Source organism: Phaethon aethereus, assembly GCF_964289735.1.
Source record: "Phaethon aethereus genome assembly, chromosome: 19".
Taxonomy (NCBI): Eukaryota; Metazoa; Chordata; class Aves; order Phaethontiformes; family Phaethontidae; genus Phaethon; species Phaethon aethereus.
Window position 1 is genome coordinate 6,458,313 of NC_138595.1, and position 239,145 is coordinate 6,697,457.

A 239,145-nucleotide genomic window follows, 5' to 3' on the forward strand; every position below is an offset into this window, starting at 1 on the left:
CTTCCCCACCTCCACTCACGACAAAAAGCAAACAGTCGAGTGTTAAAGGGCAGCCTTATGGCATCTACTTCAAAAGCTCTGCAAGGAAGGAACTTCAAGCAAACCTCGTATCTTTGTCCTACCTAAAATCCTAGTTGAAAAGGCTTTTAACCCCAGCTAAACTAGAAAGGCAGTAACTGTTCCTAGCAATGTGTTGCTTATCCCCAAAATTCATAGGAAAAGGCAAAATTCAGGACTAGCATCTAAAGAATTCAGCACTGCAATGGTCAATGTTTCAGCATTCATACAGATCCGATAACATTTAATCAAGTCAGAAACTCTGCTCCCTGCAGGTCTGGGTGATTCTCATTGACTCTTATTAGAAGCACACGCCATTTACAATCCAGATGTAGCAGAGCGGTGAATCTGAGGATGAGAGGGGGACAGGTTTTGAGAAAGAGGACAAGGGAGACAGGGAACTTTGATCTCATCTGTTGATTTAAAAGAAAGCAAGAGAAAGGAAAAGGACAAGCTTTCAAAGTCTTTTTCAGATTCCACAATGTACAATGATCACAACTTTCTTGCGTATACTTGAGATTTTCCTGGCAGAAATGCTTGTTATTCTTAACAGAAGGAATATTGACAAAACCTGCAAAACTGCCCCGAGGAAGGGAAAATTCAACTCACTGAGAAGAGACCCGAGGTCCTGTGGCAATAACACAACACTGAGCTGTGCATGCTGGCTTTCCCCACCTCCTCCACACACACCTACTTGCTCTCCCCCATGAAACCTGCTGAAACAGTGCTCACTCCAGAGCACAAGATCACGTCCTGCATTTACTATTTTGCACCATCAACCCATTTTCATCCACTCTGCAAAATCCAGGAAAGTCAGCAACTTTTTACCAGCAAGAATGGGTGTTGCAAACATCTCTTTACAAAAATACAGCGTGTCTAGGAGTGAAACGCACAGCACAGAGAAAGGATGGAGAGAAGAAGAGAGGAAAGAAAAGGGGACGATAAATGTGCACCTTACCAGAACTTCTATCTTTGTCCCAGACCAGCTGTGCTACAGCCAAACAGGCCAGGGATGGTGTCAGGAGAAGGCAGGAGCGAGAGGGAGAGGGAAAGCTGGTGCTGGTAAGAGCCATGCTGGGTACGATCTGCACTTCCGTACGTTCTGCCTCCTGTCTTGTCCCTGGCAGCAAATTTCTTAAATGAGCCCTAGTTAAAAATCCCAAATGCTCCATCGCGAAACATTGGAGACACATGTTGAGATGGAAAAAGATCAAAAGATAAACTAAAAGCAGAGTTGTATTCAGTGTTCCCTTCCGAATTCCCTTTTGAAAATAACACCACAGATGCAGGCTTTATTACAGCATTTAATCAAAGCTGAATGTCACCCACAGCATATACATTACTGCGATTCCTTTTTAAAGGGGCTTCCAACAGCTCCATTAGCATGCTTGTTTACCACAGGGTCTAAAATCAGCCATAAAACTGGATGTGCTGAAAAGCATACATATAAAACTATTTAGGCTAATATTTTTATGCAAGAGATCACCAGCTTTTAAGTGCCGGTTGCTTAATATGCTCCCATAACTCACCGGCTTTGAAAGCAATTAGAAAATGCTATAAGCTGCGATTTCCGAAGCGTAATATGCCTTTTGAGCATTTGTGAGAGAAAAGGGAACAACTGTGGATTATTTCAATACTGGAGCTGACATCAAAATAGCGACTGGACACGGTTGGTGCAAACCAGAACCAAGAAGGTTTCCACACTGCTGCCTGAAGAACTACCGATTTTTTAATGAAATAAAGTGCGTCAATAACACTAATTATCAAAGAACTTGTGAAGCAGATCAGCGCATGTAAATCAAAATACATATTCCCACTAGATTTTAGGGGTTTGGTTAATGGTCCACACACTTAAACTCCTCCTTTCTGTTAGGACCTGTTAGAAACACAACACAAATGTTATTCTTCTACCAACTCTAGTTGTAACTAACAACATCCTCTGTGTAAATGAATAACCTAGAGAATATAATTTAAACTTTTATTTCCTCTTCACACAGTTAAAAAAAGAAACCGAATGCTATTACCTCCTGGCAGGTCAGGAAAGCAAGATCAGATTTCACTTTTTAGCTACATAAATAATTTAGAAAGCGGCTCTAATAACTGCTGCCTGCTCTCTCCACTCCGGCTAAGCCTTTTAATACTTGTGCAATAAAAAACTCCACAGTCAGCCTAACAAGTAGCTCAAGCGCAACGGAAAGAATGAAAAGTGCCAGCCTGGAACATTGGCCACCAACTCCAAAGTAATTGCTCGGTATTGAGGCGTATACGCCACGACCCAACGCTACGTGCAGCCGACGGTACTCATCGGCAAACACTCGACAAGCACTGGAGAGATATTGTGCTCTTAAATCAGGCCCTACAAACCCCAGAAATTCTGTTATACAGTTAAAAAGATAAAAATGGTAAAGGATGGAAATACACAACAGTTAATATGTCAGAATTGAGTAGCCATCTAAAAAGCCATTAAATAGCTACTTATTCTACAATTTAGGGGAGTCTTCCTCCACAGTAGCTCAAGACCGAATACAGTAACCTCAAAGAAGCAACATTTTAAATTCCTCCTTATTTTGGATATGAAAGGGTATAGAAAAGGTAACTTCTGAAATAGACATGAGTTTTGCAAGAATAAATTACAAATGAGGAAAATCTTGAAGTCTATGGCAAAGACCAAAAAAGTCAATGGAATGAATCACAGCAAAAGTATTAAATTCCCATTTTGGGGCTTATTATCAGAGGAACTGAATTCCTAACAATGATAAAAAAATGCACACTGTACTGAAGCGGGTATTAAAAGTAAAATTGTGGTTACCAAAAGGAAAATAAAAAAATTAAAGGGATCAAAGTAAACTTCTGACATAATTTTTACATGTTTCTTGCCATAATGTCAACTACCATCTTTCCACCAGAAAGCTTAAAATCATGTAATTGCCTTACAAATATTTCCCCTGCTTGTTGTGCATGTAACATAGTCACAGTCTAGAGGAGAAAAACATGGGGGGGGGGGGGTGTGTGTGTAAATAATGAAAAAAAACAAAACACTGAAATATCTTAAGGAAGAAAATTGTGGGTGGAAGAAAAGGGCAGCAGGCCAGCACTAACCCATCCCAACCCATCTCCATTAAGACCTTGCATGTTTTCTAAGCCTGAACCTCTTATTGCACATAATAGCATTTAATCTTAATTGTGCATTTCAGTTTATTTATAAATCAATTACGCTTTTCAAAGATGCCCCACTACTAGCAGTATAGTGGGGTTTAGGAAATGGGTCACATCAGGGTTAACCACTTTGAATGAAGATAATGTTGTGTGCCAGAAAAACACTCATAAACACAAATCAACCGAACTGTGATTTTCCTAGCAAACCATCCATAAATAACATGCAAACAAAGAAATGGTGTTGATCTCAAACTAAAGTGCCTCTCATTTAACAACAGTTAACAGGAGCAGGTACCCAAAATATCTTTAATTTGGTTTTCTTCAGACTGAACTTGATGTCTAACACGTAAAACACTAAAATAGTAATGCAAAACAGATCACAGTTGTGTTAACTGTGAAGCTGCCTGTTCAAATTCAAAATATTCAAACTGGCCTGTCAAAGCTTTATAAAGACTAATTACTAAGAATGTCTATACCAAGAATGTCTATACCTCTAACCTAATATCACCAGCCTATCGAACAGAACTAGCAAAAGTAACCTCAGTTGATCTTACAACTAAAAATAAAGCTTCTGCTGGTTCTCAGAGCAGTAGCAATTATTAACCCCCCCTCCTTTCTTTTAAGGGAAAGGAATCAGGATAAAAATTAAAATTAAACTGAAGTTTCTAACCTCACCAGAAGGCTGCCTTTTTATGCCCTGAAATGAACTATTCATTTCTACTACATAAACTATCACAGCTTTTACAGTCAGCTTCTTTTAGGAATTGGGGGAGGCTAATCAACAAATTTGTTCTTTACATCTTTGTTGGAATTTCACAACCTAATATTTTTACTATAAAACATGCAGTTGGGAGAAAAAAAAGAAAAGAGTGTTTTCCTAATGGATTAGGAAGGCTTACTTCACCATACCGGTATCTATGGAAAAAGGAGGCACCAGCATCTGCAGCTGTTTCAGTTCATACTTTTAGGAAGCATATCAAGACCACGCAGAATGAACTTCTATAGCCTAAAACCTCTGTCAGCAGCAGCAGGGCAGGTAGGGCTGAGTCCTAGAGGAATGAAGGGAGGGGAATCCTCCAGAGCAGAGCACCTTTTCTGTCCAGCTGATCCTCTTCCCCTTCTCCTGTCCGTCAGTGTTAAAAAAAACAAAATAAAGTAAACACACTCATAGTAAATGCCATCAGTCTTCTTCACAAAGTAGTGGAAGAGAAGCAATCGGGACTTGCGGAGGAAGGAAGCCGCTGAAAACATCACCTAGGATCCTTCAATCCACTGCAGCCAAATAAAACCGAAAGATCAGCAGCTGGATGTGCACAAGCACCCGACTCCTCCAAGGCTATGCCAGGAGAAAGCACCCAAGTGGGAGATAATGGTGAATCAGCTCAAACCAATCAGTGGCTCCTCACAGATTTCTGAGCTATTTTATCCTATAAATGCGTTTACTAATTAAAAAAAAAAAAAATTTCCATGCTCTGGAAGCAGAAAGAGCAGCAGGAAAATGGCCTGGCCCTTTGCACATGCAAAGAGCATGGACAGAAGACACTGAACAGCACAGAACAGGAGTGAGAACATCACCCGTTGAAGGGGAGATTCTTCCCTTGTATTATTCTGATAACGGAGTCATTTAGGAAGCAGATGATTAACGAAAGCCTGAGAGCCCGGGGACTTGCAAGACCAGAAGGAAGCAAAATACTTCATACTTGCATGAAGCATTTCAACATCCCCAAGAGCTACATAAACAGCAAACATTTCAGTTCTACCCATAAAACAAAGCCAAGGAAGGGAAGAAATTTGGTCAGAGTTATAGTAAAATTTAAGGATCAAGCTGATACTGAATTTCACACACCCAAATTCCTGACTGTAACTCTTGCTAAAGATAGAGATCTTAGAATAAAAAGTAGACAAGTTAAAAAATAAGAAGGAAAATTTGTGGATCAGACGTTACTCAATCTGTGTACGCAAAGTTTCCAGATACTTAACAGCCCTTCCCAATAAATGCGCGTTGGTAGTTCAAAACATCTGTGGTGGATTTAACACAAGCACCTGAACAGTGTGTCAGCTGACGCTCCTCGGACCACAAAGTTGTTTTTAATTTACCACTTAAAGAAAAACTGATACCAAAACAGAAAAATGCAAACAAGTTACAAATACTTTTTTTAAATGCTAAGAATCAGAAAAGGGTAGAAAAGTTATAAGCCAGGAAATATAAATAATGTGAAGAAAGCCTTTTTTCACTGGTTCAATGAACCCCAAATTCTGACTTTTGTTAAAAGCGAAAACCACAATTTTAAATATACCCAGCTGTAAAATAAAAGTAAACCTAACCTCTGGTTGAAAATAGATGTTTTGCTGCCAAACTTTAAAAAGGCAGCCCTAATTGCCAAGTGAGCCTGTGCCATGGGAAAGAGTACGCTTTCATATACAAGAGTTCTGGCTTGGGCATTTTTAAAACCTTGCAACTTTTACCAAAGTCGTGCCTTACAACATGACTTTATGATAATCTAAATCATACAGACTACAATAAAACATACAATATTAGACTCAAGGGCTTTGAAGTTGTATTATAAAAAGCTATTCTTGTTACTGCTGCTTAGCATAAGAACCTGGGAGAGGAAGGCAAAAGTAAAATGATTCAGTTTTATAGGAACTGCCGAAGTTCCATGAGAAATTAAACTCTGCGTATACCATACTGCCAACAGCCAAACAAATGCAGTTCACAGAAGGGCTGTACTCGAGTATGAAAAGTCTCAATAACAGTTTAATAATCAGAAACTGGCTTAGTGACCAATTTAAGAAGGTTAATTGTTGACTTCATTAAGACTACCCATTATGGAATGTGGTACAGAATTCAGCGGTGTAAGTACAGAAAAATGCTAGAAAAGGCTCTTCAGGCTGTTTGTAATGACAACTGTAAGGAGACAGAGACGCAGACAGATACACAGCTTGAATCACAAGCAGAAAATGACTGACAAGCTGAAGAAATGGCAGCTTTAGTGGGAATGGCAAAATAAGAGTTCTGGAGGTAGAAAGAAGGTAACACTGGCTGTGTGAGAAATGTAGGAAAACAGCCAGCGGCAACCAGTGAAGGAAAGAATACAAACAGCAGCAAAACCGACCCAGACAAGTGATTTAGGCTATAGCTAAAGATATGGCAGTAATATTACCATGTCTGTATACTTCACCCCCACTGGTTAGAAGAAATAGGACTTCAATTTGCTTAGCCCAAACTCACATAGGTAAGTACAGTCTCCTGTTTACAGATAGATCATTAACAAAACCTGACGTGCCAGCACATACACAAGTTTTCTTCCAAAACAAAGCCTGGGAGTTCTGAGTCCTGGGAACCAGCTTTATTCACAGGTCAGCACGGTCTTCTCAAAAAAAATGAAACTCCAGACACAGACACGCTTTTGGCAGGAGAGATTTGGGAAAAGCAACAAAACTCTGACACTAACAAGTTTCATTAATACTTAGTTTAGGGCTCATTTGATAAAACAGCTTCATTTCTACAAAAAATGTTATGCCATTTAATAAAAATAATTTAAAAAAAGATTGTCACAGCTAACAGACCTGCAGGAACACTGTCAGGGAGCGTTTAAGGATGGAGCTGCACTCCTGTGGTACACCATCCGTCCAGGGGTAATGGACGTGCCAGTCTCCTGTCTCTTGCCGCATGCATCCGGCTCACACAAAGGACACCGAGGTCTGTTTGTTTGTGCCCTCAGATGCTCCTCTCCACTGACAGAGCACACTGTCTATTTTGCATTATCGGGCGGCATTTCAAGTGGAAAAGAAGAATCGCATTCCACTGGCCCTGAGCCGCTCCTCAAATCACGGGAAGTAACAAAGCTACTAAGGTCTTAATCCTCTTTGATGGGACTAAATCTAGGGTCAAAGAGCATTCAGTCTCGCAGGCACAATTCAATATTATCTCTGCTCAGTCTGCCTACAAAAGTTGTCCCCTGTCCTGCGGACACCTGCTGACCAGAAATCGGATTGCAGCCATCGGCTTACTCCCAAAGACGAGTGGAAAAGCCGGTAGATGGAAGTGGCAGTAGCTCACTAGATGAACCTAGAACCTTTTTCTATGTCCAATCTAGAAGCAAAAGGATTAGTATGTATTTCCTGTAGCTCAACCATTTATAAAAACACATTAATGATTTACCACTAAAGATAGGCCCAGCCACGAGGAGCTTTCACTCCGTGACATACTTCCAGTTGCAAAACTCCTCAGAAGTTCAACAAGGATGTGGAGAGTAATCCTTAATGAATTCTTATCTAGACTCAGGGTTTGTCTAGCAGAGCAAATTGACCTGTATAATTACACTGCTAGAGCTAATAAAGCAAATAAATTTCCCCAGAGAAAACGTGCCCTTAAAAAGCAAACAAAGGGAAAGGGGAAGAAGAAAAGCTGAGCTGTAATCCCTTCTTTCCCTTGTCAGGCAGAAATGTTTCCCAGGATGTCTATATCTGTGATTATGATATATGGCTCAAATTGAACGTTAGGTATTCTAGCAGCCATGTTCTAGGCATGATGCACCAGAAAAATTATTATTAAAAACATCATAACATCTTTAGACATTAATTAAATCAAAAAGGTAAAAGAGGATAAAAATATGGGTATGTAGCAAATAGCAAAAAAAACAACGAAAGAATAATTATTCAGAAGCTATTTGAAACAGAAATATTTTTCTTTAGTGCTACTGGAATTACTGTTTCTTACTATTTTTGCCTGGTACGATGCCAGACATACAAAGTTTAAGCTAACATCCTTTTTTTTAAGTTAAAGAAAAATAATTAAAATAAAAGTTAGTAATACAGTAAAACTAACGTTGAAATACATCAGCCAGCCCAAATCACAGCCGCTTATTGCCGCGTAGATCTAAAACCAAACTACCCGGACGCAGACCTCGGCCGGGGCGGGACGCGCCCGGCTCGCCCGCTCTCCCCCGTAGCGGCGCCGAGGCTTCCGCTGCCGCTCCCGCAGCGGCTCGCACGGCGCCGTCACCCGTTATACAACCGTCACCGGAACAACCCACCGCCCCGCCAACAAGGTCTCGGCGTCGAAGCCCGGAGGTGCCCCCGGCCCCACACCGGCAGGACCCCCCCCGGGAGGGCGGAGGAGGACGAAGGCGACCCCAAACCCACCGCGCCCGGGCCCGCCAGGCTGGCGGTGGCGGGGATCCCCGCGCCCGGCACGGCACGGGAGGCCCGCGGGCCTCCTCAGCCGGAGCCACCCCCATCCCCACCTTACCGGAGCCCGAAGCGGGGGACGAGGCCCCCGGGCCGGGCGGGTCGAGGCCCGGAGGCAGCAGCGGGGCTCAGAGACGGCGGGGCTGCCGTGCGGGCGGGCTCTGCACCATCCTCCTGCCCTGACGGGGGGCTACGGGGAGCGGGCCGGGGGCGGGGGAGGCCGCTGCCCGGACACCCGCCTTCCTCCGCCACCGCCTCCCGCTGCTTCCGGGCACGCAGCCGTGACCTCTCACCCCGGCCGGCCGGGCGGACGGTGGCGCGGGGGGGACAAGCTTGCTGCGGCGCCGGCAACGCGCGGCCCGGCCCCCCCCCGCGGGAGGAGCCTGGCGGCGGGCGGGGCCGCAGCGGGCCCGGAGCCCCACCGGCGGCCGATCGCGCTCGGTGCCGCACCAGGAGCGGGCTCGGAGGCGGCAGCTCAGGGCCGGTGAATCGCTCACGGCGAACCGCCGCCCCGGCCGGTGCCTTCTCAGGCCTGAGCGCAGCGCTGGGCGGGGGGGTGTCGGTGCAGCCCCGGCTTTCCTTACAAAGGTGTCGCCGACGTTGCCCTCTTCCCTCCCCCCCCTTTTCCATTAAAAACTATTCAAAACAGCTTTTTTTTTTTCCCTTTAAAGACAAGGTGTCCAATATCAAAAGCGTTCAAGATGAAACGCTTAAAGCAGTTGATTTAACGGAGGGAACCAGCAGAACAACATTTTAATTCCAATGAAGTCCGAGAGAAGAGAATGTGAAGTCTAGGACCCCGGGAGGAAGAACACCCTGGGACCCCAGCCAAGGGCGATGCAGATGGTGGAGGCACGGCTTAGCCTGGAACAGAGGGGGCTGAGGGGATCCCGCCAATCTGCACACAAACACCCGAGGGTGTAAGGAGGACAGAGCCCGGCTCTTCTGTGCGGCACCCAGGGAAGGGACACCAGGCAACAGGCCACGATCCAGTGGGAGGTAACAGCACTGTCCCCCACGCTCCTTCAGCCAGTTACTCCAGCGTAGCCCTGCTATTCCGAGCGAGGACACTGCAACACCCGGCACAAGTTACAGCCAGGGGCTGCACCCTGCTAACCCTCCCCGGTTGCAGCAGCAGGTGGAGAAGCATCCGTAAGTGCGTGCAATAGTGGTGGTACTTCAGAAAGGTAAAACTACAGTATTTTCCTGAAGATCGGAGGTCAGAAATCACCCTGTCTTCAAAGATGTCTGAGGACAGTACTGAATTACTCGCCTTAGTTAGCGACTGACTCCCTTTTCACTGTGGCTTTTGGAAGGCAGGAGGCAGTAGTCCAAATGCACCTTTGGCAAACCTCTCAGACAATTAAAAAAGTCATATGCACTGGTTCTGTACACGTCTCTGACAAAAGGATGGTGGCTGTAGAGAAAGCAAAACGACATCTTATCTCCTACTTGATACCTAGGTGAAGTGTCAAAACTGTTTCGGCCTGTGTTGCAGCCACTATAGCATACGAGCATCCACGGTTCAGTTCTTTAGCAGATGGAACAGTGCTTCCTCTCCCCTCAACCATTTAAACCCTTTTTTTCAAATTGCTGTTAAAGAGCACTAGGTGTCTATATCAGCATCTATCTATGCCTCCCTCCCTTAAGCGTGAGAGACCCAGCCACAAGAGAATATTTGTAAACACTGAAACAAACTGGGTAGAAGAATCAATTTAATTTCATAATTCAGTTATGTGAAACCAAAGATGTTGTACAGTTTAATTAATCAGTACTTCCTGTAAAATAGGTTCTTTACTACAGCAAAATAAATAAGTAGTTGACATGCAAAGAAGTACTTTACAACCTAAAATCTGATTCCTAGTAATGAGCTGCATGGTCTTCATTTTCAGTAATACTGAACGAGTAGTGGACTGTTGGAAAAAAAAAAAAAGAATTTCTGATACTGTGACTCACCCAAGCACAGCAGCCTGTATTCCAATTCACGTTAAGATAGTATTTCAGTCAAACTCTCTGTTTCACAAGTAACTTGTTCATAAGATACTATAACTTTTTGCATCATTGGAGTCTCTCATTGTATCTTGTCCCAAACTCACTTGTGGGACCAGAGCATTTCTATACTACAGTGATGCCCAGTACCTAGAGCCTGAAGCAAGTACCGAGCAGATCTGGTACTTACCGGAGGGTTCATCAGCTCATGCTGAGCCCAGAACTGGCACAGCATCGTCCCAGCTCAGCGAGCAACACCTCACAGCACCCTGTGCATGATGGCTTGCCCAGTCTGAAATTTTTAAACACTGGAAAGATACCCCGCAGTTATTACTAGGGCAACTGAACTTTTCAGTTCACAACTTTGTTTTGAAGCAAGACAAAATTATTTACCTGTTTCACCTACAGACAGGTAATTCGCCTAATAAAATATTGACAAGGTCTTAAAGCAGTCTAGTTACTCAAACACTAGAATGCAAGCTCCTGTGAGAGCTGCTCCCAGCGTTGTCACTGCCCAGGCTGCTATGGCTAGGAGCAAATGGCCCCTGCTTGCTAGCTTTTACATGGGGTATGGAAATCCATCTTACCTGCCTTACAGGGGATTCGGAGGATTTGTTTGCTGAAAACACTCTCACTTTAGTGGCTTGATAACAAGATGGCATACAAGTAAGAGGTACTTTAGTTACAAATGCACCAGCAAGTCGTTCTTAAGTACTTAATCACTACAACGATCTTTCTGCAAAGAAAAAGACATCGTTACCTAGACTTGCACTCGAATGGCTAAGAGCTGCGTCTCCCAAAACACAGAATGCAGAAGCGGTCACAATTATATTCACATTAATCATTAATAGCATAATAAAACCCAGTGACAAGATTTTTAGGAACTCATTAACAAGGGCATTAATGCACACACTTTTATTTAAACATGGCAAATTACAGAATAGCTAAAAGTTTGCCCACCCCCCCACCTCCCCAGAAAAATCTGTGTACCTGGATATCAGAATTAGCACCTAGTGTTTATAAAGAAAATAAAGACTTTACAGTATTATTTACTGCAAGCACTGGTCAGATACTAAGCAATTTGGGTGCAGTGACACATGGATACATTAAATAATTTTGGGTAAGTAGTTATCTCTGAAACACTAGGAATGCATAGTTCATAAGGCTAAATACATCTGATAAAAAGGGACAAATCACAGTTGTGGTCTGAAATTATTGCAGTGCAAATTTAAAATAGTGTTTTTAAAGCAGTGGAAAAGAATAAAGAGGTAGGTATTTTCCTCTTCGATGGTAAGAATTCAACATTGCTTAAGAGTAGTCAAGCTAAGTAGCTTTATGTTAGATATCTCAGGTACACAAAACAAGCCATGGCAGACTGGATTAACTGGAAGATATTTAAAATGGTATATAAAATGTTTCACTGGCGTAAAAAAGTTATATTGCAAGAGGTTACTTTTTGTGGAATGAGCTATTATTCTTAACTTGAAATACACCGATGAAACTTTTAGTGATTAAGCCGTATTTACCTTGATGTCCAACACTTTAGCAAGGTAACACCTTTTGCTAAAGCGGGGGGTCACTAAAGATCAGAAGACTGATGTTTCATGAAAATAAAGTGCACTTTTCTGCTTAGAGCAATGGCTCCTGCTTCTTCTAAAAAGTAGCCTCATATTATATGAACTTATTTATCTACCAGGATTGTCAAAAAAGCAATCAAGACCTAGCCCCACTGATGCAAATAACTAGGCAACGCCAGCAAGAGAAAGCCACGTTTGGTGCAACTCCTGCATTATCTCCTCCCCACCCCCTTTTTGTTCCACATTATGCAATTTTTAATAAAAATATTTCCTTCTTTTCTGAAGCTTGGCTCTACATTCTCTTCAAAAGCAGTAATATCAGCACTTACGTGCACCACTGAAGGCTATCAGGTGTACTGACAAAACAGAGAGAACGTTTACATGAAGAAATGTCGTATTTTAAGTAACACTTTTTTTTTTTTACAGACATTACAAGACGAGCTTCAAGTTTTCAAATCATTACAATATCCTCTCTGACTGTAATTCATCAGTTATACCATCTAGCTTACTGAAACATTAACAATGTACTTGCGTTTATACTGCAACATGATTTAACTGAAAGGTGCCAAAATGAACACTTTTATATAATTTTCACTCATACACAAGATGCCATGCACAGTTGAGACAGATTTTAAATCTATTTACAATTTTACATATTTTACAATATATATTTCATCTTTACAGCTACAGAATAAATTCAGACTAACATTGGTACCTTTTGAGGTTCTGCTGGAACTCAAATCCTTTAAGTTAAACTAATTATTAAAAACAAGTAAGTGCATGCCTAGAAGGACGCTTTCAGGAAAGATGTCAATGGGCTAGTGTTGCTTAAAAATTACACCGGTTTGTGTAGAAAATTGAAATTCAGTTCAAAAACCCACAAAAGCCTAATAGAAATCTACTTGACTAAAATAAATACAATTCATTACCCTTAACAAAAAAATGTACCTTTAAAAATGTACTGATTTAAGCTCATCTGTTTTTCAGCCTTAATTTTACTTCCCTTCCCAAGTAGCAGATAGTACTAGGTGTGGATAACGATGCTTTTCAAAGTTAACACTGATAATTATCCCGCATAAACCTGAGGCTGCAGTGGTGGGGGCAGCTTGTCATTCTCCACATTTTCAGAGTCAATAGCTGCTAAGGCTTGATTTTTTGGTTTTATTTCTAATGGATATTTCTCAACAATATCTTGGACTTCCTTTGTAATTCCATCAGTCCAATCTATTAGGTCTTTCTCAAGCTTCTTGGCTTCATTGACAATTCTTTCCTGTCTCTCATTCAACTGAGATAGTAGGTCTAAGTTTTTATACATTTGCTTAACACCCAGGCACACATCAGGTGAAAAACTGTCAGATTCTTGCTTCTTCGGGGATGTCTGACCAGTCATAAAACGATCAAAATCTTCTTGGCTTAGATTTAAAGACTGAGCATCAAGTTTTTCAATGAAGGCCACAGCACAGCACTGCAAACAAAACAGAGTATCATTGCAAGCTACAGATTGGAACTTATGCATTCTATTTTTTTAATCCTGTTGGTAGACCAGTAACTGGTTATTTTATTTAATGCCTAAAGACCTTTTACAGACGCTAACTACATCAGACAGCTCACATGCCTCTCTTCTCTCCCCAAAGTTTGAAGAAGTCAAAAAATTGGAGAACGATACAGGAAGACACCGTTTCAGCGGAATGGTACTGAGTCACAGGATAACATCTATTACAAACCTCAGGTCACTGCATCTTGGAGGTGAGAGACCAGAAAGAACAAGACATGACAACTAGAGGAAAGCACTATATTAATATTTAATAATCTAATCAGCAGAGATCTGCTACACTCTCTATTCATTTTCAGAAGGAACAAATGCCAAATGCTCATCTTACCTTGTGGATGCGCTCCTCCTACCGAAAGGAATTTTTATCATTCCAAGTATTTCACTCAACTACGTATTTTCCCTCCAGCATTGCTTTACAATGAAATGCAGAGAAGCCAAGTTCATAATCATAATTCCTTCTAATATAAACAAGCACACCAATAAATGCCTCCTGCAGAAGCTTTACAAAGCCTGTTTACCTCCACACAGTAATGGCCTAGTTCTGCAGTCCCTTCCAGAGATAAATTCTCATGATCTTAAATATGGAACTTTGTATCCATAACATCTGCATAGTCCAGACTCAGGATTTGAGGAACAGAAAAAAGTATTTTATCTCTTTACAGAATAAAAATATACCCAAGTCTTAGCATCAGACTGTTCAAATAAAGGGTTTAATATTATAAAGAAAGCAAAGCACTGACTGGTTTGGAAAGCAGATAGGAAGAGAAAGGAGATATAAAGCAAAAAAGCTTTCTGTGCTCTTAAGTGACCTCAACCACTATTTGAAGAGTAGTTTTAATTCCTACATCCAAATAAAAGACAATCTTCTTGTATGAAACGTCAACACTATTCCTGCACTTACCAGATTGGTAAAATAGTAGCCATCTTCTCCTGTCATTAACCTGCTTGGATTACAGAAGCGTGTTATATACTGGATGTTAGACTGCAGGCGGGGTGGGTTTCCCTTCAAAACAATGTATATAAGTGTTGGAAGAAAGTCATCAGCAGAAGCTGGTTCATTTTTTGTGATTTTAATAGCATTAAATATATGCTTGCTGCACTTGGTGATGCATGCTAACTTATCACGAGGGACACGCTTTGAATCCATTTCAATAATATCTGTAAGATAAAAAAGTTCTCAAATCATTAAAACCATATTAATCAGACACCTGAATGAGTAGGACAATACTAAAATTGCATCATTTTTATCTGTAGTCCTTGATGTTCCATAAAAGTATCTGTTTATTCAACCCACTCTCGGTTCAGTCTAAGTATCTGAAATAGATCAGCTAAGCCTAAACACTTCTGCGACAGAAAAATTATTTCCACTTCACAGATGATCTACTAGTCCAATACCACAAAGACTACTGCAGATCTAAAAGCCTGGACCCCCTTCTGATGACAGCAGAAAATAATCTCTATGAAGAAATCTGAAATTTAAAGCTGTAAACGTAAACTTCATTGTTCACAAACCTGTAATTGCTTTTACAACCATATCGGAGACTTCTGGAATTTCTTCATTGACAGGAACACACAGCATTTGTGGAGTTACCCAGTGCAAAGCCCTGTGACAAGAAAAAATGGTAAACTGTTCTGTGTCAGTAACATTCAGGTGTTTGAAACCAGCTGCTTCTTGAATTCAATGCACAAGGAGTCCTTTGTGTAAATGAGGCACTAGTCCAGTAACAAGCTAGTTTATTCCACTGAAGTATTTGTTTCCAGAAAAAATATTGTCTTTTTTTGCTATAATTTAACAAAAGCACACCAATTAGTTTTCCTAGCATAGCAGCTTTCATTATTTATTCTACTCATTACTTCTGTTTCTTAAATAAAGTGTTTTTAACTCTTTCTAGTTAAAAAGCTTGCCATTTTTGTATGTACAGCAAAATATTTTTAACATGCTTGATTTGGAGCTTATTCACAGGACTGTGTATTACTCAACCATTTTTCTTTCAAAGACTTACCTGATTCTCTTTTGGACAGCAAGATCTTTCTTCTCATCGTCAGTTGTTTCAGGGCAAAAGACATATTTATACTGTCGAGTCATAATGTATTTTTCAATCTGATCCATTGCTTTCTCAACTTTTTCAGGGGGCACTGAAAGGTACAAATCCCACCCCCATTATTTTAATACAGTAAATGAAGTACTCCATGGCTCTTTTGAAGATTTACTACAGTTTGGTCCTAATATCACCAAATCAGTACTACTGACTTGAGCCAACCTGAGTTAATAAAGAATGGATATACTTGGATATATTTTCACTCTCTACAGAAGTAAAAATACCATGGTGAGAACACCACAGGGACATGCCAAAGTAAGTACATGCACAGGTTCACAATGAAGCATGTTCAACACACAAATTAGGTTCCGCTGCTCGTAGCTTACAAGAATATTTCTCGAAAGTACAGTCTTTGAGAATAAATCCAGCGAGGTCTTCCAAGTCCTCTGTTCCCGTTTATGTCTAAAAAAAATCCCTGGGTATGTTTAAGCTGTGCCACTTACATACCAGGCACATAAAAGCAGTGGGCAACAGAAGCACTCCCCTCTCACTGGCTTCCTGTGCACTACAGTGTACCATAAGGCTCACAGCCTGTTAATTGCGTTGAGGCTACACTTTCAACCTCAGTTTTAAACAAATAGTATTGAATTTAAAACAAGAAATGAACTGAACCACATTTAATTGAGAGTTTAAGAAAAACCTGTAAAAACAAGTAATTTAGACTGCAAAACTTCATAGAACTGGTGCTGCTGGGAATAGTTCTAACTATGGCACTAGAATTTGTTAACAGCATTTCTGAGCACTGGTTAGGAATGCTTTGTTTTTACTTGAAAATGCAAGAGGCTTTATCCTCAAAACATTACTTTTTCAGCAGTAAGACAGGAGGAAGAGGAACATGATACCTTTCCAACGTGTCTGTAACTTTTCTGCTACATTTTGATAGAAGTCCTGGGCACATTCGGATTGCTCCTCAATACTTAAGTCCTGTAACAGAAAACTGATTAAGTATGCATGTGTGGAAGAAAGAGCAGCAATGCCTCTGACTTTTTTTTTTTTTGTTTTGTTTAAGGAAAGCATCCAGCTGCAGTAACAGTCTGAGAATGCAAATATATCGTCAGAGGTGTTTACGTTGGCTAAATTATATTCAAAAATATGAGGAACCGAGACATAGTGGCTCTTTAACGTGTGAAAGGCTTACACTTATTTGCTGAACAGATGTGTATTAGCAATGGAATTGGTCAGGAGCAATGCCATTTTCCCCAGACACATGTGGGGAAATGGTGAAAAAATAATGTAGACTATTAAGCAGAACATTTGCTCCCAATTTTGTCTCTAACTTTTTAAAAGATTGTATACAGTATACCAAAAAACAAAGAATATAAATAATATATTGGAAAGAATATCTATACAATAAACCCTTCTAATGATAAAGTTACTATGAAATACATTCACAATGTTCTTTGCGAAACAACATTGTCCTTTGAGCATTAACTGAGCTACTAAAGAACATAATGGAGGTTCGAAGGGTTAAAAATTAACTTTACCGATCAAGTCACTTTTCACCATTAAATGGCGGCATAAAACCATAAGTAAAAAAAAAAAAAAAAAAAGGAGAGAGAACTTAATTTCTGAATCCTCCAAGGCCAAAAACTAGACAGTTACCCTGAAGACAAAGTCTCAGTTCTGATAGCAGCGCTGCATTTTAAGCCTTGAGTAGTAGCAAATTGTATGTTTTGAGAAAGACTTCTTTTTGACTAGCACAAACTACCAAGGGGCCAGGAAATGAGAGTACTTTCAATGTTTATAGCCAATAATAATAATAATACACTATTTTCCCAAACTCTATGCTCAGAAAGAATCAGTTCTAAAAGAAAAAAAACTTCAAAATGTTTTCAAAACGGAGGGCATGTAAAATTCCATCAGGACTCCGTTTAATTTCCAGTCCAATTTGAGGATATAATTTGCATAACTACATACAAACCAGGAAACGGGAGGGGGGGGAAGGCGTGCTGAATACTGACTCATTTCAACCATAGGTGGCACTACAGACACATTAATATTTCAAGAACATTAAAGTTTTTATATGGAGAATGCTGTAACCCATATTAAAAAAAAACCAAAAAAACCCACAGTCAAGTTCCCCTTATGCAAAGAAAAGGAGACATGTGGTTTGATACTTTATTATCTTTAAGACTTTGTAGACTTAAGATATCTAAAAACTCATTATGTAATATATTATAATTTCCGTAAGTCCTAGTTATCTAGAAAGTTGTTTCTTCAGCAGACATTTTATCTTTCCGAACTAATTTATTCAGGATGCAAAGGAAAGTTCTCTCAAGACACCTGAGATACTGGGGTTTGAGGGTTTCTTTGGTCATCATATACTGTACCAAAAAGGAAGGCATTCAGAATTTAAGACTGCCACTAGATTTTCATTTGACTAAGCATATCAGCTGAAGACTCCAGTATACAATATACAAAAACCAAATTGCTGGAAGAAAAGCAGCATTTTATCCACCTCTCCCTAATTTCCCCACTTTATTTATGTAAAAGGCATGCAAAACTTACCCTTTTATGATTCATTGTGTCCAAAAATAGTTTACATTGCTTATAGATATCTTGTCCAGGTTTATGATATGTCTTGAGAAATTCTATGAATTCCTTGGATACTCGATCTGTCTCGATGCTAGCCTGCCTGTTTATAGAAGGGCTGGGAGCCTTGGCTTCTTGGATCTCTGCTGGGAAAATTTGGGCACATCAGATTAGCTTTGTTACAGTGATGGCTGAATTCAGGAAGAGTTTAAAATTATGTATTAAAATTTCAGGTTGTTTTTTTTCAACTGTGCAGATGAATAAGCATTTATTTCTCAAGCTTTACCAAGGAAATGCTGGATTTTATTAAACAGAACTCTAGGAAACAGAATGTTCCAGTGAAACATTTATAGCCACACCCCCATTTACACTAATGGCCTTTTTATATTAGCAAATTACTGTAACACAGATTGGTTTTCCGGTTTCTTACATTTTCATTCCCAAGTAAGATATCTCCACATAAGGTCAAGGCTTCCAGATGGGATTCTGCATTAAGATAATGGAGTGGTCCCTTTTCCCTTCTCCCTCACCTTCACACTCCTGCTCCTTTGCTTGCACCAACACAAGTATTCATTCAGCTGGCTCATGAACTAGCTCAGGGAGTCGTAGCTCCGGGCAGTCCTAGCCAGAAAGCAGTTTTTCTTACGGGGTTATTTTTCCGCTTGCTCAGCTGCCCAGGCCGGCTTCCTGCCGGCTCACAGGAGCAGCAGCAGCACGAGACAAGGGACAGGAGCGTGAGGCTGCTGCAAAGGCGGCAGATGCCACAGAACCGCACCTGCAGTGTAAATGAGAACTTGGCCGTTTGTGTTTCGGCGAGAGCAGAAGCACCGCATCTGTCTGAGGAGGAACCTGCTCGGCACTCAAGGAGGAGGTAGGAACACGGACTGCTCACAGCACTGGATGCAAGTTTATAGAGCTGCAACCACAGGGGTTTTTCCACACAAACACATCTGATTTTCCAAGGTATACGCTGCAAGTTAATCCTACCGATCCAATACCTTCACTACCCAAGTTTAGTTCACCCACCTTTCAACTTGCCAGCCAACACTGTTCAAAATGAAGGATTGAATAGAGATGATGTAAATGAACATGATGAAAAGCAAGCAGCAAAGAGACAGAAAACATGAAAATATTCATGATCAACATGATACAAACATATGTTTCAACCCAAAAAGACTAACATGCACAACAACAAAAGAAATTTTGCAATTAGCATACATGCAAGAACTCCAAAATAAAAGGAAAGTAAATGGGATTAGTATATTTAAATTGCCACGTTTAATTTGAACTTGAGGCAGCTTATGAGTTTTGTTGTTGCTGTTATTTGTTGTTATATATATAAGAGATCCAGCACTATAGTAAATTCAAAGCCATATGATCCAGTGACTAACAAACACCGATCATTTGACCAAAGCACAAGACTCATTAGGACCTCTACAATCCAGCATAACCTTCGCTGCATAATTTGGTCGTTAGAACATTTATTGTATTTAAGTGGTAAGAATGGAAAAGGTTTTACAAATATTTACATTCCGACTGTAGCAATAAAGATAGAAAGTGCAAATCAATCTCCTTTCTAGTTACACAAGAACACTTTTTCCAGAGGGGGTTTCCTCTGACATTCTTTATACCTAAGATTCAAAGTAGAATGCCTGTACAGCATACAAGCTGAACAGTAACCAATGCTAAATGTTGATCTAAATTTGTGACACTTAATGTTACATAACCAGGAAGAAGAGAGCATAGTTTTGAAATAACAAAGAAAGCAGGTACACTTTTGAAAGGGTAGAATTGTAAGATACTTTTTCCACAATTGATTACTGACTTCATTTCAAAGAACAGGTGAAGATCTATTTACTTGTTTCAACATTGAGTTCACTGTATTTTAAAAATAAAGAACCTTATTCCAGTCTTTGAGCTTAAGGAATATGAATATGTTTTTTTCAGCCACAGGTTTACCAGAGATTATTTTTTTAGTGAGGAGAGAGATGTAGTCAACTGAGGCAGATTACTGTTAGTGTAGGCATTAAAAAAACCAAATGTTAAAATGAACTTTTTAATGAGTCACACCAAGAACTACATGCAGTGACTCAGAAATGTTGAAACCTCATTAATATCTGCATTGAAATCCTGATTAAAGGAAAATGAATCTGTACAATATGCACCGATTACTAAGGACTGCAGGAGCAAATGTACTTTCAGCAACAAAATATTTTCAGCTTTGTCATGTACTCTAAAAGAATTAAGTCCAACTAGAAGAGGCCGATTACAGAAAAGAAATTCCATCTGAACAAGTTAAAGAGAACCTAGTAGAGGAGATATGCCAAAATGAAAAGGTAGAGTTAAGAAAGGATCACCTTTACAAAGCATAAACACTATTAATATTAAAAATCTTTCTCAAGGCATTCTACAAAAATGCTAGTTGTCACAGCAGAACATTAGCACTCCAGTGATTCACTATGGTTGTGCCATGGTCCTGGATCTGAGTCCAAGTAAAGAATATAAGAGAAGTGTTGTCATTAGCTCTGCTACACACACCCATTCATCATCTTCATATAACTTGCAAAATAAAGAACAGTACATCTTCAAATTTCTTTAGTCAACAGAACACGTCAGAATTGCAAACAAGTAACATAGGACAAGATCCTAAAGCTGTTTGCATCAAGGGTTTTGGTGTCCTTTTGGTTTAAATGAAACCAGTATGTCCTCTCTTGAATTGCAATTGTCATTTTGACTAATGTAACAAACAGCTGCAGATGTTTTGAAAATGCACAAGTTCTTGACGTGTGAACTATTAAATTGAAATAGTTTCAACTTATAATCAGAATTAAAATGGCAATCTGGAATTTTTTTAATAGAAATATGAAGCAGCACAAGATCTAGCTACTTCTTACAACATTCTTATTTTTTTGAAACTGCATAATCCTTCAGATGTCGTGCTAAGGTAGAGCTCAAAGAAGCTTCAGCTTTATTCCTATACTCTCCCTACCAAAAAGCAATGAATTAGAGACTCAAGTTCACCTCAAGATGCTAGACTGGCATTTATCATCTTCATATTCAGCAGCACAAGTTAGAACTGGCACAACCCTAGTTTGTATTTTGCAAAGCCCAACTAAGAAGTAAGCTTACTATAATCAAGCAGACAGCTTGCTCAAGCTGTACTGCATTACCTTCAGTAGGGGAAGCCAGTTCCCAGGAGGGAGTAAATATCTCCTTCAAATCCCTGAGAATGTTATCAGCATTTCTCTCCCTCCCAAGCTGTCCTTGCTTAACGATTTTCTCTTGAGCCACTGAAATAAATGCAAAAGCAAGCCAGACACCAAGAGCAGGAGCGTGTCAGGAGAGATGGTGAAGGAGATAAAAAAAGAAAATATGGAGAGTGAGAAGAATGAACATAAAAAAAGTTTCTAATACATAGCTGAATGCCTCATTTAGCCAGCTGCTGCCCACGCACCAAGACAAATTCTAAGATGAAATTCAGACATATTTAGAATTTCTTATTAAGGAAATGCACCGTCTATAAGGCTAGGACACATTAATGCTGCTTTTTCTTCTGGAATGCCTCCTCCACAGTCTAACATTTTCTGTTGTTTGCCCACGAAAGCTATTACTATGCAAAGACATCAGTGCCATTAATCATTCCTACTTGTAACACATGCTGTAGAATAAACATTTAGCCAAGCACAATATTCACAACCCACATATGCACAAACACTACAAGCTTCCTTTCAAATTTATTTTCATTTAAAGGCATCCTGCTTACACATTCCAATTTTCCTGTTAAAGCTGTTGAAGTGATCCACTATGGCAGCATCATCTGACACTTTATATCAGCATTTCTATCAAATTTGGACATATCAGTTTGAGGTGACAGATAGCCAGCACCTTTTCTCCTGCCTTCTTCCGGAAGAGTTCCCCTTCAAGTCCTAAACCACAGTACCATGCTATGGTTGACTAGTGAATCTAGCAAGAACGTGCATCGTACGAAGAAGATACTTCTACTCAGCAGTGCAGTAGACCACCACCAGGAACACATTTCTACTACTACACTTTAGTGGAAGAACTCCTGTATAACTAACACAAACACAGCCACAGATTTAGAAGTGCGCCGTTCTATTTAAGAGATTGTTTGCTATCACCCAAAAGCTCACGTTTTCACTGTGTTTTCAGTATGACTTCACATATCGCTCTCCAGAAGCATCATTATTGCAACTTTTTAAAGTCACGTCACAGAGCATTACTCTGCCTTTTAGTATAATACATGTATCAAAAAAACTTTTCAACATAACATGTTGTACAGAACCATTAAAGGAGACAGTTACCCTTCTTAGCGCCTGTTCTGGAAGAAGCAATGAAGAACTTCTTCACAGTAGTGACCTTTCGTGTTTTCTCATTGGTTTTCTTCTCTTCAAATTTTGAAAAGGTCAGTGACTGTGCCCCTTGGGTACTCTGACTACTGGCATACGCTTCTTCCTCCTCACGCTGAAGCCTGGAATTAGAAAAATGCAGGTCTAATTTAAGTGCCTAAACCAGCACATATAAGCTAGTTTCCTGTGCAAGAAATTAGTTACTCATTTGACACGCTAATTCTCCTCTATACCCATCTTCATTTCTTGCTTCCTACCATGTTGTAATGGTGAAAGTGAGGGAAAGCTTAAGATGGCCAGGGAGGATTACATAGTAAGGTCAAAAGGAGGAGACAAGAATAATCATGGTCATCTTCCCCTCATGTCACAGCCCTGAACTCTACAAACAGGTAGAGGCGAGGGGAAAGACTGCAGAAGCACTTCCAATAATCAATTCTGCCACCTTACTCCCTGCATCCTGTTCAGTTTCACCATCTATTACTACAGACCATCATTTACCATCTTACTGAAGATAAAAACCATGGCTCGCAGCTGAGCAAGTGAAATACCCTTTCACAATCTCAGAAATATTCTGTGAGATGTTATTGTTGTCATAACTTGTTTTGAAAGTCTTGGTAATACATAGGCTTGATTGAAAAAATGAGGCAAATCACTTTACTGCAACATTGATGGGTGTTTTGCAAAGACCAAGCCCATCTTTTAATCTACATGTACAAAGTAGGGGAGGGCAAATGTACTCATCTTTCAATGGCTACTTTTCTTCCTACACAGGAGGATTAAAATAGGTTAAATTATATTGCCCTTCAAGATGCTAAAAGGTTGAGCAATTTTCTTTAAAAATCCATCCAGCTCAGGATGGACCACAAATGGTCTTGCGTTTGTAATCTCAAGGAAGGAATTGAGTCTTATCTGTGCTGATAAGCCTGCCTGTTCACTACAGCAAACAATCACAGCTTATCTGTTCCTTTAGCATCTCCCTATTGAACAGGTACTTATTAAACAATTCCTTAAATGCCCCATTTTATTGTACATAGATGTTATTAAGATTGACAGCATAGCTATCTGCTCTAGTAATACTGAAGTCCTTAATAACCGTTTAAGCCAAATTTATGGCACGGGAAAAAAATTACATGTCCTCTGTACTGTACTCAACAGCTTACCTGGCACCTTCTGATGAGGCTAGAAAAGATTTCAAGCACTTCTTTTTACCTGTCTTGCAGTTAATCAGTTCCAGTGCCAGACAGCAAAGAGAACTTTAAAAACAAACTACTTCAAGGCCTAAGGTAAGAGGGCCTAGGGTAGTTAGATACCAGAAAACTTGGGGCTTCCAAACCATAACCATGAGTTTGGACCCAACTCAAGTTCAGAGAGCTTCCACAGATGTCACCTTCGTGAGCCAGGCTGATGTGAACAGTGCAATCAATGCCTTTCCCTGCCCTCCCCCAATGACCTTGGTTAACGTATCACTAGGTAAACTCAAGTTTCCAAAGGGTTCCAGACACGACGGCAGACACGCGTCTCAAGTCGTTCGCACTTTTTCCTAGAGTTCTGGTATACACCACTAACACAGTAAGGTAAGCGTACGTAGAGAATCTGTGTCAATGTGAACAAACATCTTGGCCAGCTCAAGTCAACTGCCAATCAACTCTTAACACACAGCTAGATGCTCCTCCATCTCAAGAGTTCACATATTGCTGAAACAGTTAATTCTGAGTGGATGTCATGTAACTCACACCCAGAAGCAACACAAAGGACAGCTGTAGTACAAAAGAGGATGCTCGAAGTTTCTCAGGCAGTGGATAACGCTTTTGCTTTTTACTCAAACCCAACAAAAAGCAGTTGTAGCTGCTCATATTTTCTCACTCAATCATAGGTTTCTCCAATTTTCAGGGTCAAGCATTTATCACACTAGGAAAATGAGACTGTTTTGCAGAGAAAATAGAGGCTTAGAAAAACGACCTGAATTATTAAAGCTAAGCTTTGATGCTTTTGGGCTTAACCCTGCAGTTTAGAAGAATGACTACAGACACAATTTTTTTAATCAGTAGCTGAAATGTAAAACCATTGTGATGGCTATATTCAAGACAATAATTGTGGTCTCCAGAGGCAGAGGTATTTTAATCAAAATTGTCATTTTCACCCTTCCAACCGCTCGTTAGAATTACAGACTTCAGTATGCAAATTAGGACAAAGTATTTGTTTGAGGGTGGGGAGGTGTTTACATTTGTTACTTCACAGACTTTCTTTTGAAGCCTCTTAAATTAGAATGTCATAAATATTCATCTTTGCATCAAAAGGAAGATTTTAATTCCTGATGGAAAAGGTCGAGTTTGAGAACTTATGATGCAACTAAGCCAGAGCAAATAGGATTAGAAAACAGGAGATAGGAATAGTATTTAGTGAAGTCACCCTACGGTAAGAGGTAAAGGAAGAAAGAGGGCTCTTTACCGCTCTGCCAGCTCCCAGTCCTCTTGAATCTGTTTCTGCCTGGCCTTATGGTATTCCTCTCTCCAGCACTTGGAGCAAAACCCCTGCCAAGCAGGATTGCCATAGTAACCACATCCCTTCTTGCACAGGAGCTCTGACTGATCAACGTGAATTCCTCTGCGTTCAGATTTCAGGTTCATTTTCTTCCTGTTAAAAAAGAAAAGGGTTAAAGACAGAAGCATGATTAACAGCCTACTAGAAATAATTTCTTTCTAGAAGACAAGCCTTCAAAAGAAGTCACCTGTTTTAACTAGTGAATAGCTCCGTAACAACAAAACAAGGCCACCGGAGGAAGGGCACATTTATATAAGCATGCAGCCCCAAAAGCCAACTGCAGCATCAGCATATGCTTGCACAGCTTTGACCTGCCGACAGTACTAGACAACTGGCCTGGAAAGCACAAAGCAAAGGAGGAAAAAAAGAAATACCAAAAGTTACAGTCGCCACCAAAGAGAAGCAAGCTGGGTAAGAGCCAACATAAAAATACATTTGTATTCAGGCTGAGACTGTCTCTGCAAAGAATCACTGGCAAGACTTTAGATAACATAACTATGGCCCCAACGAATACGTCTTCACAGCACAGTGCAGTATCACAGCTCAGCCGGCACGGTACGTTAACATGGATGAGGTGCACTTCCATTTCCTTCAGTACTCCAGTTACTTCAGAGTTTAGCTGGGCATCTACAAAATTTATCTCTCGTGACCGCAACAAAAAGATTTATATTCATGCCTACACCACCACTGTGTGGAGCCTGTCCTCCAACGACCCAGCAATCCCCTTTTTTTTTTTGACTGACAGAAATCATCCCACCTGCCAGCTTGCTCTCAAAAGGCATTTCAACTGCTTCATTCTAATTCTAAATGCTGGATTCATTTTAGGGGAAAGGCGGCACAGGATCACCTGCGCTCGCAAGTGTAAGGTCCGCAGATTAAAACATCAACGTTTGGATTGCAACATCGACACACACAGTCACTAGCAATATCACAGCAAGGCACTACAAAGCAGGTCTCGGTCACCAAATCCAGCCCCTTTTTCTTCCTTCGATCCCCAGCAGCGAGCGCGTCGCATAAGCTGAGCGAGCACCTTAGCAATTCAGTTTCTTGCTCTCTCATTCGTATCCAAAGGCACCTCTAGGACTTCCTTCCTCTAACAGGAAAACCAGAAGATTTTTAAGCCTCGCAGCTTGAATACCCTGCCCTCCCTCCGGCACATTATTTAAGATCACACAGGGAACACAGAATACACGCCGAGAAGCAACGTATGGGAAGACGAAAAGCCATTTTCTTAAACTGAAGAATGTCAGTAACTGTCAGGGAAATCTTGTTTTTCCTTGAGATTCACAATGACCCTTACGTTCCTATGTGTGAGGAACCTGGATCTCTGGTTGCTCATGTTTCTGCCCAGCAGAGGTTACTCGCCGCCGGAAGCTCTCGCACTCAACAGTCTGAGGAAGAGCCCCAAACTCTTCTCTGGGTCATCCAGTGGAACAGATGTGAGATGCAAAACCATCATTATCAAAGATCGTTTGCTACTACAGGAAGTAACAGCCATTTTGTTCCAAGCTAAATTATGTAAGATCAACCATTTAAAAAGACTGATAATGTTTTACATTTCCCATTAATCTAAGCAGGTTATTTTAAGTAAAGTGACGGGAAACATGATTCTCTCTGAAAGGGGCAACAAATTAAATATTCTATTTATCTATGTAAGTATTAAGACTCCTTTCACTAACATCTTTTCTGTCTTTGAAAGAAGTCATGAGTTTCTAAAAATAATCTAAAAATGGTTTCATTGTAGAGACCTGTATATTAAAGAAAGCAGTTTCTTAATGGCACAATTTATAAAGACACGTTTCCTCATTTAAATAGACAGTGAGCAGCTGAATACTCTCTCTTCTGTCCTACAGAAATGTCTGACAATTGAACAGACATTAATACACTTCTGCAAAGCAAAATTTAAAACAAACAACTAGATTTTAAATATTTGAGACCACTTTACTTCAATCCCATCTGGACAAATTAACAGGGGAAAATAAGTACATTGCCTTCACAAATTTGGTTTCTGTACTATCTTCATTTTTTGATTCCTCAAGTAAGGTCTTTATGTTGACTATAACAGTACATGGATCTGCTGACTGACAATCTAGCAGAAATTAAACATCAAATGTTTGTAAACTCTGGAGTAAGCAAAGCAGGTCTCCTAGTAGCAAGATTCTTTTTTTTTTTTTTTTCTTTCATTCTTTCAGGAGAGGTTTGTGAACAGCTGTAAAACCAAACCACTAGAAAGCAAGTTGTTCTGTTTCCTCCCCTTCGAGTATTTTCGATTGCAGTTACATCAGTTTCAGATCCATGGACAAAAGAGGCCATCCTCAATCAACAGGAAGAAATCTCACGCAGCACTTAACACAGAGGCTTTCTGCTTCCTTTAAACACCACGTGTTTATGGCCATATGCCATTACAAAAAGAGTTTCACAGAGAATTTCTGCAGGTCAGCATTTACATTTCAAAGAACAGAACAAGTCAACAAGTTGTAATAAACTGAACATGAAAAATCCATCTCAAGTCAACTTTCTGTGACTAAATCACTGTGTACTTCATGATCTTCCATTCCTAAAAATGTTTTGTTGGAATTTTTTGAGTGTCCAAAATGCCTTTTTTCTTCCGCTATTCCCTTCTCTCCCTTCCACTCCAGCTAAAGGTGTGTCATTCTTTATTCAAGGATCAACTCCTCAATGTATTTGCAGTTACACCGCTTATTTGGTGTGATCAGACCTCTTACTTCATTCATGTCCTGAATGCATGACCTGTTCAAAGCTCACTTCTAGTAACATAATCCAAAAGGAAGAACAAATTTGTTCTTCTTCTGGAGTCGGAGAGGTAGGCAACTCTGAAGAGCTTTCATACTGCCTGACCACTGAGGATGCAGGAAAACAATAATAAGGAAGGCCACAAACTTCCAAATATATATTAAAAAAAAAAAAAATCCAGAAGGAAAATAGAGTACCAGAAGATCATAAATAAAATTAACTAGTACAATTTGGAAAGGTACACTGCCCCAAACATCCTTTTACATCTCCTGTATCCCAATTAGAACACTTTTTAACAACTTCAAGAAACACCACGTCTCCCTCCCAGGAGCGAATGCCTGCAATTTAAAGTATACTCACACATTGCTTTGCTCAATAAGTGCTTCAGAGAGTTCTGCTGGTGGTGTCAGGGAAAGCAGATGTGACAATTCCTGACAAATACCATAATACAGAATCTTCTTTTAAGCATTTCTGTACCAACACTAGACCTCATCAAAGGTTAATATCGATGTTAATTAGCAGCACCCCTTTGAAAAGTTTAGAAAAAGAAGAGGGTCTCAGACAGTTACTAACTTATAAAGTCCCTTTTCCCTTGTTACTTATTTGCAAGTAAAGGCTTCTTCCCTCCCACCTTCCTCTGAAATGAAGAGCACCCAACGCCTTCCTACAATCACCATCTTTAAACTCCGCCTAACGCACCGTGTGCGGTTCCTTAGAGGATCGCCGCTAACATGTGCTGTCATAACGTGGCTGCAAAAGTGGATTTCTTCTGGACAATTGCAACGTGGAAAGCTGTCCCAAACCAGTGTATTTGTACCACAGCTAACAGAGGACTAAACTTTATGGACACCAAAGAGCTCCTTGTCTTACGGCGCATGCATTCCCGGGCCCGTACCCACCCTCCTGACAGCACACCAACTCCGAGCTACAGCATCAGCTGCCCATGGCTACGTCTCTCCACACTGTTCTAGACGTTGAGCTTTATTTTTCCCAACTGTAGCGATACCAAGAGCAGGTGAATACTCGTGTGCTGCTGGTAAAAAAATACGACACTGTGGTTTCACTCAAAATTAGCTTTTTACTTGCTTTAATGCTATTCATTCTGAAGCTCTCAAATGTATCTTCCTATCAACACATTTTTCTTGTTGTACCTTGACTCGTTTAATTTTTTTTTTTTTTATTCAGTAGCATTTTGAGGACCTGCTTGCTTAGAGCAAATACTTTTCAAAAAGTGCAATACCAACTCAGGGTATTGGGTTTCTTGTCCCTTGCTCACACCCCTAGATTTTCCCTGTCGTTCGTCATCCAAGAATATCTAATAAACCATAGTTCTTACTTCAGAAACGAGAAATTCACATAACCCTTTTAGGAAGGATAAACCATCTGTCTGCCCACCAATTCCTCTGTGACTCTGTCAAAGGTGCAACTGAAAACGTACGTGCAAACAGTACAGGGTTTCAGTTACCACAGTCATAGAAGTAGACATCTGAGCCAAAACCAGAAAAACCAACTTTTCTGCAAAATACTGCTGGCCTACAGCCACATCACTTTCCCCAAGTCACATACGTCAATCTGTCTTTGAAGATTTACTAAAGAAAACACAGAGAGTTAAGACACAGGAAACATGCGTTTTGTATTATCAAAGTATCCTCAAAGAAAAAGAATCAAAGCGTTAAGGTCGATCAGGGACGAGGGGCGCAGGTTGGGGGAGAGTGGAGGAAAGAGGAAAGGGTTGTTTTTTTAAGAAATGTTTTCTATTGACCTGAAGTGCAATAGTATTTATTAAGCACCCACATTCAATAAAACCTGCATTCTAGCTTTCAAGGATTTTCGGCTTCAGGTCTCAGGAGCCCAAGTTTCTCATGGGAAGCAATAAGGATACATCTAAGTCTACAAAGTGATTCCATCAAAGCATTAGTCTTCAGACATTTGCAGACTGCAAGCTACGATCTTAATTCTCCACACAGTGCTGGGAAACAGCTACACACACCAGAATACCATCTGTAACAGTCACCAAAGCTCAGGCAGCAACACTTTGCTTACGTCCCACCACCGGTCTAGTGCCAAGTACATCAGGCGTCCAACCTCTGGCATCTTGACTGCTCATATAAAAAGACAGTGAAGTTCACCAACATCAGTGCAGAACTATCCAGATTGCACTGACACAGAATTAGGCAACTAGATACCATTTTACTTTTTTTAATGAAGGTTTTCTACTACATTCCCACGGGACTAAAGATTAAACCTTCATAATCAGTGCTATTTCACAATTAAAACTATGGGATAAGAAGAGAGCTCAGAAGTTTGCCAACACCTGATAGATCACATATGGTATCTTGATATGCAGGCCAGATACACAAAGCACAAAACTAGCTCTAAGTTTCCAAAAGGCACACTCTCCTCCAGCTATAAATACGTAAATCCTTAGGCCATTTTGTCAGTATCCTGTAATGGAGATTGAAGTAGCAGCAATTATTGCTCCAGGACATTGTACCTTTCGTTATCAGACTCAAAGCTCTCAACAACAGCAAAAGACTATATTCCAATTTTCACACAGACCAGATTACAAAATAGCTGGAAAAAGTCATAGTAAACTTATTAAAGCCGGTATCATAGTCGCAGCAAAGAGCAAGTGCATTCTTAGCTTTTATGCAATATGAAAAAGGTGCTCCTTTCATCAAAACGGGATCTGTCACCAAGGGCTGATTTAACGTACACATGAAAGGGACTACATTTACATAACCCATTCTTTTCAGCAATAAATCCAAGATAATTTTCATAACGTGTTAGGGTTTCCAAAGACTGCAGACACAGCTGTGGCTTCAGGAAGAGCACTGTGTGTGAAATAAGGTTTAGAAATAGTATAGTTTTATCATGAGTTCAGACACCACTGGCTTGTTTTTCTTGTTCCTCTCTGACATGTACCTACCTTACCTCCCAGGGGCCGAGTAGGCAAACAGATACCTTCCTTGTCAGTGCAGATTGCATCACTGCCACAACGACAAGATATTGACTTTCTCATAAAATATTTATTAGTCCTGGATTGTTTAGGTCACCTTTGATGGAAGAGTTGGTTGAAAAAGCTCACATATCAAAGCCTAGTAGAAAGGTGTCTCATTTAATCATCTATAGACGCCTTTAACAAGAGGTAATTGCAAGTTGATTTATAATTATTACAACCTATGAAAACCAGTTTCTAAATAACTCTGCATGCTAACTCCAGAAATTAAAGCAGTAGCTTTGTAAACAAATTTCAATATTGGTACTGAAGTTCATTAAACACATCTAAAAACAGCAAAAGACTTCACGAAACAGGTAAGCTGACCCAAAGGTACGAAACTGCCTTTGACTTCTGGGAAACCTATTTCAGCCTTCTACACTTTTGACCACAAGCAAAAAAAAAAAAAAATCCACCTGCCTCCTGACATCTGAATCCCTCCTTCCACTTTTGGGTTGGGTTGGTTTTGTGGGTTGTGTTGCTTTTTTTTCTCTTAACTCTTCACCTTACTCTACGTCCTGAAATCAACAGTTTCCTCAAAAAAATCTTGGCACAACTCTTAGCAATAACCTACACCAGGCTCTTCACTGGACTGAAGCAAGTATGATTCAGTTCTTCATGTTTAAGTCTTCATAGCACTTAATGAACAACTTGCGTTAATTCTTCTCATTAAAAAACGTCAAAGTCCTCCAAAGAGCGCTTGCAGTGTCTGATGCAGTATAACACACTGAAACTGTCTGGTCATTAATGGCCAGCCCCAGGCATGGGATTTCAGAGCAGGAAAAGAAGAAAAACTGGGGAAGTCTTCAAACACACAATTCTTACAGTCATACTTGCTGTTTTACATTTTACTGGTGCCTAAATAGTACACCATACTTCACATCAGATCAAGAGAGCAGCGAGTCCCACCTGAAACTGCATGCAACTTCAGCTACTGAAAATAAATTTACAAGGTAGATTAGAGAGTGCATCAAAACTCAGGGGGTGGGAGGATGGGATTGGGTTAAAGTCTCTAAATCTTGCCTATGGAAAAACATCCTTAAAATAACATGAATGTATTCCAAAGAGCAATCACAGACCCAAAATGCCACAAAATTCTTAAGAGAGTCATATAAGTGTTGAAATAGTCATGATTCATGTGTAACCCTAAACATTCAGGCATGTAATTAGCAGAAAGGTAATTAGACATGAGTTAATTTCCTCTAAAGGAAAGGGTGGGGCAATATGATCTAAGAGACTCATGAACAGAAAATATGAAAGCCATTAGACAATTTACAAATTAGGAAAGAAACACAGTAGCTACCTTTGCAGAATAGGTCATATGAGTCTTCACAGTTTTAGTGTGTATTTTTCTTGCAATTAAGAAATTTCAGCTATAACAGTTGTTTCCTAGTATGAACAGTGCAGTTTGCTAACTAATGACCCTGAGAAAAGAAACAGTCATTAACGGTGATGACAGACACACAGTCTGATCAGCCACCTGAAAATAACCACACTGTTTGGTGCTGTAATTTGGCAGGGGAAACTGCAGCCACTACTTAAAACCTCTGAAACCTAATGGCCATGAGGGCTTCACCACTCTACCCACACAGCTCAATTTACTTCAACTTGAAGATGTGTTTTCCCCCTCCAATGTCAGTACAGACCTTAAGCTATAGTTTTGTTTGTCCGCAACAAATTCTTTGCTAAGTGCAGGAGTTATGACTGCTCAGCTAGCAGTAGCGTGTATTCGTGATTTAAGAGACTATATCTCACCATCTACATGTGACTCATAATTGCACTTCTAAATGAAATCACAAGAAACCTCTGAAAACTGCTTTGTACTGTTTGACTGGGCGTTGAAGTAAGAATATGGAGAGAATTAGCTAAAAACTTCTAAAATCTCCTCAGAAACAGCAGCGACCAGCTTCTATGTTTTTGCCAACATCAACCATGTTCACCTGGACACAGACTAAAACTAAGTTTGCTATAACCTCAGAGAAAAACTTCAAAACATCTTACGCACTTTGTACCTGACGTTACTGACAGCATTTTAATAGGACTTCACAGGCACGATTTTTAGGTCTACTGTTAGGTCACCATCATCGCGGGGAAAAAAACCCCACATAACTGGGGATTACATAGCAAACATCGGGAGGGGAAGGAGGGAGCTGAGAAAGATTGTCCTAGACTGCAAAACAAAATTAAACACCAGAATCATAGACTATCTTCAAGCTTATAATCATAGTTTGTTGTGTAAAGCGATCTTATAAATTGGTATGATTTGCTTTATGTCCTATTCTTCCTTTCTCCTATGTGTTGTTTTGTTTTTTTGTCAGCAAAGCATTCCACTGAGTTACAATTCTCTCTCTAATCCTCCCCCCGCTGCAAAACACTTGTGTAACCATGTCCAGAAGGCCAACCCCTCTAATTCCCGAGTAAAGTACTGTTCCTGGAAAACACCGCGTCCTTCTATGCTGGTCAGTCACGCGTCTCAAAGGAGCCTCAGGTAACTGGAAAACAGTCCATATCCCAGAGTACTGGCATGAGGAACTGCCAATGCAGAACTGCCAAAGCACCACCTCAAAAATAGTTTCATGACTATGAGACCAAACAAGAAAATTACAGCAAGTCATGTCAATAATGGATTTAAATCACAGTCTCCATAATGCCACCCTTTTTCTAAATCGGTGCAGTGCCACTAATTCCCAGCACCGGGACAGATCAGGGCACAACAAACCAATTTGAATTTTGCCTGTAACAACTCCCCCAGTTCATTTAGCACCCCATCACAGAGGCAGTGGTGCCCCTGCCACAGGCCAAGGCAGCCCAGACCAGCAGGACTTAAGATGGGCTCGAACCACCCCCTCAGAGAGTTTTTTTGTTCCTTCAAGTGTGTCATTCGTCTTTCAGTCTCTCACACCCTCTCTGAAAATACAGCCACTCCCGACTTCAAGGGAATGACCTCAACACCACGCAAGGTGCTCATACAGCGACAAACACCCACAAAAGCATCCAAAACGTGCTGCTCAGCATCTTAAACATGCTCCAGACTTCATCTGGCTGGACTTTAAAGGACTTTGATCCCCGGTATTACAGTAAGAAGCTGTGCAGCGGTAACACTTACAAGCGAAGAGTCAACAACCCCTCGACCCCCAAGGAACTTAGCGGGGGAACAGGCTGAGGGGCCAGATTTGCAAAGTTATCACTGACACCTTCACCCTGATTAACTATTGGCACGTACCCATAGCATTAAAAAAAATGATAATAATAAAAATAGATATTATAAAAACAACTTCGTTTTAGGAACTGCACACGGAGGAAACTGGTTTACTACGCTTCTTGCTACCCCGCTATGCTCAGCTCGATTACAGCCTACCTCCCCGAGCCCGGCGAACCCTCCGCGCCGCCCCAGCGCGGGGAGAGGAGCCGGGGACGAAGCCCCTCCGCGGGGCAGACGCGGCGGGGTCGGCCCGTATCAGCGAGACTTGTAACGAATTATAACGACCGGCGGCGGAGACAACGGGCGAACGCTGACAGCCACCAAACCGTCGCTAACTGCCAGAGGAGAGATCCTTCAGTGGGAAAACCCCCTCCCGCAGCCGGGCCCAGCGGCACAGGCACCGGGCAGCCCCCGAGAAGGGCCGCTGACAGGGGCCGGCCCCGCCCGGCCCGCGGCCCCCCGGCCAGAAGCGAAGAGGGTCAGAGCTGCGGCTCACCGGTTGCCCCGGGCGGCGGGGGCGACCCGCCGCTCCGCGCTGCTCCGCACTCCGCTCCTCCCTCCGCAGCGCGTCCCACCCGGGGCTTCCTCTCCCTCCGCGGCGGCGGCGGAAGGGCGTGCCGCCACTTCCGGGGGCCGGGCCTCTTCCCGGAAGGGAGCGAGGCCGTGGCTTGCGCCTGTCACGGCCCCTCCGCGCTGCCGGGACGCGCGGGGTGGCCGCAGCGGGGGAAGGGCGGGCAGACTTCGGGCCAGAGAGCGCGGCGGGAGCGCAGGGTGGCGGCCGTGCGGGGAGCGGCCCGAGCGAAGCGCTGCCACAGGCCTGGCGGAGCGCCGTGTCGTCAGGGCCGTGTCCACGCTCTCTGCATTACGTACAAGCTGGGAACAGGAACAGACCCAGTCTTTGTATCGACGTGTCTTCCTCATGTGATAAATGATTTAGTCCCAAACAGGATTCCAATTTAAGTTTACAATTTATTAAACGAATAGAAGCAAGCAAACAGCGCTGGGTGCGCCGGGAGTCTCCGCTCCACCTAGACGCACACCTTCACTTCTTACAATTCTTTCTTTTATACTTTTCTGGGCTTCGTTTCTCGCTTTTCTCCGCCTTTTTCTTGGAAGATGACTCTTTCTCTAAGTACGTTACCACTTCCCCGGTCTGCGCATGCTTCATCTTTTTCTAGGTGGTCGTCCGGTGGTCATTGGGAGGAAGATGCTCCTCTTCGTCAGTGCACTCTACATGACTTCTCTGTTTACGCATGCGCTCCGTTATTCTACTTCTATTATGCTACCTCATTTGGCTAAACATTTTCTCGACATTTCTGCGGTTATCTACAACACTGGTTTGCACTAATATATCAGGAACTAACATACACATATCAGGAGGCTACATAAGCTACACCTATCGAGGGAGTTACCTAAGCTACACTTAGCAGGAAGTTACATAAAGACTACCACTCCCCTGTTTATGGTCATGCCCTACATATATTCCTTTATTTCAATATAAATGACATTTGCTTCAAGCTTATATTCACTAGATTTTCTTTACACGAATCACTCATTCCTCACACTCACGTTCTGCCCTCTCCGGCACACCAGACGGCAGCGTCCCTTCCCTTCCCTTTTCTCCCCTCCCCTCGGCCACGCTGGGCCAGCTCCCGGCTGCTGGGGCCTTGGGCCCTCAACCCCAGGCGCTGCCCGCCTCAGGCCGCTGACATCGGCGCTGGGGAGTGCGCGCGTGCTGCCTGCAGCAGCTGCTGCCTTTTCAAACTTGTCTTTCCCTTCTCGTTAACACAGCTGTCCTGGGCTGCTGTCGGTATCTTTTTTTTTTTTTTTTCCCCTCCTCATTTTCCTTCCCACAGCTCAACACAGACATCCAGCTGTGAAAGCAGGGATCACTTTAGCAAGACAACGGGACAGCAAGGAAAATGTTATCTTTGTTTCTGAAATAACTAAGGGGAAATACTTCTGAACACAGCCAGCTAAGCAAAGCCCGAAACTTAACTTTCTGTTCGAGCACTGCAGCAGCAGGGACAGCTGCGGAGCTTCTCTGGGCTGCTTCACATGAGCGGGCCGGAGCAGAGGGAAGGAAGTAGAACCGACATGATCTGGTACCAGTTGGTCTCCCCGAGGAGACTGCAGACGCTGCCTAAGTGCCATCTGTTAAGGAAGTGATGATGAACGAGTTAGTGGTTAACCGAAGCCTGTAACGCAGACTGGTGTCTCAATTTTTGTTTGCAGGCACACAAACTCAAATCACTGGGAATGTGAGGAGGGGGACGGCAGTTGCTGCAGACCAGATTAGCCAGATTCCAACAGTTTTCAGTATAATGTACTTTTATTGTACAACACAAACTTTATATCCACTTTTTCGTCTATGTATTTTAAATAAAAAACACAGACTATATATTACCTGAACTGAAAAGTCAAACATAGTAAGAAATAATACACTACAGTACCCACAGTATTAAACATCACACATCAACTTAAGAACAAAACACATTTGGAGATAATTCCAAACCCTGATCGTTAGCATCCAGGCTAGATTTTCAAAGGCATTACGGGTTACAATGCATAGACACATACAATTTATAATTCACCAAAACAAAATCCATTTATAAAAGTCACAGTGAAAGTGGAGGTAAACTTATACTAAGCTTGTGTAAGTAAAATGACTAAGAACTGCTGTTCTGGAAAGCAATTTCCAGTTAGAGGACTATATACAGAAGATAGTAACAGAACATAATTACCGTCTGAAATCTAGCTTATTTGCAGAAAGGTAAGGAAAGTTTGGAGGCTTTTTCTGTTTGTTAAATGAAATGATATTTCCATAGCCCAACACTGGAAACTATCTTGTGTCCTCTCTGCTGCATGTGGACAACCTGAAAACATTTACAGTTGTTTACCTACAAATAACCAGAGAGATCAATACAACTCCAGGGTTCAGTACTACCAATCATAACTTAAAGCAGGTGGGGTCTATGCATTGTCCAGAGTAAAGTAGTTATTAAATGAATGAAGTGAAAGAAATACCATGTCCCAGAGATTTATGATGAGTTAAGAGATCATCTTTCTACAGTCTTTGCTCTCAAGTCTTCTCTTACCTGTCAGGCAGTTGCGTCCTAAACTTGATTATTCTGCTTTGCCACGCAGAAAAAAAACATCCAGTGCATAAGCTGTGGCATAAAGGCCCTCAAACCTCTAAATGACGATGCCAAAATTCAAGTAGTGTGACCCCACAGCCACCTAACCCGTCACTGCTGTATTCCCCAGTGCAATCCACAGCCACTGGATTTTCCCACCCACTTAACTCAACACATCCCAATACAATGAACTTACACAGAAAGTGGATGAACACAGTCGAGGTTAGCTGGGCTTCCACAGACTGGATCCTCTGCCTGACCTCACACAAATGGTGATGAATGTTCCTCGGCCTCACACAGAACAAGAGTTGAAATAAAATGGAAAGAACACTCTGCAATGCAAACAATCAGCTCTGACATGAGACTTTCTCTGTTGGCACTTTCCTCATCATGTCACCTGTCCCAGGTCATCTATAAACAAGAATGGGCAGTGAGAAGGAAGGCTCCTGGGGGCTACAAATGCCAAATGAATCGTGACCTTTAATTAAATCAGTAATTTTTTTTTTTTTTTAAGAAAAAAAGCAAACAGATGAGAGACCATGCACTTATCCTTCAGCTCATAGCAAGCAACAAACAAGGCCCTCAAAACCCAAAATACAGGTAGGTACTTAGCCTGAATGCATATTACAATCAAAGAGATGTAAGCCCTTAAAAGAAATAAGAGTTTACATTTCTTGACAGTCTTCAGAAAAAAAATAAAGCAGAAGAGCAAAATTAAAGCAGCTATGCTCTAAATAAGTTTTTTAATTCATTTATTCAGGTATTTTTTTCAGTAATAAATTTTTCACTGATTCTTTAGCAACTATCAGTCACCATACTGTAATATTAAAAAATAATCCCTTTAGTTTAAAACAGACTAAATATTCACCTGGTGAACAAATTTGAGGGTGCAGCAGAGAGAAGTAAAATGGTTCCTGCACACAGAGTTGTACATCTTAAAGGTTAGAGAAAGAGGCAAGGACCAAGGGGAAATCCAGTCAGAGTCATTATCTCACTGTGCATCTTCAGCCTAAACACCTCATCTCCTCATGCCTCTTACACTCCACCTAACCAATGGAGATGTGGGGGAATGTGGATCAGGATCTCACGGAAGCCTTCCTTTAGAGCTAGTGAGGACTGTCCCTGGGGAAATACACTGCAGAACTAATTCCCTCCCACTTTCATATTTGCAAAAACCAGCACATGCTCAATGCTCAGGGTACATTTGAAAGAGACTGTATTCAGTTGTGGGGGACAGTCTCACTCGGCTTCAGATTTCATTAGAAAAAACACAGATATACTGAGAACCATAAATAAAAGAACTGGCCAGCCTCTCTGTCTTTCACAATACATACACAGGAACAATCTGGCTCAAAACAGATTAGGGTTTAACAAAGCTATCATTTAGAACAGTTTAAAATATCAACATCCTTCAGAGTTTGCCAGAATTTAACAATCACTTCAGTAAAGGCTAGAATATGTGTTTATGCAAATCAGTACATTTTTCATATGACAGAAGTCTTTGACTCCTGCCTTCAAGGGCTGTGCTAGCCAGACCCAACCCTGTGACCACTCCGTTTCACTGCTGAGGTGATAAACATCTAAGTGGAGCGTAAGAGTGGAGACTGCAACTGGATTAGGAAATACCAATTCTCTTAATGGACTGATTGTTGAGAATCAAGAAAGATTCTTTATTTTCATACATTGAACACATCTGGGATGAGTGATTTTACAAAATAGGGGCAGGGGATATCTGGATATCTAAGGCATAAACAGGCTTATCAGAAAACCAAAGTTGAACGTAACCCTTAACTCTCATGCTAGTTCAGGAAAGAGTATTATGCAACTGAACAACAAGATCTCAAAAATATTCACATTAACTAATTCAGGTATTTGTATATATTAGATCATGAGGTGTTTCCCAGCAGACTTCCTAAAACTTAAAAAAAATCCATCAAAAGGGGGTAGGCAGAACTTTCTGCTGCAATAACTTCCGGCTTTTGCTATTCAGATAACTAAGACTTGAAAACCCTCAAAACAAACCAAAGAACCCACAGCCTCATCAATGCAGAAACTGATCCCTCATGACAGGTTTTGGTTAAAATCAACTCTAAAAAAACCTAAAAATCCAGCAGTCTCAGAAAAAAACATGCACCACAAGGACAAAATAGAATCTGTTAATGGCTCAAAGGCTTCCCAGATCAAAGATGCCAACACCCTCACTTTCCTCCAAGGAGGATGCAAGGTCACCAATGAGTATTTCAGATTACTACGTAGAATATTGTGGCATTCAAGTTAAGAAGCCCCCACTAAGTTGAAAAGTTATGTTATTTAAAAATTTTTCTTTTAAACTCTTGAAATCAACAGTCATTAAGAGGATGCTGCACATAAATATAATTTCAGGTCATTTTTGAGTGCTTTATAAAGACGAGTAGGTATCCTTCCTATTTTACAAGTGTAAAAGAGATGCAGAAACATTTAATGTGCTGTGAAATTGGCTAAATCACTTAATATGAGACCTCGATAGTAAGACCTCCCTTTGCTCCCTGTTAAAAAACACTAGACACTGCATATATAGAAGGGATGTTAAAAAGATTAGTCTCATTATGTTTTTGTTCAGACAAACAGCAACCTAAAAAAATAGCTAACAATTCTACTTTTTAAATAACTATCCCTCAACTGTCTCACAATTACCCCCAGTATTCATAAAAAACAGTGTAATCACTGCAATCCAGATATGCAATCTGTGCTTTGAAAACATTTAAGACTTCTTATTGGGGGGGGTAAGAGTTGATTCTAACACACGTGTTCCTGTGTATCAATTTGGAACCAAAAATGGCATGTATCCTGTCTCAGAATGTGAAATAAAAAATGTCTTTCCTTCCAATCGCATGAACTAAACGGACTAACAGGCATTGTTCTTTTAATGATCTACAAACATGATATTCATAGCAACATTATATTGATGACATGAGGCCATTTACTGCATGCCCCATCTGTCTATGGCATCAGCTCGCAAACACAGGGTATTTGGGAGTGTGGGGGTGGAAAAGCAGCTATGTAGATGATGAAGTGGCAAAAAAGCTAAGCAGAAGCAGCACAGAGGAATAGGTAAATATGTTCTAGCAAACCTCTGGCCTAGCCAGATACAAAGAAAAGTCCTAAAGTAAAGAAAAAAAAGCAGTATTACATATGCATTTAGTTTAATTAGACAATTATAAAGCATTCCTGATACACAAAAACATCACTCATCTTAAACATGGATTTAGATCAGCTACTCACATTTTTGTTGCAAATGCAGAATTTCAAAAATTACGCTATATGCCAAGAAAAGATAAGTCAATAATGTTATATAAACCAGTTATTAGATTATACTCCCCTGACATCCACCTGCACAAGTCTTCTGTTTCTGTCAAAAAATGAGTATGTATTAGGCAATATCATCTAAATCACTGTAAACAAAGACTGCTTGGAACAAGTGTAGTCAATAATAAATGTTAACTTGCACAAATCACAACACAGAATGCATGTGATTAATGAAAGCGTGTTGGCTCAAATCCGTGTTTTCTTTTTCAATATTGCACTTAATGTTTGCTGTCTTCTGGAGGATCTGAAGGATGAAATCTTCAATTAAGATGCAACTGATACAGACCAAGAGTTTAATCTTCATCTTTTTGGTTAGGTAGTCTTCCTCAATTACTTAAGCAATGAACAGGAAAAAGTTATAAAATATCAGTGTGTGCATATTAAGAAATAGCAAACACAATCGAAACAGGAATTTTGTCATCATAGCTCCTCTAGAATAACAGCAGAAAAATTTTTAAAGCCAAACCAAAAAACATACTGTTAAATTAGACTGTGTTCCATTTCTGTTAGTAGTGCTGAAATTCAAACCAGAGTTATATCCCATGTAAATATATAGATGGGAAGTGGCAATGAACACTGAGTAACGCAGTAAAACTGCAATTCTCATTGTAGTCTCTAAATAAACTGATGCTGAAAACCTTTAACTTAGATGTCTGAAGTGTACATGCTGCCAAAACTTTGTAAGCCTCAGCTTTAAGATCTTACATAATTTTATTAGAAATTGTGGTTCACAGTTTAAGATTCCCTGGAAACAAAATAAAAACGAAGCTATCAGAGTAGTGAAGAAAGCTTCCTCTCATTTTAGGGAAACTTTACTACTGTCAATTTGACTTTTAATTCTGGGTTGTCAAGCACAAGTACAACAATTTGTAACACAAAGGCCAATATTTAAGAAAACAATGTAAGTGAACTTAAAATAAGACCCAAATGCACATAATTTCCTTCTTTGCCCCATTGCAAAATTTAAGCTCTGGACTTGAAACTCAGCACTTGCCAGTGATCCCCTGTAAGTAAACATTTGAAGAGACATCATTAGAGCTGTATGTCCGCACCTCAGAGAGAATTTACTAAAAATTGCTAAATTATATACATAAAAAGTGTGATGGTCGATCACGATCAAATTTGCAAGACAATTTGATCTAAAGTTCTTGGAATTATTCTAAAAATTACCTCATTACCTCAAACATTTTAATCATTGTAATTAACACATTTCTTAAGTGTTTTGGTCAAAAGTTTAATTAAGCAATACTCTTGGATTAACGAATCCAATGGAATACAATATGCAAACGTTTACTTTCCCTCTCTCTTTAAGATTATTTTGAGGCCACTTCAAGTGAGGTCTTTTTGAAAAATACTTGAGTTTTCCGTACCTCACAACACAGTAGTATCTTCAGATGTTTACATCTACCTTTCAGTTTTGGATATACAGTAATTCAACTTTGGGATGTGGTTACTAATGTCAGAAGTGCAACAATTACCTTCTGAAAAGAATATGATTCAGTGATGGCTGTCTCTTTCATGGTGGAAAGAAATGTACTACTCAGATACACCGGTTGATAGTTGGAGAAATATCTGAATATGAGGGTTGATTCTTTTTCCTCCTGGTATTGCATCAGGAAAGGTCAACAAGAATGTTAAAAATGAGACTTAATTGTCTGAAGAAGGTGAGGTAAAGGAAGCACTTGTCTAGTATCATCATTTGACTAACCCTAGAACAAAGTTTAATATCACAGAATGTAAAAAGAGTCAGTAATAAAATAATATACATTAAATATTCCTCTTACTTCTGCTAATAGGAACATACATATAGGGTTTTCTCATTTACCAAAAGCCTTTGCAAATGACCTGATTCTATAGAGCTTCTTTTTTGTAGATACTGTAAACATTTAGAATTTCTAAGGCTAAAAACAGGCACAAGTCTTCCATGAACAGTTATTATTCCTAAAAGCATTAAGGAATATATTCCAAATCTGCTATTCCTCTTTATAACAATGGAAATAATTGAAATATAATATTGTAATACACAATGCAAATTCTTAATTAAAAAAGAAATATAGCTTAATCATGACAGCAATTAATCATATATAGGGAATACTCTTTTTTTTTTAAAATGGTCTATTACATTAAAATTACATTTCCAGAATCTCTGTGCTAGGTGTTACTCAATTTTATAAAGTGGTAAGTTTAAGGAGGGACTAAAACATTTGTGAGTGGGTAAAATTCAACCACGTTATGTCAGCATTATTAGCACCCCAGCTTTATAATAATGCAGGTGAGATCTCCAATATCCATCTCGCAGACGATGATGCTAAAGCCACATGGTAGGTGGCACCTTTTAAAAGGTGTTAGATGCTCTTCCCCATAATTTCCATGAGGTGATTTTGTTTTGTGCCTCGTTAAGGTACCTGAGCCAACAGTCTTTTTTCAGGCTGGTTTTTCAAGATTTCAAAGGATTTTCAACCTCTTTAACAGGTTCCCTTTTGCTGAGCAGCTAAGCGTTAGCCAACACTTCAGCAGACGGATTCCAATATATGTTAGCAGCAATGCATTTCCAGAGACACGCTGCAAAAATATTAAAAGCAACCATTGTCTAGAAGTCCTTTTATCCCGTGCACCATTCTGGACAAAATAACTCACCACCAAGTAATCTTGAACTCATAGATAGGACGCTTGCAGTAATAGTGATTTATCAGGTGTTTATCACACACACCAATACACTGATGATCCACAGTTATCCCTCTATCAGACAGGTCTGTCACAATACAGTGCAGAAGATCATATACATCAGCTACAGCCTCCCAGGGGCCAAAAGATACATCTACTTCGCAATGGTGTTCAAATAGCTTTGTCTCACTTTCACTCCTTTCAAAACGCAACGAATTGAAATGTGGGCATTCATAGGGAGTGATGGGCATCTCTTCTTTGAAGACACAGACCTTCAGTTTTGCAAATCTTGCTTTTCTTTGCATAGCTCTAAGCTTTGCTATTTCGATTATGCGTTCCAAATGATCTAAAAAAAAAAAAAAAAGTTGAAAATAACAATGAAGCACCTAGTAAAGGAAAAAAATGCAATTATTTCATGTGAAAGCTGTAACTGCAGTGTTTAACAAGTTATTCTTAACATAATATTAACAGAAATGTAGCTAGATATATAGTAATTAACTACTATGTATCTATAGATATAGATATAAACTATATGCCCAAGCTTATTCAACTCCAGGTCATAACAGAACAAATGCAGAGGCAGAGAAACCTTCTCATTTAATAAGCCTTGCATGTTACGGCCTAGATCTTGCTCCCTTTTAAGACAGCATGAAAATCCACATCCTTGGATACAGCAGAAACAAATCTGACGTGGAGACCTCAAAGACGTAAAGAGCATGAAAGGTACATAATAAACTTCTCAAATACAATGGAATTAGTTGGAAAGCTGAAAACAGATCTGATAGCACCATGTATACTATTTGAATCACGCTAGAAGAAACAGTGAATACCACTTTGTTTATTTACCTTTGTAATATGGCATTAGGCCCAGGAAAGCTTGTCTAACTTTTTCTCCTTTAAGAGGCTGGATATCCTCTAGATTGTCCAGCAATGGTCCTATGGAATAATACTGAGCTTCCTTGTAAACTGACCTCACCCGTTCTCTTGGTGGCAGGTCACCAGATCGTAGAAAGTTAAGTATGTCGCTAAAAAAAAGGGCAAAGATACTGTTAAGTAACAAGATTCCACCAGAACTGCTGCAGGTGGGAAAGAAAAGAAAATGCTGGATATTCATTGTTCATTCTATTGAGATAGAAATCCTTATGCTTAGACAGTAACTGAAGTAAGTGTGAGTCATATTTCCAACATATGTTTTTAAAAGCATTTGCCATGTTCAAGTTTCCAGGTCATTTCACATTTTGCCTCTGTTAATGTCAAAACTCATTCAAAAAAATACCATCCTATTTTAAACAAAACGTTCAAGGTGGAGTAACCACTTAAAATAGGAGAGGACACGGTATTTCATGGGAAAGAGATCCCAGTCACTGTAAGTTAAATTTAGGTCTGTGACAAAATAATCTTTTCCATTTTCCTGGAGATCATATGCATGGACATTTAATCCCACACAGAACCGGGATTCTAGCTGAATGGATGGTGTATTTGCGAAGGAGGTGTTCTCTTCACAGGATCAGGATCATATACACTTGTACTATATATTATAATACTAATAGTAACAAAAAGGAGAGAGAACATTTCCTTGTAGTTTTGAAACACTGTTAAGCTACAAGATTTTTAACAAGAAAGAAATCCCTTTGTAAACATTAACCAACAAAATTATTATTGACCATTATCAAATAAAACAAGCATTACCGCAATCTTTATTAGAATGTCAACAGACACAGAAAGTGCTAACTTGGCTCTCTGTTCCAGCCATATTTTCTATTCATCACATGAATTGATTTTCCTACAAAGCAGCAGGCGCTTCCAAAATGTCAAATGTAAAGAAACAATTATTTTCCAATAAATATAGCGTCTTAATCTATTTCTGTCCCAGATTATGGTACAAACCAAATGTGCTTTGAAAAATAATTCAATCCTTCTCTGTTAAAGACATTAAGGAAATAGCTACAAAGGAGAAACAAGAAATGTAAGTTAAATTGCGAAGTGTACTTTGGGCAAAGACCTTAACCCATGAACATTAGCCCATGAATACTGCTCACCTTTTCTAGCAATCTCACATCAATTCAAACAGAATATTAGTAGATCACAGTTAGTTTAAATAAAAATAAAACAAAAGCTAAATACATAGGAAGGAATCCTGAAGGTGAAGGAATATGGCATTACCAGCAAAAATAATTTAAAAAAATTATTTGAGGGTTGTGCTTTTTTATCAGTTAAGTTATATACTGTTTAAACACTGAAAACACCATACTTTCAACAGTTTAAGAAACCTAGATGCATTCTTCCCATTCCCTCTTTATCATAAATACTGTAATATCAATCAAAAAAGCAGTGTTGTACAAAAGAGCTTCCTATGAAAAGCAACGCCAAATACAATCTTTTTTAAAACATCAAACCAACTTGATACCTTGAAAGGACGTACTCTAGAGGAGACAATGCACAAATTCAAAACATTGTTGTTCTTTCCCATTGTAAAACTTAAACCCGTACAAATAAAACAAATAGGTTTTTAATTGCAATATACTCTTCTCTTGAGATGTTTTGAAGGCCTGGATGCCAACCAGTCACATTTACCTAATACACAAATACGATTTAACTAGGAGGAAAAAAGAAATGCTCAAACTTACTTTTCTTTAAGAAGAATTTTCTTCAGTAACACCTTTTTAAAGTATACTACTGAGGACACTGTACATACCCAAAGTAGGTTCCATCTCTGTCAATAAAGTATCTGCCTTCAGCATCTGTTGGAATATAGTGTCTTCCACTGAACATAGCCGCCAACATTGTGTCCTCATAACGTCTCAGTGTTGACAGTCTTGTTGTAAAATACATGCCTCCTACGTTTAGCGGAACAACTTCTGGAAACTGCAAAAGCAATCACATCATCAGAAATGAGCCTCTAGTCCTTTGCAGACACATTCAGGCCAAAAGGGTTACAACTTCTAGAAGACACAGCATATAGTCTTTGCCACTGTGACATAGTTTGGTCCGACAAATGCTTCCTTCCTGGCCCGCTGCCACAAAACAGTGAGGTTCAAGAGTTAATACCTTGAATACTTTGGCTGGCTTCTGGGTGTAACCAGTAAATGTTTTCATTTTAGTTGGAAATCTGAAACAGTGGTAATCACTCAGCTTTAAGACCAGATATTCATTAAAAGTATGAATGCCTCTTCTTGGGTCTTTTGGGGAAAGAAAAATCAAAAGAAACACCACCTGCCTGCCCTTCCATACACACACACACAAAAAAAAAAGATAGGTAATCTCAGGCCAACCTTGGGACTCGCACTCAGTTGCTACTCTACTGGTTCCTTTACATCACTATACTATACCATACTACACACTGAAAAAAACAGTGATTCTGTATTTACATTAGGTTTACAGCAGGCCTATAATCTTAGTATCACACCTTAAAATGCCTTAGTACCAGAATAAAAACTTACTTGTCTTTGTCAAGTCCAAACATGGGTGGAAATTCTGAGTAATGCTGCAAAGCTATTGAAGTAAAATTCAAAAGACTTAGCTTTATTCAACCATTTAGCTACTAATGGAAACTGAACTGAATATCCATAAATACACCAACAAAGAAATCCTGAATTCTTTGGCACCTGAGCAGTACGTGCTGCAATAACTGGCCCTTACCAGATGAACAGTACCAGAGAGCTCTTACCTGCTGAGGCAGCAGAGGTAGTGCTTGTCCTGCCTGGGTTGCAGTAGGAGTGGCTGGCTCTTGGAAATCATCCTCTGCATCTGAGCTCGACATGGCATCATCCGGGTTTCCACTCACTTTGTTCTGCCCCGTAACTACCACCATCCCTCTGGCTCTCGTAAGCAGGTCTGCTGGGTAGGCAGCCGTGGCAATGCTAAATAGGAAACAAGACCCAAATTACTTAGGCACTCTCCCCACCAGCTGCAGAAGATCACGTGGCAGGCAAGGCACGTAACTCCCCGGCTTTACGCTGCTAATTTACAATGGCATTGTTATTACTGGGAAATGAATCACAGAAGGATGACTATTGTGCTGAGAAACAAACTCAGAGAGGGCTGCCTCTGCAGGAATGCAGTTTGCAAAGCTGTACCAAGGTCCTACAGTCACGGAGCCCCTGCCAGTGGCTGGGTAAGAGACCGGCATCCATTGGCTGCGCAGTGCAGTGCGCGATTGGCTCCGCCACGCTTTTGCAGCAAAATGTCATTTGCTGGGTGAATTTGGGTGGCTGCTGTTCCACCCCGTCCATCGCAATAGGCCATCTGCAGAAGCATGTCCTGAAATGCACGCTCTCATTGGCCCTGTGCACTGTGCAACACCCCGGACTCCTGCTCTCAGCTAAGCTCCCAGTCTATCACCTTCAGCTGCAAAAGCAGATCAGAACCTGCTAGGGACAATGACACTGTAAAGGCTCTCTCCTCAGTTCTAGCATTTCCTGTGAAATGAGAAAATTGAGCTTTCTAACTAGAGAAAACAGCCGTTTTCGTGCCCACTGCATCACATCATACTGTACACACACGCATCTGATATGCATTTCTTTAACTCCGTGTATTACATTGTGCATGTACTGCTAATTATCAATTTCCTTTCCTGCACAGAAAAAAATGCATAGCGACACCAACTACAATACTTTCACAGTCCATCTTCATTCAGAGAATGGGATGGACTAACAATAGGCTGCATTATAAAAATAATAATAGAAAGAGCAGAGTAGGAAAGACTAGAGACCTTGCTGTTCTCTTTACACTGCATTATGTAAAAAGTACCTCTGTTTACAGGATTGTTATGGTGTCTCCAGTGGCATCACAACATCCTAACCAAAGACAGAATACTACCGGAGGCTTTATCTAGCTCTCTAACCCTGCAAGCTCCTTCTCTCAAATCACTGTAAGATATAAAAAAGAGAAGGAATATTTGCACGAGCACATCTGGTACATTTTTTTAGTGACTAAATGTTTCATGAAGGTTGCTTCCAATCAAAATCAACAAGCAGAAATGACATAAAATTTTAATAGCCATGATTAATTATTCTGCCTTACCAATTCTGCTAATACAGTCATTAGGCACATCTTCAGGCTCTCTGTAGATCTTGGCTCTTAAAGGAAAAGCTGCAAGTTCAAATTAACCCAGACAGGATTGGGATGCTCCTGGTCAAAACAGACACTCTTTAGAGCTCTAAATGGATCAAAACCTCCACATTCTGTGCGAGTGTAAATAGCCGGCTTTCACCAAAACTTGGAAGTGAATTCTAGATCCTGTTTAACACCTTAATAAACCTGGATAAGTAGGTACTGTGAAGCTTCAAAAATTTCTTTTGAAACACCAGCTTATTAAGAGGTTTGTCTCAGCTCAAGATAGGTATTTCTCTTCTCTACAGTTCAAAAGATAGACTTTCACTTCATAATAATTTTTCCACCACAATGCATATGCAGTACAATACATAGGCAGATAAATAAGGATGGAAGGGTTTCTCAATGTCTACACACTATCAACAATTCTAATATTTGTCCTGAAACAACATTTATTTTGACATCATCAATTATCAAAACAAGTCAACTATGCCTCACAGATAAAGAACATATACAACATAAATGAAATATTATTTTGGTAGGGACAAAAATTTGGTAAACAGATTATCATCAAGAAGCAGCTTGCAGAAACTTAATTTATTAGATGTATAGTCAAAATCGAGTGTGAGGCTGTATTTACCGTCAATGTATTATTTATAATGCTGTTACTTGAAACCAGAGCTTTGACTGCTGTATTTCCAGTTCTCTTAAGACTATTCAAAAGAACTCAAGACTGACCAAAAATGTGACCTTCAGTTGCCCACATTTTTGAAGAATGTCCCATAGCTTTCACGTAAGTGGAGTGTACTCTGAATAAAAAAAATTCAGCTGCATTAAGTATATCGGAATCAGGGACCACAGAATGTGTTCATCCATCTGGCACTGTACCAAAAAGGCTCTCTTCCCCAGGGTTTGAGAAAAAGGAATTCTTCTTCCTCTTCCATAATCCTCCTTCAACATGACACCGTGGTTTAGAAAAAACATGAAAGAGGATAGGTTAATTATGTTAGACTCACGAGTACTAATCTTCTTTTCTATTGGAATGTTCACACAAAGCAATCTCCTAAATAGTGAGGTTTAGCATACAAGATCTCAGCCTATAATTAGTCCAGGATTTCAGGAATAAGATTTGTGGCAGTAAAATGAAAAGATTGATCACTGACGAGTTTAACCTGTTTTTTGACGTTCATTAAAAGGTAACAGATGTTGCTCTCTTGGTTTGCTTCACTTCCTGTTCATCCACAGACATGGAGTAATGAAACAGTAGTATGCTGACTGGAGCAGAGAGTCTTCCTAAAAGAAAGATATAAGCTAATCACTGTCAAGTTTTCTGACATACCATCTTCTACATTTTGGTTCTCTTCATTTCATGAGCAATATGCATCCATCTGAATATCCTCTTCTTGCCACTTAAAGCATGTACAATAATTATTAACTAGACACAAAAATATTTCTTTGTTAAATCTCTCATTAAAGTTACAGGATTTGTTTTGTTTATTTGAACTAAGTAAATGCATCCATTTCATTTTAAAATAAGCCTAAGGCCAGATCAACAGATAATTAATGAGAAGACATCACCAATAAGCAAAATTATTTCTGAATCAAATATTTAATTAAGCCATATGTCAGCACCACCCAACACTACCAGAAATACATCCTTCCAGTTTATGAGCTACCTGTCATTTAAATGGCAGAGATTACTTCCCGGAGCTTTGTTATCGACAGCTCAGGTACTGTCTCACATACATACACCAAAGAAAGCTTACTACATGAACTGGACCTGCAAGTTTTGCTTCCTTCCCTAGGGAATGACAGCAACACTCAAGCTGCACCAAGTTTTTCAAGGCTCTGCTGTTCCCTCAACTTTTCCAGATCAGTTTAACCAACTTTCTCTTAAATACCTTCTGAGGTTACACTGGTGCTGGCAAAGTTACATACCTATAAAAAAGTGACATCATGATTACAGAATCAAAGTCTTTATTATCAAGGTACTGACATACTGAATCCATCATAGGAGACCTACACAAAGTGCTATTCAAAGCCAACTGATTGGAACATGCTTGTTTCAGCGAGATACCAAGCAGATTGCTAGGAAAGCTCTCCCTTTTTCAAGAGAAATTGTGTCCCTGTGAGGATGCAGAATGAGATGTGATTTAGCAGTCTCTCCATACCATTCTTCAAAAGACTCAGATGATCAAAGGTTTGCATCAACAAAGCAGGAAAAGATACGGCATCCAGTTAATTCTAATGAATCTGTGTCAGAACAGCAAGAAAAAATCCTGAAAAAGGGCAAGGATTCCTGAGCTGCAGTAAACTGTATTATATATTTGACTATAAAACTCTGGACATACTCAGCATCTCTAGTCAACGCAGAGAAGGGATACTGCAACTTAACTTTTGCATCAGAGAGCCAAGACACACTGTATGGGAGGGTACGATGGGACCCTTCATCACCAGTGACCTTCCTGGGTAGAACAGGACAGTGGGGAGGCCTAACCGGAGGCTGCTGCATGACCAGTGGATACTGGCTGCTCAGGCTGTACTTGCTGGTTGCAGCAACTGCCACTTTACACGGAATTTCACAGCATGGACAAGCTTTTATAAGCTTGAAACAGCTTTCCAGTTTCACTGCCATGAACCATGGCGGCTTCATCCCATTTGTGGACAGGGCAGCACAGTCCCAGGCAAGCTTGGAAACTGAGCCAGGCTTGTGGGTAAGCCTGGTGTCGAGCAAATTAAATATATTAAATAGGCAGTTAACTATTAACTGTTGCTTCGCGCCTTACTAGATCCTTCTGAACAGCCCAAACGTTAACAGAGTTCGCCAGAAAGCGCCCGCAGATGCGGCAGTTGCGACAGGCCCAGGCCGAGGTCCTGCCGCTACCCCGCCGGCGGTCAGGCGGCGGCCCGAGGCAGGGCAGCGGCTCCCCGCTCCCCAGCGGTCACCAGGGACTGCCGTGCCGTTCTCCCGCGCTCCACTGACACCCGCCCGATCCCCGGGCCGGGCCCGGGCAGCGCCTCAGCCCTGCGCCCGCGCGGTTTTCCCGCCCCTCACCTGACAGGGTGCCGGTGGTCGGTTAGCGGTGCCGCCGCCGCGCCCATGCCCCCTGCCGGACCGCGGGGGAACCACCTGCCGTCGCGGCTTCCGCGCCTAGCCCGGCGCCGCGCCGCCCGCCGCCACATCTGCCGAGAAGGGCCGTGACGGGGGCGGCGCCGGCTCTCCCCCCGCCCGCCCCGGCACCCACTGCCCCGCCGCCCAGGAGAGGAGCGAGCCCGCCCGCCCTCACCTGCTGCCCGGCCTCACCGGCGGCTCCGGAGGCGGGGGGGGGGGGGAAGCGAGAGCGGCCGCCGCGCCCTCGCGTCACGTAGGGCCCATCCGGGTCCCGCGCGGGCGGGGCCGGGGAGCGGCGGGAGCCCCCCACCCGCGCCGCTCCCACAGCCGTGCGTGGGGCTGATTTTGCTTTTTTGCCCCCTCATCTGTGAGAAGAGACGTGGCATAAGCCATCCATCAATTACCGCGCCGCTAGCGAGCTCTCCTCGCACCAGGCCGGGGAGGCCCCGCGGGCAGGCGGCCGGTCCCCGCCGCCCCAGGCAGCCGCCTGCCAGGGGCAGCGCTGCCACGGCGCTCCCCAGGGAGCAGGCGAGCGGCGGCAATGCCCCGTGTTGGCACTAGGGGCTGCTCCGGGTTTACTTTTGTCAACAACTGTCTGCATTTGCTAAGGATTTGGTACATCTGTACCGAACTGTAAAATTAACTTGTTTCCTGAAGGCACTTAAAGGTTGTTCAGAGGGAAACCAAAACTTTCAAAGCGTAAGAGACAGAATTTGTGGAAACACAAGCATTTCGGAAAAAACTCTTCTCAAAAATCGGTGGAGAAGGCTTGAGGCCACCTTCAGCATGCAAAGAACCACTGAAGGGCCAGAAAATAAGGCACAAAAACCATCTCAAAAAAAACCTTACTTGAATAATCGTGTTCCACATTGACTGACAGATGCTCAAACCTTGCGGATACAAACTTCTCAGCAGTGTTTTCAGAAGCAGTTTCACCCCAGCAGCACCTGTCTGAACACAATTGTTTTTGAGGAAAAAATTCAACAGGCTAAACATTACCTACTTTTTCCTGCAGTAAACAAATCTCATGTTACTCTCATAACTCTCAGTAGGATGCTCTAACTTACTTTTTCCTCATCACCCAGATATTAAAAGCTAAAAAAATGCATTCTATTGCAAACCTTAAAAACAGATCCAAACCCAGGATATTAGATCATATCTTCCATCTGAGCAATACATCAATATCTTGAATTATTTAAATCTTAACTCTGAGCAAACACATTAATAAAAAAAAAAATCACATTTAAAGCATTTATTTTGAAAAATAAAATACAAATCATTGAATTCAAGATCATTGAATTGTAATTGTACATGTATATCAACTTCTTTTAAATAAAAGATATTTAACAATTTCCACAAGTGAATAAAACGAACAACTGTTCCACCAAAAATCTTTTAGGACAAGCACAGACCACTCTTGAAAGCGTCATACATTTAAAACCAAACTGCTACAGAAAAAAAAAAAAAAATCCGTGAAGATGGAATTTTGTAATTAAGACAAAATAGCAATTTTGGAGACAGGCATTACTTTGCATTTTTTAAAACCCTAAAAAAATAGTTGTGCGAATGTAGTATGGTTCTACATTAACATCATTGATCTTTTTTTAAACAGGTTTACATGCGCTCACAACAAAATTTTGAAAACAGTATGAAAGAAATGGGGGAGAAAGTTCGGAAAAAAGCAGGCCATGAGCAGTACACCTCACTGATCTCAGTGGGACAGTCCTTGTATGATCATTTCCATTGAAAAGGCAGCAGTCTTTTTTTCTAAAGGAGAAGAAAAACAAAAGTTATGTTTGAGCTTTCAATGTAATATTCTGGTTTTAACCCTGACAACACTGTGTAATTACAAATCATGCATAATTAAGAGTAATCACTGTTATCTCAGTAGGTGAAAAGTCACTGTCAAGACCAACTAACCCACTAAAAACCTTCCGGTAAGGAATGTGGCTGCCTTTTCCATCATTTATCATTAGAGTTACTTCTTGAAGCATATTTAGATATAAAAGAACTACATCTGAATTTCAACTTACATTCAAAATACTTGTGAACGTGGGCTGCATTTACATGCTGAAAGTCTCTCTTGTTACAATGTCCCAGTGGTAGTTACCACTGGGAAGTTAACAGTTGGGTTCTCAGAAACTGGACAGGAGCTTTAGGGAGAAATATTGTAGTTTTAAATGCGTTTTTCAAAGAGATAAGGGGCAACATGAAGTAGATGTTTCGGTCATTTTAACGTTGACTACATAAAAAGATTACGATTTCCCTATCGATTTCCGAATGAAGGTCTGCAATTAATCTTTGGAAAACTTTCACACCCATTATTTCTAACTGGTATGATGCTTTTGGCCATATTAAGGGCTAGAGAGCAAGCTATATTTTTGGCCACATATAAATATCTATGCAGGGTATACTTGTGTGGCTGTTGCTTTTGGCTACATTTAAACTGGATGCATTTTGCTATCTTTTGTTGTCAGGCTAGAATATTTGATAATAGGGTTGACAAGTAAATTTTGCACCATTCATTTGGTGACTAGTCTGGAATAAACTAAGTTCCCTGCACAATCTTGCCATTGTTAATTCAACAACTAAAACACAGTTTATTGAAAATACTGGCTATGGGACACACTAAAAGCAAATGATACAAATCAGCTCATCTTTAGCCATTTCCTCTATCTACAAAGGGCAATTGATTTTAAAAAAGCAAGAAAAAGATGATTAAGAGTGGTCTTGAAAGTTTCACCATTCTGTTAAAATGGGAACCTAAGTCTGTGTGCAAGTATGCCATGGTGCTGAAAGACACACACACACTAAAATGAACAAGAAACTCTGCTGAAGAATGCCTGGCTGAACCATGGTACAGTTTTATGTACTCCTTTCCATTACAAGCTCTAAAATAGTGCTGACAATCCAACAGTGCAGATTGTGATGAGCCATGTAGAACTGCACGGTGATTCTGAAAAACACATGAACTATACTTTTGTAGCCTCTCCACTAGGACTTACCTCAGCGTGATTTTTACAGATTCTGAATCAAGATCCATATCATCATATTTTTTTTACACAGAATCTTACATGGCATTATAGAAGTTTAAGAAAGTCACCTTAACTAAAACAAGAGGAGCAAGTGAGCAGAACTGCATGCTCTTTTATTACCTTCTGTGCCAGAAATATCCATAGTCTCTTCTATTCCATAGGTTCAGTCTGTTGAGTAAATAATTAAAATTAAATTAGCTATTTTATATTAGAGGAAAAAAATATCATTATCAGTACCAATGTTTGCTCTCAAAACCATCTAGCTGTCTGGTTACATAATGTTAATTTTATCTTTAGTATGCTACTAAAGCAGAACATCAGAATAAATTTCAATTCCAACATCGGTGTTCATAGTTTAAGAAATATTCTCTTACTATTTCACAAAGCTGAGTTTTACTTTACTTTGGATAAAACTGCTCAGAGTTCGGTAAATACTGTAATCATACCAAGCTAACTGTATAAATCCACCTCCCGAAATTTAGGAGAGTCCCATTTTGACATTTCCCTATCATATAGATTGAAAGAGGGCATTTGCTAGAAATAGTGCACCAAGTTCTTCCGTTGTATCACAAGATAACTGAAAAAATGAACAGCATAATTTAACTAACAGATACGGCAGGCAGATCAAGGATTATTTATTTTGCTAGCACACTATTTATGCACAGTGTGCTAAATTTTAAAGATAGCTCATCTCCCTGCATTTTCCAGAAATCCTTATCAGCAATATTTAATCTCCTGCTGTTCTGACACACCCTATGCTTGCAGCCATATATGCTGCAGCTTTATCTGTAAGGTTGTAGATGATCTTGAAATAACCACAATAATGCACTTGAAAGCATTAGAAATAACTACAGCACACTTTCTCAATACAATTTGCTGACGATAACTTTTAAGCAGCACACATTCAAATAGTTGTCTTGCCATTAAGCTGCATAGACATTTTGGCCAGCAGTTGAGAGTGAACAATGCTGTGAGCAACAGCACATTTAGCTGTGTGGTGCCAGGTTCTTAATGGTTTTCTATTAGCTGAGCGCAACTCGCAAAGCACGAGCACTAACTGGTTCGAAGGGTGAGAGCAGACAAACATCCAGTAAAAGAGCGAAGCCCACATTAGAGATCACACAAAGATTTATCAGAAAGATTTGGTTTCTACAGCAAAAAGTGATACTCTGAAAACATGAAACAGACACTACAGCTATTCGGCTTTACTGATCCATGTTCATTTTATCTTGCCACGAGACTTCCTTTCTACTGTCTTCTTTGGCTGGAACAAAAGAAACCAATTTTCCTTTTTAATTAATTAAGTTTTAATTTGAAATAACGGAACATGTCAAAATGCTTTGTTCACATGTGGTAGATTCTGCTGTGTATTCTTCAATCGCTACATCTAATAAAAGTCATTATCAAGAGGGTTTTTTAATACTGGGGATCCAAAGTCTAGAAAGCTTGTGCCTGGTAGGTTTTTTCTTCTTTATAAAAGTAAAGACACTGCAAATTATTTTACTTTTGATAGGCTACTTGCACTTACATTCTAAATAAATTTCTGTACCATTAGGAAATCAAGTAGAAATATAAAGTAATTACAGGCTTTTTAGAAACCAGGGTAGACACATAAAATCTTTTCATCTTTTGCTTAAAGTATTGGCATATTTGGCTACAGTTACGCTGCAAGTTACCATTTCAATGGACTGCTCTGCCTATTGACTCATTTTTAAAGAGCTGAACTAAAGTAGTCCCCCTTGAACAGCATTACCATGCAAAAAGAAGATCACATGTGATCAGTAAGGAGGCACCCCTCTCCCACCCAGAAGAATGAGCTGCTAAACAGAACAAAATATAAACAAAGAATTGTGGTGGCCTCCAGCCCTTGGAAAAGAAGAGTAAGGCCTTGCAGGAGGCTAAAGGAAGCTCTATGATTTGCATTTTTTGAAAACCATAAAATAGCAGCAACAACAAAAATCCCAGGTAACTCTGAAGGCTTGGCAACCCACAGCTCCTATTGAGGCTAACAGGAGACAAGAACGCCTCTTGCTCTTGTAGCTGCAGAAATCCAAAATTCTGGAGGCAGAAATCCCCTAGAATGCTTTCTCTCCCAATTCTGCAATGTTGTACTCCTGTATATGCAGGAGGAATTGAAAAAAACCAAGTTGTTTTCTACTTAGCTTTACTTGAACAACACCCTGAGACAGTAACAGTGACGAGCCACTTCCTGTTTTTTCTATCAAAGCACAGAGAGCACTTTAGATGGCATTTAGACATCTACCATCAATTATACAGCCTACAAAAATAGATATTCCTATAAGCCTAGCTGAGCAGCTCTTACCCAAGAAAACAAAACTAACTGCTACACACGCTACTTATTTCACAGAAATATTTCATTTAAGCAATACAATACCAGTATTTTTGGTTTTTTCTCTCAAAGGTGAATTAACGATTTGCACCTTGTCTAGGTCATCTGCTCTGTTTTTTCATGGCTAGATTAGCAGAGCTTAAATCTGCATGGCTATGGGAGGGAGGATTAATTTCACTACACATTGGAGAGGAAAAAAAAAAAGACACATGACACATAACACACGTACACACACCCTTCAAGGTACTGAAACGGAGCACTCCAACAGACAGCTCCATGGAACAAGTTCATCCTCTCTGCCCTGTTACCTTCAGGAGACACAGAAGAGCTGCCCAGCAGCAAGGGATGCCATCTTCCAAACTGAACGCCTATGTCCATAAATGGGCTAGTGGTTACAGCCCAAAACCCTTCCATTATGCCTACATGAGGAAACGGCATGAGGCTGGGAAGCATGCCTCCCACAGATTCACATAGCCGGGGGGGAATGTATCAAGAGATCCTGGAGTTCGAGAGCTCCATGATAAGGATTTTGCTTTTTCAACTGCTATTGCAAAGGTTAGGTCTGTTAGGTAGTTGATAATTAATAGCATTTGAAGGGTACCAGATTATGGATTCACAGTAAAATCTTAAGTTCAATAGCTCAGTTGATTATTACATCAACACACCATCACTATCCATGACTGAACTGTTAATTTGTTTTTCCCAATACAGTAATTTGGTTGGTTGGGTTTTTTTAAATCTCTCATTTATCTCTGCTATCTATACTATCATTGCTTTAAACCTTAATATGGAAGGCAACAAAAAGTAAAGCTTCTCTACAAATAACAAACTTCATAATTTGGTCTACACAAAACAGAGTCAAACTTTCCTCAAGTTTCACAGCAGTCTCCAGTCAGCTGAGGTTTACCCGCACCACACTATTAACACTTGTTACACATGCACTCAAAAGAGCCTTGGGACTGCTGAGTGTAAGAGCAAGAGTGCTAGAGGTTCGATCTCATGGACAAGCTATTGTCTTATAATCTCTAGTGACCTATTCTCTTACGATCAAACAGAAAATCAAATTTATGAAGTGGTTTATAAAGACTGGTTTCATACTAACTTTGCTAACTACCTGCAAAAAGGAAACTAATCCAATACTGTACCTGTGGCACATCTTTAAGGAAGTCTGGAAGCTGAAATTCACCTTTAAAGACCTGGAAAAAAAAAACCAACAAAAAAAACAGTATATTACTCAAAGCTAGCATCCACTAGTGTTTGAAATGATAAAGAGATTGTTAAGGGAAAAAAAAAGAAAACTAAAATAAAAAGTGTCTTCTGGGTTATTAGCATCCAGTAATGCTAAATCAGATCTACCTAAACTGAACACACAACCTATTTGTAAAAGTTTGAGGTAGTTCTACAGGTTTAGGCTCAGTGCTAGCCTTGCTCTGTACGCCACACTCTGACCTCATTAAAATAAGAGCATTAAAATAATAAGACTATATAACTCATATTACATTTCAAGCTTGCTCGAATTATGCATCATTCATGAATTAAATCCTGTATAATTCATTCGCTATGCTTTTAGGAAAAGATTTTAATAGGATGATTAAATACGCTAGAATTGAGTCGCTGCAATACATACTTTATTGAAGTTGTATATAAAGAAATACATTCCTTCACATTTTAGCACCTTCAATAATTAAGTTCCCTTTGCGCTTAATTACAATTTACAATTAAAAGTCTCCACTTAAAGTTTTCCAAAAGAGCTACCTGTCATGATCTCATGTACTGTGTCAGAACTGACATACCAGCCAGGCAACAAACAACATTTATGTTATACAGCTTAGAAACTCAACAAATTTCACATAATACAACATTGTCTGATGCATCATAGTATTTGTCATGAACGAAATATGTACCATTCATGCAAACAGAAGTATCACACTTGAATAACTGATCAATCCCACCTTACTATGCTGTCACAGGGAAGTTCTGCTAGTTTTCGTATAGTTTATGGAGACAAAGCAACCACAATCAAAGTCTGGGAACTTTGTAAGTTAGAAAGCTAGAAACTTAGCTTTCAATTCTGTTAAAATGGTTAACACTCAAGGAGTATCAGCATCTCCTTCTACCCTATTTTACACGTCTACCTCTTTATTCTACATATCTAGCTGGTGTAATTTTCAGGTAGCAAGAAAGTTTCTATGTTTGCTTTAATCCTTAAAGATACACAGATGCTATTATAATAGGTACAGATATATTCTCTATATATTATATAGATATTACAGATATATTATATTTTCCTCAAGTATGCCATGTCAGACCTTGAGCCACTTAGCAAACATACTGCGTGAGATCAGACACTTAACTCCTTGCCCCACAGGCTGTAACCACACATCTGAAATCCCCAGCTCCTGGAGGGAAAACACAGGTTTGGATAAGGCCTAAGTTTCCCTTTATTATTTTCATACCATTTAGTCAATTTGCTTTTCATCTACAGAAATGTAAAAAGAAAAATAAAATCAGTGGAATGATCCTTTCCTATACTAACAGACATAGAGATTTAATAGCTTCACATACGAGTACAGAAGAATTCCACTTACTAGTGGGGCTGTCAAAGTTACAGCCAGCAACTCTAATGATTATTAGTTTCTACAACAACTGTAGCCTCATTACGAGCCTGACTTCAGGAGACTTTGTCATTACCACAATTTCCAGTCCTTTGGAGTATAATATTACTTCTGAAACAACATTGTTTGGAAAAAGAGCAAGAAATAAATATCCTCAAACATACCAACAGCCACACCAAACAAGTGTTTCCACTATCTGACCAATTAGGAAATAAATTGGCAATGTATTGTCTTCTCTCTAGAGGATACTTCTTAAAAACTGTTTGCTTCAGATTAAACTGGAATACATTAAAAAAAAAAGGGGGGGGGGGTATTCTTAAAATTTTTTTTTTTTTTTTTTTTTGCAAAAGTAAGTATACTTGAAAGGAAGAGTTTTACCATCCTTTCTACTGAACCAAAAAGACTGAACACTCGAATGTCATGAGTTCTTTGTAGTCTTGTGTAGCTGTAATCATATAAAAATCCAAAGACATGGAAATGGGGCTACTCAGAGTTGCACTCCCTGGTTTGCAAATCACATCAAAGGAAGAAGATTCAGGAAGTCAAGGGAACCTTATTAACGGTATCTATTTTCTCCACTTTCCTATGAATAGATGACCAGAACATAAAGATGTACTCATTTTGTCAATATGCTGCAGTGGCCTAGGACTGCAGCTGAGTCAGCTCAGAATTTCCCGTCTGTAAGAGGCCTCACCCCACAACAGGCTGCAGCGTTACACCATATGACTCATGTGGAATGGACTTTGGAGCTGGCAGTTCTCGTTACTCTTTATCACTAGGCTAAACATATCCAAACAACAAGGCTTCACTAAGTCCCAACATGAAAGTAGGAATTGTTATACACATACATTGCAGAACCCCGTTCCTTCCGATATGCCATGTCTTAGAATCTAAAATAGAAAGGCTGATTCAAAATGATAGGCACAGCTCTCATTTATATTCAGCTAGGGGGTACTGTCATTCCCATGGAAACCTTAATGAAAGCCACACTGGTCAAAAATTCAGTGTGTGGCTTATTGGAGCCTAGATATACTATAAATATTTATAAATGAAGGAGAGTATTTCATATTTTCACTTTTAACCAAGCCATTAAAATGCAGTCTGTGTTCTAGAGAGCAGAAATGGAAGTTACAAATCATCACATTATATTATCACATCAAAAAATGTTACAGAACAACCTAGGCAAGGTTCACAAAAAACCCCACCCAGTATCTTTTATTAGACAAGTGCTGATTTTGGAAGAAACAGACAGGCTTCTTCACCTTTTCTGGCAAACCACTGCAGTCATCATCTGGGAATTCTTAAAAACAGCTAATACTGATGATGATGCTACACTATGACTGATTCAGAACCCAAGTGACCAAAACCATGTTTGTCTCTCTGGAAGCCTCCTTCTCCAATTATGACTTGGTCTAATTTTTATGTTATATATCTCTCTATATATATGTCTGCTCTGAAAACCTTACCATTGCAATGCCTTTTGTAGGAACAGCATTTACTCCTAATAAGCATCAATAGTGGATAGTCAAGGGTATTCATCCATCAGCAATATTAAGAAAAATAATGACACTAATGTCATAGCCTGGAAAGATAAGAAAATGTTTCAGGGGCATTTGATATTATATTCACATTAAATATCACAATTTAGACACCCCAATTTACAAAGGCAAACCTAACCAATGACAGACCCAAGGAGATTAGGTTTAACACAAAAGTGTGCATAATTTTGGTTCAGAACTGACATTATCTAGAAAGCTGGTTTTGTCAAGATTGAGACTGCATAGAAACTGGTTTAAAGTAGTTCCAAAACCAGTAAGTGGTCCCTTTTGAATCAAAACCCAGGGATCAACTGCAATCCAGAAATTCTAAAAACAATGACTCCATCTGCAGCCAAAAAAATTAAGAGGTTTCAGATTCAAAATTATTTTCTGACCAATTTCTTACTCTAAAACACATTATTCAGAGAGTGGCAGCAGAGAGGCAGAAGCACGACATTGGAATGATTTCCAGTCTAAGCAAGAATTCAGTAAAATTGAGCAGAAATGGTGTTTACCATTTCTAAGGAAATTATTTTGCAAGCCCAAATGGATTTCTAAAGGTGGGGCAGGGGGGAAATCTGAAGTCTGTGTCAATTTGTTGTTCAGTGCTGGCAGTTTTCAAGCTGTTCTGTTAAAAAAAAAAACAACACCAAAACACAACACATTCTTCTAGCCAATCTAAATGCATATTATTCTCAAAAAGAGATCAGAAAACAAGTTCCACATCCAGTTGTTTGAGAAAACCCTTATAAATACACAAGGAAAACTTAAGAACAGAAGTGTAACTCAGAAGTGTAACCTATAATTCATCTTTATAAAAGATTAAAGCACTCCTTTTCACCCACTTTCAAGCCTGGTTTAGAAAAAGTCACATTACATTCAATCAGTTCCAATACACAGAGATAATAGGTCTTTTAGACAAAAAGCCTGCAACTAAGCGTACTTGGGCTTGGTAGATTTTCCAAAGGTCAAAGCTGCAGAGTACAAAGTTATTGATGTTTAATTGTCAAAAAAAAAAAAAAAAAAAGCAACGGAGGGGTGTGGGAGGAGCAGACAACACCGGCAAAACCAGACCAGAGTCCCTTTCTAGAAACAAGGCTTTACTGCACAGTACATGGAGGCACCCTCATCTCATCTTGCTCTTTCAGACTTTCCTTAACTTTTAAGGCAGCTTACAAGGCTTACACATTCTTCACCATTTTGCTGGAACTGCCAAGAAAAGGGACATCCGAGATGTAAATATTTACCCAGTAGGAACAACACAGAGAGCAAGATTTTAGACAGACCTATGAATGTCTGCCAAAAGGCAGCTTGCAACTGTACTTAATTTTGTATTTTGTTTGTTAATAACTCTGTACACCTTACTAATCACATATATGCATAGTTTTTTTTTTTTAAAAAAAAAAGGTATCAGCACCTCCAGAGAAAAGCAATGCAGTTGGGAATCCACATGGGAAGAAATACCCACTAAAAAGGGTGATATTCAACACATTTAAAGGACACTGAGAAACTCTGAGCTTTTGGTGCTGACAAGACAGATGAAATAAAACCCCCAATTTTTGTTTTAAATACCAGAGAAAACACCCACAAAGCCAAATGCCTTTATGCTAAACTTCCGTTAACAAGCATAACTAGAATTGCACGGCCTTTTTTCTAAGCTACTTGAGCAGCCCGTCTTTACAGCACACCTCCACAATTACATCTCTTTGATAACACAAGTACTTGCTCTCATGCGTTAGTATAAATATACTTTGCATCCTTTATCATAGATTGTTTCTGTCTTTAAAACCTCAAACTCAAAGTCTTGAAATCATGATTGTTATAGACCTCTTGACTCTTAACAGCAGGAGACATTTCCTCACAATTTAAACCGGGCACAAAACAGGAGTTAACAGAACTCTTTTCTTCTCCTCTAGATGTTACGGCAGAAAATACCATCAACAGAACATAAAGCAGAGATAGATAACAGCTTTCAGATGTGATTAGAGGAACCCACACATTTAAACAGCCATGATGAAAACCATAGCTTTTTCTATAGAGTTCTGTACACTTCCGTCTCGATCTCTCCAGGGCAAGGAACATAACTTCATGAAGAAGTTTAAAAGAAATGACTGGATTATGTATTCCAAGCACACAAATTCATTTAGTGGGAAGTATGTGCCAAAGAAAATCTGATTTAATATGTTACAGATGTGAAAGGAAACCACTTAGCCAATCATAACATAACAATAAGCCAGTTTCTACTGGGCACAAGTCAAAGTCTTGCAGTTATGAGCTGTTCTCCACTTTCAGTATATTCTGTTAAACTGCTGACGTACACTTTTACACAAACTCACAGTATCAGTAAGGACGAAGCAGACACTGTTCTGATGTGGAGTGATTCTACTTTTGCATTTCATCATATAGTGACTATAGTGACTGGGGTACCAGTTCAGACAGTTTAATTATTTGCATTTTCTTCATCATTTACAGATTGAAAAGAAAATAGCATCTTGTAAAATGAGCTTACATTCAGGATGTAGAATTCGTTAAAACTCATGGGGATGGGGGCCGGGGGGGGGGGAGTAGTCAGTTATGTATCTATAAGGAAGGGACCCGCACCAGGGGAGGTTTAGACTAGATATTAGGAAAAATTTCTTTACTGAGAGAGTGGTCAAGCATTGGAACAGCCTGCCCAGGGAGGTGGTGGAGTCACCATCACTGGAAGTGTTCAAAAAACATGTAGACATGGCACTTCAGGATATGGTTTAGTGGGCATGGTGGTGTTGGGTTGATGGTTGAACTTGATGATCTTAAAGGTCTTTTCCAACCTTAACGATTCTGTGATTCTGTGACCCTTGCAATCATTATAACAAAATGAACAGATGAACAACAGACTTAGAAGAAAAACACAAGATAGCACAACTCTGCAGTCACTGAATAACTAAAGGCTGCCTCTTGAGATCACATGCAGAGATCTGCTGAATAGTGCAACACTACTCAGGCCTTGTTCTTTCTGCTCTGCATTCCTTAAATCGAGACAAGATAAAGCGTCACAAATGATAATATCGTCAGGCCTAACATAGAACAGATAAGCAAAAAGTTAACGGCGTTAACGACTTTGTTATTGAAAGCATCAGAAAAATCTGTTGTACCTGTATTAGATTTGTAGTCCACCAGTGCAGATACTATCAGAGATGTCTTACTTCATAACAACACGTAACACATCGTAAGAAGAGATGAAGTTAGCTTCATGCTCTGTTACTTCCTAACACAAAACCAGAACTAAGGTAACAAAGTACAAATGCCGGTTGCATCTTATTATTTTTGTGCTGTATTACAGAAGCATGGAAAAACCAACCTAACCATTTTGGTGTCCTAGGCAGGTAACATTAAAGTGAACAATCCAAATTTAGCAGAGACGATCGTTTTCCTTGCTTTACCTAAAAGCACATAGAATTTCTAATTCAAGCATTGTACTTTAGCTGGTGAGAATCATCATTTTGCTCCCAGACTGAAGGAAAAAAAAAAATTAACCTGTACATATGCAAGTCACCAGCAGGGGGACAGAAAAGGAGAGAAGAGGAAAATGAAAAACAAGAACAGGACTTAACTGCTTAGAAATCTTAGGGGAAGCTAACATTTTGCACCATACTAGCCATTCCTTTCCATTTTTCTCCAGTACTAGTCCTTGTTTTAGGCACCCTTACGCTGTTCTACAAGCAGCATTTAAGCACATTTTAGAACAAAGACATCACATGGTTTAAAGTTTGGATTTAAATTATCTTCTACAACTGGGCAATACATAGACTTCTAGTCATAAAATAGTGAACTGTCTGCATTCAAAAGAGGCTTTCTAGCTATAAGTATGTTTTGCATCCTGACCAATTTTTATATTTTCATTCCACTCATCCTTATGATTTTGTATGTGCAGTATAAAAATGCTTTTAATCATACAAAACAAAAACTCTCTGTAACAACAAGAACTGATTTGTTTGGGTTTTTTAACATATCTGATAGCAATGAACTAAATGACAAAGTGTTGTTCCATCTTCAGGCGGAGCCAGAATCTCCCCTGACAGTAATTTCAGTGGTGATGTGCTTCCACCCTGTTGTTGCAACTTCCACAATTTAAGCCAGCATTACATAACACCCCCAAAACTGAACACTCCCCACAAAAAAAGAAAAATGAAAAAGAAAAATGAAAAAAATCAGTCCTTCCCCCTTATTATTGCCCCTGTCTGGCAAACAGAAAGCAACGTCCTTCACCTGAAGTGCTCGCTCATGCGTTTTTAAACAGACTAAGAAACTACAACAGTATCAGAGTAGCAAGTGTCAGGTACTTCAACATTATTCTAAGTTAGTCACTCTAAGGGGTATACTAACACAGTACAGTTCAGCTTTAGAAGTCTAAACTCTTCTGTTTTCAAGTAATAAAATTTGAGTTCTGCACTCAGTTTAAAGTTCTCAGAGACCACAAATATAAATACAATAGAACAGCTTCCAAACACAACGTGAAGCAATAAACAGTTACATGCAAGATTTATATATATTCTTATGATGTACTGAAGAGGAACTTTGGAAAGATTTTATTTGGATAGCTTCATCTCCAACAATACACCCATTACAAAACTCTGTGAAAGACTATTCCAGGTGAAGAAATTTAAAAAGAGAGTAAGAACAAAAGTAGTGCTACAGTAATTTACAAAGTCACCAGCTAAGAGTATGCAATAATACACTTAACTTGTCAAGTGCCAGTTCCTAAAGGCTGGAAAAATCTCAGTCAATAAATAATTTCTATTTTTTTTTAAATTTTTTTTTTTACTAAATGCTCTCTTCTCTAAGCTGCAGTTACAAGAAATAAATTGGCATATGTTCATAGAAGAGAAGGGGAAATCCACAAGGCAGCATATGCTATCCCTGATGGGCAAAACTGCTAACACATCATAGTTCCCTCTCTCTCCTCCCCGCTACCCCCATTTGCTCCAAACACCTTAAAGTGTGTTGAGATATTTGTCCCCATCCTCAAATAAAACAAAAAAAAAAAAAAGGAAAACAAAACAAAGCATTTTTCAGAAGTGAGTCAGCTCTCACTGATCACCAACCAGAATACTAGTTATTTCAAAACTTCCTTGGTTTAAGGCCAAGCTCAGTGGCCAGCATTTTGGCAATTTACTGTACAAGATATACGATGGCCAGGAAGCCTGGCACTTCTAGAGAGGCTGATGAGCCTGCTGCCCTGAGAAGTAGGTAACCTACACCACAAACTGGTCTGGGAGTTGGGAAGCCTTAAATCTTGAAATCCTAGGAAGTCAGGACATCAATGACAGGACACAGTCACAGAGAAAGACGGAGGACCCAATGGTCTGAGCAGGGGTTTGCTGGGAACCAGCTGGGAGGAAACAAAGCAAAATGACTGGGGAGGAATTCAAGCCGTCCAAATGCAAACTCAACTGATTTGAGCCATCGTTTTAAATGGCTCCTTGGGATACAGAAGACTCTGAAAGCCTCACGTTTCTTACGATACTCCTTTTGAAAATGCAGCTTTGAAGCTTAGCCATCTTTAATCCTTCTGGTTTTCTGGATTTTAGTCTTAGTTCAGGACATTTTATCTGTACAAACCATATATGCAAAAGTAATTTTGTTAAAGAACAAGGAACTAGGAAAATATATACTGGGTACTACAGTAAATAACAAAATTAAAATGCTGTGTTGGGCTGCAAGTAAAACTATTAAGTTCAAATAGCAGTCAAAATATTAACAAGTGTTCCATATGCTTGCAATATTCTGATCAGCTATTGTAACAGTAATCTCCAGGTTTTCACAGCATTTTAAAATATTAGTAAACAAACTAATTATGCTTCAAAGCAAACTTGTGAAAAAGCCTCAGTACACTTTAGCCTTTTTAATTTAAAAGTATGCTTGTGGCTTTGTTTATTAGCTGAATTTCTCTCATGCATTTTGAACTTAAATAGATTTCAAGAAGCCGCCCAACAGTAAGCAACTGAAAACTGTACAATCTTTATAACTCAGACTGAGCTTGCCATGCACAGGTAGAAGACTCAGAAAGGTCACCATACTTTAAAAATTTATTTAAATTGTATCAGTAAGAGGTAGTGTAATAATTTAAGGTTGGTTATAATACAAATTGGGATCTGAGGCCATTTTATAGTATGTACGGGTAGATGCATGAGGATTTTTTTTTTCAGGGCTCCATGAAGTAGTTTTGAGCACTTTTTTTTTTTATTAAAGGGGTTGAACTGAGGGCAGAAAAGTAAGTTTGTTTGTGAGTCTTTTAAAACAGTAAGTACCAGGAAACCTATAAAATGATAACCATTACTACCCCTACAAGAAAAGCTGGGTTACGTTTTCCATGCTGAGCTAACAACTATTTAAAATAGTCAGCCTGCCATCCTCTAATGCACTGATCAACTGTTTAATGAAATTTTCCCAGGGAGGTCTCCTAAAAAGAAATAATGCAAAAATGTTTAGAGACTTCACAAAGAGCAACTTTTTTTCCCCACAAGTATCTAGCCCATTAGCATACCAACCAGGTTTTTTTAATACCAGAAGGTTAGTGGAAGACAGTCCTTTTAAATTGCTTAATTCAATGTTGCCAATGATTACTTTCCTGCAGCAGCAAAAATCACCTTCTTTTAATAAAGTATACATTCTCAAAAGAACAGAAGTAAAGAGTTAATTATTCTTATTTCAAACAATGGTGATGAGCTTCTAAATGGATACCTCCAGGGATCAACAGCTGTATAGCCTAAATACTCAAATTCCAACAACATTAAATTCAGACTAAAGTCCTTAAGTTTAGGTTAATCAGCAACAGACCTTCCTCCATCTTTTGTCTGTTCCACAAAGGACAGCAAAGAATTGGAAAATCTTGACATTTTTATTATCTTGGGTCATTTTCAATGGGTCACTTTTCAAATTCTACCAAGTATTTTGGGGTGTAATTTTGTGACAGAGTTTCTGCCAACCCTCATGTATAAAAAGCTGAGCTCATCAATCAAGTTTGATGCCCAAACAAGAAAGTTAGCTTTTTTCCCCACAACTAACTAGTTCCCCAACTATCTGGACAATTCCCAAGATGTTCAGCTACATACACCAAAGAACGCTGCTCAAGCTTGGGGCTGGGGTAAAGGAAGATGAACGAAGTTGAAGACAAACAGCAGGAGCCAGGCTTTCAGTGCTCCAGGTGCCACAGAACTCTGCCTTCTTCCCCCCACACCAAGGAAAACATATTGCTACATATCAGAAGGTATTACAAAGAGACTTAAAACCAAGCAAAACACAAGACTCTTCTGCTCTGTATCTCACATCCATTCAGTCAATAATTAAACACACAAAAATGCCTTACCCTCCTTGTGTTTTCCACAACTTTTTGATCTGGCTTTCCATAATTTGGTGGATTGGCATACGGATCATAACCCAGTTTTGCTAGCATGGGTGCAATCACTGGCATATCTTGCAGAACATCAGCAGGTATCTTCCCAACCCACTTTGACAATGCTTCCACATTGACTGGCTTGATTACTTGGTCAGTAGATCTTTCAACTCTGCAGAGGGAGAAAGAAAGGTTATTTTTGGTTGACAGCCCGCTGAATATGAGCCGGCAGTGTGCCCAGATGGGCAGGAAGGCCAACAGCATCCTGGTGTGTATCAGCAATAGTGTGTCCAGCAGGAGCAGGGAAGTGATCATCCCCCTGCACTCAGCACTGGTGAGGCCACACCTGGAATAGTGCGTTCAGTGTTGGGCCCCTCACTACAAGAAGGACATTGAGGTGCTGGAGCGTGTCCAGAGAAGGGCAACGAAGCTGGTGAGGGGTCTGGAGCACAAGTCTTACGAGCAGCAGCTGAGGGAACTGGGGTTGTTGAGCCTGGAGAAAAGGAGGCTGAGGGGAGACCTTATCACTCTCTACAACTACCTGAAAGGAGGTTGTAGCACAGTGGGTGTCAGTCTCCTCTCCCAAGCAGCAAGCAATGGGACAAGAGGAAACAGCCTCAAGTTGTGCCAGGGGAGGCTTAGATGGGATAGTAGGAAAAGTTTTTTCACCAAAAGGGTTGTCAAGCATTGGAACAGGCTGCCCAGGGAAGTGATTGAGTCACCATCCCTGAAGGTATTTAAAAGGCGTGCTTAGGGACATGGTTTAGTGGTGGACTTTGCAGTCTTAGGTTAATAGTTGGACTCAATGATCTTAAGGGTCTTTTCCAACCTAAACGATTCTACAATTCTATGTTTTTTACTCCAACCAATACTTGCTTCTTCACTAGCATTAAGACTTTTAGCTTGTTTTGTTGTTGGTTCCCCCTCCCCCTCTTCTTTCCCTCTCAAAATTTTGTGTTTCTATAGACCTGATGGGAATTGAAGTTTTACTATGCAGGGCTAAAATGAGAATAACTAGGACAACACTCATCCATGCTTTCTTGTTTAGGCTTTCACACAGAATGTGCCAAAGCAAGTTTTTTTTACATAACAACAGTTCTTTGGCTTTTACTGCTAAGTGAAAAGTATGCATACATCTACATATAAAGCTCTCTTCCCACTGGCATATTCCTGCATCTGCTGTTTCATTGTCTTAAATGCTCTTAAAAGTTGTATTCCAAATTAAAATCCATGTGCCATTTATTTTCTGCGACTACTTTTTTTTTTTTTAATAGAGACACCTATGGAAATGACAAAGGTATAGACTACAGTAATATTTTTCATAACGATTCCTTTTTACTGTGTTTCATCATTACACAGTTCATAAAGAAAGGCAAGTGCATAATCATAGCAGTGTCATAAGTACGATATTTAGAAAATAGTTGATTTGGTGCTCATTTAATCAACAGTCCTAAAGTTGCTTTCACTCTTGCACCCTAGTTTCTGTTAGTTTCTTTTTAAAGGATGAAATCTGACATCACTGTCTTTTTCCATGTTTCTTTTAGATTAAAAGAAATACAACTTCTTTATTGCATTTATTTCTGAAACAGGCCAGCAGGACTCAAAACAGGTCGAGTAATTTAAAAGCCTCCCAACTTTTTTCAGAACTCAGAAAAAAGCACACAGGCATTTTAGATGTCAAGGTTCATCCTTCTTTTAAGGAAGGTTAAAAATCAGATCTGTATATACAAGATGCCTAAAGGAATATTTACACCTGCATTGCAAGTAGTACCATAAGGTATGCCCCTGTAACAGTAGTTCCTGCTGGCTGGCTAAGCCTGCCTGAAACCTGATGCTGAGCATACAGCTGTCACATCCTCTTGCAGCTATCAACCTTCCTGGGCCTTATTTACATCAGAAAGAATTTTGATCTCAAAAAGCTCTACCACCCAGAAAACGAAATTGTTATAATTGAACTTAACAGTACAAAGTACAATGTGAGTTCCTCATCTACACAAGATAAAGAATGAGAATACTGAGATTCAAATTAATTCTCAAGCAGCTAATCCTTCAGTGTTATACAGCAGGCAGAATATGAGAAAACATCTTCTGAGAAAAATAAATAGAAGTTTCCTGAAATAATCGCAATAGTTTCTGAGACCAGAAACCTGAGCTAAAGGCAAATTGCTCTCAAGACTGACATCAGTCAACTTACACAAAGAACAAGTTTGATTACAGCTATCTAATTAACCTCATGAGTCCAAGAGGAGGCTGAAGTATTGTTGCAGATTAAACGAACATTACATCAACAGCAAGATGCATCCCATTCAGATGCATACTGTACTGTGCAATGAAAGCCTTAAATTACAAACTATGCATGCATGTCTGCCAGTCATTAACTCAATTTGCTCTTAACACCAGTCTTTACTCTTTTGTGCTTGTCATCATAGCTCAAATTCTTCCAGGACAGAGGAAGGAAGTTAGTCATACAATGCTGGAAGGTCAGTAAGTTAAGTACTTTAAACACAATCAACAAAGAACAAACCAGACAGGGAAATGGTCACCCATGGGGAAACTGTCTTGGCAAGCAAGGCCTTCACAGATTGCTGCAAGAGGTATTTAATGGAAGCTGATGAGTACCTGACAAACAAAAACAACCTGTAAGACAACCCCCAGCACTGGCAGCCTTACTCTCTTCAACCATTTTCAGTAGCTCAAACCAAAGGCAGGAATTTAGAATGGGATTTTGGGACCAGGGAGTTGTGACCAAATTTCAGCCTTCTTGGAGGCTATTGGCCCGAGATCACAAGTCTGTATAGCAAACTAAAAAGTTTGGGCATTGCTTTTTTGATCCTCCTAATTAAAAGATGAGCATCTGACTTCACATGAAATTAGCAAGAAAATAGCTGTGAAGAGTTGAGTTTCAGACATTCGAAGTGGCAAGGCAGAGTACAAAGCACCACAACAGTCAGGAGTCGGTAGAACCATGGTGGGTGGGACCCTCAAGAAAAATTTATCACTAGGTGTTTGAAAAGTGTAAGATTTATGGTCCTCTTCCTCTCATACAGAGCCAGCCAAGCCCAAAATCCCTTCACCACAACTGGTAAAATAAGGGTGATACTGTAAGAATGGGCTTGGCTAGTAGTCTACTGGAACCCCAAAAGAATGGGTGCTATACATCAATTAGGACCTAAATTAGTACACATATGAATACCTTGTCCTGAAGTAAAAGCATATTTAAAATGTGTATGTTTTGCCCCACTGTCTTTGGTAACAATAAGCTCAGCATGAAACATTTCCTGGTGATTAATAGCTGGCAAGAGATAAGCGTTTAGCTGCTCCTAGGCACCGATTCAAAAATATATAGTACCAGATTTGGTCTTCTGTTTAAATCCTTTTCTGTCCTTTTAGTTAAGGTGGGAAGAAAAGTAAAACGCAATTTGTGGGAAAGATTATTCAGACCAAAGAACATCTGAGGAGCATGAGGGAAGACAGAGAGGGGATGGGAGGAAAAAACCACCCCAAAATCCAAACAAAGCAAAACAAGGAAAGATACCAAATCTTGGCAAATTTGATTATGTATGCATATGGCAAATGCTGCCTGGTCAGTGTTGCCAGGCTCCACTGCAAAACCACAGAAACAGTTTCAGCTTTGAAAGCAGCTGGTAGCATGGAACACAGGGTAACTAGCCCCAAATACTTCTACATCTGCACTAGAATCAAATGAAAGGTATGTACTAAAAATAGTATATTCCGAAGTAATTTTGCCTGGACAGCTATTTTCATAATAAGCCTAATAAAAATTGCTATAAAAGGGTTGACATTTCTTTGCATCAGTGGTCACCACAGCTGTTTTCGGTTATGAGGCAAATACCAGAGCTGTATTAACAATACTAGTTATAGCATGTAGTCCAGCCATAATACATTCCTTCAACAGCCACGTTGGCAATTACTTCAAACCACAGAAGGTTTTACGCTAGTACAAATGCTGTGGTGCACATCCTTAAAACCCTTGCAGTGTTTCTCCTTGCAGCTGGACAAAAACCAGAATAAGAGGCAAAAAAATTAAGTAAAATAGAACAACAGTGAGGCTAGGGCTACATGAACAACAGAAAAAGCAGGGATTACGAAGCAAATGCAGAAGAGAATTAAGGCAGCCAAAAGTTTCCTCAAATCAAGCAGCCAGGGGAACAGACAAAGTCAGAATCTTAAATACAGACTGTCTAGTATCTAATATTGCTATTAACAGACTATTGCATAAGAGTTTTTGAGTCCGGAATAAGAGAAAAATGGAGTCACCTCGCTGCCTGAAGAATTCTGCAAGCCACTGGGTGGCTAGCTCATCTCTGGAAGTGAAACAGCCTGCATGCACAATTTAACCCTATATACAACTGAAAATAAAACACCCTACGCTGACCTAGAGCCTCATTCATCTGATAAAAATTAATTCTGTCAAATGATATCTATACTTTTAACTCATCAGAAATACATTCTTAAACATTCACTTTCTGTTACTAGGTAGTAAGATCATTACAAAGATCTTCCAGTGATACTGCGATCTCTTTCTCAAAGTGTTTTTAAGTATTTCAAGAAAACAAACTCTCACCAGATTTCTTTTCAAAAACCCTCCAACAGTTAAAAACACCTCCAGGCATCTTATGGTGGACCTGACTTAAGCAGGCATCATGCCTCTGAAGTGGATACTGAGCCCGTCTAAAAGCCTTAAAGGTGAGTGGAAGACGACTGAGGCAGGTTCCTCTGCTCATTTTCTGAACTCTTTACACAGTATCACAGCCTTTGCAGATTATAATCATTGTTCATTCTTTGACTTCAGAGGTTTTCTACCCTACCTAATACTTTGCAGACAACTAGGGAACTAATTTTATCTAGATCTTCATTCTCTCCCTATTATGCTACAGAGGCTAGGCCTATGTGGTGGTATCTTTCAAATGAACATCACATTTCAATACAGATGATTTAGTACTTGTGATATCCCCCCTCCTGCCAGTAAAAAACATAATATAATTTGGGTGTTCCAATTTTAATATACTATTATGAAACAGCCTGAAGCACTTGGTACCAGGCTTGTGGTAAATTAAAGCTCAGTGAGAAGACAGAGTTGTAATAGGAAGCAGTGTTTTGAATTTCCTCAGATTATCCCCAAAGTGACCTTCAGCACTATCACTTTGGATAGTCAGGTGGGAGAAAGCCGCTCATCAGAACATGGAGCTGCACTGCTCCAGACTCTGTTCTTTCAGCTGAAAGACAATATTCACTCTGTGAAGTAAAAAGCACTCTCCTGCAAGGCTGAAGGGAAATTCTAAGTCATAAGAGAAAAACACTGGTTAGAACCTGACCTAGAACTTAACAGCCATGCACACCCGAGGCCATAAAGAATTTTGCTGCAGCTGAGAACAAGCCAAATGCAACTTGATAGAAGGGAAACTAAATCTAAGGCAAGGTATATTCTGTTCAGCTGTCAAAATCTGATAAGCTGCCTGTGGCAGGCTCCAAAGTTCTCAGTAAACTACCTAGCAAGCATCTTTTCAAAGAGTAATTTTTCTGGGCAGTTACTGCCTGCTCTGGACAAGGACCCCCTAAACAGGCAGCGATCCCTGTCCACAGCACTCTGCTGCACACGAGATGGTAGTGAGGAGCTGGGGATGCCAAAAGCAGGAGGTCTTAACTGGTACAAGGAAATAAAATTGGGGAATCTCAAGCTCCAGTTGCTCAATTTCAATTAGTATCATATAATACACAAAACAGACATCCAAGTTAGAGAATTTCATCTTCACTGCTTTTTCTGCAGCCCTCTAAAGACTGAGTCACTGAAATCACTATCAAATTATAAAGGTCTCTTGCAACTGAAAAGCAAATCTCACCATATATTTCAAGGGTATTTGATTAGACAAACACCAGGCATAATACTAATAAACCATTCTTTTTCCACGATTGCCAAAGCCTTCTGAAATAACAAATTACTTTCACATATCAGCTCACAAGAGATAATAAAAGCCTGAAGAATTCCATGAACAGATTGAATTGAGGGTCACAGGAATACTTCCATACTTGTTTGTCTTCAATTTGAAAATTTGATTAAAAAAATAATCATGAAGCCACATCTTACTTTAAAAACTAAGAAAATGGATTGTTGAGACACATGAACAAGTATTCTCAACTCCTCACATCCCATTCCACCAGATTTAGCAAAAAATATTACTCGAAACTCTATGAATTCAGTAAGGCTACTGAGTTTTATAGCTTAGAGGTCCATTAATTTTTAAAAAATGCTGAACTGGAAGCTGCAAGGTAATAATATTTTACTAGAAATGGCATTATGCATAGTTATTTTTACAGGACACTTAAGAGAACTTGGCAACCACCAACTTGTACAAGTAAAAGTGAGTTTACTGCCCCCTCAGCCGCCACTGTGAAGCAGTAACATGATACAGGTAACTAAAGTGTAGTTCACATACAGATAGAGCTTGCAGAGACATACAACAGAACACAGCTTCAGGTTAACAACATCAGAAGACTTCAATCCGGTAACGAACAGTACCATAAAAAAAAGTTGAGATGCCTTCTTGATAGTTCTGCTAACACAGTGGTGGTGGCTGTGTTTCTTCAGTGGGAAAGGTGATACAAAACCTCCAGATTGTATACAAATTTATAATCATTATCCGAGTTTTAAGTTCTCTTTGTAGCTCCTGACTAATAATTCTATAATTTTCTTTATTTAAACAAAATCTCCCAATTTTTATTTCTCAGAACTGTAGTTTTAAAAAAAATGAAATCACTCTGTATTCAACAGTTTGAATGTCTCTACCCAGCCCCCATTACTTGCTGTGCAAGTTGCCTCTGTTACTCAGAAGCACTTGGCCAGTGATGAATATTCATAAAAACAGAAGCCAAAGAATTTAACTGGACATGCATTGCTGCTGGAATGGGGCTTTTTAATCAATATTTTAGAAATTTAAATAAGACAATCTGGTAGATGTATCTGTCACAGGAAAAAAAGGAAGCAGATTCAAACATTCACGTTTCTTCCCCATAAAGACTAGCCAGCTTTCATATCCCAGAAGCTCCACTGTAAATAATGGCCAAAAAACCCAAAAAGAGTAGTTTAACTGGAGAATTTGCTAGGGTTTTTTGTGTTGGGTTCCCCTCCTCCCTTTCCTCTTTTTACAATACCTATCCAGGTTTTCTAAGCAGAGCTGGATTTTGGTTTCTGAAAGTAGCTAAGTCAGGTGCACAGATGGCTCGACAGAACACTAAGAGATTTGCTTACAACAAGGTTAATTTTATTCAAAATGCTTGTCCTTTTAGGAGCACATGCCAACAGAAAAGCACGCCAATTCTGCTTTCTATTTTGTTGGAGCAGTTTCTCAAGTTTCCTGGAAGAGTATGTTCTTGGCAAATATAACTCAAAGGCCATTCTTGCATTGACAACAATACTTTAAGTTTCTGAAATCAAACGCGTGATCTTGCCAGGATGAATAATACCAGTCTAGATAAAACAGTCCAGCTTTATTTTGGGGCACAGGGAAAAGCAAAGCTATACTGGAAGAAAGGCCGATACAAGACATACAAATTCAAGTTAGACTGACCATTAAAAGTTACATGCTCCAAACACATACGTTAGTGGGACGAACTGTTTAGCAGGAGCAATCTGTGATTGCAAGTTGTTAGTTAACAAAGACTCTTACTTTCTAGATAATCTGCATCACAAATCAGCTTCCTGAAACATCATTAGCTATTTAAAAACTGAAACCAAGTTATGACTAGTCGTTTATATGCAAAATATACTATTTTACCTCTTAGAACAATACAAGGTAAAAGAGGAATGCTCATACTCACTTTGAAAGAGAAACACCTCCTGCTTTTCCAATCATTTCCTCATGGTGCAGCACTGCTTGGTTCCATGGGATGCGAAGAAACTTTAAGAGAGTTCTCATCCATCTTTCAGGATGCAATACGAGTTGTTCATAATGTACCAGCATACACCTTTCAAAACCAACCTCCATACACTGGTTATACATAGTTTCTATAGCACGATTCCACTTGGTCAAGCAGTCCCTATAGCTGTTAAGGTCAAATCCAGCTATTGTGACTTTTCTAGATATCATGGAATGCACAGATGCACGACCATCCCGTACCATTAGAAGAAATTTGGCATTGGGGAAAATTCTAGCAAGATAAGTCAAGGATTTTAAAGCAAAAGGATCTTTGTTACACAAATATGGAGCAGGCTCCCCATGTTTCACAATGATTTCCAATAAAAATGCTTGCATGGCTGAGTCTAGAACCTCATCTGTGACTCCAGCTTCATCCAGTCGGATCTTCTCTTTGCTTGATCTAGCCCACATCTGCTTAACTGCCAGAATTCGCGGGATTACCCTTGTCTCTTCCCCACATCGAATATCCGGATGGGCATCAAGCATGGCACGCATTAAGGTAGTGCCACTTCGAGGTACTCCTCCAATAAATATTAAAGGCATGTCTTTGTTGTAAGCAAAGGTTTTGTTTGCATTTACATCGGAAGCAGTTCTTACTGTGCTTCTCACACTTTCCATCCTCACAGGCTGGCTGCGTTCTTCTATTCGATGGTGACACTCCATAGCGTGTTGGCCCAGATAAAACACTGTCACTGAACTGATCACCAGACATGCCAATAGCAAGTTCTGTTTGAGTTTTCCAACCATTTTGGTAAAGACTGTCACTTCAGAATAAAGAGACCTTCTACTTCAAATTATCTTCTAGTTCACATGCCATGGGAATCCTAATCCAAAATAAATTAAGGTCTGGTGAGGGAGAAAAAAAAAAAAAAAAGAAGTTTGTGAAGAACTACTATGATAAATCAAGAACAGAAATACCTGACAGCATTCAGTACAACTATTATCTCCTGGTGTTGCATTAAGGCCATTGAATGCAAAGTCTAAACATGACCATCCCATAACAAAAAGCCTTTTTGTTTACCTGTAAAAGCAAGAAAACATAACAAGATTCGTAACTACAATTACTAGTTACATAGGAGTTCTCTGATATATTTTAACAACGTATTTGAAAGAATTCTACATCTGGATAGCTACTGTTAAACTTTATGGTCAAGCAAGGACATCATTTATATGGGACTCTACAAATTAAAAAAGTAAGAAACCACTCTTCTTTAAGTGGGGTTTTACAAGGGGACGAGACTAAAAAAATTACCTCTCTGAGCTAGTCACCTAGTTAAAACAAATGAACAAGACACCCCGCACAAATCATGCTAGAAATCATGGAAGAATTTAAGTATTAGAAAAACTCTGGCTTGCTGAATAGACAGTAGCAGTATCCTGCTCATTGCCACATTTCACATAACTACATTATCTCCTGTTTTGTTTGAATTGCTCTATTTCCTTCACAGGATACAAGATCATAGTAACAGGCATTTCAGTTACATATCAACACTGACTGTGTGCCATTTTTGATCAAGGCCTTTAAGCAATCAAGAAAAATAATTTGCAGCAAGTAAGGGAAACTTCAATTTTTACTTCAAGGGAACCTTTGATTACAGAAGTGTATAGTCATTACAAACTACAAATACAATCCAGGATTAAAGTTGACTAAGACCAAAACTAAGATCAGTCTTGATTCAAATAGGAACAACAGCAACGAATCAACCCATGATGACTTAATTTTCATCCATCCCAGCATCCAGATAATACAAAGCAGGACATACAAAAGAAAACTAATTATTTCATCCTAGCTTCCTTCTTTATTGTTTTCTTTACCTAAAATTTGGTTCTTAGAGATATTTCTCTCAAAAAAACCCTACCCAAACCCAACATAGCAATAATCATTCATTATTCCACTGATTATAAAACACAAAAACCCACCACCAACCCTCCCCACCCATCTTATGCAGTTTTGAACTCCAGATAAGTGTTAGCTGAAATCCTAATTTAATAAATTTTTAGTAAGAAAGGAAAATAGATCCTGTTCTCAGTTAACACCACAGAGAAAAGACTTAAAACCTTGCATAATTTTAAGTCATGTAATAAAGCATTGCCAGAATAAAGTATGTACTGCATTCTACCTTCAGACAAGAAGGTTTGGATTCCTTTTAAGCAGTGCTGGTAAGCTTGCTCTTTCTTTTAGTCTCTTCTACTTCATCTAGATAAGTCTGCATTTTTACTGGTATGACAGCAAGAGTCTTCCCCCTCCAAGATAAAACATAACACTTTGGAGTTAAGAATGCGAGTATGTGGTTGCTACACAGAAAGAGTTATAGCAAGAACCCATGTAGCAAATCAAAAGTCAAGTGACAATAACAGCAAGACCACTATGCTTTATAAAGCATCATGGCAGCCCACACTAATGAAGTTTATGGTTATAGTCATTTCATATTTATAGCATGTAATAGAAATATGTACTGTAAAAAGAAAAACAACAACAACTTATGTCATAGTATAATCTTCCTTCTGGTTCTACAATTTCACATTTAAATTAATCAGTCCATTTTAAACCCTTACAACTATCACAAAAAAAGGAAAAGCAGCAAATCAAGGACAACCACTCATCTATTTTGTGAGGTATCAATAACACGGCTTTCATTCCACTTTCTAATCTACAATTTAAGCCTTGTTTTTATTTTGTGTATCTTGGGGTTTCAGACTTATTGATGATTACTCTGTGACATAACAATTTTTCAGTATTATTATTATTTGAACAAAGTGAAATCTGTCATACCAAAAGCCACCGCTTTTCTCCTGTAAGTTTTTTTTCTAATAGGTATGGCACTATTTTCTACAATGATAGTATAATGCAGCATTTGAAAACAAATTAGACATGTATTAGATGTGCAAACCCTTAATTCTATGACTAAATATTTTATATACTCCTTTTTTTAATTCTAAAAGTTATTTCTCCAAGCTGTAATGAGAGGAGAATAAGTCTGAAACTCCAAGATACACAAAATAAACCCAAGGCTTTTCATTAATTTTTTTTTTTTTTTTATTTAGGATTCTTAAAATTGCATTATTTAAAAGTAATCTTCTTTTTTACAGATGAGAAGAGAAACAAAGTCTATATTAGGTGCTTTCTGGACATGCATGCGAGTCTGAACAAATGTTTCAGATAGAAGCAAAAGATTTAAATATCTGTCTGCTGAATTCCGATGCATACACTCAGAAGAAGGACTAAGAATATGCCATGACCTACAGTGAATACCAGTGGGTTACATCCAACACTGGCTTAGATAAATCTGCTACTCTGCTGCCTGGATGACTTCATCTGTTCATGCCAGTGGGTACATCGTATCTTTATTTTTTCTCTTCATAACAGTTAATGTATAGTTGTTTTACCTGTATCCTGTGCTTTAACAGCTTTGGATTTTCAGGTAAGGTAGGCTGAAAACTGACTCTTCCTCTCAAAATGCAAATGAAATTAGTACTCTAATTGAAACTTTAAATGAGCTTGCTTTTCAGAGCTGAAGTAACTCTCTGAACAGTATGAATCACAGATGCTTTTAATTGTAAGGAGCTCCGAGTACTGAGGTACCGCCAACATTTTAAATGACTGGCTTCCTCAGAGCTTTTCCATCTCTGTCAGCAATGCACGACACATCCCTGAATGAAGAACATGCTTATGCCTACTCTCCACCCCCTCTCCAAAACATTATCCACTTAACCTTTTCCTCCATGCAAATCCAGTCGCCAGCTCTGAAATTCTTAGGTCACCATCCGAGAGACATTCTCCAGACCTGTCCCTTACCAGACCGCTGGCCTTCACAAACTGGTCAGCAGTAGCAGGCAGGCTGCCTTGCAGATTCTGCTGCAACTCTTCGCAGGGAAATGCCTTGCGCTTTGCAGTCCCTGTTTTATGAGGCTGGGCAACCAGACAGCAGCAGGCAGGCAGAGGACAGAATTGCCACTTAGCAGCACAGGGGCAGACGGGAGGAAGGGAATTCCTCATGCAGGCATCTGTCACAGCAGTATTTTTCTCTTGCAGTGCATCCAACAGAGCCAGTCACTGAGCTGAGAGAGAATGTCTTCCGCCCTTCACAGTAACAAAACTTACTCCAATCAGCAGTTGTCACAATACTACACTCAAACCTCAGCGTAATAGTTTTTGTTTCCAAAATTAAATTGAAATAGTAACCTAAGAATCGTGACTCTTACCAGGACACCACTGTTATACTCAGTTCATCCTCCGTAATAAGTTTCATTCTACATGCATACCTCTCCTTGCTGAAGAGCTGGCTTTAACTGTACATAAAATATCTGGACATCAAAAGGAAAAAAAAAAGTCACAGAAATTTAAGCAGAGGTCATCTGAACAATGCTCAAAAAAAAAAAAAGAAAAAGAAAAAAAATCCTTCAGTAAATACTTCCATAGCACCAAAGAGCAGAAAGTCTCTCTCCTGAACGGATTCTGCATGAACATCTAACTTTCAATTAGGGAAGGGAAACTGTTCCGCTTAAAACCAGCAACTAGTACACCAAATCTCTTTAAATGCTTTAGATACAATAAAGGTTCAGTTCAAAGTCACTACTCATTTGAGAGAAGAGTTAACACAACAGAAATAGTATTTTGCCGCAGAGCACATAAGACTTGCAAATATTTACGCTTCATAAAATCCCTAACATTATTCAGTTTGAGTAAACCCCATAAAACTCATTTCCTCAAAAAAAAAAAAAAAAAAAGGCAACCACAAACCCTCCAAAAAAATCTTCATCTTCCAGACTAAAAACTCTCCTTGAAGACACTAATGTTCCCCAAATGCATAAGTTAGGTTGTTGATCTCTAGGGAAAAACGTATCAAGACCAAGTGCATCAACTGGTTTACTCTGATCATTTATATTAGGATAGCACTTAAAAAAAAAAAAAACCACCACAAAACAAACACCAGCACCAACTTTCAGAACCAAGCTGAAGAACAAGCAGCATCGGAGGAAAGCCTGTTGACTGAAGGCTGAAATCCTCAATTCACAGGTTGGGTAAGGCAGAATGACGACTCACTCTCAGCACAGTACCAGCTGTGAATGCAAATACGCATTGCAGTCCGTGAGTAGGTTTCCTAAATTGCTTTAAGGATCGACAACTCATGTACAAAAACCAAAACCCATTCACATGACCAAAAAAACATCACACCAATCAACCACAAATACTTTCATGTGATGCAGTAACATTTTTGATAAGTTCAAAGATGCCAAAGGCTGAAAGACCATAAAGAGTTAGTATTAAGCTGTCCTACAACCTTCTGTGCTTGCTGTTTTCTTGCCTGGAAGCAATACCTGGAGCATGCAAGTGTCATAAATTGTAGCAAGACCAGGGCTTTGTATGTCAGGAAACCAACAGAGCAGCAGCACCTCTCAGCAAACTAATCTATTCTACAAGCCAGGAAACTCCCTTCTGTGCCTTAAGTTACATATAAAGCTCTTTGGGTATGACATATGGAAGTTACTGCCCTTCTAGCAGCTTGCAAACCAAACCCATCCTTGCCCTCCAAGCACTCTGGATCATATCTGTCAACCTGAAGGATTACTACAAGCCATTAATGTTCTGCTGTTAACAGTAACTAAATTGACGGCATTTAAAAATCACAGCAAGGCCATCAGCAATCCCTTGACAGCATTTAAGTAGAGCTTTTAAAAATTGTGGCCTTTTTACCCACTGTGACCTCAGGGGAGCAAACTGTAACTCCACCTAAACACACGGACAACTCTTAATAAAAATAATAATTAAAAAACACATACACACAAAAAAAACCCCACCCAAAAAACCCCCAACACACTCAAACACAGACACCCCTCATAAGTTGAGGAAGTTGAAGATGACTACAATGGTAGAGACTAAAATTAATTCCTAGAAAAAGTTAAGTGTAACTCAGAAAAAGAGTTAGGATCTACAAGTTTCAGTACAAGAAAATGCAACTAAGCAGATGTGTACACAACTGAATTTTATTCCCAGAAAAGTCAGACCTATGAGTCAGCCACAAGAAGATGTTTGCAAAGCAAAAGGACTGCTTTGTTTCCTCCTTTGGCACACACTAATTCTCTCTCCTGCCTTCCCTCCCCCTACACGCAGCAGGTCAAAACCTTTCCTCCTCAAGTTCATCCAAAAAATGTTGAAGATTTTTAGCTTAGTCAAGAGGCAAGTCATTCATTTGTATTTTATGTCAGAACAGTTTAGGTTTTGTTGTTGTTTAAAGCATTCCCTACCAGGGGAAAAAAGAATAAGCAATCCTCATCAGCTCTACAGCTCAGACTTTCACTCTGGAGGGTGGAAAGAGTGATGACCAGCTCCCTACTCATGTTCAACTGGGCAGCTTTTTCCAAGGCTAAATTGACAGGACACCACCACTGGCATTATCCATCTCAAAAAAAAACCAAAAAACCCACAACAACCAAAACACATATATATAAAGCACTTTTCAGTGATTAGCTTGTCCTCTGCTTCCATCTCTTGACCTATTATTGGAAAGTTGTCTTTCCCCTCACACTCTTTCTACTGTTCACCCTCAAATCCTCCTACCATGTTCCTGTGATTTTCTTCTGCTACTTAGGGGGTCTCTGGGGTTATTACCCATACCCCCTGCAAAAGGCTTTATGCAGTAGACTCCAAAATACAGACTCCAGAAAGAAAAGATTCTCACAGTTTGGAGATGCTTTCAGATGCACAACCACAGTCTGACTACTGCACCCAAAGCCTGTGGTAGAAACCTACGAAGGAAATTAATCTAAACAGTTGTTCCCCATTGTCAGTCTCTGCTCTGCTCCTGACTGTAGGAGCAGAAATGAAAATACTGCTAGGACTTAAAGAAGCAAATGTCAACCATGTCAGTATCTTCCTTGCCTTTCCTTGCACCTTCACTTTTCCTTGGTAAAAATATATACTAGAAAGGCAGCAAATACTAAGAATTCTCAAGAATTGTATTCAGAACAAAGTACACTGAGAAAACTGGAGACAATATATTTCTTAGAGGAAGTTCTATATTAAGCTCATCAAATAGTCCAAGTAAGAAGTCCTTGCATACAACGTTAGTCTTTCCACATTCCTAAATGAAAGTTAAAGATGGGAATTCCATAAAACCTTTCCTTCAATGAACTTGTTTGTTTTCTGGTTGTTCATGTTTGTTCACCACAAAGAAGATTGCATAGGAAAGCCAACAGTTACATGATAATGGTGTAGCACACCGAGGAACACGACTGAAATATCCACAGTATACCACTTCAAGAAGCTATCCAAACTGTTGCAGGCTCATTTAGAAGACTGTTCCAAAAATCATTTAAGTATTCGGGAAGCATTTTTATGCCTTCAAAGCAGGGTTTGCACAATCACCTTAATGATTTCCCCCAAGACCGGCTATCATGTTTACCAGTCACATAACAGAATCTGAGAGGAATGTCAAAAGGTACAGCACAAGCAAGCAAACCCCAAGCAAAATGCTAAGCAACACCAGAAATAAAAATCAGGAAGACTTGAGTACCAAGTCCACCTTTAACTTTTTAAGTCATCGTGGCTCTCAAGCCCTGCTGCTGTTTTCTCTAGATTTCCTCCCCCCATTAGTTATACAGTAAAAAAGAATGATAGAATAGAATGAGCAATTTTTATTCACCTCCACAAAGAAATAAGCAGTAAGTCACCTGGCAGAAAGCATCTGGGATGAAAGACAGCCAACTAGACCTAGTGAAGTCTGTCGTCATGCTGAGCAGTTGGACAAGGAGAATGATAGGACAAAGTTGGACAAAATTAATATAAGGGCATGCAGATGTGCGAACATTCCCTTACAGTTCACACTGTAGGAACTATAGGAATGTTGTTCACACGTCTGCATTCCCTTGAACCTACACTTTTTGGTTTTTTTTAATCCAAAGCTCTGAAAAATTGTAAAGGCCAAATTAACCTTCACAGCCATAGACCACTGCTGAATATGAATTTTCCATATTGGGGAAGACTGCACACAACTATGTAATAATTCCACAATTTCTAGTACAATCACATTACAAGTAGTAAAAAAAAAAACAAACCCCACACACACTGATTTATGCATTTCCCTCATATAATCCAATAGGTAAAAGATGAAGCAAGCTCTACCCTTTCCTTTTACTAATTAACACCCCACCAAAAAAACAGCTTTCTTCATAATCCTCCACTAGACAGTTATATAGATACACACAAGAGAGAGAAAGAGAGAATATATATAAAAAGAGAAATTCAGAAGCATTTGTCCTTCCTCCTGAGGTACTAACACTTACAAGCTCTCTTAATAAGCACGAGAAAAAACATACCAGATCTGAAACAGCTAATAAGGTTCCCAAAACACGCAAAATTCAATACTTTTAGGTTTTTCAACATTTAAGACCACTAAAATTAGTTTAAAGCACAGCTAATTAGAATGTTCTGCCTCAAATGAAAGCAAAGAACTCCATACATTCTGCTTTACTTACACATATAATACATACAGCAAACTACCTGGATTTGCATATCGATTGGTCAAAAAAGTTACCAACGTGCTTCCAATTATGCAAGAATACACAGTATTTCTTAAGTACAACAGCTACTGCTGGGGAACAATTTAACAAAAGGAATTTCATTGGCAACACACATAGGCTTCCAGCTCTTTAAATTTATGTTTAAAAAAAAAAAAGGAGTGGGAAAAAAAGTCAGTAGCACACTAATAGTAGATAAGCTACTGTTCTGTGCACTTTTACGTGTACTGTGCCTCCTAAGAGGGATTTCAGCACTATTATACAATAAGGTACTTCAAAGAATCAAACCGCTTAATAACACTAAAAAGATATAGATCTACAAAAATTTGCACACGTTCACGACAACATATGCAAATGGCTTCTTCCAGCAATACCATGAGCAAAACTACTTCCAGATAAGAAACATACTAGGTCTACTGCTATAAAAGTATTGCTAAAATGCCTACACATACTCTGACTTATAGTCGTGCTCGCACATATAAATGCAGCGCTACGGAACTATTTCTGCGTGCCTCACCTACTCTCCCGCGGGTATTTACAGCAGCGTAGCCTCCCCCGACACATCTCAGCTGCTGAACAAAGCCAACAGGAGCGCTGGGAGCGTGAAGGAGCTGGCAAGTCAGCCCGCCCGTACGGAAACTTTCCGATTTACCCGGCTCGGAGCCGCCTCGCACCCCGCCACGGCACCGGCGGGAAGCAGCGAGCCGGCCCCGCCGCGCCTGCCGCGCATCCTCGAGCGCTCCCGGCTGCAGTTACGGGACCCGCGGCGATGACCGCACAGCCGAGTGGCGTGGCGTGGCGTGGCACGGCACGGCAGCAGCGCCTGAGGGGCGCGGGGACCGCGCAGCCACAGCGCCCGCCCACCCACCCACCCACCCACCCACTCCCCGCCGCCGCAGGCCGCGGCCGTCCTCCCACCCGGCCGACAAAGGCAACGGCTCTGTCAGCACCGGAGCCACCCCAGCGCCGGGCGGGCGGGGCAGGGCGGAGCACGGCGGCCGCTGTCGGGGCTGCGCGGGCGGTGAAGGGGGAAACGACCGCGCCCGCGGCCCGCTCCGCCCCGCCGCGCCTCCCGCCTCAGGTGCGCGGCGGGCAGCGGCTCCTCACCTGCGCTGCCGCCGCCCTCGCACCGCAGCGGCCGCTGCCAGAGCCGGGCTGGAGCCGCGCAGCAGCAGCAGCACTGCTGCCCCTCCTCCGCCGCGGCTCCCCTCAGGCACCATCGCAGTGGGTAGGGACCGGGACCGGGACCGGGACCGGGACCGGCTGCGCCGCCACCTCCCCTCAGCCGCGCGGCTGCGGCTGCCATGGAAATCACAACCACACCCTGATTGGTCGCGGGCCTCGATGTGTCGCGGGACGCGGTTGGGCCGGCGCCGAAGATTGACAGCTGAGGGGGCGGGGGCGGATGGCGGGGCCGTTAACCCCTGCGGGCGCGGCGGGAAACAGCTGGAGCGCACAGCTGGAGCGGGCGGGGCGCGCGGGCGCACATCTGGGCGGGGGGCACCACGTGAGCATCTGGATGAGCCCATGTGCACCAAGGGCTGGGCAGCTGTGCCAGACAGATGTTGATGGCAGGGAACAGCTGGATTCTGTCGCAGCTCACGCCACAACCACCTGCCGCCGCCGCGGGAGGAGAAGGGTAAAGGCTTGAACAGCGAGAATATTTTAACAAGAAAAGTCTTCACCGAACGCTACCCACTGGCTCGGGTTTCGGAGGTCGGTCTCACAGGCGAAACCATCCAAAACGCACAGTCCCGTTGTCCTGGGCAAACAGTTAAACACCTTAATGGCCGTGAGGCGCTGGCAGCGCCGGACAGCCGGGAGTACCGCCCGGCTCAGAGCTCAGGTGTCCTCTGGTGTCACACACCTGTTCTGCGGCAGTGGGGAAGCACAAGCCATGTGTCCACCATGTGTGCAGCTGTGGAAACATCTGGAAGAGCATCAGGCTGGAGCACAAGCCTGAGCCTGGGCTGGCTGCCGGCACTTCGCACAACTCCTCTGACCCACGGTTGGGTGCAGCAGCCAGGCAAGGAGCGCGGATAATTTGCAGCAGCATTTTGCCCCTGGAGGTGTAGCTATACGAGGAGACTCACATCTATAGGTTAAGTCACCTCCAACAAAGACTGGCCTTAGGCCATCCTGACTCCTTCTCAGTGCTCTCTGCAGAAAGACAGCTTGTATCCCTAAAGAGCAGGAAAACAGGTTGAAGTTGACTTGTTAACATTAACATAGTGATACATAAAGGCTGAATCAAACTGAAAACATATTTCTTCTTTACATACAGGAGCTATGGCCCAGCTGCCATCACCATACGCAAACACTTCGCGGAAAAGTCAGCACTGCTGCAGGGTCATAGCAAAGGGAACGATCCCATGCGACATTCCCCACATTCATGTTGTTTGCCAAACAGACAAAAAAAAAAAAAAATCAGCTAAAGAGATTTAAGATGATGCTAGCCCAAAATTCAGTCTGGGAAAGCCGCCTCTACACTGAGCAGTGACGGTCAACAGAGAGCTCCTGCTCATCCCCGACGGATGTTTGTGCCCTTTGCTCTCTGCCCCCAAACCCTCCCGCGGCCGGGGCATCCGCTCCACCGTCGCTGCAAGCGCGGCAGCGCGGCACAGGGGCTGGCAGCTACCGAGAGCCACCGCTGATTCGGTGCCACCACTGATTCGGCTCGCCAGGGACATCAGGGCTGGGAGACAGCACTGGCAGCAAGACCTTGGTATAAAAAGGACAAGAACCAGAACCACGTGGAAGAACAGCCCCTTTTAATCCCGAAAGTGCTAAAATCAGGTCTATCTCACTGTCCTGTCTCCCGGAGAGATGGTACAAATCCTGCGCAGCTGGGGAGATAACCGGCTGGGCTTTGCCGTCATCCCAGCCTCACGAGATGCAGAGCGACGGCGCCTGAGCTGACAGCGATACCGTAAGGATGAAAGAATTAAACGCGGCCCATTACCCCCGTCTCGTAGCCCTCGCAAAGCGCCTATCGTAAAACTTTTACGAGCCCATCAGGACGTGGTTTCCACCGATAAGATGAGCCACCGCTCGCTGCCGGCGCTACCCGGGTGAGCTGACACGGGTGAGTGCTTGTTCTGTCTCCTGCGTCTCGGAGGCGACGGAGAAGCGTCGCTGTCGAGTGGGGTGACGGCAGTGTGGCTCGTGTGTGTTTTATTTGCTAAGAAAATTAAGTGAAGGCAGCCGTGTGAGCAGGTATCTACATGCAGGACAAGTATTTTCACATCAGGAAAGGCTCTGCCCCGTAAGTTTTAAAGAGTACTCAACACCCATAATGCTTTCAAACATGCTCAGGGAGCTGCTGGGAGCGTAGAGAAACCAGCAGCTCCTTTCAGGTGGTAAAATGCCTTTCAAATGCCGTTTCTCTGACAGCTATTGACGGGGAATAAATGTCATTTGCTCCCGAATGCAGCTGGATTTGAACTAATGATTTAAAGATGAAACACTCTGTATCCTGTTTCCAGTAAGTTTGCCTCAATCCATTAAACAGCACTTTTCAGATCGCTTTATTGGTTTTTCTTTTATGGCTTTAACTGTGACTCACACAGATCATCCCTTTTAAAGGCTTCCAATCTGTGGCGATCAAACGGTGCCTCCGGGGGGGAAAAATGCCGTTCTCCAAGGGAAAGGGGAAAAGCACGATGCTGCTGTGAAGCAGACGGAGCTACTGTACATAGCGGGTGCCCCACGCTGGGCCTTTCTTTAATCAGCACTCGTCTGGGAGCTGCGGATCAAATAACCCATCAAATATTGCGTCACGCAACGTCTTGGTGCAGACAGAGCTTAACTCTTGGCTGTGAAGCTGCCGTTGCCGGTGGATAAACACCACGAGAAGCAACAGCGCTTAATCGCTCATCATTTGCCAGTTGCGTTGGCTGTGGCTCTGGCTGGCCAGAACTCGCTCTGTTTTCTACCTTAAAGCTGGGGAATAATTCCTCCTCACCAGGGGCTGAGCCACACGCGCGGGATGAAGGATGCGCCCAGGACCAAAGCTGCAGCTCAGGGGGGAGCGGGGCTGGTGCTGCGGGGCCGCAGCTCAGGGTTTGCTGACCTCCAAAGGAAACAGAAGCGGGTCCTGGTGGCTGTGCCTGCCGTGTGCCCGGTTTTCCCTTAGCTTGGAGTACAAGACTTCCCGTGCTCTAAGTTCCAGCAGCGCTGCACGGCGTGACTGGGACCACTGGTGGGAGGAGGAGGAAGGAAGAGCCGCCTGGAGTCCTGAAAGTCGGTGCTATTTAGGAGCCCACATTACACTTTTTTCCGTGTTATTTCTGAACGTGAGCCACCACATAAACCAAACTGCTTCTCCAAATCACTGCTACGGCAGAGACCAGCCGTACAACGTGGCTGGAGGGACCCAGCCCGGAGGCTGCATCCGCGCTCCCTCCACGCGGGGTCCAGGGCACATCAGGGGTCCAGGGCAGGCGGAGGGGCCAGGAGCCATCCTGCACAGCCTCGGGCAGCACGGCACGGATCCAGCAGCAGCGACAGATCGCGCTGCCTTACGCTCCCACCAAGGCCTGCCCGGTGAGCGGCAGCTTCCCGACCGCGGCACCCAAGTTGCTGGGCCAGCACACGAGCGAGCGAAGTCCCCAGCACGCTGCCCTGACCTCTGCTAGCTGCAGGGCTGGCACATTCAGGGACAAAAATGTGTCTTTTTTTTTTCCCCCCCCCCCTCCCCGGACTTTTATACAACGGTTTTCCTGACACCAACTCCGCTCCAAAAGTATTCCTGAATTCCGTTCGAGTGTGATGTTTCAAAGCAAGAGAAAGCTTGCTACGCCAGATATCCTGGCCCTCATCCAGGAGTATTTTACCTTAATTCCACCTTCCCAATCCTAAGAATGCAAAGAATCTCCCTCTGGCTCTGCCCAGCTCATTCCCCCAGCCCGGAGCATGGAGAGCTGCGCTTGCTGGCTTAGGCACCATCTTGCCAAAACTGTTAAATATTATTCTTTTTCCTCGAGTGCCTCAGCAGCGATTGCACAACGCGGCTTTTCGCTGGCTGTCTCGCACGGGGAGGATCTCTCCTTCGCTGAGAGGCAGATGGAGGAGGGTTGGTGCTTGCGGCTTTCATCCCCACGCTCACCAAAGGCGGGTTTGAAAGCTGGGGGGTGAGAGGCTCAGCTGTGGCTTCTGCCTTAAAAAAATCTCCGTTAGCTCTGCTACAGAACATTATATATAGACAGATCCATCATAGAAGGAACTGAAGGAACCGAGGGATTTGGAGGAGGATACCGATACGATAAAGCACAAAGCAACCGGGTTGGATTTCAGCTTGTCCTCTGCGCCTGGGAAATTCATTTGGCCTCTGGGTAGAAGTAATCCAGAAATCGCAAGCCCCGCGTCTGCCTGCGCTGTCTCGCAGCCCGGAGCACAGCTGGGCATCCTTCCCCCCCCACACGCCTAAGCGCTTAGCTGGCTCCGTGTCAAAGCCCTGCCTTTAGGAATAGGAACAAACCTATGGAAAGGGGAAAAGGACGGACTTAACACCTTACGGAAGACGTGAACTGCTGGCGGCTACAGCAGCCCAGACCTCAAGCCCTCGGCGGGTGCCAAGGGACGACCACGGGGTAGTGTCCATCCCTGCATCCCTGGCCCCACCTGAGGTGCCCTAAATTACCTTGGGCTGAGGGTTATTCCAGAGCCCAGAGGCAGGGGATGGGAATACCCCTCTCCTGGCTGCACATCACGGCAGGACGGGGAGCGACGGGGGCAGCCGGCATCCAGCACCGCAGATGGATCCCAGCGGTGTCTGTAAGTCCAGCTCCTCCAAAAAAACCCCAGCCTGGACATTCAGGGTAAGACTTACGATCCCCAAAGGAGGAGAACATCCAAAACTCTGAGTTTAGGGAAAACAGGCCCCACCAGCCATTAAGCTGATGACATTCCTCTGCATCCCCTCACAGCGGGAGAATAAGACGTTTCTGCTGAATAGATGTTTCTGCCCCCCGAATCACGCCTCGCACTTAACGCGGTCTGTCTCACGCGCAGCGCAGACCTGTCAGCGGCAAACCCAGCGAGGATGCTCTTTAACTTGGAAGGATGCTAACGTCTCTCTGCGTTTCCCAGAGGCACGCTCATTTTTATTGCTTTTCTCTGCTACTGATATTATTTTTCTGGACTGGCTGCCTCACGTATCGATCATGTTTGCCCCGGGGGACGCTGCAGCAGACGTGGTGCACGCACCGCTGGGCTGGGGCTCCGCTGGGCAGATTCGATAGCCGTACGATTTGTGTTTCACAGCCAAAGCCAGCAAAACCAAGGCGTGGGAACCACCGCGGGACCGGAAAGGTGCCGCTCTCGGTGTCTGCCTGCAAAAAGCCTCAGCTGCCAGTACCTGGATCCGCCCGACCTGCACACACAGCATCGTCCATAATTCCCTGCTCCGGCTTTGCCGCGTGCCCACAGGTGATGATCCTGCCCGGGGTCTCGGGGGCATGGGCACGGGCTCATCCTGCTCTTCCAAACCACCCTCACCCAGCCCATCTTGCAGCCGCACCTACCTGCTGGGAAAGATACCGGCCGGAAAACATAAAACGGCAGCGTGCTCCCCGCCGGACGCCGGCCGGCAGCAGGGCCAGGCGTGACACGTCGGATCTGCTTTCACTTCAAACACGCTTGGCACTGGCTCGGACCACTGCTGGAGCTCCAAACCCTCCTGGCTCAAACCACCCAGGTGCTGCAGCCCCGAGACCGGCCCCAGCCCCAGCTTTGACCCCTTTTTTCCCTAATTCCAGCAGGGCCACGCTCCATCCCCCAGCAGGGATGGCTTTTCTGCTGCAAGCACCATTTCAGGAGGATTTAAACCGAGATTATCAAAGTCAGGAGAACATGGACTTTTCTTTAGGTAGCTGCATCCCGACCTTAACCCGCTTGCGGCTCCGAGATGAACGAGGCACTTTCTGCTCCGAGCCTGTAAAGCAGCTCTTTGTGATAAATAGCTCCATATTCCCCTGTCTCTCTCTGATCTTGTGTCTGCTGCTTTCTAAATGTGACAGCTGAGAATTGATCTTTCCACGTGCCTGGAGAAATAATTACGGGGCTAGGAATATCTCCGTGCAGTCCCTGTCCCTGTTCTCGCAGGCAAGGCGTTTTAAGCATCGGAGATATTGATTTCATGGGGAGATTTTTTCCCTGGCTGTAGGAGCCTCTGGAGATGCAGAGTCCTCAGGTTTTTCCAGCTGGTAGGCAGTCCTAGCCTTCCAATAAATATAGAAGTAGCTGTTTTTCCAGTCAGAAAGCAGGAGTGGATACTGTCCTCTTGTACATTTATAGGCATTTTCCCGTGTTCTTGGCTTGCAGACAGCTGCCTATGTGGCACGACGGACGTGTGCAGGCAGAGCGCTCGTCTCCGGCACGGGAACGTCCGAGAACAAGCCATTGCCAAATTCCTTCCCCTTCTTTAAATTTCCCTAAAAAAAAAAAAAAAATTAAAAAAAAATCCCGTATGACAGAGACTGGCCAAGCTGGAGCTCCTACAAAGCCTGTCACGACCATCGCCGCTGGAGGCGACTGCCTTGAGCGATGTGCAACGCTCCGGGCTGGTTTTGCCGAGCCGCCCGGCCCGGCCGGTCGCGGGAGCCGGTCGCGACGCCGTCGCCCAGCAGCGCGGAGCGGCGCTGCCCAGAGCTCCTCGCGCCCGGCGGCCTGGCCGCGGCACGCCGTCCCGCACCCTCGCGGGCCGCTGCCTGGGAAAGCGCCGCCGGCAGCTCGCCGACCCGTTACGGACGAGGGACGAGCTATTTCTTGCGGGACTTGTCCTGGGAAGTTTGAACGGCTAAAAGTGCCCGGTGGTTTGCAGGATTAAGTCCTGAGTTGGTAAAGCGCGAGCGTGTGTGGCGGCCACTTAACGAGCTAAATAACCGTCAGCTTATTTGTAACGCCCGTGATACACGGAATTATCTCATCTGTGTCTGGAAAACAGCACAAGGAGGTGAAAGAGCAGCTCACAAGCTCCAGCATCTAAAAAAACCACCCCAAAGCCCCCACCGCCGAAGACACAGAGCTCTGCTTGCGTCAGGTCAAAGGCTTCCAAACCCTCTGGTTGTGACGGCGGCAGCGAGACATCAGTGAAGTCACCGCGGCCGCACACGCCGTGCCCGGGCAGTTGGCTGCGGTCCGTGCGATGAGTTTCTCCGGAGCAGCGCAGCCAGCACGGCTGGTCTTGCAGAACTTGGCTCTTGCAACCGCGGCAGTTCCAAAAACAAAAATACCCCGTCGTCTAAATATGTTGGCGTCTCTATGGCGCGCAAGGCGCGGGCGCTTTGAAAGCGGTGACTGTACAACAAGTGCCCAGCGGGGCCGTCACTCGTCCCTTCGTTAGCTGACCCACTTGCTAGGAGCTATAAAGTGTAAATTTATATTTACTAATATACTAAAATTACGCAAAGCTCTTATAAATAAAGGAAGACCATTAATACTGCTAATGAAATCAGACATAGCGCAGCCCTTTTCTTTGAGTTTCTTACAAGTGGCGTTAAAATTCACCCTCTTAGAGATGAGACAAGGCAGAATTTAAATCCCACCATGGCTTCTAGCTCCAGACTCGCAGTATTTTCATCCTCCCCTGCCTCCTTTATGTTTGAGCTTAATTTGTCAGCTAAAAGAAACTGAATTAAACCCTAATTCTCCCTCCGCGGGGGCTGCCGCGCGGCCCCGCTGCTCTCGGGCTCGTCACCAGCAAGCGTCAGCTCAGCGATGGGAGTCTGGCACCTTCCCCGCGGGGAAATGAGGAGGGTAATGCGATGCCCTGAAAAAAAAAATAAATAAAGTCCCACTGCTTCTGGGGACAGGCTCATTTGCTGGACCCAGCACCCCACCCTGGCAGTGGTTTCTTCCCCATTTGCAGTGGCTGAAGAGCTCAGCTTGGGATGTTGCTTGACAAACCTTGGTTTAGACAGGTCTTCCGTTCCCAAGGCTGTATCCTGAGGTCTTGAGCGAGGCACGTTGTGAAACGGGTGAAGCCTGAGCCCCTGGGCCAAAGTCTGGGAGAAGAGTCAATAGTGGAGGGAGGAGCGGTACCTTCTGCAGGGCTCCCTCTTCTTGTTTGGTTTCCATCAATCATTTACTTCTACGGTGGCCTTTCCAAATGGGAACATGGCATTTACTGCTTTTTCCGAGCTCACGGAGCCGCGGCTGGGTTTGCTACAGGGAGGGGAAACAGCCCCAGCTGAAAATAGAGGAGGCACCTTCGTTAGAGAGGTGATGGGAGCGGCGAGACCCGACTGAGAACCCGAGGGTGCGAAGACATCTGAAATCTGCACCCACCACAAAATGGCCTATAGGAAACTATAAAATCATTGTAGACAAGCTATGAAATCCAGACCTCCTTTCTCCCCGTCTCCTGCTCTAGCCACAGGATAACATCCCCCTCAACCGTAAAACAGATGTTAAATTAAAAAAGCAGTACGGGGAATAAAATGCACCCAAGAAATCCTCTACCGAACTTCTGCACCTTTATGCGAAAAACCTGGGGCACCAAAAGAAACCACCTCTTTTTCTTAAGAAAACCCAAACGGCACCAGCAGAGGCACATCATGAACCCATCTTCCTGCAACAGAACTTTGAAAGCAACCAAAGAGAGCAGCCATCAGTACCCCAATTTTCCAGACCGCGACGGAGAGGGAACAGAAACGGCAAAATCAGGACTCGCGCAGCCCACCCTGTGCCACACCCCTGCACAGACCCGTTATTTCCAAATACACTCACGTAAATAGATAATTTAGAGTTAATGCCAAATGCTCTTCGACCTACTGCCGTAGGAACCTGCTGAATTCTGTAGGTGTCTTCCCTAACATTAACTTCTGCGCTTCCTTCCACAGTCAATCCTATAGGAACATTCTATTTCTTGTTTTCCTAAGGAAAAACGAGACTTTCTCTGCCAGAAACAGAGCAGCAAGGGCAGAAGTCCCTAGCCAACATGCTGCTGACGCTTGTAAAATGAAATAAGAAACTTTCTTCACTCGTGTGGCCGGTGAGAAGCTTTTGCCCTTAGACCAGGGCTTTTGATTCCAAATGCTTTGGGTTCCTTTGGGCAGAAATCCCTGCCTCGCTCTGCAGCCAGCCTCTGACTAACCCGAGACAGATGGAAAGCAGTTGGGTTTGGGGTTTCTCTGTTGCTTTTTTTTTTTTGTGCGGACACATCCACAGCTCACTGCACAGACTTGCTGAGAGCCGGCAAGGACGGCGGTGGCGAACCCCTGGGGACCCAGATCTGCAACGTGCCACCTCAAATCAGCCGCGCCCGTACGCGCGACCTCCCCGCGCCGACGCGGGGCGAGAGGCAGCTCCCTGCTCCCCGCTGCCGTCCCGTTTATCTGCGCGGAGTCCCGACGGCACGCCGCGCCGGGACGTGAGAAACTCCTCCCGCTCTTCCTAAAATGCATCTATATACACGTATATATAGCGCACGCACATATGCTGGAAGAGGCTCCCCGGGGAAGTGGCGATGGCACCAAGCCTGTCGGAGTTCGAGGAGCATCCAGATGATGCTCTTAGTCACAGGGTTTAGTTTCAGGTGGTCCTGCGAGGAGCAGGGAGTTGGACTCGATGATCCTTACGGGTCCCTTCCAACTTGAGATATTCTATGATTCTATACACGCACACACGCATATACATAAGGTAAAGACAGGAGATGCCCCACAGGCACCAAACCGCCGTGCCGGCGGCTGCGGGGGGCGCAGCCCCTCCGCCACCTGCGCTGCCCCACGATCCCAATTTCCAAAATTGTCCAACAACAAGTGCGTTTTCCCAGCACAGCAGCGATGCGAAGGGGCCAGGACACAGGCGAGGCCGCGCTGCTATTTCTCCTCCAGTGACTCAGAAAATGTGACTATGCGGTCAACCCTCACGAATGCGTTTGGGGAAGCCTGCCAGTGCCTGCATTTGATTTCTTGCCTAAACTCCAGCCAGCTTAACGCAACATCGGCTTGGAAGCCATAAAACATGAGACAAACAATGTAAATCAATGCAACCAGCAAAATTTAACAGGAAACAGGCTGTGCTCTTTATTTTCTGGATCGGAGAGCAGCTGGCCAGCGCAGCCACCATTACCTCTGAAAGTCCTGGCACCCATTTGCTTATTTGCAAGCAGGGAAAAAAAGGGAGCCGAAAGCTGATTTCATGTCATGTGGGGTTTGGTATAAATCAACTCTATATGACATAAAATTGGACGGAAGACAGAAAAGTCACAAAAGGAGACAGATGAAATGCTGTTAAACCAAAAGACTGGAGAAAAAGCAAGTAGCAGGATGAAGCTGACGTCGGGAGATGTTGGGATTTACTGCTTTATCCGAGGACTGGCAGCGAGGGCAGCGGCGCGCATCGCCGCGGGAGCGAACGTCTGTACTGTGGAGCTACAAGTAACTGCACTTAACACCTCTTCGGGGTGTTTTAAGGCGGGCAACAAGGCTGGCAGGAAGCTCGGTGTCACTTCTCCCTCCAGCAGATATCTTCTGACCCCAGCCACGGCCAGCGCTATGCCGGAGGGTCTCAGCTGCGCTCACCAACAGCGCCCGGTACGTCAGTCCCGCGGGGCTGCAAACGGTGACGGGGACAAAGCCGAAACACGTAGGAGGACGGGACTCGAGACGGACATCGGGGTCAGCTCAGGAAGCGCCCGGCTGATATAATCCCTCTCACAAGCCGATCAAAGTCCACTTAAAATCCGTTTCCATTCATTTTTCCTCCCTCTATTCCCTTCTAGAGCTGCTGCCAAACCCCAGCAGCAGCACCTGCGCAGGGTGACGCTGGGGTGACGCTGCTGACACCCTCACATCTCCAAAACTGCAAGCCCAAACGGGGTTTCACCGAAATCACCCGCTGCCCTGGGTCCGGCCCGCCTCGTGGAAGAGCACCCCAACTCGCCCCCCGACCCCAGCGACACAACCCTCAACTCACGGCACTGCTGAATTTCACCTTTTTAAGCTTAAACAGGCGATCCGGGTCCCCACGAGCAGCGGCGGGGGAGACAGCGTGGCCACAAGTGCCGGCTCCGGGCAGACCCCGTCCTTCCCAGCGCAGCCGCCGGCCGCCACAGGGGCCACGAACACCGGGAGAAGGGCTCAGCCCGGCGCTGGAGCCCGACTTCGGGCAGCTCGGGAGGGTCTCCGCGCGTCGAGAGGCGGCTCGGGACACGCGTCGGGTCTTCGGTGATCTCTTCCCACCAGCTGCTATTTCTTCCCCAGCCGCTTTTATAGGAGCCCGATAGCTCCCATTGGCCCGAGGCACGCTGATTAGAGTGACTACTATGACCCATTTAAATTGCGTTAAATAATTTCTCAGTTCATTGTCCTGCAGAGATTAGTTACATATAAGCATATTTTAATGATTAACTATTGGGCTCTGCTGAGGCCCCAGCAAAAAATGCAGAATCCGCAGCCTCCCTCCGTCCCTCCCTCCCCTCCCGCCAGCTCCCTGCTCCATCACCACTCTTGCAATATTTATGGTTTCCCTCCTGGCCTGATACAACCGGCTCGGCCGGCACTGGAGGGAGGGCTCCAGCTCCCGGAGCCGCAGAAAGGCTGGGAGAAAGGCTGGGAAAAGCTCAAACCCCCGAGTCCGAAGGGGAAGCAGCAACATTTGGAGGTCAAGTCACGAAGAAGCAGCGTCTGTAGAGCCCGACATAGGTTTCGGAGCGAACCTCGGGCTCTCTCGGTGCGTTAGGCACGAGGGAGGAGCTGGAACCCGTGGTCGCACCTCGCTCTCCATTGCCCTGATGAAACTCGGGGAGATGCTGTGGGTGGGGGTGAGGCCAGCCGGGCCAGAAGCCCGGGCGAGCGCAGAACCTGCCCCGCGCGTGGCTGACGCCGGCCGCGGTCCTCGCCCCGGAGCTCCTTCCCCGGCTCGGCCGGGGCAGGGCAGTTCAGGGCCGGACTCCCCTTCTCAGCCGCTCCCGGCGTCTGTGCGCAAGGAAAACGGGTAAGAAAGCAGCAAATGCTTGTCCTGACGTGCCCAGAGCCCCGAGCGAGCAGCCCCCGCTCCTGCACCCGCGCCTGCAGCGCAAAGCCTCGCCTGGGCAAACCAAGCCCGGACAGGATGAATTATGTTTCACCAGAATAACACCGGGCGCCCGCGCGCTGCTCATCGCCGCGCGGGGACGAGTTACACGCCAGCCCCGAAACTGCTGCGGGGCTGGGGGGAAGGAAAATCCCTGCCTGCGGCTCGTGCCGATGGCAGCAGCTCCGCGCCGGAGCCCGGGGAGCTCTGCGTACCGCCGTGGCCCGCAGCCGGTCTGACACACGAACCCTGACTTCTGCTATGAAGCCATCGCAAGCCTTGCCGAACGCTGCATCGGCTTCTTCCCAGAAATGGGAAATTCGAGCGTTTGTCTTGCCCTGCAATATTAAAACAGGAGAGAAATCGCGAGCCAAGCCCACAGCCACCCCAGGAGCTGGGTGGAAGCCCCGGCAGCCACCCTCCACCGGCTTTTTGGAGCAAGAGGAGCGTTTTGGGGTCATTTCCAGCGCAGGGCCCGCGGCGCTCGAGCCGCCTTCTCTGGTTGCTTCAACCGCTGGGGTCTCACCCACGGCAGCGACAACGGGCAGGGGGTCCCGTCCCACCCGGTGCAGCCCCACAGGGCTGGGAAAGAGGCAACTTTCCGCTGAGCCCACGCCCGGGGGCAGGACATTGCACAGGAAAAGGGAAAAATGTTTAAATTGGCCTGAAGCAGCCCATTTCCCCTCCCGGCCCGCTGACGGACGCTGCGGCGTGGGCAGCTGGAAGCAGCAGCGTTTGGGGGGTTTTGTGGGCTCTGCTGGGCAGCGAAGGAGCAAACCTGCTGGGAGGAAGCAGTTGGATCCCATTAGGTTTTGAGTGGGTGTTTTTGGTGCTTCTTTTTCCCTCCCTCCCAGCTGCTGCACCCTGAGGAAGCCCTTAGTGCCGCCTTGCCACGGCGTTTTCTAAGGAAATCAATGAACAATACAACGGGGGGGGGGAACCAAACCCACCACCTTTGCAGATGAATTTGAAGAGTATTAAAAAAAGCAATCGTATCTTGAATCGGTAATGCAGCGGGTTGAAATTTAGTGCCACAGCTGGTGAGGCTGGGAGGGGGCTGGTCCGGGGCTGGCCCGGGGTGGGGGACAGGGCTCAGCCACGCGCCCGGGAAGGTGAGCCCCGTCGCGCTGGCACCAACCACCGTCCCCACGGGCCAAGGGACGCCGGGCACCCAACGCAGCAGGATGGGGACCGGGATGCCGCTTGCAGAGGCATCGAGGTGTTTGTCCCGCATGCGTTCCCCAAATGCCACCTCCTTTCTGTCCCCCCGCGGCACTTCAGAGCCCATCCTTACATTGCTGCGTATCGCTGTCCTGGGGTAGTCAGATAACTGAACACATCTAATTCACAAAAAACCAGCAATCAGGATCAGGGGACAAGCCCTCTCAGCCCAGAGCAAGCGCAGACGCTTGAACCGCAGCTGCCCATAAAAGACCCCGGGTTCGTCCCGGCCGATGCGCTCCCTCCCCGACAGGCAGCACGGGGAGCGAAACACTTGAAGGTCATTTTAGACCTGGCAAAAATATCTCTAGTCCAACAGAGCATGTTTCTAAAGCCTTTAGCATGTCTCCAGAGGTTAACTTTCACTATATATATAACTATATGCAAATATAAAGTGTGGGAAGAGCTGGAAGAGCACACCCCCCCCCACGCCCCCCCCGCTCACCGCTGAGCTGGATAATTTCAACAGCTCAGACTTTCTATTTTTGGATGCCTTTTTCTCGACGGCATCTGGTCTGTAACAAAAGGGCTTCGCTCCCCGAACCGACCTCCCGGGACCGAGGAGCCCCGGGGGCCGGGGGGGGGGGGCGAGGGGCGGGAGCTGCGCTGGCTCGGCCGCCCCGAGGCGGCGAGGGCCGAGCGCGGGGGCGAAGGCGGGGGCTTATCCCAGGGGAGCCCCGAGAGCGGCACGGGGTCGCGGGTGGGCAGAGCACAGCTCCCTGCCGGGGCCGGGGGGTTAATCTCGGGCTTAACGCGCCCTTCCCCGCCCCTGACGCTCTGCAGACCCCGCAGCCCGTTCGGGCCGGGTTAACCGAGGCATCGCCCGCTCGGAGGGCGGCTGACCCCATCTGGCACCCCGACCCCACCACGGAAACCTCTGGCCTAGCAAACCTCTGGCTAAAGCAAACCTTTACCCTTAATTTCACGTAAGCATTGCAGGGGCCAGAGACGGAGGCCAGGCAGAGCCCGGCAAGGAACCGCTCCTCGCCGCAGGGCGAGCGCTCCAGGCCTGCGAAAATGCCCCGAGCTCCAGGGGCAGCAGCCGATGTGTATTTTGATTCCGTATCTTTTAAAGGGAAAAAGCCAGCCCAAAGAGCAAAGCCAGCGGGAGAAATCGCCCCGCTGCAGAAACACAGACGTACCAGGTCCCCGACGTGCTGCAGCAACCCAGCGCCGACGGGAGCCGCGGCGAAGGCGCCCAGTTACTCGCTTCCAGCTGGAACCGACGGTGTGGGCTCACCCCCGGCCCCCCGCGCTGACGGCCCAGGAGAAAGCCCGGCTCCGCGGCACAGGGAAGCGACGGGGCAGCCGTGACCGCGCTGTCCTCCTGCCCCCGGAGAGAGCAGCGGCGGGGAGATTTTTGGGGTGAAAGGTGGAGGACTTTGCAAAACAGCTGGGTTTGCTGTTTTGGTCCCGTCCCCCCCCCCTTTTTTTTTTGTTTTTTTGTTTTTTTTTTTTAAGGAACAATGAAGTTTCTGCCTGGCCCTAGAAAAGAAAAGGGCCGAGTGATTCCTGCCAGCTTTCCGCTCACATCTCAGTAGGGCACCGCGCAGGAGCCCGGCGGGGCCAAGCACTAATTGCACGCAGCGGGTCGGGCAGTGAAGCTGCTCATTAGGAGGAGGACGAGGGGTGGGATGCACGAACAAGGGCTTTAAACCACAGCAGCGCAGCGAGCCCTCGCGCTCGGCCTCAAAGCCCATCCAAGGTGAACGCAGACGCCGGTGCCACCACCGCCACCCTCCTGCGCCGGTCCCTGTTCAAGGGAACAGGAAAAGATTAAAATAAGCCAGAATATCCAACAATTCTGCAAAACCTGCAAGGGTTTGGTTTTGGTCAGGGCGGAGCTGCACTGCAGCCAGACTTGGGGGGGCTGCAAAAAAAAAAAAATGCACCATCAGCACCAGGTGTCCGCAAGAAAAAGCCACTACGGCAGGTTCAGCTGTGGGGAAAAAGCAAACCTCAAATGTGGATCTCTGTGCTGGGCATCTCCGGTGCTTCCGTGAAGCGTGTCCTGCAGCTGCCTCCCCAGGCTGGATGTGGCAGAGATGCTGGCGAGAGCCATTTGGAGGACACTCTTTATGCTCCCGTGTCCCAGGCGGCACGGCCGCAGCTCCCGTGGGCGCTCGGCCCTGCTGGGACTGCTCGCTCGTGCGCGGCGGGCAGCAGCCCCCAGCTCTCCCTGCGCTCCCTGCCCAGCGTTCTTTACACCAAGTCCTTCCTGACGATGTTTTGGCTTTCTCCTCTCTTCCCAAATGTTTTCACCCCGTTTGGCTGGTTCGCAGGCTGGCTTTATTTTAATTATCTTTCAAGTTAAACAGCATCACAGCTACCTTTGACGGCTGTTTTTATAAACACTGAAGTTAATACAATGAAGAACCTTAATGCAGAGGGAAATTAATTAAGCAACGCGTGCAAGGAGACTCTTGCTCATGGCAAGCAAAGGTTCTTGGGGCTTTACAAACGTTTCATAAGCGTTCGCTGCATTTTCGTTGTGCTTTGGCCCAAGCTCTGATTTTTTCAGCACAAGTGTTTCTTTTTTCTCAATAAAAACTTTGCAGCGGGATTTCTTTCTGTGGGAACAGAAAATATTTTCTCTGTCAATGTCTTCGGCAGCTCCAACCTAAACAACGCTGCCATCAACTCCCTCCAGGATACTGGCTGGATCCCAAACTGCGCCTCCAGAGCAGCCCTTTGGAAAGAGGGCCAGCATGACCTTCCGCTCTCCTGGAAGGCTACGAAACAGCCCTTGTGGTTTTAAAAGGGCTTTGGGCATCTTTAAAGAAGTTCCTGGGCTCGTCTGGAGGGGTTAGATGCATCCAAGCTGCTGTTGAAATATTTTAAAGAGCTTTACCAACCCAAGAACAAACAGTTCCCCGCCTGCCTTGACCCAACCCCCCTCTGCTTTTACAGGATTCCACCCAGGAACAGGGATGCCAATCCCCGATCCCACAGCCTGGCATCAGGAGCGTCGGCTTATCAAGCTGCCGGTGAGGAACCAGCATCCTTAGGGCAGGATCTCACCACCCGAAGGCATCGCTCTCACAGGCGGGGAAGAGTACAATGCTCACGCTGCCACTCACCGTTCACACATCTCTTGGTGGCTTTCCAGCTGCCTGCTCCCTGCCCCACTCTCCCCACATCCCCAGCCACGTCCCCAAGACCAGCTCTACCGCAGTGCTCACTTCAGGACACAAACTGGATCTTCCCCACCAACACCTCGCCCATGCAGAAAGGCCAGTTTTGGTGTCCCCGAGCTGCCCTTTGCAAACTCTAGCGCTGGGATGACGCCAAGCGCTGCCCTCCCCACGTTCTCCTGGAGTCACGGGATGCTCCTGCACATGTTGCTGCCGTGCCGCCGAGGTCGGGAGAGCAACATCCGCGTACGCCATCTGCTCCCACAATTGCATTTTAAACGCAAGAGGGACCTGCGTAATTTAGGTTTCCTCCATAAACATGACTCTTTAATTGCCATTAATAAACTAAATGAACTGCTTCTCTGGAAAGCGTGACTTTCCCTTGCTGAAGGAGACGTGGCCACCGGCCCCACGGTGCTCAGCAGCCCACCCGCACAGGAATGCTTTCCTTTGGCTCCATGGCTCAGCCCCATCCTCAGACCTGACCTTGTGCCCAACTCAAGAGCACAGATGTTTTCATTAGAAAGTCATTTCATCACACAGTTCAGCTCCCCGTTATCTCTGCTACAAGCAACGTGAAAGACGAGCAACGCGTGCGGGACATGCCTTCCTGGTGGGGTAATTCCCACGGCGCAAGACTCTGAAGTATCTCGGTCCTCGCCCTGTGAAATCCCTAACTCAGCTCCCCGTAACGAACAACTCCCAAGGGTTCACCGCAGACACGCAAGTACACGGCCACGCTGGGACTGCCACGGGAAGGGGACACAGCAGCGCGGCCGCGGCTGCCCCGGCAGCGAGTGACGGACACCCACACGCTGATCTCAAAGCGCAGGGAAAGCCGAGGGCTACAGCCTCCTCATCAGCTCCGTTAGCAGCACAAAAGGTTCCCTTATCTGTCAGGATGCACAAAAATCTCAAACAAGCCCTTGGGCAGTGTTCCTGCTGCCAGCCTCGCTGCAAGCCCCGAGCGACAGTCCTGCCCGTCTCCAGCCGATCGCTCACCTTGGGGTCCCAGGGCCTTCAGGAGAAAAAAAGAAAAAAAATTAAAAAAAAAAAAAGAAAAAATAATAAAAAAAAGAAGAAATCAAGGCAGAGAGAGGAGACATGACTTCGCCAAGGTCACAGGCTGGTGGTAGAGCTGGCATTTGCCGATTGAGCCCGTCTCCAGAGCCACCTCTCCCCTCGCTGGCTGGGTGCTGGTAGAGGCCCAACGGAGAGCGCTCGAGGTGGCAGACGCCGACGCCGTGACGCGGTCCCCACTCCACCTGCGCCTCGCTACCCCGCGCTGCTCCACGCACCCGTCCCACGGGCACCTCCCATTGCTGGGACACACACCACCCGTGCTGCCACGCCGGCCGCCCGCGCCGCTCGTCTGCGGGCGAGGAAATGAATCTCTAAGGGCAAAGAACTGACCCGCAGGAACAGCAGGAGCTGAGCATCGGTGCCTGCCCGGTCACCGTGTCATCCTAAAAGGACAGGAGTTGTCACTCAGATTTAAACGTAAGGTTTTATTTCTTTATTTCTGCCTGCCCGCGCTGGAGAGGAGTCAGCTGAGACATTCCCGTGAGTCCTTCTCAGATACCAGGAACGTTTCATAACCACAGATGTTCTTATCGGCGAGACGAACCTCACGGGGTGAGACGCTGTTATTTAGACCGACTGGTACAATTGCAACAAACAAACAAAAAAACCCACCAGACAAGTTTTTAGGCACGAAAGATCTTCATGCTGCTTCTGCAGTACATCTCTTGGAACAGCCTGGCATCCCCTTCGCTCCAGGAGCTGGTACCAGGAACAGGCTGGAAAAGGCACATGGAAAATGAAGGAAGAAAAGTGGGAAAAGCCCCATCGCGGGCAGGCCGAGGTGCAGACAGGCTCCCCCGACGCCCTCTCCCCTGCCACCACCCAGAGCGTTTCGGAAGTCACTCGAACGACAGTTCAGCCCAGCTGAGACCGACGCTTCCGCAGCCTGTGCCCAAGGGCAGGGAAGCGGATTTCATGCCTAGGAAGCGAAGCCTTTTCTGGGATGCAGAACGTGCCGCTCGCACGCTGCCGTCGCGAAGAGCTGCCACCCCCGGAGGCGGAGGCAGTAAAAAATTTAGTCACAGAAAATGCAATACAGAAAAACTCGTGCGTTTCAAACCCAGGATCCGGAATAATCCCCGTTTGGGTTGGGTTAGTTCACCTGTGGGCTGACTCGAGGGGCCGAGCACAGCCAGCACGAACGAGAGGATGGTTCTGTGTTTCAGGACGGATTTAAGGCAGCGGAGAGGCACTACGGATTAATTTGGCCCATGGAGTAACAATAGGCAAATCACTGTTTTCTCTTGAGTTTAAGATCACACTGAAACACCATCTTATCCCAGCAGCATCCTGGGACACATCCTTCATACCGGAGGAGCCTCTTCTGGAACAGACCCAAGTCGCTGTCGAAGCAGCAACGCGCGGGACACGCCGCCGATGCGCGGCGACTTCAGAAACTCCCCTCTCAGGCTCAGGCAACTGGCGGAAGCGCAGGCACGACACAAAATCCTGCTGCGATCCGTGCAGGCCTGTCCCCTTCCCTCTCTGTCAGCATCTCAGGGGCTCGGCGCTTAACGCGAGCGGCCTTTGCCTCCGCGCTGACGGAGCAAACGAGAACAAGCCCGGTCCATAGCGGGAGGGAGGGAAAGCAGCGACAGAAACACTGAGGTTGGACGGGGACTCTGGAGATCACCCAGTCCACCCCCCGCCGCCCAAGCAGGGTCAACCAGGTCTTCCTCCTTCAACTGTCAGTTGGGAGAAACACGTATTTCCAACGGGATGAAGCGCAAAGTACGAAAGAGGCAGCCTGCAGCTCGCCCCGCGCGCTCCGAGCGCGACCTCCGAGACAGCTCTGGGACCAGCAGGAATTTGCCGAGAGCACACACCGACTTCGGTCTGCAACAACTCAGCTGTGTTCGAGTTGAGTTAAATTTGTCAGCTTTAGTTCTTCTAAGGTATGTCAGCTTGATTATCCTTCATGTGTCAAGGGTCTGCTAGGATTACAGCAGCCGCAGACATCCACCCCCATGCCATATCGTGATGTGACCGGTTCATTATTTTAGGGCATGATTCTCAACCAGTGTAAATCAGCCCAGTTTGGTTGACTCCAAAAGCAATAGCTTGTCCATGACCAGTAGAGATTCTAGTAAGTAAAACGTTATGTACAGAGTGGTTTATGACAGGACTGTCTAAAAATACATTTGTTTCAACACTTAGAAACCTCAAGACGCTCTGTAGATGTTACTTAACCCTTTCAGCACACTGACGCATGCGGCTTGAATGCCATTTCAAAGCACTACTACAATGTTAACGACATGCTTCAGAAGAAAACCCAAAACTCCGAACTTTTTGGGTTTGCTTTTTCTAATTAAGACTACACACCTTTATCTAGCAAATACGCCACACAAATACAGACAAACAAAATACACTTTGCTCCCACAAGAAAAGGAGAGCTCGTCTTTTGGACCCTGGAAGGGTTCAAGGCCAGGTTGGATGGAGCTTCGAGCAACCTGGTCTAGCAGAAGGCGTCCCTGCCCATGGCAGGGGGTTGGAACTAGATGGTCTTTAAGGTCCCTTCCAACCCAAACAATTCTATGATTCTGTGATTGTCAAATTCTGCATTTCAGTGGTGGGCAACAGCCTCATACACAGCCCTGCCACAGTGGGACCACCATCAAAGCTGCTCAGCTCATCAGTAGGGATTTCCTCTCTCTTCTACAAAATTCCCTGCGGACACGTCCGTTTCCAGTATACCCATTTTCCTTTCCCAGCACCAGAGCACAGCTACGTAGGAGTGGCAGCTCCTTCTCCTCTCATAAAGCAAAGCTGCTTCCAATAAAACTTCTCCTGCGAGGACTGCCAAACAATCCTCAAGAAAGCTGGCTTTCTTGGGCTTGAATTTATGAAAGGAGAAACCCCAGGTATTTTAAAGTATCAAAACAGCAGAGGAATTCTGGCAGCTCATTCCTCCTTTCTCCCAGAGCAGCACTGAGAGCACAAGAGCTGCCCTAAGCAGAGCTGTCAATCTGCCAAGACCCAAACGCACAATATAGACTAAAAGTAGGAACACATAAGAGATGAGAAAGCTACAAATAATATGCATTTCTCAAATATTCAGAAAGCGACAAGTACTCTGCCCGTTTCTCCTCAAAACTAGGGACAGAGCTTTTACGTGCCCAATATTCACGTACGCTTTCTTGCGCCCATGACGCATCAGAAGGCTACTCTCTTCATGCCATCTTCTCTCCTTCAAAAGAACTAGCGAAGTACATTTATAGTGTTCAGTAACTGATTAGGTAAGAAAAAAAAAAAGCAGCCTTGGGAGACAGGCAGTTCTCTTATGTAATGTACAGGACACCGGAAAAATGGTATCACATAAGTAAGATGACATTTTGCTTTCCATAAACCATTTCCGAGTCTTGGCTTTTTGAAGAACACACCTGAGAGTAAACGCCACAACGTGAAAACTGCTCTCAGAGCCAGAGTAATTCCTCACCTGTACTTACATGGTCAGAGAGCACAGACAGCAGATTTTAAAAGGATTTCTCAATGTAATGCAGATGTCGAAATCCCAGATCCCTTCAAATGTTACTTAGGATTGCATATTTAGAGAAATTACAGTTTACGTATCTTAATTGAGACTAAACAAGTTATCCATGCATTTGCACAAGTTTAATATATGTATCCATCTGGAATTGATTTTAATAAAAAGGTTAAGTAAAATAGCAAGTGAAGGGGTTCTTCTATCTTGTACAATACGCATACAACAGAAGACAACATAGATGCTGGCAAAAATCCATTACGATAACAAATCAGCAATTCCCAAGATGGAACATCCAACTTCAGAGTTGTTAAAATATTCTTGCTGGCTAAAAATACTTGCGATCCAGCTTCCATCTGCTTTTCATGAGTCTAGAACATGTTTCAATAGCTTAATTTTAGAAAAAGACGACAGATAAATATGTAAACACTTGCAGCCCAAGGCCACAAGATGTCAAACACCACCAGTGACCGCTAAGAGTAAAAATGCTAATTAAAAAATGTCACATCATTCTGTCATATACTCTACTCACCTCTTTTGTTTTGTTGCCCATCTAGACAGAAAAAATATGTATCGATGTATCACAAAAACCGCCAAGGACTTTTCCCCTCCAATACTATACTTACCCTGTCAAAATGTACCTTTAGTCTTCAGCCTTGGAGTGCATTTAATGTAAGATAAATCATGTTTAAGAGGTAACAAATACATTTTCCAATAATTTCCTTTCCTCTCCAAACATCAAAGAAGCTTAAAATACCACAGAAATGCATATATCAAATCCCCCAGAGACTGGAAGTTATCACTCCCTTTCATACACGGCACAACTAAAGCTCAGAACGCGTAAATTCTTTGCATAAACACACAAAATAAAACCATGACAAAAGTGGAGAAAAATAAGTCAGATATTCTGATTCAAGGTCTTGTACCTTTCCTATAAGCCACAAAATTCCCAGCATGTACTTCAAATTTTATTTCTATTTCCAGTATATTATAATAATTATAAAGGTCTGGTCTGCAGTCATAGTCTAAAACCAGTGCCATGTGTAACTCATGACTTTATGACACAGAAGATCTATTGTAATCATCGATGCTTTCAACATTAAATACTTGATCCTGAAATCTTTAATCAGACAAAAGCTCAGTACACAAAAAATTCTGCTTTAACCAGGACAGATTCTCATTCTTCTAAACCAGATTAGGACTTCACTTCAGTGTTGACTCATTCATTTATTCCACAGTCGACAGCATGTTCACAAGACTGTGACTTGTCTATATATAAATACTGGAACAAACGTTCAAAGGGAAAATATACCTCACACCTATGTTCTGTTTGTGTTACTAAGAGCCTTAACATTTCAGCCCAGAGCTTCAACTGCTGTAAACCGGTCCAACTCGGCTGATTTCAGTGGCAATATGTTGATTTAGCTGATGATCTGGATCTCTCTCTTACCAACTACGGACTGTCAGACATCCTTGAGAACAGTTACCTACCCACAGATCCTCTTGCTTCCATGATGCCAACAGCCTACTTGAAATTGTCTAGCCAGCTACCAAGCAGTTCTTGTACATTACTCTATGTTCTGATCCCTGAAAACATCCCTTTTCACAAACAGCTCCAAAAGTTGGCTTTGGATTGTAGGCCATATTCTGAAAACCAGTTGGGGAATTCAAAAGCATATGAAAGCAATTATAATTATAGTACTGCTGTGATAATTAAAACATTGCCAGCTGTATATAAGCCTATTCAAATGTACAGCTGTTACACGGGTAATGGAAAAAAAAAATACAAAAGCTTCAGATTCTGTGCCCCATAATTTCTCAGACTGCTACATTACAAACTCAAGTTACCACCTCCCTGTTTATGACAAAATGCCAAAACAACAGCGTCCTTTTCCATGCTTTCTTGTAAGCAATTGGTTCCCTCATCACCTCCGAGTAATAAAAATTGTAACGTATTTAACAATGATGTCCAATACAAGATTAAACTGGTATCAAGTAAAAAAAAAAAAACAGAAAAACATTAGCTGATTCTCTTCTGCTGAAATTGTTGCCAGCTTTGGTCTAGATGCCTCCTACGCTTGGTCACCTCTGTCTTCGGTTTCCATTGCCGAGTCTCTCTGTTGTTCTTCCGGATCTCCTGGAAGAATACTGGTGACTGTCTGGAGAAGTGACTCAATCTGCTCTTCTGTTAGCCTTTCCTCGCTTTCTTCTACCATCTGCAGGTCAAAAAACAATCTATTGTAAATCATTAAATCCATACTTCCTTCCTCAGCTCCACACAGACAACTCAACTAATTGGGAAATACTATTCTCGGTGGATGCAAGGCGGTCTGAGCTCATTACAAAAGCATTTTACAAAGTGGAACTCCTAGAGTATTTAGAAAAAGAAAGAACTCCATTGTTAACCACTACAATTGGCACTCCATAATGAGACCCTGCTTTCTTTACAACAAGGAAAACACCACACTCAGGACAGGCTTTCCCCTCTGGTTTCTCCTAAAGCCTCTCTCAACCTACACACTGGTATCCTGAGCCAGGCTTTTTGTTTAGCTCATGTGCAGACCTACTTTCCAGAGCTTTTCTCCTAAGCTCCTGTGCTTTCATGTGAGAACTGAAACGAGATAACCTGAGAACGGCTACCTGAACCTTGGTATCTTATCCAGCACCTAGACTGTAAGTAATCAGGCCATAAAAGAAACCACCTAATCCTACAAAAGCTATACTTTCTTGGAATTTACTTAGATTGTGCGATTCCTGAATATAAAGGCATATAAAAGCTTTGAGCAACACAAAACACACTGTCACAAATCAACAATAAAATTCCGTAAGATTAATTGGCGACCTACTCTCACTGTGGAGCTGTGGGAACTCTTATATCGCTGCTACCAGTAAAAACAACTGCCCTAATTTATAGGCAGCTGTTAAAAAGAAAAGCTTGTCAGAGGACTGGAAAAGCAAGCCAAATGAACTCTTCAAACGCAAATGAAACCAATTAGGATTGCGGGGTTTGAGATTTTCTTTTTTATACAAAAGTCCTTTAAAATGTCCTTTGAAGAGCGGTGATTTATATTAATTATGGTTCCAAGTCAACGCAGGTTTAATCAGTTCTAGCTATGAACTGTCAGCTATTCAGATGCATCTTGCCTTCTAAAAAGCAGAGTGGTATATTCAATTAACTTTTTTTTCCTTCAATGCCCTATGAGCCCTCTTCGCGCAATCCGATCATCTTTCATCAGCCATTATCCACAGATACTTGACAAGAGGAAAGCGAGCACGCTTGATTCCACTCATGTAGCAAGAGGCAGACAATGAATATCCATTTGCAAACGACTGTTTCTGGGGACCATCCGGATCAAAGGAGGAAATTCTCTGTGGAGTGGCTTTCCAAGTACAGTTAGTTCAAGAACTACTGTAGGATCCTGGCTTGAAAAACAGCCCTGGCTCCCATTACCGCCAGCTGCTATACTATGCACTAGGAGTTAAAATATACTAAAATTCCTCCTAACGTTCCTCTTCTGTTAAACAACTGCTGCAGCAACTGAAGTGGTATCAGATAATTGCCTGCTAGGCTGCATTTCAGAAGTGATCATCTCAGCAGCTTGACTAGCATACCTTGGAACATCAACATTATACAATAAAGTATGTTAAGAGTGCATAAATACACAGTTTGTTGCCAGTACTGCTGACAAAGCAGTTACTCTATAGATTAAAGCATTACCCTACAGATGACCTGTGCTATTATGTTTTGTAGAGGACTGCCAGCTGCTTTTCAGACTGGATTATAGTGTTATTAATTACTGTTACATTGAACTTTAAAGGTGACAGCCCTCTAGCAGCAGGAACCATACAAAGAAAAAGCCCATATCCCTTGGACAGGCAACATCACTTAAGGCAGAATGATTTATCTCATAGTGGCCAATGTCTCCTGCGTTCGTCACCATCCCACTGCTCTCCCATCTTCAGAAAACTGGCACCTTGCCTAGTTTAGATTTGATTTATTGGATCAGATGAAGTCCACCCCTCTTCGCCATTTAAATTTTATCCCTTCTTATACACCTCCTTCCCCTTTCTTCTCCAAACACTTTCTCCTTTAGGTGCTTGCCTCAGTAGCCAAAGTTAAACACAAGGATTTGATCAGAACTTAGATAATAAACAGTGATTTCTAGAGCAGCATCAACTCTTAACTGCCACATTTAAGGCAGAATATACTTATGTGAGTGTCTAATCACTGCTTCTTACGTGCTCCTCCGTGTCGAATGAGTAATGCTCCAACTCCCAATATGAACAATCATGTTGCTGTCATTTGTACCGGCTGAACACAGAAGCCTGCAAGACTGACAAACTGCAGATACAACTCAGGACACTGACAGATGAGCTCTGGTGATTGCTCTGGCAGTTTAAGAAAGTTGATGAAAGAAAACAGTCTCTCTCATGTTTCAGATGCTTTGGTGCTGTAACTGATGTCTCATTAAACTGTTGAGAAAAGCATCTTTCTTTAATGATGCTGGATACTGCACTGAGGAGTGGGTAAAGTAGCTCCAAATTCCCTTCTGTTGACAGATCCATAGTCTCTGCCAGAGGGAAGTGGTAATTCCTTAAACTGTGTTAGCAAATTCATCAAGGGCTCACCTCCCAGCGCCTCCAAGCTGTGCATCCTCACTGCCAGCTCTCACACCAGGAATTACTGATAAAAATTTAAAAAATTTAAAAAGCAAATCTACATTTGGCAGGATGGACAACTTATTATTCAAGCTGATGCTTCAGCACTATTTTGCTGTGATACTATTCAAGAGTTCAAAGGATGAAAAGCATAAGCTCTATAAATCAATTCCACCCCTCCCAACTCTACAGGGAAACAGCCTGAGCAGTGACTTATGAAAATATAAGCAATTAGGAAGCAGCAAAGCAGCATTCCAAAAGCAAAAAAATCAAAAAATTAGCACAGAGAGCATGTAGATAAATGAAACTGTCCTAAAGGAAAACAGGTATGAAGGGAAACAGGTCACTCAGAGGCTTAGTCTAGATTCAGCAGATATTCGCAGAGTTTTCTGATTTACAACTAAAAGACAAAATACCTCTGCTACTGATAGTACTAGGAAATAATATTACGGTGCTCAAAAGAGGCTTTTTCTTGAGCGTAATTTCTAACAGCCAAAAAGAAACTACTGTATTCAAGTACCTACTTTTCCAGCAAGAATTTTACCAACATATGAAAAAATATTAAAAAGCCTTGCTAACCTATAACTTGCAATTGGCTGAAACTACTCAAGCAACAGATTCAAACCATAAGCAGTCAGGAATGCACAGCTTATACTAAGGAAAACAAAAACGCAAATGTTCTTAATAAGCATATGACATAAGATGTTTATGTTGGCAGTGCCACATACACACCAAATGGAAAGAGATTATCCTCACAGATGATGCCGTGTGCAAAGTGTAGAGTATCATCAACCAAAGCTCCGCTGAACTGTGTATTTTCAATATTCAGGGTTTGTGCATGTAACAGAATTGGACAACGTTAGAGTAACACAATTTATAGATAAAAAGCACCCTGATGTGCAGCAAGACAAGGATGTCTCCTCAGGGCTTTCCTCCTGAGAGCAAGGATTTTCTTGAAAAGAACACAAGAGAAAGGCAGTAAGTCATGTCAGCTACGCTGCTTCTTGTAATAAATAATTCTCAAGTTGTTACTGCTTTTCAGCATTCAAGTCTATACTACACCAAAATAACTACAGTGTTTTTGTAGTAAACGTCACAGCATATCGTGTCATTCATACATATATACAGAATGTATTTTCTGTGAAACGCAACTACGTGGTCAAGGTCAATTCGGTCCAGTCAGGCCTCAATCATAACCTTGATTCCACTCAAATCAGTTGGTTTTTAAACTCTCATTGCAATATTGCATAAAGTAAGCAATTTTCACATTTCATTCCCCTCCCAGCTAATGCTCTAATATTGTCTACAAGGTGACCAAAGAAGGAAGCAGAAAAGATTTGTAATTTAATTGGTATAAAATTGGTACAGCTGGGGGGGAAAAAAAAAAAAAAAAAAGGAGGTATGTTACCCCTGCAGCTAGCATATACTTTTTGAGCCTCAGTAGCTGGAGTTGCTTCTTATTTTATTCATAAATGTATTGATAAAAACAGCCAGATCTTTAGAGCTCTGGAATATATACAAGTATTCAGAAGGCAGCTGAAGCCACTGTACTGCTCACCTCTGAAAGCAACACTACCTTTATTTAGGAGTCTAATAATCAATTCTTCACTTGCTTAAGCACCTGATGCCTAAGACTGCTACGCCACAGCTTACATGTTGACTTAATTTCAAGTACTTAAGTCTAACTAACTTAACTGGACTTAAAGCTTAAAATTAGCAAATATTTACTAAATGGAGAGTACGTCAAGAAAACGACGCCAGTTCTGTTCTGCCTCTCCAGATACATCGGCGCAAGCGCTTTCTGATGCACCAAGTGAAGCATGCATCCAGCATCCCTGTCTGAATCCTGCTGCAAGAGATGAAAAGACAAATCGCTCGCCAACTGCAGAATTAAACGCTGGCAGATGCCTTACTCAGTAACGTAACTGCTACTGGGAACCAGAGCTGTGCTTATTAAACAAATGTGTATGGGGAATATTTTACTACCATGCAGTCTTTCCCAGCTGCACATTTTAACGGTAGCTTTTTTTAATTAAGCGCTACGTATGAACTTCTCAGAGAAACAAAACCACCGTAATTAGCAAATCAGAACGTAACAGAATTACGTTAAGCAGTAAGTCACATTAAAACCTGCTGATAAATTCTCATGTCAGAAAGTTATTTCCAGAAGCTTTTAAAAGTTTCATTTATTGAGGTTAATCAGAAAATAAAAGCTAGCCTGACTATCAAGATAATTTCAAGGATTAAAATGTTTACTCTTAAAATAAGTGTGCAAATATGTATGTTCATAGTGCCATGTACACACATAAGCACAAAATGTAAACATACACACATATATACATGCCTAGATTTTTTTTTTTTTACTCAGTGAAGCAAGGACAAACATTTTAGGAACATGCTTTCACTAACTATAATCATACCTTATCTTTTCTGTGTACTCATGTCAAAGCAAAGTATAAGAGACTTCATCGGCCTCACTGTGCATCTTTTATGCTTTCAAACTAATATTTTATTTAGCCTTCTGAGACAAAACAATACACTGCAAAAGTTGAAGAATAAATAAAGCCACACTGAAGAACTCTAAAAAGTTCTGAAAAAAATAAGAAACTGTCTCAAGGATAAGTAATATTTGATGGGTTACAAACCTCAGCATCACAGAACAGAACAATCTGTGGGTTAAAAGTTATTGTTTATTTGAATAATAAGCTAAGAATTCTATTTAAAAAACAATCAGTAAATGATAGTAAAAAAGGAAATAGGGCTTCTGATCGCTTCCAAAGCTATCAAGCACGTAACTCCAGTGTAGGAGGTACATATTTTATGAGAAAATGACTGCTATTTCCTCATTTGAACAGTAATTTTAAATTGTTCAGCACCAACATGCTAATAGAAAAAAGCACATAAAAAAGAAGTAAAAAGACTGAGTGATTAACGTCCCTCAGAGACAATTAATCGAGTATGCAAAGTGGGAAGCAAAATATATTTTTGAGAAAATAAAATGTTTAAATCCTCTAACATCTTAAATTTCCCAGAAGAATACTTTACATTATTATTTTCTATTCAACAATAAAAGACAATCTGCCAGGCTGGTTATGCAGAGCACGTATCATGAGGTACGAAGCTCTCCAAGATGGAAATCTAGTTTTAAAAAGCACAGAATTAAAATCTACTTTTCCATTCAGAGAGAAGAATGTGGAGCTATTTGTTCATTAAAAAAGATGACACAATCTTCAAACCCATCACAGTTCAGCATTAAGCAAAGCTGAACCAGTGTCATGATTAGATCGACATCACCGTCTTTTTTTCCCCTTCCTTCGTGAATCACTGAGCCAGGAACACCATATGTTAAAGATTAAAACAGGAGGTCAAGATAGCTGCAATGTGTACAGTGTTTTACCCTGTGGGATATGAGTCGGACTTTCATGCTCCTTTTGTTGCTATTGTTGTTTGAAAAGAAATCCTGGCACACAGTCCGGAAAAGACAAATACAAACAATCACAGCAATTTATGCATAAAGACTTACAAAAGATGAGATAAAAAGATCACAACATAATGTTGCTTTTTAACTTAAATGTAGTTTTATCAAAAATGGTTTATTCTTTGCATACAACTAGAGACAGGGAATTTCATCAAAGGAAAGTAAAAGGCAAAAAGCTGGAAAGGCAAAAAAGCAGCAAGCACTAGTAAATATAACTATCCTCTCACATCAGCTATTAAAAGCCTATCAGGTAAATTTGACTCCATTCCATGGACAGGCAGCCCTGAATAAAAGTCTGAGGCATCAAAACCATCTGAGAAAGTAAGAGACAGAGATATGGCTTGTTTGGCATTTTGTTTAAAGCTGGCTTTTTAAAAAATAAGATTGAGTTGCCTACATTCTGTGAAGTGGTCAGAAGTTTTCATCATCATTTACTTCTTATTCAATTCCAGGAGTGACTCAAAGCTTTTGAGTGGCAGGAGCAAGTCCAATAAAAAGATAATCAATGCAATTCTAGACCTAGTATTCACTCCTCTGTAGGTTGTCTCTCATCCATCGACTGCAGCAAATTGACTTGCCTGCATGAAATCTGTGTATGGGTAATCTTCTCCCTACTGACATCAAAGAAGAAAATGTTGGTAGCCTCCACTGCGCTGCATTATTTTATACTCAAAAGATGCTCAGAGAAGACAGGTTTTGTCTGTTATTGCTACCATCTCCTTCCTCTGTCCTCACCAAAATCCAAAATTATTTGAGACAGCAATCGAACAGCAAAGTCATTTCCTTGCTGTCTCCCAGTCTCTGTATTTCACTAACAAAACTGGCCTGCAGTTTCCTAGCAGTTATTGAGATCAAAAGACTTTGATGTGCTTTGATGAAATTGCAAGTGTACTGCAATTTCAAGGAGGCTGAATTTAACACAGCATTAACAATCCAGTCAACCTAGTTTACTGCAGTACTAGTTTTGGAGAAGCTTGCCCTGGGAATTACAGGAGCATCGCAACGGAACAGAAGTAACTGCATCCCCAATACTTCCATGACAGTACAAATTCAGACTAGTCCCCAAATGTATGAATATTACATTTTTCATAAGTTGCTTTTCATCATTAGAGAAGGGTTATGTATCAATCATGGGCTGATATGGAACTCAAATCTCCTATCTGTACTCTGTAAGTTTTAGCAATGCATTTTATCTAACTTTGACATTATAAACCTTGGAATATCTAAAGTATGACATTCTACAGAAACCTGACTTCTACTATAAAGGCCCAAATTTCTTATACTTGCCTTCTGGACTTCAAATGTGACACACGGTGCAAAACTATTTTCAGTATTTTATGGATAGTAAGATAATGAGGAACTAGGTAGAGTAATAAGGGGAGGAGAGAAAAGACAGACAAAACTGCAGTGACCTGAAAGCAGGAAAAGAGTATTGCATTTAAAGAAGAAAAGGCAAAAAAAGACAGTATAGGGCCTACATGGGAATATAATAAAACAGTGTCTAAGCACATGAAGCTAACAAAGGTATGAGACAGGCTCTACATCACCACTTATGAATCACTTCCTAAGCAAAACTCATGAAGCCTTAATGGTCTTGGTTGGGTTGATGACTGACACTGATTTCTTCAATCACAAAACACAGTATTAATTCCTTGGCTAGAAGCATTCACCATTATAAAGTCTACTTCTTGGCTACGAAAGAAAAATAGTCCTACTGGTACCTCTTTAATCCTCCTCTTTTTTTGCAGCAAAATATGATCCCGTTACTACATAGTTTGATTTCGGGGCAAAATTATGAACAACAGATGTTCTTAATGTAAGAGAACTTTATTAAAAGAATAATCTTATTATAATAACCTCTTTATTACCACAAGATCTTTTATTCCTAAGGAGATACTTCAGAGAATATAACCATCTATTTCTATTTAGCGACAATCCCCCTTTACATCAGAATTGTGCTTAACAGATTGACAATGGCTACTGTCCATCAGAAAGTCTGTTTTTATCCATTTCTCATCTGTACTACTGCTCAAAATTCTGTAAGTCATTACTTGCTCCTTTTACCATGTTTGGTTTTATTATAACAGAAAACCCTGCCATCAAAACAACCAGTCATCACAGCTGTCAAAAAGTGAAGTACTTTATTACAGGCAGCAGCAGCAGCAGACAGACTCAGGTTAAATATATTCTTACTCGCAATACTGTAACTAATCTTTAATGACTGCATCGGGCATTTTCAGTATGTGACACCGACGCAAAAGGTGGAGAATCTGTCTGAAAGAAAGATGGGCAAGTCTCTAAGGAGGTCTCACAGAGGATGCAGAGTGGATTTGAAACCATGAATGTAAAGATGTGCATAAAGGGATACATTCAATCATTGACCATAAGAAAGTAATTATTCAACTGATCTTCAAGGTTAAAGCTGCTTTCATTTAAGCTTTGAACAGTCAGAAGCATTGTTACTTACCAGCTGTATTTCAACTGCCGTCACAGGCCTGTGGTTAAGCAACTGGAGCTTTTCTGCTCTGTTTAAAGGCAAAGCATAAAACAATCCACATTACTGTATAATTTGAGGATGACTGGTAAGAGGCAAACACATTCCTGACAGTTTAGTTTCTGACTGGGTTTGCAGTGTGGTTTAATTGCCATAATAATCTGGGTATTTTAAATATAGTACTTGCTTGCGTGTTTAGACATATTGGTGTTTCCATCTCTAGTCTAAGGTGGTAAGGCCGGGGACCTTACATCATTACTGTACAAGCATTAAATAACATGCACCGTTGCTTTGTTAAATACTGTACAGAAGCATTAAATGACTCGTCAAAGATCACAGACTTTTGCTATGAAAATGCGACCACAAGAACAATTATCATACCTAAGAAGTTACAATTCATCAGCCAAACAGCAATAACTCGTTTATTCTTTTAGCCCATTGCAAATGCAAAGTTTAAAAAAAAACAGCTTGAAATCACTTGGTCACACATACTCTCTGCAACCCATATGGTTTAAGCCATTTTTTCATACATTATTACAATGGGCTGAGGCCATACTTTTACACATGTATCTTTGGGGGGGGAAAAAAAAAAATCTTCATCTCTGTTCCCATGCAAATCTATCTTTCAGTTGTGTTTCTACACCTGCTGGGCACCATGCAGCAAACCAAATGGGGACTCACCTAGATTGTAAATATAACCAACCTCTTTTTCCTGTGTTGTTTTTGACTTGATTCATTGCATAGTCCCACAAAGATTTGTATGATCACAAACAGCAAGGTAGCAAAGACACAGAAAAGCCAAAAAACCCAAACCCTCACCACCCTCAATTAGTGTCTGAATTGTAAACGTAAGGTCACTTATTGTAGTTTAAAAGACAAGTGATAATTCATTGATCTACAGTAACTCAAACACGTCTGACTACCTGTCCACACTAAGGCATCCAGAAAGTGATTCCATGCATTGAGATGTGCGGTCCTGTGCCTTCAGCACAAAAGCACTTCAATCAGTATTAGTCTCTTTTGTTTTGACTTTAGATATGAACAATGTTGCATCTGTATTTTTAATAGTCCAGTTTCATTCTCCTCTGCTTACAAGGGGAAAAAGTCAGTAAAACTCGTCTGACTTTGGTATTTGAACACAAACCACTTTAATACTCAGAGAGACAGTTTAGTACCACTGAAGCCAGTGGCAAAATTCCTGATATGTTCAGAACCATCATTAAGCTCACCCAGCCTCACCGCTTTTCTGGATTCATTTTCACCAAGCAGATATTAGCTCTATTTTCTCATCAAGAAATCACGAGATCTCACAAATGTCCATTTAAACACTTTGATCATTGAAATAGGAAAAAAAAGGGGCATGAGGGGGGAAAAAATTCACTGACATTTAAAAATCTCCCCCCCCTTTTTTTTTTTGAAGACGTGATCAAACAAGTATGTTCATTAAATTCAAACCACAACTTTTAGGCAATAGCTCTGCAGCCAAAAGTTATTAATTTTACACCCTACTTAAATACAAATCATTCTAAAAACAAAGTAAAAACCAGCTGTCATATGCCAGTAATGCATATTTCATTAACTTCAGAAGCTCAAAACATTACTATTGACCACATAATAGCAGCATGGCTAACGATCTGAGCTGATTTTTGTGTTTTAAAACAGAAAAGGACAATAATACATCACTACTAAAGATAAAACAGATGTTTAAGAGCGCATTTGAAACAGTAACAAATGCACTTTTATAATAAAAACATACAATTACAGTGTAATAATAATAGATACAATGAGTAAATGAACTTGAACATATATTGGCGGGGGGTGGTGGTGGTATGTGTGTGCATCTTGAATGATTATTACTTGACCTACAGCCTCTCCTAGCAGCCACCTATGTTTATGCAGCACCTCAATCGCACACATTCACGCGTTAAAGTGAGAACCGACAGTTAACGTGCAACAATCTTCCAGTCTGATACAGTAGTGAACTACAATTTTGAACAATTAAAGCTTAGCATTTATTATTTAAAAGGCGTCCTTAACGCGTCTTTAATCCGATTCTGAAGTTTCCCCCAGTTTACTGGACCTGTGGGTGGCTTTCAGGAGAACACAGATGCTGTAATCCACAGCCCTGAGCTCTCCCATGCAGGCATGTACAACCAACAGGTCAACATCTATGCATCTGGAGATACTTCAGAGCTACTGTCTCATTTCAAATGGCCTCCGAGGCTGGCTGGCCTTGAAATCTAACACCAGCTAACAGCTTACAACATTGCCAGGCGCTTCGATGCTTTATTGTTCCCGTATGCACACTGGTACATGTTCAAAGACCAAGGTGTTTAGACTTCTCAGGAGAAGCCTTTGACAAGCGATGCATTGCTCTGGTGTGTATATAAACACACGTGTACGTGTCAAGAGACTGAATTTAATACTTAAGAAGGCAGGCAGCTGACACCCAAAGAGAGTAAGACCCTTCATTTATCCACCAAACACACAGAACGAGCAGCACTAGCATAAAATTTTCCTGGCTTGATGTCTCCTGAAGGAAAAATCCTGTATTACCACAGATTGGATGATGTAACAGATCCTCTTCAGCTAAAATGTCCATGATTGCAAGTGACTCAGTGGTGCGAACAGGACCACGGAAGACTCTGCAGCTCAGTGAAGACAACTGCTTTGCTGATACCAAACATCGAGCCTCATTATACCAGAGGATTTTATGATGTGTATTCACAGCCCTTAAGAACAGAAAATAGCTCCGAATAGATGACATGCTGACTGTTGGATTTAGGTCCAGCCTGCTGGAAACAAAACCAAAATCCTAAAAAAAAAAGTTTTTAATTGTTCCACCTAGTCCCTGAGCCATTCTGCCATCTTTTTCTAAAATGCTGGAAAATAATTTTAATCACGTCTTTCAGCCTCAGAAGAAAAACTTGCAATTTTTAAATGGAACATTTGTGAAATACTAACAACTGACAACAGACAGCTCTAAGAAATCCTCGTATATATTCATTTACCATTAAAAAAAACATACACAATTCAACATCTTGCATTTACATTTCCTTTACAAAAGTACCTACTTTTTTTTATTCTCTATGTTTCAGAATTGCAGAAGGGGATAAGGAATTAGAACTTTATAAAAGAGAAGAAAAAAAAAAAGAAGAAAACTCCATTTTAATCAACCACAGAACTGTTAAAAATGTCTGTTTTAAAATGAGCTCAAACATTTTTGTTACCACCCTACCCTTTTAATCTTCTTTCCTATTTCTACAGAACCACATCAGAAGATTTTTCTCAGCCTTCAGAAAAAGCTTGCCATAAAGTGACGTTTGGCACCTGGATAAATGCCAACAAGCATGGCAAATTTCACAATGATTTCAGATTTCACAGTTAAAAGATTACTTTTGCTGAAGAAGATATTTCTACCTGCACATCAGCCTTTGTTCTTACAAGCAGGGCCATGAACTTACTCATTAAAGAAAACGTGCCTAAATAGATTCCTAAAGCAAATATTTTACCAATGGTGTCAAAGTTTTTTCTAAGAAACACCTATCATCAAATTAGTTCCTCAGGTTTGCCCACACTTATTTGTGTGTCTTGTACAAAGTAGTAAGGATCACTATCCCTGTTTCACAGGCAGTAAGACTGAGGGGGAATGATTAAGTGGTGAGTGCTTTAAAGGCACTGGGTTTTGGAGGTGTAGGAGTGGGGAAGAGACGTGGAGTGGGAGGAGAAAAGGAAAGGCCCTTAAGATAGTACATAGCAGCAGACGTTCCTATATTCTTTGAAGGCTCCACTAAATGATGCTGAAAAGGACTGTGTAGTCATGGCCCCTCTCCAGACCTCCTTCTTACTCTTGGAGATACTGCAGTACCCTAAAGTGGATCTGTCCTTGCTTCATGAACTGTATGGTGCATCCAGACTGCAAAAATACATCCTTTGTGTCAATTACAGCAAAAAAATCAGTATTTAAAGGCAATTCCCACTGTAGTGACAATGCGCTCTCTTCCCTTCTGCAGTACAACCTTGTACATTTCCCCCCTGCTCTCCTGTTAACAACCCCTTTGGCAGTGCAGGGTTTGAGCTTAAATTCTGAATATTGTGATTTTACAGACAACACAAAGGAATCAGAATTAGCTTGGTTAGCCAGATTTATTAGATTGCTTTGGTTTTGGAGAATCAAGGATGAAAGCCAAATATGTTTCCATTGGCGGGAAGCAGTGAACATGCCTTCTTTGTTTTCCCATGCTAATCACTTACATCTATTTGGCAGCTTGATGTTTACAACAAGAGACTATTAAGAGCATGGCTGAATTTAACACTGAACTAAAAGCAGCACTGTTGGCTGCTTTATTGTCAAAAAGATAAGGTATTTATAACTGCTGCCTTTTACTACTGTCATACGTAACGAAAGGACAGAAATAAAACGTTAATATTGGCAGGGGAGAAGTACCGAAATCCTTTAGACCAGAATTAAAATTGAGAGCAGGTCATTTAAGGAATGAATGAGAGAAAAACCCCAACCTTGTAAAATTGTAGCAAAAGACATCACTGCCATAAAAGCAGCAGTCCTAACAGAGCTGGGTAAATAATATTAAATAACATCTTCAATGCACAAAAATCTGTCCAATTCATCTGAATGAATGTATGAAAGATTTAGCACTTTTTCCTTAAGAGCTAGGAAACTGCCTGGTCCAGTGCCTGGAGCACTTGACGGAGGCGCAGAAGCTGGCGCTCTGGTCCTGGCTTTCAAGGTCATTAGCTTTATGATCCCTGGCCAAGCACATGTCTGTGCCTCAGTTTCCAGACATCTAGAACAGAGACAACATTTTCAGCTCTCACAAGAGAGCTATGAGGATATCTACTTGCGAAACACTTCCCCCTCCTCCCAAAGCCCTACTTACAAAGGCAGACTTTTATATACACTGTTTAATGAATTCATACTTCATACAAGTTTCTCACCGCACTGTACACTCACATGTCACTTCTGAGATCAGAGCCTTTTCAAACAAGTCTTTCTTCGCTTTTGCAGCAAGACATATCCTAATCCAATCCTAGAGCTCCACCACATCTCCAGATAAAACATATTATTTGACTTTTGTAAGAACACACAAGATTAAAAAACAAGAATATGAGAAAATTTAAGTAGTATCTTTGAAATTTGTTGCCAACAAAACTTCAGAGCCAAATAAACAGGATCAAACAGCCAAACTCCTATCACGCCTGTGCTAAAGAATGCAAATCTTATTTATCCAGAGCTATTTGAAAACAGGTAAAGCTCCATCATGTTTATCACAGAAAGGCTATTGGCAGAGCAGGTAACAACAGAAATAAATTAAAACCAATTATACATCGTGACTAAAACAATCCATTAGTGAAACTGTTCATGTCTCCTGAAGACAAGAAATAATGGACACAATCAAAAAGGTCACCTTTCAAAGACTTTTTGCTTATAAGCGGTTAACATTACTATGACTCATGAGGGAATAGAATTTTTACAGTTGGGACAAACAGACCTCAAAAGCATTATTTCAGCAAAGATGGTATCATTCAGAGTATTTGCAGTTTTTAAAATGTGTACAGAAGAATGAGGGATAATTTGCAAGTAAGTCATTAAAAAATGTGTTATCTGAAAAATTTCATGCTTGTTTTTCATCTGCAAAGCTCCCTACTGGAAAAATGACTCAGAACATCAAAAAAGAATTAGCAGCAGGGTGCAAAAAAACAAGAGCTACATAAACGACATATTTAATCTGAAGGCGCTTGTGTAGTGTTACAGGGTTTTAGAAATTATGAACACCAATTAACACTAACAAATAATAATCTTTAGACATGTTAACATTATATAATTATGATTTAAGCAAAGCATCTGTTTTATTTGTACAGAGATTGATTCCAAAAACACAGAGAAATGACCAACTATTCAGTAACTGTCATCTGAAAATTGGTACCTAGCCAGTTATTTGATAAACCTAAACATCATATTGATAATGAAGATGGAAGTTATTTTATTTTGGCAAAATATTGCAAGATGCCAAAGAGATAACTGACTGTAATTGAAGACATTTGGACAAATATGTTGATACTAGTGTGGGTACACTGGATACTAGTATGGGTAGATATGCTCCTCCTGCAATAGAGAGCAATAACATTTTTCTCTTTTCTCTCCCATCTAGTAAATATCCAGCTGCTAATATTATTTATGAAATACCAAGCATGCATGAGTGCAAGACATGAGCAGTTACCTCTGCTTCCTCAGGAGGTCCATGTTAGCAGCTCTTCCTGCTGTTTGTACAGAATACAGACGAGCACTCCAAGGACGTGATCCGAGACCAGCTCAGGGGACCCTTTTGGTGTTTTGATCCCAGCTCTTCTCCCTGCGTGCAATTTCTGACCTTCCTACTTGTAACAAACGGAGTGACCAGAAGGTTACTACTCTTGGCATCCCCTTGAAGCTAACACTCACAAAATGCCTCTGAAGTTCCATGTTGCAATTGGAAACTGGATTACTCAGCCCTCAACACTAGCAGTAAGTAAGCAGTGTCTGAGTACTGCATGCAGTATGAGTTGGAGCTAGTACCCACTTGCACTGACTTTTTCTAACACTGATACCAAATATTGACTGTTAGAATCAGAGTCTTTGTGTACATGGGGTATCTCCCTAGCACGTACACAAATTAGAACCTGAATACCCACAATTCCATCAGGAATAAGCTTTAAGGAAGGCAAATGCTGCAAGCATGAACATGCATCAGTATCAGTGCTGACTGCAGTATTTTGCATGGGCACAGACATGGTAAGCCTGAATTTAGTTCATGGTCCATTACACCTAACAAATAAAACAAACTTTTTCCAACTCAGATGAATGCATCTTTACACTTTCTACAGCATGCATGTTTACACTCACACTCATTAAATAAAAAGGATAACTCTCCCATTCACCTACACAGAAGGTGAAGAATATTTTCAGCTCAGTTGGCCCAAAAAAGTAAGTCTTTGTATTTTCTCTGGACTGCCTGGATTTTAGCAACACTGTTTGGAACATGAAAACTGCTCGTTCAAGACAAGAATACGTACAAAAGATGACTGACAGCTGAAAGCCAGTTTCTCACATAAAAGCAAGATTCCACTAATCAGTTAATCGCTCGTTATGCAGACTCTTACAGGACCTGCCTAGTGAGAAATCCCAAAATGGTAATTACTGCTGTTAGGCTGAGCAGTGCCTCCCCACTTCTAGGCTACATCCAGCAGTAGCTGAGCCTCAGCCAGAGCCAAGATCAGCATTTCCAGCTGAGGGCAAAATGATGTGGAGTGGGCTTTGGGACATATAAAGCTCAGGCTGCGGGAGAAAAATGTGTGCAGTTATGGGAGAAGAAAATGGGTCTGAGGTCTGCGTTTGAAGGAAGAGTGTATATTGTAGGAGGTGAGGATGTAGGATTACAATAGTGTGATCCTTCACAATCAAAAAAAAGTTCTCCTAGGAGGAAAAATAAAAAAATAAATAAATGACTGTCTTGTGTTCAAGATCACAACATGTATCTGGGTAGACAAGAAGGGCCAGCACGCTGCTACAGTGCATAATAAATTCACAGATTCTAAAAAAATAATAAAACCAGTTACATACTGTTGTGCAAATTAAGACAAAATGTACCATAGTTCATTAGCATTAAGCCAAATATTTGCAGCATTTATATTTCAACCAAAACCTTGTATTATGTGCCTTCGTATTGCCCATTTTTTAGCTACTGAACTCCTAGACTGTATGCAAATATATATGCATGCACATTTTGTTTTTCTAGTAAGAGATCTATAGGCATGGGTAAGAAAAGAACAGTATTAGCGCCAAGATGCAGCACGCAGAGCTAAAAAAAAAATCCCTAAAACATCTGTGATTGTGCAGAGGCAAATTTATCCTCAGGAATGTATGTTTTTTCATTGCTAGGAAAACCATAAAGTAACAGCGGCATACATAACCATGTATTTTATTACTAGCTGAAAATACTTAAAAGTCAAATCCTATGGCCTTGAGTCAACCACGGCAACTCATGTAAAATGTTGCCTGAATAAAGATCACGGGATCTGGCTTACGGATGAGCAGTCCCGAGCTGTGATCTGCAAAAATCACAGTTCCAGTCTGCACGTGGTCTGTACAAAGATACTGGGCTGTATGCTCCACAGGGGTTACCACTGTACTTCAGTGTCAGTACATTTATCCAGTATGAAATCTGAGGGCTGATAATGGTATCTGAATGCAAAAAGTTGAGCAACACTGTTACAGATCAAAGGGTTAATTTCCAATCAATTCAGAGGGAAACATTGTCTTTTTAAAGACTGTTAAATGATGCTATTGTTAAATTAGCACCATCCTGACTTTGGTGTTGAATAATCACTTTAAAAGCTCTGGAGGAGACAAAAATTACAAAGTAAATCATTCAGCCTTTAATATTGTAGGAGGTTTATAGTTGTTTTAGTTTTTGGCAGTAATGAGGGGAAAATACTTCTTAAAGTACTTCAGGTACTACTGATTTTCAGCTCAACACTTCCTTGAATGCGTTGATTTAAAGACAAAAAGGGCAATGTTTATGTCCAATTTTTTAAAATTATAATAATATACAGTGATTAGAAATTTGATTATGCCAAAATTAGATCTAAGATAGGCTATCATTAACAGGAAGAAGTACAAGTAGAGCCAATTTTCATTTAACTGTAATTACAGAGCACAAGCTTAATAAAAGTCCTTTTCATGCAATGCCATTCGCACTACCTTACAAAATATGAAGCCATTCCAGGGACTAAAACTGGAAAATTAGCTGCTAGTGACATACTGCATTTCCAAGTACACCAGCGCTTACTGTGCTGTTGTGTTAGCCAATGCTTGAGGCCTCAAGAAGGTAATAATAAAATTCACTATGATGTCAGATCAGCGTTTTTCATCTAAAAAAAATATATAATCTCAGTTCTATAGTTTTAATTTTACCAAAATAAGTGATGACAAAGAAAAAACTGTGCTTTACCATACTTTACTAACTATATCAGTGAAATATATGTCTAGATGTCTTTGAATTTGCTCCATTTAGCAAGGCAGCTATATGAAATTTGAAAGGTTTCAGTTGTTTGTACACATTAGTATTTATTTTTTAAATTTGCCTTTTAGGAAAAAAAAAAAAGTTTCTGCCTGTAACATTAATGAGGAAAGCCCATCCCAAAATGGATGGCTATCAGTGGAAAAGATATGCTGGTCTGTTAACCCGGTATTTTTAGTAGCAAATATCAACAATAACAAAAAGAAAAGACTCGAGGTGATTTTACAGGAACCGTACCATTTGCTGGCACAATGCTATCAGCTCTCTAACTGGAGCCAGAACACAGGACACACAGGTAGCCTGAGGAGCAATGCATTCTGCATGGTTGGTACTGCAGGTTTGTGGAAGGAGGACAGGAAAAATGAGAATTCACTTGATTAAAAGCTCCATTCTTTAAATGAATGTGCTCCAATTTTTGGTGCTTCTCTGGACGGTGTCTGGTCTTTCTTCACTACCTTGACGTTCCCGCATACACTAGCACAACCCAGTGCTTGTGTGCCGCAATAACATGCTGAGCAGGGAAAGTCAGCTCATCCCACTACCTCCCTCCATCAGGTTTTTAGATATGGCTGCAAATCCTTCTTATATTCAAAGCCCTTAAGTCACTGTATTAGAAAATAAGTTGCTGAGCCTAATTAACAGCACACACTGCTTAACTGTTTCCTCCTTGATTAGAGGCAGTCTCATAACAAGGAATTTAAACGGCAGAGGAATCAGTCTAAGATGACGGGGTGTTAAAAGGCACCACTCGTGCCTTTTAACCAGATTCTCTGTTCCTCTTGCAACAAGAAAACTGAAAATGCTACTGTGCCCTCAGTGGGGACAGACACCAACTACATTTTATGTTAAATCAAATTAGCTACCTTCAGAAAACCGTTACCAGCAGAGATAACATATGACCAGCTAAGAGATTAAGGGAGAGAGCACATCTTTGAATGCCTTACCCAGAAAGGAAGTAGCAAAGACTCTCTGGAGTTCATTACTCTTCATGGGAGGAAAGGTCATTACAGCAAGATCGTGTAAGCAAGGTCCTGGCGAGCAAACGTTGTAGGTTCTTTCCTCTCAAAGGGGAAGAAAGTTCTCTACCAGATAACTGGAACAAAATCTCCAGTGAAGTCTTTTATACAAATACCACTTCCATCCCACCGAATGGAAATTATTAAAGCCTTTAGTTTTTCATTTATTTTACAACACAGCAGTGTTGAAATGATCTTGGTTATGAACCAAAGGGTAGTTCAGAATTTCCTTGGAGGCATTACCATTTTAAGCAGTTTAACATAAAGTGCATGATATAGTAATTGCACACCATATGCTTTCTGTATTTTGGTGTGAAGAGGCTACCAGATGGGCTGTGATGCTTCTAGCTTGAAGTGTCTGAATGGAAAAGATTAGAAGAAAAAGCGCCAGGATCCCACTAAACAATTCTGTTTCTTATTTGGTAAAGTACGTGGCAAATGCAGAGCTGGAGAGTTCTTTACCAGATGACAAAGATATTAACAAAGTAAAAATTTTAGAGGATGCTCACAAAACTAAGGTATTACAGCCCAATCTGAGTTCTGATAAGCCATAAATGTGGTAAATTTGTAACGTAAACTAGTGGTTGGCTCTTCACTCTCATCCTTCTGCCATTATGCAGAAGGAAATGACTTGGGAATAATTCTCTTGCTTATCTTACAGACTGATGCAGAGAAAAAGGACAGAGTATGATACCTAAAACCAAAGGCACCTCCTAGTACCCATAAAAAGCAAACCAGGCAAAAAGCTAATTTAAAGCTTGTAACTATTTCAACCTTTGCAGCCCTGCTATATTCAAGCTCACAGAGCAAGAAGGTGTAGGAACGTGAGTATTTGGGTAGATCTTCTACAAAACAGCCAGGCACTATGGAAGACAGAGGTTTTGTAGCTAGAATTTTCTGCATTATGACCCAATGTCGTTTAGTACTTCGCTCTTGAAGATCCCATATGTGGAAGAAGATGCAATTAAGGTATTCAAGATAACAGAGCTCCCTGCCTTTTTGTAAGAGTTAACCCTGAGGTCCTGGTCAAATTCTACCAGAAAGAAGTTTAGAAATGAGCTTTAAAACAACAACAACAACACCCCTTTGACTTTTAATGGGACTCTTATACCTAACTCATTCAGTTACTTCTGCAAAATCCTCTTCTGCCTTTTTAACTCCTGCTGGCTTTTTGCTGTGATACAGCATTCTTCTGGTGCTTTCCTAAACTGTTGCCCTGTACAGACTGAACCACCTCATTTCACTTCAAACAGAATGACTGTTTCACACTACCAGAAATAAAGGATGCTCACTACTTACTCAAGAAATAGCTTGCTGCCAATTTTAAGATACTCTCTTTCATTTCCATACTATCAGCTCTCTACAGTAAATAGAGTATTTTCTCCATGCTTCAGTACCTCAATGTCATAAAATAATTAAGATACCTTGCCCACTACATAAATTAGTACCCTGCTATATAAAATGAGCTATGGCAGGACTAAACACTGACATACTGACCTTGGCAACTTTAGTACTACAAAAGAAAGCACTAAAAGCAAAGTTACAATACCCATGACAAAGCTTCCAAGGACTAGCACCCCTGTGTCTGCAATAACAGCAATACTGTGATCAGAGCTGCTGATACACTGGATGTGAGTAGAATTGTTTGTAGAGAGGGGGCACTGAAAGTCAACAAAATAGCTGACAACCTGCTTTCTACTCAAGTTACGATGCTTTGGACAGGGTAAAATCTTGCCTTGTAGCACTGCACCCTCCAGATATTCTCACTTTGCATTTCTTTTTGTGACACAACCAAATTATTAGTAAGAGCCTCCTTCCCACAGCATTAACTCATCAATTAATGAGTTAAGTCCTTCCAGCAGGGAAGAAAAATGCAGTCAGTGTCTATACAGCATAAACGACTCCTTCGTGGTGAAGAGGGAGTAATTTAGAAGCAACTAAATCTTTTGGTTTTCCTGCTTTAAAAATCAGATGACTGATTAGCGATGTCCAAGCAAGTAATGAACTGATTCAATTTCTTTGAAAATTGATTATTTACAACAGACTTTCACACATTCACACTCTGGAGAGAAGTTCAAGACGATCATGCGTTTCAAGCACTGTAACAGGCATTCGCAAAGAGGAAAAAATGCCCTTTCAGTCTTCTTGCAACCGTGAAGGAAATCTTTTATTTTCTATGCAGGACTTCCGAAGTAAGAAGAATGAACTGTATGTTTAGCTTTACTAGAAACTGTAGTGAGGGAACCAAGATTGCTTGACACAGTACTCAGGTAATTGAAATGTACATCTCCGAAATCCTAGGGGACATAAATATCAGTGGACAAACAGCACAAAAAAGAAGATGAACATCTTAAGTTTGCTAAATGCCAATTAGAGTATAACCCTGAGACATTAGTAGCTGGGGTTCACAGATCCACATAAAACTTAACTTCAAAAGAATGGTCTTTCCCATACATCTATATTAGGATTTTATTTACTTATTACCTCCTGGCAATACAGTCCGGTCACCTTTTTCGCCTCTTGGCAATGAAAGCATTTTTGCTTAAGGAAGTTCATAAAAATAAGACTGATAGTAAACAGAGGTTGGGTTGGCGTGGTTTTTTGCAGTTCTCTTACTGTGTTCAAAACCCATTTACAACTCACAATATCTGCCTCAGAAAACATTCTACAAGCTCTACTTTGTGCTTGGACTATGTGAAACCATGCTAAAAAACAACATACTGACAAGAATCTGTTTGAGAAATACCTTGGTAAACACAGGTCCACTTAAGGAAATACTCACCCATGTAGGCGTTAACGAGTGAAGGACAAGATGTTTGGATGAATATTTAAATAATGGCAGAAAATACTTAAAATACGTTAATCAAAACCAGACAGATTATCATACTGTGCACACAGGGATCAGTTTTTCAACATTGCCATAAGTTCATACTTTTATTCAAAGTAAGTTTACTTACTTAGTTAGTTTATGACCTTTCATCGCTATGAGGAAATCTCTCACAGTCTCAGGACTCTGGTATCTACAGGGTGTTTTTGAAATGTACTTCAGTGTCTGCAATGGATAGAAAGAAAGTATACATTATTTCACAGTTACTATTTGCTTTACCAGTTGCGTATGAAACAAGCCAATTTTGGAAAGTCTCCTCAGTACTACTCAGAAAAATTGGAAAAGTCAATTCAGGTTTTGGGGTTTGGCTTTGTACTTCCCACACCCCCCCGACCCCAACAGTGGGAAGTGCTCTCATAGGTGAGACAGATCATTCACATCTTGCTGTCTTCAGTAAGACTAAACTGACTGGTATTTGCTGAGGGAGTAAAAAACAAGCAGTATGTAACTACAACTTTATGTAACGGAAATTACATTAGTACATATCCAGAAAGCCCCAGTGAATTAATTCTGTGAAGCTATGACCCAGCCACCTCATTACACACCCAGGTGAGAATTACAGCTTTGACGATTCCCTCTGCGGCTTCGGACAGCCATTTATCTGATCTGTTCAAAGCCCAAAGTCGCATGTTGAAGACTACAGGAAAGGAGCGAGTTTTAGCTCTGTCTACTAAAAAAAAGCCCACCTACTGTTTGTGAAAGACATTTGCTTTCTTGGTTGGAAATAATCTTAGGTAACGCTAAGACTACAATCAAGACCTACAGCTGTGCTGAACAGTATCTCAGATTTACTTTTCCTTTTAAAACCAAAAAATATTTACAGATTCAAAGCTAGTTTAATAAGGTACCAAGATACGGTAGTTTTTTGTGGTGCCTAATTTTTGTTGGTTTGGGTTTTGTTTTGTAAAAGCAGTAACACTTCAGAAAAGTTGAATACTATTCATCCTTAAAACCATGTTACCTTCTGCCAAGTTTTCATGTGCTCAGTGCCAGGGATACTCTCACTGTCAACCCGTAAATAACTCATTAAGCTCTCCAATCTATGGTTGTTTTCGTCCTTTATATGCATATTTGGCAAGGCTTTCTTAAAGTTCATAGAGGCAGGTTAGGTGGGTTGTCATGAAAATGTGCAAGAATACTGTAGTATTAGAAATGTTTATCTGACTTGAGGCAATTTATCTTCGCTCCATTTTTTATATGTAACACCTACCAATCTCAACTAACTTTTGCTGATGCTACATCTGCTAGCTTTATTTAAAACAACACGACACCTAGCAGACAGATAATGCATAATGTAATTTGACCAGAGTAAAAAAAAATTGTTGATTAAAAAGCCACACAAATTCCAATCCACAGCTGTCTTTTGACTGGAAGTAGCTTAGAATCTTCCTGAATGTTGCTTGGAGTAGACCCCAAAATGAAGAGTTGGAAATAATATCAATGGAAAAGTCAAGGAAATCATTGCGTTGTCTGCATTGTGTGCATCAGCAACTGAAGGATTTAAGAGTATTGTCAATGCTTGTTTTGAATTAAGGAAGAAAATCTTCATCTGTTGATACTGCATAGCCATACATAAAGCTTAAATGTATCAGTACAGCTGACTCACTATGCACTAACTGGATTGCAAATACAGAGACACACGTATGGTAGGATACCACATGCACATAACAACAACAACCACCACCACAAAATGTGAGATGATACTTTGAGTTTCTTTTTCAGGAAAATCTTTAAACTGAGTATTTATATTTGAAAAGTCACAAGCCAAAAAAACTGAATCAGTATTCACAGAGCAGAAAACAACAGATACTGGGAAAAAATGAGCTACAAGATCAGTATGGCAAATAAGAAAATATGCAAATGTATTTCCAGTGTATTTCCATTTAAATCTGTTATCATTTAAAAATGCTAGGCAAAGGAAAACAGACTTCAACAACACAGGATAATTCATCCTACTTAACAGATGGAGTGTTGATGAAATATGAATCACTTGTATTCTAAGGACCAGTTTCACTGGACTACTGAGAAATACATTTAAAAGCACAATAAGGTAAGTCCTGCCTGACCTTTTCAGATAAAATGAAGTTGTTATTCACCAATGATTACTGAAATTAAATCATCACATTGTCATGTAATAAAATTATTTAATTGGAGAATTTCTTTTCCAGTTTAGTCTTATTTTGGCAATTTCAAATCAATTAAAACACCCGACATACAGCAAAACACAGCTCAGTTTAGCAAGCTTCATGTACTTATTTCAGTACCAATAGATACAAGCCTGCACAGAGTTCATGAAGACATACTCAGCATGAACAAAGGCAATCCTGTAAGATCAAATTCTGGTTTTCTTTCAGTCAAATATAGAGAAAATATACCTAGAGCTTAAAGCAGCTTCACTCCATGCACAAAACCAAGCATCCTATACTGCTACATGTTAAATACCAGTAACAAGGCAATTAAACCTTTAAGGTGCATTCTGACAAAACCTACTTACAGGATCTTTCTCAGCTGTTTCAAAGAGGTACAGGAAGAGACTGGTAGTCTCCATGAAGATTTAAATTTGATTTTTTGTAAGCCCCTATTTTGTTGAATATGAGGTTTGGGAATTACAACTCTATACCTTTTCAAACAAAGCCAGAACTAAAACAAAAACAAAGCCTAGGCCAAATCTTATTCACATGAGTAGTTTCACTGCTCAACGGGATTACTCATGCAAGAAAGGCAAACTGCTTTCAACTTGCTGCCAAGCGTGGTGCTACTCATGCAATTCTGTGACACAGACACAACAAGTCATACTGCAAGTGTGTTATGAAGTTGCTAATTTGAGATATTTCAAATGTTAATATTTGCATTATACAATTTTAAGTTCTTCCTAGCGATAGATTCAACATTTATTACCAATCTGGCATACAACCGATATTGCTATCTGTACATGCGACTGTTATTCTTTTGACAAAAAGAAATAATCTATTTTAGATGGAAATTATTAGTTCTGTTAATAAAAAAATACCGTATGTGATTTGCGCCTCAGCTTTGAAATGATGATTACATATCATTAATTCATCAGATGATAGCAGGTTCTGCCCTGGGTCTTAAAAGGATAGATTATTTAGAATTAAAAAAAACCACAAAACCAAACAGTTAAAAAACAGGTGGTGTGTTTTATTCTTTTTGTGATAGATTTTAACAGGAGCAGCTGGACATCTCTGCCCTGACAGCACAGTTAGTCTACAACCTGAATAAACCAACCACAGAAAAGTGGCACATAAAATACTTTACTGTGTTTTTTTTAACAGGGGAAATTTGATACAATATTATTAATATAAAGAGCTAAAGATGTGAATTACTCCAGCTTGGGCTAATTTGCAGAGGAATTTCACAGCGCTACTTACTTCATACATGATTGTGTTCAGATTCTGCTGACCAGAGCTCTGCTTGTTTTTTCCACTCTCTTTGCGCTGCTGCTTAAGATCAGTAAGTAACTGGAACACCTGGGGGAAAAAAATGAAAGTGTTTTAGAGCTTTTGAGAGTACTTTACCTAAAAAATATTACTGCAGGAAAACATAAATGAACAACGCAAAATCCTACCAACCAACAACAAAAAAATCGTGGTTTCTTTGGTGAACTCACCAGCAATAGAAATGAAAAATGTGTTGGTAACAGAATGATGAATAAGTATGTAAATTGTTTTTTAAAAATTGTGACTATTTTAAACAGATTTTCAGTACTTGTTAAATATTAACAAAGAGCCCCAAAGGAGAAGCTGCCAGGATGAATCTATCCTGCTTGTTTATCTTATCTCATATCCTGAAGAGATTTGGGTCATACCCTGCTGTACTGGCACAAAGCTTCCATTTAAATAGGAGTGATGCTTGAAGCAAAATGTCACACAAGTTTATGGCCCTACTGGATTTGTTATGACAGATGTACCTATAATATTAAAATGGATATATATTCTGTCTTACAGAGATGCAATTTTACTTCACCTACAAAAAAAAGTAAATTACAACCGTCAAACTACCAGGAACCAACTAAATAAAGGTTTGACCTATAGATGCTCCTGAGATTAGTGATCCTATTGTAAATTCCAGTGGAGTTATTCATAATAGTAAATGTTACAGTGACCAGCAAGGTGCTGTGGTATGTTAAACTACATAGATTAAGTTAGCTCCCTATTTCATCGCAACAACACAAGCAGATGTTCCTGAAAAGAATGTAATAAAGTTGTCTTCCCATTTACAATGCAGTGAATATTAACATGGGAGCAAAATTCAGAAGGTAAGTCTGAAGGTAAGGAAGAAGTTTTGATTTTTGCAATTGTGCTTTGTCAAATCCGTTGCAACACACCATCTTTTGCTGCATACCTAGGTATGATGAATAAGTGTTGAGACAGCATTACAATTACTTTTTTATTCCCATGTTAAATCACATCAGGTTGAAACTTCTTCAGATGTTTTACTTCAGGCTTTACGGTATATCCAGAGCCAAGAACCACAGCAAAGTAACAGACCACTTCTTGCTGTTTATCCCCCAATTTTTAACTAGCTCCATTCAAGATCCAGATCCAAGGGCATTATAAACTGACAGGTCCATAGAAATAAAATGGAAACATTTCTAGACCGAGAGAAATAAGAATGTTACCAGCTACGAATCCTGCAATTACTTTATACCGCATCTTCTATGAAAACTGAACACCTTGTGTATCAACCACCAGTAGTTAATCCTCACTTGAAAGCCAAAATTGAAGCTATGAACTTTTACCTAATAGGTATTTGAAGAAAATATAGCCAGTGACAAGGAGACAGAAAATGACAACTCCAAACTCACAGAATAAATGTAGGCATAGGACATACAACATGTCAGTTCTGAATACTCCTTTCAAACACCACTCTCTGTGCAAAATATTACCTCGATAAGGAGAATGTTAGCTATGCCAGTCAACTTGCAACTGGAAAGAGGAGCAAACAGAAAGACATTGGTAGTTTTAGGGGAGTCAGTACTTTGAAGGGCAGTGAAAAGTCATGCCCCAAAAGCGTATAGCTGCAGACACTGCAAATCCCTTCCTGCAAAGAATCGAAAAGCTGCATGCACGACAACTGCTGTGAAAGGGAAATGAGAAATAAGCACTCTCATCAGTAACTTCATTTTCCACCTCCTTTTGCTCTTTTTCAACACACATGGTACATTCGTCAAAGAGATTCAGCTGAAGAAAGTTCTGATTGAACAGCATGAAGGCTGGATTCTGCAGTTCTCCCTATGGAGACACTTCAGGACACGTACAGATTTTACATAATGTAACCCACACCACTACTTGAACCTCAGCACGCAGTAATACCTGGATTCCAACAGATACCCAGCAAACAAAGAAGAAGGAAGCAGAGATGATTTTACGATAATCTCTGAAATACTTGCTGTTTTCTGTACTGCAATAGTACATGTTTTTAACAAACAGACACTTAATACTAGTCTGGCTGACAAAGTCATCTATTTCTTAGGCAAGATGGTTCTTTCCAAGTACCTCATCAAAGCTTTTCCAACAGTCACCAGATGGTTGCTCTGCTGTACACAGACAGATGCAGCTCAAGATAAATCACTTCAAGATTTATTTCAGAATAGGATGAAACAGCTGTGCAACTTTCAAGCTTCAGCAATAAACCAATACAAACAAAGCACTTGGGTTATTAAAATCATTCAGAAAATTACATTGATAAATAAAGCACTGAAATCTTTCCATTACCTGGCTGAAGCTAAACCAACACGAACACTACATTTCCTTCTACCTCACTATAAAAATACCTTTACTTAGGAGAGAGGAAAATTATTCAGAACTTATCTATGCTAGAAAATAACTTTTTTTTAAAATTTCCTATTTTATGCCAATATTGTTTGTTATGACAGAGCACTGTTGCTTCCCTGTGACACCAGATCAGGGTACATTACTGGCTTTTAGGAGTGTTTATCCCGAGTAACACACCTTAGATCAGCAAACTGCCTCATACTTAATACAAACTAACCTGCTTTGGAAACACCTCAAGATCTTAAAAAAAAAAATCTGTTAAGTATTCAGAGGTATAAGACTGCATTTCCAGTAGCATTGGCTTTAATAAGATTACACATTAATGAGTTATAGGTTCTTGGACGATGCTGCACATCACAAAGTTAAATATGAAACATTGGTTCTAGCAGCAGCCATCTGTGAAAATGTCTGAATTTTCTTGTGAGAATTATTATTTGCAATATTAAAGAGACTCCAGCAATCAGTGTGTCACACACTTGGTGGTATACTGACTTATCATAAGACAAAATTCAAAAAATGGTTTTGGACATCGCTGCCCAGTTACAGTGACGTCAACATTCCCGATCTGGGATCTAATGTACCATATGTCGTGCAAAGCACCAGTGAATCCAGTGCACTTGCCCAGGTACACAAGTGTTTAAAGATATGGAAAATCAAATCCTAAATAACAAACCACCATAAATAAGAAGATTCAACAAACTAACCACACACCAACAGTGTAAATACAACAAGGCTGAAGTTAAAATTACTGACACTCTAAAGATCTGCTCCTCATCTATCGGAAAAATATATTTGTATCTGTTTTTATAGATTTGGGACCAACTGAATAATAATACAGTACACATTACTAGTGAAAACTAGCCATTTTCTAGAAAATTACATTTTCCTTAAAAAGCTTTTTTCTTAGTAACAAATCAAATGGAGGGAGTGGAAATCACATACAGGTCTTGCTGATTGCCACTGGCAATTTTCAGCTTCCGAAGAAGTATACAAGTGACCGATTACAGCTTTAAACTGCTGGTTTAAATCCCGGATGCAGATAAACTTACCTCAAAGTTACTCAGCAATGCAGCATTTGCATCTTTTCTAAAAGGAAAAATGCAAACAATTAATTTATGTTCCAAATGAAACTGTCTAAAATGTTTCATTGCAGGGTCACGCAGACTCTAAAAGAACAAAAGTTTTAAAAAAATTAAATTAAAAAAAACAATCAAGAAATCTATTTTTGGTCATTCTACAATTACCAAGTTGTTGCCACCTCTGGAAAATATTTCTCTATGTTGTTAGTAGAATTATTACCAAAAAATACAGTATATTTTGCACAATTTCCCCCCAAAATCATAGTACATAGCACACTTACACAACATAATCTTTTTACTCAGCCGCACTATTTCATGCACTCACCCAATTTTACAAACTAAAACCGAACTGCCTTGCCTCTTCCTTACAAAAAAGGGCCTGCAGATTTATTTGAATAAAGACTGACAGGAAAATCATTCAGATTACACACACTATTTATTTATTAGTCAAGAGTACAGAAAAAGAAAATACAATTACTAATTTAAGTACAACGTACGTGTGTGTGTACATTAGATATGGCACTATCTTTACACACACTGTACTGAGCAAAAAAACCCCTCTTTACTTATTCTTTGAATCTTTATGTGGCAACTCCTTTATTAGCAGGGCAAGGCTGAGTTCGCCATTTTCTACCAGCCAAACACTAATTCTGTCCCAATTTAAGCAAGAATCATTATCCACTGCAGGTAGGCTGAAGTCACTGAGTCAAGCACATATTTAAACTAATCACGCCTCTATTACTACCAGATATTGTAATTTTATATTTTTAAATTAAAAAAAAAAAAAGGCAGAAAAACTGTTGCAGAACATCCTATATTCCCTGAACAACACATTCTGCTGAGCAGTCAGTAGCCACAACAACAGAAAGTTTCCATACAAAAGGAAAAAAAGGCCTCTCAGGTCTGTGCAGCAGCTTATTAAAAAAAAAAAAAAAGAAAGAAAAAAAAGGTACAATGTATTGTTAAGCACCATCAACTGTTTGAATAGAACTGTCACGTTCATCACTTTCAAATGAGTTAAATGCATCCACAAACTTCCACAGGTTCTATCATTGTTTTTAAATGAAAAGGACCTTCTAAAATACGCTGAGATGAACCTCAACTTCCATTTCGCTGACTCGAGTGAAACTTCAGCAAGTGAGCTCACACACGCATTAGTTTTCATTCATGTTTTACAAACCATATAGCTTTTGTTGTTAGGTAAATGCAATTCTTCAGAATGTTTGCATTCAGGCTATCACTACAGAAATCCCTGTGGATCAAAGACATTCTTTGTTAGAAATAATAATGCTATAAAAGAATTATATAGGGAATTTGTTAGAAATAATAATGCTATAGAAGAATGATATAGGGAATTATTAGTTAACTAAGTGAATGGGTCATATAGAGTAAATACATTACTATGAGTCTGCCAAATCTATTTGAAGTTAAATTATTCAAGCCAATTGCTTCTTTTTTAATTCCAAACCAGTTTGTCATTCAGAAAAAAAATTTTTTTCTTCTAACAATGGACAGCAAGTCAGTCTCAAATCTTCAACATTTTTTGTTGTGCTGAAATACGTGAATTATAAACTGATAAACAAGACCAGTTTCAAAAACTTTTGCAGAACTTATTTTCTTCAGTCCTAACTATCATGAATCAACTATCAATTTTACTTTCAGTAAACAAGAAATTATAAAGAATGAATTCTAATGTATTTTTTTAAATAATCAATTAAAGAGTATACTTAATTTTTATTAGGTTAAGACTTAAGCAGAAAGGAAAAAAGTCATGTTAACACCAATGTAAAAACACTTTTTAGAATCTTTAAACAGGTAATATTTGCCCAAATTTTAGTCCAAACTGAAACATTATTGAGGTCTTCTGCATATATAAAAAAATATCTTAGTATATGGCATCACACCTCTAAAAAAAAAAAATCACTGACACTTCATGTTTTTAAATCTACTGCTTAAAATATGCTGCATATTTAAACCACTATGTTTTCTGGAGGGTTCTTTTCTCTAGTAACAGATACCTCTGACACGTGAAGGACTTAGGTGAGGTTTTCCTAGTTGCAGAGCTTGCCTCTCTGAAGGCGATCAGGCAGGAGATGCAAGATTAGGAAGATTAAATTCCAACAGCAATTCAAGTGCAAAATGGACTAAGTTGTTCCGTTCCAATGCAAGGGACATCCACCCACAGCTCAGGACTGCAGCCCCCAGGTCTTCTACCTCTGCTGCACCTTCCTACAGGTACTGAAACGGGTAGCACCAGTACAGTAAGCTGGGCTACTCAAGGCAATAAAAAACAAGTGGATGTATAAGCAGCATCACAGACTTACTAGTAATGATATCCAAAGCACCTTTCACAGCAGAGCAAATCCTATCCTTCTTCACATGCAACGGAAACTTTGAGCCTGTGTACGTGTTTCACAGCATTTTTCAGTATACAACAGCAAGAACAGCTCATTTCCCTGCAGGCTGCTAGTCATGTTAAGGCTAACGTAATATAAACCCGTATTTCAATGGATGTGGCTTGTTATGTGCTTTTGAATTTTACTATAGAAGATTTAATGATAATATCTATAATAGTATAGAAGATTTAAGGATAATAAAACATCCCATGGGTAAACATGAACTGCAAGAGCTCAGCTGATTTTGGTGGATGCCGAGTTACGGGACTGGCATCCTCCATGCCCCCATTCATTATAAACCAGCGCCGCATAAACGTATATAACCACACAACGTAAGGGGCTCCACAGAACTCACAAGAATGAGCTTCAAAATAGGTCAAATCCTATTGTTTTGTGCCCAGGTGATGTTAACAAGATACAAACACACATAGCACTCTCAGTGTAGGAAGGCAACAAAACTTGCCGCCTGGGATGGCAACCCGGGGGCTAGCTGGTGTAACTGCCACGAACTATCAGCTAGCCAAAAGTTTGACTCGCCTCTGGTATTTGCAATCACTGGCGCACACCCGTTCGGCTTTCTCCTTCTCCAGCGTATTCAGCTCCTACAGTGAGTCGTCTACCTGACGCTCATGGGAATAACTCTCTCGCAGAAGCTGCAGCAGAGGATTCTCGTTTCACCTCTCCCCGGGCAGAACAGAGAAGGGAGCACGAGGAGCCAGGAAAGGCAGGGGAGATGGCGACGCAGAGCGGGATTTACGCTGAGCCACGACGCCTTTTGCCCAAACAAACAAATGCTTCAGCATGATTTATAAAGCAAACAAAAAACCCACTCAGTTTCCCATCAGAATGCCTGGACATACTGCTGGTTATAGGGGCGTTAAAGGCCCGGTATACGCCCCATACATCACAGGCTGGCCGATACAGATTTACCTCACACGCAGACACTGCAGGTAGGCCCATACAGATATACATACACACACAGACACTGCAGCTAGGCCCGTATGGATATACCCCCCTACACACACACTGCAGGTAGGCCCATATAGATACACTCCACACACAGACACTGCAGCTAGGCCCATACAGATACCCCCCACCACAGGCAGGCCTGTATAGATGTACCCCACACACACACTGTAGGCCGGCCCATATGGATATATTCCCCCACCCCGACCTGGAGCCCCCGCTGCCGCCACGAAAGGCCGCAGCGCGGGGGGAGACGGCAGCCACCCGTCCCCGCGCCCTCCCCGCCGCTCCTTACACCTCCATCTTGTCCGCCCCGGGCACAGCCGCGTGTGGGGGCCCGCCCCGGCCGCCGCTTCGCCGCGGAGCTTCCCCTCACACGCACAAACCCGCGCCGCGCCGCAACTGAAGGAGGTTTTGGCGGTCAGGACGGAAGCGGAAAAGGAAGGAGAAATAAGGCGGGGGATGGGGGGGTGTGCAGAAAACGGAAAAAATTAACTGCATTGGCCGGGAATCGAACCCGGGCCTCCCGCGTGGCAGGCGAGAATTCTACCACTGAACCACCAATGCCCGTCATGCGAAGTTTTTCCCCGCCCCCTGACTTGTAACTGCTGTGGACACCAAAAACGTTATCTCTGGCAAAACATGACCTGAAGACCTCCTCAGGTTCTGCCAACAAACCACCAGTAAGTACGATGACAAAGGGAAAATTGTATTGGAGAGGTCCTTCCAAATAAAACCTCTAGCTATGTGCAAACAGAACATTGTAAGGCTGAACTAGTGTAATACCCTATCATCTTTTAAAGCACCCATATATACATATTACCAGGCTCATCACCATCATATGCCTTTTCCTACTGTCAGTGTGATTCTTTTGCATTTAATCTATGTGCTATTAAATTCTGCAAGAGCCCTCTTCATTCTCGAGAAAACTGAAGACACTTCATTGAGTGCAAATAGCTGAAAATCCGATTGGCTACAGCAAGGAAAATTGCCGGTCTCAGAGACTGTGAGCCAGGGAAACATGCATTAATTTATTTTGCCATTATCTCTCAGACAAAAGTTTATATACAAACACACCACCACTAACTCCCTAAGGAGTCACGTAACACTTAGACTTGCTTGTTTGCAGCGGGGCTGTAAGAGCAATCTAGGGAACCAAACGTGTTAAAGTGCACACAAGCTCCTGCTTGCCATACTAGCACAAAATCCTCCAGCCACTTTTCTCTCCAGAATCGAGCCAGAAGAAATCCCACTCTCACTCTGGGACTTTACTTCTCCTTGGGGTGTTGCAAATCCTCAACCAATTCTGAATAACGTAAGCAAACTGCAGCGCTTCAGGAGCTGTCTTCACTGCCATGACAGATGGCTCTCCAGGAACCATCATCATCAGATACCTAAGTGCTGGGCAAAGTTTAAAAGCCTACTGCAAAGCTTTTTCAGCCCTTTTCAGCTGCAGACCCCTAAAAAAGTTTCAATGGACATGTGGACCCCATCTACAGAGAGAAATTAATTTATACTCCAGAATCATTTGCCATAGAGACAAAGAGCCAGGAGAAAGTTCTTCAAACTGCAGACTGAAAGCCGTTGGTCTGACTCAGTGGACAGGATGTAATGGATGCTGTCCTTTTTCATGTCAGGATTAACTGACCTTGTAAGTTGTCCAAAACTGGCACAGCAAATGCTCTGTAACTTCTCTGCCATATTTCAAACCCTGCGTGTGAAACTGCTTGTACACCAGTTCCCAGCCAGGCTAAAGGGAAGAAAATAAGAGGGAGGTTGTCAGCTTTTTTTTGAGAATGTGGTATTTCCAGACTATCAAATTTCAGTGTTTTGTTCCAGAAGTCTATTAATCCTTGCCTGCCCCTCATCACGCTCTTTAGATATGGATTCAAAATCTTCAGCATATTAATTTTATTTCTCCTTTGCACTGCCTTTTTATATCTCTACCCCAGCACCAATTTATCATCTTTATTTTCACTGTTTATCCAAAAGTTTCATTCCAGACCTTTACTGACATACTTTTTTACAGTCCACGATGATGATGCCTGGTCCCAGCAGCTGGCATGAATGAGCATAAGACAAATGCCTCTCTCAACAGCTTTCAATCTTATTTTTCTAATAGAGATATTCTTCCTACATATTTTCCAAGGAGACATACAGCCTGTTAGAGTCTAAATATATATATGGACCAGCTACAGGTCCACTGACATCATGCAAGGTAGAAGGGGAATATCTTAAGAGAGCACTCATTACTCTTACATACAACTCATTAGCTCAGTTCACTTTGTTTTTAATTGCTGCACTTTAGGTGTTAGACAGTTATGCTACACCATCCATAGGGAATGCAGACATAGGTTTTTCTAAATGTGCTTAGTATGTCAACATTTTAAGCATTGGCTTGTGATTGTTACCACTAAGGCTTGGTGAGAGAGGGGCCTCGGTATTAACTATTGAAAGCAGGGGGCCTAGTAATTGCTATTGAAAGCAGATCTGCAGGGTATTTGTATTCTTTGTCATGAAGGATGTTTACTGTGTTCAGCATTTCGCTGATCACCCTATAGTGTCTTTTTTTCTTTTACATTCAAAATTCATTAAACAAAGTTGTGGGGTTTTTTTAACAAAAAAATGTCAGCACCGCTTCACATCAGTCTAGCTGACAGTGCGTTTGACTAGCACTTTCAGCCCATGGAGCTTTTTTTCTTTTTCTAAACCAAAATGACAGTTAAAAAAGAATGTTTTTAAAGAAGGTACATCGTAGCAGTTTATGCCATCTTTTTTCTTCACTGGATTCAGTTATGAAAATAAGTCCTATTATGAAAGTGTATTTCTAGAAACCACTAAAGCTTCAGAGCTGCATTCCCCAAGTATTGCACTATTCTAACAAAAAATGCCCTCTAAAAGAAGGCTGTGACTGATTACAAAAGCAAGGACAAATAAGGTTCAAATCTTTAAGGACATTAAAATACATTTAATTAAACCTCTCCATGCTGCAACATGGGCATTTTACTCTCTAGCACTACCTCATTGTATGTCAGCTTGGAAAAGGGTGTAACTGAGAATATTAATGTGTGAATGATATGCCATTCTCTGTGCCAGAAGGGAAAATAAGTAGAACTCGGCACTGGTGAGGCCGCACCTTGAATACTGTGTTCAGTTTTGGGCCCCTCACTACAAGAAGGATGTTGAGGTGCTGGAGCGTGTCCAGAGAAGGGCAACGAAGATGGTGAGGGGTCTGGAGCACAAGTCTGATGAGGAGCGGCTGAGGGAACTGGGGTTGTTTAGTCTGGAGAAGAGGAGGCTGAGGGGAGACCTTATCGCTCTCTACAACTACCTGAAAGGGGGTTGTGGCGATGAGGGTGTTGGCCTCTTCTCCCAAGTAACTAGTGATAGGACAAGAGGAAATGGCCTCAAGTTGTGCCAGGCGAGGTTTAGATTGGATATTAGGAAAAATTTCTTCACTGAGAGGGTGGTCAGGCATTGGAACAGGCTGCCCAGGGAGGTGGTGGAGTCGCCATCTCTGGAAGTGTTCAAAAAACCTGTGGACGTGGCGCTTCAGGACATGGTTTAGGGGACATGGTGGCGCTGGATTAATGGTTGGACTTGGTGATCTTGAAGGTCCTTTCCAACCTAGTGATTCTGTGATTCAGTGAACTTTCTCTCAGACCTTCTTTGGTATTTAACTGTGGGGTGGGGATTTTGGGGGTTAATCTTTCTATTTCACTATGCAAATAAAATACTGAAAGATGATGGGAAGTAGAGAGCCATCAAGACCAGAACAAATAGAGAAGACAGTAGTGAGAATACATTTCAGTGTGCATTAGAAACCCCATTTTACAATGCTGTTTCACTGTTTTCCGCTCAAAAAAAGTTCAGGTCTCCAGCTCTAAGCACCTTTAAGAAATCCCATTTCTTCAATGTTCATTTTTACGTTAATGACTTCTGCTTGGATTTACAGTTTCACTTCCATTTTTGTTATTAAAATATTACTCTATATGCCACATTGCTTATTATACAGAAAGGATAGTTATTGCCTGTTTCATTGAAAAATGGGAAAAGAGAGAATGAAAAATCTCCTAGATACAAACTGGGACAAGAGTCAAGCAGCATGCTACAGGCAAACTAATCCCTATGAAGTTTGCCGAACACACAGTGATACTGCAGACAGATCCCATGTGAAAGCACACGTCCTTGCCACATGTAATATCAGACACAGATTAAAAAGATCTTATTGACATAGATTCACTCTGGTTATAAATTCAGTGCTTCCTATTTTGCCAAATCCTCAGCAATCTCCTCTCAAAGCCCAGAGTAAGGACCAGGACTCCTAAATGGTGAACAACGCAAGAAAATGTTAAAAATAAGGGATTTCAGAGTAGGAAGGAACATGATCACGAAACCATCAAGCACTGTTTCCTAGTGTAGACATCCTACTGTAAAGAGGAAAAGGAGATAAGCTGCAGAACTGAGAAGAACAGTAGAAAAGGACAAAAGGGTCAGTTAAAAGGAAGAAAATAGCCCAAGGAAATGTGGATGAGAAAGTTGGAATATGTTTCCTGAGCTCTGTGAAAGGTTTGGACCATGCAGAAGGAAAAGTATTATACTGTGGTAGCACACTCAGTAAGGTGAAGCAGCAAGCATTCAGCTTTCTGTGGAGTGGCTGCAGAAAAGTGCTCTGTGTCTGAGGAGTTAATGAGAAATTGGTGCTGAGCCATAGCTTTGCGAGTTGCGGCTCTCAAAGCTGTCTTGTATGTTAAATCGATTCTTTACTTCCATGATATTTAGGGTTTGATGAGTTTAAGATATGGGCTATTTGCCAAGGCTGCAGGGCACAACCTTACACCCCACGGCCACAGTCTGAAGCTCACAGGAGCCTCTTGGCAAGAGTCACCCCATGCAACTGATGACAGCAACGAAGCCCCAGAGCTGGAGCTGCAGCATCCTTACAAAGTGGGGTGAAAAGTCTCATCCACACAGAAATGGGAAAGAGATACTACCTCCCATCTATTTTATGCTTGTATGTTTGCTGGGGTGACAATGGGGACAGCAACAATGATCCAGCCATCGTATCAATTACACTTGTATCAAGGACTACTCAGAGGGGTATGACACAGAGTGATGTGACTCTTTCAGTACAAGGATATTCCCAGAAAAGGAGCTGACCTGTCAGGGAAAACACACAGAAGACCTTCTGGCACTGCGGGAGCACTTGCCTAAAGCCACACCAACTTGACTAACCAGCAAGATGAGAGTATCTCTCCCAACCCTCCGCCTTGCAGCAACTCTGCCTCCGAAGACACTTCTCTCCCTGACTTGCTAATCATGCGCTGGTCGAGCAGGGGCCAGGAGAGGGGTGGAAAGGGCGAAAGGGGTTGGAGAGGGGGGACCGGAGCGGGGCCGGTCCCCGGGACACCCCGCCCCGCCGGGGCGGGACGAGCCGCCAGCCCCGCTCCGATGCGTGTAAAAGCGGGGCGGCGGGGCCGGGGGGCAGCGAGCGACCGGCCGGGGCTGCGCTGCGGAGCGGGTGAGCGGGGCCGGGCGGGCAGCGGGGACCGGGGCCGGGACCGGGGCCGGGACCGGGGCCGGGGCCAGGCCTCGCCTCGCCTCAGTTCAGCTCAGCTCGCTGTTCCACAGGTTGCACCAGTTGCCGGGATCGCTGCACAAACAAGCAAAACGTCGTCCGAAATGGCAGCCGAGGTGAGGGTGAACTTTGCTTCTCCGGCGGGGTGGTCTCGGGGTGCTCTGGCAGACGCGAGCTCAGCTGCGTGATAACCCCAGCACCTGCAACCTGCCCCGCTCGCTCGGGTGCTTCTCTGTACTTGATTTTTTTTCCCCGGGGTTTACAAGGAGGAGGGGACAGCAAACGCATTTGCTGCAATATTGCTGACGACCCATCTCCGATGGTGGGGAAAACCCACGGTAGTGAAGATATACTTAAGATACCTCGAAGATATACTTAGAAACCTGTTGCCCATCCAAGCGCTTAGCTCCCAGCCCTGCCTTTTCACACCCCATCCCCTCCGCCACACACCCCAGGGGACCGCTTTCCCAGCGAGGAGCTGCAAAACTTTGCTTTTTCAGCTCGGATTCCCCGCTCCCCCGCCCCGCAGCTCCCCCTGACAAACCTGCTCCCCTTGCCCACGCCCTGTCCTCCGCAGGCTCTCTCTGCTCTCCTCTCGCCACGCTGCTTCGGTCAGGCGCCGGGGAAAGGGCTGCTCGGCTCACCGGGGCCCGGGCCGGCCCCGGCCGCTGTCCATGGTAGCTGAGCCCGCGGCCAGGCAGCGCGGCGCCGCGTTGCTTCCGAGACCTTTGGGGGTTAATTTGGGGCCGTGGGGTTTTTTCTTTCCTTTTCCTTTTACACGAAAATTTGTACTCCTGAAAGGTACCCAGATGTCCCTTTCCTTTCTGGAATCTGCATCTTAACCATTTTTATGCTAATTTTATGCCAAAGCTTGTAAGAACATCGTGGACTCTGGAGATGCTTCCAACGGTAACTTCAAACACTTCACAGTTACAGAAGTGTTTTAGAGGATGTGGCTTGTGCTGGCCCACAGCTCTTTGTCAACCGAATATTTTCTTATAGTCTCCCTCAAACAGTGTTTTTTTTTAAAAAATTATTATTTCAAGTAACAGTAGATACTAGCTTTCACTGTATCCCTGACTCCCTTACTTTTTTTCCCTGTCAGGAGACTATCAAAGGGTCAGTTATCAGCAGCTGCCTTAAAAGAGAGATTCATGCTGGTCTTGCACCACGTGGCCTAATATTCGTTTTCATGGACAGGACATACTCCCTCCAGAGTCCTGCAGGACTAATGTATCTTGGAGGATTCCTGAGCCAGGCCTGACACCTCAAGGGCTAAATGTTAGTGACAGTGACATGTTCTCCACCTCTAAACCTACTTGCCAAAGGTCCTGAAATCCAGGGCTTTTATGGTCAATGATACAGCCCTGAAAAAACACTTCTGAGGATGTCCTCAGTTTTACCTGGATAAGGAGTGGGATGTATGTTAACTGATTTTTAGGGGATATATCAGTGAAACTTTTGAACTTGGCTCTTAACTTCATTAATTCTAGGGGGATAAAATGTTGGGAGGAAGGTTTGTCGGAAGTACAGATCCAGTCATGGAGATGCTCAGCTCTTCCATTACCTATGATCAGAGGCTGTCTGAAGTTGATATCCAGGGGAGCATGGCTTATGCCAAAGCCTTGGAGAAGACTGGGATCCTATCTAAAACTGAGCTGGAGAAGATCCTGAGTGGCCTGGAAAAGGTATTTATTTCCTTCACAAACTCTTATGTGTGCTGGAACGAATGGCTTATCTGACAGCATCTGTAGTAGCCTCCTTGAGTTGCCCTCAGTACTCTTGGAGGCATTCTGGGCAGGGGATTGATGCCCAAATTGCATCCCACTAAAGGCACCACAGCCCAACAGCAGGATGTGAACCAGCTGACAAGCCCCCGGTGAGAGCCTGAAGCCCCGATGAGCACGTTCTCAAGGCTCATTATGGCAGCCTCAGTGCCTCAGGATGAGGTGTGCTCGGTGTGACCTGCCTGCTCATCCTCTTCAGGCTATAAACATTCACGAGGAATTGTTTCAGTGTGAATTAGGAATATTCTTTTTCTCCTGGCACTTGGGATCCTTTTGAGTCTGGCTGCCTGAGTTAGAAGGAGGAAAGGCATAGCGCTGTATAGGGGTGAAGAGAAGTCAGCAGTTAAGTGCTGTTTTTAAAAATCCATTTTTCTTGCTTACCCACCATGGACAATGGTGACTCTATACAATGTTGGTATAGGAAAATCTTTGTGGACAATGCTAAAGCAATCACTGACATTTCAGCTCACTTTTTCACCACATTGCTTAAACCCTCCTATAGCCCTAACACTGCAGAATCATCATGGGTAGAGAGATGAATCCCAGCAAGCGCAGTATAGAATATCAGGATATAGCAAGCAGCCAGCCTTGGCCTGAAAGAACCGGAATGCCAAGTGCTCACACGAGACTTAACACTTTGATTTTCATTGGGATGGCAGAGATTGGTATTGGCTGGGGACACTTGCAGCCCCCACGTGCAGCAGGGTAACAGTAGCGGCTGACTGGTGTTTCTGCTGATGTTTGTAGATCTCTGAGGAATGGTCTAAAGGAGTCTTTGTGGTGACCCAAAGCGATGAGGATATCCACACTGCCAACGAACGCAGACTAAAGGTTTGGGTCCTCTAACCTCTTGTTCCCGTTCCTCTGTAGCTACATCTGCTTGACGTTAAGTGCATGCGCCTCTGTCCCACTCCGGACCTTATGGCACAATCAGGTGTCTCCAAGACCCCTTTTGTGGAAGAGGCACTGTACAAACATAGAACCCAAACTTGCCCTTCCCCAGAAGGGATCCCATGGCTACTCACAGGATGCTAGAGCTGAGTCCCTTCCAGGCAGGGAGAAGGTCTGCTCATGCGGAGTCTCCTGCTTAGAATACAGAGACACTGATAAAAGTCCTCTTCTTGTCCTTAGGAACTGATTGGAGACATAGCTGGAAAACTGCACACTGGAAGAAGCAGGAATGATCAGGTATGTACAGAGTCTTTTTTTCTCCTTTGTGCTCCTCCCCCACCTCACCTGAGGAGACTTCAGACCAGAACGGCCTATGGCTCTCTTCCTGGAGAGCAAGATATAGTGACATTACCACATCAAAATGCCCAAATTATGATAGGAAGATGCAGCTTCCCATCATATAGAACAAGGAGAGGGTTACTTTGGAGTAAAAGTGGCCAGTCATTAAGTATTTCACATTCTGCTTTGACTGTCTGTGGCTGGTCTCATCCAGGTTGTGACTGACTTGAAGCTGTTCATGAAGAGTTCCCTCTCTGTCATCTCCACTCACCTCCTGCAGCTTATTAAGACCCTGGTGGAACGCGCTGCCATGTAAGTCCTTTTCCATATCCATGGCCTTGGACTTGGACTTGGCCTTGCAGGGGCAGGAGACTTCTAGGCTTGCTCTTTGACTGACACCAATCAGGGCAGCAACAGGGTCTTCTGCCGAGGAAGTTAGACAGGCAGTGTCTGATAGCACAGGGAAAGACACGGTTCATGTCACAGGGACCTTCCTCTTCCCCCAGTGTACCCTGGCAAAGAAATTGAGGTGGGAGGTCCACACAAGGCTTTAGAAGGTGCTAAATCCATCTCAAGGAGTCAGGAACTTCAATGCGTTTCAAGTTGCTACGTATGGGAAAAGCTCAACTGTGTTAACTCCCTGTCTAACTCTCCTCCTCCTCACAAACCATACTCCAAACCAGTGGTGGACTGGAGAATCTTTACTATACCAGGAAATTTTCCAGGGGGGCCTAGGGCAGACACACCACACTGGACGATCGGGAGATTTAAACCCAGTGTGCTGAGGTAGCAGGTGACAGGCAGAGGAGGAGATCGACCAGCTTCAGCACAACACAAGCTAAAGATGTTCTCTTCAGGACCTTGCCAGGAAACCCTGCAGTGTACCTGCCGCTGCCTTCTATCCTGACAGCTGCTGCTCACCTCTTTCTCTCCTTTCTCATGCAGAGAAATTGATGTCATCTTGCCTGGCTACACCCACCTGCAGAAAGCTCAGCCCATCAGATGGAGCCAGTTCTTGCTCAGGTAACCGCCTGTCACACTTGGCTGGAGGAAGCCTTCTCCAGCCTTGGGACCCTGCCCAGCTGGAGCCTAGATGTGCATTATCCTCAGATGGGGCAGCCAGGGGTGGTGACAAACCAGAGCTAACCTTGCAAACTGGAACAGGAGCTCCCTGTGCTCCTGTGTGGCTCCGACCAACCCGGGACTCAGGCACTGAGTGGGCAGTGGAGGCTGACTCCCTGTACGCTCCATCCTGTGGCCACAGTTACACCTTGGCTAATGGGGTAACATGGAGAATCTTGTATGGCTGCTAGATGTTCCACTTCAAAAGGCCTAGGCTCCATTTCAAGCCTTCTCTGTTGGAGAGGGGATCCCAGGCTCCCAGGCATGGCAGCATACTGCTTGGGAAAGAAATGGACATTTCCTGACTTCAGGTGCTTCATCTCTCATGTCCTTTCCTAGCCATGCTGTTGCTCTGACCCGAGATTCTGAGCGACTGGGAGAGATGAAGAAGAGGATCAATGTCTTGCCTTTGGGAAGGTAAAGTCTACTCTTTGTGTCGTCACTGGGCCTTTGCTCTGCAAAGTCTACAGAGGTGCCTTCCCTGTTTCCTAGAGCTCAGTTTTGCTTAGGATGTGCAGGGTATCTGGCATGACTTGTGTTTCTTTCTTCCCTGACAGCGGTGCTCTGGCTGGCAACCCACTGGAAATTGATAGAGAACTTCTGCGTAGTGGTAAATGTCTCCCTAAGATTGAGTGGCACAGGACTACTTGTAATACCTAGGAGGGAGGGAAGCATTGATACATGGCTCCCAATGGTACCATAATGCACTGTCCTGGGGCCAAAGCCTTTCTTTCATGAGGCTTTTTACTGCAATGAGACAGGCAATGCCTGTGAGATCGAGCAGGAAGAGCCACCTCTGCCGCACACTGGCTGCCTGGAGCTAATGACAAAGTCCCCACTCAGCATAACACTTAAGAACGTTTGTTTTCCTGGGACTGCTCAAGGGCTCACAGTCACCTGCATGCTGGTGCAACCTGCTGCATTCAAGCTCCAGTCATGCCAAGCCTGACCTCCACTGTCCATCACCTTCCTTACAGAGCTGGACTTTGCTTCCATCAGCCTGAACAGCATGGATGCTGTTAGTGAGAGAGACTTTGTAGGTAAGCACAACTCAATCGCTTTTTCCCACCACTGTTTTAGAAGCAGGCTTCTGAGACCTTCCCAGTTAACCTCCTTTAACAAGGAGACTGAAATCCCACACTAAGAAGTAACTCCAAAGCTCCAGTCAGGGCTCCCTGGTAGTCAAGCAAACAGGCACCTTTTTCGCCTCCTGATTTCCTGCCTTCTCTGCAGTGGAGTTCCTCTCTGTTGCCACCCTGCTGATGATCCACCTTAGCAAGATGGCTGAAGATCTCATCATCTACAGTACCAGCGAGTTTGGCTTTCTAACCCTCTCTGATACCTACTGGTAGGTTTCTGGGTTTTGGGGATTAATTCTCCTCAGCTATCCTCAGCTGAGGGAATGTGCCAGTGGTTGGGGTGTCCCTGCTGCAGAAGGCTGACGCAGCATGAAAACACTGGCAGAAAGGCAGCCTTAGGGTGAACACTCCTCAGTAGTGACCACTTATGTCTGATTCTGGTAACTAAGCCAAGTCTGCATTCAGCAGACACTCCTCCCTCGCAACTGCTGGCAGAGGGAACTTCCTCCTCTGCTGGGAATGCCTGCCAGAGCCCTTCCTTCGCCAGCCTGGTTTGCAATCCTCACAGACTTCCTGTCACTCAGGGCGGCACAGCCACAGCCTTCCCTCGGAGCTCACAGCAACACCTAGTGTGGCCTCTTGATGCCAGCTCTGGAGAGGCTTGTGGGGAAGCCTCCTTTTTGCTTCCTCTTTGGGAGGTGGGGCTGCCTGGTAGCTCCAGACAAGACTGCAAAAACAAAAGCTCTGCATTGGGAACCATGAGAAACTGATAGTTCACTGCTTTCCTGCAGCCTAAACAGGTGTCTGGGGAAGGGGAACCCATGTGTCTCTTTTGGAGGGCTGGGCCAGTAGGCTGCATGACCTGCCTTAGCCTGTGTCTGTAGGGACTGGAGTCTTGCTCACCGTTACACTCCAAGCACTCTTCTTTCAGCACTGGTAGCAGCCTGATGCCTCAGAAGAAGAATCCTGATAGCCTGGAACTGATCCGCAGCAAAGCTGGACGAGTGTTTGGACGGGTGAGCCTGATAAAGAAAGAAGCGGGATGGGGAAACTGCTCACACCGGGGCTGAAGAATCCTCCTCCTTCTTGCCTCTGTGTAAAGACATATGCCCAGCCTAGGCTCTGAGCCTCTGCTGGGGCAATGGGCCTCCCTTCCTGGAACTAACTGCCTCACCTGTTTCTCTCTGCAGTTGGCTGCTATTCTCATGGTTCTCAAAGGACTTCCAAGCACCTACAACAAGGATCTGCAGGTAAAACAGATGTTAGCTCTTACTCCATTTTTCTGAGCAGACACAGCCATCTTCTGCTCTTGAGCAGGCTTGCCACTACATGTGCCTGCACAGTCCCCGCTTGTGTGCGGGGTGTGAGAAAGGGGCTGAGGCACGGCTTGCTGCAGTTGACAGCCCAGCCGTAGCAGGGGCCCCTGGCATGACATGGCTGCTCTGCTGGCTGGGTGGCTCAGGCTGTTGGACTGCATCAGGTTGACTTAGAGCAATTTCCATCCCTGTTCTAACGCAGGAGGACAAGGAGGCTGTCTTTGATGTTGTGGACACCCTGAATGCTGTGCTCCAGGTTGCCACTGGAGTGATTTCTACCCTCCAGGTAAGGCTGCAGCCTCTCACTACTCAACACGCTTGGGGTGTACATTTTGTGAGTAACAGTCAATGTAACAGAGGTCAAATAGCTCTAGACTGGTCCTAAGATGAAGGCTTTTCAATGGCTCACCCATACTGCTCATTATGCCCCCCACTGTTGGCTAGCTGATGATAACGTCTCCCTCTGACCCTCCTTTCTGCAGATTAACAAGGAGAACATGGAGAAGGCTCTGAGCCCTGAGATCCTATCATCTGATCTGGCTCTCTACTTGGTTCATAAAGGAGTAAGTATCCGAGGGAGAGTTCGAGCTGTGATTTCTTTGGATGCAGAATACTGGTCAGTGAGGGCCTGAGATGAGGCCTTCTGTTCTGTCCCCAGGTGATGATCAGTCTGGGTCAACAAACACGAAAGCTGGAAACCCATTCTTTACATGTAACCCAAGTAGTGGAACTGCTGCCAGGTGGACTTGATAGTAATTTACAGGTGGAGTTTTACCTCCTAACACCTCCCCTCTTCACACCCCAGAAAACCTGGATTCAGATTGCATTGCCCTAAGTGAAAACAAGCCAACGAAAAAAAGACAGCACATCCATTTTTTTTCCTTTGAGGCTGCACCCCAGTTGCCTAGTCACTGACTGTGGCCTCTGCTTCTCACTACAGATGCCATTCAGACAAGCCCACACTGCCTCTGGGAAGGCCGTCCACCTCGCCGAGTCTAAAGGCATCACCATCAATAATCTCAGCCTGGATGACCTGAAGAGCATCAGGTTTGTATCACTGCTATTTTGCCATAACCCCCTTCAACAGGCATGTCTAGGCCTCCTTATGGTACCCTTCTCCAAAATGCCTGGGCCAGACAGCACCCCAAAATCCTCCTGGCCTGAGTATCAATGCTGCTACTGCTGGGCCCGAAATAACTGCAGGGAGACAACATGCCTATCATTCAGCTCCAGTGGGGCACAGGCAGTGGCTATTGGGAGGGACTGGAAGCAACTCATGCCCTGTTGTGGAGGTACCAGCCCTCCAGAGGAGTTTGGCTCCAAACTTTCTTGCTGTCCCCTTGGAGCAGACTCTTTGGTCCGCCACAAGCAGCTACTGTCAGGCACTAGAAGTGCAGAAGCAGGGCTGCAGGAGCTCTTTCCCCTTGGAGAAAGGCTCCATCTCCACTCTCTCACCCTCACTGCAGGCAGTGAGCATGTCAAGCCAGCCAAGAGCAGCCAGCGCTCTCCACTGACACCTCTTCTCTTTGCCTCCCCAGCCCCCTGTTTGGCAGCGACGTCTCCCAGGTCTTCAACGTTGTCAACAGCGTGGAGCAGTACACGGCCCTGGGCGGTACCGCCAAGAGCAGCGTGACTGCCCAGATCGAGCAGCTCAGGGAGCTGCTGAAGAAGCTGAAAGAACAAGCTTAGAGTTTGGGGAAGATATCCCATGGATGCAGCGTTGTGCCTATCACACTAATCTGGAGTTAATAAACACTGTGGTGTATGTAGTTCACTGAAACTCCCATCTTGCGTCTTTCTTCTTATGGTCTAGATTGAGCTGGGCTTCCTCAGCCCTCGTGAAGCTGGAGGGAATGTTCACTGTTGTGAAAGAACAAAGGCTCTACCCTCCCTGGCCATGGAGCTGGGTTATGGGTTGTTTAAGCTCTAATGGGGTTGGTAGGTAGAGAGCAGCAGGAGTGCCTGTCTACAGCAAGAGACCTGAAAATGTGTCTCTTGGAGGGGAGGGTGGTGGACTAGGAAAGTGATCATCCTCCTGCACTCAGTACTGGTGAGGCCGCACCTCAAATACTGTGTTCAGTTTTGGGGGCCTCACTACAAGAAAGACACTGAGGTGCTGAAGTGTCTCCAAAGAAGGGCAACAAAGCTGGTGAAGGGTCTAGAGCATAAGTGTTATGAGGAGCAGCTGAGGGATTGTTTAGCCTGGAGAAAAGGAAGCTCAGGGGAGACCTTATTGCTCCCTACAACTATCTGAAAGGAGGTTGCAGCAAGGTGGGTGTCGGCCTCTTTTTCCCTAGTAACAAGCAACAGAACAAGAGGAAATGGCCTCAAGTTGCACCAGGGGAGGTTTAGATGGCATACTAGGAAAAACTTCTTCACCAAAACAGTTGTCAGGCACTGGAACAGGCTGCCCAGGGAAGTGGTTGAGTCACTATCCCTGGAGGTATTTAAAAGATGTATAGACGTGGCGCTTAGGAACATGGTTTAGTGGTGGATTTGGTGGTGTCAGGTTAACGATTGGACTCAATGATGTTAAGGGTCTTTTCCAACCTAAATTATTCTATGATGCTATGCAGCAGAAGGCTGGATCCAGCAGTGCCAGAGGAGGCTACACAACGTGCTGAGGCAGGCTTGTGGGTGTGCACGAAGTGCGCCTGGTACTACGTCTGCAACACATGCCACATCTCCAGCTATGACTGCCCTCCTCATAGGAGTATGCTTGCCTGCCTGCCTGCCATCTGGCAGGGGGGATTAAGTGGCCAAAAGAAGTCCCCTCACCACCTGGCACCAAAACTTGCATAGTCTTAGGCAGGAGTTGGCCACCAGGTCAATTCACAGGTCATTCCAGCCCATCAGAAAAGCACCTTTGGCTCTGGTTTCCACCAAAGAACAGGGGCTGCATGGTCCCAGGTCCAGCTCTTTCTTCTGTGTGACTCAGGCCAAGCTAGCTGGGGCAGAATGCTTGAAGTGAGATCGTCATGGCTGGCTGCCTCTTACAAATCTTATACTATCTTCCTTTTGCCCTTGCAAAAATATAATCAGAACAAAGACCAGGAAAAGCCTTACTTGGGAAATGAGAGTGCAGCAACCTTGTGTCTTTCATAGGGTGAAAATATTTGATTAAACAAACACTTGAAACATTATTCCCTACTATTGTTCTGCAGTGATTTCTGGGTGGAATATGCCTGCTACTTGATTCAAAGGGTAGAGAAAGAACAGTTGTCTACAAGGAAGTTGGTGCAATTTCATTAAACACTAAACCAGTTTGAACCTGGCACCCACAGCACAGTAGCACTAGTTTTGTCATGGACAACCTCTTTTCCGTCCCAGCATTTTAAAGCTCTCGTTTTGCTCAGCACCCTGCCCTCAGTGCTGATGCAGCAACACGTTATTGACTCAGCAAGACTCTGTAACCCATGTAGGTAACAAGCAGTAACACAAGCATGGCCTCACCATGTTTAGGTTAAAGGCTGTAGCACAGACAGTATAACCTGCTATGAGCTTAATCTCCTGCCATTAACAAAGTACCCCAAGAAGACACAAAGTTCTTTCATCCTATCTTTGTAGCATTTGTGCTTTAAACACATGGGAGAATCAGCAACAGAACTTCACTTGCTTCAACACTTCTCCCCAACCTCAGTCTCCCATTAATTTGGCCCTAAACCTTATCTATTCTCCTGGCATTTAAAGAACAGCACATTTCAATCATCACTCCATAAACCTCCTTTGTGTTTGCTCTGTTACTTCCTGCTGTGTTTCTGTTTTGGTACTTCTGTCTCACTCTCCAGAGAGGTTAGCTGTGGCCAGGAAATCACTTATGCACACTTAGCTGATAGGGGAAAGGAGCAAGAGAGGGAGGGGACATCAATATCCAACACCAACAGTCAGAACAAGGGATATCTCCTCATCTCCACTGTACAGTTCTTTTTTTTCCCCTTCCATAAGCTTTCTCGATCTGTGCCACTCCTCTCTTTTTCCCTATTTGTATCTTCTAGCTCTTGCTCAGTACCTTCAGAGGCCTCAGCTGGACAGATTTTCTGTTTAGGCAGGAGGTACTTTACAGCAGCAAATGTCCAGCATTGTTCCTCATGGCCAGTGCTGAGTAACACAGGGCCCTGCCAAACTGAAAGCAAAAGGGAAGTCTTAGCAGATTATCACATCTTGGTTTCCTACTTAAATGAGTAGTTCATAATCATTGGTACTTCCCACTCATCCACCCTTTCCTTAAAATTGTGAAATAATTTACATTGGGAGGGACCTATGGAGGTCTCTGAAGCTCCACAGACATTACAGGAGTGCGTGGTCCACAGCACAGACTTCCACCCTACCCCACACTCACTGTGATTTGGGTTTTTAAAGACCTGTCCCTTACCACAGGAAGTTCTGTATAGACAGAAGGATCAGTGGCTTAGACACTGCTCCGGACTTGATCTTAAATACCTGCTCCATTACAGACCACAGGAAGGGACTTAAGCCAAGAATTCATGCAGGCTCATCATGAGCTACTGAAATGCTCAGCAGATGGCTAATGTAACTCTGATCTGACACCCAAGCAGATAACAAACCTACAGAGGGCTCTTGAAACATTGCAAAAAGTAGTGAACTCTTCACTGGATCTCCCGAAGGAGAAGATCTCTAACCTGCTTTTACACTCTGGAAAAATCCCGTTGACTATTTTGCCTCCTAAACAAATTGTTGTGCCTGGTCTTTTTATCTCCTTGCTCTCTGTTGAAGAAGCTGAGCTAATAACACTTCTCTGCCAGCACAGGGGAGTTGTGAGAACAGTTGCACTGCATAACTGCAACGTCCCCTGCAGGCACCACGGGTGAATTTAGACAGCAATATCCAAATGTGTCCGTCTAGACTGGATGGACAGGGGGCAACTGTCCCAGGGGCAACACAAACCAACTTCATTGTGATTCTTCAACCATTTCTATTCCTCACCTTACTGAGAGAGATAAGTGGAAAAAAATACAAAGAGGCCTGGAACTAATGGAACAGAAAGTGGAGCTTTCACTGTTACATTTAACTGTTTAAATACAGGTAATATTTAGAAATCAAAGCTGTCATGTATCACACATACATAGGGTTAATGGTATGAAAACACAAATAGCAAAACAGATACAGGGGAACTCTGGAAGTGCCACAGAGATCCCATTTCCCCTTTTTTAGCCCTGCGGGTCACGAATGGTCTCTAAGGGAGAAGTGCCAGGGCCAGCCGGGTGCCCTCTAACCCCTCCTGGCTGCAGTGCCTTGGGCACCCTCCCTCTTCCTTTCTTCATCTTGAGCAATTTCTGTACAGTTTCTTCAGACAGTAAGATGTACAATCTTTGCAAGGGTTGTGTGTGTTCCACATATCACAAACACCATGAGGTAAAGCCTCTCTCTGTATATGATTCATTCTGGATGTAAATCTAGTCCTTATGATTTTGCCAAATCCTCAGCCACCTCCTGTCAAAGCCCAGAATAAGGACAAAGACATTTATAAAAGATGTCAAGAGAAGCATTAAACGTGAAGGATTTCAGAAGAGAAAGGAATCTGACAACAAAATGGTTCAAAGAACTTTCTCAGCGTAGACAGCATGATGCTCTGTGCATCTGTAAGCTTTAAACTCTGAAGGGGAACAAGGTCATTATCCCAGAAAAAAATGATCATAATGGGAAATGTATGAGAAGCAGTGAATTAACAGTTGGCTATGAATCCAAGTAGAGTTTGAGCCTTGTTCTGGACTGATACTGAATGTAGCACACTGGAAATCCAGTTGCAAAAGGAACTTGCTCATTCAGGCTGGGTAGCCAGGGTCTGCCTAAGGCTAGCCATGTTACCCTGCCTGTGTCCTCTGCTACAGAAAATCCCTAAGCAATCCCACGGTGCCCTGGACTTCATCTTCAACTCAGAAAAGGGATGAATAGTAGGACAGAGAAGAATACAGGAGAGCGAGCTGGACGAGGTCCCTTCCTACCTTAATTACCCTACAGCGCTGTGACAACAGAGCTGGTTAAAGGGCAGAAAAACACAAAAGGGGACAGGAAAACTGGGACGCACTTCCCGCACTTGCTCAAAGGCCTGTGACAGTGCAGAGAGCAAAAAATACGCCGTAGCAGCACACTCCCTCAGGCAAAGCAGAAACACCCCTGCGTGCGACGGGGTGGTACGAGGGGAAGGGGGACCGGAGCGGGGCCGGTCCCGGGGACGTCCCGCCCCGCCGGGGCGGGACGAGCCGCCAGCCCCGCTCCGACGCGTGTAAAAGCGGGGCGGCGGGGCCGAAGAGCGGCGAGCGACCGGCCGGGGCTGCGCTGCGGAGCGGGTGAGCGGGGCCGGGCGGGCAGCGGGCAGCGGGCAGCGGGCCTGGGCCTCGGCCTCGCCTCAGTTCAACTCAGCTCGCTGTTCCACAGGTTGCACCAGTTGCTGGGATCGTTGCGCACACAAGCAAAATGTCGTCCGAAATGGCAGCCGAGGTGAGGGTGAACTTTGCTTCTCCGGCGGGGTGGTCTTGGAGTGCTCTGGCAGATGCAAGCTCAGCTGAGTTAAACAAGTCCCTGCCATTTCCCTCAGGTTCTTCCCTCTACCTGGGAGAGGCTAATAACCAATGTGGTTCTTTCCTGCCAACTTGTGTCTAGGCAGGAGGTACTTTACAGCAGCTTGTGTAAACACCTCCCTGTACAAAAGCTGCATTTTCAGTTTCTGTGCTGGCTAGGTGAGACGTGAATAGTTTTCTTAGCAAGTCACACTTTCTGCCTTCTGAATGGCTACTACAACCCTGGCCTCCTGTGCTCTGGGTTGCAGATAAGTGTCCATCAGCTGTCTGACCGTACTAGCCACTTCTCTAACCAGAGTCCTGTAGCTAGCTAAAGTTAATCTTTCAGTTTTGATTTCCTGATTGCAAATGTATCTGTTGCAATGTTTCTGCTGACCCACCTCTTTGATGGAAACCTGTAATACTAAAGATATACCTAGATGCCTAGCTTTCCCTGTCCTCCATTCAAGCGCTTAGCCTCTGGTACTGGTCTTCAATTTAGCATTCCCTATACCATGCTCCTGTGGGCACCAGATGCACACCGAGGACCTCTAACACCTCCCTTTTTCAATTCTGATTCCCTTCTCTGCCCTCCCTCAGCTCTCTGACAAAGCTGCCTTAAAGATATCAAAAAACACATGCCTACACTCTTACCTGTGTAAGTTCTCTCCTGCTGTCCTCTCAGGCACGTTGTTTCAGCAGGAAACAGCAGAGATGTGGAGACTGTCACTAGGGAAAAAGTTTCTAAGGTTACTCAACAGCACTTTGGCTGACTGATAAAGCTCTGGCACAGATAAGCTCACAACTGTCCCGCCAGCTTCTTGCTGTCCATGGTAGTTATAGCGTACAGCATGAGAAGAGGCCGACAGCAGCGTTTAAAAAATCAAGTAGATTAGTAATTATTATCCACCCTGCAATGGCAAGCGTATTTAGGCCTTTCCTTTAAATGTCCTCCCATTTCTTTTTTTGTGCCTGCTAGTGCTGGAGAGTTGCTTTTGAAATCTTGGATAAGTTGTAAGGTCTCTGCACAAGTAAAATTCCTATGTGTTTCAGTGCAAGTTTGCCAGAGTTAAGGCTTTGGGAGTGTCCTAGCTGGGCAAGCAAAAAGCTTCTGATCAAGTGACATACATGCCTCTTAGCTAGTGAATCCACTCAGTTGCTGAATCACTGATGAAAAAAAGCTTACACACACCCTGCTGTGATGCATAGCTGGAATTGTGTACCTGTCTTTGGTCACCCAGTGAAGTAGTTATGTCGATGACACATTCAAGTGAGCGAGGTTAGTATATGAATCTTGGTTTGGGTGGAAAAACAACTTTTGTTCCTATATGTTTTAAAAACTTCTTTTTGTTGATTTATTTTTCTGAACATTCCTGATGCTGAAAGGTACCCAGGTCTCCCTTTCAGGAGTCTGCACCTTAATCAGTTTTATGCTAATCTTATGTCAAAGCTTGCAAGCACATCATGGACTGTGGAGATGTTTCAAATGGTAACTTCAAACACTTCAGAATGTGGCTTGTGCTGGCCTAGAACTCTTCGTCAATCAAATAAAAATCTCTCTACTAGCTCAATCAGCACAAAAAGGCCTTAGAGAATACTAGCTTTCACTATATTCTTTACTGACCACTTTACCTTTCCCCCCCTTTAAAAGACTATCAAAGGATTGTTGACCTGCAGCTGCCTCAAAAAGAGAAATTCATGCTGGTCTTGCAGCATATGCCCTGATACTCATTTCAAGGACTCCCTTCAGAGTCCTGCAGAGGTGAAGCATCTTGGAGGACTCCTGAGCCAGACCTGACACCTCAAGGGCTAAATGTTAGTGACAGTGACATCTTCTCCACCTCTTCAACTACTTGCCAAAGGCCCTGAAATCCAGGGGTCTTTATGGTCAGTGCCACCACAATGAAAGGACATAGCTGAACATGGCCTTCATATTGGACAAATAGATCACTGGATGTTACATGCATAGCTCTATAATTGAAGTTCTTAGGGGTCTTTAATTTGCTTCTTCCTCTCTCTCAGGGGGATAAGCTTTGGGGAGGAAGATTCAGTGGAAGCACAGATCCAGTCATGGAGATTCTCAACGCGTCCATTACCTATGATCACAGGCTGGCTGAAGTCGATATCCAGGGGAGCATAGCTTATGCTAAAGCCTTGGAGAAGGCTGGGATCCTATCTAAAACTGAGCTGGAGAAGATCCTGAGTGGCCTGGAAAAGGTATTTATTTCCTTCACAAACTCTTATGTGTGCTGGAACAAATGGCTTCTTACCTGACAGCATCTGTAGTAGCCTCTCTGATTTGATGTCCTAAAAAGCATCTTTAAATATCCTCATGTTCTTTTCCTTAGAGCTAGGCATGTGCTGAAGTGCTTTGTGAAAAGGAATACTGTCCTAAATCATAGAGATGACCTCCCTTGGTACACTTGGAGGCATTCTGGGCAGGGGATTGATGCCCAAATTACATCCCACTAAAGGCACCACAGCCCAACAGCAGGATGTGAACCAGCTGACAAGCCCCCAGTGAGAGCCTGAAGCCCCGATGAGCACGTTCTCAAGGCTCATTACGGAAGCCCCAGTGCCTCAAGTGAGGTGTGCTTGGTGGACCTGCCTGCTCATCTTCTTCAGGCTGTGAGCATTCACGAGGAATTGTTTCAGTGTGAATTAGGAATATTCTTTTTCTCCTGGCACTTGGGATCCTTTTGAGTCTGGCTGCCCAAGTTAGAAGGAGGCAAGGCATAGCGCTGTATAGGGGTGAAGAGAAGTCAGCGGTTAAGTGCTGTTTTTAAAAATCCATTTTTCTTGCTTACCCACCATGGACAATGGTGACTCTATACAATGTTGGTATAGGAAAATCTTTGTGGACAATGCTAAAGCAATCACTGACATTTCAGCTCACTTTTTCACCACATTGCTTAAACCCTCCTATAGCCCTAACACTGCAGAATCATCATGGGTAGAGAGATGAATCCCAGCAAGCGCAGTATAGAATATCAGGATATAGCAAGCAGCCAGCCTTGGCCTGAAAGAACCGGAATGCCAAGTGCTCACACGAGACTTAACACTTTGATTTTCATTGGGATGGCAGAGATTGGTATTGGCTGGGGACACCTGCAGCCCCCACGTGCAGCAGGGTAACAGTAGCGGCTGACTGGTGTTTCTGCTGATGTTTGTAGATCTCTGAGGAATGGTCTAAAGGAGTCTTTGTGGTGACCCAAAGCGATGAGGATATCCACACTGCCAACGAACGCAGACTAAAGGTTTGGGTCCTCTAACCTCTTGTTCCCGTTCCTCTGTAGCTACATCTGCTTGACGTTAAGTGCATGCGCCTCTGTCCCACTCCGGACCTTATGGCACAATCAGGTGTCTCCAAGACCCCTTTTGTGGAAGAGGCACTGTACAAACATAGAACCCAAACTTGCCCTTCCCCAGAAGGGATCCCATGGCTACTCACAGGATGCTAGAGCTGAGTCCCTTCCAGGCAGGGAGAAGGTCTGCTCATGCAGAGTCTCCTGCTTAGAATACAGAGACACTGATAAAAGTCCTCTTCTTGTCCTTAGGAACTGATTGGAGACATAGCTGGAAAGCTGCACACTGGAAGAAGCAGGAATGATCAGGTATGTACAGAACTGGTTGTTTTTCCTCCTCCTGTACTCCTTCCCAACCTTCATTCCTTAATTTAATTTCTTTATGTCATCTTTCACCTGCCCTGACACTTGCCAGCAGGTACTCCCTAGGGCTTTAAGCTAGTGACACTGCAGTGACTCATCTGCACAGGGCAATGGGCTCTGCAGGATTCCTTCTTGGTGGTATAAGGCCACAAACTTCCACTGACATCCTCATGAAAGCCTACAGAAACTGTGACTTTACTGGATGGGTGCCCTGCATCTTTCAGGATCGGTCCTTCTACTGATCACCGACTTGTGTCAGTTGGGGATTTTCTGATCCAAAGTTGACAATATCCAAAAAGTCCACTGAAAAGAGTGGGCTTTGATTCTGTTCATGGGAAGCAGGATCAGCAACTTTCACAAATCAGTGACCAGGGACACATATGGTAAGAGGAAGATGTCCCTTCCCATCACATATAGAACAAAGAGGGGAAAATTCTGCCAAGGCTTTCTGCTGAACAATATTTAGTAACCAAGTATGTCACATTCTGCTTTGACTGTCTGTGGCTGGTCTCATCCAGGTTGTGACTGACTTGAAGCTGTTCATGAAGAATTCCCTCTCTGTCATCTCCACTCACCTCCTGCAGCTTATTAAGACCCTGGTGGAACGCGCTGCCATGTAAGTCCTTTTCCATATCCATGGCCTTGGCCTTGGACTTGGCCTTGCAGGGGCAGGAGACTTCTAGGCTTGCTCTTTGACTGACACCAATCAGGGCAGCAACAGGGTCTTCTGCCGAGGAAGTTAGACAGGCAGTGTCTGATAGCACAGGGAAAGACACGGTTCATGTCACAGGGACCTTCCTCTTCCCCCAGTGTATCCTGGCAAAGAAATTGAGGTGGGAGGTCCACACAAGGCTTTAGAAGGTGCTAAATCCATCTCAAGGAGTCAGGAACTTCAATGCGTTTCAAGTTGCTACGTATGGGAAAAGCTCAACTGTGTTAACTCCCTGTCTAACTCTCCTCCTCCTCACAAACCACACTCCAAACCAGTGGTGGACTGGAGAATCTTTATTATACCAGGAAATTTTCCAGGGGGGCCTAGGGCAGACACACCACACTGGACGATCGGGAGATTTAAACCCAGTGTGCTGAGGTAGCAGGTGACAGGTAGAGGAGGAGATCGACCAGCTTCAGCACAACACAAGCTAAAGATGTTCTCTTCAGGACCTTGCCAGGAAACCCTGCAGTGTACCTGCCGCTGCCTTCTATCCTGACAGCTGCTGCTCACCTCTTTCTCTCCTTTCTCATGCAGAGAAATTGATGTCATCTTGCCTGGCTACACCCACCTGCAGAAAGCTCAGCCCATCAGATGGAGCCAGTTCTTGCTCAGGTAACCGCCTGTCACACTTGGCTGGAGGAAGCCTTCTCCAGCCTTGGGACCCTGCCCAGCTGGAGCCTAGATGTGCATTATCCTCAGATGGGGCAGCCAGGGGTGGTGACAAACCAGAGCTAACCTTGCAAACTGGAACAGGAGCTCCCTGTGCTCCTGTGTGGCTCCAACCCGGGACTCAGGCACTGAGTAGGCAGTGGAGGCTGACTCCCTGTACGCTCCATCCTTTGACCACAGTTACCTCTTGGTCCTTGTGACATTTTTTGACTTCAGATTTTTTTCCTAGCCATGCTGTTGCTCTGACCCGAGATTCTGAGCGCCTGGGAGAGGTGAAGAGGAGGATCAATGTCTTGCCTTTGGGAAGGTAAAGTTTACTTTCTGTGTAATCCCTTGGCCTCACTTTGCTCTGCAAAAAGGCTGAGGCAGATCTTTACATCCCCTGAACCGCTGTGGTTTGTATGCCATATGCACTGCAGAGCTGTGAGGGCACAGATCTTGCTTCTCTCACCAAAGACAAGACTCTTCCAAAGAGAAGACACTCACTACAGAGATACTGTTCTTTTTCCTTCTTGAAATCAAGAACTACAAGACTTTCATAGAGTAAATCTTCATCTTTGGAAGAGAACTTCTGGTTTAGTTCAGTTTGCTGAGCCTCAGGCCATACTGTGACACCAGAATGAACTGGCGGAGGGAAGCCTTCAGAGAGGTGTCATCACTGCCTGCTAGAGCTGAGTTTTGGTGGGAGTGTGCAGGATATCATGCATGACTTGTGTTTCTTTCTTCCCTGACAGCGGTGCTCTGGCTGGCAACCCACTGGAAATTGATAGAGAGCTTCTGCGTAGTGGTAAATGTCTCCCTGTGACTGAGAGGCACAGGTCTACTCATAACATTGGGGAGTTGAGGAAGGATTGATACGTTATCTTGATGTTATTTTGGCTGTGTTGCAGTACCTTAACATAGGGATGGAAGGTAATAAATGAAAAAAAAGTATGTTTTGATGCTCAGTGACACAGGTGGGAAGCAGCTCCTAATGACTCGGTAAGCCAGAAGGCTTTTTTACTACTTGGAGACAGCAGATCCCTGTAGGGTGAAAGCATAAACAGAACCACCTCTGCTGCACTCTGGCTGCGTGGGGCTAATAACAAAACTCCCAATGGCACAATAATGCACTGTCCTGGGGCCAAAGCCTTTCTTTCATGAGGCTTTTTACTGCAATGAGACAGGCAATGCCTGTGAGATCGAGCAGGAAGAGCCACCTCTGCCGCACACTGGCTGCCTGGAGCTAATGACAAAGTCCCCACTCAGCATAACACTTAAGAACGTTTGTTTTCCTGGGACTGCTCAAGGGCTCACAGTCACCTGCATGCTGGTGCAACCTGCTGCATTCAAGCTCCAGTCATGCCAAGCCTGACCTCCACTGTCCATCACCTTCCTTACAGAGCTGGACTTTGCTTCCATCAGCCTGAACAGCATGGATGCTGTTAGTGAGAGAGACTTTGTAGGTAAGCACAACTCAATCGCTTTTTCCCACCACTGTTTTAGAAGCAGGCTTCTGAGACCTTCCCAGTTAACCTCCTTTAACAAGGAGACTGAAATCCCACACTAAGAAGTAACTCCAAAGCTCCAGTCAGGGCTCCCTGGTAGTCAAGCAAACAGGCACCTTTTTCGCCTCCTGATTTCCTGCCTTCTCTGCAGTGGAGTTCCTCTCTGTTGCCACCCTGCTGATGATCCACCTTAGCAAGATGGCTGAAGATCTCATCATCTACAGTACCAGCGAGTTTGGCTTTCTAACCCTTTCTGATGCTTACAGGTAGGTCTCTGAGCAGAGAGCCCCTTCTGTCAGTGTCTCCTCCCCAGCTGTCCTCACCTGGGGGAATGTGCCAGTGGTTGGGGTGTCCCTGCTGCAGAAGGCTGACGCAGCATGAAAACACTGGCAGAAAGGCAGCCTTAGGGTGAACACTCCTCAGTAGTGACCACTTATGTCTGATTCTGGTAACTAAGCCAAGTCTGCATTCAGCAGACACTCCTCCCTCGCAACTGCTGGCAGAGGGAACTTCCTCCTCTGCTGGGAATGCCTGCCAGAGCCCTTCCTTCGCCAGCCTGGTTTGCAATCCTCACAGACTTCCTGTCACTCAGGGCGGCACAGCCACAGCCTTCCCTCGGAGCTCACAGCAACACCTAGTGTGGCCTCTTGATGCCAGCTCTGGAGAGGCTTGTGGGGAAGCCTCCTTTTTGCTTCCTCTTTGGGAGGTGGGGCTGCCTGGTAGCTCCAGACAAGACTGCAAAAACAAAAGCTCTGCATTGGGAAACCATGAGAAACTGATAGTTCACTGCTTTCCTGCAGCCTAAACAGGTGTCTGGGGAAGGGGAACCCATGTGTCTCTTTTGGAGGGCTGGGCCAGTAGGCTGCATGACCTGCCTTAGCCTGTGTCTGTAGGGACTGGAGTCTTGCTCACCGTTACACTCCAAGCACTCTTCTTTCAGCACTGGTAGCAGCCTGATGCCTCAGAAGAAGAATCCTGATAGCCTGGAACTGATCCGCAGCAAAGCTGGACGAGTGTTTGGACGGGTAAGCCTGATAAAGAAAGAAGCGGGATGGGGAAACTGCTCACACCGGGGCTGAAGAATCCTCCTCCTTCTTGCCTCTGTGTAAAGACATATGCCCAGCCTAGGCTCTGAGCCTCTGCTGGGGCAATGGGCCTCCCTTCCTGGAACTAACTGCCTCACCTGTTTCTCTCTGCAGTTGGCTGCTATTCTCATGGTTCTCAAAGGACTTCCAAGCACCTACAACAAGGATCTGCAGGTAAAACAGATGTTAGCTCTTACTCCATTTTTCTGAGCAGACACAGCCATCTTCTGCTCTTGAGCAGGCTTGCCACTACATGTGCCTGCACAGTCCCCGCTTGTGTGCGGGGTGTGAGAAAGGGGCTGAGGCACGGCTTGCTGCAGTTGACAGCCCAGCCGTAGCAGGGGCCCCTGGCATGACATGGCTGCTCTGCTGGCTGGGTGGCTCAGGCTGTTGGACTGCATCAGGTTGACTTAGAGCAATTTCCATCCCTGTTCTAACGCAGGAGGACAAGGAGGCTGTCTTTGATGTTGTGGACACCCTGAATGCTGTGCTCCAGGTTGCCACTGGAGTGATTTCTACCCTCCAGGTAAGGCTGCAGCCTCTCACTACTCAACACGCTTGGGGTGCACATTTTGTGAGTAACAGAGGTCAAATAGCTCTAGACTGGTCCTAAGATGAAGGCTTTTCGGTGGCTCGGCCATACTGCTCATTATACCCTCACTGTCAGCTAATGTGTCCGCAATGAGGAGCTGATGATAACGTCTCCCTCTGACCCTCCTTTCTGCAGATTAACAAGGAGAGCATGGAAAAGGCTCTGAGCCCTGAGATGTTGTCTACTGATCTGGCTCTCTACTTGGTTCGTAAAGGAGTAAGTATCAGAGTTGGAGCTGTGATTTCTTTGGATGCAGAATACTGGTCAGTGAGGGCCTGAGATGAGGCCTTCTGTTCTGTCCCCAGGTGATGATCAGTCTGGGTCAACAAACCTGGATTCACATGGCATTACCCTAAGTGAAAACAAGCCAACGAAAAAAAGACAGCACATCCATTTTTTTGCTTTGAGACTGCACCCCAGTTGCCTGGTCACTGACTGTGGCCTCTGCTTCTCACTACAGATGCCATTCAGACAAGCCCACACTGCCTCTGGGAAGGCCGTCCACCTCGCCGAGTCTAAAGGCATCACCATCAATAATCTCAGCCTGGATGACCTGAAGAGCATCAGGTTTGTATCACTGCTATTTTGCCATAACCCCCTTCAACAGGCATGTCTAGGCCTCCTTATGGTACCCTTCTCCAAAATGCCTGGGCCAGACAGCACCCCAAAATCCTCCTGGCCTGAGTATCAATGCTGCTACTGCTGGGCCCGAAATAACTGCAGGGAGACAACATGCCTATCATTCAGCTCCAGTGGGGCACAGGCAGTGGCTATTGGGAGAGACTGGAAGCAACTCATGCCCTGTTGTGGAGGTACCAGCCCTCCAGAGGAGTTTGGCTCCAAACTTTCTTGCTGTCCCCTTGGAGCAGACTCTTTGGTCCGCCACAAGCAGCTACTGTCAGGCACTAGAAGTGCAGAAGCAGGGCTGCAGGAGCTCTTTCCCCTTGGAGAAAGGCTCCATCTCCACTCTCTCACCCTCACTGCAGGCAGTGAGCATGTCAAGCCAGCCAAGAGCAGCCAGCGCTCTCCACTGACACCTCTTCTCTTTGCCTCCCCAGCCCCCTGTTTGGCAGCGACGTCTCCCAGGTCTTCAACGTTGTCAACAGCGTGGAGCAGTACACGGCCCTGGGCGGTACCGCCAAGAGCAGCGTGACTGCCCAGATCGAGCAGCTCAGGGAGCTGCTGAAGAAGCTGAAAGAACAAGCTTAAAGTTTGGGGAAGATATCCCATGGATGCAGCGTTGTGCCTATCACACTAATCTGGAGTTAATAAACACTGTGGCGTATGTAGTTCACTGGAACGCCTGTCTTTCTTCTTATGGTCTAGATTGAGCGAGGCTTCTTCAGCGCTCATGAGGCTTTAGGAAATGTTCCCTGGTGTATGAACCTGGCAGAGGACCCGAGTTACATGGTGTTAATTTCTAAGGGTCCGGCAGGTAGAGAGCAGCAGGAGTGTCAGTGCATGTGTTGAGGAAGGCTTGTGTGTGTCCACAGAGATGTTTAGTACAGCATCTCCAACACACATAGCTCCAGCTATCACTGCCCTCCTCCTAGGATTTTCTGCCTTTTGGCAGAAAAAAAAAACCTCCTCACCACCCGGCACCAAAACTTGCATAGCCTTAGGCAGACCTTGGCCAGCAGGTCAACCCAAAGGTCATCCCAGCCCATCACAAAACCACCTTTGGCTCTAGTTTACACCGAAACACTGGGTTGCATGGTCCCAGTTCCAGCTCTTCCTCTGTGCAACACATGCCCCGATTTGCCTCCAATGTAGCTCAGGCAGAGTGTTTAAAAACAAAAATTAAAAAAAAAATCCTTGGCTTTGCATGGCTGTTGCCTCTTACAAAAATCATTTACCATCTTCCCTTTTGTCCTTACAGAAGTAAAAAGTAAAAAAAGACCAGGAAAAGTCTTACTTAAGCAGCAGGGGACTTCATTCCTCCCTGCTATGTTTCTCTGGTTTAACACATTTGTCTCGCCTTCCAGCTAAGTTAGCTGTGGCTGGGAAATCAATTATGTACACTTAATTCAGGTGGAGAGGTAACAGCAACAGCCAACACCAACAGACTCAGAAGAAGGGATTATCTCCTCTCCAGCTCACAGTTCTTTTCTTTCCTCCCGATTTGTATTTTCTCCTTCCTGGTCAGTACCTTCACACACCTCAGTTGACTGGACTGTTGTGTGTTCCCAGCTGCCACTGTTCAGCATCTTGGGGGTCAGTGCTGAGTAATGTGCAACCCTGCTGATTGAAAAAAACCAAGAAGGTGGTTTTAGCAGATTACCACATCTCAAATCTTTTGCTTAAATAAATAGTTCATAACCACTGGCCCTCCCCATTTGACCCTCTACCTTTCTGATACTTTCATTGATCTACAATAAACTAAGCTGTTGCATCTGTAATTTAATCAGACACAGCATGACTGACAGCTGCTTAGTGCACATGGGGGTACATGTTCTCATGCAGGAAACAAACATAGGCTACAAATAAATGTACTGTAAAATTAAAATCCATCCAATGGCATTTCCTTCCTTCCTTGCCTCTGTGGTACTTTTCTCTGTCTGCATTACTCCTAACAAAGTTCTGAGGGACACGACCTGAACAGGAAATGTTACCGTGCTTCACAGAGGAGTCCAGCCATGGTTTTCCAATGCAGAGATCACTCTCCTGCCTGTCCCCAAAATGCCATCTGGTCATCGGTGTTCTTTGCCATTTCCAGTAACTTCTTGCCCTCATGCTTCAACAAGTGCCTCTAAAAATAAACAGACAAATAAAAGTAAGTAAGCAAGCAAGTAAATAAATAAATACAAGAAAACCACCGCCCCCTCCCCGAAAATCCATCAATGCCGGACCCGGGCCAACCCCTGCAAGTGTGTTTTACGCCAGGCTACCGGCGGCCCCGTGTGGCAGCACCCGGACCCTGCTCGGGCTCTGCACCGCTCCCCCCCCCCGCGCCGCAACGTGCCCGCTGTGGCGGGGCGGGACCCGTCCCCGCCGCTCCCCCGGCGGTACCTCCCCACGGCCGGGCACTGCCCACAACCAAGATGGCGGCGGGAGCATCAGGCACCCGGGTGGGCCGCGGCACGGTGGAGGGGTGCTGCCTGCTCCTGCTGCTGGCGCTGGGGCGGGCGGCGGCCCCGCCGGGCGGCATGCTCTACCCCCGGGAGACCCCCTCCCGGGAGCGGAAGGAGCTCGGTGGCCTTTGGAGCTTCCGCGCCGATCTCTCGCCGGGCAGGGACACTGGCTTCGTGCAGCGCTGGTACCGGCAACCGCTCCGGCAGGTACCGCGGGGCCGGGAGCGGGGCGCGGGCGGGGGCTGCCCCCTCCCCAGGATAGCGGGGTGGTTTCCGCCCGGGAAGGGCCCCTCTGTAAAGCGGGTGTCCCGCCGCTCCCGGGAGCACCGCTACCCCCTTCCTTCCCCGCCGGGCTGGCGGAGCGGCGGCACTTCGTCCCGCTGCGGCGCGGGGGTCTCTCTCAGAGGCGCTGTCATTACCGGCAGCCGCCGATCGTCCCGCTGCTGTGGGAGCCAGGGAGCATTTGAATGAACGGAGACATTTGAATGAATAAATGAATGGACGGAGCTGACGGAGGAAGCGAGCCCGGTGCTTGCTGAAGGAGCCCTGGCCCTGCACGACACGTACCTATCGCCAGCAGCATGGGCTAAACAAAAACACGCCTGGAAAGGGCACTACTGAGTTATTTGTTCCAAAGGAGCCGAGTGCAGCTAAACAAGTTCTAGTGTAACTAACTGAAGTGCATTATGAAATTAATACCGTTATGTAAGAGAAAGCAATTATTTATTCCATGCATTAAATGTATGTGTCGAATCTTTTCTATTTTAGCCCTTTGGGCAATTTTTTTGCCAAATCGTGGAAGGAGAAAAGAGCTGAAAGATACTATTCTGCTAGAAGTTTTGCAAAAAGAGACAGCCAGAGGAGAGCGATCCCAGACTATGCCCCCCTAAAGGGGGCTGAGAAGTGTACGCTCAATTTACTTTAGGCATCAGTCTCCTTGAAGGAGGCACATTTTATAGCCACCCCAGTCAAAGGTTATCCTCTATCAGATACTAGAAAATCCACTTCACCATCCAAGGACTTTCCTACTACGGTTTTCTGATGTCTAATAAGGACGTTGAGATTCTCTGCAGTGCTGGTGCAGTTCAGTGCTGAGTCAGCCGCACACAAGATGCTCACCCCTGGGCCACCAGACCTTCCTCATTCCGCTCTCCATGGAAAGGCTTCCGTAGGAAAGGGGAAGCACTCCAGCTGTGCGCTGCTGCAGCGCTCATTTGTGCAATATCACGAGCGCAGCAGGTGCTAAAAATGAACAGCTCTATTTTGCAACAGCATCCGGTTACCTCAATGTTAAACGTAGTGCAACACTGCCTGCCTATAATCCTTATATTAAAAATAAGCAAGTGAATTGACTCTGTTGTAATCCTAAGGAACCTATGCTGCTTTCAGGGAGTGAGAAAGGCTGGACTCATCCCAAACAATCTCCACCGATCTTCCTTGGAGGATCTGGCCCAAAATCTCCCCGACTCTTGCCACCCTTCTACTACAGCTCTTAGCCTGACAAGCAGCACCCTGTGCTGGGGAACTGACACCACACCACCAGCACTGCACACCAAACAGCTAGAGCTGTGCAGGAGAAACTACAGCTTGTGTGAAGTCCCAGGCTGAACAATGACCTAGGCGTTTTTGTTTTGTGGTTTTTTTCCTCCGCATTTCTCTGATTCCACAATACCAGAGCCATTAATGAAAGCATTTCACTGTACACCGGGAGGGGAAAAGATATGAGCAGCTGCTTCCTGTAGGAACAGGCAGGGTCCTGGGCCTGATATCAAGTAGGACTTGTATAGGGCCTGTGATGGGCTAGACCAGTTTCTAAACAGGTTTTCCTCAGTATTTCCACTTGGCAGAGGTATTGTAAGGTTGTCAGTGGGAGGGGACACCTTCAGCAGTACAGGTTGGACAGCCAAGACAGTAAAATTTCTGTTTTTTTAATTCTATTCCCTCTGTTTTTGTCCAATTGCTGCCAGACTGGTCCTGTGATTGACATGCCAGTGCCTGCCAGCTTCAACGATATCACTCAAGACCCCAGCTTGGAGAACTACATCGGCTGGGTTTGGTACGAGAAAGAGGTGCTGCTTCCTCTCCGCTGGCTTCAGGATGACCTCAACACCAGAGTGGTGCTCCGTTTCGGTAGTGCCCATTACTACTCCATTGTGGTACGTTGCATGGAAAACTGTCTATGTGTTTCCAAAAGTATGCTGCGCTAAAATCTGTTTCATGGCTTCTTCAGCAAACACATTTCTGCCTAGATTTTATATCGGTTTGCTATTTTCTTAACTATTGCCTCTTTTCCTCCAGCCAAGAACTTGGACATGTTTCTCAGGTCTCTCTTCTCTGATCCTCCAATGTCAGGACTAGTAACTAAAACATTTCCTTGCTACAGGATCTGCCCAAAACCATGTGTCTCAGTGACACTTTCTTGTATGTGTCCCAGACCTAGCTCTCTGCAAAGGAAGGGTTGCTAGATTGATCTCTCAAGGAGTAAGAGTCCAGAACAAGGTTCAGTGTTGCTGGGAATCCCAACTGCCCTTTGCTGGGCTCCTTCCTTTCTCCCTGCTCTGCTTGCCACAAAAACTCTGCCTCTTGGATTCAGAGGTGTCTTCTCCTGCAGTGGGTCAATGGAGTACAAGTCATGGAGCATGAAGGGGGCCACCTCCCTTTTGAAGCAGATATAAGCAGCATCGTCCAGGGAAGCCCAGGGATCCCCTGCCGTATCACTGTCGCGCTCAACAACACCCTGACACCCCATACTCTGCCTCCGGGGTCCATTCAGTACATGAATGACAAAACAAGGTGAGTTGCTGAAGCGCTGTACTGCTGAGCTTATCCCAGGGATGAGAGAATGCAAATTTATTCCTAAGACCCGCCGAGCAACTTCCAAAAGCATTGGTTGTATTTATGCCGAAATTCATCAGTTGAGCAGGGAGGAGTTTAATCTTTGGTGTTATGAGAAGTCTACAGTGAGTTATCACATCTCTTTTACACAGGGAACTGAGATTAAGTGATTTGCCAAGTTGAATCAATGGCAAATTTGACAAGCTTGAATTAATCTGGAAACTTCAAGTACCAGCTATCCTGAAGGATCAAACCTATTCAGTGTGTTAGACGTTTGTTAACGGGTAGTCCCCTTCAGTGTAGCAGCAGTAGCACTACTGAAAGATAGATCCATCCTGTTTTAAAGGCTATTTTACCAGCTAGCATCTGTTATTACAAACTATTTTACATTGCTGGCATCTATACGCTGCCTTCAGTTCTTGTGTAATGAAGCATAATGTAGCCATTTCTCCTGTCTTGCTCACTCAGGTATCCCAAGAACTACTTTGTACAGAACATCAGGTTTGATTTCTTTAATTATGCTGGAATCCATCGGCCGGTTGTGCTTTACACCACTCCTTCTGTCTACGTAGATGATATTACTGTGACAACTACTTCATCAGAGAATGTTGGTAGGTCCAGAACAATTACAGCAGCTATCTCAGGCTGCAAATGGAGATGACAAGGGCAGCAGAGAAAATATCCTGCAAAAGTCTGATTAAACTCGTTTCATAGTGGCTTCCACTTGAACCTGGGCTGGTCTATTGCACAGCTCAGCAGCTGCAAGAATGTGGTAAAGAGTTCGGAAGCAATATGAAAAAAAGAAGTGCTTGCAAGTGACTACTGTTAAAGTGAAAGGATGATCAGGTGTTTCTCAAAGTAGAATTTCTCAGTAGGGGCAGTCTTCCTGCTGCTAAAGCAGTATTATCTCTAAGTAACAGAACTGTGTGATACACAAATCTTGCTGGAAACTTCTGGACCTCAACAAAGACAAATCATGCTTTTTACATTAAATTCAAAACTCTGTTGTTGTTCTACATCTCCCTCATTTTTTAATGCTGCTTTATGTGAAAACCCTCCAACATTTGATGCATGTATGTTCCCTTTCACAGAAGCCTCTGACTGTCTTTTGTTTCCTTTGAAGTAGCAATGGTGCAATATCAGGTGTCAGTTGTTGGCAGCACATTCTATTCCTTGTCCCTGAGTTTACGTGACCAAGAGGGAAAAGTGGTTGCTACAGGCGATGGGCCAGCTGGAGAGCTAAAAGTCCTGAACCCAAATCTTTGGTGGCCTTACCTGATGCACGAGAACCCTGGATACTGCTACTCCTTAGAGGTAACAGTGACATTTCTGCCTTTCTGTGTGCGTTTCATCTGACTGTCTAATAGGGTTAAGTAACCTTCCATATGGCTCATCTTCCATACTCATCTTCTCCCATGGATCCTCTTCATGTGACCAGAGTGGCATTACTAATTATGCAGTAATCAAATCAAGCTTTGCCAGCTTCCTCGATGCTGAACTGAAAGGTCTATCGGTGAGAAGGGGGGGGCATGCCTGGAGTGCATGCATGCATTCTCAGATGCTTGCCCTTCACTTTTAGGGCCTAATGCATCCCTTGCGAAAGACAAGGGATTGTCTCCATTTGAGACAATACAGGGAGGAGATATCGCAGAAGCGGAGAGTCTCTGAGGAGCAGGCTGCTAACCTCTTCCACATGCTTTGCCGTGCCATGAGCTTTCTTCCCACTCTGCAAGAGTTCAGCATCACTAGCACGAACCTGGAAGACTCTCTGTGAGTTAAGGATGAGTAGTGATGTTTAGATGCAGAAATTAGGGCAGATGAGCTGCTGTGGGTTTTCAGGAGCTCAGGTTTGTAGCTGTTGTGAGCAGATGACATTTCAGGTGTTCCCTGGTATCAAGGTGCAGAGCAGAAGAGGTGTACTACTGCCTTGCCTGGGAGGATGAAATGGCCCGGATGAGTAAAGGGAAACAAAACTGAAGCTCTTTGCGTGAATGAAGGGTCATCCAGGCTTCATTCTTCAACCTTCAGCTTTCCCAGCTTAGATTTCCTTTTTCTGCTTAGTCAGACCTTGCTCCTTCTCTGAGGAGGTACATGGGGACCACAAGAGGTGGCTGAAGCAGCGGTAATGAGCAGGCTGTGTGCTAAGGCAGGGCTTGGAAATGGATGGGCAGTCAGGATAGCCCTTACAGACAAGGGGGAGGGAGGACAGGGCATCTTTGCGAAGCCCAGCACATCACTTGCATCTCCCCTTTGGGAATCCAGGTGAAAATGCAGGCACAGGTGAATGGGGCATTGCTGGAGGACTTCTACACGCTCCCGGTTGGCATCCGCACCGTCCACGTCACCAGCACGCAGTTCCTCATCAACGGCAGGCCTTTCTACTTCCATGGCGTCAACAAGCACGAAGACGCAGACGTAAGTGTGTGGCACCCACGGTGGGGGCACCTAATGGCCCCTTGCTTTGTGCCACTGCGGTTGGCAACCGCTCTTGCCTCCCCTCTTCACCCAAAGCGGCCGTTTCCTCACACCCTCCTCCCAGGCTGGGAGCTGCTAGGGAGGCTGGGGTGAACTTTACCAGCTTTAAGGGGACCACCCTGCCCAGTCCTGCCATAGTTGTAACACCCCTCTCAGGGCACATGGGCGAGCCTGGCGTGTGCTGGCAGAGGAGCTAAACGCCCCACCGTCCATGGCTTCCAGTCAAAAATAGCGGCGCTGAGGTTCCCGGGGTACAAAGTCTCCGGCGGGGAGGCCGGAGCCGCGGAGGAGCTGCGAGACGCGGCCCGGCCACAGGGAGGCCCCGCAGCCGCGCCAGAGCCCGCCCGGCCGCTCGCCTCAGGGGCGGCGCGTGCTCCTCCCTCGCGGCGGCGGCGGGGAGCGCGGGCTCTGCTCAGAGGGGCGCACGAGCCCCGGCCCGCCTCATGCACGGCACCTGTGCAGGGGAGGGAGAGCGCGGCCCGGGCAGGGCAGGGCAGCTCCCCAGAACGGCGAGCAGCAGCTTGGCTGCGACCGCCACGTCCTCTGCTCCTCCGAACACCCAGGGTCTGAGCGTGCGTGCGGCAGCACCCCTCAGAAAGGCAAACACTGCACGGAGAGGTGGTGCGGTCAGCTAGAAATGGCGTCCGGGGCTGGAAACGCTCTGGCAGTGAGCAGGGCAGCGGCGGTGCCCAGCTGACCTGTGAGGAGAAGCCCCGGCCCAGCAGTGCGACGGGGTGTGATGCCTCTGTCCCCTACAGATCCGTGGCAAAGGCCTCGACTGGCCTCTGGTTGTGAAGGACTTCAACCTGCTGCGCTGGCTGGGGGCGAACTCTTTCCGTACCAGCCACTACCCCTACGCCGAGGAGATCATGGACCTGTGCGATGCCTACGGCATCGTGGTGATCGACGAGTGCCCAGGAGTGGGGATTAAAATGCTGTAAGGAATTCCTGCAAGGACCCTTCCCCTTGTTTCTTTCTTCGTCTCCGCCGCAGTGCCTGTTGGCCTGATAATGGAAGTACTTTGCTCTATTTAGAAATCAGCCTGTTGCATCACGTGTGTCTAGTGAGGTTGGGCAACCGGAGGGCATTTTGCCACATGGCCATTGTGTCATTTGGTCTGGCTTGATTAACAAGCTCAAACCACAGCCCTGAAGTGTGCAGCAGGCTTTGGGGAAATAGGGCAGAAACCATATTCAGTGTTAAGGCTGAGGTGTGCTTATACACCTCAGAGGCTTGAATTTTCACGGGGGAAGGCAAAGGGGATGGATTTTATACCCTCACCTCAGCAGATCTCAATTCTTTTTGTCTTTAAGTGAGAGCTTTGGGAACAAGTCCTTGCAACATCATCTTGTCGTGATGGAGGAGCTGATCCGCAGGGATAAGAACAGGCCGTCCGTCGTGATGTGGTCAGTAGCCAACGAGCCGGCATCGGAGCTGCCCCCAGCAGCTTACTACTTTAAGTAAGTACGCAGAGCTGAGGCTTGAATCTTGGTAGATGATGCATCTTCTTCCTTTGGGATGGCACAGAGTAGTAGTGAGAGAGCAAGAAATTTTTTGGGAACCCTGAAACAGTACCTGCAGATGCAAACTAAAAGTGTAACTGCTGCCTGTGTTGAACTGATGCTCAGAACCACACAACTGTCTCAACTTGTTGTTTCTGAACCAGTAAGGCTCTGCAAAATTTATCAGGAGTCGATTTGGTCTGAGCATCTCTTTTTGACCTGAGGGTCAAGCAAAAGCAAACCTGATGGGAGCAGGATATTCCTTGTTACCAATAGAAGACAAGTGCTAAATTCTTTGAGAACTACAGCAAAGCTGTAAAATAATTGGCCTTTAATTCTGAAGACAAGGTTCTTTAGTGCTAGTTATTTGTTCTGCAGGGGACTGTGACATCCCATTTCAAAACCACTGCTTTGAGTCCCTACAGACCCCTTGGTTTTATTTCTAAAGAGATTTAAGCTTTGGATAGCCAAGAGTCATCTCTGGTGGGTAGCAGTCCCTAGTAGCTGTAGGCACATTAAGTAGTAACTGTGAAGTTTTATTCTCCAGAATGATCCACCATCCTCCTGCAACATAAGGGAAGCAGCAGAGCTTGACCATCCCATTCTCTGTCTCATGTCCCTCATTCAGGGTTTCCTCAAAAGCAGCCAACCTGTGATTGCTCTACCTGCTGTGGCATAGGCCTGGAGCCTTGTGCTTTTGCAGGAACACATCCCAGGACTTGTTCAGAAGCTCCCCATTACCCTTACATTTTAGTCTTCAAACTCACTGTCCCTTCTCCAACTTCCAAGCTGCTGGCACCAACAAACAAATTAACACACCCATGGTTGGTATACTTCCACTCTGGTCTATTTTTTCAGGTGGGAGAGCAACCAGCTTTGTGACAGATAGTCTCTTTACCACAATCAGAACTGGCTAGAATTCCAGGCACTTTATAGCAGATGATTCACTAAGTGTCCTGCAGTATTTAATTAAAAATACTGTCTGCTAAATCAAAAGCAGATCCAAATGTTTGAGGGGGGTGGAAGGACAGGGAGCTTGGGGAAATGGGGCTGTGCTTCTCCATACTGTTGTTGAAGTCTTTTGCTTTACTGTTTGCAAACAGGACAGTGATAGCTCACACTAAAGCTCTCGATCCCTCCAGACCAGTAACCTTTGTGACAGATGCTAATTACGCTCTTGATCATGGTGTAAGTTTACTTTATTTTCTAGCTCTTTTTTAATTTATACATTAAATTTCCTCCTCTTGTCATTTGTTTTACAGTCCTTTCCCCCCACCTCCCCAAGTTTACTGTAAATATTTAACAGGGAGGGGCAGAAGAAAAACTTACATTTTTGTTTCTCTAGTACAAAGCACCTTATCCTGTAGTTGTAGACCTGCTAAAAAAAAAAAAAACCAGTAAGAGTGAACAGTTTTCTGTCTTGAGCGAAGCATGCTGGATCAGACCCCTGGATGCCATTAACAGTGTCATGCTTTGCAATTCCATTGATTGTGTTTACTAACTCCCAGGCTTTTCACTTTCAATTAAACCAAAGCTTAAACCTCTTTAAGATGCTAACAGCCCTTGTAGAAGTCTAAAGGAAGGAAGCTTTGCTTTAATTCCTGCTTTAAACTGCTCTAGAGCTTTGGCAGAGGCCTGTTAATGTTGAATAATCTGAAAGCTCTTCCAGCCTCATAATTAAAGTCCTGTATGAATAGCCAAAAGGCACTTTTCTTGGATGTCTGTGCCTTAAGCTGGTCAACAAGGATCTTTAACACACAAATTTGGTTTTGGGGTAGTTTCTATGTCATTTTTAGTTTTTCAAGATGGCTTTATAGTACTTGTCACTACTGTGCAATAAATGCTTCTAGCAGGTGAGTTTGTAGGTAGGTGATACTACCACATGTCCCCGCTACAGTTACACTTTGTATTTCTTTCAAGCTGTCCTACAATTAGCAGGAGTGGCCTTCTGTAACTCTTGAGAGGTCTGTTCCTCCCCACCTCAGGAAAATAAAACTGATGGCCTTAGTTTTGAAGGTGCCCAGCAGGAATCTGCTTTCGCATAATGCTATTTCATCACGCATGCACACACAGACTCTGACATCCCATGCCCACGAGCATGTAGTCAGAACAACACAGGAAAACAAAACCAAAGAATAGATCTCATACACTGATATGGTATTAGAACTTTTTTCTTTTATTACAAAACATGTTAAGAGAACATTGAACAAGTTACATACAACATCACTTTAATGGGCTTTGTGCCCTTTTATCATACTGTCCGTGTGGTAGAAATGGCATATAACTTGCAGAATGCTTAATCTTAGTATTGCACCATTGATGCACAAATTTAGTTGCTAGTCAAAATATTTGACCACTAACTTGATAATCACATTCCAATACTCAAAAAGTACATCTAAATGTACCAGCAAGCCAGAGACATCTTGGAAACTCAAAAACTTTTAACAAACCTGAGGATGAAATGGGTTGATCTTGTCTAACTCTTTGCTGTGACTTCTTAAGTAAGAAAAATGCCAAATGAATATGCTATTAGCTCATTACATTTATCCTGCTATTTTTCTGGGAAAGATGTCATGTTGGGCGGGCCTGAGTGATGGGGGAAAAGGCTTTATTCTATGTGTAATGAAACTGGATTCCATTAAATGAACCAAAAGGAGAATTTAGCTTTATGAATGAAGGTTGTCCACTTCAAGGTCTGTGACAAAACACTCTCACCTTGTTTTTTGTAGGCTCCTTATGTGGATGTAATTTGCGTAAATAGCTACTTCTCCTGGTATCACGACCCAGGCCACCTGGAAGTTATCCCACTACAACTCACAACACAGTTTGAGAACTGGTATAAAACCTATCAGAAACCCATCATCCAGAGTGAATATGGAGCAGACTCAGTTCCTGGACTTCACAGTGTAAGTGTTATAGATGCCCTTGGTGAAAAAGAGACCACTGTTGTTCTTACAGCATCAGCAAAAATTGAGCCTCACTCCTTAGTTTTGAGATGGATGAGCTTGTGAGCGTCTGACAGGCCCCAAGACTGTAATCCTGCTCCACTGAAATCAATGAGCTTTGCCACTGACTAATGAAGGTTAGACTCCACCTAAAGAGAAGTTTTTAGCTTTGAGTAAGAGCACTAAGCACTCTGAAATCTGCACTTTGGCATTTGTAGAAAACGCTTAATCAGAAGATACAACACTGGAGAGTGGACATATCCTGCATAGAAGGGGGTGGCACTCCTATACATTATCATGATAAAGCTCCATTACCAAGCAAAACCACAGACACCCCCCCAAGTATATCTGGCATTATGTTTGCATTTTATGTGCATTTCCCCTTGTAATTTCAGTAGTTGCTAATCATCACTAAATAGCCATTGTAAATGCAGCAGCAATGAAAAGACCAAGCAATTGTAAAGCTTGTCTTCAGGAAACAGGCCCCCAGTAAATAGGAAGTTAATGTATGGAGCCTTTGTGGAGACCAACTGTCACCTTCCTTCAAGGCCACCTCTTTTTCCCATCTGTAGGATCCACCTCTTATGTTCAGCGAGGAGTATCAGAAAGCTATGCTAAAAGAGTACCATTCTGTTTTTGACAAAAAGAGGAAAGAGTATGTGATTGGGGAGCTCATATGGAATTTTGCCGACTTCATGACTAACCAAGGTAAGCTTGTATTTATATTCTAAACAACTCTCCATCCTCCCTGCAAGTTTAAAATGGTTTATGACACACAAAGATAGAGCATAGCTGGTTTCTGTGACCAGAGCCAAGAGGGAAGGTCCTGCCTGTACTTAGTACATCTCTCTCCAGCTTTGAGCTCCTAGATGTCCCACCTGCAGAGGTGCTACCCAGAACATGAGACAGCACGCTAGGGCAGAATGCAAGGGAAGCTTGTGAGCAGACCCAGATTACTTCATTTCTTGGCCATCCTCAATTCAGGGCTTCAGTCAGCCATTAGGGATATGTCTCACTTGCTTCATATTTCATCTACAACTGCCCTTAGTAACAGAGCACCTTAAATAATGTATTATTACCTTGGTATAGAGGTTTAGCAATAGAGGACCAGATGCCACACTCGTAGACAACTGTCTATCATGACACTCCATCCATTATTAATAAGTAAGTGCAGTCGCAGAGTATGGGGCGTTATTTAATCTACAGCGCAGTCACACAGAAATTGATTACAACTCTGAAGGAGACCTAGTACAGAACCAGTTATGCATATGTCACCTGCAGTGAGTTAGGGTGGTGAACAGTCAGTGTTCATTTCAGGCTGAGAAACACCATTAGGAATAACTTGTAGAGCACCAATATAGGTATTAGAAAGCTAAGTCATTGCAGAGAAGCAGTCAGAAAAGCAGTATTAGTTTCAAATAGGAGGATGGAGAAAATGTAGGCAAGTTCACATACACATATGCAGTTCCAGTCTCTCTACATGTTGTGATCATCTTTTCTATTTTCCTATGAAAATTAAAATAGGCAAAAAGCATATGGACACCACTAAAGGACAGTACAGTAATCAACATTTTCACCATCAAATTCAAGGTGGAACTAATGGCAGAAGGAACATCTGCTGTAAATATAATACTGATCAGTCAATGGGCACACCTGAATTAACTGTCATCAACTTACCAGTTGTAAATACAATGAATTGCAGCTATATTGCTCAGTTACATCAATTAATCTTGCCAAGATGACACAAATTACACCTGCCAAGTTCCCCATTGTACCTGACTATGTGTAGAAGAAAGTGCATAGGTCTCTTCCACCTAACCTGATTTAGTACATCCATTGTAACAGTTCACAGGAGGGGATATAAGAGCATTTTATATATACTTGCTTTATTTTATAACTTCTCTACAGGGACCACACGTGTTTTGGGGAACAAGAAAGGAATATTTACCCGCCAACGACAGCCCAAATCAGCTGCATTTGTTCTTAGAGAAAGATACTGGAAGATTGCAAATGAATCAAGCTGTCTTCCGCCTATAATAAAATCACATGCTCTCTTTCTAAAATGAAATCTAAAGGTATAGTGGCTGGGTACTATGCTGAACTTGTTCATTAAATTTCTGTTTAAATAATATTTATGCCTAACTTGAGTCTCGGCAGTCTAATGCAATTTCTAGTCCACCTGAAGTAGTTACTATGATACAAAGCAGATCAGAAACACTAGTTTCCTATGCTTAGCTATGCCTGTAGGCTTCCTATTTCCAGGTAGTAAAATGAATATTCAGAGTTTCAAGGAGCTGAAGTTAGAGATCCTGACTGAGGTATCTGTTTATGGCAAAAAAATAAAAGTATTACATGATACAAATCAATGCTGAAGACTTAAAAAAAAAAATCCAAGTAACTCTAAATGAACATCACATCCATCCAATGCAAATGAGGTTTTCCAGTTATACTCCCCTAACAGTTACCCTACTCAGATCACAGCAAATTGTCCACAGGATTACTGAAGAGCACAATTTATATAGCTTCTCTTGCTGGGCAGAATGTATGTGGCTGGCTGAAAAATTCTGAGAGTTCACAGCATTGAGGAAGTGTATGAACCACCACTTCTGTGAGGGTACCCAACATACTCCAACATAGTATGGAATTCATAGCAGCAAGGTGGAATATGTTAGATACGTAGGTACAACAATAACTGAACTTTGTTTAAAACTATTTATTTTAGTCACAGTACCAGAACTGCCGCTATTAGATGCGGTTTTACCTTCCAGCATGGAAGAGCTTCCTTCATATTAAATTGTCACTATGTACTGCAGTAATAATAGTCTGGAGGGTAAATTTGATCTAAACCTTTCTGATACTGGCCTGACGCATTCTCGGGTAGGGTGTAAATTAATGTGCACACGCTACTTTAGACAGTAGTGTAGTAACGGCCCTTTCAGGCCGCACACCAGTCTTAGAGGACTCCAAAGACCAGGCTTTAGACTGCAGTAGATGATGCCAGTACTCAAAGAAAAGCTCAGAACACTTAGTCTGAAAACTTATTGCAACATCCTAGGGCTGTCCTGAGAGCAGCATCGCCCAAAGCAGAACCACAAAATCAGAGGCTGCCTACTGAATTTTGGAAGTTGGCACAATTATATAGTTTTATTATTCTGATTCACAGATACTGTATGAAACTGTTGCTATGACTACTTTTTCCTGCAACAGGTTCTTCTGCCTAGTAGCTCAAGAAAGCGTCCAAAACATCTGCCAATATAAAGAAAGCATTTGCCTTTATGTTGTGTGGTGGCCAAATTCTCTTTCATTTAGATGTGATACATTAGAAACCAACACCACCTTCCACACTGCCACATGCAGAATAAGGACATAGATGTTTACTGCAGACTTAAAAACATTTTTTGAATCTTTAAGTGAAAAGAGGAAACATACTATCAACATTCCTTATGGTTATACTGTGTTAGGTTTACAGATTTTCTGTATAACTAAAAATGCAGAATATAAAAGTCTACCCATAGTAAAAAGACACTTGCTTAAATGTACCATGGTATAAGAGCAAATACCATATTTAAGCCCACTACCAGTGTTTGAAAGTCATTTCAGCTTCTCGCTCTCTAGACATAATTTTTTTTAAACCATTTTCTTCCCCATTTCAAACGACATGACATACCAACAGCTGCCACATCAAAATACAGATAAAGATTTGACATTAACGCGTTACAAACTAGGGCTCAGATCCCCATGATAACACACAGGGCTTGCGGGTGCAGAAGAGAATCAGTCCAACAAAACAGATGCAAAGTTTAATATCCACATGTATGGTAAGCACACATTGCAGAGTCTTAGTTCCTGCTCGTTCTTAACAGTTCAGTGCAATTGTAAACCCAAGCTGCCTACCCAACCCTTCCCCAAAAGCTCCCTCCCTCCCCTCCAAATCCAGGAAAACACACAGCAGTTTCCAGATACTTTGTGATCTTGTTGGAGTGGTGTTAAAGCAGACTTACAGAACCAAGGAAAGCAGGAAGTCATAAAAATAACATACTTAGCAGGGTTTTTTTGCATGTTGCTTAAAGAACTGTAAACAGTTAAAGCCTCAACTCAATGCTGCTCAACCTTTACACACCCATGTGCACACAACATTCAGCAGGACACAATGAAGCTGCAGAAATTCTACAAACCGGTATCTCTGGGGACTCAAGTGCTTTAACCCTTCTACTGCTAACACACATCTTAAAAAAAAAATCATAACTTAGTATATTTCTAGAAACAGAATTACAGTACTGACTTTAAAAACAGTTTCTAAGGCTCAGACTGAGTCCAAAAAGGCCTCTGGGTTCATTCAAGCTCTTATGTTTGGACTGCATGAATGCAGCATAAGAATGATTGCAGCAAGACGTCCACAGGTAATTTCTACATTTATTTTTTATACCAAAAAGTTATGTGCAACAAATAGAATTCGTACATATTTACATTGTTTTACCTATTAGCAAAATTGTTTCCTAAACCTCCAATAGAGAATCTCTCAACCTATAAAAGGAACATCTGCCCAATGACTCCATTTAAATGGGTGTTTAATTTGGAGTTTAAAGCACTAGTAATAAATAGTTGGTGGAACATACTATACAGAACAAACACCTAATATTTAGGCCATGCTTAATACAGTTTTATGGTAACAGAATACTTAAATCTTTTCTGGACCAGTTTTGTCTAGACCACATTTAAACAACATTGGCAGAACAAAAGCTATTGGATCTCTCTGACTTTAGCCCATATAAATTAGGAGCATCAAGTGCTGCCTGAAGCACCTCACCGATCTTTTTGAACAATCGAGAGACTCTGTACAGCAGAAGACAAATGCATACTACAGTATGCAGAAATCTAAGCGGAGATTTGTTCTCACTTTAGATATCAAAGGTGGTAGGGAATGTTTCATTGGCCTTAGTGTTGCAAACACTTTACAGTAAGAAACTTCCAAGAACATCTGTTTCCTAAACAAGACTTGAATGCTTCGTTGGCCTTAAGAGTAGCAAGTACCTTACAGTAAGAGGATTTCAGGAATGTTTAATTCCTAAGCAGGTTTCGGGATGAAGTTCTTTTGCCTTTCCAATCTGCCCCTCCCTGCAGAACTTCTGAGAGCCAGGAGCAGGGGGGAGAAGCCCAAATTCAGAACCACTGTTGCAGATTATAATTTTTTTCCCCGTCCATTTTCATGTGTGTCGAAACCACAACCACAATCTGTGTGATGATACTGCCCCACCCACCCCTCTGCCAGACTAGCATTTTTTACCTATACTCTTGTATCCTCAAGATTTCTCAGAATTCGCCTTCGGATTTGTAAGGCTCAAATTAATACCAACCACACATTTGCCATGACACTTGTTTTGGCTGGGGGCAGCAGGGAAGCAGTTGCATGAAGCACTCGTCTCATTTCCATCACATTACTAATTGTAACCTGAGCTATTTTACTGGAAGAAATAAGCTGTTTCTAGCACTGGGAGCAACGAGGAAAGAGTCAAAGAACTGGAAGCAAAAAGGTCCGAATTTCTACAGCTAAGATTATTTTGCCCTTTATTCAGGCCAACTGCATTTCTGAAGCACAGAAGAGAAAGTAGAAGAGTTAGGGCCATTTCTAGCAAATCACTTCCAGTAAAAAGTAACTGCAAGAAGAGCACACAAGACAAGAGAGTTCACAACTAAGGATCAGATTTGCAAGTTCGTGCACAAAGTGTAGCTGCAAGTTTTTCCAGAGACCAAACTCAATTTCCATTTGATCCCTATGTGCACGCAAACAAGGACTGCAGACACAACTGCTGAAAAATCTGTCCCTAAACAATTTTACTAAACAAACTCAATTAACAGACTATGCCCACACAGACAAGCACAAGACACAGTGAAGTTAGTCAACACCTATACTTTCAGCTGATGGGGCTTTTTGCCTTCTTTTTTTCCACGGTGTGCATTACACCCAGAAATTGGACCAAGTATTCATTGATTATACTTGTCTCCATTGCTGCTTGTTCTGAGATATTAGCACTGCGACTAACCATTTCAGGCAGCACGTGTTCACCTCTTCCTTTGATGAAAAGATGCCTTAGTGTAGGTCACAGGAATGCATCAAAATAAATCTATACAACATATTAAACAGAGATATTGCCTCAAGGCTTGTAAGAGAACAAAGTAAAGCCTTGAGGGACCAGTTTAACACCATTCACTCCCCTCATATCAAAGTTCAAGGCATTTGAGACAGAACTAAACATCAAGACAAGCTTTAACTATACTCTGGTCAATACAAAATGCATTTAATGAATTGTTGTCTAAAACTGTTAGACAAGAGGGACAAGTAATTTAGTGTTACATGCAACAGATGTTACTCATACCACAGAACTCTATACATTAAAGCAGTTTCCACCTACATCCTTGATACAAACCAGAAAATTACTTCAGTAGTAATTTAAATACTATTTTGTGAATTCAATCTAAAAATTCTATTTTCTCTACAGAACACTGTATGTTTCACAGTCAAGTTTATCCTCAGCAACTTAGTGTTTATAATCCACTTAGCCATACAACACAAGTGTGTCTCTGACATTCATGTTTAAGAAAAAATCCTACAATTATTTAAACTAATTCTTTAAATAAGTGGGTACGCAGCTGGAGTTCTTCATATTTAGAAGCTGACAAGGGCAAAAAGCAGCACAGCACCAGTTACAGAAAGTAGCTGAACCTATACATTTTGGTGTCACAGAGTCTGAAACACAAGTATTTTACTCTTCCGAATTGCATCATCAACCTTCTATTGCATTGATTTAGGTTAACTGAAACAATATTGCTACCACTTCTCAGTCTAAAAACTAAAATAGATCTCTTAATACTCTTCTATACCCAGCAAGTTTGCTGGGAATTTTGTTTGTTTGTTCATTTTTAGAGGAAGGACACTTCTGCCTGCCAAGTTCAACACAAATTATTTGGTTTAAGATTTTAAGACAGAAGGCACTTTTAACATTCAGCCTTAGAATACTGAGTGCACAAACATCATTTACAATTCTGTTCCTTTGTTTAAATCTGAAGTTTAATTTTTTTTTTTTTCAATTAGTTATTAGAAAGAGCAATGATAGCACTATATCACATTTCATTTTCAGGAGCACATTTACTTACTTATCCCACTAAACAGGTTGCCCTTCCAAGGGATTTTATGTGTGTCAGGCCTAAAGTTCATTTCCCAATATAGCACAAACCAAAGATCCTGACGAAGATCAATTAAGTAACTGCTTCTTCAGTGCACTACTTGGTTAACTGTGGTTTCCACTGCAAACTGCAATTCTATACTGCAGCATTCATGTAACATCAAACATTAGTAACACTGGCTGGCTGACCACAGTTTAAAAATCAAAACAGCTCTACATGGAAATTAAGTCCTTTCAAAGAACACTCTTTGATACACCAACCCCCAGTCTGTATATAATATCCTGGTGGCAGCTTTCTATTGACCACATTAAGCTATTTTCATTCCATACAGAAATTAATGAAGTTGTGGTTTAACAAACATACTTCAGGTTTCAGCTTTAGTTCCATTTTCATTACTGGAGGAAAAAAAAATTAAAAACGGAACAAAACCCAACCATCATTCTTCTGAAAGCACTAGCAGTGAGTGCAGCAACACGCTGTTCTCTATAGAGGTCACTTCTTTCATCATGTCAGTTGACTATTAGCTGAACATTCTGACAGCTCCTAGGCTAACAAAACTGATTGTACAGTGAGTTTTCCAGGGATGAAACAAATATTTCTAATTTTATTTACAGTAGAAGTCCTAGCCAAATCTAAGTCCATCAGCTAAAAAAGAAAAGTAATACACATACTGTAAACATGGCAACATTAAATATGGTAATGCTAGTCTAGAATATTTAATGTCATGATCACATCTTGTTATACCTGAATTTATATACAGGATATTTTATAGCAAGTGTTACCCACTTCACAAGTGGAGGGGGAAGAGAGAGAGTCTAGGTTTTGTTGTGGCTAAAATTCCTTCAAAGTAAAGTTAAAGCTTGTCTTTGATTGTATTAGAGCTTTCTTTCACAACCACATTTAAATTGAAGATTAGCACAAAAAAATTATCTAGGGCCCCTTCAAATTTATAATTAAAAATTCAGTTATGATTCTCAGGGAAAGTGGCTGATATGGAGAATAAAAAATTACTGCAAAATAAACTTAATGGAAGTTGGGTCTTCAGACTGTCAGTCAAAAGTTCAAACAGGCATTATTCCTGTTTGGGTTGGAGCTGCCGTTTCCAGGCCTCGTTCAAATAAACTAGTCGTTTGTAGTTGATGATAAAGAGAATGAAGTTCAGCAAATATGTGATGACGCAGACAATGCAAAATTCCTTCAGCACGAAGTACAGAATGTATGCCAAGTACAATGACCCTACTACAGACACTATGGAGGATGTCATGAGGATTAGAGCTGCTACTGCACTTGCTGTCATACCTGCAACAAGAGAGAGAAAGTTACTACTGCTGCTCTCATTCCCCCCTTCCACACAAAGCAAAAAGCCTAAGCACTCTAATTCAAACTGAAGGCTACTCAGCAAGTTTGTATTACGTAAAAGTCTGTTTAAAGTACCATGAGTTCAAGATGGCTGACAAATCGCTATTTGGAGGGAAGCTTCTAGGTTCTGTACGACAGTCCTTTGATAAGAAGTATGTGTAGTATTTACCATCTTCTGTATTCCTGAGTTATGGGAAAGTTACAGGTTGGTCAAGTTATATCTATCAATAACTTTACAGCAGACCACAGAGTTATGAAGAAATATGTATACATTACATTTCATGCACTTTTTTGCCTGTTATCTCTATTACTCCTTCAAAGCTTTTCAATTCCATTTTTATTTCCTCTCTTTTCTATCGTGCAATCCAATGCTAAATATATTTAAGTAAAAATACCAGTGCAGCAACTGTCTTGACACTTATATTATTAATAGCAGAGCAGGAGAAAATGCAATTGCTCTTGCTATCAGTTGGGTTTTTAAGCCCCGTGGACAGGTGTATCATTAGACTGGTGCTAAAAGAAAGATAAAAATCACATGCATTTATCTGGTCTCTTGCAGATTGCGCAATGTGTAACACACTCCTCTTTCATCACCACAGACCTGTTACATACTTTAGGCTCTAAACTGAATTAATACTTACCAAGTAGCATTTGTAGTATATAAAACACGAGTCCAAAAACACTGTTTGACTGATTTATTGCACTGTCCTTTCCAAAGATGGAACCCAACAGACCGAATCCTCGACCCCATCTGTAAAACAGTGAAACTAATTAACTTGTATTTGGGCAGTTATTGCTTTGTATCAGCATTTTTAATTCATCACTGGGGGCTAGGGGGAAGAAAGATACATATCTTCCGACATGACCACTGCAGTCCTGTATGAAGTTCAGGGTTATCTTGGACAACCAAGCCACTTGCAACAGGGGGTGCACTTGGTACAACTTTACCCCACACATTGCTGATTAAAGTTATTGACACACCAGAAACTACCAAGTTCACACAGTTGTAACTTCACCAAATACCATGTCTGCTTCCTAGGGTTGTAGTTTAAAGCTCTTTTGTCAAATAAACACTTTCTTGCTCCAACGATAGCTTTAGTACTTCTCTCCACCACTGTAAGTTGGACACATGCTCACTATACAGCTGAGGGAAAATGGTGCAACTTGGTCATTAGTTGTTACCAGCTCCGCCAGCACTTACCTGGCTGGCATCAGAGCAAGCAAATCAGAACATATGTTTGCACGTCAGCTGCTCCTGATCAGTCTAACACCTCAGGAGGAACCCAAATCTGTCAAGCAGACAAGCTGGGGATAGTACTTAAAAAGTTTCACAGACCTCATTTGTTGGATCCCTTGCACAGTCTGGCATTTTGATCTAGCACCTTAGTGCTAGTTGTACTAGCTGCTTGTACTAGAGGTGATGGTTCTACCAAACCAAGACACAGCACAGGTTTGCTCTGTGCACACTACAGGAACATTGCTGATATACTTCACCATACATCTGAGACCAGTGAAAGGCTACCACCACATTACAAGCAGTTCCCTCATACGAGAAAGGTACCACAATAAGTACAATTTAATACCATCTCCAAAAGAGATTGGTTAATCTCTTCATAATGTCAGCCATTTGTGCAATATTTTCAAAATTTATGCAAATTAATAATTTTAATTCAAACTCAGTAACTGTCTACAATTAACTATTATACCCAAGTCTTGTGCTCTTCTCCCCAATAAACTAAGCAGAGAATTAGGTACCAATTCCTAGAAAGCATGTTTACCGCATAAACAGTAAAAACCCAAAACCTACTTTCAACCAATTTGGCCTCAAATCTTGTAAATGACTGAAGTGAAACTTATGTGCAAATATAAAGCTCCAAGGCAGAACAGAAAAGACCAACACTTGCTTTACCAGGTGCCTTGCAGCCCAGAGCTGCGAAGGGTCAGAAAGACACAACATTAGCTGCTGGAGGAGCAGTGCAATGCTGCCTCGATCCCTGCAGTCATCCGAGGTACAAGTTTGGGGCTATGCAAACCATGAGGGACAAGGCTGATTACACATCCTCCCTGCAGCATACGAAGGCACATGGTCCCAGTTAGCGTATAGTATAGTTCGTGGGAGAAGCAGTATCAAGGATGGACACCAAAGATCTGGAAAAGCAGCTGTAGAGATGTGAGTGCAGCACTTCACAGCTAAGGGAGCCATGCTTCCAAGAGTGAGGGATTTAAAAAAAGCCAAACACCATGCAACAATACATAAGCAAACAATATAAAGAAATACTGCAAGTTCCAAAGAATCTCAGCTATGATGAGTTTCCTCTCACACACTGTTATCTGGATTTTAACTAAGAACTGTTTATTTTTTAGCCTTACTTTGTTAAGATGGTGACAGCACATGTAGCAATTGTCTCATGCTGTCCAGCTACCAAATGCAGTATTAAAGAGCCAGACAAATGTATTAAAGGTACCATCATTATGCATTTAATAGTCTATTTTTATTTTTCTGTATAACCACATTTATAGATACTTCAGCTTACTATCCACAGGTGCAATTTATTCTCCAAGGGAGAATTCTTTGTAGGGTGACATTAAACTCTATTTGAACACATTCAGGCTTTCCTTACCAAGAGACTACACAGCATAACTGAAAGTGTGCCGAAGTCTGTGGTTCAAAATTAGCCTAGCTCAAAGTAACTGCAGGATGCTGAATTCCTACCCTTTCCCTGCCCTAGCTGTACACTCTCACTTCTGATGCTCATGAGATCCTGCTGTGTTTAAGAGCAAACTCAAGCTTAAAACATCTGAAATTTCAGACTGCAGAATCTCAGCCTACAGTTACTCTGCAAGCAAATAAAGTGTTGCTAAAGGAAAGATAACAAGTTCAAGTCCTTCCTGACAGTCAGTGTCCCCAAGTGATCTGTTCATAGCTGCAAGAAGGTCAGAGCATGGTGAAAGCTTTTTCCACATGCAACAGCTCATTAAGTATCTTGGTTGGCCTTGTAGCAGCTTTAAGGACATCAAGTATTAACTTTCAGTCCATGGAGTACAGCTCTAATCTCACATCTTATTCCACACACTTCAAGACAGCTAAGAAGCCTATGGTTTAAGACGACGCACTTTTCCCAGCCTTATAAGGTTTGAAGTGTGAGGAAGTTTTCTGCATCAAATTGAACAGCAGAATATTTACACTTTGTGTATTTGTATTTCCATCAATTTCTCTACTGAAGAGGCTAAATCATCTCCTAATTCTGTCAAGGAGGTCCCAAAACCCACTAAAATGCACAATGAACCAAGAACTTTTGCAAACAATTGGAGGAAGAAGACTGAGTATGATAATCTTCCTTCTCACACCAAAATAATGCAAATCACACCTGAGATGATAAATTTGAACGTCTAAAAGCATACTGCAAACAGCAAGAAAGATTGCAGTCCTGACAATAGAATAAACTTCAAGAAATAAAACATCAGTAAGAAGGACTATAAACTGCTCAGAAGTTCTTCATGGAACTTGCCTTTCTTACAAAGAATATAATTTACAAGAACTATTGTTAACATGGATCCACTTTTTGGATACAGAATGTTAAGTAAAATGAACTGCACTAATTAAAGATTTGCTTGCACAGCAAGGAAAAAAAGTGCAGTCCAACATCACCAACTTTTTCCTGGTACTGACTTGTGGCTCCCCATTCCTGAAGGAGTCAAGTGTTCTGTTGTGAAAATCATGAAGTCACCCTGCGTGATTCAGAGCACTATGACAAACACATGTGGCAAGCCTACTTTTGCCACACCCAAGTTTCACTCCTATTAAAAGACTGGAAAAAAAGGCAATCTGAACTAACTTCAAGGAAGTTTTAAAAGTTTTCAGAATAGTGATTCAAGAAATCCAGGACAAAGTGTTTAGAACTGTTCATGGAGTTTCCTAACATCTAAAATGGAATACTACAGTGACTTTTACTCCAATGTGCATTACCTTATATCAAAAGAAGGTCTTGAAAATTATTATCCATGCTCTAAACAGTGTCCCTTTTGGTTTGTGATATTTAACAAAGCTTAGAAGTGTTGCATTTTTAGAAGTTTAAAGCCATATTTACATGCACTTGACACTTCTTGAGAGGAAGACAAGAACAACTGAGGTCATTTTAATCCACAAGTGACATATCTCCAATAAAATCATATACTGTTAAATCATTACCTCTTTTGCATAATTATGAACATCCTCTATGTTCCAGAACAGTGTATTATGGGAGTACACTTTAACCCCAAACATTTTACTGTAATTTAGCAGAGACAATACCACTGGCAGAAGGGCAACCAAGAGAACCTCATGCAGTACACTAGTATCTCAGTCATTTTAAAGGACAAGTAAACAACAAGTTAAACGCTGTAAGAGTTATCAGTATTAGCTCAAAAAGCAACAGAAATTCCAAGCCTGTCAAAGAAAAAAATTATGTATTTAGCCAGGAGTCAGATTATCTCATCCACTCTCTGTAAGAAATGCTATACTGTTTTTTTCTAACCAAGCACCCCAATTATGACAGTTACCTGCAGGAGATGTTTTTAAGGGCTTTTACAGAGAGATCATTCCCTAAGATGCCCTCCTTGACCTCAATTATCATTAAGTTAATAATCAGCTCAAGAAACTTCTTAGCTGGGGTTTCACCTGCATCAACACACTCAGTAGCCTCCCTTGAAACCTTCCTAAATGTACCTAGATGCTTTCTGAACACAAACTTTTGACCACAACAACATCCCCCAGTGATGAATTCCAGAATCACATCACCTCAATTTCACTTGGCAATCCTTAGTTCTCATGTCAGGAAAAGAAATAACTAGCATGTATTCATCTTAACATGAAAATAACCATGCTAGATCAGGTCCAAGTCCAGCTAGCTACAGTACCATGTCTCTGACCTGAGCGACTAGCAGATGCCTTGGAAAAAAGCACACATATCATACTTCCCAGTTCACATTCTAGTCTCCTAAATGTCTGGTTGAAAATGCTATCAAATCCTTCAGGAGACCAGATTATTAAATGATATGCATGATTCAAAATCTGAGAACACTCTACATCTGTGCAGCAGCAGGTTTTCCAACACATTTCACTCCCTCAATTTTTAGGTCCGCTGCAATAAAATAGGCAATCAATAAAAAAAGATCCTATTTTCAGAGAACTAAGTGAAGAGCTCAAGTTTTGTTTCCTGAGGAGTAGTAGTGGATTACTTAAAGCCCCCCATTTCAGGATTATTTTTCACCCCATAAACATTATTTTGTTATCAACAAGCACCATTTATCACTTTGTAACCCTGAGGAAATAGGGTTACAAATAAATACAATTTTCTAAAAAAAGCTTGCACTTGACAAGTGACATGCACATTTCCTTAAATGTCATCTGACTTCTGAGATAAGTTATGGTACTGAATGAAAATGCTCAGGGGGGGAGTAAAGCTGGCCTATGCTCACACATCGCCTTCAGTGAAAAGCTCATATAAAGGTCAAAGGGTGTGGAGCATGTGAGTACTTAGCAATGTTAAGAAACTTTGGTTGCAGCTTCTTCACAGCTTCACTAGAGGATTTTGGATTAACCCTAGTCCATGCTTACAAGGTTGTTTATGCCACTAACAGTTTTAATAAATTAAGTAAAAGCCTTCAATTACAAGCCACAAGAAAGGAGATTAAAAATTCCCATTTGTAAGCTTGCCAAGAGTGCTCAAAATTTTTGATTCACTTAATTTTATGTTCAAATTTATTAGCAGTATTTACCATAAACAAATTAAATTTTGTTCTAGATACCCTCCAGCTCTACCTCAGAAAGAGTCTGAAAAAATCTCAGTGTCTAGATCAGCAAAATCTCAAGCCAACATTGGTTAATTATTTTATAGCAGTCTTTACAGAAGCACTGGTTATTCAAGCTACAAGCCAACAGCATTGTATTCCTTCTACACAATCTCTTCTATTAAGCTATCATAAATGAGGTCCGAATTTGAACTACACGCACTTTATTAAATTTACTTTGCATCCAGCTAACTAATTCTATGGCCTGTTACAAATTCCAGTCAAGCTAGAAATGATATATTTATGAAAAGCGAAAATACATGTGTTCGAGATCAGATCACTGAAAAGTTGCAAAAACCCTCACGTAGCAAGGGTTCTGCTGTATTTTACAAAAGATGTGCCTCAGCCACTACATATTATATCAGACTGCAGTATTAAATAATCAATTTTCCATTAAGAAGATGAGACAAAAATCACTTGAACTATCAGCTTCTGCTGCTTTGGGAACCACTTGCTTTAGAAGTAATGAAGCTGGTTTTCTACAAATGTTCCTGAAACACCTTCCTTGCCCAGCACACAGAATAACCAGACCCCTCCCAGCTCACACCCTCCAGCCTCTGCACCTTGCCTCCCCAATCAAGTCCATTATCTCTGAGTCCTATTTGCACATGTGCTGCCTGGCCAACCAAATGGGACTGATAACCTTAGCTCACACAGCAGGTTTTTTTTCCCCTTCAGCAGAGGTATTACTTTGAATCCCCTTCCCCTCCAGCACTGAATCCGTTTCTAGAAAACTCTAGTAACTTGTATCCTTTGTTAAATTTTGCCATAAAAATGAAAAATGATAAAATTATTAATACACAACACACAAAGACAAAATATTCTCAGAAACCAAGCTAAAAAAGCAGGATAATACAACCTTTCTTGGACTCAAGTTGTTTACACTTTTTTTTGGCTCCGTATCCTTAGCTGTAAAACTTGTATCACACTCATCTAGCTACAGCTATGCCAATTCACCATCATCTTGAACCTACAGCACTCCAAATCCTGCTGAAGCAAAGTGCTTGACACACTAGATGGACTCTGTCTACACTGATTTCCCCCTGCCCAATCAACATACTAGAGATCTTCAAACCTTCCCTCAGACAGAAAAACAATGAATCCCTGCTACAGAATAACTGAAAAAGCACAATTACACCTGCTAACACATTTTTATGTAACCACATTTTTATGTAAACTGTTTTGGTAGCCCAAGAAACACAAATATGATTCCTGTTCAAGGACAACCAGCTGCTCCACATACTGCCCTTTAGCAGTTTAATCGAACTTCTGTCTTTTTCTATACAGAGTCCAAGATGCCTAACAAAAACAATGTCTCAGGTTAGAGAAATTACTGACTAGCAGAGACTTAGAAAACTAGTAAAATTTCAAGAAAGCACATGAGCATCATTTGCCTATGCTGGTTCACAAGAAGGGATTAAACAAGCTTCCCCTTTTATAATATCTGTATCAAGCTACCTTTACCATTCCTCACCTTACATCAGTCACTAATAACTGCAGCTGTCAATCTCAAACACATCTGAACACTTGCTTGCCAGTACAGCAATAAAAAAAAATGCTGGCACATGGGAAACTTACCATTAGTATGAAAGATAACAGCTATATAATGTTCTTAACCTGGAATCAAGCAAACTTGAAAGACATCAAGTTTACAGGAACTGCCCCACAACAGAACTGAACAGGAACCTGCAATATAAACATCAGGTTAGCGAGGAGATCAGAGGAGTTTTCTTCCATGTCCCATTTCCTTAGGTAATGGGGTTGTTCTTGTCAACTTGATCTCTGTTACGGTCTGCACTCTATAAAGATGGACCAGAACAATAGTTCTGGCAAGGTGTACTTCACTGAAAAACCAGCACTGGTCAAAGTTTTAACTGCAATATCTTATAGCATAATTGCATGCCCGCTCTGCAGAAGAAAAAGCTCTACAACAGCATAACATAGCATAACTCACACAACATAGTGTTGAAGTACTATGTCACAAGACTAAGCAATTCAAACATAACATTTATACAGGTCTAAATTCACTCTATAAATGATTTATGAAGGTGAGCAGAACAATCCAATAATACTACAGTTGTGCAGTTGTCTTACTGGATTTGCCAAGTGTGGCCTGTGACATCTGCACACATCTGTCCACAATACATGCAAATTTTTTTACAGATCTATATTTTCAAGAACTACCAGATTATTATTTTGGTGCATCCACTAGAAGACGTTAAGGCAGACATGCATATTAGACTTTTTCAGAACCAGCATTTCAGAGTGGCTCAAATACAAGATGACAATCTTGCACATTAGCATAAAGTTCAGAACAGGGCATCCCTTAAATACGTCATCTATCAATTTATATCCAGAACAACACCAATTCTTAAAATCATGTTTTGACTCTAGAACTTCTTCAGTAAGCCAGCTAAAGATGTTAACCTAGATCAATACTGACTATTTCCAAACCCCTTCACTTGCACAGCTGGCTGAAAGCTACAAAGATTGCTAAAGATATACAGCGACATGTGCCCTTTGGTCATTCATGCCAGCTATCTTAAGTCTGTATTAAAAGTTGTTGCAGCATTAACACATGCCAGGCTACAAAACTTTCTTCAAGAAGAGCCATCCACTCATCTGCTCTGCAGGAACCTTAAATTAATCAGGACAAAGTAGAAACATATGAGAAAACCCAAAAGACTCCCAGGGCATGCAAAAGAACAAAGCAAAAAGCTCAGGGTCTCTGCATTATCTCTTAAATGTCACATTTTATTTTAAGCCATACCACTATCCATATTACTTGAAACTTGTCTATTAGTTTAATTCCCTCTATGAAACTATTATAACAGCAAAACCTAGAAGATTATTCAGGAACAACTATAAGCCAGTTTCATTATAAACAAAGCCATTCTTGCCACTTAATCATTCCCAAATATAAGAGAGCAATTCACTTAAAACACCCAGAGCAACTGCCAAATGAAAACATTATGCATCTCCCTAATACCTTCCTTTATCCCTTCTTGGTCATTATACAGTCCTTGGCTGTTTTTTTTTTCTTTCTAAACTATTTCGTGAACTTTCCCCATGATAAAAGTTTGAAGTACGTTGACCATTATTATTTTGCATAAAGAATGGTAGGAAGGTCTCTCTCCAACATAATCTTCTGGATGACTCAGTCTCTGATATAAGATTTTCCATGCTCCTCCCTCTGCACGCTGGTAATCTTTACAATAATTCTATTCTCATTATTGTGCCAATACCAGATTTAGCTTAAAAGCAAGACTTGGAAATACTAACAGCTTATTAGTGGAAAAAAAAACCCCAAAACCCAACCCTCCCCAAAGACCAGAACTTAGTTCCAAAGTAACTCAGCTCTGGGAAGAATACATTAATTTATTCTAATTATTCTATACAGTTAAAATTAATCCCAACACCATGATGTGCTTTTCAAGGTTCAGCCTACTGCTGGAGTCAACACTCAAAATGTGAGAATTGTTACATTCCAAATTCCATTAGTTCCAGTAAATCTAGCATAAATAAAAAGTCACAAAACTGAATGAACACTCTAGAAGCCAGTAAAAGCCACTAAGTACAAGTTTGTCACCCATTTAACTCTGCTAAACAGCTAATCAAATAATTTATGATCACCAGTGTAATAGCTTAATGAGAAAAGAAAGACTTGAAAGTGAAATCTGCATTACATGTGAAAATGCTAGAACACCGTATTTGAAACTCTGCTATCCCGGTGAAATCTAAATCGTAGTTAAAAGTTCCTTTTAGAAACCAAGCTTCAGAGAAACTTCGGTGACGTGCGGTAGTAACAAGGAATATTCAACTGGAGAGAGGAAGAGAGAATGACCAATGGATAGGGAGCTGAGGCAACATGGGAAATGAGATTAATTTCTTTCAACGTTATTTTTACTTCAAAGTTTAATAGCTTGCCCTCTTGCCTTAGTTTTAAAGCAATAGTCCTTTTTTGTCTGTGTCCTGTACAGTGTTGAAAGCACATTCTTCTCCAAATATGGTTTGACTGAACAGAACTTGCACACTCCTTTTCCACAACTCCTTTTACCACCTGCTCTAATTATCATGAGCTACTCTGACATCTGCAATATCTCAGTCTTTAAGCATGATTCTCCTAGCAACTGCTAGTGAGATTTTAGCTGATTTTATCCCTATCTGTTCGTATTATTATATAGTATTCCTACAGTAAAGTATTTGCAGGTCTTACCATGGCATACTCTCAACAGTTCAGCTGCAGCATTACTAATGAACACTATAATTACCAAGCATTATTCCATAATTAGAAATACCTAAAGATATAATTGGAATTATTTTACTTCTTCAAAACATTTAGTAAACTTGCATTAAAACTATTACTTCAAATTCCCTGTCTCAATAGAAGTATTTGCAGTAACAATAAAAAGCTAATGAAGAACAAATACTATACAAGAACAGACTACTACAGAGGCTACTTTGGTGCTTAAGTCCCTATTATTCACTTTTTACCTCTATAGCTGTGGTAAAATTTAGATTACTGACAATACTCACATGGTTTAACCTCAGTAGCCTATATATAATTTTAATTTCTAAGTTAAGTTATATGGCAAGTTTGTTGAAGTCTTCTTCCTGTTTAGATTGAAACTTCTGATTTCAGGACACTTTTCAAACAGACACGAAAAAGCACCTTCACAAACTAAAGATTATCTGATTACAGACAGAAAAGCAGAGTTAAAGTCCTCATTCAATCACAAGAGTCTCCTTTCAGACATCTGTAGATATACATCTCTCTGCAACATAACACAATCCCACTCCTGTCACCACAGAAGTGGTTTTAAGAATAAGAGGTCCCTGTATGTTTTGCCTAAACAATTTAAGCAGCTTCCACTTTGACAGAGTGTGGGCATATTCTCCCCCATTGGCTTGTTACGATAATACAGCAAGTATCTTTATAAAAACCATGACAGCTTTTATGCTGGTTGCACTGATAGGGGAAAAAAAATATTAAAAAATCTGAAGTACTTATTCAGCTGAAGGCACTAACATGATAATGACAAAATTCTCATTAAGAAAAAAGGAAGCATTTAACAGATACATTTGATGAAGAATGAAAACCCTCCCCTTTCCAGCTCCTTACCAGTAGTTACCTTTGCATATGTCTTTATTTGCCTATATACACACACACACACATATATGCACAGAGCCATTTGGAGATTGCCGACAAACCATCTTAATTTCTTTAGTTGAAATACTTTCAAATATGCTTTTAGGAGAGTTTCTTAGCTAGATTACACCTGAAAGTATTTCTTGTAGCATGTTTATACTGGTGGCACTTGTAACTACACAGCAGGTTAAGTCTCTTTGTTATTGTAATTCAATCAACTAGTTACTTGACAACAAGTCAAGCTAGCAGCATATTAAAACTTATACAGCGACTCTCCTAACAGAAATCAGAACCACTGGCCTTTAGAAAACAACTGTTAAAGTAATTACTGACAGGAAACCTGTAAAATATGCTGCTGAGGCACACAAATCTCTCTCAAATTAAGCACTTCCTTTGTATCATGAAGACAATCTTCTGTGCTGCCAGGCAACATAATAATGAAAAAGCAATTCAGATACTCCAATTAAAACCACCCAAAGCCAATCACTGACAATTGTACATGTTTATGTTGGCCTCATCCACTAGTCACACCTACAGCATTTCAGTCTAACGTGCATTTGCCACCAAAATGCCTGTCACGCTAGCTAATTGGCATTGATTACAACACAGAAATTGCGGGTGCCTCACCCTCCAGCCCGCAGTGATCTCAAAAAAAAAGCCGTCCCAGCCCAGCCCTCCAGCGAAGGGGCTGCCTAAACCGGGAGCCCCGGGAGCTCTAAGAGCCCCTCCTCGGCCTGCCTGCCCTGTGGCCCCCAGCACGGGCCCAGTTGCCCAGCCCGCTCTGCGCCGGAGGCAAGCCCTCACCGGGACGAGCCCTGGCCCGCAGCCGCAGGCTCCTGCCGCCCGTATGCTCGGCTAAGCCCGCCCGCCGCCGCCCCCCTCAAAGAGCCGGACCGGACCCCCAGCAGCCGCCGCCTCAGTGCCCGAGGCACCGGAGGCAGCGCTCCGGGGCCCGGCCCCACCGCTTCCCGAGCCCACAGTCCCTTCTCCCCGCGGCGGCCTAGAGGCGGCGGCGACGGGTCCTATCCCCGCCTCACCTGGAGGTGATGGCGGCGGAGCAGCGGACCCGCTCGCTGAGGTCGCACAGGGCCTGGTAGTGGAGGTCGCGGCCCTTCTCCCGCTCCAGATGGCAGGCGTAGAGGGAGAGCAGGATGCCGGCCGCGCACACCACGGAGCGGGCCACCCGCTCCCAGCGCGGCACCGACACTCGCAGCAGGACGGGCGCCGCCATCTTACCCCCTCCCTCCGCCTCAGCCCGCGACGCGCGCCCGGCGCCGACCAGCCGCGCACGCGCGCCTACACCCCATTGGTTCGCTGGGCGGGCGCGTCCCTTTAGCCCCGCCCTGCCGACCGCGCCGGACGTGGCGCTCCGCGACGACGTCACGTCAGGCCAGGGCGGGAGACAGGGGGCGTGGCGCCGCGGGCGGTTATCACGCCGCCTGGCGGCCAACAGGCGACACTGCAGGACGCCCCGCCCCCGTCCCGGGCTGGCCCGCCCCCCCGCCCGGATTTCAGCAGCAAAACCCGTTTTCCCCTTTTCCTCAGGTCTGGGCCGCGGGAGGGGGCGGGATCTGGGCTGTTCCGGGGAGTGCTACGACACCCGGCACGGCTGATGTGCCCTTTCATTTATAGCTAAGGCGACCTGGTCTCTCAGACAGGTACCCCAGTAAGTGCTCCAGGTTTTTCCGCGATTTTTGAGAGAATGAGCCAAACCGCCACAGCCTGCAGCCACACAAAGCCCAGCTGGTGCCTCCTGTGCAGAGGGACCTTGCTGAGGGCCTATTAATGCTCTCAGTTTACCCTGAGACTTTCTGGGAGGCTTAATTTGGACAAGTGATACAAAAAGCGCATAAAAAGTTTGTTTTTTCTAGCGCACACCATAGCCTAGTGCTCTGCCTGGCTCCAGATCAGCTGTCAATGGATTCCTCCAAGCCCCTCTCAGCCTTGCCTTTGGAAGAAAACAGGCTTCGCACTTGAGCAATGGGATTCCGTCATCTGTTTCACAGATCTAGGCTCTCATTCGTATCACACCTCTAAATATAGCCGGCAGACCTGTGAGTCAATAGCACTACTCAGAATTGGAGGGATACGACCAAAGGCAATCGGGGCTGGATCTTCTTTCTTTCGTATGTCTCTGGTTTCTATCAAAAGTAGCATCAATACCTGTCTGGCTGTAGTTTAAGAAACCAGCTAGTATCTCTGTCTACCAACACAAAAGTCATCTGGTAGCTGAAGATAAAATAATCTTTGCTTACTGTAAACACCTACCCTAACCGCCATTATTGCTTTATTGTGAGGATGGCCACCAGCTACTCCTTCCCTTCTCCGTTTCCTTATACGCACATTATTGCCAGCTACTCCTTCCCTTCTCCGTTTCCTTATACGCACATTATTGCCGGGCATCAACAGATGGAAGAGCGAGTCAGCACAAAACGAAGCTCTGCCAGTTTTCCCAAGGAAGGCAGGACGACAACACACAATGGCAGCATTCATACCACCAGCAATGCCGTCCATGCCTTCATTGTTCTGCAAAACAAAACGAATTCAGAGGGAGATGTGTTGCAAAATGACTTCAGCAACAAGAAGGAATCCCTCTGCCAGCAAAAAAGAGAAATTGAAAACTATTAGAGTTGTGAAAACCATTAATTAAGAAATTAGTTGTTTGACCTCTAGCTAGCATATAACTAAATTAAAAATCTCCTGCTGTCTACACTGTGCCTTCTGCTATCAGTGGGAACAAGGGGAGAGGGACAATGGGAAAGGAGTGGAGACAACCGAGACAGAAGAGGCAACAGAAAAAATAACAGATGTACTAAAGCTGCAGGAAAAGAAATCACCCTGTCTCACATATTTATAGGTTACCCCTTAAATAAGACAAGGTCTCCTCAAAGCTTTTCCTTTTTGTCAACCAAAGGGATGCCATGAGACGCTGGGTGCTGGAAGCACCACTCAGGATGGCAGCAGTGAATAGAGGAGCAGGGCTGAGTTCTGCCCTGCCCGGCCAGGCTCTGAGCTCCCCTTGCTCCAGGAGCTATCCACTGCCATCCTGGGCCAACCGCAGGAGAGAAAGTGCCAAATCTGAAGTGAATTACTGTCTGTCTGGAGTGCAAAACTCATAATGCTTCCAGGCATTTGACAAAACCCCAAACCCAGAGCTGCTGAGGAAGCAGCCAAATGGAAGGAGGCCAAGAGTAAAAGAACTAGAGAGAAGATGTGTGCAGAGACAAGCTCCTGCAGCAATGCCAGCAGTCTGAACTTACATGGATGCCGCTGTTCTGAATATGATCATAGAATCATAGAATCATAGAATCATAGACTCTTTGGGTTGGAAGGGACCTTTCAAGGCCATCTAGTCCAATCCCCTGCAGTGAGCAGGGACATCTTCAGCTGGAGCAGGTTGCTCAGAGCCCCGTCCAGCCTGACCTGGAACGTTTCCAGGGACGGGGCATCGACCAGCTCTCTGGGCAACCTGTGCCAGGGTTTCACCACCCTCATTGTGAAAAATTTCTTCCTTATATCTAGTCTGAATCTACCCTCTTTTAGCTTAAAACCATCACCCCTTCGCAACAGGCCCTGCTCAAAAGTCTGTCCCCATTTTTCTTATAAGCCTCCTTTAAGTATTGAAAGGCCACAATAAGGTCTCCATACATTGTTATAATTGATATACTGTTTATATTTATCTCCTAATAATTTTTACTTTAACAGCAACTGCTTTTCTGACCGAAGCTTTGCTTTTGGACTATAATTGCTATATAAGATCACAATATTCACACTTCCTTTATCAGACAATAGTTACATACCCTTACATACAAGATGTTGAAATGACTGGTCTTCCGTAGCTACCACCCTTATAACTGAAAAAAAAAAACAAACTGAAACAATTTTTGTCATGATAACAGCTTTATAATGAAGTGATGATGTTGCAGGGCAGCAATCGCCTTTTGCAGATGAACGTGTCTGTATGTATTCTTAAGGATAAAAAGCAAGGTGCTTGCTTACAATGGGAAACGGAGTTGTTTGACTTTCTGTTGAGCCCAATTTGAGAGTTTATTAACTCATGAGGTCTAATATTTTCAGTGGGTTTCAGATCAAGAAAAAAACCACAAACAACTTGTGTGCTGCATTAACTAAGTAAATAGGGATCAGATTTCAGCAGAACCATTTAACCTCTGGTATATTTGGACTGAGGTAGTAAACTTTAAGGACTATATTTTAATTATATTCCAAGTTATATGAAAATACTTGTGTCCTTCTCCTTATCGTTATTAAATGACTCAATCTTTTCTAAAGCTCTGCTAAGGTTCATAACCCACAGCAGATTCCAAAAATAATTTGTTTTGTCTAAAGAACTTCCAGTTAACAAAGTAAGTGTGGTGCTGTTCACTTTAACAGCTCTGGATCTTGTATCGTGACTACGCGGTAGAAGGCTTGACTTTATTTATTCTCTTCCATCTGCTATTTTTATTGTGTTCCCCTCCCTAGAATATGCAATACCAGTCTTTTCAAGCCGTCTGTCAGTATGTTTCCAACCTTCCCAGCTTTTTTGCCTTTTTCCCCCCAAAAAAGGCAGCCACCTTCCAAATGCTGATTCAGGTGTGCGGAACTCCAGGGACAGCCGAGATGGAGTCAAGCCTTGCTGGATCGACCGGCGACCATGACAGCGTCATGGTGTATCCTGTGTTAAAGCTGCTGTGCATAAAAATAATAAATTAATTTTTATATTAATAAATAAATTAAAATTTAAAAGACATCCCTCAAAATACGGACAGTGTCTTGAAACACAAACCCGAAGAGCACGTGCCAGCCCAGGCAGACGGCCCCGTGGCATGGGGCCGCGGGGGGCAGGAGGTGCCCTCGCTCCATTTTGGGGTGCATTGCGCTGAACGCCAGCACTCAGGTGAAACTCAGCAACCCTGTGAAAGGCTGAAGGGCTTCTGGAGGCTCCTTCACGGGGTCTCCCGCGCTGCTTCTGAGCTGCTCCAGCGAGAACGAGTCTCACAGGGCAAGCGCACGTTTAAACGCGGTTTATTTTTTACAGAAGGACCCGCCGCCACCCTCAAACCGCCGTTTCCCGCTCCGGGGCAGCGCCTCAGGCGGGTGGCGGAAGGGGCGGGGCTTGCGCAGCCCCCGCCCCCCTGCGTGTGGCGTTGCGGCAGTGACGCAAGCGCGCGCGGCGGGTGTCGGGTGACCTTCAGAGGCGGCGGCGCAGGGTCGGTGCTTCTCTCCTCGTCTCGCCTCAGCAAACCTCGCCTCACCCGCCGCCATGCCGAGGGGCAGCCGGAGCCGCACGTCTCGCGTGGCGCCCCCCGCCAGGTGAGGGCCGCTGGGCCCCTTCCCTCCTTCCCTTCCCCGCCCCCGTGTAGGCCGCAGGCGGCGAAGGCTTTTCCGCCATTCCGGGATTGGGTGACGCTCCGGGGCGGGGAGGAGGGGAGCCGGCTGCTTTGAGCTCGGTTGTAGCGGGGTCGGTGGTTTGCGAGGATGAAAGTGGATCTCCTCAGCGCTCGCTGGGCTGCAGAGCCTGGCCATCCGGTGCCTGCGCGTTAAAGCCCTATTTAATCTGCCCCTTTTAGGTTATATCTCATTTCTCGCAAAATAACGCAGTCCTTTGGGGCGTGGGGGTAAAAGAGCCAAAAAGAAGCCCATAAACCTGACCCTGTTGTGCATAAATCACTCGCTAGAACGTTTGAGTTCTTGGCATCAGTGCGCAGGGTGTGACAAGGAGGCACTGCAAATGTTTGCGCCCTGGAACTATGTGGCCTCTGCCCGCTTTGTGTTTGGAGTGATGATGTGAGGTTTCTCTTGTCTTTGCAGTCGGGCACCACAAATGAGAGCTGCATCCCCGGCGCCTGCTGCTCGGGCGCCTGTCCCAGCAGCGGCACCTCCTTCTGCTGTGGCTGCTCCTGCACCAAAGCAGCCTGGTCTGATGGCACAGATGGCTACAACCGCTGCTGGAGTTGCTGTAGGCTCTGCTGTAGGCCATACCATAGGTCATGCGCTTACAGGAGGATTTGGTGGAGGAAGCAGCTCTGAAGCTGCAAGGCCTGATATTACTTATCAGGTAAGACAAAGCACAACTGGACACCAACTAATGAGGCACCGTTAACTTGGGACATCTGTTATGTATAGGCTGATGTAATTGCAATAGACATAAAGATCACACAAATCATGGCTCAGAAAGCTGGGGTAACTTCCACAATCATCGTGAGTATCTTAAAAGTAGTTCAAAGAGATATATGTGTGATATGTGCTTCTGGTAGGGTGTGAGTGTTGTTTTATACTATAGTACCTCTCTGATTCAGACAGGACTTCCTTGTTGCAGGTCTGCTGATGGTAAGATTTATTGCAAGACCTTTTTGTGCTCATCAGACATTAAGATGATGGTGTTACCTTGCCCAGGTGCTATCCAGAGTTGCCCAGGTGCTATCCAGAGTTGCCCAGGTGCTATCCAGAGTTGCCCAGGTGCTATCCAGAGTTGCCCAGGTGCTATCCAGAGTTGCCCAGGTGCTATCCAGAGTTGCCCAGGTGCTATCCAGAGTTGCCCAGGTGCTATCCAGAGTTGCCCAGGTGCTATCCAGAGTTGCCCAGGTGCTATCCAGAGTTGCCCAGGTGCTATCCAGAGTTGCCCAGGTGCTATCCAGAGTTGCCCAGGTGCTATCCAGAGTTGCCCAGGTGCTATCCAGAGTTGCCCAGGTGCTATCCAGAGTTGCCCAGGTGCTATCCAGAGTTGCCCAGGTGCTATCCAGAGTTGCCCAGGTGCTATCCAGAGTTGCCCAGGTGCTATCCAGAGTTGCCCAGGTGCTATCCAGAGTTGCCCAGGTGCTATCCAGAGTTGCCCAGGTGTCTGTAACTTTAAAAACTGTTCAGAATATGTCATGCCACTGCTGGAAACTATTTTGTACTTCAGCCCGTTACTTGTTTTCCATTTAAAAAGTAACATGAACATTTTGACTAAAACACGGGGAAGAAATACGCAGCAAGCAGTACTGGGGCTAGAGCTGTTGAAAGGGTGCTTATGGAGGTGTCTGCCATTTCAGGAGCCCCAGGCAGCTCAGCCTGCCTACCAGCAGCAGCAGTCGCAATTTGCTCCTTGCCAGTATGAAATGAAACAATTCCTGGAGTGTGCGCAGAACCAGACTGACCTCAAGCTGTGCGAGGGCTTCAGCGAAGTACTGAAGCAATGCAGGTTTGCTAATGGTAAGTAGATGGTGCTACCAGAACGCTACTAACTGTGCTAATCAGTACAATTATTGTGGGAATGTCCTGTTTTGCTTTCAATCCATCCAGTAAAGAATGGGGGTCGATACAGAGCACATACACTGAAGTCAGTTAAAGGAAGCTGCTGTTCTGTTTGGCTTCCTGTTGTGGTCCTGTACATGTAGCTGGAGGTGATGGGGTGGAGAGAGGATGAATTATGAAGCTTTTGTGCTGGTGCATGGACTGAAGCTGATGGTTTGGGAAAGTGGTGGCAGCAGGCTTGGAGAATCAGCATCGCAATGCTGGCCTGTAGCAAGCGCCCACTTGGCACTGCTGACAAACCATCCTGACATGGGAGAAAGGAAACTGCCAAACACCGGTGTCCAGGTGGACTGCTGAACTCCGCGGTTTAACATGTCCCAGGAAATCGATGAGGGGAGAGGGAACACCTTAACGTACATCTGCTTTACAGCAAGTGAGACCACCTGCTGTTTAGGGATTCAAAACTTACCGCGATTAACTGTGATTAACTTCTTACCTTTCAGGTCTAGCCTAAGCCTTCAGAACAAGGTTGCTGAAGAACATCTGACAATAACTGACCTATGAATGGAGAAAAAAAAGCTTCAGTAATAAAGTCTAAAGCTGTCTGATATCTTGTTAGTTCATATATTCACACTATCGTCCTCCTCATGGCTTGATTCCTGTTATAGCCGCTACAGATGTGATACAACTTACAGCTGCGAATTAATTTAGCACAAAATGGAAGAATGAACAATAAAGTGGAATGAGCTAATTTGGATTAACCGGTTTGCTGATTGTTGTGTTGAATGTATGATATGGTGTATAAATAAACTCTCTCTAGAAGTGCTTTAGTGGACTTTGGAGTTGAGTCTCAAGGGTGAGCAGGCAAGAAGTGATTTTGGCAGGCTTCTGTCTGCTTGCCAGCAGTGGTGCCTGAAGGGCTGGAGCTGTGGGAGTTCAGGAGCACCCGTGGCTCTGTGGTTAGCTGTGGTTGCCAGGCATCTCCTACTGGAGCGTTTGAACCCCACAGGCAACTTCTGCTGACTAAAATGTGTAGTGACAAGGAAGGCTGTGTCTGACCCCCCACAGGTCTCAGTTCCCCAAGGGCATCCTGTCATACTTTTAAAAACAAGCTCTGTATTCAGATTTGAGAGATTCTGAGAAATAACTTCCCTCTGCCCAGAAGGATCTCAGTGGCAGGCCATTACCCAAGAACCCCATGCACTTCCAAGAGTGTGTTCTGCCTGTCGGTAAAAGGGCCTCATCTCTGATCTGCAGTTCCTGGAACTGAAAGGAGAAAAAACAATATTCAGGATGGGGAAGGGTTACCTCAAACATGGGAGACAAGGACACAATGACCTTTCCTGGTGACAGGAGAAGCTTTGCTTCTGCTGATGAAGCTCATGTCTCAGTTGCCAGGTGTTTCACTGTCCTGGTGAGAAGAACGAAAAACGTTTTGGGCCAGAAACGCCTGCACTGGGCTGCTGGCGGGTTTGCAGCAAACATCCTTAAAACGCTCTTGGCGAGCAGGCAGGGAGATGCACGTAGACCTTGGGGAAAGTACAGCGCGGCCGGTAAAGCGGTTTGCAGCTCAGAGTGGGTGGAAAGGGGCGCCCACGCAGGAAAGCCGGGAGGGGGGACGAGCCAGAGCCCGCCCGCAGCATCGCCACTTAGGAGCGGCTCAGCCACGACTCAAAGAGGCGACTTCGCTCCGGGGCTGAGCCCAGCCCCGCGCGGGGAAGGGTTAAGGCCGGCGGTGCGGCGGGGGAAGTCCCCGACCCCCCGCGCTGCTGCGCGGCCCTTCCGCTCCCCAGCGCGCAGCCAGCGGCTCCTCTCCCGGGCCCGCCGCCGCCTGCCGCGGGGCGTGTGTCTGGGGGGGGGGTGCGGGCTCCCACCAGCACCCACAGCCGGACAGACCCTCGCTTCAGGCCGTGGCCCAACATGCCCGCCCGCCGGCCGCGCCTGCCAAGTCGCGTTGCGCTTTATTTTTGGCTCGGCGGCGGCGGCGGGCGGCCCTGAGGGAGCGGCGGCGGCCCCGGGGGAGCGGCGGCGGCCGCCCAAGCGCCCAGGCCCGGGTCCCAGCCCGGCCTCTGCCCTTCGCCCGCCCGAGGCCCGGCGCGGAGCGGGGATTCGCGGTGGCGGAGCCGGGCTGCCGGCAGCGAGGTGAGGCCGGCGGCGAGTCGTCCTGCCGGGAACCCGTTTTTTGGAAGAAACCGGCTTCAGTTGACGGTGCTTTAGGGGCGGGGAGGCGTTCGGGGCCGGTGGGCGTTTTTAGCTACCCCAGAAAGCTTGCTCTCAGTACTATTTTGATTTTTTTTTTCTCCTGACATGCTAGGCACGCCGGGGCCGGTTCCCCCCGAGCCGCCGTGTCCTTGCTAGCTTGCCCCCGCCGAAGCGGGAGACCCCCTCCCGGGGCGGGTGGGCTCAGCCGGGGGTGCTGCTGCGGGGCTGGAGGCCGGGACGAGGCGGGGGTGTGCGGGGCCGGGGGGGGACACACTCCTGTGCTGGCCTAAAAGCTGCCTTTAGCTTGAGCTTTCCAGATCTACCTCAGTATTTACACGTTACGGAATACTTACCAAGGCAAACATTTAAGCCCTGTTCCCCAGCCGCGGGCCGGGCACACGCCGGGGGCAGCGTCCAGCACCGGCCCCCTTAGCGTTCCTCCATCCCTGCCGCATGACAGGAACCTCTCCCCCACCCCGACCCCCTTTTTCTTCCCCCCCTTACACTCCCATGGAGCTCGTACAGCTCTGATAAAAAACCGGCTTATCCTGTCAGTGCTCTGTACCAGCTGTTTATATAATATCAGGATGTTTTAAGCAAACTCCGGGGCTCTTTCCTCCCAGGCAGCGGCACGCAGAAGCCGGGCTTCTCCTGGCACCACTCTGCAGGTGCTCCCCTGCCTCCAGCCCTTCCCTACAACACCAACCCCCAGGACTTTGATTTTCATCTTCAAAAAAAAAAAAAAAATATCAGTGTTACTGGTTCTCCCTCACCTCAGAGATATTTTCCTTTTCCTACTCCCTGATCCTGCCTCACTTATTTTCAGCCCCAGCTCGGTTTGGCAGTGCTCACAGTATTTCCAACATCTAAAATTTTACAAATACTGCAAACTCATGGCTCTTCAGAAATGCTCCAGCCCTTGTTAGACATCCCTCCCAGCAGCAGACAGGCACCTAAAACACAGCATCAGTAACCAGGTCAGGACAGATACGCTTTGATAATGAGATTTCCATGTGCTTAGAGCTGCAAACCTGCCTGGGAGCGTCCGGGCAGAGTTATTGCCACCTCGGAGAGAAGGGCAAAGGAAAACCCGCAGTATCGCGGCTCTCCTGCCCACCTGCTCTCCCTCCCCCAGCAGCAAGGTGTCAGCCCAAAGTGACAATTTTGCTGCCCAAGCTTATAAGAGCTGCTTTCCACACTAGCTGCTTGGTCTCCATGTGTTTGCAGAGCAGCTGGACCCAGACACTCAGGGTTTCAGCAATGCCACACGCAGGAACAAGCTGAGGACATCCAGTTCTCTGGGCTTAAGGGGAAACACCGGTGAAAATTAGGGATCAGGACTTCTGCTTATTTCTCTCCCCTCTATCAAAATGTTGTCATACAGCTCCTCCTCCAGCAATGGCAGCACATACCAAAAAACCAAACCAACCCAGAAACACCAAAAAAAGGGGAAAAAGAAATGGGACAAAAGCCTCGCAGGAGTCACGGAGGCTGCTGGCAGCTGTACGCGTCTGGCTGAGGAAGCTTGCTCGGCCGCTGTCCTCAGGCTGGCTCGGCCCCAGCTGCCCCCGCAGCGCTGGCTGTCCCTGGGCACCCGGTCCCCCACCTGCACCCTGACCTGCTGAGCTCCCTGCGCCGCTTCACCGACCCTCGCCACTCATTTTGCCTCCTTAGTCCTTTCTCCTTCACTTTAAACACTATTTTTTTCTCCTTGTTCTCAGCCAGACTGTTCCAGACAACTTTGTCATCTTAAAAATATTCAGGGTAAAAGAAGAAGAAGAAAAAAGGGCAAGGCAGATTTCAGCGCTTCGCAGGGGCTTGGGCGGCGTTGCTGTGGAGTGACGTTTCTGAAGGCTGCTGCTGGGGACCGTTGGGCCGGTACCGCACGCCTTTGCACCCAGGCGAGCTTAAGGTGCGGGTCAGCTCCTGCCAGCGCTCTCCCTCTGCAATCTCCGTGCCGCCTCGGCAAAGTCTTGGAACTCGCCACTTCCCAAAGCCTCAGCCCCAGCCAGGCTGCTCTTGCCCCTGGGGTCAGCCAGGCGACGGGGGATCCAGTGGGATTTCTGCTGTTGTCCTCAGTGGCATCTCCACGGGGGTCCCAAGGGCAAAGCTTTGCTTTACCAACCAGCAAAATAGCCCCTTTGGTCTGTGCTTCAGGATCCTCCTCCTCCTCCAGCTTGATGTTTTCCTCCTGGGGGAGGATTGGGATGGGGCAGGTCCCTGCTCCTGCCCCGGGCGCAGCAAGCACCTATCCTTGCCCTTTTCTCCTTCCAGCCCCTTTCTGCTGGCAGACGAGCCCAGAGTGCCACCAGGCAGGAGCCAGAGATGACCAGGGAAGAAGACTTACCAGACTGGAACTCATCCAAGGAGTTTTATGAAAAATACGAGCCGAAGGAGGTTTTGGGCAGGTAAGGCTTGTTTTTGGCAAACTGTGGTTTCATGTACTCCAGTAGTGCTAGATCACCTGGGAACCTGATACAAACAGGGCTCATAGCAGCATGGGGTTAAAAATAGCATGAAGAAGCACTTTCCATCAGCTCAAAATCTTGTGTCCCCTCAAGACAGCAAAACTCACTCATACATGAAAATACCAAGCAGCCCTGGTGCCAGTGGCCTGGCCATGAGGTCAGGCTGGATGGGAGGAATGGAAACGCTCATCTTGTCTGTGTTGGCCCTGGCAGGGGGGTGAGCAGCATCGTCCGTCGGTGTATTCACAAAACCACCCGGCAGGAGTATGCTGTGAAGATTATCGACATCACGGCGGGTAACATATCCCCCAAGGAGGTGCAGGAACTGCGAGAAGCCACCGCCAAAGAGATCGACATTCTCCGGAAAGTCTCTGGCCACCCCAACGTCAGTAAGTCAGGTTCTGAGCATCAGAGCAAGGTTTTTTTCTGCCCCATTTATTCTTCAGGATGTCCCCAGGAAGGGTTTTTGTCCTAACGCGACGCAGGGCATTTGCCCTACCTCTGCGCACACACTAGCGGTGCCCAGGTTGTCTCCTAGCCAAAACACTAGCGAAGATCAACTCCTCATTAATTAAATTAGCAATTAGATCAGGAATTTTTAGGCCATTAACGGACAGGAAAATGCTATACACTGTGCTTACAGCCCCCATGTTTTATTGCAGTCCAACTGAAGGACAGCTATGAATCCAGCACCTTCTTCTTCTTGGTGTTTGACCTGTAAGTACCAGCTTGCCCATCACCTCAGCACCATCTCCCCAAGCCCATCCCCACTCTGCAGATGGCCACCATCTCCAGCTTTTCATGGTCCAGACAGGGCAAAGCCTGGGGACAACCAGCTCTTACTTAAGGTAGAAACGAGCGTTGCTTGCTGCGGGCCAGCTCGTTGCAGCCTCGCCGCCAGCGGTGTTTCCCCTCTGTCAGCAGCTCAGCACTGCTCAGGTTTCCCTGTAACCTTTGGTGGGAGCCATCATGTGTCCCCACGGGTTATTTATATGCCCGGCGGGACCAGGGCGCGTGACGCCACGACTCCTGACGCCAGGGCAGCGCGATGGACGTCAGCAGAGGGGTTTGGCACCGGGAGAGCCCCATCCCTGTCCCATCTGAAGCCCGTCCTCTCTGAGGACAGCCTTTCCTCCTCTTGCCTGACGTTTTGCAGCAATATAGAGGCTTCGTTACCCCTTTTTATTAACAATGCGGCTTGCCATTCCATGCAGTGGGTGCCCCGGGGCTGTTAAGGGGCAGTGACCCCTGGGCGATCCTCCCCAAAGGCTCGGGGCCCGCTTGCTGCTGCAGCCCAGCTACCTGCCTCCGTTCTCCCTCCTGCACGCAGGATGAAGAGAGGGGAACTCTTCGACTACCTCACTGAGAAAGTCACCTTGAGCGAGAAGGAAACCAGGTAAGGCCAGATGCAGGTGGCTGAAAATCATGTTGCAAAACCAAAGCATGGGTTCGAAGGACGACCTTGCAGCCGGCGCAGCACCCATGGCCAAAACAGCACCCTGGGCTGAGACGGCACAGCACCCATGGCCAAAACAGGACCCTGGGCTGTGCCCATGTGCTGGGGGATAGGGGCTGAGCTGCGTGGTCCCTGTCCCCATCCCTGGGAACATGGTGCCCGTGGGTGTTTGTGCTAGGAGAGGTGTTGTCACCCATCCCCAGGAAGATCATGCGTGCGCTGCTGGAAGTGATCCAGTACCTCCACTCCATCAACATCGTGCACCGGGACCTGAAGCCAGAGAACATCCTCCTGGATGACAACATGAACATTAAGCTGACGGACTTTGGCTTCTCCTGCCAGCTGCGTGAGAACGAGAAGCTCAAAGGTAGGATGGCGAGGCGGGGGCAATGCCGGGATTGCTGCAGTGCTCAGGGGGAGTCGGTGGAGTCTCTCCAGCCCCACTGTCTCCTTGGGGCCAGTCTTGCTGCCACGAGTGCAAATTGGTGTCACTTGGCTTGGGGTACCCTGCGGCTCGTACACGAGCCCAGCTCTGCCTGCGCACAGCCCCCACACCTCACTCCTTGCCATGAAGAAGTTGCTGCCCATTAGGAAAACTATCCTATTTTTTTCCACTTTTTTCCCTCCGGTTGACCCTCATTACCCCATCCATTTACTGCCCAACATTAAGGCTTTCTCCCCCCACTCCTACCCTGCGAAGAGCCACATATCCAACAACGAGCATTCCCCACGCCAGCATCCCCCTTGCTCTCTTCGCTCACATTTTAGCTGTTATAATCCACCAAGAAAAGTCACTAGCGAGATGCACACCAGTTGCAGTTACTCCCTGCGAGCGCCATCGCTGCAGAGATCCCACCTGGGATCCAGACCCTCCCTCACCCACTGCTCGGGAGCGGGTGGGCATGGCACAAACCCTCCCGAGTGGCTCCGGGGGATGCTCTGCCCTGTCTTTGCAGAGATTTGCGGCACGCCTGGCTACCTGGCCCCCGAGATCCTGCAGTGCTCCATGGACGACGAGCACCAAGGCTACGGGAAGGAGGTCGATATGTGAGTGAGATGCTCGGCTTCCCCCTCCGGCTGCTCGCAAAATGCGTGTGCTTTGAGGCATGGCAAGAGTTGTGCAGATGGGAACCAATTTGAGTGTTTGGAAGGAATTCAATAATGCACCAAAAAAATGCCCTGGGGGGCTGTGAGGGGCTGTCCTGGGGGGCAGGGGGGTCTTGCACAGAGCCGGGGGAGAAGCAGCCTGGGGATGAGCCCATCTCCCCGCTTTGCCACCTCAGGGAGGAAGGAAAGCAACACCTTCTGCTCATAAAAATCAACTCAGGGACTGGAATCCAAGACATGGGGCTTTTTAAACACACCCCATAGTGAGTCACATGCCCGAGGCAGCCGCTGAGGGAGCAGCTAGCTGAGGAAAGCCCAGCCCAAGCCCTGCGGGGACTTTGCCCACCATCTCTGGTGACCTGGGGCTCAGGTCTGCAGTGGTCACAGCTATGACCAAACACCTGAGACACACCAGGGCATTTCAGCCCCTTTTCAGTTTAAATACCTCCATTAAGCCCCACACCAGGTCACTTTGCACACCACAGGCTGAACTGGGACAGCCCTAGAGCATCCAGCCTCGCTGGCACCACCACGTCCCACCCTCCCGCATCCTTTCCCTCATCTAAAAAACCCAAGAAAAACCAAGAAAACCAAACACCTCCAACTCACAGCTTCCTCCTGTGGCATCCGGGAGAGCAGCTCCACATCAGCTCTGCTCAAAACCCCCAAACCCCTCCCCAGCAGCAGAGCAGCCCCTGCTCCTTCTCACCCAGCGGGGCTAACGAGCCCCAGCAGCGAGCTCAGCCTCATCAGACACCACGCAGGGCAGCGTCCTCCTGGTTTTCCAGGGTGGCAAAGCCCAGCGTGCCCCAGCTGGGGGAGGCACCGAGCCACCCTTGGGGCGCAGATCCATCCGCGTGCCCCCCGGGTGCTGCCTGGAGCTGGAGGGTCCGTCTGGGCTGCCCGCAGGTGGAGCACCGGGGTGATCATGTACACCTTGCTGGCCGGCTCGCCTCCCTTCTGGCACCGCAAGCAGATGCTGATGCTGCGGATGATCATGAATGGGGACTACCAGTTCGGCTCTCCGGAGTGGGACGACCGCTCGGACACTGTCAAGGACCTGGTAGGTGTTCAGGGATGGGAAAACCTGGTGGGGAGGTTTGCAGACATCCGGGATACCCCAGGTCGATCCGGTGCCCCCCTGCAGATCTCCCGGTTCCTGGTGGTGGACCCAAGGCAGCGGTACACGGCTGGCGAGGCGCTGGCCCACCCCTTCTTCCAGCAGTACGACGTGGAGGAGGTCCGGCACTTCAGCCCCTTCCGGAGGTTCAAGGTGAGGTTGCGGATGGGGGTGTCTCAGCGCTCCGATCCTGAGCCCGGGTGCTGCAGGAGCTGAGCGGTGCGATGGGTTTCTCAGCTGAGCTGGGAGAAACTGGGACTTCAAGGTTGATGGACCTGGGCTTTGGCAGGATGCATCAGCCTGGGTGGAGACCCTTCTCCAAGCACTATTTCGCTTACTTTCTGGTACATCCTAAAGGCTTTTTCATAGAAGAGGATTAAATAAGAAAAGGGAAAAGCCTGCTTCCCCCACAAATCATTAAAAAAAAAAAATCACTTCTAAGGGGAAATCAATGAGCCCAACATCACATGGGTGCATCAAATGATGCAAACATTGATAAAACAGAGGAATCCTTTCCCTTCCCTGTAGCCAGCCATTAGGACAGCTCAAAGATACCCAAAGTGGCGTTAGGTGACACACTTAGGACTGACCCGCAGTTTGGACGTTAAGGCCACACTTGGAAAAAGACTGTACCACTCACACGGGGTTAAATACCTGTGCCAGGAGCCGGGCACATAGATAGCAGCCGCGCAGGATGCGTTGGGGCCGAGCCGGTCCCGTTGTAGGACTGGCCATGAATTCCAGCCCGTTCCCCCCGTGCTGCAGGTGATCTGCCTGACCGTCCTGGCATCGGTCCGTATTTACTACCAGTACCGGCTGGTCAAGTCTGTCACCAGGGAGCTGGTGGTGCGCGACCCGTATGCCCTGAAGCCCGTCCGCAAGCTGATCGACGCCTGCGCCTTCAGGACCTACCGGCACTGGGTGAAGAAAGGGGAGGCGCAGAACAGAGCCGCCCTCTTCGAGAACACCTGCAAGGCCATTTTGCTGACCCTGGCAGCCGAGGAAGGGCTGTTTTGAGCGCCGCTGCGTAAGCCGATGAGGTTGCTCAGCGTCAAGGCGAGTAAAATCTTTGAAAACCAACTGGTGATTTCGTTTACTTTTTCTTAGAGTTATGGCTGCCCTTGGGTCAGGTGCAAATGCAAACCCAGCAGATGGCTGCAGTTTGCCCCTGGGGTATGCCCTGGCCTAAGGGATGGGTTTGGAGAAGCTGCCTCTGATAGAGCTGTAACCAGCTGCAGCTCCCGCTGTGCTCGGAGCAGTGGATCTGCTTGGGGAAGGCTCAGCTCAGCCCTGGAGTGGGACCTTTTCGGGGCAGTCGCAGGTGGAGGAGGGATGAGCGGTGCCCGGAGGGGTGTCCTCACCCCACTGTGTGCTCAGGGCTTTCGTGGCAGAGCTCGTGCACAGCCGGTTTGTAGCCCTTATGCTGCCTGTAACACCAGTAGGTCACTGGTTTGTGTCACCTGTGCACTTAGAAACCAACACGCGTGTGGTTTTGCCACTGTTTATGGATCAATAAAGGCGCCTTGTTTGACTTCTGGGAAGGCTTGGGGGCTGGTATGAAGCTGGGACTTCCCAAGGGGATGGGGACCAATGCAGGAGTCCCCCTTTCCAGGGACGTGCCCCCATCACTCCCCCGCTGCAGCCGCCCCGCATGGCAGCCCCATGCCGGCGGTCACGGCAGGGCTGTGGGTGTTTGCTCGCTCCAGCTGGGGCTGGAGGTCAGAGCAGCTCTGCCCCAGACCCACACACACGCACCCCTCTGCTTATTTAAAATGGACACCGGAAGGAGAGCTCTAACATCTGCTACACCAAGAGGTCACTAAAGAATGGCGGGCAAATAACTGCTCGTGCCCAGATGTCCCAGTGTGGAAAGGAGTTTTAGCTGAAAGTATTTAATTTCTAAAACTGTCCTGATGAAAGTAACTGCTGGGGGTTACTGTTCGTCTCCACAGGAGAAAATGCCTTCGGGTCTTCCCGAGCGACTTCCTCAGAGCTCAGGTTTGGTCCGGCTTTTCTTGGCTGTGACGGGCGGGACGTCAGCAGCACAGCGGAAGCTGAGGTTGTCGGAGGCCGAGTCTGGCGTGTTCCCCATTCTCATGGGGAAAGAGAGACACAAAGTTAGTTAGGGATCCTTCCCAGTTAACACTTACATCCTTCAATGGGATTCTCTGTAACAGACTAGAAACAGCTTCCACCTCCCTTGAATAACTTCAAGAAAAGCATTTAATTCTAAATGCTTGATGGAAAATACATATGATTTGAGAAGTAATTAGGAACATATTTATAGCAGCATAATTTTTAGTGGTATTTGTAGTATGTTTTCCTAACTGCTTCTCAGAAAAATTGAGCAGGAACAAACAAAAGTCTTTTAAAATAAAACCCCCTTCCAAATAAAACCAAGCCAGAAGAAATTACTGCGAAACAAGTGCCTGGGCATTGCCCAGACCTACCTGGTAGTAACATGAGCTTTATGATTTGCAGACCCATCTGCAGTGTCAATCCACGAGGCACCTCTCAGGACCCGCATGCTCTGCCTCGATGAGAGCCCCGGAGTCAGGTAGTCCGACGCGGTCCACTCCCAGGTGTTTCCCAGCAGGTCGTAGAGCCCTGAGACACGGATGGTTTTGCATCAGGATTATGAGAGTGCATTTGCAAGGGCTGCAAAAGGACTGTGGTGTATGGGAGGGGAGGCGCAACATTCAAAGCATCACTGCAAGAGCATGGTTTAATGGTGAGACTGGGAAGCAGAAGCTCTTTATTGCAAACTGGCCCCTGTTTACAACTCAACCTTCGACAACTCTCTCCTTTAAACGTCTCATTGTTTCCCACCTGCGTGAGGGCATGGCACCCGCTGCCCTCAAAACACATTTATGATTTTCAGGTAAATCACACAGAAGTGCAAAATGACTGGCTGCTAATTAAAAGCAGGGGACGTTTTGGTGCATTGAAGCGCATCAGGTGCACGTCAGCCAACTTCAGTAACAACCATCAGTGCTTTTGCTGGGCTCGGTTATTCTATCAAGATGTTGACATGATCCTATGTAATACCTGAAACCTTGCTACAATTACAGGATTTTATAATTAGTGTTGAATGGCTATTAGGAAGCAGATGGCATCCCCAAAACCAGGGTGGGGATGTCTGCTCCGTACCGAAGTTGTTCTGAGGAGGGAACGCTGTCACTGGCGAGACGCCGTGATAACCGTCTTCAGCGGTGTCAACCCTCGGGAAGTCACCCTGTGGGAAGAAAGATCACTCTAAGCAAAGACCCACCGTGGATGCCGCATGAAGTCCTGCCCTTCACAGGACTGTGTTACACTTAAATAACGAAAACAACTCTTGGTTGCAAATGTATGCAGCATTTCTGGCTGAGAGAGGAAATCAACCATCTAAAGTTCTCCCCAGACAACCCCCTTTCAAACAAGCTTATGGATGAATTTTTGGTTATGTATACATTTTGGGAAGCACTGAAGTCCCGGTTTCCCAGGGAAGCTGGGCTGAGTTTGCTCCCTCTGTTTCAGAGGTATTTCAGCTAACCCACCAGGAGCTGAATTTTGGTACCTTGCAGGTAAGTCTGCATTGCTTCCTGGGACCACGCAGCCTGCTCAGGCAGCCACGCACACTCTGGGGTAGAGTTAACCACCATCAGAAGAGTTCAGCATAGATGGGATGATTTTTAGGATCTTACCTGCCACAGATTTGTACGGTTTGGCTGAAACTTGTTTCCCCAGGGATACACCCTTTCTGCCAAGGAAGAAGAGACACCCATCACCCCTGTGTCACTCCAGCCTCTGCGTTTGCCTATTTTTAACCAGGCTTTTATGACTGTCCTTTTCTGCTCAGCTCAGGACACCGAGAGGGGTTACACGAACGGGGCTACAGACACTGCCAAGGAGGCGAGGAGAACGGGAGTCAGCAGCAGCTTCCCGTTTTCACACCATCGCTCGTGCCAGGGAGTCTCGCGCTCCCCACAGCGATCCCAGCAGCTGCTTTATGCCACCATCAGTGTGCAGGGGATGGTGGGTTGCTCCTTGCCCCAAACCCATGAAAAGGTATTTTTAGCTGGCAGAAGTGTTTTGTTTAAAAAGATACAGTAAGAACATAGATAAGCCACTTCTTCCTACATCATTATCATTATTATTATTATTATTATTATTATTATTAATTCAACTGCCAGGCCAAAAGAGGTAGTTCAGCCCCCCAGATTAACCTCTGAAAACATCCCTGGATGGAGGTTTAGATCCGGTAGAACTAACATTACTTGATGCCTCCATTTGGAAAAAGGTCAGAGCTTGCGGTACGTACGCTCCAGCCCTCCCCTGGCAGCAAATTCCCACTCCTCCTCCGCCGGGAGCCTCTTCCCTTTCCATGCGCAGAACGCCCATGCGTCGTTCCAGCTCACGTGCAGCACCGGGTAATCCAACCTGTCCTTTATGCTGGAGCCAGGACCTGAGGGCTGGAAGGAATTGCATCGAACAGATTTTAATTGCTTTTATAAACTTTTCGACTAAAAAGGTAATAAAGGACAGAACAGACCAAGGCAAGGAACGTGCAGCAACCAGAGATGCTATTTTTTTCCCCCATTTTCAGTTGACAAGGTTCAGCACACACCAACACGTGCATGCTCCCAGCATGAGAGGACTCACCGCACCAGGTTTTCACTCACCTGTCGCCAAAAAGCCTTCTCGATGGGCAGCCACCATGGGGCAGACTGGGAAAAGAAACGACACCAGATTAAAGCTGAAGCAGCAATCCCCTGCTCGACAGGATCCTACAGCGACGAGTGTAAAGAGCACTTGTTAGTCTGGAAATGGTTAAACGCTGCAGCTTGAGCTGGGTTATTATGGGCGTTTTGATAGTGCTTTCCGACAGAGTAGAGGTATTTGCTTTTAAAAGTGAAAACGGATCAAGAAGCCCATGCTGTTTAGTTTTTCTATTTTAAGGTTTGATTAATAAAGTACTTTGAAATGTGCTTTGCTCTCTCCCAGCTCACTGGAGCATCTCATGAGTCCTGTCTGACAGTGTTTGGAGAGGATGTAAACAGAGAAGGGCCATAAATCAACCCAGACTCAACCCTGCTGTTAGTTTCAAAAGCAAAACAACCCAAGAGTAAAGAAAAATCAGTGAGAAGGGCCAGGCTCTGCACTGAAAGTAGCTGCTACTCAGCAGAGAAGCAATACTGACAAGGGTCTCCCTTCCTGCATTTTTTTTTTTACTTAAAACAGAGAGCTCAGACACGGATGTGATCAGAAATACCACCTCCAGCATCATTACTGAAACTCAGCCCCATGGGATTTACATTTACCTCCAGTTTTTGGGTGACTTTTTTTTTCAGCTCTTCGGTTACGAAATCCTCAAAGACAAAGCTCCAGCCAAACGCTTCTGCTTCTGTTTTGTATTTCTTTTCTCTAACAAACTCCCTGGCATAAATACAACACGCTCAGGCATCTGGGTAAGAGTTCTTCAAGAGTCGCACCACCAAATACAGCGATCTGCACACGCAACAAGTTCTCAGCAAGGCAAAACATACACCACCTACAGACACCCATCTGTGGAGTCCCAGCTCCTCCCCGGCACAGTTCCAGCCGGTCTGATACGGATTTAAGAGACAAAAGAGTCCAATTTGCATCTGTTCACAGATCTGATAGTTTTCATGTTACCTTATGCAGGTAAACTCATCCTGCAGCCTGGCCTTCCGTAAAACGTAACAAGTGCACAGCTCAAAAATCCCTTAAAGCCACTAAAACCCACAACTGCTGTTAGGTAAATGTCCCCAAAATGCAGAAAAGTGTCACATACTGCTGCATAATCTCACCCTGCTTCTGTCCCGTTTGTCTCCCCATTGCCCGAGCTGCAGTAATTGCCATTACTGTGTGTTGCTGGGCAGGTACTGGTGCGTGGAAGCGTTGGCTCTTTTTAACCAAGGGCTCAGCCAGGCAAATAAAGGCATTTCCCCCAGTGCGTTTATTAGTGCTCTGGACAAGGGCTTCTATAAAATGCATGGTATAAGATCAGCAAGTGGTCTGCTGTTAACAAATGGAAATCGAATGTATAAGAACCTGAAATCTGAAAGAGTACAGCCCTATTAGTAAGAAAAAGGCACTCACACAGAAGCGTGCTTGCAAGGAAAGAAGAAAAAAAAGGAGAAAAGGAGGGGGAAAAAGGAGAAAAAATAAAAAAAAGTAAGCATATTCGCAGGCTACGTTGGTAAGATGCTTCAGCCCGCTCCCGTAGAGGGGATTTATTACTGACAGAGACATTTCTTTGTTCCAATGAAACTGCTGGGAGCACCCAAGCATTGCCTTTCAGACCCAACCTGCCCCAAAAGACGCGGCACCAACACCCGCGCCCTGCCCGCGGCTGCCTGAGCAGACCCAAACCTTCGCTCCTACCTGAAATCCCTGTTTGTGACGGGGTATTTGTCGATAGCAAACGGCTTCACCCTCACCTCCCTGACGGGCCCCCCTTCATTCCTCTTCTCCAGGGAACTGGATCCCATCCAAAACTTCCCCCCAGGCAGCTGCACCATGCTTTCATCCTTTCCGAATCCTGAAAATGAAGAAATTCAGTGCGGCAACTTTAATTTTTAAACATGACCACGCAGAACAGCATGCATTATTTGCCAAAAAGTCACTTTAGGCACTAGATATACGGCGCAATATAGTAAGTTGCTAGAATTCACGTTTGTCTAGGTCTGCATTTTTCTGGCAACAAGCTTAAATTATTTTCAAGTCACAAGTTCAGCGTCTCTCTTGGGAAGGGAACGCTCCTCCCGGGCGAAAGCAGCAAGGCAGCCCCTTTAAACGAAGGGTTTGCTGCCCTTAGGAGAACGGGAATCTATGCAGGGAGAAGCGAGGTGATTTTTATGGCTTCCCTGCCAAGGCAGAAGGGCCGGGGCCGGGGCCGGGGCCGGGCTCAGGCCCTCACCCCGCGGGGCGCGGCTGCCGCCCAGCAGCCAGCCGCACAGCAGGAGCGCCAGCGCCGCTCCCGCGGCCGCCATGCCCGGGCACCCGCGGGCCTTTGACCCGGAAGAGCTGCCGGCTCCGGGAAGCGGTTCCGGGCCTCTCCGGGCCTCCACGCGCCGCCGCAGGGAGCGTCTACACGGGCGGTGTAGGGTCGCCGAGCAGCTGCTTTGGGGCGTTTGAAGCGATGCCGCCAGAGCGCGGCCATCCCGCGGCGAAATGCTGTTCACATCACCCCCCGCCCGAAAAGGCTCCTGCCGCCGCCAGGCATTTAAGCCTGTTCCACATGCAGAAGGGTTTTCTGGGGGTATTTGGGTTTGGTTTTGGTGTTTTAGACTGCTTTTGTAGCCATTCAGCCAGGCAGGGGTGACATGGGAAGGAGAGGGGTGTCTGTTTCCCTAACAAAGCACACGTAGGATGCCTCTAGTTCTAGTTCCCCACCCATAAACCCAACCACGGCTTTGCAGTAGGCTTGATCTAAAGCTGCAGTTCTGCCTGGATCTGGCACATCGCTCATTGCCCATAAATACTTTAATGCAGGAGTAAGTGTTAAAAATGTACCAGTCTGTTATGACAAGGATGACAACATGTCTCTCGCTCCACACTGCACTCCAAGTGGAGTTTGTTAATTCAGATTTGTCTGTGAGAATGAAGTGATTGGCTTAATCCGTTTCAGAGGCAGAGCCAGGACTGCTGTTTTCACGGCCATGGAAAGTATCGGAATCAGTAACAAAGTCCCAAACTGCAGCCCAAGCCCATGGACAAAGCCTGGAAGCAGAATGCTTACAACCTCAGCCCAAGGAAGGTAAAATTTCAAATAACCGACACAGATAAAGCACAGAACAGAACAGTTTATTGGGTAAAAAGGAAAGCAACTGCAGTTGTACACTTCAGTGGAACTAAAAATAAATAACTGATTGTTAGAGCCAAATATTTGAATAGTTGCTAATATTTTGAGTGGCCATCTTTACCAAGGAGCAGAGTAACTTCAGTTGCTGGGAAAATCCACTACGGCTAAGAAAAGAGCGCCTTTGGGTGGATTTCTTTAAAGACGTTCCATGTGGCACTGCCAGAGCTGACCACCGCCACCAGCAGGTCCACCTCAGCCTTTAAGGGAGGACATTCCAGCTCGCATAATTTCATCCACCAAGAGAATGTTGCTAGCGATCACGGTGCTAGAAATATTAAAGAAATATTGTTAGAATATCCATTCTAACATAGTTCAAAGACAACTTGGCTTAATTTCTGCCTTTCAAGACAGCCTCCTCTACATGGGATCCCGCAATTCCATATTACTCCATCAATTTCAACGATCAAACACTAATTGCTATTTAAACTGAAAATACTGTAACATTTACCATGAGTGAAGCAGTTGCTTTTTGACATTGTAATTATCCCAGATTCCAGCTGCTGCAGCTACCATTGGCTCACCTACAAAAGAAGTAAAAGAGTCTTTAAATCACCAGTTGACATAATTTGAAGTAAGACTTTCTACTGTCTAACATCTGGTATTACTTGCTACATCCAACAGAGTGCTACCGGTCACTGTGTGCGTCATGTTCACAAAAAACTTCAAACATTTAAGTATTACGGCATGCCAAGACTGACTGTAGCAGCAGGACAGCCACCAAGGCCTTCTGCATGGCTTTTCATGAAATGAGGTAGAGCCTTCCACCTTCAAAGCAATTTTGTTCTTCATGGAGCTGAGCCACGACAATTGCTTTCTAAAGCCTCATCCCATTACTTTAAAAAATTTTTACCAGTGTTCAGATCGACTCCAGTGAGTTGCCCTGATTCCGCATGCTCTGTCTGAACCTTCACTAGTGTTTCCTGGGGATCATAACCTGAGTTCTGAGCAAGAACCTTTCAAGAGAACAGAAACATTATTTCACTGAAAGAGACCTCCAGCTGAAAAAGCGATGGGTCTTAGCGTGCTTTAAAGCCACTTTATTCAGCATTTCCTTATACCTTAGGAATGATGAGCAGAGCATCAGCAAAAGCTTGAACTCCAAGCTGAGCTCTTCCTTTTACATTAGGTTTATGCTTAACAAGAGCATTAGCTACCGCCACTTCTAGTGCCCCTGCTCCTGGAACCACGCATCCTGCAAGGGAAAACCCGACATTGAGACTTCACAGCAAGACCTATTCCAATTTAAACAGCTAATTTTTAGTGTCGTTTGATCTCTTCCCTCTAAAAAGACACATTGTATCTGATCAGGGAAGTACTTACACACTTATCAAGTACTTTTAAAATACAAGGTGGAAGAAGAGTAGCTAAAAGCACTTCACACTGAAATACACAGAGCTTGGTGTCTGACTGCATTGGATACCAAGGAAGCTGATAAAAGATTCACTAATTTTGAGGTGAATTTCAACAGAAGATCCTTAAGATCGCCAAACAGAGCGGGAACTTACCATCCTCGATAGCGTTTTTAACGGCACGCAGACCATCTCTTACTGCATCCTTGATTTGTGTCAGCGTATGCTTATTTGGTCCCCTGATCAACAGGGTAACGGAGCGGGGGTTGTCACATTTCTCAATAAAGGTGTATTTCTCTTCACCCTGCAAAACAGCGTTATATATTCATGTCATACATTTGCTTAATCAACGTATACATGTAATAAAAAAATTTGAGAGACTTTCAGATTCAGTTCTGCACTAACAGCACTTCGAGAAGTGGCAAGAAGCAGTAGAACCGTATTCCTGTTATCTCAATATAAGCAATATTAAGAACATAATATGGAAATAACAACAGGAAAACACACTATGACAAGAGCAAACATCCAGGTAGATCCTCACAGACAAGCAGACACTGGGATGTGAAATGCCACCAGCCTTTATTCATGCTCCAGTACAGCTCTTAAAACAAATTAAAAACCCACAACATATCAAGACCAAAGAAAGTAGAGGCGTATGTAAACTGGCTTCATCCAAAAGCTCAGCTGTACTCACCAATGTGTACTCATAGACCAGCCCTGCGTGTCCCAGACAGTCAGGAGTAAGATCCTCCACAGAGTTCATGGCAGCACCGCCACATGCAAGGGTCAGTCTGGGAGAGACGATACACAGCTCAGCACTTGCTTATATTAAGTAAAATATGAAGTTACTAACATAACAATAGTATTTCACAGCATACAGAACACCATGCTTCCTAAGGCTTGGAACAGTTTGCTTCTGTTTTCAAAAGAGCTCTTCAGAAAAATAAGCTTGTAGAATTCCATCTCCTCTATAGGTGTCTACATGTGAAGCACTGACACCTCAAATTCTTACATCACCCCATGTGCTGAACTGACATCTCTATGATTTGTACAAACTACCCCGAGTTGCAGCAGTAAGAGCCGGACAGACTGAAGGAGACTTTTTAGTCAAGTCCATAAAGGTGGAATTACGGCACACTTGACTCACTGTTCAAGTTTGGAAGAGCAAGTTATTTACCCCCTCCTCTCCCCAGGAACTTACCTTTCCATGTTCCTTCTTTTAGCTCTCCGCAAAGCAACTATTCCTTCTTTTGCAAGTGCATCCAAGGAAAATGGGTCAATTCCCTACAAACAAAGTGACCCATCAGGATAAAGAAAAAGCTACCACACCCTCTCTCAGTCTGACACTCATACGCTCCTCCCCAGGGCTCACAGAAAAAATCTCGAGTAGGAACTTTATGCATATATTCCAAAGTACATCAGCCTGAATGTAGCTATTTTTGCCTGAAGAACAGTACAAAATGAGTCAAATGGCACACTGCTTGCCAAAAAAGCCAACATTTCAAATTTTGCTAGTTAGTTCTCATCTCACCTTCTGGTTGATCACAATAAATCCTTTATCTGAATCACCACAGACTCTTCTTTTCAAGTCTATGATTTTGTTCACTCTGTCTTCAATGAACTTCCTTTCCGCTTTCACTAGCTTCTCTCTCTCTTCAGCACTTTTATAGAAGAACCCAGAGCTCACCTCTCTGAAGGAAAAAAAAAACCAAACACAAAAATGAAAAAGCAGTAAGGCAACTATCCTCTGTGCTGTAGAAACAAACTTAAGCATAAGGAATCAATCCTTTCAGCTATATTAAAAAAACCAAACCAAAACCCAAACCCAAACCAAACAAGAACCCCCTCAACCCAGCATGCAACATGTAGCTATTCCAGCTCTCTAGTTCAGAGCTTTACCATTTGAAACTGAGCGAACTCCGAAGTATATTTAGACGCTCGCTCTAAAACATAAAATTATGCCCAAGAAAGGAAGGACTTCCAGCCTTTCTTCAACGAAACAACAACAGAAACCACTACGAACTACGAAGCTCTGCCTCTCAAAGGCGCTCTCAGCCACCAGCTTCCCTGTTCCAAGAAGGGCCTGCAGAAGGAGCACCACCTCTTCCATTCCACCTTCTACACTACCTACCTCACTCTAGAAGAGTTTACACAGTCCTTTCAGTTCTCATTCAAGCAGACCTTAAATAAAAGTCTTTTAGGACAGGAGCATTTTCTGCTCCTCACCTCGTTGCTATGTACTTACGTTTTCTCATATTCTAGAGACACATTGCAAGTAAGAACGTAAGCATCTTCCACTCTTTTCTTCATGTCAGGATGACGAGCGCCATGATCCAAAACCAGCCCCCTAATCAGCCTGAAAGATTAAAAAGCATTTTCTATGTCAACATACACATACAGAAGATACGCACCTCATGGAAGTGCGGACCAGGCAGAGAATTGACAGTGCAACTGGTCAAACACAAACTGCCTATGCACTTGTGTTAGGAGTTAACAAGGATCATGTATCCCACTTCCAAGGGCATGCCCATTCTCATATAAAAAAAGCATACCAATCAGAGGGTGAAAAAGGAATTTACTCTGGCATAGTGTCTGACTGCATTAGCTACTGAGGAAAGCTACTGCAGAATTCGTCCATGCCACTGAGGTACATATAAGAGCCTACGGAATATCCAGCTAGATGACTACAATTCACTTTCCATTTATCAAATGCTATTTTATACTTGTAATCAACAGGTACAAACCTAAAGCCTGATCGAGCCACAGACACTACTACTAAGAAAAAAACATATATATACACACACAGCGTCGTTATAAAGCAAATAACCACATTCAGTCGTAGAAAAGCAGAAGTCTGAGCCAGTGTTACTCTTTGCCATTCAAAGATCTCCTGTCAGGGAATCAAGTTCAGTGACTGGGGAATTTCTGCTGACTAGATAATTCACGGCTGGAATTTGTATTTCTGCCTTTCTTTCACCCCCTCCCTAATGACTTTTCCAGTAATAGCTTTGCCACCCAAGTTCTTTTAAAAAGAAAACAAAATCCCCAGGCTACTAAGGTGTCAGGACACCATTAAACTGAAACTCAAGGATACTGATTACTTACGTTGTGTCAGTTTCTGATTTGTGCTTCATCTCCATAATCTCCACCATGTGGAGGTCAATAGGCTCATCTGGTTTTCTGACTGTCAAAACAGAATCTACTACAGCCTGGAATAGAGGGGAGGGGGAAAAAAAAAAGCCCCAAAAGGACCATTAGTCTTCCAAAGTGCAAATGCACATCTTTCCATCTACCCTTCACTCAAGGAATAATCACAGCCATTTAAAACCTGGACCTCTTCATGCCAAAGAGGCAGAAGAGACATGTACACTTGCCTCTGTTAGGATGTCAGCAAGCTCGGTATGAACTTTAGTACGAAGGGATGTTCTGGCAACATCTATCAGGGTCTCCCTGTCCATTTCCTTGGTTACTTTGACCTGCTCCAAAACTTCAAGTGCTTTTTCCTTTGCAATCTCAAATCCTTCTGCTACTATTCTAGGGTGCAAACCCTAATACAAGGAAAGAAGGGAAATCATTAGACAACAGAAGACAAAACGGTACTTTTTCAGAAGTGGAACCTGTGGTTTCAACACTCCATGTAATGGCAAAACACAGGGAATATGCAGGCTACGAAGACAAGAAAATGTACTGTCCTTCTGAATACATATAAAAGGAATGCAAATCCTTCCAATGCAGAGGAAAAGCACAGATTATTCTAGCACAGCATTAAAACCAAGGGAACTACAAAGCACACTTGGGTGTTCACTGTGCAATATGAATACGTATTCTGTAACTTATACTATCCAAAATACTTAATATCAGGGAGGATCTCCTTGTTAACATACAGTGTTTTTACTCACACAAAACAGAAATAAAAGCAGGTATCAGACAAAACCTTATTAAAGGCTACAGTATCCACAATAAGCGGTTTTCAACAAGTCTTAAGTCCCCTCCAGCTCTTCCCCATTCTACAAGTTCTATGACACACTGATTTTAGGCAGAAATATTCATTTTCATGTTTGACTTACAACAACTAAGCATTAAACATAAAACAAACTGAGTGGTCTCAGATGAAGCTTTTAACTTGTCCACCTACAAAAGAAATCCTGCATACATACCTCAGAAATATAGAGATCTGCCTGCTTTAGGAGTTCTCCAATGATCAAGACATTTGAAGTGGTACCATCTCCAGTGATGTCATCTTGTGCTGTTGCTACTTTTGCTATCAAGGAGGCTGTGGGATGTTGTATTTGCTAAACAAAAACAAGAAGCTGAGCAGTAAGTCTTACTGCATTGGTACAGGAAACAAAATACTCAAGGCCTAGTTGTTTTCATGATTGATGTAAATTCAGCAGGTTTCAATAAATAACACCAATTAACAACAACAATCACTTGGATAATAAATTGATTGCATTAACCCATGGAACACTATTTCCCTCACTCAGATTATGCATCTATACACAGAAATGTTAAGTGGTAAGAGCCAAACTAGTCCTCAACTCATGAGCTTGACAGAACCCTTTTCTCCTATAGGCAAAGGATACGCCATCACAACTAGACTGTTTCCTTCGGCAGTTTATTTTACTCATTCTTATGAAACTAAAAAACATTCAGTTAGTTTGTTTCTTGCCAGTTCCTCTGCTAAGTAGTACATGTGGTGTTCCAGCTTTAAGCATCATGCCTGTGTGGCCAAACTTCACACCACCACACGTGACCTATCTTACTTACAGAAGTCAGTCTTTTAATTTAAGGAACACACACATCACTTGGCATCTCTCAATGGCTGAAGAATATTTCAGCACAGGTTGAAGCCTATGGACCTACAGTATGCACGTTTGAAAAGGTTGGTGCTTTGTAACTGTACTGGAGTTAGATAAAATCAAATGGGCCATTTATACTGCTGTTTAGCTTTTTATCATTATTTTCTTTAAAGCACTTCCAAGTGTGGAAGAACCGATGTATTGAATTTTTCCTGACAGATCACCGTGTGTATTAACTTCCATACTTGACACTGAATTGTAACAGACAGCTAGCGGAGCGTAATACACGCCCTAGCAGGCCGTGTTCACGCGGGGCATGTGGGCACGCTGCAGCTCAACAGCCCCAGGACCCACGGCGGGCCCGGCCACGCCGCCGGCCCCAGCACACCTTCACCCCTACGCGGGGGAAAACGGTGATACAACCCCAGACGGGAAAGCGATGCGAGCTGCATCCACCGCCCAGACTTAAACACTTTCCAAGCCACGCTGCCATGAAGAACTCTGCTGTCCGAGGCTTGCTTAAATACAACAGAAGTGTGCTTTCCGCAAGCAAAACAGAAGGCGACAAAAGTGTCAACATCATCATTTAAACTGCTCATGTTTCCTTCTTAACTGCCAAATTAACACACAAACTTCATTCAACACCTACCTAGATGCACGTATTTACTTCCCTCCCAAGGGACATTTGCCCCTCAATGCACAGGCTAAACACCACAGAAAGGCAGGCCGGGGTCAGCAGGGGACGTGGTCCCCCCCCAGCCAGAGGCATTCAAAGGGAATACAAGCAGGCTCCTGCCTCCCAACGTGCCCCCCACGGTTCCCACCCCCGCGGAGGCAAGACCGAGCTCACCATTTCCTGCAGCAGCACGTTGCCATCTTTGGTCAGCTTTATGTCTCCAGCCCCCGACACCAGCCTGCGGGCGACACGAGCCGGGTGAGCAGGCCCCCCGGCCCCGCCACGCCTGCCCGCAGCGCTCCTTCCCCATTCATTCAGCCCCACGCGGCCGGGCGGCCTCGGCCTTTGTTCCTCGCCGCATGGCGGCGGCAGGAACAGCGTCCCGGCCTCACTCGAGCCTGCCCTCGCCTCACACCTCCCCTCAGGCCGTAAAGGGTGTCCCCACGCGCGGAGGGGCCTGCCGCCCCCCCCCCCCCCAAGCCCCAACAGGAGGTACGGGGCGTTCCCTTACATCTTCATGGTGCCCTTGGGGCCCAGGTTGGTCCTCAGCACGTCCTGCAGCCCGCGGGCCGCGCTGATGTTCACCGCCAGCGCGGCCTGGGCACGGGCCACCTCCGCCTTGGGGTTGAGGGCCTTCACCGCCATGGCCGCCGCTCCGCTCCGCGTTAGGCCAGGCCGCGCCGGGCGGGACGGCGAGGGCGGTGCCAGGGCAGGCCACGCCTCCCCTCCCGCCCCTTCTAGAACACTCCGAGGCGCTCGCATGCCCATTGGTCCGCCTGCGCGCCAGCTGCCTTCCTATTGGCTGCAGAGATTGTCGCTCTGCCGCCCGCTTCCGAGGCGCCGTTGGGGCGTGCTGCCGCGCTGGGTAAGGGGGAGCGCGGCCCCCGACGGGGAGTTGCCGGCGGCGGCGGGCGCTGAGGGCGGAGAGGCGACGCGAGTGTGAACGAGGCCTTGGACGGCGCAGGATCGCTCGGTCGTTAATCCCACCTGCTCATGTGACAGACCCCCCCCCCCCGCAGGTTCGCAGAACCGTGAGAATAAATAATTAAACCCAGTGATTTAACATTAGAGCGATTGAATTAATAGTTAAGCGGACCGGATTAATAATCAAAATGGTTTTTGGTAACAAATCAAAGTTGAGGTTAATCAAAACTCGTCTTCTCTTAATGCAGAGGCCCCTGCACGGGCCAGTGGGGCCTGCACAGCCGCTGCAGCGCAGCCCCGCATGCCCAGGCCGCTCCTGGGCCTGAACCCTTCGCCAGGCTTTATAAGCCTTTATAAACATGGGCGAAGGCCAATGCTCTCTCCCAAGGCCAGGCAGAGCTTTCCCGTGAGGCCTGTGGAAGAAAACCAGAAATATTGCTGGAGTCAAGGCAACCTTGATGGGTGCTGGAAGCCTGTCGGAGCCCAGTCCTTGAGGCTGTGCAATGTTTGTGTCTTACTGGCTTTGGGCTCCTGAATGGAGGAATATTGACAATTTCCCTTGAGAGGAGCTTGAGAAGAGAGCTCCTGCCAGAGCTCCGTACATACACCGTGGGCACGGATTGCATCGAATTTGGCTCCCATGTTGCCCCATCCAGGCTTATACCCCCAAACACCCATTTGCTACTTCTGAGCAACTGGCAGTAACAGGCATGACACAACCCTCTTGTTATTTCAAGTGTTTCATAAGGAAGGTGCCCGCCCCCAGAATAATCATGGCCTGTGGCTGCAGAGGTGTGCCAGGGAGATCCAGGCCAAGCAGTTTTCGGTGTTCTGCAGTCCATCTGCTCCGCAGGGTGCTAACCCCCAGCAAACAGGCACAACAGGCCCCCAAAGGCAGGATTTTCTCCATTATTTGGTGCAGAGAAGAAAGATGGCCTTCCCCAGCGCTCATCCACTAGGCATGAGGAAGACGCAGGGTAAATCTCCCCCACTCTATCCTGCTTTTTGCAGGAGGGAGCTCTGGATGCAGACCCGGACGTAGCCCTAGATGCTGGACTTCAGCAACCCACCGTAGCGGCGCTGAGCAGCAATGCAGTGAGCTGGACATGTTCTTATGCCACTTCCTGTAGTAAAGTCTAAGCCTGCTGTTGGGTACAATTTTGTTGACCGGGCGTTTTGTAGGAGCTTGACGTTTCAAGTGTCAGGGTAGACTCACCAGCCTCGCTGGTTTTGGCTGTGGGCTATGGCACCTGCTGGGAATCTGCTGCTTTGGGTGAGGATCTCAGGTTTCCAGGCAAAATGCCATGCTGTGCAGGAGGACTGCCGTGCGTGGCCTGTCAGTCTGACTTGGCAGCTCTGGAGGGGACAGCTGCTAATACGCTTGGGTTTCTGGTTTTTAAATGTTTTAGATGAAGTTGATGTTTGAGCATAATACACCACAAGTGTGGAGCTCCTTTGTTTAGCTGAGCAGTGCATATGTCCTGTGAAATATTTTAATGCTGACTCTTTAGCAGAGTGGCTGGGCTTTCTGTTCTGTTACTGTAATCATTAGAAATAAACATTAAACATTGCAAAATGCAGGAAATTACACTTAGCATTTCATAATTGGCTCTGGAACTCTCCTGTTAATGTTTGATCCTTGCTTTTTTTGGGATGCTACTGGCCTGCTGAAACCATAACAAAACAAAACAACGCCAACCCAGTCCTGACAGGCTGTCGTGCTAATATTTGAGGTGCCCAGACGCAATGCCCGGTTAAAACACCTGAATTCCCACCTCTGCCCTGCATTCTGTAGCCAACAGGTCACACGCAAATATTTTGCTATTGCTTCTCCAGTTTGTAATTTTTTTGCCTTGAACCTCTCTTAAGACTGTTCTCAGCAGAGGGCAGCCTTGTCAAACCCATGCGCATACCAGCGCGCACGTTGTGTTTTGTTTTCCTTGCTGCTGTTCTGTGACCCTCGGGGGTGATGTTCCGTGGAAAGGCAGGAATTATCTGTCCTAAACACCCGTGACGTGTGGGGCTGGCTGCTGACGGTGATATGGCCATTCCCCAAACAGGTTCAGGTTTTTGAGGGGTGTTATTACTATAGGAAAATAATGCAGTTGTTCTAGGAAGATTTAGTTTGAATTTTAGATTTTATTTTTTTTTTTTAAAAAGAAAGCCATTTCCAAAGATATTCTAGTCCTTCATGTAGGTGGCCTCCACTTTTTCTACAAATGGAAAGGTTTCGTAGTCACGTACAAGAGTTAGGTGCTGTGGCTGTATCGATAGTCACACATCCACATGAGCCGTGCTTTTCACTCCTCAACATCCTCTTAAAGCTTCCAGGCAGAATTGTCACTGTTTCTTTGCTAGATCACATGTCTGAGCATAGTTATTTTATGGTATAGTAACATTTCTCATTAGGATTTTCACATTAGATCCCCATTTTGCAGCATTTTTTCAGACATCAGGACAAGTTTTTTCTCATTTTTCAGTCTTAGCTGTAGTTGTTGAACTGTTCTGCGTATTTGTTTTTAATGCATAGTAAAAATAGAGGGCAGGTGCTTATTAGGCCTAAATTGTCCTTTGAAATCAATGGATTTACAACAAATTATACCCAATCAGAATAAAAATATTTAACTGAATTAAAACCAACATGTGCATTAAACTAAGCAAAATAAAGGCAATATCCTTCATGAAATATTCAGCAGCAGTTCTCTTAGTCAAATCATGCACTGCTTATCTTGGCAAAGAAACCTCTGAGATTCTCAGTAAAAGCAGTTTTTTTTCCTCTTTATCAGGATCTGTTTTCATTTAACCTTATTCACAGAAACGATTTCTAATTCTGTTTTAAAAACGTACTGTCCTGCCACGGTAAAACTAACAAACAGGACCGGACAGAACAGTGAACGATGTCACCAGTTTTGCAGCAAAGGGGCTTGGTACCAGCTTTTCCTGACAGAAGTTACTAATAGATGTTCATGTTGACAAATGGTCATGTACTGAGAACTTCTGAAAAAACATAAAGGAAGACGCGGGACAAGAGGCACACAAGGCTGTTGATTTTAATTAATGCATGTAATTTTGAGGGGTAATACTACCAGAATGGCAAAAGAGATCATGTGACTGGTGCATCCAGTGGTGCAGAACAGTCTTTCAAGACAGGCAGCAGTCATAAGACTCCTATCACAAGTGAATGAAAGAAGCTAAATCAGCTAAATCGGGCTTTCTTGACCTTGAACCAGACAGCTTCATAGTTCTGGGTTGGCAGCCTCCTGTTTCCTAACCAATGTCCACAGTCATGTCTGAGGGAAGCTCTTCTGTGGGATGCCAAAACACAAGCACAGACAGGTTTTGTAATTTTTCCGCTGCGTTTGACAACACTGCATTTGGGGAAACAAAACAGAGCCTTCCCATAAGCAGAAGTTTTAATTTTGCCTTTGAAGCTTTTGATGAATTTTGATTTGATTTTTTGTGCGTGTAACATTGCACATTCCGATGCACCGACTAACAGCTTAAGCCAAAATGCAGTACTGCAATCTTAACTCACAAAACCTTTTGTCTCATCCACAGGGAAAGAAAACGGTGTCCTTGCCTCGCCTCTGATTTCACGCCAAGAGAAACTCCTGGCTGCTGCTCGTCGGAGCTCCTCCTCGCCTCTCGTCCCTCGCCCTCCCGCGCTGGCGCTCTGGGTGGAGCGAGGTGAGTTTGCCAAGACCCATCTTGTTCTTTGTGCCCGCGGCACAGGCTGGCTGACGGGCGAGCAAGCTCCCCATCATCTTTTGCGGGGTCTGCTCCCTGCCAAGCCGTGCCTACCCAAGCTGGGAGCGCCCCAAACTGGGCCCGAGCGGCTCCTCCCCTGACGTAGGCAAGGTTACACCTCTCTTCCCTACGCCTGTCAGTGAACAGCTGGACTTCTCTGGTTACATGTGTGCAACCATTTAAAAAAAACATCCAGGCCGGCTTACTCAGCAGATTATAAGAGTGATTTACAAAATGCAGCTTTCTTCCAGATCAGCCCGTGCCGTTGTATTTATGTGACTGAAGGTTTCAGCTGATCCCTCCTTTTCTTGTGCAGCCAAGAGGTTTGCAGGAGCAGCAACAGCCACGGCCAGTACAATACTGTAAGTCACTGGGAACGTTTTTTTTCTCTCAGTTTGGAAGGGGTTGGTGTTCGGTGTATCAGATCCATAACACCAGTTTTCTAGCATAGAAAATGAAGAGTGTCTTCTGCTGGGGCTGTGACTGTGCTGTCCTGCAAGATGCAGCAGCAGTGTGGTGCCTGTTTTATAGCAGCAGCATGAATGAATGATGCAATCATGCAGGGGGGAAGCATCATCATTTTGCCAGGACAGGCAAGAGGGGATTGGAGAGTTGGGAGGTGTATGTCAACATCCCTCACGTTCCCTCTACCCCTTTTCAACTACTTTTTAAAAGGTGCTTAAATAAATTCATTGTTAGGCACTGCTGTTAGTGTATAGCTGCAAATAATTAATCTCTTGACTTTCATACAGGTTTGTATTACTACCTTTAAAAACTGAACAGAAAACAAGGAAGCGTGAAGTAAGCTTAGTGACATTAGGGACTGAATCTTTCTATTCTCACACTGAAAACCACAGAAACTCACAATTATGGATGGATGGGTTGAACTTTTAAAGAGTAGTACTTGCAGGGATACAAACAAGAGTCACAATTGGCTTAAATATAACTAATCTGCTTAAATGTATCCCCTTTTCTCTAAAGCTTTCAAAACATATTGTTAATACTGAGAATTAAAGGTCAGCATAGAAAAGCTGTATTACTATATTATTCCCATTTTACAGACATAGGACTAGAAACAATGAGGATTAAATGGTTTGTTTAAACAAATACCATGGAAACACTCCTGAGCAGGACCACTCCTGTAGCAGGAACAGGTCCTGAGAAAAGTTTCAAGAAGAATTTTCTCCAAATCCCTTACTCGAAGCAGCAGTTTCCCTTCAATGTAACAGAAACTATTTAATGTGGTTGCATTTCTGTTAATCTCCCAGCATGTTCAATGCAACGTTACTCTGCTGTGGGAATGTATCTCAGAGTGTATCTATCTCAGCAAAGCGCTCACTCTCACCTTGTTCAATGGGAAAGTGAATCGGAATCACAAACACCAGAAACTGTTTGCAAACTAAGATATTCCTGAGCGATCTGTTTAAAAAGATATTTTAGGTAATATTTCATTAAGATTCACTTAATGTTCATTTTTTCACAGCAATAAATGTGAACATAATGCAAAGTAGCAGCGTGGCAGCACTTCTGAAAGCTGAAATATGATAACAAGTGAAGTCTAGTCACAATGAGGATTTTGAGATCTCATCAAGATCTCATCAAAATATACCAGCCCCAGAACACCTGGAGTTCAGAGTACCATTTACTTGTTCCTTTTGCATTATATACAGCAGAGAGATACTGCAGATGCTTCAGTTTTTCACAGTGCAGCAAGTGCCCTTCTTTGAAGGGTCAGCAAACAGAAAAGATTTCAGTTGTTTTCCTTTGACATGTGGTCTTACAAAATTCCTGTGCTTGCTTCTGTGACTCCACCCTCTCTGTTACGAAACAGAAGTATTTCTTGTGGAAATACCAGGGTTTTTTTCCAAATGGTCTAATGAAGTACTTCATAGTCTGGAGGCAAGGAGATCTCAAGGGAATTCCACTTTTTCTTTGTGATTTCCTTTTCCTCCATCTTTATCTCAAGTTTCACCTTGCCTCTCCCTCTGTCACTCTTTTGTTATGTCTTCTCTAGTCACTTCTTTGCCCATTTCTTCTCTTCCCCATTTTCTTCTTTTCAGCTTTTCCCCATAATATTTTATTATCAGACCTGTTGAAATGCTACTTAGATGCTTCTCTAGCATGCAAATAATAAGATAGGAATAGATTACCTATCTGAAATTCAATGGCAGAAAGATAGAGATTTTCCACCCATGTTTTTTATATGGAGGCAGAACTCATTATTTGTGGGAATTTCTTTTTTCTTACCATCTCATTAAAACATTGATGCATTTAAGCAATCAGATGCCCTGTATTTCAGAATAATTAATCTCTGCCAACTGTAGAGGCCTATGCCACTCTGGAATAAAAAATTGCTGTTCCCTTACTACAGCTGTTAGAGATTTGTCCATAGAAAGGTTTTACACAGCTTCAATTCTTTTTGTTCATGTTTCCAAGTGACACATACCTGTGGACAAGCTACTGTGTCTGTCCGTCTTTCCTGTGTGCACTTACCGGAGGTGAATTCTAGGCAGCTTCCTGGGCGATGACATGCCAGGATGGCCCACAAGAAAATTTGAAAACAAGTGAAGGAGCAGAACCCCTCCTACTTGTATTTTGCCCCCCACTCCTGTTGACCATTACTCAATCACTAATAGCCTTGCCTTAGGCTCTCATCTACATTTAAGGCTGGGAAAATTTTTTACAAGTTACTGAAATTGGATTGTTACCATTTGGAGTGGCATTTACCAGCCTCTGGAGCTGATGGTGACCCCTGAAGCTCTGCCAAGAAGGGCAGAAGAACCTTATTTTGCTCCAGGTGAACCTACTTTAACTCCTAAAATTTGTTTTCCCCCCAGCAAGACTCCCTGCAATAGCTGAAGCTTCCTTCATCAGTTCTCCTCTTTGCTCCTGTATGAGCTTCCCTACTTTACAGTTCATGACAAGTTCTCCAATATGTGTGATGATATATTAGCCAAAATCAGGTCTGTGTTTTCCAGGACTCAGTGCCCAGCTATAGCAAAAAGTGGAAAGATTTTAGCAAGTCACAGGCCAAGGAAGATCAGGAACTACTGACATTTCTGCATTTCAAAATGCAACTCTTCCCTTCCAACTTGTCATTTTTAGGGACTATAAACCACAGCTTGAAACTCTTTTGAAGAGTTATTGCATGGAACAAAGAGAGGACAGGGTTAATCCCAACCATGGCTCCACAACTGGTATCCGTAATTCTTCCTCTAACTTGTCTATTTGTCCATCAAAGTGCAAAGTCCACTACAGCGATAGTGTTGTCATTATAAGGAGCATCCAGAAGGGGAAGGAGTACGGGAAACGTGGATACCAGAGAGAAGGGAAAGTCTCTTCCTTCCTGCTCCCAATGGGTATTTCTAGCATTAACATTTTTCTCAGAGAGATTAAAATTTTGAAGACATGTATCCAGAAATATATTTCAGGTTCTCACTAAGAAATCACATCACGGTGTGGTGTCCCCACACCGTGACATTGCATCATAATGTGGTAATGTTGCAGTGCAGCCTCAGGTTAGCATGAGGCAATGTGATGGCTTTGCATAATAAGGAATCAGTGTCGGAACACCGTGACGCAAATGTCAAGCCACAATGATGCAACAAGTTTGTCCAATAAAGCAAATTTTTGAAATTGGCACCGAACCCATGGCTGAATTTTTGGTGGACTTTATAATTTCCAGTAGGCTGTAAAAAATTAATGCCCTGCCATTTAAAAAATGCTAGTGGATTTTTTTTTTTAATGCCACTGCACAAACATACCTAGCAAATGGCTGCCAAGTCCTGCCCTAAAGTCAAAGCCCTCCCGCTCAGAAAATCAAAATCTTCCACTGAAAATACAAACACAGTGCCGTGGAGCCAATGTCAAGTCAAGGCTAACGCAAAGTAAACTTGGAATTCACGTGTCACCTGTCCACTGACTGCCAAGTCTTAGCTCAGAACCAGTCTCTGTCAGAGGGAAATTTTTATGTCTGTGGCCACTTAGGAGAGACGGGTTTCTTTTATGTGCCATGCTGGTGGCATGTGACTGTATTTCTTATATATACAGTGCAGTCTTTGTAGAAAAATATAAAAACCACACATGCTGCCTGCAGAAAACAATTTTTTAGTGATGCTTCTAAGGCTAGACCAGAGTTTTACAACATGTCCATGCATGGAACTCCGATGCACCAAGAGCAGAGACATGTCAAACCATGGTTCAGTCCTTGTTTCTTGCCCTTCCCAGAGGTTGAGTTTGTAAAAGTCATTTTCTGGAATATCTGCCCTTTCCTGTGTACCCACTCACCTTTGCTTTCTGGCACACTGGAGCGGTTGAGCCCAGGCTCTGTCCTACCTTCCCACACCTAAACCAAATGCACAGGAGGGAAGTATGGGCTGGGTGATACCTGCTGTCCCATTCTCACTCATACCTGCAATGCAGATGAGCACCGAGGAAGCTACTGTGTCACCTTCTTGGCCTTGTGCAAAAGCCATGAACCCACTTTGGTTACTGTAGTAGTGTGTTCACACCAAAAAAATC

General features: G+C 43.8%; 12 protein-coding genes across 20 annotated transcripts; 5 read left to right on the forward strand and 7 right to left on the reverse strand.

The window, feature by feature from the left end:
- Nucleotides 1-13,038: 13,038 nt before the first annotated feature.
- On the reverse strand, nucleotides 13,039-25,149 carry RABGEF1 (RAB guanine nucleotide exchange factor 1; the record flags this gene model as incomplete). Of its 8 annotated transcripts, none has more annotated exons than XM_082008550.1 (10): nucleotides 13,039-13,437; nucleotides 14,426-14,682; nucleotides 15,037-15,128; nucleotides 15,528-15,660; nucleotides 16,466-16,547; nucleotides 18,132-18,298; nucleotides 19,182-19,202; nucleotides 21,326-21,445; nucleotides 22,478-22,644; nucleotides 24,971-25,149. In XM_082008550.1, 10 exons carry the CDS (start codon nucleotides 25,147-25,149, stop codon nucleotides 13,039-13,041), a joined length of 1,617 nt encoding a protein of 538 aa, XP_081864676.1. The 8 variants fall into 8 exon arrangements, with proteins under 8 accessions (XP_081864676.1, XP_081864675.1, XP_081864678.1 ...); XM_082008549.1 differs by having other exon boundaries at nucleotides 18,132-18,301; XM_082008552.1 differs by lacking the exon at nucleotides 21,326-21,445.
- A 17,983-nt stretch (nucleotides 25,150-43,132) lies between these two features.
- Nucleotides 43,133-47,088, reverse strand: KCTD7 (potassium channel tetramerization domain containing 7; the record flags this gene model as incomplete). The annotated part of the gene is made up of 4 exons (XM_082008474.1): nucleotides 46,831-47,088; nucleotides 45,859-46,028; nucleotides 44,010-44,188; nucleotides 43,133-43,509 (listed from the first exon to the last, which is right to left on the reverse strand). The coding sequence occupies exons 1-4, from the start codon at nucleotides 46,972-46,974 to the stop codon at nucleotides 43,133-43,135; spliced, it is 870 nt and encodes a 289-aa protein (XP_081864600.1). The 5' UTR covers nucleotides 46,975-47,088.
- Nucleotides 47,089-55,581: 8,493 nt separating this feature from the next.
- TPST1 (tyrosylprotein sulfotransferase 1) lies at nucleotides 55,582-76,921 on the reverse strand (the record flags this gene model as incomplete). The annotated part of the gene is made up of 4 exons (XM_082008620.1): nucleotides 55,582-55,626; nucleotides 57,858-57,908; nucleotides 68,214-68,412; nucleotides 76,077-76,921. 4 exons carry the CDS (start codon nucleotides 76,919-76,921, stop codon nucleotides 55,582-55,584), a joined length of 1,140 nt encoding a protein of 379 aa, XP_081864746.1.
- A 54-nt stretch (nucleotides 76,922-76,975) lies between these two features.
- On the reverse strand, nucleotides 76,976-138,290 carry CRCP (CGRP receptor component; the record flags this gene model as incomplete). Its single annotated transcript, XM_082008621.1, has 6 exons — nucleotides 137,086-138,290; nucleotides 133,631-133,729; nucleotides 130,309-130,403; nucleotides 117,232-117,289; nucleotides 108,730-108,843; nucleotides 76,976-77,020 (listed from the first exon to the last, which is right to left on the reverse strand). Exons 1-6 carry the CDS (start codon nucleotides 137,182-137,184, stop codon nucleotides 76,976-76,978), a joined length of 510 nt encoding a protein of 169 aa, XP_081864747.1. The 5' UTR covers nucleotides 137,185-138,290.
- A 7,869-nt stretch (nucleotides 138,291-146,159) lies between these two features.
- Nucleotides 146,160-154,278, forward strand: LOC309411966 (argininosuccinate lyase-like; the record flags this gene model as incomplete). Its single annotated transcript, XM_082008745.1, has 17 exons — nucleotides 146,160-146,171; nucleotides 147,549-147,743; nucleotides 148,590-148,673; nucleotides 148,974-149,030; nucleotides 149,287-149,384; nucleotides 150,018-150,095; nucleotides 150,534-150,611; nucleotides 150,752-150,804; nucleotides 151,172-151,234; nucleotides 151,428-151,542; nucleotides 152,205-152,289; nucleotides 152,464-152,523; nucleotides 152,792-152,875; nucleotides 153,072-153,152; nucleotides 153,248-153,352; nucleotides 153,530-153,636; nucleotides 154,128-154,278. 17 exons carry the CDS (start codon nucleotides 146,160-146,162, stop codon nucleotides 154,276-154,278), a joined length of 1,506 nt encoding a protein of 501 aa, XP_081864871.1.
- Nucleotides 154,279-159,024: 4,746 nt separating this feature from the next.
- On the forward strand, nucleotides 159,025-168,532 carry LOC309411967 (argininosuccinate lyase; the record flags this gene model as incomplete). The annotated part of the gene is made up of 16 exons (XM_082008746.1): nucleotides 159,025-159,048; nucleotides 161,130-161,324; nucleotides 162,281-162,364; nucleotides 162,665-162,721; nucleotides 163,294-163,391; nucleotides 164,025-164,102; nucleotides 164,389-164,466; nucleotides 164,894-164,946; nucleotides 165,542-165,604; nucleotides 165,798-165,912; nucleotides 166,587-166,671; nucleotides 166,846-166,905; nucleotides 167,174-167,257; nucleotides 167,459-167,539; nucleotides 167,784-167,890; nucleotides 168,382-168,532. 16 exons carry the CDS (start codon nucleotides 159,025-159,027, stop codon nucleotides 168,530-168,532), a joined length of 1,413 nt encoding a protein of 470 aa, XP_081864872.1.
- A 1,832-nt stretch (nucleotides 168,533-170,364) lies between these two features.
- Nucleotides 170,365-182,496, forward strand: GUSB (glucuronidase beta; the record flags this gene model as incomplete). The annotated part of the gene is made up of 12 exons (XM_082008429.1): nucleotides 170,365-170,601; nucleotides 172,362-172,550; nucleotides 173,006-173,187; nucleotides 173,698-173,840; nucleotides 174,356-174,543; nucleotides 175,492-175,644; nucleotides 176,463-176,641; nucleotides 177,018-177,164; nucleotides 178,310-178,394; nucleotides 179,936-180,112; nucleotides 180,724-180,859; nucleotides 182,060-182,496. 12 exons carry the CDS (start codon nucleotides 170,365-170,367, stop codon nucleotides 182,215-182,217), a joined length of 1,974 nt encoding a protein of 657 aa, XP_081864555.1. The 3' UTR covers nucleotides 182,218-182,496.
- A 5,909-nt stretch (nucleotides 182,497-188,405) lies between these two features.
- On the reverse strand, nucleotides 188,406-200,901 carry VKORC1L1 (vitamin K epoxide reductase complex subunit 1 like 1; the record flags this gene model as incomplete). Its single annotated transcript, XM_082008633.1, has 3 exons — nucleotides 188,406-188,632; nucleotides 189,334-189,443; nucleotides 200,708-200,901. The coding sequence occupies 3 exons, from the start codon at nucleotides 200,899-200,901 to the stop codon at nucleotides 188,406-188,408; spliced, it is 531 nt and encodes a 176-aa protein (XP_081864759.1).
- Nucleotides 200,902-204,873: 3,972 nt separating this feature from the next.
- On the forward strand, nucleotides 204,874-207,617 carry CHCHD2 (coiled-coil-helix-coiled-coil-helix domain containing 2). The gene is made up of 4 exons (XM_082008690.1): nucleotides 204,874-204,983; nucleotides 205,482-205,728; nucleotides 206,705-206,864; nucleotides 207,410-207,617. The coding sequence occupies exons 1-4, from the start codon at nucleotides 204,934-204,936 to the stop codon at nucleotides 207,418-207,420; spliced, it is 468 nt and encodes a 155-aa protein (XP_081864816.1). The 5' UTR covers nucleotides 204,874-204,933; the 3' UTR covers nucleotides 207,421-207,617.
- Nucleotides 207,618-211,433: 3,816 nt separating this feature from the next.
- On the forward strand, nucleotides 211,434-216,290 carry PHKG1 (phosphorylase kinase catalytic subunit gamma 1; the record flags this gene model as incomplete). 2 transcript variants are annotated; one of them, XM_082008493.1, is made up of 9 exons in its annotated part: nucleotides 211,434-211,516; nucleotides 211,790-211,965; nucleotides 212,239-212,293; nucleotides 212,907-212,972; nucleotides 213,236-213,399; nucleotides 213,989-214,079; nucleotides 215,049-215,202; nucleotides 215,287-215,412; nucleotides 216,025-216,290. In XM_082008493.1, the coding sequence occupies 9 exons, from the start codon at nucleotides 211,434-211,436 to the stop codon at nucleotides 216,274-216,276; spliced, it is 1,167 nt and encodes a 388-aa protein (XP_081864619.1). In that variant the 3' UTR covers nucleotides 216,277-216,290. The 2 variants fall into 2 exon arrangements, with proteins under 2 accessions (XP_081864619.1, XP_081864620.1); XM_082008494.1 differs by having other exon boundaries at nucleotides 211,790-211,943; nucleotides 212,244-212,293.
- A 956-nt stretch (nucleotides 216,291-217,246) lies between these two features.
- On the reverse strand, nucleotides 217,247-221,798 carry SUMF2 (sulfatase modifying factor 2; the record flags this gene model as incomplete). Its single annotated transcript, XM_082008509.1, has 8 exons — nucleotides 221,650-221,798; nucleotides 220,563-220,677; nucleotides 219,924-219,968; nucleotides 219,563-219,713; nucleotides 218,946-219,001; nucleotides 218,410-218,494; nucleotides 217,710-217,866; nucleotides 217,247-217,352 (listed from the first exon to the last, which is right to left on the reverse strand). The coding sequence occupies exons 1-8, from the start codon at nucleotides 221,784-221,786 to the stop codon at nucleotides 217,247-217,249; spliced, it is 852 nt and encodes a 283-aa protein (XP_081864635.1). The 5' UTR covers nucleotides 221,787-221,798.
- Nucleotides 221,799-223,312: 1,514 nt separating this feature from the next.
- Nucleotides 223,313-230,598, reverse strand: CCT6A (chaperonin containing TCP1 subunit 6A; the record flags this gene model as incomplete). Its single annotated transcript, XM_082008591.1, has 14 exons — nucleotides 223,313-223,394; nucleotides 223,578-223,650; nucleotides 223,980-224,082; nucleotides 224,188-224,321; nucleotides 224,635-224,782; nucleotides 225,173-225,269; nucleotides 225,680-225,762; nucleotides 226,010-226,169; nucleotides 226,724-226,834; nucleotides 227,584-227,687; nucleotides 227,853-228,026; nucleotides 228,636-228,770; nucleotides 230,128-230,191; nucleotides 230,465-230,598. The coding sequence occupies 14 exons, from the start codon at nucleotides 230,596-230,598 to the stop codon at nucleotides 223,322-223,324; spliced, it is 1,593 nt and encodes a 530-aa protein (XP_081864717.1). The 3' UTR covers nucleotides 223,313-223,321.
- Nucleotides 230,599-239,145: the final 8,547 nt, after the last annotated feature.

Excerpts from the sequence above, each read along its gene's own strand:
- CHCHD2 (XM_082008690.1), top strand. The coding sequence starts at position 204,934 with ATGCCGAGGGGCAGCCGGAGCCGCACGTCTCGCGTGGCGCCCCCCGCC. Across the intron at positions 204,984-205,481 it reads CGCGTGGCGCCCCCCGCCAG|TCGGGCACCACAAATGAGAG; the intron begins GTGAGGGCCGCT and ends TTGTCTTTGCAG. Across the intron at positions 205,729-206,704 it reads GGCCTGATATTACTTATCAG|GAGCCCCAGGCAGCTCAGCC; the intron begins GTAAGACAAAGC and ends CTGCCATTTCAG.